Here is a 288,358-nt window from a genome sequence, read left to right on the forward strand (position 1 = left end):
TTTCTACAAATATTGTAAGGATGTAGATGTTAAGTTGTTTTCAGGCAGTAAACCGAATTGGGTAGGATGTGGAAGACAAGTATAAGCCTTTGTTTATTTCAGATATTTATTTCAGGTTTATAAGGTCAACTGTGTCCATCAGTATGGGTTCCAGCCCCAGTAATTAATCAGTCCTACCCTGTCACCATGGACATCATATGTATCCACTCAGTGTCTGGTCCTTGGGGTTACCATGGCAACACTCCTGATTGACACATGATAATAGTACACTGCTCACTCTGCACACTGTTCCAGTGTACATGCTCCACTGCTGTGTAACATATTGCATTTTATTTTAACAGTAGATAGTGATAACAAATATAGAAGAAAACTTCCAGCATGCAGGTGCACTCCCAATCTTATTAAGGTAAGAAGTAATTTTCAACTTTCAATGTATTTTTGTGAAGGTTATGATGAACAATACATAATCATACTTGAGTCTTTTAGGACTGTAAAAAGTGTCATGGGGGTGGAGAAAACTACGAAGCAGCTCTTCCAACAAAGCCAGTCTGATCAAGTTCCTGGTGAATGAATGGAAGGAACACAAATATAGAGAGAAACTTCAGAACAAAACCTTGTATGTTACTTGTGAGGAGACCTGCTTTAAAATCCGTGAGGAACACTGGGAGGAGCTCAAAGAGTTGAAATCAACCCAGGAAGAAGCAGATACCCGTATGCTTTTGCATGCTCTTCATGCAGCAGAGTCTGGCTACAAGGCAGTGGTCATGACTGCTGAAGATACAGATGTGCTTGTTCTGTGTCTGGGCTTCAGAAAAGAAATACCATGTCCCATGTACCAGAAATGTGGAACCCAAAACCAGACAAGGTTCCTTGACATTACTAAGCTAGGTCAGTCCCTGGGAGATAGTGTCTGCAATGCAATCATTGGTATGCATGCCTTCACTAGCTGTGATACAGTCAGTACCTTTGCAGGCCATGGAAAGATGGGCACATTAAAGCAAATGAAGTCTGAAAAGACCGACCAGAAGGTTTTCTGTGAACTTTGACAGTCATGGGATGTGTCTGCAGAGCAGTTTCAGAAGCTGCAAGAAATCACTTGTCGAATGTATGTGCCTTCTACAAGCACACCAGATGTGAATACACTCCGCTACCAACTTTTCTGCACCAGACCTGGTCAACTAGAGTCCAGTCAACTACCACCTTGTGAAGATTGCCCGTACAGTGTACATGCATGTTCTTCGTGCCAACTATCAAGCTGCCATCTGGAGACGATCTTTACAATGTCAACCCCTTGTACCAAGTCCCAAGGACCATGGATGGACCATATATGATGATGGCAAACTGCCCATCGTGTGGACGCGTGGGTCACCAGCACCAGAAGCTGTATTGCAGTTCTTATCCTGTCAATGTGTGAAGTCTTGCAAATTACCTGAGTGCCCATGTCTCAGCAATGGTTTGAAGTGCACAAACATGTGCAAACTAAAAACCTGTGGAAACCAACCAATTGAGGAAGAACTGGTTGCAGAACTAACAGATATCGATGTCGATGATGGTGATGATGAGTGATGCAATGGAGATTGAATCTATGATTTCATTCTGCAAATAAGAGACAGTTATAAATGTCACAGCACCTATACTTCTATTTCATGATGCCTTGCAGTAGAAACAATTGACATGGAAGTTGGCATATCCTGGGAGTAGAATTTCACCAATGCAATCCATTACCATGTACATGTACCCTAAGTTTGTGTGTGTTTTGAAGGCAAAGAGTAAAAATGTGGAAATGTCTGATGTTGTTCTTGAATTTCATGCAATGTAAATGTATTCGACAACAGACTAACACATTTGAGACAGAAATATCATACTTTTGGGGAAGGTAGGAAAGCTGTAAAAGATTATACCCGGTGAAAGTGCATTTTTGGTTCTGCCAGAGGGTGTGCCCATTCAAGACATGATAATTACGAATAAGCTACCTCTCTGGCAAGGTTATCAATTAATCATATCAAAACATAATCTAGGGATGTTGAACTATTAAAAAATGGCAACTAGAATTTGCCCACCCAGATGGTACCGATACGTGAAATTTGGGGTCTGGGCCCATGGACTAATGGTAGACTCGTGCACTTTGACATCAACAGTGGCAAGAGCTACCTGTAGGTCCCGTGATGACATTCTGGGGTTCTTAGAGACTTCTTTCAGCATCTTGCGGTCTGCTCTCGGGCTGAACTTGCAGGGGCGGCCTGGCCTGAACAAGTTGGCAGTTGTTTGGAATCTTCTCCACTTGTCGATGATCTTCCGGACAGTCGAATGAGTGATTTCAAATTGTTTGGAGATCTTTTTAAATCTCTTCCCAAACTCGTAGGCATCTATAACCTTCTTTCTGAAGGCCTCAGAGAGCTCTTTTGATCTCAGCATGGTGACGCCGCACACTTCAACAACAAAGAGCAAACCAAACTAAATGTCTGAGGTTTAAATAAGAAAGGTTCCTCCAAGATTCTCTCTAACGATGTTCTAATCATTTGCACCTGAGCTGGTGCACCTGATTCTAATTTTAGGTATTTGAAGTAGTGATAAATGTAGGGGTGTACTTACTTTTTCCACATGCGAAATTTGCATTTATGTTTGTTTAAATTATACAATGGACTACAAAATGTAAATGTTTCATGATATTTGTTATATTATATCACCTTTATCTATCAATATTGTTGAAATGAAGATCAAATAGCTGTATGTTGAAATATGTTGAAAAGGTCAAAACTTTACACTTACTTTTTCACGTGACTGTAGGTATAGATACAACACACCTTTTACTCACACAGCAGTCGCCTTACAATCAAACTCACAAACTGTTCGACATTCATTTAATGGGGTTTTCAGGTGGAATACAACATTCATTTAAGAAAATTCCTCCTTTCCTCCACCTCACTCCCTCCTCCCTCCTCCCTCCCCCCTCCCCCCCTACCCCCCCCCCCCCCCCCCCTCTGTAGGAAGAGAAAATAAGGTATTAACACCCACACTCCCCTCTCACAAAAAAAAAGTAAATAAAATAAAATAAGGAAAATTTATAACGTTGGATGCCCACATGATAGAAGTGAACTGTAAACGCCATATTAAAGCGTAATTCATAAAGGTTTTCCATATACTAGTAAGGTGTACTTACACATTGTAAACAAAAACGAACTGTGTTTTGTACGCAGGTACGTAATAAATAGAAGCTTTACGATTATCGGAAAACATCACCGACCTATTGCTACAGATCAATTTCGTTGTTTTTTTTCTTTCACGAATGAATTTAGTTTTTATTGCGTGAATTTTCGTTGAGGTTTTTATTTCACAGTGTACACTTATATAGATTACAGTTTTCAAATGCCATATATGGATTCAGCTTTTTTTTTCTTACAAACACGTTTACAGGTGTTTTAAAAAATTAAAACATTCCGGACGCTTTCCGACGGTTCTGTGATTTTTTTCCCCCCACTGTACCGGCTTTGATTCCCATCGGCATGACAAATTTCAGCTTTCCACGTCACCTGGAAGGTACCGAACATTAATATCAGTCCAAAGTGAGTCAGTGGTTAAAATGACCTTTATATATCTATATCTATCTATACTGTACATATAAATGTGAACGTCTGTTTGTTCGGTTGTACCTCATGGACAGCCTAAGGAAGTGACTTAGAGAGGGAATGTGGGGGGGGGGAGGGGGTTCGTGGGGGGTAACTTTTCACGACAAAAAACATGGGCGCATCAGATTTAGACTAGGGGCGTGCCCAAGGGGCGTGGCAGCGCGGCGTGCCCAAGGGGCGTGGCTTTCTCTGACTGAAAATCCCACTACAAATAAACAGAATATCAAAACTAAATTGCGTGACTGACTATTTCTTGCTAGTTAGATATAAAGTTGTATTTTCCGTCCATCTTTCTGTCCATCGATATAATCGCCCCCACCGGTAGTAACCCCCATCATATTGCATACCGTTGGAATGCTCTTAGCAAATAGAGATGCAACAAAACATTTTCAAACCTTCAGTGTAGGTGGTTCAGTGTAGGTGGTTCAGGGTAGGTGGTTTAGGGTAGGGGGTTCAGGGTAGGGGGTTCAGGGTAGGTGGTTCAGGGTAGGGGGTTCAGGGTAGGGGGCTCAGGGTAGGGGGTTCAGTGTAGGGGGTTCAGGGTAGGTGGTTCAGGGTAGGTGGTTCAGGGTAGGGGGTTCAGGGTAGGGGGTTCAGGGTAGGGGGTTCAGTGTAGGGAGTTCAGTGTAGGGAGTTCAGTGTAGGGGGTTCAGTGTAGGGGGTTCAGGGTAGGGGGTTCAGGGTAGGGGGTTCAGGGTAGGTGGTTCAGGGTAGGGGGTCAGGGTAGGGGATTCAAGGTAGGGGGTTCAGTGTAGGGGGTTCAGGGTAGGGGGTTCAGGGTAGGTGGTTCAGGGTAGGGGGTTCAGGGTAGTGGGTTTGGGGTAGGGGGTTCGGGGTAGTGGGTTCAGGGTAGGGTGTTCAGTGTAGGGGGTTCAGTGTAGGGGGTTCAGTGTAGGGGGTTCAGTGTAGGGGGTTCAGGGTAGGTGGTTCAGTGTAGGGGGTTCAGGGTAGGTGGTTCAGGTTAGGGGGTTCAGGGTAGGGGGTTCAGGGTATGGGGTTCAGGGTAGGGTGTTCAGTAGGGAGTTCAGTGTAGGGGGTTCAGTGTAGGGAGTTCAGTGTAGGGGGTTCAGTGTAGGGAGTTCAGTGTAGGGAGTTCAGTGTAGGGAGTTCAGTGTAGGGGGTTCAGTGTAGGGGGTTCAGTGTAGGGAGTTCAGTGTAGGGGGTTCAGTGTAGGGAGTTCAGAGTAGGGTGTTCAGTGTAGGGAGTTCAGTGTAGGGGGTTCAGTGTAGGGAGTTCAGTGTAGGGGGTTCAGTGTAGGGGGTTCAGTGTAGGGGGTTCAGGGTAGGGGGTTCAGTGTAGGGGGTTCAGTGTAGGGGGTTCAGGGTAGGGGGTTCAGTGTAGGGGGTTCAGGGTAGGAGGTTCAGGGTAGGAGGTTCAGGGTAGGGGGTTCAGGGTAGGTGGTTCAGGGTAGACAGAAGACCCCAATTCTTCCTATGTAAATGTGTATCGTATAGCAGCACCCAGTGGTAGCCAGTATTACAAATCATTAATTAATTAATTGGAATTATACAAAGTACCTGGCTCGCTTTTTCTAAACTCTAAATTCCTTCTGCAGTCGTACCTCTGCTAGTACAGAATAAAGTTCAAATTCCTGAGCTTCAATATAACGACCATCTTCCCTAATACATCATTCAATCAGATTTTGCAACTTCTTGAAAATATTCCCCAGTTGCTACTCAGTGATTTCATGAATTGCAATTGCAACGCTTCCCCCAAGTTCGTCCAAAGAATGTGAAGTCCAAGAACCGTCGCACATTCAAAGCCTCGTGTCCCAGTCTTGCAGAAACAAGGTGTGATTTGAAAAGTTTTAATCATTGTGGTTTCACGATAAAGAAACTTTGCAACATTGCAAAGTAACATCTACCATGGACTATTGCTTCTTCAAAAAAAGAAAGGACCAATTTATCTGTCCCCCAACTGTGGTGATTGTGGTTGTTCACTTTTCCACCAATGTGGAATGGTGCCTTGCCAGAAGAAACCCAGGAAAATTATGGATTTATCAACAACAACACAACGTTAGCATCAACAAAACTTCCGATGAATTCCATGAAAATCGTCACCCACGTGTGATTCCGTCACATTACCTGGTCTGCCTCACCGAGAGTAGTACTCGTCTGTAGCCATGTGACAGTTCTGGTTCAATACATATAATTGAATTCTCTCTGCTCTTCTTAGCATTCAAGATAATTACCTTATATGTTCAAAATTAGAGTGCTCATGGTGATTCCGTCACGATGGAATTCATGTTCCTGAATTATACTTTTGCATGATTTACAGTTTGGTTCTATCATGTATACATCCATAGTTATTAAAGTTGCAACAGGAAATGTTATAAGCATTGGTAGATGTCCTTGTATCTGTCCTGCCTGAATATTCTCGACACTCCTACTCCACCTCTCCCCCAGGAATCACGAAACTGATAGATTGGATCTATGGATAAATATAGTGTGCATGTAGCAGGGGAATAATGGGTCAAATGGCCTTCTCCTGTGTTAAGAGTTCCTTGCATTGCCATTCCCAGCTCTCCTTCTCCAGCTGTGTTGCATTTCACCGTTTGCTCCATCAAAGCTCTGCCAGCAACGAACGTTTACGCATTCATTACGCATCACCTACGAACTCTTATTGTAAGGAGGATAAACTGCCCTGAACGCATCTTTGGACTTCAAACATCGACCATAGCCGGTGTGTATATCCTCCAGTGCACTCAACGGAAACTCTGAACTCCTTGGTTATTGACTTTTGGAAATGTCTTGTTTTGCTGCCTTTGAGTACAGTAGGAACTAAAGAAGGTTCGCTTCTTCCAACCTTTGTCCGTTCCTTTTTTCATTTCTTTGGCCTCAATAATATAATTAGCTCTCCCACACCGAACCGCGCACTGGGAAATCTTCACAATGTGTGAAAAAGTAGAGGTTAAGGGTGCTGCTTCACCTCCTCTTGTTGTCAAATGGCCTTTTATAATGTGTGAGCGGGCCTGAGAAATGTCGAGTTGGTCAATGTACATGTTATATATACTAAGTGGTGTCAATGGGTTCATGAGTGAAAGATCTTTTGAAAAGGAAGTGAAAGGAAAAAAACAAACTGAGTGCGAATAAGCGAGTGCTTGAGGATGACCGTTTTCCACCAGTGAATCAGCAGAGTTGGTGATTTCAAGAGTGCGACTGTGAGTAAGTGAGTGCTTGAGGATGACCGTTTTCCACCAGTGAATCAGCAGAGTTGGTGATTTCAAGAGTGCGACTGTGAGTAAGTGAGTGCTTGAGGATGACCGTTTTCCGCCAGTGAATCAGCAGAGTTGGTGATTTCAAGAGTGCGACTGTGAATAAGTGAGTGCTTAAGGATGACCGTTTAGCGCAAGTGAATCAGCAGAGTTGGTGAGTTCAAGCGTGCGACTGTGAGTAAGTGAGTGCTTGAGGATGACCGTTTAGCGCAAGTGAATCAGCAGAGTTGGTGAGTTCAAGAGTGCGACTGTGAATAAGTGAGTGCTTGAGGATGATCATTTTCCACTAGTGAATCAGCAGAGTTGGTGAGTTCAAGAGTGCGACTGTGAATAAGTGAGTGCTTGAGGATGACCGTTTAGCGCAAGTGAATCAGCAGAGTTGGTGAATTCAAGAGTGCGACTGTGAGTAAGTGAGTGCTTGAGGATGACCGTTTAGCGCAGGTGAATCAGCAGAGTTGGTTAGTTCAAGAGTGCAACTCTGAATAAGTGAGTGCTTGAGGATGACCGTTTAGCGCAAGTGAATCAGCAGAGTTGGTGAGTTCAAGAGTGCAACTCTGAATAAGTGAGTGCTTGAGGATGACCGTTTTGTGCAAGTGAATCAGCAGAGTTGGTTAGTTCAAGAGTGCAACTCTGAATAAGTGAGTGCTTGAGGATGACCGTTTAGTGCAAGTGAATCAGCAGAGTTGGTGAGTTCAAGAGTGCGACTGTGAATAAGTGAGTGCTTGAGGATGATCATTTTCCGCAAGTGAATCAGCAGAGTTGGCGAGTTCAAGAGTGCAACTCTGAATAAGTGAGTGCTTGAGGATGACCGTTTTGTGCAAGTGAATCAGCAGAGTTGGTGAGTTCAAGAGTGCGACTCTGAATAAGTGAGTGCTTGAGGATGACCGTTTTCCGCAAGTGAATCAGAAGAGTTGTTGTGTTCAAGAGTGCGACTGTGAATAAGTGAGTGCTTGAGGATGATCATTTTCCACTCGTGAATCAGCAGAGTTGGCGAGTTCAAGAGTGCAACTCTGAATAAGTGAGTGCTTGAGGATGACCGTTTTGTGCAAGTGAATCAGCAGAGTTGGTGAGTTCAAGAGTGCAACTCTGAATAAGCGAGTGCTTGAGGATGACCGTTTTGTGCAAGTGAATCAGCAGAGTTGGTTCGTTCAAGAGTGCAACTCTGAATAAGTGAGTGCTTGAGGATGACCGTTTAGCGCAAGTGAATCAGCAGAGTTGGTGAGTTCAAGAGTGCGACTGTGAATAAGTGAGTGCTTGAGGATGATCATTTTCCGCAAGTGAATCAGCAGAGTTGGCGAGTTCAAGAGTGCAACTCTGAATAAGTGAGTGCTTGAGGATGACCGTTTTGTGCAAGTGAATCAGCAGAGTTGGTAAGTTCAAGAGTGCGACTCTGAATAAGTGAGTGCTTGAGGATGACTGTTTTCCGCAAGTGAATCAGAAGAGTTGTTGTGTTCAAGAGTGCGACTGTGAATAAGTGAGTGCTTGAGGATGATCATTTTCCACTAGTGAATCAGCAGAGTTGGCGAGTTCAAGAGTGCAACTCTGAATAAGTGAGTGCTTGAGGATGACCGTTTTGTGCAAGTGAATCAGCAGAGTTGGTGAGTTCAAGAGTGCAACTCTGAATAAGTGAGCGCTTGAGGATGACCGTTTTGTGCAAGTGAATCAGAAGAGTTGTTGAGTTCAAGAGTGCGACTGTGAATAAGTGAGCGCTTGAGGATGACCGTTTTGTGCAAGTGAATCAGCAGAGTTGGTGAGTTCAAGAGTGCGACTCTGAATAAGTGAGTGCTTGAGGATGACCGTTTTGTGCAAGTGAATCAGCAGAGTTGGTGAGTTCAAGAGTGCAACTCTGAATAAGTGAGCGCTTGAGGATGACCGTTTTGTGCAAGTGAATCAGCAGAGTTGGTGAGTTCAAGAGTGCAACTCTGAATAAGTGAGCGCTTGAGGATGACCGTTTTGTGCAAGTGAATCAGCAGAGTTGGTGAGTTCAAGAGTGCGACTCTGATAGCTGAATGAGTAAGATTGAATGAGCACAATTTAGTGAGTGCAAAATGTATAATGTGTCAGTGAATGAAGAACGTTTCAGTGAGTGAAAGAGCAACAGAGTACTACACTGATTAAATTAATGTGAATGAGTCGCAGTGACCAAATCAATGAATGAATTGTTGAGTGAATGAGTGTATAGTCAGTATATCCAATGAGTATGTGAGTGATGGTGTGTACATATTTATTAGATCACTCTCTTTTCCTGATTCATGACAACTATCCACATCAAAATAAGATTTTCATTTTTGTTTTGGATGCAGTTTGTGGCTGCTGGTTGCATCATTGCTGGGAGGGTGGCAGTGCCGTTGATGCGGTGCCCCCTGTTACCAGTGCGCTGGTACTAATTTTGCCAACCTCGAAAGCATGACAGGCTGAGTAAACCCACCTGGTGTTAATTCAGCGGCATGACAGGGGCTCAAACTCACGACCCTAAGATCTTAAGCAAACTACCTTAACCGTTAAGCCAACACCAGACTTACCCAAACTCATGCGTAATGGGAAAGTGAAAGTAATGGAAATAGAGTGAAGCAAAAAGGATGAAATTTTTTTTTTTTTGCAATGCTCATTTCACATCCTTCCAAACAACAATATCTATAAAATAATAAACTTAATAAGATTGGCAAGAAAAAAAATTATTAACCAGGCTTTGGACTCAAACATGTTGCTTTTGGACTCAAGTCAGAACTCAAATGTGTAGTCTGTTGACCGGTGGGCACACTTGAAGTCGGACAACTTGAAGGAGAGTAGACAAACAGTGGACCAAACTCGGCACCGAGATGACAGCAGGCCCTGGAGACAGAGTCAGGACGAGAATCTTCTCCAATACTGCTTCCCCTGTACTCGATCACCGTCCCAACGGCCTGTCCACAACCCGTCTTACTCATCTGTGCTTCAGAACGGTCCGGCCGCAGAGATTGCCTTTTTGGACGACCTTTGCTCTTTTTCAGCATCTCCTCACCTCCTTTTTGCAGCATCTGCAACACGTTGTGACACATGATATCTAACCACATGGCTCACACATACATACAGTGCTTTTAGAAAGTATTCACACCCCTTAACTTTTTACACATTTTGTTGTGTTACAGCCTGAATCTAAAATGGATTAAATTGAGATTTTTGTCACTGATCTGCACATAATACCCCATAATGTCCAAAAGGAATTTTTTATGTATAATTTTTAATAAAATAATTAAAAATGAAAGACAGAAATATCAAATTTACATAAGTATTCAACGCCCTGAGTCATTACTTCGTAGAAGCGTCTTTGGCAGCAATAGCAGTTTTAAAGCTGCGTTCGTGAGTTTGCATCAGCTTTGCACATCTGGATTTGGGGAGTTTCTCCCATTATTCATTGCAGATTTGCTCAAGCTCCGTCAAGTTGGATGGGGAGTGTCGGTGAAGAGCAATCTTCAAGTCTTTCCACAGATTCTCCATGGGATTCAAGTCTGAGCTTTGGCTGGGCCACTCAATTTCAATTTCATTCATTGTTCCCTCTATCGTTACAAATCTCCCAGCCCCTGCCACTGAAAAACATCCCCATTGCATGATGCTGCTGCCACCATGCTTCACAGTAGGGATGGTGTTAGATGGGTGATGACTTGTGCTCGGTTTCTGCCAGACTTAGCGCTTTGCATTCAGGCCAAAGCTCAATTTTAATCTCATCAAACCACCGAATATTTTGCTTCAGGCTCTCAGAGGCTTTCACGTACCTTTTTGCAAACTCCACGTGTGCTGTAATGTGACTTTTTCTCAGGAGTGGCTTCCGTCTGGCTACTCTCCCATAAAGTCTAGATTTGTGAAGGGCTGCAGAGACTGTTATCCTTCTGGCAGGTTTGCTGGTTGAGGGCACTGACTAAATGGGCACTGACTCACTGGGCACTGACCCACTGACTGACCTGACCCCAACTGACTGACTGATTGACACTGACCCCGACATCTCAGCCGAGGAACTCTGTAGTTCTGTCAGAGTGGTCATTGGTCACCTCCCTGACCAAGGTCCTTCTTGCCCACTTGCTTAGTTTGGTTGGACGGCCAGCTCAAGGAAGAGTCTGGGTAGTTCCATATTCTTTCCATTTCCTAATGATGGAGCTCACTGTGCTCTTGGGAACTTTCAACATTCTAGAAATTGTTTTATACCTTTCCCCAGATCTATGCCTCCTCACTATTCTATCTCGGAGTTCTATGGACAGTTCCTTGGACTTCATGGTAGATTTTCTGCTCTGACATTCACTGTCAACTGTGGGACCTTATGTAGAAAGGTGTGTTTCTTTCTAAATCAGGTCCAATCAATTGAATTGGCCACAGGTGGACTCCAATCAAGTTGTAGAGACATCTCAAGGATGGCCAAAGGAAATTGGATGTACCTGAGCTCAATTTGGAGTGTCATAGCAAAGGGGTTGAATACTTATTGACTCAAGATATTTCAGGTTTTCATTTTTTAAAATTATTTTGTAAAAAAATTCAATCAAAAAATTCCACTTTTAAATTGTGTGGTATTACGTGTAGATCAGTAACAAAAAGTCTCAGTTTAAACCATTTTAAATTGAGGCTGTAGCACAACAAATTGTGAAAAAAGTCAAGGGGTGTGAATACTTTCTGAAGGCTCTGTATGAACTGGTGTCTGATTAACCGTAATTGTTAACCTTCCCCATAACACGACTCACATGTGGAAACAAGAACATTAGACGTGATGTGGGTATACGAGTACCAAAATTGTTGCAATTACCTTTTTTTTCCATTTCATTCGCCGATTCTGGTACCATGTTTTCACCTGGAAATGATTCAGCCCCAAAGTCTCTGCCAGGTCCATCCTGCAATAGATACGCACCTCACATGTTGGGCTATTTGTCACACGAAGGACTTTCAAAAGATTATATAAATGAGATACTCATAATAGTCCAAGAAAGCCTCGTGTTGGCTTAACGGTTAAGGTAGCTGGCTTAAGATCTTTGGGTCTTGAGTTTCAACCCATGTAGTTCTATTGAATAACAACACACCAGGTGGGTTGACTCAGGTCGATTCGACCTGTCATCTTTCTGAGGTCAGCAAAATGAGTACTAGCTAACTGGGAAGAGGGGGCACTACATCAGCATCACAGCCTGGCTCCCAGCAATTATGTAACCAGCAGCCACAGGTTGTATACGAAATAATAATAATCCATGACAGGTCAATGTTTATTTATTTTTCAGCATACAAGTACAGTATATCTGCCATATCAATTATAAAACACAATGTGTGTTTGTATGTTTGTACAGATGTCTGATGTCTGTTCCCCTTCACAAGGGTAGGTTTTAAAGGCTTTGAGTGGGGAGGTAAAAGCCAAACATTTAACACGACTGTGTGTTAACTACGGTCAAAAGACCCAAAAGACTCAGGGGCACAAAAAGACCCATAAGACTAAAACGACCTAAAAGACCAAATAGACAAAAAAAGACCCCAGGAACCAAAAGATGCTGAAGACCCAAAAAGACCCTGAAGACCCTTAAAGAACCCGAAGACCGAAATGACCCATAAAATCCAAAAGACCGAACAGACCCAAAATACTCCCGAAATCCCAAAAAGACCCAAAACACCCCAAAGACCCCAAAAAACCAAAAGACACAGAAGACCCAAAAGACCCCAAGGCCCCAAAAGACCCAGAAGACCCCAAAGATCCAAAATACCCCGAAGGCCCAAAAGACCCTGAAGACACAAAATACACCAAAGACCCAAAAGACACCGAAGACTCAAAAATACCCAGATGACCCAAAATACCCAAAATACACAGGAGGACCCAAAGACCAAGAGGATGCAAAAGACCCCAAAGATGCATAAGACCCCAAATACCTAAAAGACCAAAAGGACCCAAAATATCCGGAGGACACAAAAGACCAGAGGACCCAAAAATACACCGAGAACCCAAAAGACCCCGATGACTGGAAAGACCCAGGTGACCTAAAAGACTCCTAAAAGACTCCAAATACTCCAATGTCCTAAAAGACTAAGGACCCTGAATACCTAAAAGACCCAAAGGACCCAGAGGACCCAAAATACCCCGATGACCCAAAATAACCAGAGGATGCAAAAACCTAGAGGACACAAATGACCCCGAGGACCCAGAGAACCAAAAAGACCCTGAGGACCCAAAAGGCCCGAAGGACACAAAAGACCCAGAGGACTTTTATACTAGTAACTAGTGTATAAATATTTACTACCTTTTAATACAAGGAACTTCACCACACGAGGCCATTAAGCCCCTCAAGCCTGCACAGTGGTTGCTAATCTATGGTTGTTAGTCGATGCTCTCTCCTCAAGTCTTTGGTATGATTCAGACTGGGTTCTAACTGCTGACTTCCCGGACACAGAGTGGACGCTCTAACCATTACACCACCGAGTCTGGTTAATGGACGAATGTATATGTAATTTGTGGTTCTGGAGGGAAGAATGGGACTGAACCAGCTCCGGGAGGCCTTTCCACAAAAGGGAAAGAAGACCAACAAAGGAGTAGAGGCAAATAAGCAAAGATGTAGTGTTGCTGGAGCTACCGGAGCATTGATGGATCAGTGATGTGGCTGTTCTTGTGAAGAATGGCTTAACTTGATGTGACAGTAGCTGTGGCGATGATGTCACAGCCAACATTTGTGCAGGGCTCCGGTACCTCAAACATTGGCACCACTGGCAGTAAGCTCGAATTTTGGAAGTGTGCAACAATGCATGCTTCCAAGAGGGAGAGTTGAGGATGATGGTGGAAGGGGGTGAAGGGTCGAGAGAAAGAGAGAGGGGGGGGGGGGGGGAGAGAAAGAGAGAGAGGAGAGGAGAGAAGGAGAGAGAGAGAGATGGAGAGAAGGAGAGAGAGAGAGAGAGAGAGAGAGAGAGAGAGAGAGAGAGAGAGAGAAGGAGGAGCTAGACTGAAAGAGGCCATGACCTTTCTGCAATGCAAGAACAAAAATCCTTGTGGTTGTGCTTCATCGAATGAGATACCAATAATGTTTAAAGCCTTAAGCAGGGGTGCCCGACACAGCAGGGGTGCCACAGAATCCAGGAGGCAAATGTAAAGCAGGGGTGCTCACCCATAGGGGAGAGTAGTACTCCATTGAGCTATGGACAAAAGCCTTGTAGGTTGTAAATAGTTCTAATGTTTCAAGGACACGACGTAGAACGATGGAGGTTGCTCAGTCTGTTCCTGGCTATGGAGGCCAACTTTTCCACACACTCAGTGTCGGAGAGGTCATGGCTGATGCTGTGGTCTGGCAGTTCAAAAGACTAAACCTTTTGCAGTGGCTGCCCATGGAAATAGGTGGGTTAATTTTATAATCCTTCCAGAGTGACATTGTGATACTGTGAGATTTGCCAGGATTAAAGGACATGTTCTATTTGTCAGACCAGCAACTATTGAATTCCAGATGAGTAGAGAGTGATGGAACTTATGTGTGCCTGTCAGTGGGAAGGGGTACTGGATGACATAATATGGAGTAATGGAAAAAGGAAGAGAACTTTCCAGAGCCTCGGTCCTGATGGTCTCAGTCCTGACCAGACAGATGGTCCTGACCTCTTATTTGAAATATAGAACCTCTGACCATTGTTATAAATCGACGCCAGAGCTTTCCCCACCATCTGTGCTAACTATCTGGAGGTCTGTCGGGACATTTGAACCTGCATTTGCAAAAACGTTTACTATTCATTCACACGAACTGTTATTTTGAACTGGCCACCTGATTGGTAGGGTGGTACAAATAGTGAATGGGAGAGTGTAATGAGAGAGAATTTAAGGGACATTCCAGCAAAGGTTGAGTGGTGAGAGTGTTGAGTAGTTGGAGAGTCCTAGTACTTCTGTCTCACTCCCACGTGCACCCAGTGTGGTGTATTATACCAGAAATACCCTTGGGCCTCTCCTGCCTGTTTCTACTAATCAGTGGCATCACAATGGGTCTTCACTCAGCCATGGCTACTAATGGGAACTTGTCACTAGACTTGGTCTTTTCGGCTCTTGCTCCCCACGTCCTCTCACTCCCAGAATCCTCTTAACAGGCCTAATTACTTTCGTTGTTTTTTTTTTTCCTTTTACTCCTTCCTCCTCATTCCTTTATCTTGTTCTTTAGCTTTTCCTGCTGACCTACAGCATTATAGTTTGTAATTATTGATGTTGGTTATTACCTCCATCACCCACCAAAGGTGGACTGAGGTTATGTTTTCACCCATCTGTTTGTCTATTTGTCTGTAAGCAGTATATGACAAAAGGTTATGGACAGATTCGGATGCAATTTGGTGGACAGGTTGGATGTGTGAAAAGGATGATTTGATAAGATTTTGGTGAAGGTTCGGACAGATCACATCATCATCATCATCATCGTTTAATGGCCGTTTTCACGCTTGCATGTGTAAGCTGTGATTCACCTAATGGCTGCTTCGACAAAAGGCATATTTGAGGCATGTTTTTTTGTGGCCGGATGCCCTTCCTGAAGCCACGACAGAATCAGCTGTGGACCAAGCCTTTGTCTAAAGAGACAAACGTTGCAAGACAGCAGGGGAATTTGCAATCAGTTTCCTTCTCCTAGGTGGACAGCCTACCAAGGGTAAAGAGCTCCACCTACCCTGGTTGGATTGGTGAGTGTCACAGCAAGTCCTCACAGTGGAGGTACCAATGGAGGTTTGTCTCGTTTGCCTCACAATGGAGGTGCCCATGCACACTACACCTCTAAGGTACCAACCTACTCCGAGATCCTCCAGACATTTAGTCAGTGCCCCCAAGAGCACTTACCATGGTGCACCACAAGGAGGTCGTCTGAAAGTCTTGGCAAGGGTAGCGGCGATGTACCGGATGGAAGGGCTTACGCACCCGGCCTTCTTTTCATTCGCAGACCTATCCAGCAGGTGTAGCTAAACGGATCTAGAAAAACGGATCTGGATCAGGATACTAAAACTTTTTAAAGCGATTCTTCACCATTGAGAGATGGGGCCAAAAACGATATAGAGCACGATATTTCAAAAAGTTGTGGATGGGTTACCGAACGACTTCCTCCTGCGTTGAAGCTCCGTGTAAGGGAACTCATTAACTCTGTATGTTTCCTGAGAAGTATCGAGCATGACTCCATTCTTGATAAGGGAAGGAATGGAAGGGGAATGCGTACCAGAAACTGAACTGCCCACCTCCCACCAGGCTTTGGGTGATGGCGAAAGGCTGGAGAATTTTGATCGCAGGTGAGGTTGATGTTGGGCATTGTCTCTTCATATTATCACATAACAATTTCACAATTGCTGTGAGGTGTGTGGAGATCACAGGTTAGCATCAGTAAGGTTTTCTTTCCAGGAGGAGAATGCAAGTTGTTTTCTTGCAATTAACTCACCACACACAGATCAGTGTAGCAGCGTCGAGGAAATGGACAAAAAGTTGAATGTGGAAAGGGATTACTTGCGAAAACAGAAATTATTCCATTGCAGAAAAATTTTCAGGAGCAGTCGATATAAGGTTCTGATGTGATTATGGACCAGTCTTGCCTGGATAGTGGGTTTTAAGCCAGATCAATTGCTTTTACCAAATTGCCATACAAGTCTGCACTTTGGGGGTTCAATATGCATCAACTCCGATGACAATCAAACAAATATGCTGCTCTTGTAAGTTAAGCATATCGCGTTTTCACAGGTAATGAGAAAATCAAAGTTTTGATTTCCAATCCACGAACAATGCCTTCAGAAAGTATTCACACCCCTTGACTTTTTTCCACATTTCCTTTTCCTTTGATCATGCTTGAGATGTCCCTACAACTTGATTGGAGTCCACCTGTGGCCAATTCAATTGATTAGACATGATTTAGAAAGAAACACACCTTTCTACATAAGGTCCCACAGTTGACAGTGAATGTCAGAGAAGAAACTCAACCATGAAGTCCAAGGAACTGTCCGTAGAACTCCGAGATAGAATAGCGAGGAGGAATAGATCTGGGGAAGGATATAAAACAATCTCTAGAGTGTTGAATGTTCCCAAGAGCACAGTGAGCTCTATTATTGGGAAATGGAAAGAATATGGAACTCCCCAGATTCTTCCTAGAGCTGGCCGTCCAAACGAAGCAACCAGGTAAGAAGGACCTAGGTCATGCAGGTGACCAACAACCGAATGACCACTCTGACAGAACTACAGAGGTCCTTGGCAAAAACGAGAGAACCTGCCAGAAAGACAACAGTCTCTGCAGCACTTGACAAATCCCGACTTTACAGGAGAGTGGCCAGATAGAAGCCACTCCTGAGAAAAGGGCACATGACAGCATGCCTGGAGTTTGCAAAAAGGCACGTGAAAGATTCTGAGAGTGTGAGGCAAAATATTCCGTGGTCTGAGGAAATGAAAGTTGAATTCTTGCCTGAGTGCAAAGCGCTCATCTAGCAGAAACCATCAAACATCTAGCAGAAACCAAGCACAGCTCATCACCCATCCAACACCATTCCTACCGTGAAGCATGGTGGTGGCAACATCATGCTATAGGGATGCTTTTCAGTGGCAGGGATTGGGAGACTTGTAAAGATAGAGGGAACAATGAATGGAGCCAAATACAGCAAATCCTTGAGGAGATCCTGCTTCAGAGTGAAAAAGACCTTGGACTGCGGCGAAGATTTATGTTCCAACAGGACAATGACCCCAAGCATACAGCCAAAGCAACACTGGAATGGCTTCAGAACAAGAACGTGAAAGTCCTCGAGTGGCGCAGCCAAAGCCCAGACTTGAATCTCATTGAGAATCTGTGGAAAGACTTGAAAATTGCTGTTCACTGATGCTTCCCATCCAACTTGACAGAGCTTGAGCAAATCTGAAAGGAAGAATGGGACAAACTCCTCAAATCCAGATGTGCACATCTGATACAGACATATCCAAGCAGACTCGAAGCTGTAATCACTGCCAAAGGCGCTTCTAGGAAGTATTGACTGAGAGTATTCAATAGAACATGCATTTTAAGGCCATTTTCCCTGCAAGAGCAGGGGTTAGCCTTTTTTAAATATTTTTTTTGTATACAGAGTCGAGGCTCGTGAAAGAGCTAACATTTATCAAACAAACAAATCAAACAAACAAGCAAACAAAGTATATAAAATGGGGAGCGGTCGACAAGATGGGGAGAGAAGGGGAGGAAGCACACAAACACAACATTTGAGAGCAGGGACATCGGGAGATGTTTTTGGAGGGGGAGGGCCTGGGGGGAGGCAGGATAGGTATAAAACGCAAGCACACCAAGGACTTCCAGGAAAGAAGTCAAAAGTCACCTCAACAAAGTGGATTTGGGGTGAAATTAGCGGGGGTAGAAAAGATCAAGGTTTTGGATTGGGGAAGATAAGAGATGGTGGTGAACAGCCGTTTTAAAGACCTGGAGGGAGGAGTGGGTTGAAGAGAGTGAGGGAGTTTGTTCCAGAGGCGGGAGAAAAGAGGAATGAAGGAGTGAAGGTGAGCAGAGAGTCTTGATTTTGGCAGTTTAACCATAAGAGGGTTGCAGGCAGATCTTGTGCGACCTGCAGGAATATTTGGGGGACAGAGCCCAGAGAGAGCTGGGGGAGCAAGGCCGGAGAGGAGTCGGCAGAAGACGGAAAGACCACCAACCTGCCTGCGGTGATTAAGTGAAAGGCCCTCGAAGATAGCGTCATCGCGGGAGATTCCAATGATTCTGAACGCTTTGGTTTCAACAGTGTGAAGACGAGCTAGGTGTGAGGCAGGAGCACCAGCCCAGAGGGGAGAGCAGTACTCCATTGAGCTGCGGATGAAAGCCTTGTATGTGGTGAGGAGCTCAGGTGTGCCAAGGAAGGACTTCGCACGACGGAGGATGCCCAGTCAGCGACTGGCTTTGGAGGCCAGCTTAGACCGCATGGGAGCCTTGCGGTCCCCATGACAATGTTCTCCATTTTGCCCTATTTTCTGCATCTCTCCTTGTTAACCCCCTTGCCCGCATTTCTTCTTCCACCATCTTTAGCCAAGTCTTTCTCGGTCTTCCCCGTCCTCTACTTCCTTCTACATTCATTCACATTCATTCATCTCAACCAGTCACTTTCATCCTTCCTCAACCCATGACCAAACAATCTCAACTTGTTCCTCTTCACAGCATCAATCACAGGCAATATTCCCATCATCTTTCGCAATTCACCATTTGACTTCCTTTCTCTCAACGATACTCCGCACATCTACCGAACCATTCGCATTTCCACCCTTTCCAGCCTTCGTTGCTGCTCTACGTTCATTACCCATGTCTCGCTCCCATAAATCATAACACTTCTCACACATGCAGCATACACCTTTCCCTTCAACTCAGAAGACACTCCCCTCCTTGTCAGCACGCCACTCAGTTCCCGAAACTTCTTCCATGCACATCTCACTCCAGCAACCGTTGCCGAGTCCAATCCACCTTCTCCATTCAGCATGTCTCCGAGGAGGCAAAATGTTTTCACACCTCCCAGCTTCACGCCGTCTCCAAGATCCAACTCAACATTTCCTCCATCTGCAGCTCCCTCTGTGCACACCTTACATTTGAATGTAGCTGCCACACTGGTTAATGACCCTCTCAGACCACTACATTTTTGATGAACCCACTCAGCACACATTGTACATTGAATGGAGTTCACTCCGACACCCTTCCTGCACACAGGGCCACTTCCCAGTTCTTTCCACCTCACCACATGCTTTACCACTTGCCATCACCTTCGTCTTTCCGATATTCACCTTCAGACCTTTTGTCTCCTAGTTTTATGTGTTCAATACTTATGTAAATTAGATATTCCTGTGTTTCATTCGAGATATTTTGTCAAACTTACTAAAAAAATCCACTTTTTGTCCGCTCACTTATACTTGCCTTCAGGTCACAATTTTTAACCGATCTTCAATAAACTTCGCCAAATGGTAGAGTTGGTGGTCCGACAGAATCCTGTTTTTTTTTTTAGGTCAAAAGGTCAAAAGGTCAACATAGGCAAAAAGTCAACCACTTTTTTTCAAATTTCTAAAATCCTCAATTTTCATCCAATTGACTTGAAATTTGAATAGGATTTGCATATCGGCTCACTGAACTCAACCACCTATTATATTTGAGGTCAACTTAGGCCAAATGGTCATAGGCCAAAGGTCAATAACCTTTTCAAATTGCTAAAATCCTCCATTTTCATCTGATTGACTTGAAATTTGAATAGGATTTGCATATCAGCTTACTGAATTCAACCACCAAATATATTTGAGGTCAACATAGACCAAAAGGTTAACATAGACCTAATTTCTAAAATTGTCAGTTTTCATCCGATTAACTTAAACTTTGAAGACGATTCCCAAATCAGGTCACTGAATTCTACCACAAATTATTTTTGGAGGTCAAAAGGATGCTCTACTGAGTGCCATTCCACTTTGTTACCCTCGCCAGAGGAGAGGGTATTGCATTCGAGTCCGCTTGTTTTTTGTCTGACTGTCCGCACAGAATAAGTATGATTTTCTCTGCAACCGTTGGTCTGATTTACAGGAAGTTTTCACCAAAGGTGCACCTCTTCTTGTAGAATTTTATGATAATGATGTCACAGGTAATGTAGTACGGGCGCCATCTTGGAAAAACTGAAAAACTTTGCACCTCTATATCTCTGAAAGCACTGCGTAGAAAAAAGTGAGACATGGCTCATTGTAACGAACTCTCCATGGGGAATAACATATGTTAAATATTATGTCATAAGTATTATGTCCCAGCCAATTGACAAGTACAAAACTTCATCTGATCAAGATGAAATTTATTGAGCGTCATCTAGGGATATATTGGTGGAGAAAAAAATAATAATTATGTCATCGGTCACGTGGTTTGGCCGCCATATTTGTTTTAACACAAAAGCCTTTAAAAAACACTAAAAACCCTTTTTATCAGAAACAATGAAACAGTTCGAGGCAAGACATGCCTGATCGCATACCCATGATGAACAAAAAGTTCCGTGACTATGACGTCATAGGTCACATCGTTTGGTGGCTATGATTTTTTGAAGAATAAAACTTTAAAAAGCCACTCCTCCAGAACGGCTGAACAGATGGAACGGAAACTTCAAACATATGTTCCCCATGCCTTGCGTATACCATGCTGTCCTTGGATAAATTCATACGTTGCATGGTTTGGTGACCATGTTAGATTGAACGAAAATCTTTTCCAAATTATATCTCTTGAACCGCTTCATTGATCGATGTGAAAGTTCAAAGTGATGTAGTAGTCATAAAGCAGAACATGTGTTTACAATTTCAATATGATTGGTCACGTGTAGAACACGTGTTTACAATTGGTCTGGCAGCCAGAAGTTATTATTTGAAGTGGAAACTGTACTATATTATCTTCTCCAGCCATGTGAGTTTTCAATATATCTATTAATTATGTAGTTTGAAGTCAGTGGCATCCTGTCTATTAATTATGTACGTATATTAATTATGCTAAAGCGCGGCGTTACGCGCGCTGCTTGTGAGCAAGGAGGAAGCGGACAAGCGGTAACATATAAACGTCTTTATTGTAAGACTACACTGTAACACTGTACTGTCCCGGGCTGGGCGCCCGGTGTATATCATGAGGCCACGCCTACCCCTGGTGCGTGGCCACCGCCCACTTGGTGCGCGGAATGATGTCACCACGCCAGTGGGCTTTTGTGTCCGCCACACGCGCCCCCCCAGAATTCCCGCGCACCTGGAGGGCCAGTTTGCGGGGCAGACGAATGACCCGGTCGAAGCGCCCCCTGGCGATCGGCGGCGTCCGGGGTGCAGGGATGCCAGGTGGGATGCCCCTGGCTGCCCCTGGGATGGGTGCAGGACCGGGGGGCGGCGTGGCGGCGGGGCTGGGCGGTGCCGGGGGTCCGCCCGCAGGAGGGCGGCCCCGACGTGGGGGTCGGGCCACTGGCGGTGGATGGTCCACATCGAGGTGGGCCGGCTTGAGGCGGTCTACCGAAACGCGGTCAGGAGTACCGCCGATGTCCAGGGTGAAGTGCTTCGCCCCGGTCTCCAGCACGCGGAAAGGCCCGTCGTACGGGGGCCGCAGTGGTGTCCGATGGGCATCGTGGCGGACGAAGACGTACTCCGCCGTGCGAAGCTCCGGGGCGACGTGCGTCGGTGGGTGCCCGTGGCATGCCGTTGGCACCGGGGCGAACCTCTGGGCGGTCTCTTGTAGAGCGGAGCGCTGCTGTGCCGCGGACCATGGTGCCGTGGAGTCGGGGAGGAACTCGCCCGGCACCCGCAGCGGTTGCCCGAAGACCAATTCCGCCGCGGATGCGCGCAGGTCCTCCTTGGGCGCCGTCCGGAGGCCCAGCAGGACCCAGGGGAGCCTGTCGACCCAGCCGCCGTCGCGGAGGGTGGCCCGGAGCGCGGCCTTCAATGAGCGGTGAAATCGCTCACACAGGCCGTTAGCCTGGGGATGGTAGGCCGTGGTTCGGTGCAGCCGGACCCCGAGCCCCTGCGCAACCGCCCCCCAGAGCTCCGAGGTGAACTGGGGGCCGCGGTCGGATGAGATGTCTGAGGGGGCGCCGAACCGGGCGACCCAGGTGGCGATGAAAGCCTGCGCGACATCGGCCGCCGTTGTCGACGCCAAGGGCACGGCCTCCGGCCACCGGGTGGTGCGGTCCACCATGGTGAGGACGTAGGTGAAACCCCGCGAGGGGGGCAGAGGTCCCACCAGGTCCACGTGGACGTGGTCAAACCGGCGTTCCGGCACCGTGAACGGGGCCAACGGGGCCTGGGTGTGCCGGTGCACCTTGGCGCGCTGGCACGCGAGGCACGTCCTGGCCCAGCCGCGGACGGCCTTCCGGAGGCCATGCCAGACGAACTTGTCGGCGATCAGCCTTTGGGAGGCCCTCGCGCCCGGGTGGGACAGGCCGTGGATGGCGTCAAACACCTGGCGCTGCCAGCCCGCGGGCACGATGGGGCGAGGACGCCCGAGGGAGACGTCGCACAAGAGGGCCGCGCCCGCGCCGTCAAACGGCACCTCGGTGATGCGGAGGCCCGTGACGGCGGTCCGCAAGGCCTGGACGTCGGGGTCAGCGGCCTGGTCCGCTGCCATCCGGGCATAGTCGATGCCGAGGTGGACTGCGTGGGCGACGGCCCGGGAAAGGCAATCCGCCACCGGGTTGTCCTTCCCCGCGACGTGCTGGATGTCCGTCGTGTACTCGGACACGGCCGAGAGGTGACGCTGCTGCCGGGCCGACCACGGCTCGGTGACTTTGCCCATCGCAAAGATCAGCGGCTTGTGGTCGACGAAGGCAGTGAACGCCCGGCCCTCGAGCAGATGGCGGAAGTGCCTGACCGCCAAGTGAAGTCCGAGCAACTCGCGGTCGAAGGTACTGTAACGGCGTTCGGGCGGGCGAAGCTGCCGGCTAAAGAACGCCAGCGGTTGCCAAGCTCCACGCACCCATTGCTCATGCACTGCGCCCACCGCGTAGTCCGAGGCATCGGTGGTGAGGGCGATCGGTGCATCGGGCGCCGGGTGCGCGAGCATGGTGGCGTTAGCCAAGGCGAGCTTCGCGCCCGTGAACGCCGTGTCCATCTGCTCGGTCCAGGTAACGTCGCCTTTGCCCGGCTTACCTCGGAGAGCTTCGTGCAGGGGGCGCAGGAGCTGGGCGATACGGGGCAGGAACCGATGGTAAAAGTTCACCATGCCCAGGAACTCCTGCAGCCCTCTGATCGTGCGGGGGCGCGGAAACCCCTTCACCGCCTCCACCTTGGCCGGTAGGGGGACGGCTCCGTGCCTGGTGACACGGTGCCCCAGAAAATCGATTGTGGCGGCGCCGAACCGGCACTTTGCGGGGTTCACAATCAGGCCATGCTGGCCCAGGCGTTCGAAGAGCGTGCGGAGGTGGCGTAGGTGCTCTTCGCGGGACGCGCTGGCGACGAGGATATCGTCCAGGTAAACGTAGACAAAATCCAAGTCGCGCAGGACGCTGTCCATCAGTCGCTGGAACGCCTGAGCCGCATTCTTCAGACCGAAGGGCATGCGCAAGAACTCGAAGAGTCCGAATGGCGTGATGACCGCCGTCTTCGGGACGTCCTCCGGCCTGACGGGGACCTGATGGTAGCCGCGTATGAGGTCCACCTTCGAGAAGAAGGACCTGCCCGCCAAACGGGCGGAAAAGTCCTGAATGTGGGGGACGGGGTAGCGGTCGGGAGTCGTGGCGTCATTGAGACGGCGATAGTCCCCGCACGGTCGCCATCCCCCGCCGGGCTTCGGCACGATGTGCAGCGGCGACGCCCAAGCGCTCTCTGAGCGCCGAACGATGCCGAGTCGCTCCAGGGTAGCGAACTCCGCTTTTGCCACCGCCAGCTTCGTCGGCTCGAGGCGGCGTGCCCGGGCGTAGACCGGTGGCCCGACGGTGGGGATGTGATGGGCCACCCCGTGCTTGACGGCCCCCGCCGAGAAGGTGGGCCGCGTGAGGGCCGGGAAGCCGGCGAGGAGGCGGGTGAATGCGTCCGCTGCCGGAAGCGTACAGACCAACGTGGCCGGAACCGAATCGTTCGGCAAGCCGCTTGGCAAGCCGCTCGTTGAGCTGGGCAACGCACAAGCGAGCGAGCTGAACGTCTCGGCCTGGACAAGCCGTCTGCGCTTGACGTCGACCAGGAGCCCATTAGCGCACAGGAAGTCCGCGCCAAGCAGTGCCATGGGCACGTCGGCGGTGACGAACGTCCATCGGAAAACCTGCCCTCCAAACCGCAGAGAGAGGCAGCGTTTTCCGTACGTACGGATGGGCGTCCCGTTCGCGGCAAGCAGCGCGGGGCCCCCACCCGCGGCGTGCTTGTCTGACGTGCCGGCGGGAATGACACTCACCTGCGCTCCCGTGTCGCACAGGTAACGGCGCCTGGAGAAGGTGTCCGTTATGAACAGCAGGCTGTTCGAATGGCCGGCGCTCATCGCCACTATTGAGCGCCGGCCCGGGCGTTTCCCGACCCGTTGAAGGAGCACGGCGGATGACACCGCCGAGCTTCGTGGCCGAACTTGGCGTGGAACCAGCACCAGGTGGTGGAGCTGGAGGAGCGCGGCTGGCTCCGCCAGGCCGGTGGAGTTGGCGGGTTTCCCCGCGGTGGCGGTTTTCGCCGCGGCGGTGGGCGGGGCGTGGCGGCGTTCACGAGGTGCATATCAGCATGCTGCTGAACATCAGCGTGCTGTAGAAGCTGATGCTGTGGAACATGCTGCTGAACATCAGCGTCGAGGGCCGTGATGGCCACGCCGACGCTCGCCCGCATGTCCGAAGCGGCGAAGTACCTGTCCGCCTCGGCCGCCAATGCTCGGGGTTCCGTTAGCTCGGTCCCGGCCAACGCGAGGCGGACCTGCGCTGGAAGTTGGCGCCGGAAAAGCGCCCGGAATAGCGAACCGGGGGCTTCGTCGCCCAACAGTGACAGCATATGGTCCATTCGGACCGACGGGCGCGTCTCACCGAGCTCGGGGAGATCCAGGAGGCGGTCGGCCCGTGCGTCGTCCGTAAGGCCGAACGTGGCTAGGAGTAGCCGCTTGAGTGCCTCGTACTTGTGGCCGTTCGGTGGGTGGCGAAGGACGGACACAACTCGAGCGGCCGTGCCGGGCCCGAGGGAGGCGACGACGTGGCAATAGCGCGTGTCATCGCCGGTGAGGCGCCGAAGCTGAAATTGGGCTTCGGCCTGGACGAACCAGACTTCGGCCTGAGCCTCCCAAAATTCCGGAAGTTTGACGAAGTCGGCCATGGCGATGGCGTCGCGTGTGGAAGGATCGCTCCAGCAGATCCAACGTCGAGGGTCACCAGTAAAGCGCGGCGTTACGCGCGCTGCTTGTGAGCAAGGAGGAAGCGGACAAGCGGTAACATATAAACGTCTTTATTGTAAGACTACACTGTAACACTGTACTGTCCCGGGCTGGGCGCCCGGTGTATATCATGAGGCCACGCCTACCCCTGGTGCGTGGCCACCGCCCACTTGGTGCGCGGAATGATGTCACCACGCCAGTGGGCTTTTGTGTCCGCCACAATGCACTATTAACTATTGGAATGTACCTTTTGACATTTTGGACTGCTGACACCCATTGAACTTTTGAAGAAGCGTTAAGAACCCTCAAGTCCCTTAAGACCACCAAGACCCCCAACATGCCCTGAAGATCCTTAAATACCATGAATTACCAGAGGTCCCCAAGGACCCAAAGGACTCAGAAGACCCAAAAGACCACAAGCACCCAAAAAGAACCAAAAGGCTGTGAAGTCTCCGAAGACCCAAAAGACCCCGAGGACTCAAAACACCCCAATGACCCAAAATACCCAAAATATCCCAAGGACACAAAAGACCCTGGTGACCCAAAAGACTCTGAGGTTGCAAAAGAACCAAGGCGCTCAAAGGACCCTGAGGACAGCCTCATTTTAAAAAAAAATATTATAATATATTTTTTTTTTTTTTTTTTTTTAATACTATACTGAATCCAGTTTTATAAAGAGGATGTCATGTGTCACGTGTGTCTGATGAAAGTGGGGTTGTACAAAATAAAGAAAGAATGTACAAAAACACCCCACAAAATACACCTCACAAACACGTCCTGTCGAGGGTCTGCAATCTCCGATTGCTCTTTCTTGTTCTCTTTTGCCAAGTGTCGCTCTATGAGTGATTACCTCCGCCACCAAAAGTGGATGGAGGTTATATTTTCACCCCTGTCTGTCCGTTTGTGAACAAAATATCTCATAAAGTTGCGGACGCATTCGGACGAAATTTGGCAGAGATGTAGCGTATGTTACAAGGACGAAATGATTAGATTTTGGTGAAGATCCGGATTCGGATCCGGCTACTAGAATTTTTAAAGTGATTCATCACAATTGGGAGATCGGGGCCAAAAACGATACATAGCAGGATATCTCAAAAAGTTGTGGACGGATTTGGACAAAACTTGGTGGACCGTTTGGGTGTCTGACAAGGGATAATCGATTCAATTTTGGTGAAGATCCGAATCCAGATCCAGCTAGTAGCATTTTAAAAGCGATTCTTCACCATTGAGTGATATGGCCAAACACGACGGGTAGATCAGGGTATGAAAGACTGGACCGATGGTGATTCCTGTGATTGATTTTGATTAACCCTTTGATTACGGGATTTTTTATTTATTTATAAAAATACCCACAGTACGGGATTAATTTGGCATTTTGGTACAGGAATGCAACCACGTACTGACGATCTATTTATAGGTATAATTGATGACGTGTAGGTAGTAACGTCATCCGTACACAAAACCTTTTCGTGGGTTGCGGCATTGGACGTCATCCGTACTCAAAGGGTTTAAATGTGATTCTGTATTGTGATTTTCTGGTCTACTTTGAGATACAAAACGTAAACTGTTCACCAGGCGGATGTATGCTCTCTACCGAGTGCATTTCTTGTTACTCCCGCCAGGGAGTAATGCATTCAATCGTGTGTGTGTGTGTGTGGTGTGTGTGTGTGTGTGTGTGTGTGTGTGTTTGTGAACAAGATATCTGGAAAAGTTCTGAACGGATTTGGATGAAAGTTGGTGGGATGATTGCCCTTGGGATAAGGAAGAATTGATTAGTTTTTGGTGAAGCTCAGGATATTATTCCGGATCCAGGAATTTTTTGAAGGATTTTTTTACCATTGGAAGATCGGGCTCAGCAGCGGCCACCCACGGCGGGAGTATGCGCTCCACTGAGTGGCGTTCTTGTTTACCATTTGACTTTGTCATCAAATTTTCACCAAAGCTTTATTATAATAGAGAAGGAAAATTAATAATTTTGTCAAAAGGTCAAAGGTCAGCGTTACATAAAATCGTCAATTTTCATCCGATTGACCTGAAATTTCAATTTACCATTTGAGTTTTGTCATCAAACTTTCAACAAAGCCTTATTATGAGAATATGGAGAAGGCAAATTCATAATTTGGTCAAAAGGTCAAAAGATCAAGGGTCAGCGTCACATAAAATCATCAATATTCATCCGATTGACTTGAAATTTTAAGAATTTACATATTGGGTCACTGAATTGGTTCACTAATCAAAAGGTAGGAGTCGGTTGTTGTTGTTTTAGATCAAAAGGTCAAAGGTCAAGGTTGCATAAAATCATCAATTTTCATCCAATTGACCTGAAATTTTAAGAATTTACATATTGGGTCACGAATTGGTTCACTAATCAAAAGGTAGGAGTCGGTTGTTGTTTTTTAGATCAAAAGGTCAAAGGTCAAGGTTGCATAAAATCATCAATTTTCATCCAATTGACCTGAAATTTAAGAATTTGCATATTGAGTCACATAACTGGTTCACCAATCAAAAGATAGAGGCCGATTTTTTTTTTTTAGATCTAAAGCTCAAAGTCATGGCGGCATAAAATCATCAATTTTCATCCAATTGACCTGAAATTTTAAGAATTTACATATTGGGTCACTGAATTGGTTCACTAATCAAAAGGTAGGAGTCGGTTGTTGTTTTTTTAGATCAAAAGGTCAAAGGTCAAGGTTGCATAAAATCATCAATTTTCATCCAATTGACCTGAAATTTAAGAATTTGCATATTGAGTCACATAACTGGTTCACCAATCAAAAGATAGAAGCCGATTATTTTTTTTTAGATCTAAAGCTCAAAGGTCATGGCGGCATAAAATCATCAATTTTCATCCAATTGACCTGAAATTTTAAGAATTTACATATTGGGTCACTGAATTGGTTCACTAATCAAAAGGTAGGAGTCGGTTGTTGTTTTTTAGATCAAAAGGTCAAAGGTCAAGGTTGCATAAAATCATCAATTTTCATCCAATTGACCTGAAATTTAAGAATTTGCATATTGAGTCACATAACTGGTTCACCAATCAAAAGATAGAAGCCGATTAATTTTTTTTAGATCTAAAGCTCAAAGGTCATGGCGGCATAAAATTATCTTTTTTTTCTTCTTTTTTTAAGCGTTTTCGTTATTTTGAGCATACGGAAGAAGACGTCTGAATACAAATAGACGCGGACAGGCTTTGCATTTTTAGATACTTTCTAGTTAGATTTGTGCTCAAATTTTATGTGATTTCTGCGTTTCATCAATTTCCATTTCTATGAGCATACTGGAGTTTCTCAGGGTTAAATTGACGAGTCTTTCATCAATTCTGGCATTAATCACTTTTGGCTATCCGGTTCGAAATCTGCTGCCCGTCTGACCAGTCCATCTGTACTTCATCCACAATATGCTGAACAGCTTGCCTATGTCCATTTCCAATGTGCTGACCACTCGCATTAGTTAGAGCAACATCGAGAGTTTCCTTTTCCCAGCCATTTGATGTGTAGTGTCAGGCTTGATGGGCCTAATGACCTCCTCCTGGTTCAATTCAAAGTGTCAAAGGTCATGACAAAAGGTCAAAGGACAGAAGTCATTTCTTTATACAGAATTATAAGACAAAATTGTTTAATGATCTTCACGTGCAGTTATCTTGTACAGGTAAAACGGCGATTCAACCTTATTTATTTGACTCTGCCTGGGATCAAATGTGATGACCATGGTCAGGAGGGCAATAACCTCCAAGAAAAGGACAATACAGAAACTGCAGACACGAGAAACGGATTTTAAATTTTTAAAATATGAGAATCCTCAGTTCTTGCAAACAGTATACCTGGAAGCATTTGTAATGCACACCCACCTATCAGGGGTTGAAAGATATTTTTGTTTCTCAAAGCGCCGCTCGAGTCCCAGGAGCTGCGGCTCCGTGAACACAGTCCGGCTCCGTCGGCACCTTTTTGGTGGCCAGAGAGAACGGCTCATGCTCGCCATGGGCCGTGGATCCATGGGATTAAAGAGGGACCTTGTGTTTGGCACCAGCCAAGACAAATTGTCAGGTGGGTCCATTTGCAGGAGCTGAGTTCCTGCATTCACTGTATAATAATAAAGAGCAATTACTGGTAATAGTTGATAATACATGAAGAACTGCATACGGTGACACAGATGCGGCCTTGCTCTGGAGGCTTCTGGATTTCGTTTATCAAAACATCAATCAAAGTAAATCGTCATGGCAGAGGTAGAGGAGTAAATCCTTTACTGCAATGAACCTCCACTTGCCTAGTGGCCTCGATGAGTCATCAAAGTGGAATCATTGGGGAAGGTGGACACTCAAGTGTGGACTACAACTCACCGCATGTGCCCGGAAGAAATAACCCCAGAGACCCACACCAGAGCGGTCGCAGTAGCTCTGCCGGACACTTGAATTTACTGAATCCATTGGAGCAGCCAGAGGACAAGATATCTTCAATCATGAAGGAGCGAGATCGTGGCTGCACAACCTCCGGGCTCTCACACAACCTGGAACTGTTCCCCTCCATGCGGGTCACCACCACGAGTTACTTTTTCTTGTGGATCCTACTTTTCCTTTCTTTCATTTTACTCAAACTCCTAAAATCTCCTTTGCCTAATCTTTACTCTTCGCTCTTCACTCACCTCCCTGCCCACATTGCGCCGCCTCCTCGTCGAGTGTCCGGATTCTATTCCACTCTCTCCCCATCGCCTTCCTCTTCTCTCCTCCCTCTTTTTGTTAATGGGGGAGGTAGATATTCTGCTCAATAGTTAAATAGGGAATTACAAATTATCATCTCGATTCCACACAAAGTTCATCAACTTGTTCCCAGAATTATCACTCCACCTTGACCAAGCAGCAACAACCCTTTGGGTTCTGCCACACTCCCTTGAGACATCCCAAAAAGCAGATCACGTGGTTTTAAAGAATAATTTTTAAAAAGCAACAAAGGAAGTCTTCAATTGTGTAAAGATGAAAAATACATAAGTGAAGTACAAAAAGTAAGGGGTACCATGGAATGTTAACAAGAACACAAGATAAAGACCACTCAGTAGTCGGAACATCAACACAGCCTTTTCCCACTGGGTATAGCTATACTACCTTCACCTTCATGTTAGAATATGACGTCATTATGGAAGTTTTTAGTGCATTTGTACACACAAAATGAATCGTGGACAGGTGTATATTTATCCTCGTTGTCGTTCTGGGTTTTAGATAACAGCATAGGCCCCATAAACTGCTCTAAACATCCTCTATAAATGGACATTGAGGAGGTGGGAGTGGTGCTAGAAGGGGATACTTGGCAAAGTAAAATAGAAAGTACTTACAGTATCTGAAGGGGTGTTTGTGTAGACAATTTAGGTAATGAACACCAGGCACACATCAAAGCAGGAGCAGTCTCCTCATGCCATGTTATTGCAGCTGCTTTAAGGACTTGCACGCTTCTCAAGGATCATCAGAGTGGAGCAGGGAGGAGGGAAGCAAGAGAGACAACCCCCTCCACTCCCCTTCCAACCCCAGAGACCCAATGAACTAATTGCGGGTAAAAAAAAAACAAAAAAAAAACTGTGAACTGTATTAGCGGCTTTGGAATGGAAATGTTAAATTTGGAAATGGCAACTTGCAGCTTGAAGCAAGCTATGCTGTTGTAGCATAATGCGCATGGAACAGTGCGTCCTTACAGTGCGAACAATCTGTACAGTGTACAACAACAAAGTATTTCAATAGTATGGCCAAAAATTGAACATCATATTAACTTGAAGGAAAAATTGCTGCACTATAGTCTGTAGGAACCTTGAGAAGATAATCCTGTCCCTCTAAAACCCATGCCACACATTCTTACCAATTTTAAGAGGACACCACCGACCAAAGAAACACTGACCTGCCTTGAACCTCGAAATATGAACATCATTCTTCGTGAGAAGGCCGAATGCCTCAATTCTGTGTTTGCTTCAAAATCTCGTGTGCACTCCACACCACCCACTCCCCCACCTATCTATCTCTCTAATCATCCTTCCTGGTCATACCCAACTGCTCCTGGACTCTGTCTTTTACACCTAAGAAGGTGGAGAAGATACTGGCAACCCTCGACTCTGACTCTGCAATTGAACAAGATGGCATCAGCTCGTGCCCTAAAAGCCTAATCTGCTGCTCTTGTACTTCCTCTCTGCCCTTTATTCTCAGTCACCTTCCATCTGCTTGGAAATCAGCCATCACAGCATTACATAAAAGGTGCAAAAACTGATCCCCTCAAATACAGACCAATTGGCTCACTTCCAATGATCAGAAAGGTCATGGAATACATCATCACAGTTGACATAAAATCTCTCGCGATCACTTCCTCTCCTGTTGTAGTGAACATGTGGCTATCAATGGATTTCTCTCATCTCCTCTTCCTGTCCAGGCTGGAGCTCCTCAAGGTAGTGTTCTGGGCCCTGTGCTTTTTCTAATCTTCATCAATTCTCTCTGACTCTCTGGAAAATACTCTTTATCTGTTTGCTGATGACTCCATGCTCCACCACTCTATATCTCAACCCTCAGATCGGTAGGCAGTATAGCCTCTTCACTCTCTGCAGACCAGGAGAAAATCACAAGCTGGTCAAACACATGGAACATGTCTTTCAATCCTGACAAATCTCACACTCTCACTAGTCTCTCTGAAAAGAGCGTCCAGAAAACCCTCCCATATACTTTCTCAACAATCCTCTTGAAGAAGTTCTATCACTCAAGCTTTTGGGTCTCACTATCTGCCATGATCTTTCCTGGGAAAACCACATTTCCAAGCTGGCCTCCAAAGCCAGTCGCCGACTGGGCATCCTCCGTCGTGTGAAGTCCTTTCTGGGCACTACTGAGCTCCTCACCACATACAAGGCTTTCATCCGCAGTTTGATGGAATACTGCTCTCCACTCTGGGCTGGTGCTCCTGCCTCACACTTAGCTCAGCTAAACCCTGTCGAAACCAAAGCTTTTGGGATCATCTGTATCTCCCATGATGAAGCTGATTCTGAGGGCCAGCCTCTCTCTGTCTGTCTCTGTCTGTCTATCTCTCTCTCTCTCTCTCTCACTGCAGGCGGGTTGGTGATCTTTCTGTCTTCTACCGACTCCTCTCCGGCCTTGTACCCATGTCTTCCCTCCGTCTGTGCTCTGTCCCCCAAATATTCCTGCAGGACGCACAAGATCTGCCAGCAACCCTCTTCTGGTGAAACTGCAAAAATCAACACTCTCTGCTCACCTTCACTCTTTCAATCCTCTTTTTCCCACCTCTGGAACAAACTCCCTCACTCTCTTCAATCCCACTCTTCCCTCCAGGTCTGTAAAAGAGCTGTTCACCACCATCTCATTTCTTCCCCCATCCAAAGAAATGATCTTTTCTACCCCCATTAAACCACCCCAAACCCACCTCTTACAAATTCCCTGTTTTCTTTCCTGAAAGTCGCTAAAGTGTACTTTTTGTTTATCCCACTCCAGCCCTCTCTCTCTTCCACAGATCTCCTGATGTCCCTATTCTCTACTGTTGCTATGCATCCCCCTCTCTCCCCCTCTCCCTTTATTATATGTTTCTACATGTTAGCTCTTATATGAGCCTCGACTTGGTATACAAAATAAAAAATCCTCATCTCCACCAGCCTCATCTCAGATCATCAATTCGGATTCAGACCTGGTCACTCCACCTTGGAGATGCTGCTTTGACTCTCCGAACAATGGATGGAGGCCCTCGATATCAGTCATGAGATCAGAGCCGTCTCTCTGGACTTATCTCGAACTTTCAATACAGTCTGGCATCCCGCCTTGCTCTCCAAAGTATCTGCCTATGGAATCCAAGGCCAACACCACTCGTGGATTACTGACTCCCTTCATTCTCAAAGCCAACATGCGGCTCTCAATGGAATCCTTTCATCACAAGGCTGGAGTACCCCAAGACAGTGTTTTTGGCCTCATCTTATTCCTAATTTTCATAAATAATCTCTCTGACTCTCTGGAAAATCCTCTTTATCTCTTTGCCGATGACTCCACTCTCTGCCGTGACATCCCTCATCCTTCTGTCAGACAGGCAGTAGCCTATTCCCTCTTTGTAGACCTTCATATCGTTACAAGCTGGTAAAAGACTTGGAACATGTCTTTCAATCCCAACAAATGTTACACTCTAACTCTGTCTCTCCGAAAAGTCCATCTGGCAAAACCTCCCACCACTTTCTTTAAAAAAGACCATCTGGCGACCTTGGCAAAACCACAATCTGGGAAAACACCTGGACTATGTGCAAAGACCATGCGCAAAGTCCTTCCTTGGTACACCTGAGCTGCGATCCACAATCAAGGCTTTCATCCACAGCTTGATGGAGCACTGCTATCCCCTCTGTGCTGGTGTCCCTGTCTCACTTGGCCCATCTCAGTTTGACACCATGGAAAAAGGCTTTCAAGATCATTTGAATCTCTCGCGATGAAGCTGAGTCTATGGGCCTATCACTTCGCCATTGCTGACAGGCTGGTGGTCTCTCTGTCTCCTACTGGCTCATTGCTGGTATTGCACCCTGTGCCCTTTCCATGCTTTGTTCCCCTCCAACCCCCTCCCCCAGGTATCTGCAGGACGCACATGGTCTACCAGCAAACCCTGCCTAATGAAACTGACAAAATCCAGAACCAATGTTCACCTCCACTTATTTGTTCCTCTTTTTTCCCTCCTGTGGAATCACCTCCCACACTCTCTTCCATCTCATTCTTCCCTCCAGGTCTTCAAAACAGCTGTTCACCATCATCTCAGGTGACTCAGGTCTGGTGGCCCCCATCCAAATCTATGATCTTTTCTACACCCATTAAACCACCCTGATCCCTCCCAAAATTTACTTCTGTATCCATCTTAACCACCCCTTGCGTTTCCCCTACCCCTCATTACTCACATCCCTTGCTTGTCCGTCTCCATCTGTTTTCGACCTCGGCCCTGCTGTTGGCATTTTTCCCTTCTCCTTCTGCTTTTGTTATGTTGCATCCTGATCTGTTCTCTGTGCTTGCACTTCCACAGGTCAGGCCAGGTATGGGAGCATGAGCCGAAGCAGAATGTTGCCACGTCCACTTTCCACCGATACTCCAATGGCCTCTGATTGGCCATCCCCCAGGCAGATGCCTGGCCTATCCCCATCTCCTTGAGATGCCGATCAACCTGCTGCAACCACTAGGCACGTGGTCAGCCCGTTGGCCTCCTCCACTAACGAGGATCCCTCGCTGAGATAATCTAGTGAGCAGGATCAGCATCAGGAAAACTAGCCACATGGCCATACAGTTTCAGCTGATGCTCACGGAACATACAGGTAACAAATCTCAACTGAGTCTCTCTCAGCAAACGCTCATTGGACACAGTCTTAAACAGCAATAGCCAAGGATTCTCTGAAGAGTCCTGATACCGAAGGAGTTAAGTCCCAGTCTCAGATCCTTGGTCAGAGTCTATGTCTCGCATCCGTAAAGCAAGACTGGAAGCAACGAGAACTTAAAGACTTGGACTTTCATCCTCCTGCATAGGTACCAACAGCGCCACACCCACACAACAGCGCCACTCAGCGAATTCATGACTCCCCAGGCCAGACACAGACGTCTGTCGACCTTGGCTCAAAACATGTGGGGACATGAATAACACTGCCACAGTAAGTGAATGTCTGTGACCTCAACATCCTCACCACAAACACGGCGGACAGACAAGATAGTCATTGGAAGCCTGAATCTTAGTTTTTTTTATTTATCCCGTAATCCCAACGGCCCACTCCTCATTCAGCACATGGAGAGTCCCCAGAAAGATATCCAGTGTCTCCACAAAGATGATTGCATAATCTGTGAAATAAAGGTCAGAGATCTTGACATTTCAAATGTTGCACCGCAGCTTGATCTCTTCACCATCCCTCCCCCCACCCGCCTCCCCCCCCCCACCTTCCCCCCCCCCCCCCCCCCAGCATCCAGTCCATACAAGCGCTGAAAAGTGTGGAGGCCAATGCGACTATCTCCAGCAACAACTGGAAATAAGTCAGGGATGAAACCACCACAACTCCCAACACTCTCAGTACCAGAGTATAGTTCAGAAATCAGATTTATCAGTATTGGTGGCACCCCACAAAGACTGATAAATTAATCCTTTAAAGGGCATCTTGATTCACAGAATCAAAGGCTTTGCGGAGATCAATATAGGCTGCAGGCAGTCCCTGCTGAAACCTTCGATTACGTTTGATGAGGACCAGAAGAGCAAGGATATGGTAAATCGTTGACCTCTTGGGCGTAAAGCTCGACTGCTCTGGGCGCTGGTGCTCAAGCAGATGGAGGCGAACCCCATCAAGAATGAACCGAGCAAAGATCTTGCACAGCACTGACAGTGTCACCCCTCGGTAGTTGTTGCAGTCCTGGTGACCACCCTTCCCTTTCCAGAGAGGGACAACAAGGCCCCTCTTTCGGGCAGTTGGAATGATGCCTGTGCTCTGTTTGGAGCACAGAACTGCATGCAACAACTCGAGTACAGCATTTCCACCTGCCTTGTGAAGCTCAGCATGGATGCCACAAATCCCAAGAGCTTTTCCCTCTTTCAACCGGTTCACTGCAACCTGTTTCCACAAATGAAGGTGGTTCACAGTTGAATGGAGGATCAGCAATAGGGATAGTCACACCCCTGACATCCAACTCAACAGTTGGTGGGTCAGCCGGGTACAGCCGCTCAAAGTAACCAGCCCAGCGGGCCTTCACTTCAGACTCTTCTGTCAAGAGCCCACAACCTTTCGCTCTAACTGCAGTACACCGAGGGACAGTATTGGAGGGACGCAATGCACGGAGTCGTCTGTAAGCAGGACTAGAATCACTTGGCCACAGGTGATGCTCTACCCTTTCACAGATTCCTCGCAAAGAGGCTTCCTTGTCCACCCTCATCAAACGTACAGTTTGACGCCTCAGCTCCCTGGACAGCTCAGCTCTACCATCAAGCTTGGCCCTGAGACTCTGGTCAATGGTATCCAGTGTCTCTTGGGAGACAAAGTTATTCTTCGTCTGATAGTGGGTTCCACGAAAACCAAAAGCAACATCAAGGATGGCACTCCACAACTTTTGAAAGCACTTCACAACTCTTAAGGATCCTCCGAAACACACAGACCGGCAAAAACCCCACTCAACCTGTTTGCAAACTCCTCAGCTACCCTTTCATTCCTTGAGCTTGCCAGTATCCAGCCTAGGCTGGGATAGTACCATCCTCTCAGCTGTGTGCCACAACTTAAAAGTTGCTACAAGCCTGTGGTCAGTATTGAGGAACTGAGCACTCAAGTGGACCCTGCAATTCTGGAGCATCCTCCAGCGACCATCAACAACAAACACATGGTCAATCTCCTTTGACACAACCAGCGTTGGAATACCAATTGGACGAGGCTATGGGCCCTGAAACCTTGTACCAGTCACCCAGGGTCCATGACCTCTTTGCAAAGTCAAGGAACTTAGTGCTATTCTGGTTCACAGTTCAAGATCCGTGGGGATCAACACATGTCTCATAACCATCCCTATCAGTTCCAGTCAATGCATTGAAATCCCCGAAGACTATAAGAGTACATCTCCCCGGGCACTGATCAACAACAGACTCGAGCGTGGCATATAATGTCTCCCTCAGTGAGATCACCTGCCAGAGAAACAAGCGTTACGCCTAGGTCCCCCGTCGGTGAAGTGGTGAGTTGACAAAGTGGAAGACGCACGGCGGCCATCTTGGATTTTGAAGTGGCGACCCAATTTTCAATAGCGTTCGTCCTTATGCATAGATACACCCACACACCAGATTAGAAGTTAGTAGTTCGTTTATTTTTTAAAGATATTGTGCTCACAAGGTGCAGACATATACAGACTTGGCATTTAATATGGAATATATATTTTTTCTTGACTTGGGTTTACTTTCTTAACTCAGTATATCAATCTGGTGAGTTTCTTTTACACTTTGGTGATTTATTTGTTAAAAGAACCATGTCACTGATTGTCTGTCGCAGCAAGAAGTCAACAACAGGATTATATCACAGGTGGTGTGGCAAAATGTACGGACAGGTGCATTTGATGATTGGCTTCACAGTTGGGTATACAAGGGTTGTTGCGTTCTGTATTAGTGGAAAACAACTGCTGCACGTCTCCAAAAGTTATTGCCGCTTCCTCTGGAGATGGTCCGTCAACTCAACAATGCTGTTTGTCATGGAGTGGTGGCTTTACGAAATTACGGCATGAAACAGCGTGCTATTGCTCGGCAGTTTGGTATCACTCAAGGTCAGGTGTAAAAGATCCTGAAACGAAATGCTCAGAGGGGTGTCCCTACTCCAATACCGAGGCCAGGACGTCCCCGCAGAACCACAAGGAGGGATGATCGCCAGCTGTACCGGTTAGTCCGCAATGGCCGTACCAAGTCAGCTAATCGGCTTAGGGCTGAGTGGCAGCAACTGACAAATGTGCCTGTATCCAGAAGGCTAGTCAACCAACGACTGGTTCAAGCAGGCTATCATGCCAGGCGTCCCCTCAGAAAGCCACGCCTGACCAGACAACACCGCCAGCGCCGATTGCAGTGGACCAGAGAGCACCGTCAATGGCAGCCAGGACACTGGAATCACGTGATCTTCAGTGACGAGTCTAGATTTCTGGTCTATCGTCAAGATGGCCACGTCCGAGTGCGCAGACAAGTGCATTAAGACTACAACAAAGATTGTATAGTGCCAAGAGTCCAAGCTGGAGGTGGTGGGGTGACTGTTTGGGCTGCTTTTCATGCAGGAGGAAAAACTGACCTGGTTGTTCTGAATGGAAACCTGAATCAGTTCAAGCACAGGGTCATTCTGGAAGAAACATTGCTTCCATTTGCTCTTGCAGCCTTTCGAGGAAACTTAGTCTTCCAAGATGACAATGCATGGCCTCATCATGCTCGCATGATCCAACACTTTCTTGCTGACCGTGGTGTGGAGCATATGGAGTGGCCTGCCATGTCCCCGGATATGAATCCGATAGAGAACTTGTGGGCAGAATTAACGCGTCAAATCGACCACTTGGACCAGCAGCCGACCTCTGTGCGTGAGTTGCAGCAGGCTATTGTCACTGCATGGCAAGCAATTCCTGTCCAAACCTTGGCAAATCTCGTGAACAGCATGCCTCAACGTGTACGTGCTCTCCTGAATGCTCGTGGGGGTTACACGAAGTACTGAACTGTAATTTTACTGTCCGTAATCCCAGTCGTAAGTTAACTTTTGTTTTTGTTAAAAAAAATTTTTGGCTAATGTGCAAAATAAAGAGATACTTCTGGAAAACGTACAGAAGTTTAACACAGTACTGTCCATGAATTGAGTTCGATATCAGTTTACATCACTTTCAAGGATCAATTTATTTGTTTCGAAATGTCAAATGTGGTTTTTGTTTCTTTTAAAGGTCACATTAACAAAATCTAGAATAATTTCAACATAATTCCAATGAACTTTTGGTTCTAAGACATCTTGAAAAGTAAGTTCACCCCCACCAAAAAAATATTCCATATTAAATGCCAAGTCTGTATATGGTGGCGGCCATCTTGGATTTTGACGTGGCGACCCAATTTTCAATAGCGTTCTTCCTTATGCCTAGATATACCCACACACCAGATTAGAAGTTGGTACTTCGCTGATTTTTCAAGATATTCCGCTCACAAGGTTCAGACATACATGGTGGCGGCCATCTTGGATTTTGACGTGGCGAACCAATTTCGAAGAGCGTTTTTCCTTGTGCCTAGATACACCCACACACCAGATTAGAAGTTAGTAGTTCGTTTATTTTTCAAGATATTTCGCTCACAAGGTTCAGGCATATATATGGTGGCGGCCATCTTGGATTTTGACATGGCGACCCAATTTTCAATAGCGTTCTTCCTTATGCCTGGACACACCCACACACCAGATTAGACGTGAGTAGTTCGTTTATATTTCACTAACAAGGTACAGACATACATGGCGGTGGTCATCTTGGATTTGGACGTGGCGACCCACTTTTCAAAAGCGTTTTTCCTTATGCTTAGATACACCCACACACCAGATTAGAAGTTAGTACATCGTTTATTTTTCAAGATATTTCGCTCACAAGGTTCAGGCATATATATGGTGGAGGCCATCTTGGATTTTGACGTGGCGACCCACTTTTCAATAGCGTTCTTCCTTACGCCTAGATACACCCACACACCAGATTAGAAGTTGGTACTTCGCTTGTTTTTCAAGATATTCCGCTCACAAGGTTCAGACATACATGGCGGCGGCCATCTTGGATTTTGACGTGGCGACCCAATTTTCAATAGGGTTCTTCCTTATGCCTAGATACACCCACACACCAGATTAGAAGTTGGTACTTCGCTTATTTTTCAAGATATTTCACTGACAAGGTTGACATACATGGCGGTGGCCATCTTGGATTTTGACGTGGGTTGCACCCACACACCAAATTCCAATGCGGTCCTTCGCTTACGCATGCACGTACGCACACCCACACGGACGGAGGGGAAATCTATAGTCCCTCTTTCGTTCCGCGGTGCGACGGGGGACAATGACCCCCCAAGGAGCGACAAATCCTCAGTCTCATGATATGCTTGACTGGTGTTACTTCAATTATCATGGGAGTCCGCTTATTGGACACAGCAACTCCTTGGGCATGGTAACCATCAGAGCGACCAGACCAGTAATAGGTGTAACCACCCGCCATGATCTCACCACTATCCGGTCTCTGAAACTCAGAAATTGGTGCAATACTGCTGTTCAAACACTGGAGCTCAAATTATAGCACAGACAGGTGATCATCCTCTCTGAGACCGAGGAAATTCCAGGCACCTACCGAAGGAACTGCCTCAGGTTAACCTGAGGAGACTGCCCGCAGTCTGGTGAATGACACCTCAGCACCACCCCAAAACCCAATCCAAGAAGGTTGCCCGGTGATTTTCCTCCTATCATCGACGAATGGGGGTCCCGAAGGCTTTGCCCCAATCCAGTCACCCGGTGAGCTGCCCTGCAAAGGGCAGAAGCACAGGGAGTACTCCCACCGAGTGGGTTTTTTTGTTTTATTTGTGTATGTTGTGGAATGGAGTGTTTTATGGTGGCCGGAGTGCAAATCCTACCACCAGCCTCCTTGAAAGAGGTAACCCAACTTAGTCCGGCAGATATGTGAAGAATTGTGGTAGAATTGTGCCTTTGATGATACAAGCATGAAACTTGGCACACAGTTAGGGCATACCCTTACAGTGAAATTTGGATGTAGGGGCATTCCAGATTTCTCCTTGGCCCAAAATGGCGGCCATTTTACAAAATGGCGGCTAAGAAGGACATATTTACCTATTATTTCAGACTTGTCATTTGTGCTGCTATTGAAACACAATGTAATGAGCATATTATAAATTGTCATGTACATGCTATGCAATACCTTCATACTGGGTTCAAAATTGGAATCTACGGTGGCCTATAAGGGGCAGAACAAATGGTTTACCATTGCAATAGACAGGACTGGTCTAGCGGTTTAATTATTTAACTTTGCATGACTATCTGATTTCTCCTGGGTGTAATTTTGGTTCAATACCTTTATATGAACAACTTTGATGTAGCTTTATGAACTTTCCTATCATAGACTAGGTGACTATAAGGAACAATGCAAGGCTAGTGAAAAGTTACGAAAGCGAATTACTATATTTATGATAATAATGTATGTATTTCTTTTTCAGATGATAACTCGACTGCACTGCACCTTCGCTCATTGACTGTAGTAGCTACCTAGATTTGGTTCCCAATTTGTATATTGATTGGATGGTGGTGGTGGATAATGCTTAATTGACAATGGCCAACAAAAATTTCAAGCTATTAGACCCCCAAAGCCCTAGTACATCTGGAACAAACATGCCTTATCTGACAGATTGGGAGAAGTGTGTGTTATGTCAGGAGGTCACCGATGAGGCCCTTGCCTGTCCAGGTGATTCCAAGCGAACCACAGGGTCCGGATACCAAACTCTTGCAGATTATCTCCTCACCTTCAGCCAGATGGGCTGCCTGCCAAAATCTCTAGAACTGTCCCGCCTGGACGATGGTGAAGGTATCCAGTCAACCTTCCAGAGCCACAAGGCTAAGTGGCATGATTAATGCAGACTGAAATACAACAAAACTGAACTGCATCGGGCACAAAAAAGAGAAACGTCTAGTGAAGAAACCGCAAGTGTCTCAAGAAAGTACACCCGTCACAGAGTACATGTAGACCACACACAGCCACAGCCTGAAAAGTGTTTCTTTTGTGACAAACCAGCGGGTACTAATTCTCTGCGAAAAGCTTCCACCTTCGACCTCGATAAACATGTCAGGACAGCTGCCCTGAAACTAGGAGATCAGGCACTTCTTGCTAAACTGAGTGCAGGTGACCTTATAGCACAAGATGCACAGTACCACGTGAAGTGTCTGGTGTCACTTTATAACAAAGCAAGGGCCACAAGCACAACACTGAATGAACAAGATGATATCAATCACGGTATAGCACTTGGAGAGCTAGTGTCCTACATCGATGATGCCCGCACAGATGCTCTTGTGACACCAGTGTTCAAGCTGGTAGACCTAGCAAGACTATACACCACCAGGCTGGAACAGCTTGGAACAGTCTTGACCAGGCGTGTCCACTCCACCAAACTCAAAGATCGAATCATGACATATTTTCCAGACCTAGAGGAGCACATGTCCGGTCGAGATATTCTGCTTGCTTTCAACCAGGATGTTGGCTCAGCCCTTCAGAAGGCATGTGATCACGACACTGACAGTGATGGAGTTTGTCTTGCTAGAGCCGCAAATATAGTTCGTAGAGACATGTTGAAAATGAACTCAACATTTAGTGGTTCATTTGAAGCCCACTGCCAAGAACATTCGGTACCTAATTCGCTTGTATCACTAGTTTCTATGATCTTGAATGGTCCTAACATCCAAGAGCAGTCAAGCCACTCGTCGGTATCAACACCTACTCTCACAATCTCACAACTCCTTATGTTCAACAGTTACTCACGCCGCAGAGAGAGTAGCAGTACTACCACGTCCACGAGGCACAGTCACAATCGGGAGACTCCCCTGCCTGTGTACCTGGGCACCCTTATCCACACAAAGACTCGAAAAAGAGACCTGGTTGATACTATGTTCAACCTGGGTCTCTCGATCTCCTATGACAGGGTGCTTAGCATCTCCACGGACTTGGGGAACAGAATCTGCCGTTTCTTCCAAAATGAGGGTACAGTTTGCCCCCCTGAGCTAAAAAGTGACCTCTTCACAACTGGGGCAGTGGATAACATTGATCATAACCCCAGTTCAACAAGTGCCCACGACTCCTTCCATGGCACTGGCATTTCACTTTTCCAGCACCCAAATAGCGATAGCCGTGGAGTTCAACGGGTAAACCCAGATGACACATCAACAACAGATGCACACCTGCCACAGTCATACACCATCGTACCTCCTGTTGTTCTGGGTAAATGTGACCCACCTGTACCCAAGCTAGCGGGTCCCAACAAAAGCAACTGCCAACTCATCCCTGAAGCAATGCAGATTGAGTACAGGTAACTGATTATTGTGTTTGAACTGTGGACAGTTATATGTGTACCTAAATAACCAAGACTTGTTAACTTGTGTGGACTTGTTTGTTCTTAATTGTGTTCATTATCTTGCATTTTGACAGGTGGCTGGAGCAGATGGAGAAGACAGTGCTATCTGACACACCACTTAAGGGAGACGAGACAGTATCATGGGCTGGATACCATGCCAGCAAGCAGTCTATTCCAGAAGAACCAGAGTGTAGTGTGGCCTTAACTTCATTGCTGCCTCTCTTCTATGACCAGGCAAAATCTGTGGCAATGATTCGTCACTCCATGGATGTCATCAAGAAAGCAATCGATATTCTGAATCCAGGTCAGATCCCTGTAATCACACTTGATCAGCCACTGTACACACTTGCCAAACAGATCCAATGGAGATGGCCAGAAACACACGGAGAAGATCACTTCGTCATGGTCTTTGGTGGACTCCATATTGAGATGGCAGCATGGAAAACCCTCGGTGACCTTCTGGATAGCAGTGGGTGGACAGGCGTTCTGATGCTTGCAGGGGTTGCTACAAGTGATACTGCTGATTCCTTCCTGAAAGTGACCCATGTGACACGCACACGACGAGCACACCAAGTCACAGCCAGTACTCTCTATCTTCTCCTGAAGGAAGCCTACAGCCAGTACACCAGTGGACTAGATGAGGGACAGGATACGATACCACTAGATGACTGGTGCGGTGAACAAGCCAATGCAAGTCCACAGTTTCAGTTCTGGTTCCTAATTATGCAGCTAGAACTGGCAGTCCTGATCTATGTGAGATCCGTCCGTGAAGGAAACTTCCAACTGTACACTGATGCTCTGACCAAGCTTGTACCATGGTTCTTCGCCTTGGGACATACAAACTATGCCAGGTGGATCCCAGTTCACTTGCGCGACATGGTGACACTTGCAACAAAGCATCCAACTGTATACGCACAGTTTCTGGCAGGAAACTTCACCATGAAGAAGACTACACGTGCATTCTCTGCCATAGCCTTAGACCAGGCACACGAGCAAAATAATGTATTGGTGAAAGGTGATGGAGGGGCTGTAGGTCTTACGGAGAATGCTGCAGCTTTGCGCCGATGGATGGTGTCTGGTCCAGAGATGGCCAAACTGATCTATAAGTTCGAGGCCACAACAGAAAAAAGAATTAGGAAAACTGAACTAAAACACCATGAACAGACAAAGCACACGCAGGTAGCCTTTGCTCGAGATGTGAGAGCACTCACCCGTGTCATAGGAGAGATGGGGAACCCATTCTGTGACGACAGCAAAGATCTCTTGGTGCTAGACAGCAGAGACCTGGCAGACCCAGCAGTCATCAACACCCTTTACCAGATCGAGAAGCTGGGAAAAGAACAGTATGACACATATGTGAACGAGAGGCTTGTACATCAGACAAAGCCTATCACTGACCCAATAAAAAGAAACAATCTCCCTCTCTTCAGCCGACCCCCAGTCAGAGAGAAGTCAAGAACAGAGTTGAAGGTGGTATCTCTGAAGAATGACTGCGTTCTGTTCTCCAGGCTGTTTATTGCATCCCAGACACGGAATGGAGATCTTGATGAATTCTTTGCACATGAAAACCAAGCTTGTCCCCCTGCATTGTCACAAATGGGCACAATCCGGCTTGGAACCAAGTCTGATCTGGTTGGGTGCTTAGAAGATCTGATCACCTCACGGGAAAATGATGATGTAAGCCCCCCTGTTGAAGTCATGATCCTGGATGGAGCAGCCATCGTGAACATGCTGGCACCTCGTAATGCGAAGACCTTCTCTGAGTATGCATCACTAGTATTCTTGCCATACATCACATCTCAGATACAAAATAAGAGCAGGGTTGATATTATCTGGGATGAATATTTCCCAGACAGTTTGAAAGCCGACACCAGGAAGACGAGGGGTAAAGGCACCAGGAGACGAGTTGAGCCATCTAGTTCCATCCCTCGAAACTGGCAGGCCTTCCTTCGCATAGACGAGAACAAGGTGGAGTTGTTTGACTTTCTAGCAACGAGGATAGCAAACATTGAGACTGACAAGCAAATCGTCACCACAAACCACAAAGAAGTTTTTTGTACACAGCCACGAGATGTTACTGGTCTTTCCCCGTGTAGTCACGAGGAGGCAGATACAAGGATACTACTCCATGTCCAAGATGCAGTCAGACAGGGCTATACCAAGGTGTCAATCCGCACAGTGGACACAGATGTTTTGATCCTTGCAATGGCAGCAACTGGATATCTTGACATCGATGAACTCTGGGTTGCTTTTGGCACAGGGAAGAATTTCAGGCACTTGGCAGCTCACGAGATGGCTGTGGCACTGGGACCAAACAAGTGCCGAGGGTTGCCATTCTTCCACGCCTTCACTGGGTGTGACACCGTGTCCTGCTTCGGCGGAAGGGGGAAGAAAACAGCATGGGAAACATGGAAAGCCTATGATGAGGTCACCTCAGCTTTCTGCGCACTGGCTGCCACACCAACCATTTCAACTGCAAATGACAACATGGATCCACTGGAGCGTTTTGTTGTTCTGCTCTACGATCGAACAAGCAGCCAGGAACATGTTAACGATGCCCGCAAGCATCTCTTCACCCAGACTGGTAGATCAATAGAGGCTATCCCACCAACGCAAGAAGCCCTCAGACAACACATCAAGAGAGCTGCCTACCAAGCCGGCTTTTGTTGGGGCCAGATGATGATTTGCGCACCTGAGCTCCCATCGCCAAGTGAATGGGGTTGGAAACAGAGTAATAACGGCTGGGGGATATATTGGACAACCCTCACAGAGGCAACTGAGGCATGCCGACAATTGATTAGATGTGGATGCAAGAAGGGTTGCAGGAAACAGTGCAAGTGTGTTAAGGCCGCACTCCAGTGCTCAGCTCTGTGTCACTGTGCAGGGGAGTGCACACGATAGTATACAGGAGGAATAACACACCTGTTACATATACACAAACATGTGGAAGACTGTTTTGTAGACTGTTTTATAGTGAAAGTCACTTCCACAGCGTTAATGTGGCATTTTCACTTCATTTCCATTGTGTTTCTGGAGTTTGCTCAAAATAGCTCAAAAAGTAATTATTTTTGTAAAGAATAAGGACCAAATAAATGTTATGTGAGTTTGTTGACATTTAATTATGATCTTACAACCTGTTTACGTGAAAAAAACATCATAGGTGTGCTTGAGCAATAAGTAAATCTAGTTTTATAGACATCGGTACTGTGTATCTTATTATCCGTAAACGGCCATTTTTTAAATGGCCGCCATTTTGTCCCTAGGAAAAGATTTGAATGCCCCTATATCCAAAAATCTTCCTAGTAGTATGCTCTATCAGTGTTCAAAATTTCATGCTTGTATCACCAAAAGCACAATTTTTTCACATATCTGCTGGGCTAACTGTAATGAGGACGTCCGCAGACACAATTTGGCACCAGATATGGATGGCCGTTGGCTCACAAGGAGCTCCTCAGCCCAAAGGGCACTTCCATGAGCCATGACTATGTGAACAAAACTAGAGGTTCAAGGGAACCTGAACTCAACTGGTCTATACCAATATGGTTAGAATATGCATAATAGAACCGCAAACTATATAGTGCTAAAAATATGACAAAAATTGATTTTCAATATGGCCGCCCCCGCCCTGCTGCGCCCATATTTGGGCGTGCAACGCCCAAATGCAATCCCAAACTAGTTTGTGTCTTAAAGATGCTGCATAACAAGTTTCATCAAATTTAATCAATATTTGTGACTTTTCGAGCACAGACGTCAAATTGTTTACAGATGACAGACAGACAGATGACAGACACTGGGTGTCGACAAAAACTCAGCTGGACATAGTCCAGTTGAGTTAAAAATACTGTCCCTCTCAATAGTAAACTTTGAGCATTTGTAACTACTACTTCGGGATGCTTCAATGATACTTGTGGATGACGTCTTTGTCATAAAGCTAGTGCATACATGTAGATGTAAAACATAGTTCAAGTGTAGGAATCACAAATCACTACCCCTAGACCCTATAAGCAAGCTCTAAACAACTGCAGCATACTCATATGGGGTGATGATAATGCATTGGATCTGGTGGCCCCTTTTACCAGGAGTCATTTTGGGCCTGTTATATTGCACCAAATTATGTTAATAATTTGCATAACACCCCCAAATGACAATAATTGGGGTCATATTTTTTATTAAGTAAACAGATAGGAAGAAGCAAATTGGAGCCACTGTGGCAAATATTATCCCGATGGACAGCCAAAAGTGCACAGGACAAAAACAAAACCATTCTGTGTAATCTAAGGCAACCCATGAGCTCATCATGACATGCATGTGGACACGGTTACAAATTCCTGGACAAGCAGAGCTCCGGAGCAATAAGACTTTTCCTGTAACGTTTAACATGCTAAAGAAGTGTGGAAAACAGAATGAACTGTGAAACAAAGAAATAAGGAACGACAAAATATAATTTTACACGAATGTGTCTATGGATGTGCCTCCACCAGCGTTAGAAGTCAACCCTCTGTTGCGTTTGATCTGAATGAGAGGGAGAGGGAGGGAGAGAGAGAGAGAGAGAGAGAGAGAGTGCACACAAGACAAAATATAAAAGTAGGAGAGAGACCACATCAGATCTCAAAGTGCACGTGCCCCATGACCTTTTGAAACCAAGATGTAATCAGTTCATTTTAGCATTACAATTTTTTGCATTTTGCAAAAAAAAAACATTTTGATTTACATTTTTGCATTTTGCTCTATGCTTGTGCCAAATTTGGTTGAGATCCCTTTAGTGGTTCACACTTTATTGTGGTATCAATAAAGTGACAATGGAAGGACACCACAAAAACATGCCTCTGGTCTTTGGCTGCGGAGGCATAAAAAGCAGAGGGGGCGATAAGAGCATACAACAACACTGACATGTCACCACATTTTCTTTTAATCGGCATACAAACTTCGCAAATGGTGTTTAACAAAATAAGCGAAGTGGTAATAAAAGTAACAACATTACAACCTATAAATACATAGCTGGGCAGCAGTTTCACTGCGCTTTGCTTCCAAACACTGGTGATGTGGCCGTACCAATGGGGTGGGCTGACTTGCCTGTCTGAGTATTGGGTATGTACAGGGTATGACCAGATCCGATAACTGTCACCCGATAAGTCAGAAAGATACTCATTGAAAGATAGACAAAGCAAACCCTCACATCTGCACTGTACATCAGATCTCAATCAATATAAAAGTTTAAAAAGGACGGAAAGGTTACATTGAAACAAATTATATCAATAAAAATAAAAGTATGTATGGTGGACAGATAGAGAATTAAAAACTCGAGCCCTGCTCCAATCATCAATTTCCTACTCACACAAAAATGTCAAAGCTTAACATTCAATCACAAACTGTTTCACCCTCATCTAACTAATCAGTGTGACATAGTTGAAAAAGACAAGCTTTTCAGAGATGGAAAAGAATAAACGACTTCTCCGAAGGTGTATGCATATATTGAGAAAAATATACATCTTTCCCAAAACCAAAGTAAAGTTAGGCAACAAATGTTCAACATGGTGGAACTTTCATATTGTTGCCTACTATGGGGAAAAAAACACCAACAGCCTTAGTGAAAACAAGAACCTATTGGGTACAGGAATGATGGACCAAATGCTGACTTCAAAGGTAAAACCCTGCTTTGGAAACGGAGCCTGTTGGTGGTGGAACTACGACAATATCAGAAAGAATCGTCATAGCAAGGTGGCAACCGAAGCATGATGCTTGCCAAAAAGATGGCAAACGTTATACTTTCAGAGAGACACAAGCTGATGGAGAAGTTATATGTGGACCATAGAGGACAAAATTTAAGAAAGAGGATAAATAAATGGAAGAGAACCAATTTGATCGCATCATCATCTTTCTGCAAAGACCATACCAAATGAACCATCAGATTTCTCAAGCAGACACCTTGGTTGATGATTACTGACCATTGAAATGAGGAGCCATATACATATTATGGATACCAAATTGGAAAACTTTTAATATTACCACCCCAACTCCTGCACCTGATCCCCACCTCCAACCTGGCTGTCTCAAGATATGCCAGAGGATCGAGGGCTTTCATTTAAAAAAAGGAAACTCTCACTCTCCCATTTCACTCACCACTCCACTCCATAATATTCCTGCCTTTTTGTAAATATAACCCTCCTCCTTCAACACATAATATGTAGATGGCCCCTAATGGGACTGCATCCAACCTCCCTGAACCCAAGATGTGAAAACTAAAATAAAGTAATAATACAATAACAAAGAAGCAGGAAAGATCCACAATAGCACACTCGGATCATCATGCTTTAGCAGCTGGACATGGTGTTATTTCTCACATCAAGTACAAGCACACACACATAAATGCTGGAAGAAAAAGCCAAATAATAACAAAAAGAATTTTAAAAAAACTCAAACTTTTCATGACAGGTAAAGAAATGGCAGTCGGACTTGGAACTGGCAAGCGCTATGTACAAGCAACACGTCCAGTTTTAAAAGTACAAAATAAGTTTCCTTCGAGAGCGTTCAATCTCTAATAATGTAAATAAAGACAAAACGTTATGTTACAGAGCTTTGAAAAATCAAGCAAACGCCGTGACGATAGTATAAACTACGTTTACGACTATCATGAAGACCGACACAAAAGCATAAATAGATTTACAAAACAAGCGCAGAAGGTGGAAGGGCGTGCCTTTAAAGACCAGCACCCGGTCTGTTCAGTCAAAGCCAGCTGCAAATACCATAGTTAAAAAGGTAAAATTAAAACCGTGCTAAGTTAATGATACATTTGCGGAACTATGCATCGCATAAAATCCAGAGCAGTCCTCCTAGTCCTCCTCCTAAGCCTACATCGAATATTGATGATGTCAAACTTTCTCCACCACAATCGTCCCGTTGTTCAGAACATGTACGGCAATCAGAGCAAGAGACGCCCATTCTTTTGGATCTTGAGGATTTTGCCAAGGCGTTGCTTTGCAGTAGCCAAGCCTTTCCTTGGACGCTTTCCACCTGCAAAACATTAGGAGAAAGCATTAATTATATCACGTATGAAATAACAGGCTACACCAGATATTGAAAGTCTCATCTTGCCCCGGTCATGGCACAAGCTTTTTAAGAGATGCTGGATTGCACGGAACCACCGTAATGCAAACAGGAAGGCAGACGATCATGGTAATGAATGCTTCGTTCAAAGTTCAACGCAAATCCAAGAATTGGGATGGCTATAAGCTTCAGTCTAAATTTTAAAACTATTTATCGATGACAACGGCACAGCATACAAATTCCTCATCTTGAAAGCAGCCGTTATGCAACCTTCACATACACGGATTATTCTTACGAGTCCTTACGGATCGCCAACTCGTAGTCAATCACAAGCATCCGTAAATAACTCGTCACAACTCGCAACAACTTTTGACATGTCAAAAATCATCTTCCGTTATTTACGGATGCTTGCGATTGACTACGAGTTGGCGATCCGTAAGGACTCGTAAGAATAATCCGTGTATGTGAAGGCACCCTTACGGAAGACAAATTAACTTGGTGGAGCCAATCTTACAACAATGTTATAAAAGTGAAGCTACGGCCTTCCTTTGAACGGTAGAATACAATGTATACAAGTTCTGTCAGAAGTTCAAAGCTCTAGATCGTTCTACCCACAACAACACAAAAAAAGTTCATGTGATTTCAAGGAAGTACATAATTTGTGTGATTTCTCTGATAAATTGAAATCGAGAAGAGATGTATTAATCCTGACAAGGGAAAGCTGGAGAGAGTGGGGGACTATGTGCTGTGGCTTCACTCCCGTACTGTTTCAAAATCCACACCGGCGGTTACACTCTGACAACTGACAGGTCTTCGTCTACTGCTTACTACTTACTACTACTACCACATCCAACAATCACACACAGGCAGTCAAATTGAAAACAGTATGAAGAGATCGTGAAACCCGATCCGTTTACCCGGGCCCGATATGTTAAGATGTTCCAGTAATGACGGAAGCATGCACATGCCACAGAAAGAACGGCTGCAAAATGAAGAATTCACACAGTGTCTTCAGAAAGTATTCACACCCCTGGTCTTTTTCACATTTTGTTGTGTTACAGCCTGAATTTAAAATGGATTGAATTGAGTTTTTTTGTCACTGATCTACACGTAATACCCCATAATGTCAAAGTGGAATTCTTTTGAGAATATATTTACAAAATAATTAAAAATGTAATACAAAAATATCATTTTTTTTTGCTTTTTTTTTTTTTTTGTATACAAGATCGAGGCTCGTGTAAGAGCGAACATTAATCACACAGAAAGACAAACAGACACATAAAACAAATAACATCGGGAGCGGTAGACAAGATGGGGAGAGAGGGGGAAGGACACAAACACAACATTTGAGAGCAGGGACCGAGAGACATGGAGACATCGAGAGATCTGTGGGAGGGAGAGGGCTTTGGGGGGGAGGCATGTGAAGGGGGGGGGGGGGTGGGAGAGGTAGAAACATATGGACACTGCCAGGATTTCCAGGAAAGAAGTTGGAATTTCAAACAAGGTGGATCTGGGGTGAATTAGTGGGGGTAGAAAAGATCAAGGTTTTGGATGGGGGAAGATAAGAGATGGTGGTGAACAGCTGTTTTAAAGACCTGGAGGGAGGAGAGGGATTGAAGGGAGTGTGGGAGTTTGTTCCAGAGGCGGGAGAAAAGAGGAATGAAAGAGTGAAGGTGAGCAGAAAGTCTTGATTTTGGCAGTTTAACCATAAGAGGGTTGCTGGCAGATCTTGTGCGACCTGTAGGAATATTTGGGGGACAGAGCACAGAGAGAGCTGGGGGAGCAAGGCCGGAGAGGAGTCGGTAGAAGACAGAAAGACCACCTACCTGCCTGCGGTGAGTGAAAGGCTCTCAGAGATAGCTTCATCGCGGGAGATTCCAATGATTTTGAAAGCTTTGGATTCAACAGCGTGAAGCCGAGCCAGGTGTGAGGCAGGAGCACCAGCCCATAGGGGAGAACAGTATTCCATTGAGCTGCGGATGAAAGCCTTGTATGTGGTGAGGAGCTCAGGTGTGCCGAGGAAGGACTTCGCACGACGGAGGATGCCCAGTCGGCGACTGGCTTTGGAGGCCAGCTTGGAAATGTGGTTTTCCCAAGAAAGATCATGGCAGATAGTGAGACCCAAAAGCTTGAGCGACAGAACTTCTTGGAGAGGATTGTTGAGAAAGTAGATGGGAGGGTTGTCCAGTCGATCCTTTCGGAGAGACATAGTAAGAGAGTGAGATTTGTCAGGGTTGAAAGACATGTTCCACTTGTTTGACCAGTCTGTGATTTTGTCCAGGTCTTCAGAGAGTGAGGAGGCTGCAGACTGCCGATCTGAGGGAAGAGGAATGGAGCGGCAGAGAGTGGAGTCATCAGCAAAGAGATAGAGAGGATTTTCCAGAGAGTCAGGGAGATCATTGATAAAGACCAGAAAAAGCACAGGGCCCAGCACACTTCCTTGGGGAACTCCAGCCTGAACAGGAAGGGGAGATGAGAGAAATCCATTCAGGGCCACACGTTGACTACGACCAGAGAGGAAGTCCGCAAGCCATGCATGGAGATTTCCATGGATACCATAGGAGGAGAGTTTGGTGAGCAGAGCTGGGTGCCAGGCCGTATCAAAGGCCCGTGATATGTCAAGGGAGACAGCTCTGATTTCCTGTTTGGCATTGAGGACCTCCATCCATTGTTGAGACAGCAGAAGCAGCATGTCCAGAGTAGAGTGACCTGGTCTGAAACCAAATTGATGATCAGAGATCAAGCCATTGGAGAAGAGGAAAGATTTCATATCCGAAGCAATGATGACTTTGCATGACTTTGCAGGCTGATTGGTCTGTAGTTGCAAGGATCTGTTTTTGCACCTTTTTTGTGTAAAGCGGTAATGTTAGCTGATTTCCAGGATGCTGGCAGATGACCTTGAGCAAAAGATAGGGTGAAAAGAACAGAGAGAGGGTGAGATAGAGCGGCAGAGCAGGATTTTGGGACCCGTGGGCTGATGCCGTCTGGTCCAGTTGCAGAATCAGAGTCGAGGTTTGACAAAAACTCCTCCACCTTGTCAGGAGAGAAGGACACAGAGTCCAGGAGCAGTTGGGTTCGACTGGGAAAGGTGGGAACAGAGAGAGATGGGTTTGGGACTAAGGATTTTGAGGTGAACACAGAGTTGAGGCATTCGGCTTTGTCACGTGCGATGTCAACTGTGTGGCCATTTGAGGTAAGGGAGGGGATGGAGGGGGAACAAACACCAGAAAACGGATTTGACCAGACGCCACCAGGATTTGGAGGAAGGAGACAGGTTTGAGAGTTCATTCTTGAGTGAGGAGAGATAGTGCTTCCTGGCACTCCTGAGGGTAGACACACACTTGCTCCGAGCTTGGTGGAAGGAACTGAGATTGCCTTCAGTTGGATTAGCCTTCCAAGAGGCAAAGGCAAGTTGTTTCAGGGCAACTGCCTCACCACAAGATTCAGTGTACCATGGACGGGAGGAAGGGTAAGACAACTGAAGGCGAGATGGGATAAATCTGTGCATGAGAGAGATCAGTTTGCTTTGGAAGAATTCCCAGGAAGAATTGATGTCAGAGGCAGTGGAGATGGGAGACCAATCCAGACGATTGATGGCTGCTTGAAGACCGTCCCAGTCGGCCTGAGTAAAATGCCAGACTCGTCGACGCTGAGGAGGCTCTCTGAGAATGGCCAGAGAGATGTCCACTTTGACAAGCACATGATCAGAAGAACCGATTGGAGCAGAAGAAGAGCAGCAGACATTAGCAGGGAAGTTTGTCATAACCAAGTCTAGAAGAGAAGATACTCCATTGGCTGAGATCCGGGTCGGGAAATTGACAGATTGTGTCAATCCCAGTGAGTCACAGAAGTCCTTTGCTGAGGTGCCATGACTGGTGAGAGAGGAACCCACACCCAACCAGGTGGCATGATGACAGTTGAAGTCACCACATATGAGGAAGAGAGAGTTGGGATGAGTGGATAGAAGTTGGTCCATGTTGTCAGACAGTGAAATGTAGATGGAGTCATCACTGTTTGGGGGACGGTACAGAACACATATGAACAAAACGTGGGAGTGGAGAGGAAGCCGTAACCAGAGGTACTCCTGCGGGTGAGGAGGAAAGAGGGCAGTGCAAGGAGAGTGAGGAAGAGAGTTTTTGACAAAGATAGCCACCCCACCACCAGGCCGAGGCTCAGGTCTATCATACCGGAGGAGGGAGTAACCAGGAAGAGATATTAAGGAATCAGAGACATCTTGAAGGAGGAAAGTCTCTGTTAAGCAGATCAAGTCTGGATTGTCAGAAGCAACCTGTATGGAGAGATCAGTCAGGTTTGAGCGAAGGCCCCGGATGTTTGAGGTCCATACCGTTAATGAAGAGAGAGGGGGAGCATCGGGTACAGGACAGGGGAGGGGAGGAGTAGGGTAAGATGAAGGATGAGAGGGGGAGGTAGGGAGAGCAGTTGATAGTGTGTCAGATGTTGCAGAAGAGTTCCAAGAAAAGGAAGGATGAGGAGGATGAAAGGTTTGATGGTGAAGGGATGAGGCACAGTGAGGGGTTGTTTGAGGGGGGGTAGAGGAAAGTATAAGGTTTGGGGGGGTGGAGGTATGAGATAGAAGGGAGACGAAGTGGGGAGGAGGCAGCTTGGAGGAGGAGGGGGGAGGAGGGAGAATTGGAGAGGAATGGTATGGGGGGAGAATTGAATGGGAGGGATTGGGGGGGAGTTTTGAAGGGGAGGAGTGAGGGGGGAGTTTAGGAGGGGAGGGGCAAGGGGGGAGTTTTGGAGGGAAGGGGCAAGGGGGAAGTTTAGAAGTGGAGGGGCAAGGGGGGAGTTTAGGAGTGTAGGGGCAAGGGGGGGGATTTGGAGGGGAGGGGCAAGGGGGGAGTTTAGGAGGGGAAGGGCAAGGGGGGAGATCAGGAGTGGAGGGGCAAGGGGGGATTAGGAGGGGAGGGGCAAGGGGGGAGTTTAGGAGGGGAAGGGCAAGGGGGGAGTTCAGGAGTGGAGGGGCAAGGGGGGAGTTTAAGAGTGGAGGGGCAAGTGAGGAGTTTAGGAGTGTAGGTGCAAGGGGGGGGATTTGGATGGGAGGGGCAAGAGGGGAGTTTAGAAAGTGGATGATTAATGAAAGACGAACATTGATAACAAATTGGGTTTGTTGTGATTTTCAAGTTAGCAATCCGATTCAGAACGATGGAGGAGGGATGGAATGAATGTGAATTTAGACCATGTAGTGAGGGAGACGTATAAGATATTGAATTTCTTTTTTTTGAAGTGGAATGAGTTGGAGAGGAAATTGAGAAAAGCCTTTTAAATAGGAAGAAAAACAGCGTGTTGTAATATACCACTGAATAAAACACAGAAGGGGAAAGGTTAAACATATTTAAATAATATTTAAACAGAAACGTGAACAATCTTATATGCACAAAAATACCAACGGGGGGAGAGCCGAGAGGGACCACCACGAGTCACGTGAACAGGGCAAACGGTGGATGGCAAGGAGATAATGGGGGCGGGGCGAACAGCACACCTGGACCGAAAATACAGGATGAGACAACAGTTCACGTGGAGAAAATAAAATAAATGTTTGTTTTTTTGTTTTTTTTTGGGGGGGGGGGGGGGGTGGGGATTTAGAACGTTAGACAGAGTATTATGTTCGGGGTAGAAGGGAAAAAACCAAGAGCCAAGCAAAACACGCTTAAGTTAACAAAACACCGACGGGGGTACAACTACAAGGCCACACACGAGGAGCAGAACACGATTAATTAATTACGAGTTACAGGAAATTCAAACCAAAACTAACTATAATCAAACAATATCGCATGGACGATAAAATAACGAGTTGAAATTTGACAATCTATCTGGGGAAATGGGGGAGAAACACGTGGTCGGAGAACGAACGAACGAATAAGAATGAATAAACGAATGAGCACAGAGAAGGTAATGTCATTTTTTTTTTTTTTTTGAGTTGAGATTTACATAAGGAAGTAGGCTTTGGGGTGGAAAGACTGGGAAAACAGAGAACGAAAGTTATTGGATCACAAACGACAGGCGCTGAGAGAAAAACAAAGCCTCAAGGTTGTACAGTGTACACTGTACAAGGCCTCAAGACGACACGAATTAACACGATTTTCAATACAGGTATGAAAGATTTGCACCGAAAATCTTTGTCGGGACAATATACGTACATACACCATAAAATAAATACAGTTTTAACGAAAATACAAAATGGGAACAATTACTTAACTTCGATTTCGATGGAGAGCGTGTGGAGCTGCGAAAAAACGAACCCTCGCCAGCAAGACCGGAAACGGAAGCCTTAATTTACACAAGTATTCAATCCCCTGAGTCAATACTTTATAGAAGTGCCTTTGGCAGCGATTACAGCTGTGAGTCTTCTTGGATATGTTTGTATCAGTTTTGCACATCTAGATTTGAGGAGTTTCTCCCATTCTTACTTGCAAATTTGCTCAAGCTCTGTCAAGTTGGATGTGGGGTGTCAGGGAACAGCAATCTTCAAGTCTTCCCACAGATTCTCAATGGGATTCAGGTCTGGGTTTTGGCTTTTTTTATTTTCTTTTTTTTTGTATACAAGATCGAGGCTTGTGAAAGAGCTAACATTAATCACACAAAAAGTCAAACCGATACATAAAACACAAAAAACAAGGGGAGCGGTAGACAAGATGGGGAGAGAGGGGGAAGGACACAAACACAACATTTGAGAGCAGGGACATCGGGAGAAATGTGGGAGGGGAGGGCTTGGGGGGAGGTGGGAGAGGTATAAAACATATTAACACTGCAAGGACTTCCAGGAAAGAAGTTGGAATTTCAAAAAAAAAGTGTTTCTGGGGTGAATTAGCAGGGGTAGAAAAGATCAAGGTTTTCGATGGGGGAAGATAAGAGATGGTGGTGAACAGCTGTTTTAAAGACCTGGAGGGAGGAGTGGGATTGAAGGGAGTGGGGGAGTTTGTTCCAGAGGCGGGAGAAAAGGGGAATGAAAGAGTGAAGGTGAGCAGAGAGCCTAGATTTTGGCAGTTGAACCATAAGAGGGTTGCAGGCAGATCTTGTGCGACCTGAAGGAATATTGGGGGGACAGAGCACAGAGAGAGCTGGGGGAGCAAGGCCGGAGAGGAATCGGTAGAAGACAGAAAGACCACCAACCTGCCTGCGGTGAGTGAGTGAGTGAAAGGCCCTCGGAGTTAGCTTCATCGCAGGAGATTCCAATGATTCTGAAAGCTTTGGTTTCAACAGCGTGAAGCCGAACAACTCAACCGCCGAGCAAACCGACCGAGCACTTCGGCGAGGAAGCCGGCTGGGCCACTCAACGACTTTCATGTTCTTGTTCTGAAGCCATCCCAGTGTTGATTTGGCTGTATGCTTGGGGTCATTGTCCTATTCAAACATAAATCTTCGCCGCAGTCTCAGGTCTTTTGCACTCTGAAGCAGGTTCTCCTCAAAGATGGGCCTGTATTTGCCTCCATTCATTGTTCTCTCTATCCTTACAAGTCACCCAGTCCCTGAAAACCATCCACATAGCATGATGCTGCCACCACCATGCCTCAGCCTCATGGTAGGGATGGTGTTAGATGGGTGATGAGCTGTGCTTGGTTTCCACCAGACGTAGCACTTTGCATTCAGGCCAAAGAGTTCAATTTCCGTCTCATCAGACCAAAAAATATTTTGCCTCATGCTCACAGTCATTCACGTGCCTTTTTGCAAACTCCAGGCATGCTGCCAAGTGCCTTTTTCTCAGGAGTGGCTTTTTCTCAGGAGAAAATGTAAAAAAAAAAGTCAAGAAATGTTGTGTTTATGTGCTTCCCCTTCTCTCCCCATCTTGTCCACCGCTCCCCTTTTTATATACATTGTTTGTTTGTCTGTTTGATTTGTTTGTGATAAATGTTAGCTCTTTCACGAGCCTCGATTATGTATACAAAAAAAAAAGAAAAAAAAAAAAGTCTTTTCTGAAGGCACTGTACACACAAATATTCACTGAATAAACACATCAAGACAAAATGAAGATGAAGAACGAAGGAACAAGAAAAAAAAAACATCTGTTGCAAATGATCAAAACAGTACGATGTTACATAATGCAACAAAACATATAGGGCCGACTTTACAAAAGGTGTTTAAGAGTTAGCCACATGTGGAATCGCTAATCGTTCACACGTTCAAAGTTATCGCCTATCATCGAAGAGTGTTTATCTAATGTGTGATCAAAACCTAATCACAAGCGTTAAAATAACAAATAAACTTTTACATGTCAGCGAGGGCAAGTTTAAGAGTGCATTTAAGGCCTGGAAGCAAGCATTCTGCAAAAAACGGTATAGTTAGAACTGAAGTTGTACCCTCATTTACTTTGACAGTTGAAGTTCACTTTAGATTGATCACTATAAAGGTATGGAAGGAGTGACAAAACTTCACCAGATATGCTTACATTAAATAAATAGATAATTAATTTTATACTGTAGTATCCAACCCAAACATGAAACATGATAGAGGTGTCAATACATCATCAATCACTTCAATCCAGATTACCCAGAGTGGAATACATGTGGGAACCATAGCTCGGATACAGAGATTGTACACATTCACAGATTGTCTTTCCCATGATCAATGGCTGGAGAGATGGATGGATGGATAGATAGATGAGGGGAAGGAGGGATGTATGAGTGGAGGGAGGGATGGATGAGTGGAAGGAGGGATAGATAATCTCGAAGGAGGGATAGATAATCTCGAAGGACGGATGGATGTGATCTCGAAGGAAATTTCTGTTTTCTCTGCTGAATCTAATGGTAATGTAAGATGACTTGGATCAACTTACAATGAGGAGCAATTCGCTGAATCCACTCAAACAAACAATTGGCACTTTGATTCTCTGCAAATGCATCATTTCATTTGATGAAATGATACATTTGGATGCTGGAGGTATGGGCGGTGTTTCACAGGCTAATCGGCTGTTTATACCGCACAACTAAGCGCACAAGTAAACGTATGTTAATCTCCCTTTGTAAATTGCTATTTAAAGGGATGATTAGCTACGTGCGTGCGTAGAACAATGTGTTGTGAGCGTTTAAGGGTTAGGCAGGTGTTAGCAAGGTGCTTGCTAAGCACCTTTCGCAAATTCAGTCCATTCTGTATGCATACACTTTTTAACAGCGGTTTAAGGTTCATGGATGTGCTTGGATATAAATCATAGTCCAGATGAAGACATCTAGTAGACGTCAACGCATTTTTAATTTTACAGTAAGTAAAACATTGGAGAAACATGATTTTGTGGTACATGGGATATCAGCAGAAAAAAAAGAAATGAATATCGGGTTAGAGGGGAAGGAGATCGGACAAGGAAAGAGTTTTGAGTATCTGGGGAACAGTGACAAGGGAGGGTAAGTCAGAGGCAGAGGTGTGGATGAGCATTCAGCTGGGTGTACATGCGTGGAGGGTGGAGGGAGTAATTGCAGACAGAACGATTTCAAGGGGATTGAAAGGAAAGGTTTTATTAAATATCGTGTGTAACGTTGGCCTATTTTTAATGGCCTGAAAATGGTGGCCTTGACAGAGAGACAACAACAGAGGCTGTAGGTTTGCGAGAACTAGGTCAGAAGGATTGCGGGAGTGAGGAGGGCAGATAGAAGGAGAATGTATAAACTGAGGTAGGAGATTGGTGTGCCACATAGTGATATCGCTTAGCTGATTATACTGATTATTAACTGATTACAGCCATATTAGTGACATAGACGACTCAGCCTGTCATCCTTCCGAGGTCGGCAAATTGAGTACCAGCTTGCTGGGATGAATGTGCCGGTGTGTGCCCCGGTTTAGAATAGGTCCGCCGTATCCCTTCATGCCGTAAGAGGCGACTAAAGGGTTGGCATCAGGAAGGGCATCTGGCCATAAAAACATTGCCTCAAAAAGGGAACCATGATTGTCATGGGGCCCACAAGGCTAACCCCCGCTCTAGCAGGGAAAATGGCCTTAAAAAGGGAAAATGGCCTTTTTTTAGTGATATAGACTGGTGTGATAGCCATATATTTTAAATAAAAAAAAATCCTCTTCCCTTCTCAATGTTGGCATTTCTAATTTCTTCCCTCCGCACCTCTCTCTACTTTGTGAAAGCGAAATAAATACATGCCATACATACATAAATACATAAATACAAAAAGGGGTCACATGATCACATTTATTTACATAAGCAGGACGTACTGCATGATTTGCTTGAACAATAGTACACGTACAGTATATGGAAGGGTGAATTTAGAATGGTCTTTTAAATAACCGGTACGACCTCCTGTGAACCTCAATGGAAGCATCGGAAGACCGTTTTGGACCCTATTCTTTCGTAAATTATGCATTTTGCCATCTTACATTAAACAAGGCTTTGCAATCCACAACAGAGATTTTACGACAGACAGTGAGTTTACGGGAGAGTTTCTCACTTTGCGCATGCGTAAATGCTGTTCAACAGGTTGTGGTGTATTGTGATTGTATTTTCTTTTTAATAAGGTATTTAAAAAAAATTGAGCTTATGCTACAGGGGCAATAGCAAAGAGACAATTCGCTTCCTTCCATTGGAATCATTGGAATTGCTTCAGACATTATTGTACGAGGCTGGATGACATTTATAAACACTTTGGTGGATGAACAATTCGACAATCTCTTGATTTGGTACTTTCGTGATGTATTTTGGCATCTTTTTCATTGTTGTTAGTTGTGAAAACTTTCGAGAATAAAAGGTATGGGTTCACTCTTTGGTATCTTTTCAGCATATCATTTGAAGGGGCGGCCATTTTTCCCGTCTAGCCCTAATCTTATACATGGAGCACTGCAGTACTTCATTATAGACGTCAGATCCATCTTTGAGATATGGCGATGGGTGGAGGGAAGAAAATGCAAAAGTTTGATGAGCAATCATCATGGCAACCCCTTACAAACAAGAATGCACGTCCTCCAGAGGATACCAATTCTGCTAAATATTATTACGTTTGCGGGGGTAGAGGATGAAATACCATAGTACAGGTAGGATTGTATAGTATTAGCATGGACCGTGGATGCGTAGGAGACATCTCGATGTATTAAGTAGGGAAACTGGAGCGTAAAGTTGTTTATGGGTCTTCACACGGGGGGTGGAGCTATGCCAACTAAATAGGGGTTAAGTTAGTTTTCCCCCAGTTTGCGATTGCCTCTTGCAGCTTTTCCCTACGTTTTTTTACACATACAAAACCATCCATAAAAACTCACGCTCAGTTACAACAACAACAATACCAATAGTGCGAGCGTGAGGAGAACTTTGCGGAGCTCATGTGGACTTTTGCGATCGTGAAGAGGAGGCATTTGTGGCGGTTTGTAGGGCTCTTGGCACGTCAGGCAGAGTGGGGGACCGAAAGAGAACCGCCTGCACAAGTTACCTCATGTACAGTACGTGGGCTGTGGAGAGCGACTCGGCACCATTGTCTGGGATTTTTCCCGCGCAAGCGGCTCGGACCACTTTTATTGCCGACTTCATTCAACGATCTCGTTGAGCAAGCTGAGTACCGGCGGGCTCAACAAAGCAATTTATTTTACTTTATCATTCCCCTGTTGTGTATTTGTGTCTGAATGGAGACGTCTCAGATTAGGATTTAATTTTAACCTCAACATTCATTTTATTGCCGTTAAAATTAATCAAATTCATTATTGTGGCATTTATTTCATTTGTTGTGTGTTTATTTGTTTGTGAGTCCGAGAATAAACCCATGTGGCTTCCGTCTGAGGTAAGCGCTTTGGTCCCCCTCACCGGACCATTTTCCGGACTGCGGGCAGTGATGCCGGATCATCACTGCCGGACAACACTATTTTCGGCTACGCGCCTCGGGAATAAGGACCGTTACAGCTATTCATCACCCAGCGGTGTTAACCGCAGGGCTGACACGACATTGGGATATCCCCTCAAACATCCAGTCCTCCCACCCCAAACGCACCCCACTCCACCAATCTCATTCCACCCCAACTCCTCCATGTTTCTACAGGATTACTTTTGTGATAATACTAAAGGAAGTTACACATTTTGTTTGAGAACAACAAAAAAAAAATGGTAGAAGTACTTTTGATTGATGGAGAAATGCCTGAAGGGGTTCCGGAAGTACTCTTTCGGGATGACAAGAAAACACCCGGAGCCATCGGTGTCGCACCACGGACCGCACCAAGAGCTCCACCAGGTGAGGTGTACTCGTGGTCTGCCAAGCTTCCAGAAAAAAACTCCTATGGCAAGTGGAATCAAGCAGTATCATCATTTAATGATTTTTTTTTTTCATTCTCTTCCTGGATAAGCCATTCATAAAGTAGACAGATTACCTTCTCACAATGAAAACAACCATGACCAAAATACACACCTGTGTCCGTGGTTCCGGCGTGAGGACGTGTTCTGGTGAGGCGTGTTGTTCTACCAGTGTTTCTCCAGGAAGCACCTCCTCCTTCTCTACACTAAGTTGCGCCGGTGGTTGTGTTGACAATGATGGCTTTCGCTTAGCAGGTTTCTTCTTCTGGGGTTTCTGTTGCTCCTGGAAATAGTACAATGAATATTGACCACGATGAAGCGATGTCAGGAAAACAAGAACTTTGTTGAATTTAATGTTCCTCATTAGGCCTCATCCATTATTCTGAGCAGGTTTTATCCTCGGTGTATGTATGTATGTGTATGTGTGTGTGTATGTGTATGTGTATGTGTATGTGTATGTGTATGTGTATATATGTATGTATATATATATATATATATATATATATATATATATATATATATATATATATATATATATATATATATATACAGTATGTATGTATGTATGTATGTATGTACGTGTATACATACATACATACATATATATATCTATATATATCTATATATATCTCTATATATATATATATATATATATATATATATATATATATATATATATATATATATATATATATATATATATATATATATATATATATATATCTATCTATATATATCTATATATATATATATATATATACGTATATTGAAGGAGCTGGGGCTCCCACGTCGATCGGAAGAATGGACGGGACAAAAAGCTGGAATTCATCCGAGTTGCTTTAATCAAACCAAACACTCAGGCACTCTGAAAAGCCCGTTTATCGGGCAGCAATATATATACATATTATCCCGGAGCGTTTGCCCAGGAAAGGCGAGAGGGGGCGTGGCCCAGCGTCCCGACCGAGGCCTGGCAAGTTGAGCGCGGGCCTGCCCGGGCGTCCTGGACGAGCCCGGCATGGTGATCGCTCCGCGTCCTTGATAGGTGCAAGGCGATTGTGAAAACCCAGCGGTAGCCGCTACACACGTCCCCCCAGAATCGACTTGCACCGGCAGGGTCAATTTGAGGGGGGTCCTGATGACCCGGCCGAAGCGACCCCTGGCGGGTCGTGGGAGGGGGTCCGGTGTGGTGGTGGGCGGTCGAGTGGGGGGCACCGTGGACGGGGGGCGGCCTCGCCGCGGCGGAAGGGCCACCCGTGGTGGGTGGTCGACGTCCACGTGCGCCGGCTTGAGGCGGTCCACCGCAATCCGGTCCGACCTGCCGCCGATGTCGATGACGAACGACTTGTCGTCCCGTCGCAGCACCCGGAAGGGCCCGTCGTACGGCGGCCGGAGTGGCCCCCGATGTGCGTCGTGATGCACAAAAACATACTCCGCTGTGCGAAGTGCTGGGGGGACGTAGGACTGGGGGTCACCGTGGTGGGATGTTGGCACGGGGGCAAACCGTCGGGCGGCCTCCTGGAGGTCCGAGCGCTGGTGAGCTGCGGACCAGGGACTGGTAGCGTCGGGCACGAATTCGCCCGGGACGCGTAGTGCCTGGCCATAGACAAGCTCGGCGGTGGATGCCTGGAGGTCCTCCTTGGGGGCCGTGCAGAGGCCCAAAAGGACCCACGGCAGCCGGTCGGCCCAACCGCCGTCTTGAAGGCCGGCCATGAGCACGGCCTTCATGGAGCGGTGGAATCGCTCGCACAACCCGTTTGCTTGGGGGTGGTAGGCCGTAGTACGGTGGAGCTTGACCCCCAGGTTGCGGGCGACCGCGCCCCACAGCTCGGAGGTGAACTGTGGTCCGCGGTCTGACGAGATGTCCGCCGGTGCGCCGAAGCGGGCGAACCAGGTAGCGATGAAAGCCTGCGCCACGTCGGCGGTGGTGGTGGAGACGAGGGGAACGGCCTCCGGCCACCTGGTGGTCCTGTCCACCATGGTGAGCAGGTGTGTGAACCCCCGTGACAGGGGGAGGGGGCCCACCAGATCCACGTTGACGTGGTCGAAACGTCGTTCGGGCACGGTGAAAGGTGCCAGCGGGGCCTGGGTGTGTCGGTGGACCTTGGCCCGTTGGCAGGCCGTGCAGGTGCTGGTCCAATCGCGGACGTCCCGACGAAGGCCGTGCCAAACGAATCGCGCCGACACCAGCTTCTGGGAAGCTTTCCGGCCCGGGTGGGAAAGGGCGTGGAGGAAGGCGAAGATGCGGCGTTGCCAGGTGACGGGCACGATGGGGCGAGGCTGGCCTTGGGAGACGTCGCAGAGCAGGACAGTGTCCGCGAAGGGGATGTCGGCCAGGCGGAGGCCCGTGTCCGCCGCCCGGAGGGCTTGCACCGTGGTGTCGGTGGTTTGGTCCGCCGCCATAAGCGCAAAGTCCACGCCCAGGTGGACCGCGTTCGCGCTGGCCCGGGAAAGACAGTCGGCCACGGCGTTGTTTTTGCCGGCGACGTGCCGGATGTCCGTGGTAAACTCCGACACGGCGGAGAGGTGGCGCTGTTGGCGGGCCGACCACGGCTCCGTGACCTTGGCCATGGCGTAAACCAACGGCTTGTGGTCGACGAACGCCGTGAAAGGTCGGCCCTCCAGGAGGTGGCGGAAATGGCGGACGGCCAGGTGTAGACCGAGGAGCTCCCGGTCAAACGTGCTGTATTTGAGCTCGTTCGGCCGGAGCTGCCGGCTGAAAAAAGCGAGTGGCTGCCAAACCCCGTTCACCCATTGCTCATGTACGGCGCCCACCGCGTAGTCGGAGGCATCCGTGGTGAGGGCGATGGGAGCGTTGAGCACCGGGTGAGCGAGCAGTGTTGCGTCAGCGAGGGCCCGCTTTGAGCTTTGGAAGGCCGCATCCATTGCTGCGGACCAGGCGATGTCGTGCTTGGCCGGCTTGCCCCGGAGGGCTTCGTAGAGGGGCCGCATGAGTTGAGCAGCGCGGGGCACGAAGCGGTGATAAAAATTCACCATTCCCAGGAATTCCTGCAGGGCCTTTATGGTGCGGGGACGCGGGAACGTGGTGATGGCCTCGACCTTGGTTGGCAGCGGCACGGCCCCGTTCTTGGTGATGTGGTGGCCCAAAAAATCAACGGCCATCGTGCCGAAGTGGCATTTGGCCGGGTTGACGATGAGGCCGTGCTCGCTGAGGCGCCCGAACAGTGTTCGGAGGTGGAGGAGGTGCTCGGCCCGGGACGTGCTGGCGACGAGGATGTCGTCCAGGTAAACGAAAAGGAACGGCAGGTCACGCAGCACGCCGTCCATCAAGCGCTGGAACGCCTGAGCCGCGTTCTTGAGACCAAACGGCATCCGCAAGAATTCGAATAAGCCGAACGGCGTGATGACTGCCGTTTTAGGGACGTCGGCCGCCCTGACAGGTACCTGGTGATATCCCCGTATGAGATCAATTTTCGAAAAAATGACCCGTCCCGCCAGACGGGCGGAGAAGTCTTGGATATGCGGGATCGGGTACCTGTCGGGGGTGGTAGCGTCATTGAGACGGCGGTAGTCGCCACACGGGCGCCATCCACCCCCCGGCTTTGGCACGATGTGCAGTGGCGAGGCCCACGCGCTATCGGAGCGCCGCACGATGCCGAGGTGCTCCAACGCGTCGAATTCGGCCTTCGCCACGGCGAGCTTGGCTGGGTCGAGGCGGCGGGCCCTGGCGTAGACCGGCGGGCCCGTGGTTGGTATGTGGTGCTCGATCCCATGCCGTACTGCGACGGCCGAAAACGTCGGCCGCGTGAGGGCCGGGAACTCCGTGAGCAGGCGAGCAAACTCGTTCGCCGCCGGGACGGCGCATGCCAGCTCGGTCGGCGCGGAGCTGCTCAATGTGCATACCAGGGAGCTGAAGGTTTCGGCATTGATTAAACGACGCCGTTGGACGTCCACCAGCAGTCCATGTGCGCAGAGGAAGTCGGCGCCTAGCAGAGCCATGGGCACGTTTGCGGTTACAAACGTCCAAGCAAAGCGTTGGCCGCCAAAGCAGAGGGTGACGTTGCGCGGGCCGAAGGTGCGGATGGTCGATGCGTTGGCCGCAACCAAGGAGGGGCCGCAAACCGCGGATTGCCTGTCCTGGTCAGAGGCAGGTATGACGCTCAGTTGGGCGCCGGTGTCGCACAGGAAGTGCCGTCCGGACGCTTTATCCGTGATGAACAGTAAGTTGCCCGTGTGGCCGGCGCTCATGGCTGGTAATGAACGCCGGCCCGGCCGTTTCCCGGCCTGCCGAAGGTGCACGGGGGTCGGCATGTCCGGGCCTTCTGTCCGAACCTGGCATGATAGTAACACCACGCTTGGTCAGGTGGAGGCCCCGGTCGTCGTGCTGGAGGTGGTCGGCTCGGTGTAGCGGCCGCCAATTGCGTCGGCAGTTCGGTCGTCGACCGTGCCGGGTGCTCGGGCGCCATGGGTGTTGCGTCGGACGGCGGTGGGTCCCATGTCGCCGCTGCGATGCGCTGTCCTGCGGCGGAGATCTTGTCGGCTTCTCTGGCAAGGGCCCGGGGATCTGTGATCGTCGTGCTTGCCAGGGCGAGGCGTACCGGGTTAGGCAGCTGACGGAGGAACAGCTCCCGGAACAGGAATGCCGGAGAGTGCTCGCCGAGCAGTGAAAGCATGTAGTCCATTCGCTCGGAAGGGCGCGTGTCGCCGAGCTCGGGCAGGTCGAGCAGGCGCCGTGCGCGTTCCGCCGATGGGAGGGCGAAAGCGTCGAGGAGAAGCTTCTTAATCGCGCCGTATTTGTCAGCGGCTGGCGGGCTCTCGAGGAGGCTCAGGGCGCGGGCCGCGGTGGCCGAACCGAGCGCTGCTACCACATGGTGGAAGCGGGTGTCGTCGGCCGTGATGCCTCGCAGGGCGAACAGGGAATCCGCCTGTGCGAACCAAACCGCCGCGTGAGCCTCCCAGAAGGTAGGCAGTTTAAGGGCGACTGCCGTGTCCATGTCGGTAGGTCACCAATGAAGGAGCTGGGGCTCCCACGTCGATCGGAAGAATGGATGCGACAAAAAGCTGGAATTCATCCGAGTTGCTTTAATCAAACCAAACACTCAGGCACTCTGAAAAGCCCGTTTATCGGGCAGCAATATATATACATATTATCCCGGAGCGTTTGCCCAGGAAAGGCGAGAGGGGGCGTGGCCCTGCGTCCTGGCTGCGGCCTGGCAAGTTGAGGGCGAGCCTGCCCGGGCATGCCCGGGTGTCCCGACCGAGGCCTGGCAAGTTGAGCGCGGGCCTGCCCGGGCGTCCTGGACGAGCCCGGCATGGTGATCGCTCCGCGTCCTTGATAGGTGCAAGGCGATTGTGAAAACCCAGCGCTACAATATATATATATATATATATATATATATATATATATTGCAAGAATAAAATAAAACAGCAACTGAACAATTTATTATCGCTTGGAAAGTTGGACAAGAGAGGATCAATTGTCATAAATTGCAAGACACACACACACATCTCGTTTTTTCCTTTTTCTCGTTTTCATCTCGAACACATCTTGTTTTCTCACACATCAAACATCTCGTTTCATCATTTTTCATCATCATTTCATCATCATCATCTCGTTTCATCATCATCTCGTTTCATCATTTCATCAGTTTCATTATCATCTCGTTTCATCATTTCATCAGTTTCATCATCATCTCGTTTCATCATTTCATTATCATCTCGTTTCATCATTTCATTTCATACACATCTCGATTTCACACACGCACGCGCACACACACACACGCATGCACGCGCACACACACACACACACACACACACACACACACACACACACACACACACACACACACACACACACACACACACACACGCATGCAGGCGCACGCACGCACACACACACACACACACACACACACACACACACACACACACACACACACACACACACACACACCTTGGAGAATGCAATATCGTTTACACATACCTTGGATATGCAATATCGTTTACACATACCTTGGATATGCAATATCTTTTACACATACCTTGGATATGCAATATCGTTTACACATACCTTGGAAAATGCAATATCGTTTACACATACCTTGGATATGCAATATCGTTTACACATACCTTGGATATGCAATATCTTTTACACATACCTTGGATATGCAATATCGTTTTACGACACCAATTTCGCAAAGGCAAACTTATGTAAACTCACGTAGAAGGCCAAATTTTTAAAAATGCATGTGCAAACGCAGCTAACTGCCTTAGAATGTATGTTTGTGCCTGCTCATGAGTCAAGCAATGATAATGCAGAAAGCAAAACGGAAATGAAAAACAAGAGGGTGAGAGATATTCCGTGGAAACTTTCGTGGCTCGCAAAGATTGGCTCGACAACTTCAAGTGGCGCTCTAATCTGCACAGCATCCACATTAGTGGCGAATCTGCAAGAGCTGTCACCTATACAGCAAGTAAGTTTCATGAATTATTGAAAATGGCGACTACCCTCCAAATTTAGTGTTTAATGTGGAAGAAACAGGCTTATTTTGGAAGCGCATGCCAACGTGCATTTTCATCTCCTATGAGGAAAAACATACTTCCAGATTTGCTATCTTTATCAAAAACTCTTCCTCACTCTCCCTGAACTGTCCTCTCTCCACCTCACCCCCAGGAGTACCTCTGGCTACAGCTTCCCCTTCGCTCCCACCTTTTGTTCATATGTGTGTTGTACTGTCCACCAAACAGTGATGACTCCATATACATCTCGTTGTCTGATAACATAGACCATCTTCTATCTACTCATCCCAACTCTCTCTTCCCCATATGTGGTGATTTCAACTGTCATCATGCCAGCTGGCTGGGTGTGGGTTCCTCTGACACCTGCCATGGCATTTCAGCAAAGGACTTCCGCGACTCACTGGGACTGACATAACCTGTCAATTTCCTGACTCAGATATCAGTCAAAGGAGCATCTTCTCTTCTAGACTTGGTTTTGACAAACTTCCCTGCAAGTGTCTGCTGCTCTTCTTGTGCTCCAATCGGTTCATCTGACCATCTCTGAGAGCCTCCTCAGCGCCGACGAGTCTGGCATTTCACCAGGGCCAACTGGCACGGTCTTCAAGCAGCCATCAATCATCTGGACTGGTCTCCCATCTCTACCGCCTCTGACATCAACTCATCCTGGGAATTCTTCCAAAGTAAACTGCTCTCTCTCATGCACAGATTTATCCCATCTCGTCTTCAGTTGTCATACCCTTCCTCCCGTCCATGGTACACAGAATGTTGTGGTGAGGCAGTTGCCTTGAAACAACTTGCATTCACCTCCTGGAAGGCAAATCCAACGGAAGGCAATCTCATTTCCTTTCACAAAGCTCGGAACAAGTGTGTGACTACCCTCAGGAAAGCCAGGAAAGAATATCTCTCTACACTCAAGAGTGAACTCTCAAACCTGTATCCCTCCTCCAAATCCTGGTGGTGTCTTGTCCAATCTGTTTCTGGTGTTTGTTCCCCCTCCATCCCCTCGCTTATCTCAAACGGCTACACAGCTGACTCTGCACGTGAAAAAGCTGAATGCCTCAACTCTGTGTTTGCCTCAAAATATTGTGTCCCAAACCCGTCTGTCTCTCTGCACCCACTGTACCCAGTCGTACCCAGCTGCTCCTAGACTCTGTGTCCTTCTCTCCTGACAAGGTGGAGAAGTTTCTGTCAATCCTCGACTCTGATTCTGCAACTGCACCAGACGGCATCAGCCCACGGGTCCGAAAATCCGACTCTGCCGCTCTTTCACACCCTCACTCTGTTCTCTTCACCCTCTCTTTTGCTCAAGGTCATCTGCTATGAGCTTGGAAATCAACCAAGATTACCGCTTCACACAAAAAGTGCAAAAACAAATCCTTGCAACTACAGATCAATCAGACTGCTCTCCATTATCAGGAAAGTCATGGAATCCATCATTGCTTCGGATATCAAATCCTCCGTCTTCTCCAATGGCTTGATCTCTAATCATCAATTTGGATTCAGATCAGGTCACTCTACTCTGAACATGCTGCTTCTGCTGTCTCAACAATTGATGGAGGTCCTCATTGTCAAACAGGAAATTAGAGCTGTCTCCCTTGACATATCACGTGCCTTCGAAACGGTCTGGCACCCAGCTCTGCTCACCAAACTCTCCTCTTATGGTATCCATGGAAATCTTCACGCATGGCTTGCGGACTTCCTCTCTGGTCGTAGTCAACGTGTGGCCCTGAATGGATTTCTCTCCTCTCCCCGTTCCTGTTCAGGCTGGAGTTCCCCAAGGCAGTGTTCTGGGCCCTGTGCTTTTTCTGCTCTTCATCAATGATCTCTCCGACTCTCTGGAAAATCCTCTATCTCTTTGCTGATGACTCCACTCTCTGCCACTCCATACCTCATCCTTCCGATTGGCAGTCTGCAGCCTCCTCACTCTCTGCAGACCTGGACAAAATCAGACTGGTCAAACAAGTGGAACACGTCTTTCAATCCTGACAAATCTCACACTCTCACTATGTCTCTCCGAAAAGACCGTCTGGACAACACTCCCATCTACTTTCTCAACAATCCTAACCAATAAGTTCTGTCACTCAAGGTCTTGGGTCTCTCAAACTGCCATGATCTTTCCTGGGAAAGCCACATTTCCAAGCTGGCCTCCAAAGCCAGTCGCTGACTGGGCATCCTCCGTCGTGCAAAGTCCTTCCTTGGCACACCTGAGCTCCTCACCACATACAAGGCTTTCATTCGCAGCTCAATGGAATACTGCTCTCCCCTCTGGGCTGGTGCTCCTGCCTCACACCTAGCTCGGCTTCACGCTGTTGAAACCAGTTTTCAGAATAATTGGTATATCCCGTGATGAAGCTAACTTTGAGGGCCTTTCACTCACTCACCGCAGGCAGGTTGGTGGTCTTTCTGTCTTCTACAGACTCCTCTCCGGCCTAGCTCCCCCAGCCGTGTCTGTCCTCTGTCCCCAAAATACTCCTACAGGTCGCACAAGATCTGCCAGCAACCCTCTTCTGGTGAAACTGCCAAAATCAAGACTCTCTGCTCACCTTCACTCTTTCATTCCTCTTTTCTCCCACCTCTGCAACAAACTCCCTCACTCTCTTCAATCCCACTCCTCCCTCCAGGTCTTTAAAACAGCTGTTCACCACCATCTCTTATCTTCCCCCATCCAAAACCTTGATCTTTTCTACCCCCGTTAATTCACCCCAGATCCACTTTTCTGAAATACAGACTTCTTTCCTGGAAGTCCTAGCAGTGTCCATGTAGTTTTTACCTCTCCCACTCCCCTTCCTAAGCCTCCTCCCCCCAAGCCCACTCCCTCCCACAGATCTCCTGATGTCCCTGCTCTCAAATGTTGTACTTGTGTGCTTGCCCCTCTCCCCATCTTGTCTCCCGCTGCCTTTATTATGCCTTATGTGTCTGTTTTTGTTTTTTTTTGTCATTAATGTTAGCTCTTACATGAGCCTCAATCTTGTATACAACAACAACAACAACAACAACAAAAAAAATCTGTTAAAAATGTCCTTACCCTCCTGTTGAGGGGAGAAGGGATGCTAAAGATCGCCTTACCCTACTGTTGTACTTTTGGGGGGATGCTTAAGATCACCTTACTATCCTGTTGGATGAGGCGAGAGGAGGGTAGGATGATAAGGGCCGCCTTACCCTTCTGGAGGTGGGGATGATAAATATCCCCTCACCCTCCTGTTGGTGAGGATGATAAAGATCACCTTATCATCCTGTTTTTAAATGTTTTGTCAGGTTATGGTGCTATTTATCACCTACTAGCAAAAGTACCTGGTGTTACCGGGTAACAAGGAGTCACTTCCTGACGGGAATATGAAGAGGAGGGGAGGAGAGGAGGGAGGGAGAGGGGGGGGAGGAGCAGAGGGAGGGAGAGGGGGGAGGAGAGGAGGGAGAGAGAGGGGGAGGAGAGTAGGGAGGGAGAGGGGGGAGGAGAGTAGGGAGGGAGAGGGGGGAGGAGAGGAAAGGGGGTTGGAGAGGTGGAGGTGGAGGGGGGAAGGGGTGAGGAAAGGGAGAGGGAAGGGGGAGAGAGGAGGGGAAAAGTAGGGGGAGGGGAAGGAAAATGGGGGGGGGGGAGGGGGAAGGAGGAGGGGAGGGGATGAAAGGAGGAGAGGAGGAGGAGGGGAAGGGAGGGAAACGGTGAGAAGGGAAGGGGAAGGAGTGGAGTGGGAGGAGGAGATAGAGAAGGGAGGGTGCAGGGGAGAGAGAGAAAGAAGGGAGGAGAGAAGGGAGGAGAGAAGAAAGGAGGGCAGACGGGGAAAGGGGGAGAGAGGAGGGAGGGGTGAGGAGGAAGCAGGGGTGGGGGAGCGAAGAGGGGGAGGAGCAGGGAGAAGCAGGGAGGAGAGAGAGAAGGGAAGGAGGGTGGAGCAAGGAAGCAGGTAGGGGGGGGGGGGAAGGGGAGAGTGACTATATCGCACAAAAATGTGAGTCAATAAAAAAATGGGTATGTAAAAACAAAAAGGAAGCTCTGTTTACTGTAACACCATGGCTTGCAAAAGCAGCCTGAATAGTGTTCACCAAGTGGTGATTAGGTTAATATATACACCTTGTTAATCTTGTTCAAAAAGGTGAAATAACACACCAAAACTTCCCCGGCCTTGTGTCTAATTAATTAAGCACACAGGTATTTCTGACTTCATTTGTACAGCCCTGGCCAAGTGGCTTTAGCACCCCAGCAAGCACTCCAACGAAATGGGTGATAAGGAACGGCTGGCTTGGCAAGCGATAGCCAGCTGTTTGCTTCTGGTTGAAATGGCCGAGGAATTTTAAAAACAGATCGCAGGTACAGTGGAGTGACACCCTATCCCATGGAAGTATGCATTAAGTTAAAAATTATTATGAAGTTCAAAAAAAAAAAAAAAACTAACCCCAGAAGGAGAATGACAGACTCGCTTCAATAAATGAATATATACACTTGGTTATCCAAATCGCATCCCGGTGTGTACCCTGGTTAGAATAGGTACACCATATCCTTGCGTGTCGTAAGAGGCGACCAAGAGGGTTGGCGTCAGGAAGGGCATCCGGCCATAAAAACATTGCCTCAAAAAGAGAACCATGAGAATTACAACTACATATGGGCAGGGTACAGCCCGAAGTGGAGATCGGTTTCTGAGGTTTGGGACATGGAATGTAGGGACAATGACAGGGAGATCAGGAGAAGTGGTGGAAGTATTGGTCAGAAGAAGAGTGGACATATGTTGTGTGCAAGAGACGAGATGGAAGGGAAGTGGTGTGAGAATGGTGAAGGGTAGGCAGGGACAGAAATACAAGTTTGTGTGGCAAGGGTGCCTGGAGGGCATGAATGGTGTTGGTGTCCTGTTTTCTGAGGAGTTTGTAGACAGTGTGGTGAGTGTGACGAGAGTGAGTGATAGGTTGATGATGGTGAAAATGATGAATGGAAAGCTCTTGGTGAACGTCATCTCGGGATATGCTCCGCAGGTTGGTCGGAGCGATGAAGAGAAGGACAAGTTCTGGTGTGAGATAGAGAAGCTGATGGAAAACGTGAAAGATGAGGCAGTTGTTGTGGTGGGAGGAGACCTAAATGGACATGTGGGAAGGAGTATGGACGGTTTTGAGGGAGTTCATGGGGGTTACGGATATGGTGTGAGAAATGGAGAAGGTGAAAGGATTTTGGAGTTTGCTAATGGAGCTGATTTGTTGATTTGTAATACTCAGTTCCAGAAAGGGGATAATAGGCTTGTTACATACACGTCAGGTGGGTCAACAACTGTTGACTACCTGATGGTGCGTAGGTGAGATAGGGGGCACCTCTGGGATACAAAGGTGATCCCGCGGGAGGAGGCTGTTTCACAAAGGTCTGAAGGTGGTCGTCTGCGACATAAGGGTGAAAGGTGCGAGGAGAGCTCGGCGGGTGAAGTACCAACCGAGAATGAAGGTGTGGAGGTTGAAAGAGGTGACAGTGAGGGAGGCATTAAAAGAGAGGCTGAGTAGGGTAGAGGATGATGTGGTTGAGCTTGAACGTGGTTGGATGTCAATGAAAGCTAGTCTGTTGGGAGCCGTTGGTGAGGTATGTGGATGGACAAAAGGACCACCGAGGCACTCGGAAACATGGTGGTGCGATGATGAAGTTGGAAAGAGGATTGACGAGAAGAGGAAGAAGTTCAAGGAGTGGCAGAAGGTGAAGGGTACGGGAGCAGAAAAAGCAGAGCATGAAAGTTATAAGGCAGCCAAGAAGGCTGCAAAGAAAGAGGTAGCAAAGGCGCAGGAGGCATGTAGGAAAATGTTCGGAGAACAGTTGGATTCGGAAGAGGGTCAGAGAGCGGTATTCAGGATTGCAAAGCAGATACCGAAAGAGAGGTGTGATGTGATGGGGGTGAGTTGCTTGAAGGATGAAGTGGGACAAATCGTTGTGGACCCAGATGGAATTAAAGGAAGATGGAAAAGATATATGGAAATGCTGTTGAATACAGAGAATGAATGGGTTGGCAACATAGAGAGTAACCCAGTTTTAGGACTGGCAGAGAAAATAACTGAGAAGGAAGTTGAGGAAGCGATAAAAGCAATAAAATAAAATTAAAAACCCACCTTTCGAGGCCATTTTTCCCCGCAAAGCGGGGGTTGGCCTTTTTCGGGCACCGTGGTTGTTGTTGTTTTTTGTTGGTCCCCTTTTTGAAGCAATGTTTTACAGCCGGATGCCCTTCCTGCCGCCAACCCTGTTTGTCACCAGTCGCCAGAATTACCAGTGAACTGGTACTCAATTAGCCGACCTCGGAAGGATGACAGGCTGAGTCAACCCCTCTGGCGTTAATTCAGCGATCGACCGGGATTCAAACCCAGGATCCTAGGATCCTAAGCTGGCACCCTAGCCGCTACACCAACACCTGGCTACACCAACACCAAGCGTTAAAAGCAATGAAGAGTAGAAAAGCGGGAGGGCCGACGGGAGTTGTGGGAGATATGTTGAAGGCAGCAGGAAGTTGGGGTGTGAAGAGAATGACAGAGATCTGTAATCTGGTGGTGAAAGAAGGCCGCATTCCAGTGGCTTGGGAACTGAGTACCCTCGTCCCTCTATACAAGGGGAAACGTGACCCTCTGGAGTGTGGCTCGTACCGAGCGATAAAGTTATTGGAGCATGGAATGAAGGTATTGGAAAGGGTGTTGGAGAGGAGGATAAGGAAGAAGGTGAAGATCGACGAAATGCAGTTTGGATTTATGCCAGGAAGAGGAATGACAGACGCGTTCTTTATTGTGAGGCAGTTGCAGTGGAAGTACATGGAGAAGAGGAAGAAGTTGTTTCTTGGGTTTGTTGATCTGGAGAAAGCATTCGATAGGGTTCCACGCGAAGTATTGACATGGGCATTGAGGAAGTTACAAGTGGAGGAATGGTTGATCAGAGTGGTGATGGCAATGTACAAAAGAGCGCGCACAGCTGTAAGGACGAAGGACGGGAGCAGTGGTGAGTTTGAGGTGAAGGTGGGAGTGCATCAGGGGTCGGTACTAAGTCCACTACTATTTGTAGCTGTGATGGAGGTGCTGGCTCAGAACGTAAAGGAGAGTTTACCGTGGGAGTTGTTGTATGCAGATGATCTGGTGTTGATTGCGGAAAGTATGGATGGACTGAAGGAAAAGATGAACAAGTGAAAGGAATGTATGGAGACAAAAGGTCTGAAGGTGAATATAGGAAAGACGAAGGTGATGGCAAGTGGTAAAGCATGTGGTGAGGTGGAAAGAACTGGGAAGTGGCCATGTGCTGTGTGCAGGAAGGGTGTCGGAGTGAACTCCATTCAATGCACAATGTGCGCTGAGTGGGTTCATCAAAAATGTAGTGGTCTGAGAGGGTCATTAACCAGTGTGGCAGCAACATTCAAATGTAAGGTGTGCACAGAGGGAGCTGCAGATGGAGGAAATGTTGAGTTGGATCTTGGAGACGGCGTGAACCTGGAAGGTGTGAAAACATTTTGCTACCTCGGAGACATGTTGAATGGAGAAGGTGGATCAGACTCGGCAACGGTTGCTCGAGTGAGATGTGCATGGAAGAAGTTTCGGGAACTGAGTGGCGTGCTGTTGAGGAGGGGAGTGTCGTTGAAGCTGAAGGGAAAGGTGTATGCTGCAATTGCTGCATGTGTGAGAAGTGCTATGATTTATGGGAGCGAGACATGGGTCATGAATGTAGAGCAGCAACGAAGGCTGGAAAGGGTGGAAATGCAAATGGTTCGTTGGATGTGCGGAGTATCGTTGAGAGAGGAAGACAAATAATGAATTGCGAAAGATGATGGGAATAGAGCCTGTGATTGATGTTGTGAAGAGGAACAAGTTGAGATTGTTTGGTCATGGGTTGAGGAAGGATGAAAGTGACTGGTTGAGATGAATGAATGGGAATGAATGTAGAAGGAAGTGGAGGACGGGGAAGACCGAGAAAGACTTGGCTAAAGATGGTGGAAGAAGAAATGCAGGCAAGGGGGTTAACAAGGAGATGCAGAAAATAGGGCAAAATGGAGATCGTCATGGGGACCGCAAGGCTAACCCCCGCTCTAGCAGGGAAAATGGCCTTAAAATGCATGTTGTTGTTGTTGTTGGTTATAAAAATCGCTAGATATGTTAATTTTGTCAGATTTGGACATATATTTAGTCTACAGGACTCAAAATCAAAAAAATCAATAGCCTCAAAATCAATAGGCTCCTTCTTTATGACCACGACTGCCATTTGGTTAAGTTTTGTGAAGATGGGTTTAAAATTGTGACCTGTAGGTGATTGACATGCAGGAAAACAGACAGACGGACAGAATAACAAATGCAACCAACCAATATACCATCCTTTTTTGTTTTTGCAAATTTTTGTATAATTGTTTTCATTTTTTTTTCCTTTAAAAAAAAAAATTAAATTAAATTTTTGATTTCTGCAAGTAACAGACTTTCTTTTTTGTATATTAGACAGCAGAATACCCACCACCCTCTGGGTGGGTCAAGTTTGCATCTTACTTGCTGAAAAAAGTATCGTCTGTTTAGACACTACGATACAAAAAGTATAGTCTGCAAGACAAGAAGACTATAGATGTTTGCGTGGTGTGTGTTTAAAAGGTTGTAGATGGTCAAAACTCTAAAAGGAACATTCCAATCGTAGTGTCTAAAGGGTCGAAAGGGTCTCATCTATCAAGCATGCAAAAAGGGTCTCATAAATATGGTGTGAAGCTCTAAATTGTCAAGGGTCCAAGCTGTCTAATCTGTCTGAAGGGTGTAAGAGTCTAAATGGTGTTAAGGTCGAAGGGGTCTAAAGTGACTCAAGGGGTGGAAAGGTCTATAGGTTCTAGGGGTCTAAAGGGTATCAAATATTGAAAGGGTGAAGGGATCTAAAGGTGTTTAAAATGTTGACATGGTTGTAAAGGTAAAAGGGGTCTTAAGGGTATTTGAGGTCTTAACGGATCTTTGAGGTCTAAAGGGTCTTTGTGGTCTGAAGGGTGATAGGGTTGTTAAGGGTCTGAGGTCTCAAGGGTCTAAAGAGGTCTTAAAAGTCTTCGGGGGGAGAATGAAAATACCCTAAGGGCAATCCCTGGGTCAGACATGGTCTGTGTGCCAAATTTGGTGGTTGTCGGCCCAGCGGTCTTTACAAAAATCGCGAACACAGACAGACAGACGACAAATTTTATTTATTAAGTTAGCCAAAAATACGTGTAAACAGACTCCAAAAATATTTTTTGGGACAAAAAAAATGAATGCCAAGTGCGTCCGTTTTAATGCGCATTTATAGTTGACAACTCTTTTCTAAAAAATTGCCAACTTCACCTTCTCCATGTCATGATTTCTCCATGTGAGGTCCACTGTATTTTTCCTCGCCACTCTTAAATCGACATCCAAATGCTAACAATCGATATACTGTTGAAATTTAGGAGCAAAGTCGTTTTCCTCTTCTATTTCCAAAAGTATAATGTTGAAAATTTATGTCGGTGTATAAATGCAATGCAGTACTACACACTACAATTTTCCCCAATTTATTTTACCACATTTTTATTATACAAGAAGTGAACGCAAAAACTGTGACTATTATAGAGGTAAACAAAACAGTCATTGGTTAATAGTGTTGGGTAACAGCACTGGAAATCCCCCTCCACCCACCACCCAAACACCCTTGTAACGCTCTGTAACATTTGGACATACACCCTCACCTACACACTCCCTCCCCTCACCCCCTCCTTCCCCCCTCCCAAAATTACCACAAGAACAGCTTTAGGGAGGCATGTACCATGCATGCTGACAGCTTGATTAAACCTTACTAATAATTTTAATTCGCCATATGATTATATTTTTTGGGGTCCATCACTTTTCGGATTAACACTCGACCCAAACAAAGCAAATGGAAATCTGACGCAACAAACCCGGGTGGTGTGTAATCAACAGAGGCCTACAGGCCTAATGTGTTAGGCCCACCAGAAAGCCAAGATGGCGGCCATATCATTTTGTCTGGGTGACATGGTGGGTGGCGTCAAGCAACAAATGCGGGTGGGGTGTGGAAGCTGTCTGACCAATGGGTGCACTTCGCAAAAAATCGAGTCCCCATCAAGAACCACAACAACAACACCAACGGGTGGGGTGTGGAAGCTGTCTGACCAATGGGTGCACTTCGCAAAAAATCGAGTCCCCATCAACAACCACAACAACAACACCAACGGAGCTCTTGTAGACCTGCGACATGTTGCAGGTAAAAACATCAATCCCTGTATCAGTTTCACAAAGCTCTTTCATGGGTGACAATCTACTCAATGATAGACGTACAGCAAAAGTATAACACGGCAAAGTATTCTCTGACATGCTCCACCAATAATCTCCTGCCTCTTCCCCCATCAACTTACACCTCCTGGCAGACTAGTAAATAGTGGGGTTGGAGGTAGGTGGGATTGCACAGGGGTAAAGATAGGCATTAGAAAGGGGCAGGTTGTTGGAAGAAAGAATGATGCAAATATTAGTGAAAATAGTGAGTAAAATAAGCCCCACCTGGCCACCAGGGCTGGCAGGCTTTTTGATGTGGAGGCAGCGGCGAGGAGGATTGAAAGAAAAGGGAAGGAAAGAGGAGGCGGATGGGTCAGTAATGGTTTAGTGTTAAAGATGAAATAATCACAAAATAGCGAGAATGACGTGAAAATGACCACTGGGTCCCAATTACACACGACATTGACTTATGCATGTTAAAACTGCAGATGTTTATCAGGACAACAATCGTATAGCCTGGCAAAGCATTACAAGGTGCGTTAGCAATTTTTGAATGCAGGTGCTTGACCAATATGGCTTCTGCTACCTTTCACCGAAACCTTTAAAAACCACAAACAATTAACCAATTAGTAAAACTCTGGCCCAATGGCTGATGGATTAAAATTGGTATTTTTTATAAAAAGGGGTATAAAAACAAAGCTGTTACAAACGTTTTCATTAATATTAATGTCTGCATTTTAAAGAAAATCTACAAAAATAATTGCAATAACAATTATAATCATTCTATTTCTGGTATAAAACATCCCAATGGCCTGGTATGCACCCAACGGCCTGGTATAAAACATTGGGGCATATCGGTGGCATAAATGCAGAGGTTTCACTTTGACAAGGATTCATCATCCACCCGTGTTTTTCTGTTTTACATATATAGATACTAAATCAATCGGATGATGTGACCTTCAATTTTCAACGAATGACCTCAAAATCAATATGCTTCAAACTTGTAACTACCTACACCAGGTGGTTGAGTTTCGTGAAGATCGGAGTACAAATGCGACCTGTCTGTGATTAACATACATACAGACAGACAAACAGACCAGACACACCAATATACTTTTTTTTTTTTGCACTTGTTCATCTTAGATTTTGCAATTAATAAATTAGATAGATAGGATAGAAAAAAAGGTGAGCAAAGGCCATGACGTATGATAATGGGAGCAACACACCTGCTGGGAAAGCTTTGCCGCAGCTACCGCAAGACCCGTCTCTATGGAGGGAACACGTGTGCCCTCCCGTACAGGACGTTCTGGCCGAGGAAACGATGGCACAACTTTGGCTGCTCAAAGTATCGGGGGAAAGGCAAAGGATTGGGGGTCAAGGATCGAGATGGGTCAGAAGTCAAACAACATGGATATAGTGAATGATTGTGTAATGCTTAAAGTGATGTACAAATATTGAAATCCCTTGCAACTTTTGCTATCTTAAAACAGCCAAATCACCACCTAGCTATCATTCCAGTGAGTTGCTAGGATTGCCTTTTTGCAAGTACAGTATTACAAAAAAAACATGTGGAATAAGACATGGCCTTGCAATTGTTTTTGTCTACTCATGAGAACAAGCTGCAAGACGATAAGGCTCAATTACCAATAATAATAATAATAATAATAATGCATTTATTTTATATAGCGCTTTTCAGGAAGCCCAAAGACGCTTTGACAGAGTGCAAAACATAATGCATAGCAAAACATAAAAACAAGTACACATACAGTCATACATTCAAAGTACACCGCCCCATGCCAAATAATTAAATATGCTGCAGCGCGGCATTGCCGGGGTGCCTCCGGCGCCCGGCAATACCGCAGTGCAGCTCATTGAGGCTGCATTGGGAGGGAGAGGTGTACACTAATTGATTGATTAATTGTATAATTAAAATCAATAAAAGATTATCACAAAATATTTTCATAATCAATTGGCTAATCGCATAACTAAACCACTAGTGCTTCATCCGAAGATGTATCTTTTAGAAATTTAATTAAATAAGTCATTTATAAAAAATTAAATAATTAATTGATTACTCAATAAATAATTAATCGATTAATCAATAAATAATTAATAGATGAAATGATTAATCAATAAATCAAAAATATCCTTGATAGCCACATCACTTGGTCACTCATGTCCAAATATTAGCTTCCCAGCTCAAAAGGTGCCTGAGATATTGGCCAAATGAGAAAGAAATTAAATAAATGATTAATAATGAAAATAAATAAATAATAATCATAAAAAAATTAAATTATTAATCAATTTGGTCAGAGAACACATAAACTACCACTATTTCATCAGATTCTGTAACTTCAAAAAAAAAAAAATTTTTGTCATCAATCGAATAATTAAATAATTAATCGATTAATTGATTAATTAATAAATCAAAAATATCCTTTGCAGCCAAATCACCTGGTCATTGGCATGTCCAAATATCAGCTTCCTAACTCAAAAGGTGCCTGAGTTAATGGTCAGAAGAGAAAGGAAATTTGATTAATTAAATAAGTACTTAATTAATCGCTAATAATTAAATAACTCCTCAATTTATTGATTAATCAAAAAAAAAAAATACCGTTTTTGACAAAGGACTTGCTCACTATTGTGCCGAAATTTCAGCTTCCTAGCTCAAAGGATGGCTGAGATATCGCCCGGACAAACAAACAAGAAAACAAGAAAGCAAGAAAACAAGAAAACAAGTACACATACATTCAAAGTACACCGCCCCATGCCAAATAATTAAATATGCTGCAGCGCGGCATTGCCGGGGCGCCTCAGGCGCCCGGCAATACCGCAGTGCAGCTCATTGAGGCTGCATTGGGAGGGAGAGGTGTACACATGCGACCTGTCTGTGATTAACATACATACAGACAGACAAACAGACCATATTCTTGTCTTGTCTTTTTGATTCTTGTCTTATATATATGCCGTATATCGCTGCTGTTTGTTTTCTTGATTCTTGTCTTTTTGCAATTGTTGTTTTCATGTATTGTTATGCATTATGTTTTCCACTCTGTCAAAGCGCCTTTGGGCTTCTGGAAAAGCGCTATACAAAATAAATGAATTATTATTATTATTACACTAATTGATTGATTAATTGTATAATTAAAATCAATAAAAGATTATCACAAAATATTTTCATAATCAATTGGCTAATCGCATAACTAAACCACTAGTGCTTCATCCGAAGATGTATCTTTTAGAAATGTAATTAAATAAGTCATTTATAAAAAATTAAATAATTAATTGATTACTCAATAAATAATTAATCGATTAATAAATAAATAATTAATAGATGAAATGATTAATCAATAAATCAAAAATATCCTTGATAGCCACATCACTTGGTCACTCATGTCCAAATATTAGCTTCCCAGCTCAAAAGGTGCCTGAGATATTGGCCAAATGAGAAAGAAAATAAATAAATGATTAATAATGAAAATAAATAAATAATAATCATAAAAAAATTAAATTATTAATCAATTTGGTCAGAGAACACATAAACTACCACTATTTCATCAGAATCTGTAACTTTAAAAAAAAAAAATTTTTTGTCATTAATCGAATAATTAAATAATTAATCGATTAATTGATTAATTAATAAATCAAAAATATCCTTTGCAGCCAAATCACCTGGTCATTGGCATGTCCAAATATCAGCTTCCTAACTCAAAAGGTGCCTGAGTTAATAATGGTCAGAAGAGAAATGAAATTTAATTAATTAAATAAGTACTTAATTAAACGCTAATAATTAAATAACTCCTCAATTAATTGATTAATCAAAAAACAAAAAATACCGTTTTTGACAAAGGACTTGCTCACTATTGTGCCGAAATTTCAGCTTCCTAGCTCAAAGGATGGCTGAGATATCGTCCGGACAACCAAGGAAACAAGAAAACAAACAAGTACAAATACATTCAAAGTACACCGCCCCATGCCAAATAATTAAATATGCTGCAGCGCGGCATTGCCGGGGCGCCTCCGGCGCCCGGCAATACCGCAGTGCAGCTCATTAAGGCTGCATTGGGAGGGAGAGGAGTACAATAATTGATTGATTAATTGTGAAATTTAAATATATAAATGATCATAAAATATTTTCATAATCAATTGGCTAATAGCATACCTAAAGCACTAGTGCTTCATCCGAAGATGTATCTTTTAGAAATTTAATTAAATAAGTCATTTATAAAAAATTAAATAATTAATTGATTACTCAATAAATAATTAATCGATTAATCAATAAATAATTAATAGATGAAATGATTAATCAATAAATCAAAAATATCCTTGATAGCCACATCACTTGGTCACTCATGTCCAAATATTAGCTTCCCAGCTCAAAAGGTGCCTGAGATATTGGCCAAATGAGAAAGAAAATAAATAAATGATTAATAATGAAAATAAATAAATAATAATCATAAAAAAATTAAATTATTAATCAATTTGGTCAGAGAACACATAAACTACCACTATTTCATCAGAATCTGTAACTTAAAAAAAAAAAAAATTTTTGTCATTAATCGAATAATTAAATAATTAATCGATTAATTGATTAATTAATAAATCAAAAATATCCTTTGCAGCCAAATCACCTGGTCATTGGCATGTCCAAATATCAGCTTCCTAACTCAAAAGGTGCCTGAGTTAATAATGGTCAGAAGATAAATGAAATTTAATTAATTAAATAAGTACTTAATTAAACGCTAATAATTAAATAACTCCTCAATTAATTGATTATTCAAAAAACAAAAAATACCGTATTTGACAAAGGACTTGCTCACTACTGTGCCGAAATTTCAGCTTCCTAGCTCAAAGGATGGCTGAGATATCGTCCGGACAACCAAGAAAGAAAACAAACAAGTACACATACATTCAAAGTACACCGCCCCATGCCAAATAATTAAATATGCTGCAGCGCGGCATTGCCGGGGCGCCTCCGGCGCCCGGCAATACCGCAGTGCAGCTCATTGAGGCTGCATTGGGAGGGAGAGGTGTACACTAATTGATTGATTAATTGTATAATTAAAATCAATAAAAGATTATCACAAAATATTTTCATAATCAATTGGCTAATCGCATAACTAAACCAGTAGTGCTTCATCCGAAGATGTATCTTTTAGAAATTTAATTAAATAAGTCATTTATAAAAAATTAAATAATTAATTGATTACTCAATAAATAATTAATCGATTAATCAATAAATACTTAATAGATGAAATGATTAATCAATAAATCAAAAATATCCTTGATAGCCACATCACTTGGTCACTCATGTCCAAATATTAGCTTCCCAGCTCAAAAGGTGCCTGAGATATTGGCCAAATGAGAAAGAAAATAAATAAATGATTAATAATGAAAATAAATAAATAATAATCATAAAAAAATTAAATTATTAATCAATTTGGTCAGAGAACACATAAACTACCACTATTTCATCAGAATCTGTAACTTAAAAAAAAAAAAAAATTTTTGTCATTAATCGAATAATTAAATAATTAATCGATTAATTGATTAATTAATAAATCAAAAATATCCTTTGCAGCCAAATCACCTGGTCATTGGCATGTCCAAATATCAGCTTCCTAACTCAAAAGGTGCCTGAGTTAATAATGGTCAGAAGATAAATGAAATTTAATTAATTAAATAAGTACTTAATTAAACGCTAATAATTAAATAACTCCTCAATTAATTGATTATTCAAAAAACAAAAAATACCGTATTTGACAAAGGACTTGCTCACTACTGTGCCGAAATTTCAGCTTCCTAGCTCAAAGGATGGCTGAGATATCGTCCGGACAACCAAGAAAGAAAGAAAACAAACAAACAAGAAAACAAGAAACCAGAGTGAAAACTGAGTACTCTCTTTCAGCGTGCGTCACTGCCGAGCCCCCTTTGGTGCCCGGCAATGACGATTTGCAATGCCTGGAGATGGCATAGGAAAGGAGCGGTGTACAACAAACAAGAAAACAAGAAACCAGAGTGAAAACTGAGTACTCTCTTTCAGCGTGCGTCACTGCCGAGCCCCCTTTGGTGCCCGGCAATGACGATTTGCAATGCCTGGAGATGGCATAGGAAAGGAGCGGTGTACAACAAACAAGAAACCAGAGTGAAAACTGAGTACTCTCTTTCAGCGTGCGTCACTGCCAAGCCCCCTTCGGTGCCCGGCAATGACGATTTGCAATGCCTGGAGGTGGCATAGGAAAGGAGCGGTGTACAACAAGAAACCAGAGTGAAAACTGAGTACTCTCTTTCAGCGTGCGTCACTGCCGAGCCCCCTTTGGTGCCCGGCAATGACGATTTGCAATGCCTGGAGATAGCATAGGAAAGGAGCGGTGTACAACAAACAAACAAGAAAGAAACCAGAGTGAAAACTGAGTACTCTCTTTCAGCGTGCGTCACTGCCGAGCCCCCTTTGGTGCCCGGCAATGACGATTTGCAATGCCTGGAGATGGCATAGGAAAGGAGCGGTGTACAACAAGAAAGAAACCAGAGTGAAAACTGAGTACTCTCTTTCAGCGTGCGTCACTGCCGAGCCCCCTTTGGTGCCCGGCAATGACGATTTGCAATGCCTGGGGATGGCATAGGAAAGGAGCGGTGTACAACAAGAAAGAAACCAGAGTGAAAACTGAGTACTCTCTTTCAGCGTGCGTCACTGCCGAGCCCCCTTTGGTGCCCGGCAATGACGATTTGCAATGCCTGGAGATGGCATAGGAAAGGAGCGGTGTACAATTAATAATGAAAAGAAATAAATAATAATCATAAAAAAATTAAATTCTTAATCAATTTGGTCAGAGAACACATAAACTATCACTATTTCATCAGAATCTGTAACTTCAAAAAAAAAATTTTTTTTGTCATTAATCGAATAATTAAATAATTAATCGATTAATTGATTAATTAATTAATCTAAAATATCCTTTGCAGCCAAATCACCTGGTCATTGGCATGTCCAAATATCAGCTTCCTAACTCAAAAGGTGCCTGAGTTAATGGTCAGAAGAGAAAGGAAATTTGATTAATTAAATAAGTACTTAATTAATCGCTAATAATTAAATAACTCCTCAATTTATTGATTAATCAAAAAAAAAAAATACCGTTTTTGAGAAAGGACTTGCTCACTCTTGTGCCGAAATTTCAGCTTCCTAGCTCAAAGGATGGCTGAGATATCGTCCGGACAACCAAGAAAGAAAACAAACAAACAAGAAAGCAAGAAACCAGAGTGAAAACTGAGTACTCTCTTTCAGCGTGCGTCACTGCCGAGCCCCCTTTGGTGCCCGGCAATGACGATTTGCAATGCCTGGAGATGGCATAGGAAAGGAGCGGTGTACAACAAGTACACATACATTCAAAGTACACCGCCCCATGCCAAATAATTAAATATCCTACAGCGCGGCATTGCTGGGGCGCCTCCGGCGCCCGGCAATACCGCAGTGCAGCTCATTGAGGCTGCATTGGGAGGGAGAGGTGTACACTACTTGATTGATTAATTGTATAATTAAAATCAATAAAAGATTATCACAAAATATTTTCATAATCAATTGGCTAATCGCATAACTAAACCACTAGTGCTTTATCCGAAGATGTATCTTTTAGAAATTTAATTAAATAAGTCATTTATAAAAAATTAAATAATTAATTGATTACTCAATAAATAATTAATCGATTAATCATTAAATAATTAATAGATGAAATGATTAATCAATAAATCAAAAATATCCTTGATAGCCACATCACTTGGTCACTCATGTCCAAATATTAGCTTCCCAGCTCAAAAGGTGCCTGAGATATTGGCCAAATGAGAAAGAAAAAAAATAAATGATTAATAATGAAAATAAATAAATAATAATCATAAAAAAATTAAATTATTAATCAATTTGGTCAGAGAACACATAAACTACCACTATTTCATCAGAATCTGTAACTTTAAAAAAAAAAAATTATTTGTCATTAATCGAATAATTAAATAATTAATCGATTAATTGATTAATTAATAAATCAAAAATATCCTTTGCAGCCAAATCACCTGGTCATTGGCATGTCCAAATATCAGCTTCCTAACTCAAAAGGTGCCTGAGTTAATGGTCAGAAGAGAAGGGAAATTTGATTAATTAAAGAAGTACTTCATTAATCGCTAATAATTAAATAACTCCTCAATTAATTGATTAATCAAAAAACAAAAAATACCGTTTTTGACAAAGCACTTGCTCACTATTGTGCCGAAATTTCAGCTTCCTAGCTCAAAGTATGGCTGAGATATCGCCCGGACAACCAAGAAAGCAAGAAAGCAAGAAAGCAAGAAACCAGAGTGAAAACTGAGTACTCCCTTTCAGCGTGCGTCACTGCCGAGCCCCCTTTGGTGCCCAGCAATGACGATTTGCAATGCCTGGAGATGGCATTGGAAAGGAGCGGTGTACAACAATTGCAAAAAAAGAAGAATCAATAGGGAAATATTCAAAGCACAAAGGAGGGAGAAGGGGAGGAGATAGTCAGGGGTTAGATGCTGTGGGTTAAATGTTGAATGCAGTGTTGAACAGGTGGGTCTTGAGTGATGTTTTGAATGTGGTGAGTGAGGAGGAGTCTCTGATGGTGCGAGGTAGTGAGTTCCAGAGGGTGGGAGCAGCGATGGAGAAGGCCCTGTCCCCCCAGGATCTGAATTTGGTCCGGATGGGGGGTGGGGGGGGGGGGGTCAGGAGGTTGGTACCAGCAGAGCGGAGGTTGCGGGTGGGAGTGTGTCTGGAGAGGTGGTCAGCCAGGTAGGATGGGGCCAGGTTATGGAGGGCTTTGTAGGTCAAGAGGAGGATTTTGTACTGGATTCTCTGGGAGATGGGGAGCCAGTGAAGCTTGTAAAGGACGGGGGTGATGTGGTCACGGGTCCGGGAATGGGTGAGTAGACGGGCAGCGGAGTTCTGAATGTATTGGAGTTTATTGGTGAGTGTTGAGGGTGAACCATAGAGGAGGCTATTGCAGTAGTCCAGACGGGAGGTGATGAAAGCGTGGATGAGGGTTTCTGCAGCCATGGAGGAGAGGGATGGACGGAGACGGGCGATGTTTTTCAGGTGAAAGAAGGCTGTCTTTGTGATCTGTTTAGTGTATTTGTCGAAGGAGAGGGTTTGGTCAAAGATGATGCCAACAATATTTGTTTGTTAACGTGCTCTACCTAAGTCTGCTGTTTACAAGGAGGGCTTTCTGTACGTTTGCTGATAATAGCTCGTTTTGTAGTTAAATTTATACCCCCATTAATTCACCCCAGATCCACTTTTTTGAAATACCTACTTCTTTCCTCGAAGTCCTAGCAGTGTCCATGTGTTTTATACCTCTCCCACACGCCCCTCCCCCTCCCCCCCTTCACATGCCTCCTCCCCATAGCCCTCTCGCCCCTACAGATCTCCCAATGTCCCTGTTCTCTGCTGTTGTACTTGTGTGCTTCCCTCTCTCTCTCCCTATCTTGTCTCCTGCTCCCTTTATCTTGTTTTATGTGTCAGTTTGTCTTTTTGTGATTAATGTTAGCTCTTACATGAGCCTCGATGTTGTACACAAAAAACAAACAAAAAAAAAACATTTAACAAATGAATGAAGAAGTGACCATTTGGGAGAAGCAATCTGTATTATACAAAACAGGTGGTGTTTGCACAGAAAGATGTCAGGAAACAGTTTCTGAAATAAAATAAATAAAATTATAACAAGAGGGAGAATTGCTTTGCACTACACGTCCCCTACCGGTCCCAATGATTGTTCTTGTTCCAAGCAAAAAGGACAAACTCCGTGAATAATTGGCAAAAGGCCACAAAACTCGAACTTGTTCTATAACTTATCATAACTAGATGGTATTCATAGAATACCTACCCTGCACAGTAAACTTGGGGTGAGCCAACTCTTCTGTTTTGAACATTTCTTTTTTTTTGATCCAATATGGCTGCCAGACCATGTGAGCGATGACATCATAAATTTATATTCTCTAAATAATTGTTGCATCGATCATGCTCAATAAATTTCAAACTGATCAGACTAAGAATTGTCCCTGTCCAACTATGACTTCATAATTATGGCACCAATGACATCATCGTTAACAACACCTATTCCCCATTTGGAGTTATTTACAATGAGCCACATTTAAATTTTTCCCATCGAGCAGTTTTGGAGATATATTGGTGTAACGTTTTTCCTAGATGGCGCCCATACCACGTGACCTATGACGTCATAATATTCACTAAAATATTCTACAGGAGTAGACCCTCCGATGGTGAAAATTTCATGTCAATCCGACCAACGGTTGCCGAGAAAATGAATTTTTAAAATGCTGACACGGCACACACTTTACTTTACTGAAATGCAGACACATACGTACGTATGTAACTGAATGCTTTTCATACGCTTTCGCTTCGCGGGCGCAGGGTAATAAAACCATACCAAGTTTCAGCTGAATATGTTGAAGGGTATGGGAAAAAGTGCAGAAAACCACAGGTAGGACGGATGGACTGATGGAGAGCAAACCTATTGTCCCCTCCAGGTAGGGTTCCCCTCTATAGTCCCCTCCTGATAATGCAATAGTAGTGAATTATAATACAAGTCAAGTCAGTCTTTTGGGACTGCCACTGGAAACATGTTAACAATGTAACATGTTAACAATACAAGCCTCTCAATTATTGTCACCCATAACCCATATTAGAGTACGTAGTCATAGCAAACCACAAATACATGACCAGTGCTACCTGCCGCATGGTCGGATTGTCGGTGACGAAACCACTAATAACTGGCTTTGCTTGTGGGGAGGGTGACTGTGACGACCTACCAGGACTAAAAACAACGCCTGCCAAAGACCGGATGAGCTCTCGAAGGGAGAAAACCCTTCTCTCGAAGGAGCCATCCAGTAAGGAGATGGTGTCTCCTAAAAAATACCCCTCTGGATTTGACCGGTTCAAGTCATACCAAAGACTTTAAAAATTGTATGTGCTGCTTCCTTGCTTGACGTTCAGCATTTAAAAGGATAGAGCGCAGACAATCCCCATCAGCACAGACAACGCCATTGTTATGACGTATCTGGTACCCAGAGCAGCCCAGGAAGTGACGGAATGTGACGACACCTCCACCAAGCTCAGTGGCTGAGTTAAGTGTTTGTGTCATGTGTGTCTGTGTGTGTCTGTGTGTGTCTGTGTGTGTCTGTGTGTGTCCGTGTGTGTGTGCGCCAGCTCCATTATGAGTCTTAGACCATGTATTAAAAAAAAAAAAATAGAAGTTTCATCCAGCGGATTAGAAGTGCATAAAATACAGAGTAGGTATGAAAATTAGCCATGCAGTTTTTTATTCTATAAGGTTTTCATACATAGATTCTGATGCTGATGCACCACACTCTGTTAAAGTGCGTGCCGAAAAGCAGTTTCTTGTTAAGGGTTATACTGAGTTTTCCATTGCCTTCCCAACAGTAGCTAGGACAGGAATTTGGTAATTTGTCCATGGTGATGATAGCTCACCTATTGTTCGGGAAGGACATCATGGGATCTTAAACGTCTCCCAACTAATGCCGGCAGACAGGACACACAGTTTAATGTCCATCTGAGGGACAAACACACACATTGATGAATCATCTACATCTGGGTTTCTCAACCCTTGGTCCAGGGACCCTTAAAGGGCCGCGGAGTGCCAACAGGCATCGCGGAGTGCCAACGCGAGATGGCAGGGGAAAATGATTGACTCATTCAAGTGTTTACCATATAGTGCTTCCATTGGTTAATTTTTAGTACTAGTACACCCACTCGCTCTGGGAGCGGCAGGGGGAGTCATGTCGGGGAGAGCGGCAATATTGCACGTCGCAAAAAACCTTTGGGGAGGGGGAATATCATTTTGTAAGAACATTCATATTATGTTATTATCATTAATGTTGTTATTACTTTTGTTATAAGAAGCGGCCTTGGGAAAATGTCATGAAAATGCCACGTTATCGGCAGGAAGGGTCGTATTATTAATCCTTGTGGGGTATATAGACCACAGTAGATCTTCGCTCAGTTCCGTTTGTCGACGTGAAAAGCATAGATTTCCTCACGGATGTCCAAATTCCTCCAAATTTATTTCAATTTAGTGTTAAACAGCATTAGCGACTGTTTCAAAAGGTAATCATAAGTGTTTGTGGGCTCAGTGTGGTGATGAGTTCCAGATATGTCATGATGCAGCAATGAAGGTGTCAATACCATTCAGCAACACCTACCTGTGTGAGGCTGACTTTTCAGTCATGACAGCACTGAAAACTAAATATCGGTCAAGATTAAACATTGAAGATGACATGTATGTCTGCTTATCAAATATCTCCCCATGCATTGACAGTATTATGGCTAGTCACCAGCAACAGGCCTCGCATTAGGTAGAGCTTTTATTTAGGCTATAATTAGAAGAGTCCACAGTGATTAAGAGTACAGCTTTTATTTTTTTATGTTTTGAAATGCCATTTGATACGTATCAGGTTTCACAAGCAGTTTAACATGCTTGTCATTGAGTAAGTAAACCTTTGATTCCATTTTTAGCTCAACTGGGCTTTAGTCTAGTGAGCTTATGTGAGCAGTGTCCGTGGGTCAGTCAGTAAGTGAGTGATTCCGTAAACACTTCAATCATTATGGCTTCAACTACACACCCGACGTTGATGAAACTTGGCCACAAGATGCATATCTGATGCCTAACAAAGGTGTATTGACCGAATCGAAATAGAAATTGACCCAAAATAAGTATGTGCTCCTTTGTCTGAAGCTACACACACAATTTCAATGAAGCTTTATCACAACCTTCATCGCCCATGTACCAAAGTTTGTTCACGGCATTAAAAAATATCAGGGTCTGAGGGGGTTTGTGGGGGCTTTGCGTGACTTGTTCCTGATTCAGGTGAGCTTCAGGACCCATGGTCCTATTTTATATATTGTTCTGATGTACCAATTTATGTGTATCATGTTTAACAAGTAGGCTATCCGCATTCAGGAAACTGAAATTAACAAAAGCTGTTCAGTTTATAAAGTTAAGTTCTGTTTGTTGGATTACTAATAGCTATCAAGCCATTTAGTAGTATAGTACAAGCAACAGCAACCACTTTTTCATTTAATAAAGATTTTTTTTGAAAGCAAGCACTTTTGTTATCATTGAAGCAAAAAAGGGGAGGGGTATCTTACCTAGTCCTAGCCCTGGGGGTGCCTGGAATATTCTATTGGACAAGGGGGGCGCGGAGGCAAACAAGTTGAGAAACCCTGATCTACATCGCGATGTGAAACACCACGGTGACAATTTATTGCTGGGTCGGGATTCAAACCCAGGCTAGACTGCTCAGAGGCGAGTTATACAGAGATACCATCATGATGTTGTAAACCCGCTGGGATTTGTGATACTCTCCCACCAGGAGCAACGCTGCATTATGCACATTTACTGCAAGAATTTGAATCCCTTCCCCACCCCATCCAGAAAACCCGTAAGCAATTTAATTTTTTTTTCTTTAACGCTTAAAAACTTACCTGGATAACCCCAAGTAACTATAAGACAGACAGACAGACAGACAGACAGACAGACACACACACACACACACACACACACACACACACACACACACACACACACACACACACACACACACACACACACCAATATCATTCACCGAAACAGAGGTGGATCCTGGGAGCACGCCATTTTACCTTCTGAAATCAGAATTATGGAGATAAAGACAAACACGCACATATGTCAATATAAAATTAGAACCCTGTTTCGAGGAAGTCCACAATACAAGCCTCTAAACTAATGTCACCCGTAACCGATATTAGAGTACGTAGTCATATGAAACCACAAATACAATTGAGGAAACCGAACTCACCGCCAGGGTTCCATGGTGCATCTCCAACACTACGCCTCTTCTTTGCACGGGATTTGAACACAGGCTCTTCATCCTCTGATTCCAATGAAGGGTAAACTGCATGCACCAGAGGCATACCCCCTTGATAAGACATCAAAAAATTTGGTTCAAAGTGCTTCGCTTACCAGAAGCTACGTACATGAATGCACGCATGCACTAACAAGTGCATCTACAGTGGAAACTATCTCAACAAAACGATTAAGTTTGAAGGCATTTGTTTGTTACAAAGATGAGTTTGTTTTCGTAGAAATATGATCATTCAGATGGAAAACACTGTAAATTGCAGACAAAGATGGCATGAACAAACAGGGAGGTGAGTGCGGACATATAACAAAACAAGACCGAAAGTCTAACAGCGACGTAGCCGGGCTTGTTTGATACTTTAGTTGAAGAGGATAGTATGACCTGGGTGGAGATACCAGTTGGCAAATAATGCAAGTATTAAATTATTTTGAAGTACTCTAAGTCTCCAAGCTGTCTGTCACCATGGAAGTGAAGAGATTGCATTGAGACACTGGTTTATTCTATATGTTGGTCAGTTAGTCAACATGATCAAGGTGACCTCAGCACCATCCCGACACGCACCACTGTGTGTGTTACAGAATGAGGTGTTTTATGGCAACCAGAGTGCAAATCCTGCCACCAACCTCCTTGAGAGAGGACCTAGTGAGTTTGTACTCATTTTGCCGACCTCGAAAGGATGACAGGCTGAGTCAACCCCACCTGGTGTTAATTCAACAGCTGACCGGGATTCAAACTCAGGACCCTCGGATCCCAAGCCCTCCACCCTAACCGTTAAGCCAACACCAGGCTTAGGGTGGTTGGAGGCAGTCATAAAAATGCTTCAATGCTTGAAGAGCCCTTAATTAAAGTTTTAATTATATATGATCTGGGGGGCATGTACCCCTGTTTACCCCAGTTTTCAACCCCCCCCCCCCCCCCCTTCATATATCATCACCCTGTCATAATTTCAGTTCCCCCCCAAACATCAAGTGTGATAATTTGCCCCAACCAGGTATATGATGTAATATATGAACGTTCCGTAAAGGGCGTTGAAAGAAACATAACTGGCAAAGTCAAATGGCATTACATTCTACCTTCCAGAAGTGTAATTGTCGGCTATAAAACTCACCCAATATATAGGATAAATATGTGAGGGACATACACACATACGGAGACAAATGCTGTAAACACAGGAACCAAACATTTACACCGTAAAAAAATCGTTTGTTTAATCACAAATTTGCGAGTTCTGAAAGCCTCTTTGCAAGTTTGAAGAAGAGGAAGAAGCACTAATATATTTATTCACACAGCAGTTTGAACGGAAACATTTATTATCCTACAACAGTAGAAACCCTTTAGAAGGACACGGAACGAGCATACAAAATTATATATACAGAAGTGATAATTTGCGAAGCAATATAAAAATATATAAAACTACACAGAAACAACCCACAAACAACAACAACCACAGCCACGATAACAATCGAGTGTTATAAAATATCCTTATTTTCACGTGTTTTACTTCATGTGTTTCACGTGTTTGTGTTTCACACTGAATGAAAAACTTAAGGGTAGAGCATGCAGATTGTGATACATGACAGGTTCAATGATATGTCTGGCCTGAATGGAATATAGGAATCAAAATGGCGGTGTGTGGAGTCAGCTGTCGTACCACCGTAATGACATCACATCACCCCTATCATGTGACCAGATCCTCAGCTCTGATTGGTGTATGTTTGAGAGGACATACATACATACATATATATACATACATACATACATACATACATACATACATGCACTGTTCTAGACGGCTTTGCCCAATGGGATACGCTGAAAAAAAAAAAAAATCACCTGTCACAAGTACAAGTAATACTCCAGTCTGAGCTCTTCTTAAATAAATCGACAACTTTGCTTTAAGAAAGACATCTGTTTCAGGGTAGTTGCACAAGCAATCATCAGCATTTAGGCGAGCTACAACATTCCGATCAGTTCAGCATCCTTTGTTTCCATCCATCTGATATACTTCTCCAACACCGACACAAGCAGTGGATGGAGGGGCCACTAAGTTTGACCATGTCATTCATTGGTTTCTCCATTTCACCCTCCAAAACAATTTGCCCTACCCTCAACTTTGTTGTAAAGATGTTGGTCATTGTGCACTCATCCTCCATCTGTAACCATTAATTTAGGACAAGTTATGGGCCCTCTACCCCATCCAGCAAATTTAGTTTCTCCACATCAAACTTAAGATGATGAGTGGTGTCATCTTCTGGTTGGAGGAGTTCCTCATCTTTTTTTTTTTGTTTTTTTTGTTTTTTTGTATACTGAATCGAGGCTCGTGAAAGAGCTAACATTTATTTCACAAACAAATCAACCAGACAAACAAAATATACAAAAAGAGGGAGCGGAAGACAAGATGGGGAGAGAAGGGGAAGCACACAACCACAACATTTGAGAGCAGGGAGAAGTGTGGGAGGGAGAGGGCTTGGGGGCAGGAGGCGTGGGAAGGGGAGCGGGGGGGGAGAGCTATAAAACACAAGGGGACCGAAATTAGCGGGGGTAGAAAAGATCAAGGTTTTGGATGGGGGAGGATAAGAGATGGTGGTGAACAGCTGTTTTAAAGACCTGGAGGGTGGAGTGGGATTGAAGAGAGTGAGGGAGTTTGTTCCAGAGGCGGGAGAAAAGAGGAATGAAGGAGTGAAGGTGAGCAGAAAGTCTTGATTTTGGCAGTTTAACCATAAGAGGGTTGCAGGCAGATCTTGTGCGACCTGTAGGAATATTTGGTGGACAGAGCCCAGAGAGGGCTGGGGGGGGCAAGGCCAGAGAGGAGTCGGTAGAAGACGGAAAGACCACCAACCTGCCTGCGGTGAGTGAGTGAAAGGCCCTTGGAGTTAGCTTCATCACGGGAGATTCCAATGATTCTGAACGCTTTGGTTTCAACAGCGTGAAGACGGGCTAGGTGTGAGGTAGGAGCACCAGACCAGAGGGGAGAGCAGTATTCCATAGAGCTGCGGATGAAAGCCTTGTATGTGGTGAGGAGCTCAGGTGTGCCAAGGAAGGACTTCGCACGACGGAGGATGCCCAGTCGGCGACTGGCTTTGGAGGCCAGATTTGAAATGTGGTTTTCCCAGGAAAGATCATGGCAAATAGTGAGACCCAAAAGCTTGAGTGACAGAACTTCTTGGAGAGGATTATTCAGAAAGTGGATGGGAGGGTTTTCCAGTCGGTCTTTTCGGAGAGACATCGTAAGAGTGTGAGATTTATCAGGATTGAAAGACATGTTCCATTTGTTTGCCCAGTCTGTGATTTTGTCCAGGTCTGCAGAGAGTGAGGAGGCTGCAGACTGCCGATCTGAGGGATGAGGAATGGAGCGACAGAGAGTAGAGTCGACAGCAAAGAGATAGAGAGGATTTTCAAGAGAGTCAGAGAGATCATTGATGAAGACCAGAAAAAGCACAGGGCCCAGAACACTACCTTGAGGAACTCCAGCCTGAACAGGAAGAGAAGATGAGAGAAACCCATTCAGGGCCACACGTTGACTACGACCAGAGAGGAAGTCCGCCAGCCATGCGTGGAGATTTCCATGGATACCAAAGGAGGAGAGTTTGGTGAGCAGAGCAGGGTGCCAGACCGTATCGAAGGCACGTGAAATGTCAAGGGAGACAGCTCTAATTTCCTGTTTGGCGTTGAGGACCTCCATCCATTGTTGAGAAAGCAGAAGCAGCATGTCCAGAGTAGAGTGACCAGGTCTGAAACCAAATTGATGATCAGAGATCAAGCCATTGGAGAAGAGGAAAGATTTCATATCTGAAGCAATGATGGATTCCATGACTTTGCTGATAATTGGGAGAAGGCTGATTGGTCTGTAGTTGCTGGGATCTGTTTTTGCACCTTTTTTGTGCAAAGCGGTGATGTTGGCTGATTTCCAAGCAGATGGCAGATGACCTTGAGCAAAAGAGAGGGTGAAGAGAACAGAAAGAGGGAGTGAAAGAGCGGAAGAACATGATTTTAGGACCCGTGGGCTGATGCCGTCAGGACCAGTTGCAGAATCAGAGTCGAGGGTTGACAGAAACTTTTCCACCTTGTCAGGAGGAAAGGACACAGAGTCCAGGAGCAGCTGGGTACGACTGGGTACGGTGGGTACAGAGAGGGATGGGTTTGGGACACAAGATTTAGAGGCAAACACAGAGTTGAGGCATTCAGCTTTTTCACGTGCGGAGTCAGCCGTTAAGCCGTTTGAGGTGAGGGAGGGGATGGAGGGGGAACAAACACCAGAAACAGATTTGACCAGACGCCACCAGGATTTGGAAGAGGGAGACAGATAAGAGAGTTCGGTCTTGAGAACGGTGAGATATTGTTTCCTGGCTCTCCTGAGGGTGGACACACACTTGTTTCGGGCTTTGTGAAAGGAAATGAGATTTCCTTCCGTTGGATTTGCTTTCCAGGAGACGAAAGCAAGTTGTTTCAGGGCAACAGCCTCACCACAACATTCCGTGTACCATGGACGGGAGGAAGGGTATGACAACTGAAGACGAGATGGGATAAATCTGTGCATGAGAGAGAGCAATTTACTTTGAAAGAATTCCCAGGATGAGTTGATGTCAGAGGCGGTAGAGATGGGAGACCAGTCCAGATGATTGATGGCTGCTTGAAGACCGTGCCAGTTGGCCTGAGTGAAATGCCAGACTCGCCGACGCTGAGGAGGCTCTCTGAGAATGGTCAGAGAGATGTCCACTTTGACAAGCACATGATCAGATGAGCCGATTGGAGCAGAAGAAGAGCAGCAGACATTTTCAGGGAAGTTTGTCATAACCAAATCCAGAAGAGAAGATGCTCCGTTGACTGAGATCCGGGTCGGGAAATTGACAGATTGTGTCAGTCCCAGTGAGTCGCAGAAGTCCTTTGCTGAAGAGCCATGGCTGGTGAGAGAGGTACCCACACCCAGCCAACTGGCATGGTGACAATTGAAATCACCACATATGAGGAAGAGAGAGTTGGGATGGGTAGATAGAAGTTGGTCCATATTATCAGACAGCGAGATGTAGATGGAGTCATCGCTGTTTGGTGGACGGTACAACACACATATGAACAAAAGGTGGGAGCGAAGGGGAAGCCGTAGCCAAAGGTATTCCTGGGGGTGAGGTGGAGAGAGGGCAGTGGAGGGCGAGTGAGGAAGAGAGTTTTTTATAAAGATAGCAACCCCACCTCCAGGACGAGGCTCAGGTCTATCATACCGGAGGAGGGAGTAACCTGGGAGAGATACCAAGACATCAGAGACATCATGAAGGAGGAAAGTTTCTGTTAAGCAGATCACATCTGGTTTGTCAGAAGCAACCTGTATGGAGAGATCAGTCAAGTTTGAGCGGAGGCCCCGGATGTTTGAGGTCCATACCGTTAATGAGGTCCATATCTATTATCAATTGGCAAGGACGGCCCAATCATCTGTTACGGATTCGTCACTTCCGCTGTTGTGGTTTTCACCCACTTGACATATTTCTGATATTATGTATTATTATTATTCTCAAAAGGTTTATTATTCAGGAACAGCTATCTAAAGTTTAAAAGGTTAACTTAAAATGATACAGGAAACCGAACCGGGAGACGAGGAGGTGAAGAGGAAGAGAGGGCGCGAGCAAAGTTGGAGAAGACGCGTGACATCATCAAGGCTCCATAGCGAGGCTGGTCTACCGAAAGTCGTGAGGGAATTTTGAGTTCCTTGAAGGGACATCCGGCGATAGGAATTATCGCTGGAGTGGAAAATCTGCATAGTCAGATTTGGGCGCTGAGATTTCGACGAATCCTCGCCTAGTCGCATCGGCTCAAGTAAGAGCCGTCGGCCATTTTGAACCCCGCGCTTCGGACACCTACAAAGGTTTTGCCTCGCGTCATCTTCACCCCAACATCCTACCATTTGTCGGGGATGTGTGTGTGCGACCGCTTCGTCTCCAATTACGTTGCGGTTCGCTGAGTGATCGGTGAAGGTGCCCCTCTGAAGGGCGCCGTTGTGCAGTTTCGGCGGGGCGATCACCATTGTCAACTGTACGCGATTCGAATATCGACTGGAGAGCGAGATTCGGGCTTCGACTGGATATCGTTCTAGCGACCGCTGGAGCGAGTCACATTCGCCTTGGGAAAAGTTATAGGGACATTGAGGAGTGTCTTGTTCACTCGCTGGGAGCGCAGTGAGTTATATGACTTTATTGATGGTATATAGAGTATAGGTATATAGAGAAATCTTAATTGCCATTTGTTGTACCGTTATTCCTGTGTGATTTTCAATATATTATTTGTTCATTTATAATCATTGGTGTGGTTTCACTATTGATTTCTAACACAGAGTAACATATTTTTCTGCCGTGGCTCCTCTCAGGGTTCGGAGGTGTCGGCTATAAAACTTGGAAAACTTGGCAGACCAGGAGATCGTAGAGGAACACGTAACAGAAATTGGGGGCTCGTCCAATTCACTCATGGGCTCGGAATTGGGTCTTAGTCCGGGATAGAATTCCCTAGCATTCCCAAATTTTCCAATTTTGGAATATTTTCCAACATTCCCAAATTTTTCAAAAATATATATATATATATTTTTTTTTTTTGGGGGGGGGGGGGGGGGGAATTAGTGTGAAGGTTAACAGGTGCTAACGGATAGTCACCATGGAGTTTGACGCAGAGAAGTTTGCAGCGACCCCTAGTGAGGCACAGTTCCGAGCGTGACTAAAATCTGAACTTTTGGAGATTGGCCAAACAGACTAACAGATTGGCCAACCAGACTAAAATCGGAGATTGGCCAAACATTTTAGCTTGGAGGTCCAAGCTAAAATGAAGAAAACAGAGATGCAGACAGTGGTGATATAATCTATGGTGGAACTAGGAACATGGAGAGAGGGAGCCTTGGATTGGTTCCCAGAAGAACAAGAAAATGTGGAGCTCCAAAAAACGGAGATGCATTGCAGAGCCAGGAAAGGTTAAAAGCACAGGAAAGAGAACTCCAGGAAAGGTTAGAAGAGAAAAAAGCAGAGGAAATGAGAGAGGAAAGAGAACTCCAGGAAAGGTTAGAAGAGAAAAAAACAGAAGAAAGGAGAGCGGCAAGGGAACTCGAAGCAGAGGAGAGAAAAGCCGAAAGGGAGTTAAAGGACCGTGAAATGGGGCTTCAGCAGGAAATTAAAGTCAAGGAGCTGGAGTTAAGGACAGAACGGGGAGAGGTGCCATCCATGCCGACGGGTTCGACAACTAGTCAGAACACCTGGGATGTTGGCAGACATGTTAGGCTGGTTCCACTCTTCAATGAAAAGGAGGTAGCCAAGTTTTTTTTTTTTACACTTTGAGAAAGTGGCTCGAATGCTAAAATGGCCGGAGGAGTCCTGGACCATGTTAGTGCAAAGTGTTCTGGTGGGTAAAGCTCAGGATATTTATTTGGCTTTACCAATTGAGCAATGTGCAGATTATGAGCTAGTGAAGAAAACCATTCTCAAAGCCTATGAATTGGTCCCTGAAGCTTACCGGCAAAAATTCCGGAACGCCAGGAAGAGGGAGAGTGAGACATGTGGAGTTGGCCAGAATGTAAGAAACCATGTTTGATCGGTGGTGTGATTCAAAAGGGGTTGGGAAAGACTTTGAACTATTACGACAATTGATCCTGGTGGAGGATCCTGGTGGAGGGATCCTGGTGGACCCACTTGACATATTTCTGATATTATGTATTATTATTATTCTCAAAAGGTTTATTATTCAGGAACAGCTATCTAAAGTTAAAAAGGTTAACTTAAAATGATACAGGAAACCGAACCGGGAGACGAGGAGGTGAAGAGGAAGAGAGGGCACGAGCAAAGTTGGAGAAGACGCGTGACGTCAAGGCTCCATAGCGAGGCTGGTCTACCGAAAGTCGTGAGGGAATTTTGAGTTCCTTGAAGGGACATCCGGCGATAGGAATTATCGCTGGAGTGGAAAATCTGCGTAGTCAGATTTGGGCGCTGAGATCTCGACGAATCCTCGCCTAGTCGCATCGGCTCAAGTAAGAGCCGTCGGCCATTTTGAACCCCGCGCTTCGGACACCTACAAAGGTTTTGCCTCGCGTCATCTTCACCCCAACATCCTACCGATTGTCGGGGATGTGTGTGTGCGACCGCTTCGTCTCCAATTACGTTGCGGTTCGCTGAGTGAGCGGTGAAGGTGCCCCTCTGAAGGGCGCCGTTGTGCAGTTTCGGCGGGGCGATCACCATTGTCAACTGTACGCGATTCGAATATCGACTGGAGAGCGAGATTCGGGCTTCGACTGGATATCGTTCTGGCGACCGCTGGAGCGAGTCACATTCGCCTTGGGAAAAGTTATCGGGACATTGAGGAGTGTCCTGTTCACTCGCTGGGAGCGCAGTGAGTTCTGACTTTATTGATGGTAAAAAGAGTGGACTCTTAATTGCCATTTGTTGTACCGTTATTCCTGTGTGATTTTCAATATATTATTTGTTCATTTATAATCATTGGTGTGGTTTCACTATTGATTTCTAACAGAGAGTAACATTTTTCTGCCGTGGCTCCTCTCGGGGTTCGGAGGTGTACCGAGACCAGGAGATCGTAGAGGAACACGTAACACATCTCATAAGAAACTTTTCTTCGTCTCCTAGATTAATGAACAAGGCATCATCTGCTAAATAAATCATGTCCTTGAGAGTGAAGAAAGTGGGGAAGGTCACATTGTCTGTACATCCTCGAACACTGCTTCTGTATCGATTCTCGCATTCAGCTGTTTTTCCAGCACCATCAGCTGAATTTATGACATGGCTTTTATTGTCAAGTACAAGACAGCAATTTCTCTGTCAAATATGACCGACCCATCTGCGGGGAGGGATGGGCATTAATCCAGAAATTTGACAGAGTAACAGGACCCTTGCAATGAAATCCGAGAAGAGCTCCTGCCTCAAACTTTCCTCAAACTCATAGACACCCTTACAAACACATTGGTGAAGAAATTTCTTGGTAAGGAATTTGTTCCCAGATTTCCCAGATTTCTGATAATATTCCCTGACTATCAACAACCCAGGCCTTGTTCGAGTTGTTACATTGCAAGAAGAGTCTTGAGGTTAACAAGATCAAAGTAGTGCGGCTGCTTTGACTAAAAATGCAAAGAGGGGCACTTTTGTGACACCCACTTGCAATATTGAAAGATATCCAAAAAAAATGTGGAAGGATGACGTCTACAGACTCATTATCGCAGCAACACAATTCACTGACTATTTTAAATTCCCAAATGCCACACCTCTGTTTATAGCACCACCGCCATCCAGTTGATGTTTTGAACGTGGACTGAGAATTAATCTCTCACCAAGATGCTCATCTGCAAATCATCAGTCCCAGATACAGGATTACCTTCGATTATACACTACGAGAGCAATAGCAAGACTGCTTTTAGATTTGCATCATCGGATTTTCACATCATATTGTGTCAGAGTCCTTCACCAGAGTCAACCTTGTGGACAAAGACTTGCAGATGTTGCTCTCATTTATTGAATGTTAGTCATGATTTGTGTCAACTCATATTGAAGACAGTGGGACCAATTTACCTGTGCTATTACTTTCTTGAATGTTTCTATTGTACACAGCTCCTTTCCTATGCCATCTCCAGGCGCTGCATAACGTCATTGCCGTGCACCGAAGGGGGCTCGGCAATGACGCACGCTGAAAGGGAGTACTCAGTTTTCACTCTGGTTGTTTTCTTGTTTTCTTTCTTGTTACTTGCAAAATCGAAGATTTTTCAAGAATATTGGTCGGTTGTGTTTGTGGTTCTGTCTGTCTGTCTCTGTCTGCATGTCTGTTTGTTACTTGCCGGAAAAGATTCCGGCAAGTATGTTGATCTGTTCGTTTGTTACTTGCCGGAAAAGATTCCGGCAAGTATGTTGATCTGTTCTCGTTTGTTTGTTACTTGCTGGAAAAAAATTTTCCGGCGAGTATGTTGATCTGTTCGTTTGTTTGTTACTTGCCGGAAAAGATTCCGGCAAGTATGTTGATCTGTTCGTTACTTGCCGGAAAATTTTTTCCGGCAAGTATGTTGATCTGTTCGTTTGTTACTTGCCGGAAAAATTTTCCGGCAAGTATGTTGATCTGTTCGTTTGTTACTTGCCGGAAAAAATTCCGGCAAGTATGTTGATCTGTTCGTTTGTTACTTGCCGGAAAAATTTTCCGGCAAGTATGTTGATCTGTTCGTTTGTTTGTCTGTCTGTCTGTTTGTCTGTCTGTTTGTCTGTCTGTTTGTCTGTTTGCAGCACTGCGTCTACACCGTTGCACGGAGAATCGCCAAACTTTGCACACATAATGGTCTTGCCCTCTAATATACTGTGCCTCAATGATGACGTCATCAGTGACGTGGTTCGGCCGCCATCTTGGATAAACCGAATAAATTTGCACCTCTATATCTCCGAAAGTACTGAACAGAAAAAATTGAGACATGGCTCATTGTAAAGAACTCTCCATGGGGAATAAAATATGTTAATGATGACGTCATATGTCACGTGGTCGGCCGCCATCTTGGAAAAACGGCAAAAATTTGCACCACTATATCTCCAAAAGTGCTGAACAGAAAAAATTGAGACATGGCTCATTGTAAAGAACTCTCCATGGGGAATAAAATATGTAAATGATGACGTCATCAGTCACGTGGTTCGGTCGCCATCTTGGAAAAACGGCAAATCGTTGCGCCACTATATCTCCAAAAGTGCTGAACAGAAAAAATTGAGACATGGCTCATTGGAAAGAACTCTCCATGGGGAATAAAATATGTTAATGATGACGTCATATGTCACGTGGTCGGCCGCCATCTTGGAAAAACGGCAAAACTTTGCACCACTATATCTCCAAAAGTGCTGAACAGAATAATTGAGACATGGCTCATTGTAAAGAACTCTCCATGGGGAATAAAATATGTTAATGATGACGTCATCAGTCACGTGGTCGGCCGCCATCTTGGAAAAACGGCAAAACTTTGCACCACAAAATCTCCAAAAGTGCTGAACAGAAAAAATTGAGACATGGCTCATTGTAAAGAACTCTCCATGGGGAATAAAATATGTTAATGATGACGCCATCGGTCACGTGGTTCGGCCGCCATCTTGGAAAAATGGGAAAACTTTGCACCACTATATCTCCAAAAGTGCAGAATGGAAAAAATTGAGACATGGCTCATTGTAAAGAACTCTCAATGGGGAATAAAATATGTTAATGATGACGTCATATGTCACGTGGTTCGGCCGCCATCTTGGAAAAACCGAAAAATTGTGCACCTCCATATCTCTGAAAGTGCTGAATAGAAAAAATTGAGACATGGCTCATTGTAAAGAACTCTCCATGGGGAATAAAATATGTTAATGATGACATCATAGGTCACGTGGTTCGGCTGCCATCTTGGAAAAACCGAAAAACGTAGCACCTCCATATCTCCAAAAGTGCTGAATAGAAAAAGTTGAGACATGGCTCTTTGTGAAGAACTCTCCATGGGGAATAATATATGTTAATGATGACGTCATCTATCACGTGGTTCGGACGCCATATTTGTCTTAAATGGCCGATAAAAGAGTACATTCCGGCTAGTTCTCGGTCTCTGACCGATTTTTCATTTGTCTGTTTGTCTGTTTGTCTGTTTGTCTGTTTGTCTGTCTGTTTGTCTGTTTGCAGCACTGCGTCTACACCGTTGCACGGAGAATCGCCAAACTTTGCACACATAATGGTCTTGCCCTCTAATATACTGTGCCTCAATGATGACGTCATCGGTGACGTGGTTCGGCCGCCATCTTGGAAAAACCGAATAAATTTGCACCTCTATATCTCCGAAAGTACTGAACAGAAAAAATTGAGACATGGCTCATTGTAAAGAACTCTCCATGGGGAATAAAATATGTAAATGATGACGTCATCAGTCACGTGGTTCGGTCGCCATCTTGGAAAAACGGCAAAACGTTGCGCCACTATATCTCCAAAAGTGCTGAACAGAAAAAATTGAGACATGGCTCATTGGAAAGAACTCTCAATGGGGAATAAAATATGTTAATGATGACGTCATATGTCACGTGGTCGGCCGCCATCTTGTTTGTCTGTTTGTCTGTTTGTCTGTTTGTCTGTTTGCAGCACTGCGTCTACACCGTTGCACGTAGAATCGCCAAACTTGGCACACATATTGGTCTTGCCCTCTAATATACTGTGCCCAAATGATGACGTCATCGGTCACGTGGTTCGGCCGCCATCTTGGAAAAACCGAAAAAATTTGCACCTCGATATCTCAAAGTGCTGAACAGAAAAAATTGAGACATGGCTCATTGTGAAGAACTCTCCATGGGGAATAAAACATGTTAATGATGACGTCATCAGTCACGTGGTTCGGCCGCCATCTTGGAAAAACCGAAAAACTTTGCACCTCTATATCTCCGAAAGTACTGAACAGAAAAAATTGAGACATGGCTCATTGTAAAGAACTCTCCATGGGGAATAAAATATGTTAATGATGACGTCATATGTCACGTGGTCGGCCGCCATCTTGGAAAAACGGCAAAACTTTGCACGACTATATCTCCAAAAGTGCTGAACAGAAAAAATTGAGACATGGCTCATTGTAAAGAACTCTCCATGGGGAATAAAATTTGTTAATGATGACGTCATATGTCACGTGGTTCGGCCGCCATCTTGGAAAAACCGAAAAACTTAGCACCTCTATGTGTCCAAAAGTGCTGAATAGAAAAAATTGAGACATGCCTCATTGTAAAGAACTCTCCATGGGGAATAAAATATGTTAATGATGACGTCATCGGTCACGTGGTTCGGCCGCCATATTTGTCCTCAATGGCCAATAAAAAAGTACATTCCGGCAAGTCCTCGGTCTCTGACCGATTTTTCATTTGTCTGTCTGTCTGTCTGTCTGTCTGTTTGTCTGTCTGTTTGCAGCACTGCGTCTACACCGTTGCACGTAGAATCGCCAAACTTTGCACACATATTGGTCTTGCCCTGGAATAGACTGTGCCCAATTGATGACGTCATCGGTCACGTGGTTCGGCCGCCATCTTGGAAAAACCGAAAAACTTTGCACCACTATATCTCCAAAAGTGCTGAACAGACAAAATTGAGACATGGCTCATTGTAAAGAACTCTATGGGGAATAAAATATGTTAATGATGACGTCATCAGTCACGTGGTCGGCCGCCATCTTGGAAAAACGGCAAAACTTTGCACCACTATATCTCCAAAAGTGCTGAACAGAAAAAATTGAGACATGGCTCATTGTAAAGAACTCTCCATGGGGAATAAAATATGTTAATGATGATGTCATATGTCACGTGGTCGGCCGCCATCTTGGAAAAACGGCAAAACTTTGCACCACTATATCTCCAAAAGTGCTGAACAGACAAAATTGAGACATGGCTCATTGGAAAGAACTCTCCATGGGGAATAAAATATGTTAATGATGTCATATGTCACGTGGTCGGCCGCCATCTTGGAAAAACGGCAAAACTTTGCACCACTATATCTCCAAAAGTGCTGAACAGAAAAAATTGAGACATGGCTCATTGTGAAGAACTCTCCATGTGGAATAAAATATGTAAATGATGACGTCATCAGTCAAGTGGTTGGCCGCCATCTTGGAAAAACGGAAAAAAATTTCACCTCCATATCTCCGAAAGTGCTGAATAGAAAAAATTGAGACATGGCTCATTGGAAAGAACTCTCCAGGGGGAATAAAATATGTTAATGATGACGTCATCAGTCACGTCGTTCTGCTGCCATCTTGGAAAATTCGAAAAACTTTGCACCTCCATATCTCCGAAGGTGCTGAATAGAAAAAATTGAGACATGGCTCATTGGAAAGAACTCTCCATGGGGAATAAAATATGTTAATTATGACGTCATCGGTCACGTGGTTCGGCCGCCATCTTGGAAAATCCGAAAAACGTTGCACCTCTATCTCCAAAAGTTCTGAACAGAAAAAATTGAGACATGGCTCATTGTAAAGAACTCTCCATGGGGAGTAAAATATGTTAATGATGACGTCATATGTCACGTGGTCGGCCGCCATCTTGGAAAAACGGCAAAACTTTGCACCACTATATCTCCAAATGTGCTGAACAGAAAAAATTGAGACATGGCTCATTGTAAAGAACTCTCCATGGGGAATAAAATATGTTAATAATGACGTCATAGGTCACGTGGTCCGGCCGCCATCTTGGAAAAACCGTAAAACCTAGCACCATATCTCTGAAAGTGCTGAATAGAAAAAATTGAGACATGACTCATTGTAAAGAACTCTCCATGGGGAATAAAATATGTTAATAATGACGTCATAGGTCACGTGGTTCGGCCGCCATCTTGGAAAAACCGTAAAACCTAGCACCTCCATATCTGTGAAAGTGCTGAATAGAAAAAATTGAGACATGACTCATTGTAAAGAACTCTCCATGGGGAATAAAACATGTTAATAATGACGTCATCGGTCACGTGGTTTAGCCGCCATCTTGGAAAAACCTAGCACCTCCAGATCTCCAAAAGTGCTGAATAGAAAAAATTGAGACATGGCTCATTGTAAAGAACTCTCCATGGGGAATCAAATATGGTAATGATGACGTCATCAGTCACGTGGTTCGGCCGCCATCTTGGAAAAACCGAAAAATTTTGCACCACTATAGCTCCAAAATTGCTCAACAGAAAAAATTGAGACATGGCTCATTGTAAAGAACTCTCCATGGGGAATCAAATATGGTAATAATGACGTCATCGGTCACGTGGTTTAGCCGCCATCTTGGAAAAACCTAGCACCTCCAGATCTCCAAAAGTGCTGAATAGAAAAAATTGAGACATGGCTCATTGTAAAGAACTCTCCATGGGGAATAAAATATGTTAATGATGACGTCATCGTTCACGTGTTTCGGCCGCCATATTTGTCCTAAATGGCCGATAAAAAGTAAATTCCGGCAAGTCCTCGGTCTCTGACCGATTTTTCATTTGTCTGTCTGTCTGTCTGTCTGTCTGTTTGTCTGTCTGTTTGCAGCACTGCGTCTACACCGTTGCACGTAGAATCGCCAAACTTTGCACAAATATTGGTCTTGCCCTGGAATAGACTGTGCCCAATTGATGACGTCATCGGTGACGTGGTTTGGCCGCCATCTTGGAAAAACCGAAAAACTTTGCACCTCTATATCTCCGAAAGTACTGAACAGAAAAAATTGAGACATGGCTCATTGTAAAGAACTCTCCATGGGGAATAAAATATGTAAATGATGACGTCATCAGTCACGTGGTTCGGTCGCCATCTTGGAAAAACGGCAAAACGTTGCGCCACTATATCTCCAAAAGTGCTGAACAGAAAAAATTGAGACCTGGCTCATTGTAAAGAACTCTCCATGGGGAATAAAATATGTTAATGATGACGTCATATGTCACGTGGTCGGCCGCCATCTTGGAAAAACCGAAAAACTTTGCACCACTATATCTCCAAAAGTGCTGAACAGAAAAAATTGAGACATGGCTCATTGTAAAGAACTCTCCATGGGGAATAAAATATGTTAATGATGACGTCATCAGTCACGTGGTCGGCCACCATCTTGGAAAAACGGCAAAACTTTGCACCACAAAATCTCCAAAAGTCCTGAACAGAAAAAATTGAGACATGGCTCATTGTAAAGAACTCTCCATGGGGAATAAAATATGTTAATGATGACGTCATCAGTCACGTGGTTCGGCCGCCATCTTGGAAAAACCGAAAAACTCTGCACCTCCACATCTCCAAAAGTCCTGAATAGAAAAAATTGAGACATGGCTCATTGTAAAGAACTCTCCATGGGGAATAAAATATGTTAATGATGACGTCATCAGTCACGTGGTCGGCCACCATCTTGGAAAAACGGCAAAACTTTGCACCACAAAATCTCCAAAAGTCCTGAACAGAAAAAATTGACACATGGCTCATTGTAAAGAACTCTCCATGGGGAATAAAATATGTAAATGATGACGTCATCAGTCACGTGGTTCGGGCGCCATCTTGGAAAAACGGCAAAACGTTGCGCCACTATATCTCCAAAAGTGCTGAACAGAAAAAATTGAGACATGGCTCATTATAAAGAACTCTCCATGGGGAATAAAATATGTTAATGATGACGTCATATGTCACGTGGTCGGCCGCCATCTTGGAAAAACGGCAAAAATTTGCACCACTATATCTCCAAAAGTGCTGAACAGAAAAAATTGAGACATGGCTCATTGTAAAGAACTCTCCATGGGGAATAAAATATGTTAATGATGACGTCATCAGTCACGTGGTCGGCCGCCATCTTGGAAAAACCGAAAAACTTAGCACCTCCATATCTCCGAAAGTGCTGAATAGAAAAAATTGAGACATTGCTCATTGTAAAGAACTCTCCATGGGGAACAAAATATGTTAATGATGATGTCATCGGTCACGTGGTTCGGCCGCCATCTTGGAAAAACCGAAAAACTCTGCACCTCCACATCTCCAACAGTCCTGAATAGAAAAAATTGAGGTATGGCTCATTGTAAAGAACTCTCCATGGGGAATAAAATATGTAAATGATGACGTCATCAGTCACGTGGTTCGGTCGCCATCTTGGAAAAACGGCAAAACATTGCGCCACTATATCTCCAAAAGTGCTGAACAGATAAAATTGAGACATGGCTCATTGTAAAGAACTCTCCATGGGGAATAAAATATGTTGATGATGATGTCATATGTCACGTGGTCGGCCGCCATCTTGGAAAAACGGCAAAACTTTGCACCACTATATCTCCAAAAGTGGTGAACAGAAATAATTGAGACATGGCTCATTGTAAAGAACTCTCCATGGGGAATAAAATATGTTAGTGATGACGTCATCAGTCACGTGGTCGGCCGCCATCTTGGAAAAACGGCAAAACTTTGCACCACTAAATCTCCAAAAATGCTGAACAGAAAAAATTGAGACATGGCTCATTGTAAAGAACTCTCCATGGGGAATAAAATATGTTAATGATGATGTCATATGTCACGTGGTCGGCCACCATCTTGGAAAAACGGCAAAACTTTGCACCACTATATCTCCAAAAGTGCTGAACAGAAAAAATTGAGACATGGCTCATTGTAAAGAACTCTCCATGGGGAATAAAATTTGTTAATGATGACGTCATATGTCACGTGGTTCGGCCGCCATCTTGGAAAAACCGAAAAATTTTGCACCTCCATATCTCTGAATGTGCTGAATATAAAAAATTGAGACATGGCTCATTGTAAAGAACTCTCCATGGGGAATAAAATGTTAATGATGACGTCATCAGTCACGTGGTTCGGCCGCCATCTTGGAAAAACCGAAAAACTTTGCACCTCTATATCTCCGAAAGTACTGAATAGAAAAAATTGACACATGGCTCGTTGTAAAGAACTCTCCATGGGGAATAAAATATGTTAATGATGACGTCATCGGTCACGTGGTTCGACCACCATATTTGTCCTCAATGGCCAATAAAAAAGTACATTCCGGCAAGTCCTCGGTCTCTGACCGATTTTTCATCTGTTTGTCTGTCTGTCTGTTTGTCTGTTTGCAGCACTACGTCTACACCGTTGCACGTAGAATCGCCAAACTTGGCACACATATTGGTCTTGCCCTCTAATATACTGTGCCCAAATGATGACGTCATCGGTCACGTGGTTCGGCCGCCATCTTGGAAAAACCGAAAAAATTTGCACCTCGATATCTCAAAGTGCTGAACTGAAAAAATTGAGACATGGCTCATTGTGAAGAACTCTCCATGGGGAATAAAACATGTTAATGATGACGTCATCAGTCACGTGGTTCGGCCGCCATCTTGGAAAAACCGAAAAAATTTGCACCTCCATATCTCCAAAAGTACTGAACAGAAAAAATTGAGACATGGCTCATTGTAAAGAACTCTCCATGGGGAATGAAATATGTTAATGATGACGTCATAGGTCACGTGATTCGGCCGCCATCTTGGAAAAACGGCAAAAAAATTGCACCGCTATATCTCCAAAAGTACTGAACAGAAAAAATTGAGACATGGCTCATTGTAAAGAACTCTCCATGGGGAATAAAATATCTTAATGATGACGTCATCAGTCACGTGGTCGGCCGCCATCTTTGAAAAACGGCAAAACTTTGCACCACTATATCTCCAAAAGTGCTGAACAGAAAAAATTGAGACATGGCTCATTGTAAAGAACACTCCATGGAGAATAAAATATGTTAATGATGACGTCATCGGTCACGTGGTTCGGCCGCCATCTTGGAAAAACCGAAAAACTTTGCACTTCTATATCTCCGAAAGTACTGAACAGAAAAAATTGAGACATGGCTCATTGTAAAGAACTCTCCATGGGGAATAAGATATGTTAATGATGACATCATCAGTCACGTGGTCGGCCGCCATCTTGGAAAAACGGCAAAACTTTGCACCACGAAATCTCCAAAAGTGCTGAACAGAAAAAATTGAGACATGGCTCATTGTAAAGAACTCGCCATGCGGAATAAAATATGTTAATGATGATGTCATATGTCACGTGGTCGGCCGCCATCTTGGAAAAACGGCAAAACTTTGCACCGCTATATCTCTAAAAAGTGCTGAACAGAAAAAATTGAGACATGGCTCATTGTAAAGAACTCTCCATGGGTAATAAAATATGTTAATGATGACGTCATTGGTCACGTGGTTCGGCCGCCATCTTGGAAAAAGTTTGCAACTCTATATCTCCGAAAGTGCTGAACAGAAAAAATTGAGACATGGCTCATTGTAAAGAACTCTCCATGGGGAATAAAATATGTTAATGATGACGTCATCAGTCACGTGGTTCGGCCGCCATCTTGGAAAAACCTAAAAACTTTGCACCTCCATATCTCTGAAAGTACTGAATAGAAAAAATTGAGACATGGCTCATTGTAAAGAACTCTTGATGGGGAATAAAATATGTTAATGATGACGTCATCAGTTACGTAGTTCGGCCGCCATCTTGGAAAAACCGAAAAACCTACCACCTCCATATCTCCCAAAGTGCTGAATAGAAAAAATTGAGACGTGACTCATTGTAAAGAACTCTCCATGGGGAATAAAATATGTTAATGATGGCGTCATAGGTCACGTGGTTCGGCCGCCATCTTGGAAAAACCGAAAAACGTTGCACCTCCATATCTCCAAAAATGCTCAATATAAAAAATTGAGACATGGCTCATTGTAAAGAACTCTCCATGGGGAATAAAATATGTTCATGATGACATCATCGGTCACGTGGTTCGGCCGCCATATTTGTCCTAAATGGCCGATAAAAAAGTAAATTCCGGCAAGTCCTCGGTCTCTGACCGATTTTTCATTACTTGCCGGAAAAGATTCCGGCAAGTATGTTGATCTGTTCGTTTGTTACTTGCCGGAAATTTTTTTCCGGCAAGTATGTTGATCTGTTCGTTTGTCTGTTTGTCTGTCTGTCTGTCTGTCTGTTTGCAGCACTGCGTCTACACTGTTGCACGGAGAATCGCCAAACTTTGCACACATATTCGTCTTGCCCTGGAATAGACTGTGCCCAATTTATGACGTCATCGGTCACGTGTTTCGGCCGCCATCTTGGAAAAACCGAAAAACTTTGCACCTCTATATCTCCGAAAGTGCTGAATAGAAAAAATTGAGACATGGCTCATTGTAAAGAAATCTCCATGGGGAATAAAATATGTTAATGATGATGTCATATGTCACGTGGTCGGCCGCCATCTTGGAAGAACTGCAAAACTTTGCACCACTATATCTCCAAAAGTGCTGAACAGAAAAAATTGAGACAAGGCTCATTGTAAAGAACTCTCCATGGGCAATAAAATATGTTAATGATGACGTCATATGTCACGTGGTTCGGCCGCCATCTTGGAAAAACGGGAAAACTTTGCACCACTATATCTCCAAAAGTGCAGAATGGAAAAAATTGAGAGATGGCTCATTGTAAAGAACTCTCCATGGGGAATAAAATATGTTAATGATGACGTCATCTATCACGTAGTTCGGCCGCCATATTTGTTCTAAATGGCCGATAAAAAAGTACATTCCGGCAAGTCCTCGGTCTCTGACCGATTTTTCATCTGTCTGTTTGTCTGTTTGTTACTTGCCGGAAAAATTTTTCCGGCAAGTATGTTGATCTGTTCGTTTGTCTGTTTGTTACTTGCCGGAAAAATTTTCCGGCAAGTATGTTGATCTGTTCGTTTGTTTGTCTGTCTGTCTGTTTGTCTGTCTGTTTGTCTGTCTGTTTGTCTGTTTGCAGCACTGCGTCTACACCGTTGCACGGAGAATCGCCAAACTTTGCACACATAATGGTCTTGCCCTCTAATATACTGTGCCTCAATGATGACGTCATCAGTGACGTGGTTCGGCCGCCATCTTGGATAAACCGAATAAATTTGCACCTCTATATCTCCGAAAGTACTGAACAGAAAAAATTGAGACATGGCTCATTGTAAAGAACTCTCCATGGGGAATAAAATATGTTAATGATGACGTCATATGTCACGTGGTCGGCCGCCATCTTGGAAAAACGGCAAAAATTTGCACCACTATATCTCCAAAAGTGCTGAACAGAAAAAATTGAGACATGGCTCATTGTAAAGAACTCTCCATGGGGAATAAAATATGTAAATGATGACGTCATCAGTCACGTGGTTCGGTCGCCATCTTGGAAAAACGGCAAATCGTTGCGCCACTATATCTCCAAAAGTGCTGAACAGAAAAAATTGAGACATGGCTCATTGGAAAGAACTCTCCATGGGGAATAAAATATGTTAATGATGACGTCATATGTCACGTGGTCGGCCGCCATCTTGGAAAAACGGCAAAACTTTGCACCACTATATCTCCAAAAGTGCTGAACAGAATAATTGAGACATGGCTCATTGTAAAGAACTCTCCATGGGGAATAAAATATGTTAATGATGACGTCATCAGTCACGTGGTCGGCCGCCATCTTGGAAAAACGGCAAAACTTTGCACCACAAAATCTCCAAAAGTGCTGAACAGAAAAAATTGAGACATGGCTCATTGTAAAGAACTCTCCATGGGGAATAAAATATGTTAATGATGACGCCATCGGTCACGTGGTTCGGCCGCCATCTTGGAAAAATGGGAAAACTTTGCACCACTATATCTCCAAAAGTGCAGAATGGAAAAAATTGAGACATGGCTCATTGTAAAGAACTCTCAATGGGGAATAAAATATGTTAATGATGACGTCATATGTCACGTGGTTCGGCCGCCATCTTGGAAAAACCGAAAAATTGTGCACCTCCATATCTCTGAAAGTGCTGAATAGAAAAAATTGAGACATGGCTCATTGTAAAGAACTCTCCATGGGGAATAAAATATGTTAATGATGACATCATAGGTCACGTGGTTCGGCTGCCATCTTGGAAAAACCGAAAAACGTAGCACCTCCATATCTCCAAAAGTGCTGAATAGAAAAAGTTGAGACATGGCTCTTTGTGAAGAACTCTCCATGGGGAATAATATATGTTAATGATGACGTCATCTATCACGTGGTTCGGACGCCATATTTGTCTTAAATGGCCGATAAAAGAGTACATTCCGGCAAGTCCTCGGTCTCTGACCGATTTTTCATCTGTCTGTTTGTCTGTTTGTCTGTCTGTCTGTCTGTCTGTTTGCAGCACTGCGTCTACACCGTTGCACGTAGAATCGCCAAACTTTGCACACTTATTGGTCTTGCCCTGGAATAGACTGTGCCCAATTGATGACGTCATCGGTGACGTGGTTCGGCCGCCATCTTGGAAAAACCGAAAAACTTTGCACCTCTATATCTCCGAAAGTACTGAACAGAAAAAATTGAGACATGGCTCATTGTAAAGAACTCTCCATGGGGAATAAAATATGTTAATGATGACGTCATATGTCACGTGGTCGGCCGCCATCTTGGAAAAACGGCAAAACTTTGCACCACGAAATCTCCAAAAGTGCTGAACAGAAAAAATTGAGACATGGCTCATTGTAAAGAACTCTCCATGGGGAATAAAATATGTTAATGATGATGTCATATGTCACGTGGTCGGCCGCCATCTTGGAAAAACGGCAAAACTTTGCACCACTATATCTCCAAAAGTGCTGAACAGAAAAAATTGAGACATGGCTCATTGTAAAGAACTCTCCATGGGGAATAAAATATGTGAATTATGACGTCATCAGTCACGTGGTCGGCCGCCATCTTGGAAAAACTTTGCACCTCGATATCTCCGGAAGTGCTGAATAGAAAAAATTGAGACATGGCTCATTGTAAAGAACTCTCCATGGGGAATAAAATATGTTAATGATGACGTCATCGGTCACGTGGTTCGGGCGCCATCTTGGAAAAACTTTGCACCTCGATATCTCCGGAAGTGCTGAATAGAAAAAATTGAGACATGGCTCATTGGAAAGAACTCTCCATGGGGAATAAAATATGTTAATGATGACGTCATCAGTCACGTGCTTCGGCCGCCATTTTGGAAAAACGGCAAAACGTTGCACCACCATATCTCCAAAAGTGCTGAACAGAAAAAATTGAGACATGGCTCATTGTAAAGAACTCTCCATGGGGAATAAAATATGTTATTGATGACGTCATCGTTCACGTGTTTCGGCCGCCATCTTGGAAAATCCGAAAAGGTTAGCACCTCTATCTCCGAAAGTGCTGAATAGAAAAAATTGAGACATGGCTCATTGTAAAGAACTCTCCATGGGGAATAAAATATGTTATTGATGACGTCATCGTTCACGTGTTTCGGCCGCCATATTTGTCCAAAATGGCCGATAAAAAAGTACATTCCGGCAAGTCCTCGGTCTCTGACCGATTTTTCATTACTTGCCGGAAAAGATTCCGGCAAGTATGTTGATCTGTTCGTTTGTTTGTCTGTCTGTTTGTCTGTTTGTCTGTCTGTTTGTCTGTTTGCAGCACTACGTCTACACCGTTGCACGTAGAATCGCCAAACTTTGCACACGTATTTGTCTTGCCCTCTAATATATTGTGCCCAAATGATGACGTCATCGGTCACGTGGTTCGGTCGCCATCTTGGAAAAACCGAAAAACGTTGCACCTCTATATCTCCAAAAGTAATTAACAGACAAAATCGAGACATGGCTCATTGTAAATAATTCTCCATGGGGAATAAAATATGTTAATGATGACGTCATCGGTCACGTGGTTCGACCGCCATCTTGGAAAAACGGCAAAACTTTGCACCACTATATCTCCAAAAGTGCTGAACAGAAAAAATTGAGACATGGCTCATTGTAAAGAACTCTCCATGGGGAATAAAATATGTAAATGATGACGTTATCAGTCACGTGGTTCGGTCGCCATCTTGGAAAAACGGCAAAACGTTGCGCCACTATATCTCCAAAAGTGCTGAACAGAAAACATTGAGACGTGGCTCATTGTAAAGAACTCTCCATGGGGAATAAAATATGGTAATGATGACGTCATATGTCACGTGGTCGGCCGCCATCTTCAAAAAACGGCAAAACTTTGCACCACTATATCTCCAAAAGTGCTGAACAGAAAAAATTGAAACATGGCTCATTGTAAAGAACTCTCCATGGGGAATAAAATATGTTAATGATGACGTCATCAGTCACGTGGTCGGCCGCCATCTTGGAAAAACGGCAAAGTTTGCACCACGAAATCTCCAAAAGTGCTGAACAGAAAAAATTGAGACATGGCTCATTGTAAAGAACTCTCCATGGGGAATAAAATATGTTAATAATGACGTCATAGGTCACGTGGTTCGGCCGCCATCTTGGAAAAACCGAAAATTTTTGCACCTCCACATCTCTGAAAGTGCTGAATAGAAAAAATTGAGACATGGCTCATTGTAAAGAACTCTCCATGGGGAATAAAATATGTTAATGATGACGTCATCGGTCACGTGGTCCGGCCGCCATCTTGGAAAAACCGAAAAACTTTGCACCTCCAGTGCTGAATAGAAAAAATGAGACATGGCTCATTGGAAAGAACTCTCCATGGGGAATAAAATATGTTAATAATGACGTCATCGGTCACGTGGTTCGGCCGCCATCTTGGAAAAACCAAAAAACTTAGCACCTCGATATATCTCCGGAAGTGCTGAATAGAAAAAATTGAGACGTGGCTCATTGTAAAGAACTCTCCATGGGGAATAAAATATGTTAATGATGATGTCATCGGTCACATGGTTCGGCCGCCATATTTGTCCTAAATGGCCGACAAAAAAGTAAATTCCGGCAAGTCCTCGGTCTCTGACCGATTTTTCATCTGTTTGTTACTTGCCGGAAATTTTTTTCCGGCAAGTATGTTGATCTGTTCGTTTGTTTGTCTGTCTGTCTGTTTGTCTGTCTGTTTGTCTGTCTGTTTGTCTGTTTGCAGCACTGCGTCTACACCGTTGCACGGAGAATCGCCAAACTTTGCACACGTAATGGTCTTGCCCTCTAATATACTGTGCCTCAATGATGACGTCATCGGTGACGTGGTTCGGCCGCCATCTTGGAAAAACCGAATAAATTTGCACCTCTATATCTCCGAAAGTACTGAACAGAAAAAATTGAGACATGGCTCATTGGAAAGAACTCTCCATGCGGAATAAAATATGTAAATGATGACGTCATCAGTCACGTGGTTCGGTCGCCATCTTGGAAAAACGGCAAAAAGGTTGCGCCACTATATCTCCAAAAGTGCTGAACAGAAAAAATTGAGACATGGCTCATTGGAAAGAACTCTCCATGGGGAATAAAATATGTAAATGATGACGTCATCAGTCACGTGGTTCGGTCGCCATCTTGGAAAAACGGCAAAACGTTGCGCCACTATATCTCCAAAAGTGCTGAACAGAAAAAATTGAGACATGGCTCATTGGAAAGAACTCTCCATGGGGAATAAAATATGTTAATGATGCCATCATATGTCACGTGGTCGGCCGCCATCTTGGAAAAACGGCAAAACTTTGCACCACTATATCTCCAAAAGTGCTGAACAGAAATAATTGAGACATGGCTCATTGTAAAGAACTCTCCATGGGGAATAAAATATGTTAATGATGACGTCATCAGTCACGTGGTCGGCCGCCATCTTGGAAAAACGGCAAAACTTTGCACCACAAAATCTCCAAAAGTGCTGAACAGAAAAAATTGAGACATGGCTCATTGTAAAGAACTCTCCATGGGGAATAAAATATGTTAATGATGACGCCATCGGTCACGTGGTTCGGCCGCCATCTTGGAAAAATGGGAAAACTTTGCACCACTATATCTCCAAAAGTGCAGAATGGAAAAAATTGCGACATGGCTCATTGTAAAGAACTCTCAATGGGGAATAAAATATGTTAATGATGACGTCATATGTCACGTGGTTCGGCCGCCATCTTGGAAAAACCGAAAAATTGTGCACCTCCATATCTCTGAAAGTGCTGAATAGAAAAAATTGAGACATGGCTCATTGTAAAGAACTCTCCATGGGGAATAAAATATGTTAATGATGACATCATAGGTCACGTGGTTCGGCTGCCATCTTGGAAAAACCGAAAAACGTAGCACCTCCATATCTCCAAAAGTGCTGAATAGAAAAAGTTGAGACATGGCTCTTTGTAAAGAACTCTCCATGGGGAATAATATATGTTAATGATGACGTCATCTATCACGTGGTTCGGACGCCATATTTGTCTTAAATGGCCGATAAAAGAGTACATTCCGGCAAGTCCTCGGTCTCTGACCGATTTTTCATCTGTTTGTCTGTCTGTTTGTCTGTCTGTCTGTTTGCAGCACTGCGTCTACACTGTTGCACGTAGAAATGCCAAACTTTGCACACATATTGGTCTTGCCCTGGAATAGACTGTGCCCAATTGATGACGTCATCGGTGACGTGGTTCGGCCGCCATCTTGGAAAAACCGAAAAACTTTGCACTTCTATATCTCCGAAAGTACTGAACAGAAAAAATTGAGACATGGCTCATTGTAAAGAACTCTCCATGGGGAATAAAATATGTTAATGATGACGTCATATGTCACGTGGTCGGCCGCCATCTTGGAAAAACGGCAAAAATTTGCACCACTATATCTCCAAAAGTGCTGAATAGAAAAAATTGAGACATGGCTCATTGTAAAGAACTCTCCATGGGGAATAAAATATGTTAATGATGATATCATCGGTCACGTGGTTCGGCCGCCATATTTGTTCTAAATGGCCGATAAAAAGTACATTCCGGCAAGTCCTCGGTCTCTGACCGATTTTTCATCTGTCTGTTTGTCTGTCTGTTTGCAGCACTGCGTCTACACCGTTGCACGTAGAATCGCCAAACTTTGCACACATATTGGTCTTGCCCTGGAATAGACTGTGCCCAATTGATGACGTCATCGGTGACGTGGTTCGGCCGCCATCTTGGAAAAACCGAAAAACTTTGCACTTCTATATCTCCGAAAGTACTGAACAGAAAAAATTGAGACATGGCTCATTGTAAAGCCCTCTCCATGGGGAATAAAATATGTTAATGATGACATCATCAGTCACGTGGTCGGCCGCCATCTTGGAAAAACGGCAAAAGTTTGCACCACGAAATCTCCCAAAGTGCTGAACAGAAAAAATTGAGACATGGCTCATTGTAAAGAACTCTCCATGGGGAATAAAATATGTTAATGATGACGTCATATGTCACGTGGTCGGCCGCCATCTTGGAAAAACGGGAAAACTTTGAACCACTATATCTCCAAAAGTGCAGAATGGAAAAAATTGAGAGATGGCTCATTGTAAAGAACTCTCCATGGGGAATAAAATATGTTAATGATGACGTCATGTATCACGTGGTTCGGCCGCCATATTTGTTCTAAATGGCCGATAAAAAAGTACATTCCGGCAAGTCCTCGGTCTCTGACCGATTTTTCATTACTTGCCGGAAAAATTTTCCGGCAAGTATGTTGATCTGTTCGTTTGTTTGTCTGTCTGTCTGTTTGTCTGTCTGTTTGTCTGTCTGTTTGTCTGTTTGCAGCACTGCGTCTACACCGTTGCACGGAGAATCGCCAAACTTTGCACACATAATGGTCTTGCCCTCTAATATACTGTGCCTCAATGATGACGTCATCAGTGACGTGGTTCGGCCGCCATCTTGGAAAAACCGAATAAATTTGCACCTCTATATCTCCGAAAGTACTGAACAGAAAAAATTGAGACATGGCTCATTGTAAAGAACTCTCCATGGGGAATAAAATATGTTAATGATGACGTCATATGTCACGTGGTCGGCCGCCATCTTGGAAAAACGGCAAAAATTTGCACCACTATATCTCCAAAAGTGCTGAACAGAAAAAATTGAGACATGGCTCATTGTAAAGAACTCTCCATGGGGAATAAAATATGTAAATGATGACGTCATCAGTCACGTGGTTCGGTCGCCATCTTGGAAAAACGGCAAATCGTTGCGCCACTATATCTCCAAAAGTGCTGAACAGAAAAAATTGAGACATGGCTCATTGGAAAGAACTCTCCATGGGGAATAAAATATGTTAATGATGACGTCATATGTCACGTGGTCGGCCGCCATCTTGGAAAAACGGCAAAACTTTGCACCACTATATCTCCAAAAGTGCTGAACAGAATAATTGAGACATGGCTCATTGTAAAGAACTCTCCATGGGGAATAAAATATGTTAATGATGACGTCATCAGTCACGTGGTCGGCCGCCATCTTGGAAAAACGGCAAAACTTTGCACCACAAAATCTCCAAAAGTGCTGAACAGAAAAAATTGAGACATGGCTCATTGTAAAGAACTCTCCATGGGGAATAAAATATGTTAATGATGACGCCATCGGTCACGTGGTTCGGCCGCCATCTTGGAAAAATGGGAAAACTTTGCACCACTATATCTCCAAAAGTGCAGAATGGAAAAAATTGAGACATGGCTCATTGTAAAGAACTCTCAATGGGGAATAAAATATGTTAATGATGACGTCATATGTCACGTGGTTCGGCCGCCATCTTGGAAAAACCGAAAAATTGTGCACCTCCATATCTCTGAAAGTGCTGAATAGAAAAAATTGAGATATGGCTCATTGTAAAGAACTCTCCATGGGGAATAAAATATGTTAATGATGACATCATAGGTCACGTGGTTCGGCTGCCATCTTGGAAAAACCGAAAAACGTAGCACCTCCATATCTCCAAAAGTGCTGAATAGAAAAAGTTGAGACATGGCTCTTTGTGAAGAACTCTCCATGGGGAATAATATATGTTAATGATGACGTCATCTATCACGTGGTTCGGACGCCATATTTGTCCTCAATGGCCAATAAAAAAGTACATTCCGGCAAGTCCTCGGTCTCTGACCGATTTTTCATTTGTTTGTTTGTCTGTTTGTCTGTTTGCAGCACTGCGTCTACACCGTTGCACGTAGAATCGCCAAACTTTGCACACATATTGGTCTTGCCCTGGAATAGACTGTGCCCAATTGATGACGTCATTGGTCACGTGGTTCGGCCGCCATCTTGGAAAAATTTTGCACCTCTATATCTCCGAAAGTGCTGAACAGAAAAAATTGAGACATGGCTCATTGTAAAGAACTCTCCATGGGGAATAAAATATGTTAATGATGACGTCATATGTCACGTGGTCGGCCGCCATCTTGGAAAAACGGCAAAACTTTGCACCACTATATCTCCGAAAGTGCTGAACAGAAAAAATGGAGACATGGCTCATTGTAAAGAACTCTCCATGGGGAATAAAATATGTTAATGATGACGTCATATGTCACGTGGTCGGCTGCCATCTTGGAAAAACGGCAAAACTTTGCACCACTATATCTCCAAAAGTGCTGAACAGAAAAAATTTAGACATGGCTCATTGTAAAGAACGCTCCATGGGGAATAAAATATGTTAATGATGACGTCATCAGTCACGTTGTCGGCCGCCATCTTGGAAAAACGGCAAAACTTTGCACCACGAAATCTCCAAAAGTGCTGAACAGAAAAAATTGAGACGTGGCTCATTGTAAAGAACTCTCCATGGGGAATAAAATGTTAATGATGATGTCATATGTCACGTGGTCGGCCGCCATCTTGGAAAAACGGCAAAACTTTGCACCACTATATCTCGAAAAGTGCTGAACAGAAAAAATTGAGACATGGCTCATTGTAAAGAACTCTCCATGGGGAATAAAATTTGTTAATGATGACGTCATATGTCACGTGGTCGGCCGCCATCTTGGAAAAACGGCAAAACTTTGCACCACTATATCTCCGAAAGTGCTGAACAGAAAAAATTGAGACATGGCTCATTGTAAAGAACTCTCCATGGGGAATAAAATATGTTAATGATGACGTCATATGTCACGTGGTCGGCTGCCATCTTGGAAAAACGGCAAAACTTTGCACCACTATATCTCCAAAAGTGCTGAACAGAAAAAATTGAGACATGGCTCATTGTAAAGAACGCTCCATGGGGAATAAAATATGTTAATGATGACGTCATCAGTCACGTTGTCGGCCGCCATCTTGGAAAAACGGGAAAACTTTGCACCACGAAATCTCCAAAAGTGCTGAACAGAAAAAATTGAGACATGGCTCATTGTAAAGAACTCTCCATGGGGAATAAAATGTTAATGATGATGTCATATGTCACGTGGTCGGCCGCCATCTTGGAAAAACGGCAAAACTTTGCACCACTATATCTCGAAAAGTGCTGAACAGAAAAAATTGAGACATGGCTCATTGTAAAGAACTCTCCATGGGGAATAAAATTTGTTAATGATGACGTCATATGTCACGTGGTCGGCCGCCATCTTGGAAAAACGGCAAAACTTTGCTCCACTATATCTCCAAAAGTGCTGAACAGAAAAAATTGAGACATTGCTCATTGTAAAGAACTCTCCATGGGGAATAAAACATGTTAATGATGACGTCATCGGTCACGTGGTGCGGCCGCCATCTTGGAAAAACGGAAAAATTTTGCACCTCCATATCTCCGAAACTGCTGAATAGAAAAAATTGAGACATGGCTCATTGGAAAGAACTCTCCAGGGGGAATAAAATATGTTAATGATGACGTCATCAGTCACGTGGTTCTGCCGCCATCTTGGAAAATCCGAAAAACTTTGCACCTCCATATCTCCGAAAGTGCTGAATAGAAAAATTGAGACATGGCTCATTGTAAAGAACTCTCCATGGGGAATAAAATATGTTAATGATGACGTCATCGGTCACGTGGTTCGGCCGCCATCTTGGAAAAACTTTGCACCTCGATATCTCCGAAAGTGCTGAACAGAAAAAATTGAGACATGGCTCATTGTAAAGAACTCTCCATGGGGAATAAAATATGTTAATGATGACATCATCGGCCATGTGGTTCGGCCGCCATATTTGTCCTAAATGGCCGATAAAGTAAATTCCGGCAAGTCCTCGGTCTCTGACCGATTTTTCATGTCTGTCTGTCTGTTTGCAGCACTACGTCTACACCGTTACACGTAGAATCGCCAAACTTTGCACACATATTGGTCTTGCCCGGGAATAGACTGTGCCTAATAGATGACGTCATAGGTCACGTGGTTCGGCCGCCATCTTGGAAAAACCGAAAAACTTTGCACCTCCATATCTCCGAAAGTGCTGAATAGAAAAATTGAGACATGGCTCATTGTAAAGAACTCTCCATGGGGAATAAAATATGTTAATGATGACGTCATCAGTCACGTGGTTCGGCCGCCATCTTGGAAAAACCGAAAAACTTTGCACCTCCATATCTCCGAAAGTGCTGAATAGAAAAAATTGAGAAATCGCTCATTGTAAAGAACTCTCCATGGGGAATAAAATGTGTTAATGATGACGCCATAGGAAACGTGGTTCGGCCGCCATCTTGGAAAAACTGAAAATACTTAGCACCTCCATATCTCCAAAAGTGCTGAATAGAAAAAATTGAGACATGGCTCATTGTAAAGAACTCTCCATGGGGAATAAAATATGTTAATGATGACGTCATCGGTCACATGGTTCGGCCGCCATCTTGGAAAAACCGAAAAACTTAGCACATCTATATCTCCAAAAGTGCTGAATAGAAAAAATTGAGACATGGCTCATTGTAAAGAACTCTCCATGGGGAATAAAATATGTTAATGATGACGTCATCGGTCACGTGGTTCGGAGGCCATATTTGTCCTAAATGGCCGATAAAAAAGTAAATTCCGGCAAGTCCTCGGCCTCTGACCGATTTTTCATTTGTTTGTTTGTCACCGGCCTACAGGTCACAATTCTAAACCGATCGTCACGAAACTTCACCAAGCTGTATAGGTCGTCTCAATTGAGAAGCCTAGTGTTTTGAGGTCAAAGGTCATCTGGAGGTCAAATTTCTAAAATTGCCATTTTAAATCCGATTGACTTGAAAATTGGACAGCATTTGTATATTGTCACTAAATTGGGAAACATACTATTTTTGAGGTCAAAAGGTCAACTCAAGGTCAAATTTTAAAAATCTAAAAAGCCGTCAATTCTCAACCGATTGACTTGAAAATTGAACAGCGTTTGCATATCGAGTAACTAAATTGGGAAACACACTATTTTTGAGGTCAAAAGGTCAAAGGTAAACTCAAGGTCAAACTTCCAAAATCATCATTTTTCACCTGAAAAATCGTCACTTTTCTTCCTATTGACCCGAGCTTTGATCAAGATTGTCAATTTTAATCTTGATGAAATGGACAATTTGCTGTATCAATGGAAAAAAAATTTATTGGGGGAGGGATGGGGGGCGGATTTTGCAAGTATCGTGCTCCGCATGACGTCTTCTTGTTTGTTTGTTTGTCCGGGCAATATATCAGCCCTCCTTTGAGCTAGGAAGCTGAAATTTCGGCACAATAGTGAGCAAGTGCTTTGTCAAAAACGGTATTTTTTGTTTTTTGATTAATCAATTAATTGATGAGTTATTTAATTATTAGTGATTAATTAAGTACTTATACATTTCCTTTCTCTTCTGCCCATTATCTCAGGCACCTTTTAAGTTAGGAAGCTGATATTTGGACATGCCAATGACCAAGTGATTTGGCTGTAAAATATATTTTTGATGTATTGATTAATCAATTAATTGATTAATTATTTAATTATGTGATTAATGACTAAAAAATTTTTTTGTTTAAGTTACAGATTCGGATGAAATGATGGTGCTTTATGTGTTCTGTTAGGCAATTGATTAATTATTTAATTTTTTACGATCATTATTTACTTATTTTCATTATTAATCATTTATTTATTTTCTTTCTCATCTGGCCTCATCTCTCTCGTTTCCGACTTCCGGTTCCTCGGGCGAGTGAAGCGTACTTCGAGCTCTCCACGACATTGAAGTTTAAGTGTTTTCCCATTCTTGTCTTTGTCAAATTTCCGCTGGTTATTTTGCTGTGTACGTGTTATTGTGTGTTTCTGGTTGGTATTGGTTTGTAATTCGTACAAACTTGTGTGTAATTCATCGTTTTCTGGGTCGTACCTCGTGCGCGGCCTGGTAACTTGGGGCTTCCCTCCCCCCGTCGGTGTTTTGTCGATTTGGGTTCTTTCCTTCACTGTATTGCTTGTTTCTTTTATTTTATTTTCTCCCCCTCACCTCACCTCCCTAGACGAAGAATTCTATATTGATTCTTTCTCTCCTCCCGGACACGTGCTTGAACGCTCTCCTCCTCGTCTCGACTTGTGCCCCGCCCCCTGTATCTCGTTTTTCTTCCGCCTCTGCTCCTTCTTTCTCAAATCCACGTTCTCACTTGGAGACTTTTCCCAGATTGTTTTTCATGGTTTTGTTTAAATATTTATTTAAATATGTTTAAACTGCAGCCGTGATGCTGATGCCCCCCCCCCCCACCCCCCAGAATTGCCATGTTTTAAACGTTTCCCAGTGTGTACCCTAGATAAGAATAGGTATGCCGTATCCCTGCGTGTCGTAAGAGGCGACTAAGAGGGTTGGCGTCAGGAAGGGCATCCGGCCATAAAAACATTGCCTCAAAAAGAGAACCATGACAATTACAACTACATGTGGGCAGGGTAAAGCCCGAAGTGGAGATCGGTTTCTGAGGTTTGGGACATGGAATGTAGGGACAATGACAGGGAGATCAGGAGAAGTGGTGGAAGTATTGGTCAGAAGAAGAGTGGACATATGTTGTGTGCAAGAGACGAGATGGAAGGGAAGTGGTGTGAGAATGGTGAAGGGTAGGCAGGGACAGAAATACAAGTTTGTGTGGCAAGGGTGCCCGGAGGGCGTGAATGGTGTTGGTGTCCTGTTTTCTGAGGAGTTTGTAGACAGTGTGGTGAGTGTGACTAGAGTGAGTGATAGGTTGATGATGGTGAAAATGATGATTGGAAAGCTCTTGGTGAACGTCATCTCGGGATATGCTCCGCAGGTTGGTCGAAGCGATGAAGAGAAGGACAAGTTCTGGTGTGCGATAGAGAAGCTGATGGAAAACGTGAAAGATGAGGAAGTTGTTGTGGTAGGAGGAGACCTGAATGGACATGTGGGAGGAGTATGGATGGTTTTGACGGAGTTCATGGGGGTTACGGATATGGTGTGAGAAATGGAGAAGGTGAAAGGATTTTGGAGTTTGCTGATGGAGCTGATTTGTTGATTTGTAATACTCAGTTCCAGAAAGAGGATAATAAGCTTGTTACATACACGTCAGGTGGGTCGACGACAACCGTTGACTACCTGATGGTGCGTAGGCGAGATAGGGGGCACCTCCGGGACACAAAGGTGATCCCGGGGGAGGAGGCTGTTTCACAGCACCACTTGGTTGTCTGCGACGTAAGGGTGAAAGGTGCGAGGAGAGCTCGGCGGGTGAAGTACCAACCGAGAATGAAGGTGTGGAGGTTGAAAGAGGTGCCAGTAAGGGAGGCATTAAAAGAGAGGCTGAGTAGGGTCGAGGATGATGTGGTTGAGCTTGAAAGTGGTTGGATGTCAATGAAAGCTAGTCTGTTGGGAGCCGTTGGTGAGGTATGTGGATGGACAAAAGGACCACCGAGGCACTCGGAAACATGGTGGTGGGATGATGAAGTTGGAAAGAGGATTGACGAGAAGAGGAAGAAGTTCAAGGAGTGGCAGAAGGCGAAGGGTACGGGAGCAGAAACAGCAGAGCATGAAAGTTATAAGGCAGCCAGGAAGGCTGCAAAGAAAGAGGTAGCAAAGGCGCAGGAGGCATGTAGGAAAATGTTCGGAGAACACTTGGATTCGGAAGAGGGTCAGAAAGCAGTATTCAGGATTGCAAAGCACATAGCGAAAGAGAGGTGTGATGTGATGGGGGTGAGTTGCTTAAAGGATGAAGTGGGACAAATCGTTGTCGACCCAGATGGAATTAAAGGAAGATGGAAAAGATATATGGAAATGCTGTTGAATACAGAGAATGAATGGGATGGCAACATAGAGAGTAACCCAGTTTTAGGACCGGCAGAGAAGATAACTGAGAAGGAAGTTGAGGAAGCGATAAAAGCAATGAAGAGTGGAAAAGCGGGAGGGCCGACGGGAGTTGTGGGAGATATGTTGAAGGCAGCAGGAAGTTGGGGTGTGAAGAGAATGACAGAGATCTGTAATCTGGTGATGAAAGAAGGCCGCATTCCAGTGAATTGGGAACTGAGTACCCTCGTCCCTCTATACAAGGGGAAAGGTGACCCTCTCGAGTGTGGCTCGTACCGAGCGATAAAGTTATTGGAGCATGGAATGAAGGTATTGGAAAGGGTGTTGGGGAGGAGGATAAGGAAGAAAGTGAAGATCGACGAAATGCAGTTTGGATTTATGCCAGGACGAGGAATGACAGATGCGCTTTTCATTGTGAGGCACTTGCAGGAGAAGTACATGGAGAAGAGGAAGAAGTTGTTTTTTGGGTTTGTTGATCTGGAGAAAGCATTCGATAGGGTTCCACGCAAAGTATTGACATGGGCATTGAGGAAGTTAGGAGTGGAGGAATGGTTGATCAGAGTAGTGATGGCAATGTCTGCGCATGCACAAGATTGACATCTGCGCATGCGCAAGATTGACATCTGCGCATGCGCAAGATTGGAGGTCTCGTCTCTTCAAAGCTGTCCATGCACGCTCGCTTTCGAAGTTAAGTAACTTTTCACAATTGTGTTTTTATCGAAACTGTATCTTTCTCTCGGTGTATGTACCTATTGGGGTGTCTTTAATAGTATTCTTGGTGTTGGTTTTTCATACCTGTGTACAGAATCGTCAGTCTTTCGTATCGCGTATTCTGAGGCCTAAGTGTAGTACTAGGCTACCGTGTCCGACCTTGGCTTGAGGCTTTGTTTTTGGCTTTGGCTTTGGCTTGACCTTGGCTTGAGGCTTCGTTTTTGTCTCAGCGGTTCTCCGATCGCGCTGCAATTACTTTCTGGTCTCTGGTTTTCCCGGTCTTTTCACCCCATAATACTTCCTTGTTTTAAAATCTCCTCAAAAAAAAAAAATAATTTTTCCTTCTGTTCTTATTCGTTTATTCGTTCTTATTTGTTCGTTCGTTCTTCGACCACGTTGTTTGTGATCACGTGATCACGTTGTTAAAAAATGTCTAATCTGTCCCCTGAAGACCTGTATTCTGTCATATTCTATAACACCTTTTTCTTCTTCTTCTATAAAAGGATGCTTTCGACTTGCTCACCAAATCTATTCATTCCAAAAAAAAATTCCATCTCTTATAGTGCATCTTTCATTTGCATCTTTCATTTGCACTTGAAAGTGCATCTTTCATTCATTCCCTAAACTCTCCAGCACTCCATCCTCCCTCCAGCGTCCTCAAACGTCTTTTTGACTCGAATGTCTCAAGAAACTCATTTTGCAATAAATGTTCGTTTCCCATTAATCGTACACTTTTCAAAATCCAATCTCACCCCTCCCCTCCAAATCTTCCCCATCACCCCTCCCCTCCAAATCTTCCCCATCACCCCTTCCCTCCAAAACTTCCCCATCACCCCTTCACTCCAAATCTTCGCCATCACCCCTCCACTTCAAAACTTCCCCATCACCCCTCCCCTCCAAATCTACCCCTTTGCCCCTCCCCTCCAAATCTTCCCGATCACCCATCTCTTTCAAATTTTCCCCCTTGCCCCTCCCCTCCAAATCTTCCCCATCACCCATCCCTTTCAAATCTTCCCCCTTGCCCCTCCCCTCCAAATCTTCCCCATCACCCCTTCCTTCCAAAACTTCCCCATCACCCCTCCCCTCCAAAACTTCCCCATCACCCCTCCCCTCCAAAACTTCCCCATCACCCCTCCCCTCTAAATCTACCCCCTTGCCCCTCCCCTCCAAATCATCCCCATCACCCATCTCTTTCAAATCTTCCCCCTTGCCCCTCCCCTCCAAATCTTCCCAATCACCCATTCCTTTCAAATCTCCCCCCACACCCCGCCCCTCCGAGACTCTCCCTCACTCCTCCCCTCCTAGACTCCCCTCTCACCCCTCCTCCTCAAAGCGTCCTCCCCGCTTCTTCCCCCTTCCAACTTTCACCATCATCTCCCTCAACCTTCTGCCTCGCTCTTCCCCCTCGTCAAATAACACCTCAATGCGCCTCTCCCAATCACCATCAAACCTTTTGTCCACCCCATTCTTCCCTTTCTCCAAGCTATTCTGTAATCTCTGACACACCTTCAACAGCTCTCCCTACCTCTTCCTCCTCTTCCACATCTTACCCTACCGCTCCCCCCCCCCCCCCTCCTGTTCTGTATCCGATGCTCCCCCTTCCTCTTCCTTAACAATATGGACCTCAAACATCCGGGGCCTTCGCTCAAACTTGTCTGATCTCTCCATACAGGTTGCTTCTGACAAACCAGACGTGATCTGCTTAACAGAAACATTCCTCCTTCATGATGTCTCTGATTCCTTGGTATCTCTCCCAGGTTACTCCCTGCTCCGGTATGATAGACCTCAGCCTCGTCCTGGAGGTGGGGTTGCTATCTTTATTAAAAAAAACTCTTCCTCACTCGCCCTGCACTGCCCTCTCTCCACCTCACCCCCAGGAATACCTTTGGCTACGGCTTCCCCTTCGCTCCCACCTTTTGTTCATATGTGTGTTGTACCGTCCATCAAACAGTGATGACTCCATCTACATCTCGCTGTCTGAGAATATGGACCAACTTCTATCGACCCATCCCAACTCTCTCTTCCTCATATGTGGTGATTTCAACTGTCACCATGCCAGTTGGCTGGGTGTGGGTACCTCTCTCACCAGCCATGGCTCTTCAGCAAAGGACTTCTGTGACTCACTGGGACTGACACAATCTGTCAATTTCCCGACCCGGATTTCAGTCAACGGAGCATCTTCTCTTCTGGACTTAGTTATGACTAACTTCCCTGAAAATGTCTGCTGCTCTTCTTCTGCTCCAATCGGCTCTTCTGATCATGTGCTTGTTAAAGTGGACATCTCTCTGACCATTCACAGAGAGCCTCCTCAGCGTCGACGAGTCTGGCATTTCACTCAGGCCAACTGGCACGGTCTTCAAGCAGCCATCAATCATCTAGACTGGTCTCCCATCTCTACCGCCTCTGACATCAACTCATCCTGGGAATTCTTCCAAAGTAAATTGCTCTCTCTCATGCACAGATTTATCCCATCTCGTCTTCAGTTGTCATACCCTTCCTCCCATCCATGGTACACGGAATCTTGTGGTGAGGCTATTGCCCAGAAACAACTTGCTTTCGTCTCCTGGAAAGCAAATCCAACGCAAGGAAATCTCATTTCCTTTCACAAAGCCCGAAACAAGTGTGTGTCCACCCTCAGGAGAGCCAGGAAACAATATCTCTCCGTTCTCAGGACCGAACTCTCTTATCTGTCTCCCTCTTCCAAATCCTGGTGGCGTCTGGTCAAATCTGTTTCTGGTGTTTGTTCCCCCTCCATCCCCTCCCTCACCTCAAATGGCCACACGGCTGACTCCACACGTGAAAAAGCTGAATGCCTCAACTCTGTGTTTGCCTCTAAATCTTGTGTCCCAAACCCATCCCTCTCTGTACCCACCGTACCCAGTCGTACCCAGCTGCTCCTGGACTCTGTGTCCTTTCCTCCTGACAAGGTGGAAAAGTTTCTGTCAACCCTCGACTCTGATTCTGCAACTGGACCTGACGGCATCAGCCCACGGGTCCTAAAATCATGTTCTTCCGCTCTTTCACTCCCTCTCTCTGTTCTCTTCACCCTCTCTTTTGCTCAAGGTCATCTTCCATCTGCTTGGAAATCTGCCAACATCACCGCTTTGCACAAAAAAGGTGCAAAAACAGATCCCAGCAACTACAGACCAATCGGCCTTCTCCCAATTATCAGCAAAGTCATGGAATTCCATCATTGCTTCAGATATGAAATCTTTCCTCTTCTCCAATGGCTTGATCTCTGATCATCAATTTGGTTTCAGACCTGGACACTCTACTCTAGACATGCTGCTTCTGCTTTCTCAACAATAGATGGAGGTCCTCAATGCCAAACAGGAAATTAGAGCAGTCTCCCTTGACATATCACGTGCCTTCGATACGGTCTGGCACCCCGCTCTGCTCACCAAACTCTCCTCTTTTGGTATCCATGGAAATCTCCACGCATGGCTGGCGGACTTCCTCTCTAGTCGTAGTCAACGTGTGGCCCTGAATGGGTTTCTCTCATCTCCTCTTCCTGTTCAGGCTGGAGTTCCACAAGGTAGTGTTCTGGGCCCTGTGCTTTTTCTGGTCTTCATCAATGATCTCTCTGACTCTCTTGAAAATCCTCTGTATCTCTTTGCTGATGACTCTACTCTCTGTCGCTCCATTCTTCATCCCTCAGATCGGCAGTCTGCAGCCTCCTCACTCTCTGCAGACCTGGACAAAATCACAAACTGGGCAAACAAGTGGAACATGTCTTTCAATCCTGACAAATCTCACACTCTTATGATGTCTCTCCGAAAAGACCGACTGGACAACCCTCCCATCCACTTTCTGAATAATCCTCTCCAAGAAGTTCTGTCACTCAAGCTTTTGGGTCTCACTATCTGTCATGATCTTTCCTGGGAAAACCACATTTCAAATCTGGCCTCCAAAGCCAGTCGCCGACTGGGCATCCTCCGTCGTGCGAAGTCCTTCCTTGGCACACCTGAGCTACTCACCACATACAAGGCTTTCATCCGCAGCTCAATGGAATACTGCTCTCCCCTTTGGGCTGGTGCTCCTGCCTCACACCTAGCTCGTCTTCACGCTGTTGAAACCAAAGCATTCAGAATCATTGGAATCTCCCGCGATGAAGCTAACTCCAAGGGCCTCTCACTCACTCACCACAGGCAGGTTGGTGGTCTTTCCGTCTTCTACCGACTCCTCTCTGGCCTTGCCCCCCAAGCTCTCTCTGGGCTCTGTCCCGCAAATATTCCTACAGGTCGCACAAGATCTGCCTGCAACCCTCTTATGGTCAAACTGCCAAAATCAAGACTCTCTGCTCACCTTCACTCCTTCATTCCTCTTTTCTCCCACCTCTGGAACAAACTCCCTCACTCTCTTCAATCCCACTCCACCCTCCAGGTCTTTAAAACAGCTGTTCACCACCATCTCTTATCTTCCCCCATCCAAAACCTTGATCTTTTCTACCCCCGCTAATTTCACCCCAATTCCACTTTTTTGAAATACCAACTTCTGTCCTGGAAGTCCTTGGTGTCCTTGTGTTTTATACTTCTCCCTCTCCCCCCCCCCCCCCCCCCTTCCCATGCCTCCTCCCCCTAAGCCCTCTCCCTTCCACACATCTCCCTGCTCTCAAATGTTGTGTTTGTGTGCTTCCCCCTCTCTCCCCATCTTGTCTTCCGCTCCCTCTTTTTATATATTTTGTTTGTCTGGTTGATTTGTTTGTGAAGTAAATGTTACCTCTTTCACGAGCCTCGATTCAGTATACCAAAAAAAAAAATTAAAAAAATGTACAAAAGAGCTCGCACAGCTGTAAGGACGAAGGATGGGAACAGTGGTGAGTTTGAGGTGAAGGTGGGAGTGCATCAGGGGTCGGTACTAAGTCCACTACTATTTGTAGCTGTGATGGAGGTGCTGGCTCAGAACGTAAAGGAGGGTTTACCGTGGGAGTTGTTGTATGCAGATGATCTGGTGTTGATTGCGGAAAGTATGGATGGACTGAAGGAAAAGATGAACAAGTGGAAGGAATGTATGGAGACAAAAGGTCTGAAGGTGAATATCGGAAAGACGAAGGTGATGGCAAGTGGTAAAGCATGTGGTGAGGTGGAAAGAACTGGGAAGTGGCCGTGTGCTGTGTGCAGGAAGGGTGTCGGAGTGAACTCCATTCAATGTACTATGTGCGCTGAGTGGGTTCATCAAAAATGTAGTGGTCTGAGAGGGTCATTTACCAGTGTGGCAGCTACATTCAAATGTAAGGTGTGCACAGAGGGAGCTGCAGATGGAAGAAATGTTGAGTTGGATCTTGGAGACGGCGTGAAGCTGGAAGGTGTGAAAACATTTTGCTACCTCGGAGACATGCTGAATGGAGAAGGTGGATCAGACTCGGCAACGGTTGCTCGAGTGAGATGTGCATGGAAGAAGTTTCGGGAACTGAGTGGCGTGCTGATGAGGAGGAGAGTGTCGCTGAAGCTGAAGGGAAAGGTGTATGCTGCATGTGTGAGAAGTGTTATGATTTATGGGAGCGAGACATGGGTAATGAACGTAGAGCAGCAACGAAGGCTGGAAAGGGTGGAAATGCGAATGGTTCGATGGATGTGCGGAGTATCGTTGAGAGAGAGGAAGACAAATGATGAATTGCGAAAGATGATGGGAATATTGCCTGTGATTGATGCTGTGAAGAGGAACAGGTTGAGATGGTTTGGTCATGTGTTGAGGAAGGATGAAAGTGACTGGTTGAGAAGAGTATTGGAAATGAATGTAGAAGGAAATAGAGGACGGGGAAGACCGAGAAAGACTTGGCTAAAGATGGTGGAAGAAGAAATGTGGGCAAGGGGGTTAACAAGGAGAGATGCAGAAAATAGGGCAAAATGGAGAAGATTGTCATGGTTGACCGCAAGGCTAACCCCCACTCTAGCAGGGAAAATGGCCTTAAAATGCATGTTGTTGTTGTCATCTGGCCAATATCTCGGGCACCTTTTGAGTTCGGAAGCTGATATTTGGACATGACAATGACCACGTGATTTGTCTGTAAAGGGTATTTTTGATTTATTGATTAATCAATTAATCGATTAATTATTTATTGATTAATAATAATAATAAAATTTTTTTTTAAAATGACTTATTTAATTAAATTTCTAAAAGTTACATCTTCAGATGAAGCACTAGTGGTTTAGTTATGCTATTAGCCAATTGATTAAGAAAATATTTTATGACAATCTTTTATTTATTTTAATTATGCAATTAATCAATCAAATATTGTGCACCTCTCCCTCCAAATATAGTCTCTATGAGCTGCACAGCGGTATTGCCGGGCGCCAGGGGTGCCCCGGCAATGCCGCGCTGGAGGATATTTAATTATTTGGCATGGGGGCGGTGCACTTTGAATGTATCAGTACTTGTTTTGAGCTTTTTTCATTCTTTGAGATTTTGAAATCGATTTTACTTTGCAAGGCAATACCACACACAAAGGCTACAAAAGCGTGTACTATACATGCCCAGTACAGTCAGTACGAGATAATCAGTTGGGTGCATAACATGTAAAATGATGTGCGAGTCACCTACATGCTCAAATATGGTCATAAACTATCTGAGATTGTATGGCAATGTCGTACTAGAACGAAGAATGGGAACTGTTGAAGAACAATACCACAGGGAATACCAACAACACCACAAATTACTGTTCCAAATTCAAATAATAATAAACAATAAAGAGTGCGAATTGATTTGCAATACATGTCCCCTATGGGTGATATTTTCTAGGTCAAAAAAGGGCACAACTCCGTGAAAAATTGATGAAACGCCCCAAAATTCAAACTTGTTCGACAACTTATCATAATAAAGCGATGTACCAGGTTTCAGTTGAATATGTTAAAGGGTATGAGAAAAAAAATGTCTGGAAAACCAACTGTGGGATGGACAGATGGACGGACAGACAGACGGAGAGCAAACCTATAGTCCCCTCCAGTGAAACTGGTCGGGGACCAATAAATAAAACTGATATGGGATATAACGATGCGATTTGCTGCATGTGAAAGAACGTTTCTCAAAAATTTATGGTCAAGATTTGTCACGGTCATCATCCAAATCTGAATGGACTTCTCGGGACTGATCTCCAATGTGTTAAACATCCTCACCACTTGTGCTTGGCTGGCCTGCCCCCTTCCTCTGCAAGATGCTACCAGTCGCCATAAACTATTTTTACCACTCACGAATCGTTTCTCTCGATGGTGGCTGCCTTCCATAGGTTGTCCTGAAGCGTCGCTGAACCTGTGTCGCTGATTTGGTCTCTATAAACCAGGTAACACACACCGCTTATTTGTGGGGACACCATTTGCAGTAAATGTGATGTCACGTGTCACAGGAGAGACCTGTAAACGAAAAAAAAAAGAGTCAATAAAACTTTGATAAACGTTTTCAGGTGCAGCAAACCGTATCGTTGTATCCCAATTCATTTTATTATGGATTGAATTTGGAATGGGAACTTATGACCCTGTATATGGTCAGTAACAAAGAGGTTGTCCAAAGACAGCCATGTATCACCCTTCAAGAAGCATCAGCTGAGAATTGGTTCTCTGATAATCATCAAAATGGTCTGGCCAGAACCACCACGTTTTACCTGAAGGATGAAACAGCTGTTCTTTGATGGTCTTTGTTAACTTAACCAGAAGCTATGGTTCTCTGCCGTGGGTTGTGCGGGGGGCAATTAATTGCTGAAAGCGGCACGAGAATTTCATTGTAAAAGTTACAACCTATAGTGGCCTGCAAAAGTATTCACCCCCTACCAATAATGCCACATACAGATGAATTACAAATTATGTCCAAATAATATTTCCAAATGAACTGTTTTATTCATAACTGAAGAGCTCAAACTAAACACTTATATTTGAAGGAGGTTACATTTCATGAATAACTGCTAAAAAAAAGTACACATCAAAATTCACTGGTTGCAAGAGTATTCAGCTCCTTAGGTCAGCCCTTGGTATAAGCACTTTTTGCAGCAATGATTGCTATGAGTTTTCTTGGGTAGGTCACTATCAGCTTTGTCCAGTTAGATGGTGAAATCTTTTCCCATTCTTCACATGAAAATTGCTCTAGTTCTGCCAAGTTTGATGGGGATCGTCGGTGGAGTGCAATCTTCAAATCTCACCATAAATGTTCAATTGGGTTCAAGTCAGGATTTTGACTGGGACACTCAATAACATTTATTTTCTTCTTATTCAGCCACCCCAGTGTGGCTTTGGCTTTGTGCTTCATTCATTGTCCTGCTGAAATGTGAATCTCCTACCCAGTTTCAGAATCATGGCTGACTCAAGCAGGTTTTCATCAAGGATTCCTCTGTATTTTGCACAGTCCATTGTCCCTTCTATCCTGACCAGGTTGTCAAGTTTCTGTTGATGAAAAGCAGCTCCATAACATGATGCTGCCACCACCATACTTGACATTAGGACGGGGTTGACTGGGTGATGTGCAGTGTTAGGCTTGCGTCAGATACAAGGCTTTCAATTCAGACCAAAAAGTTCAATTTTGTCTCGTCTGGTCACAAAACTTTTCTCCACATGCTTGCAGTTTCATCAAGATGCTTTTTCACAAACACCATACGAGCTTTTAGATGCATCTTTCAGTAATGGCTTCTTTCTTACCAGCTTTTCATGGAGGCCAGCTTTGTGTAGGGAACGTGATATTGTCGATTGATAAACACTGACCCCCATCTTGGAAATAGAGCCTTGCAAATCTTACGAAGTCAATGTAGGATTCACAGTGACATCCTGAATCAGTTTCAGTTTCAGCTTGCCCGGCTGCTGAGTTTGGATGGGTGACCTGATCTGAGTTGAGTCTGGGTGGTATGATACGTCTTCTACTTGATGATGGATTTCACCAAACTCAAAGGGATAATGAGTGACTTTGAAATCTTCTTATAACCCTCTCCTGAACAGTGCTTTTCCACCACTTTACAACTGACTTCTTTGGAAAGCTTCTTGGTCTTCATGTTTGCCCAAGTGAGTTGCACCTTAAAACTCCTTAGATAAGTGGGGAACTTAATTTTTAAGTGAAACCACTGATTACATGAAAATTACACTTATTTTGTAACCTTTCAAACAAATAATTTGCTCCTGAAATGATTTAGGGTTAATTAGGGAAAGGGTTTGAATACTTACGCAACTGAGAATCATTTGATTTTCTCTGCTAATACAACTTATACACATTTTATCTGCATTTTTTAGTTTTACCACTTTGAAGTCGTTTGTGAAGACTATCCTATATATTAAGTTTGATTTGAAAGCATCATGAAATAAGGTCAGGTGGCATAAAAATGTGAAAACGTTGGAGGGGGTGAATACTTTTGCAGGCCCCTATCCGTGCATTGTCAGTACGATAACAATCAGACATGCACATGTGCGTAAAATAAATATGTGTATATTGTATACGTGATATGTATATAATTATGTATGTATATGATTACACAAGTATGTATATGATTACTTCCAATCCCTCGAGCGACGGGGCTTGCTTCGATCTCTCCACGGCATCAAAGTTTGAGTGTTTTCCCATTCGTTTCTTTGTCAAATTTCCGCTGCGTATTTTGTTGTGTATGTGTTATTGTGTGTTTCTATTTGGTTTTGGTTTTGTAGTTGTTGCAAATTTGTGTGTCAATAGTCGTTTCTTTGTTCGCGCCTCGTGCGCCTCGTGCGGTCTGGTGTTTCGTGCGGCCTCCTCGTCTCGACTTGTGCCCCGCCCCCTATATCTCGTTTTTCTTTCACCTCTGCTCCTGCTTTCTCAAATCCACGTTCTCACTTAGAGACTTTTCCCAGATTGTTTTTCATGGTTTTGTTTAAATATTTATTTAAATATGTTTAAACCGCAGCCGTGATGCTGATGCCCGCCCCCCCCCCCCCCCCCCACTCCCCAGAATTGCCATGTTTTAAACGTTTCCCAGTGTGTACCCTAGATAAGAATAGGTACGCCGTATCCCTGCGTGTCATAAGAGGCGACTAAGAGGGTTGGCGTCAGGAAGGGCATCCGGCCATAAAAACATTGCGTCAAAAAGAGAACCATGACAATTACAACTACATGTGGGCAGGGTAAAGCCCGAAGTGGAGATCGGTTTCTGAGGTTTGGGACATGGAATGTAGGGACAATGACAGGGAGATCAGGAGAAGTGGTGGAAGTATTGGTCAGAAGAAGAGTGGACATATGTTGTGTGCAAGAAACGAGATGGAAGGGAAGTGGTGTGAGAATGGTGAAGGGTAGGCAGGGACAGAAATACAAGTTTGTGTGGCAAGGGTGCCTGGAGGGCGTGAATGGTGTTGGTGTCCTGTTTTCTGAGGAGTTTGTAGACAGTGTGGTGAGTGTGACGAGAGTGAGTGATAGGTTGATGATGGTGAAAATGATGATTGGAAAGCTCTTGGTGAACGTCATCTCGGGATATGCTCCGCAGGTTGGTCGAAGCGATGAAGAGAAGGACAAGTTCTGGTGTGCGATAGAGAAGCTGATGGAAAACGTGAAAGATGAGGAAGTTGTTGTGGTAGGAGGAGACCTAAATGGACATGTGGGAGGAGTATGGATGGTTTTGACGGAGTTCATGGGGGTTACGGATATGGTGTGAGAAATGGAGAAGGTGAAAGGATTTTGGAGTTTGCTGATGGAGCTGATTTGTTGATTTGTAATACTCAGTTCCAGAAAGAGGATAATAAGCTTGTTACATACACGTCAGGTGGGTCGACGACAACCGTTGACTACCTGATGGTGCGTAAGCGAGATAGGGGGCACCTCCGGGACACAAAGGTGATCCCGGGGGAGGAGGCTGTTTCACAGCACCACTTGGTTGTCTGCGACGTAAGGGTGAAAGGTGCGAGGAGAGCTCGGCGGGTGAAGTACCAACCGAGAATGAAGGTGTGGAGGTTGAAAGAGGTGACAGTAAGGGAGGCATTAAAAGAGAGGCTGAGTAGGGTCGAGGATGATGTGGTTGAGCTTGAAAGTGGTTGGATGTCAATGAAAGCTAGTCTGTTGGGAGCCGTTGGTGAGGTATGTGGATGGACAAAAGGACCACCGAGGCACTCGGAAACATGGTGGTGGGATGATGAAGTTGGAAAGAGGATTGACGAGAAGAGGAAGAAGTTCAAGGAGTGGCAGAAGGCGAAGGGTACGGGAGCAGAAACAGCAGAGCATGAAAGTTATAAGGCAGCCAGGAAGGCTGCAAAGAAAGAGGTAGCAAAGGCGCAGGAGGCACGTAGGAAAATGTTCGGAGAACGCTTGGATTCGGAAGTGGGTCAGAAAGCGGTATTCAGGATTGTAAAGCAGATAGCGAAAGAGAGGTGTGATGTGATGGGGTTGAGTTGCTTGAAGGATGAAGTGGGACAAATCGTTGTCGACCCAGATGGAATTAAAGGAAGATGGAAAAGATATATGGAAATGCTGTTGAATACAGAGAATGAATGGGATGGCAACATAGAGAGTAACCCAGTTTTAGGACCGGCAGAGAAGATAACTGAGAAGGAAGTTGAGGAAGCGATAAAAGCAATGAAGGGTAGAAAAGCGGGAGGGCCGACGGGAGTTGTGGGAGATATGTTGAAGGCAGCAGGAAGTTGGGGTGTGAAGAGAATGACAGAGATCTGTAATCTGGTGGTGAAAGAAGGCCGCATTCCAGTGGATTTGGAACTGAGTACCCTCGTCCCTCTATACAAGGGGAAAGGTGACCCTCTGGAGTGTGGCTCGTACCGAGCGATAAAGTTATTGGAGCATGGAATGAAGGTATTGGAAAGGGTGTTGGAGAGGAGGATAACGAAGAAAGTGAAGATCGACGAAATGCAGTTTGGATTCATGCCAGGAAGAGGAACGACAGACGCGCTTTTCATTGTGAGGCAGTTGCAGGAGAAGTACATGGAGAAGAGGAAGAAGTTGTTTCTTGGGTTTGTTGATCTGGAGAAGGCATTCGATCGGGTTCCACGCAAAGTATTGACATGGGCATTGAGGAAGTTAGGAGTGGAAGAATGGTTGATCAGAGTAGTGATGGCAATGTACAAAAGAGCGCGCACAGCTGTAAGGACGAAGGACGGGAACAGTGGTGAGTTTGAGGTGAAGGTGGGAGTGCATCAGGGGTCGGTACTAAGTCCACTACTATTTGTAGCTGTGATGGAGGTGCTGGCTCAGAACGTAAAGGAGGGTTTACCGTGGGAGTTGTTGTATGCAGATGATCTGGTGTTGATTGCGGAAAGTATGGATGGACTGAAGGAAAAGATGAACACGTGGAAGGAATGTATGGAGACAAAAGGTCTGAAGGTGAATATCGGAAAGACGAAGGTGATGGCAAGTGGTAAAGCATGTGGTGAGGTGGAAAGAACTGGGAAGTGGCCCTGTGCTGTGTGTAGGAAGGGTGTTGGAGTGAACTCCATTCAGTGTACAATGTGCGCTGAGTGGGTTCATCAAAAATGTAGTGGTCTGAGAGGGTCATTAACCAGTGTGGCAGCTACATTCAAATGTAAGGTGTGCACAGAGGGAGCTGCAGATGGAAGAAATGTTGAGTTGGATCTTGGAAACGGCGTGAAGCTGGAAGGTGTGAAAACATTTTGCTACCTCGGAGACATGCTGAATGGAGAAGGTGGATCAGACTCGGCAACGGTTGCTCGAGTGAGATGTGCATGGAAGAAGTTTCGGGAATTGAGTGGCGTGCTGATGATGAGGGGAGTGTCGTTGAAGCTGAAGGGAAAGGTGTATGCTGCATGTGTGAGAAGTGTTATGATTTATGAGAGCGAGACATGGGTAAAGAACGTAGAGCAGCAACGAAGGTTGGAAAGGGTGGAAATGCGAATGGTTCGACGGATGTGCCGAGCATCGTTGAGAGAGAGGAAGACAAATGATGAATTGCGAAAGATGATGGGAATAGAGCCTGTGATTGATGCTGTGAAGAGGAACAGGTTGAGATGGTTTGGTCATGTGTTGAGGAAGGATGAAAGTGACTGGTTGAGAAGAGTGATGGAAATGAATGTAGAAGGAAGTAGAAGACGGGGAAGACCGAGAAAGACTTGGCTAAAGATGGTGGAAGAAGAAATGCGGGCAAGGGGGTTAACAAGGAGAAAAACCACCGTTTAGAGGCCATTTTTCCCCGCAAAGCGGGGGTTGGCCTTTTCGGGGACCGTGGTTGTTGTTGTTTTTTGGTTCCCTTTTTGAAGCAATGTTTTACGGCCGGATGCCCTTCCTGCCGCCAACCCTGTTTGTCACCTTTTTACGATAAACAGGGAATTACCAGTGTACTGGTACTCAAATTTGCCGACCTCGGAAGGATGACAGGCTGAGTCAACCCCCCTGGCGTTAATTCAGCGATCGACCGGGATTCGAACCCAGGATCCTTGGATCCTAAGCTGGCACCCTAGCCGCTAGCCCAACACCAGGGAGAGATGACAAGGAGAGATGCAGAAAATAGGGCAAAATGGAGAAGATTGTCATGGGGACCGCAAGGCTAACCCCCGCTCTAGCAGGGAAAATGGCCTTTTTAAAATGCATGTTGTTGTTGTTGTATGATTACACAAGTGATTAGGATGATGACCACTCCTGCATCTTCAGATGCATATGGCTGCTGAAGCAGTTTCTTGGCTATTGGGCACAATCCTGGTTGGGTCGCCACTCCTCCGCAGGACACTCGAATGGCTCATTCATTCCAGTAAGCTGGTACTGATTTCACCAACATCGGAAGAATGACAGCACGAGTCAACCCAACCTGGTGTTAATTCAACGACCGACCGGGATTTGAACTAAGGACCCTAGAATCCCAAGCCACCAGCACCCTAACCGTTAAGCCAACACAGGTCCTAATTATACATGTATATACGTGTATACGTTTCTGCAGCTTACAGGATGGCCTAGAGGTACGCATATTCGCCTCTAAGCTGTCTAGCCTGGGTTCGAATCTCAACCCAACTATAAACTGTCATCCCAGTGTTTCACAAGCAGAGTGATTCATCAATGTGTGTGCCATCCCTCGGATGGACGTTAAAACTGTGCATCCCGTCTGCCGACATTAATTAGTGGACCTTATATAAATCCCACGGTGCTCTCCATGAAGAGCAGACGAGCTATCGCTGGCAGCAGAGACAAATTCCAAATTCCTGCCATAATCACTGCTGGGAAGGCAATGGCAAACCACCCTTTATTACCCTTGCCAATAAACTGCTTCAGCAGCTCCGCATGCATACACACACACGATTTGGCCCATCATGCCTAAACCATATCGACACCACATCGATTCAATATACCAGTTTATAGTCTTAATTTCTCTAGGGGAGGGCGGTGAGAAGTGTGAGGCAGCCATCCAGGACATCCCCACGGTGTTATTTTAGATGCATCACAACATGTAAACAAATGGAACTTCTGGCTTACTTGTGGTCTGTAAAAGAACTGCCCATTGTTAAAAGTAGTATCACCTGATATATTGCTACCTGCAGTACCAGCCTACACAGGAATTTGAATATTTTATTGACAATGCCAGCTGTTGTCTCATGAATGCCAGTGAGAGGTCGTTTGGCTTACGAAATATATGAGGAAAGCCACCGTTCCCAGTACTGCATGTGGTATGGTGCTCATAACTGACGTTTCACAATTTGTTCAACACCATCCTAATGATTCACCAATACCAGTATGGCAACTGAATGGTCGCAAAGCTTTGGAGTTACTTGCTTTTATGCCACATGCAAGTGCTTTTCTATGTAACCATTCTGGTCAGGTGAGAGATGTCAATTTGCTTGTTGGTATACAGGTCTTCAGAACTAGTTCGACAATTTGGATAAAAAAATTTAACAAAAAAGTGAAAATAAAAGATAAGAAGGGAGGAAAAAGATAATAAAGGTTGAGGCAGAAATATAAATTACAAGGAGAGGAAACCAAGAAGGTGTGAAGAATACATTAATTCCAAATACCATAATCTGAATCTTTAAAACACGGTTCAAGATCATCCTCTTCTGATTCTTCCTCTTCAGTAGGCAGGCCTGGTGCATGAACACCTTTGCGTCGTTTTTTCCCTTGCTTGGCTTCCCGTGCCACAGAACCGACACCTGCTAATCCCCATGTGAGACGAGCAGCTGAGCTGGCCTGCAGGCCAGCCATTGACAACATGCCCTGAATAGCTTCGTGGGTACTGGGAGAGGATGGTGGCTCACTGTAGAGACACACAAACAAAAACAAACAAATGTAGAAAAGCTCATGGACAGCACAACGGTGGTGATGCAAGGTTGAACATGTACTTCAACAAAACCTGCAACTTGAAATCAAATTGACCACATACTAATCAGAATCTGGAAGAGGCAGGAATATTTTCCTGCAAGCATTCCTTACCCTTCACTGCAAACCTCACGACTAGCTTTGAGGAGGTCAAGGATAGAACCACCAACACCACGTGGAGCATTCGACTCTGAGCCTGGTTCCAAGTTTGCGTCCTTACAGTCTTCACCACCAGGGTGATCACCAGCCTACAACAAGCCGGTAGATGAGATGCAAACAACGAGAAATTGGGATCTACCAGTAAACGAGTTTTTAAATGCAGTCGACCGATTACAAAGAATGAAGATGTTGTCTTCCTGGTAAAGGCCAGTGTCTATCCGCATCGGAAGATGGGTACAACGATGGATGAAACAAAGAAGACGTTGATAAAGGTATGCCAACCGCAAGTGAAGCAAGGGAAGCTGACGTTTTGGGCAATAACTCTTTGTCGGATCAAAAGAGCATCACTCGGATGCTCTTTTCATCCGAAGAAGGGTTAATGCTGGAAATGTCAATTTCCCCTGCTTCCCAAGGCGGTCAGCACAACTCTATCAATGCCCTGTCGATTTCATCCACGACTATAAAATAACACTGGTATGTTTCATTATAACGAATGGCACTTTTGGTGCCCAATCCCATTTTAATGAAATTTAATCTCGATATAATGAACAGTAAATATGTCGATTTTTTCATAAAAAATAATAATAATCAAAAATTAAATGAGCAATTGTGGAGAAATCAAAACTTTTTATGGATAGTTTGTCAAGTACTGTTATGGCCAAACAGGAACTGCAAGTTGAACTTTATAAAGTGAAGTGGAGAACTTTAATTAAAAAAATAAAAAATAATTTTTTTTTTTGATTTAAGGCAAAATAATCATCACACTTTTATACCTTAAACATCTAATGCGACCTTTTTGGGAGATGGGGGAATCTTCATATCACAAATTTGATGCAATACAATGTTTATGTTCATTATTAAGACACTCTACTGCAGAACAATGTCTGTTTGGTGGAAAATTTTGACTCCTTTGCAATAAATGTACAATTTCTGATGTTGAATGCAACTTATTTTTACATCAACAAAATACCTCACCTCAACCTTGACATCATCCACAGAAAGTGCAAGTTCTCGATGCCCATCAAATCGCCCAATACGTCCTGTAGGAGTACAAGTAGTCCCGTCTGTGTGCAAAACAGAGCAAACAGCTGAAAGCAAATTGAAGTGTACAAAGTGTCAACCTGCTAAATCGAGAAATAGTACTCGCGCTCAATACCTGGCTGTCCCCAACCCAATGCATCCCCACGCCGACGCCGTGCTGGTCCCTCGTCGATAAGCATCCGGTCATCGTCAGAGTCATAATCATAGGCATCATGGGCAGAAAGTGACAGACCAAGCGATCCCCCTGCTAAAGGCAGAACCTCTGCTTGCACTGCAGGGCCAGTCGCAGGTTCCACACCTCTGCTGGAACAATGGGGAAGGTAATGGCATATCAAAAGACAAAGTTGTCAGCAGTTACACAATGATGAGGTATTTGGAGCAACACACAACTGTTATCCGCTCAGTAACAAGGCACATACCCGATGATCTTTCCATTGGAGACTACCAACCGAAGACGATCATCATCCACAATCGCTATTCCTGGATCTGCCACTCCTTTGATCTGCCTTGCTTTTCTAGGTGAATGAGGTGCATTTTTCTGTGATACAAACAACAAAATGAATAATAATAGGTATCATCAACACATTCATTATATCATCAAGTAGGTCCAAAGATCTATCTCGACCACCGACTTAAATACCACACAAATACATGTATTACAGGTAATCATGGAAAAGACGAGCAGTAACAAAAGTTATTACTACTTGCTAGAAAATGGTTTATTGGTATAACAGATTGCAACAGAAAAGATATACAAGTAAAGTGAATGAGCTGTATAATAAATTACTATTTTGAATGAGAATTTTACCCTTTGTAAAGGGTACAGATCCATTTCAATTTATCATTGTAAGATTGAGTAATGTTGCTTCAAATGTCCTGTATTGCTCCCGACAATTTTGCCAAGTTGTTTTGCTGCAGTTGAGCTTTCTTCGTTGCTGTATGAAATGCATAAAGCTCTTTTTAACCACTCACTCACTGATATAAATGTTTAGTGCTTTATAGATAGGCTGTAAAGTTGAAATTTTGCATAATGATGCAACCCGAAGCCACGATCACACAAGAAGAAAAGAAAAAAAATCACAAAACTGTCCATAAATGAAAATATCCGGAAAGTCAGCAAAACTTGCTGGGAGAGGGGCAGAGCTTGGACTGTGCGGGTGGATTATCAGTCCCTCGGGCTGGAGAGGAGTGGAGCTTGGACTGTGCGGGTGGCATATCAGTCCCTTGGCCTGGAGGGGGGTGGAGCTTGAACTGTGCAGGTGGCATATCAGTCCCTCGGCATGGAGAGGGGCAGAGCTTGGACTGTACATAAATAAAGAGCTCATACTGCTCACTCGTTCATCATTTAATTTATTTATTTATCTGCTTGCAGAATGCAAGCACAATCCACGAGTAAGAAAATATCGTTTTTTTTTTTTTTTTTTTTTTTTTTTTTTTTTTTTTTTTTTTTTTTTTTTTTTTTTTTTTTTTTTTTTTTTTTTTTGTATACAAGATCGAGGCTCGTGAAAGAGCAAAGAATGCAAGCAGAATGCAATGCAGAATGCAAGCACAATCCACGAGTAAGAAAATATCGTTTCAATAATGCTCATTAATCTGAACTCTACTACTCAGGCCAAGTGCTATTTTCGCAAGTGAAGTTACAAGTGCCATTTTCTGGACTCTTCGCAATCAATATACCATTTCAGCACATACGATGTATGCTTCGGATCAATGTGTTGCTGGAAGATTAATCCCTATTTCGGGATCAGTCGTGTCCCAGACAACGGAATGATGCATCAAAAGCTACATGCCTGTCACGGTATCATCAACTGTGCAAATCACTCACTAACAATGATTACTAAGATGCAGCCCCAAACTTGTACTGATTCTGCACCATTATTCACCATAGATATTGTACAATGACTGAGAAGTATCCATGGAAATCTCCACGCATGGCTGGCGGACTTCCTCTCTGGTCGTAGTCAACGTGTGGCCCTGAATGGGTTTCTCTCATCTCCTCTTCCTGTTCAGGCTGGAGTTCCCCAAGGTAGTGTTCTGGGCCCTGTGCTTTTTCTGGTCTTCATCAATGATCTCTCTGACTCTCTTGAAAATCCTCTCTATCTCTTTGCTGACGACTCTACTCTCTGTCGCTCCATTCCTCATCCCTCAGATCGGCAGTCTGCAGCCTCCTCACTCTCTGCAGACCTGGACAAAATCACAGACTGGGCAAACAAATGGAACATGTCTTTCAATCCTGATAAATCTCACACTCTTACGATGTCTCTCCGAAAAGACCGACTGGAAAGCCCTCCCATCCACTTTCTGAATAATCCTCTCCAAGAAGTTCTGTCACTCAAGCTTTTGGGTCTCACTATTTGCCATGATCTTTCCTGGGAAAACCACATTTCAAATCTGGCCTCCAAAGCCAGTCATTTCTGACAGTTCTGACATTTCTGACAAATCTGACAAAGCCAGTCAAAGCCTCCAAAGACACTGGGCATCCTCCGTCGTGCGAAGTCCTTCCTTGGCACACCTGAGCTCCTCACCACATACAAGGCTTTCATCCGCAGCTCTATGGAATACTGCTCTCCCCTCTGGTCTGGTGCTCCTGCCTCACACCTAGCCCGTCTTCACGCTGTTGAAACCAAAGCGTTCAGAATCATTGGAATCTCCCGCGATGAAGCTCACTCCAAGGGCCTTTCACTCACTCACCGCAGGCAGGTTGGTGGTCTTTCCGTCTTCTACCGACTCCTCTCTGGCCTTGCCCCCCCAGCCCTCTCTGGGCTCTGTCCCCCAAATATTCCTACAGGTCGCACAAGATCTGCCTGCAACCCTCTTATGGTTAAACTGCCAAAATCAAGACTTTCTGCTCACCTTCACTCCTTCATTCCTCTTTTCTCCCACCTCTGGAACAAACTCCCTCACTCTCTTCAATCCCACTCCACCCTCCAGGTCTTTAAAACAGCTGTTCACCACCATCTCTTATCCTCCCCCATCCAAAACCTTGATCTTTTCTACCCCCGCTAATTTCGGTCCCCTTGTGTTTTATACCTCTCCCCCCCCCCCCCCCCTCCCCTTCCCACGCCTCCTGCCCCCAAGCCCTCTCCCTCCCACACTTCTCCCTGCTCTCAAATGTTGTGGTTGTGTGCTTCCCCTTCTCTCCCCATCTTGTCTTCCGCTCCCTCTTTTTGTATATTTTGTTTGTCTGGTTGATTTGTTTGTGAAATAAATGTTAGCTCTTTCACGAGCCTCGATTCAGTATACAAAAAAAAAAAAAAAAAAAACGTTTTCAACTTTGCCGTCAAACTGTCATCGACTGCTCTGAAAAAATTAAAATACCGATTCATCTCTAAGGGGCACATGCCAGCTTTGCTTATCTCCCCGTTTGTAATTGGATACCCATTGCAATACTGTATTTTCATTTGGTTAGCGGTTGTCAGCAGCTGAAGCAGCTAACCAGTCTCATGTTTACATTCAGACCTATATTTATAGCAAGGTTATTAGCAAATATGTACTTAACCATTTATACAAATGTAAAGAACACCCTGAGATACTTGATGCCACTTTGAGAGTTGTGACTTTCTACCTCCATTACTTCTATTTATTAACAGTGCCAGTTTACACAAAGCTGCTTCAGACTCATGCATATCAAACATGGAGTCATGGCACCATATTATTTATTTATTAAACATGGAATTTCCATCCCCAGCATAACATTGATTTTCACATATTTGTCATTATATATTTCAGTCCTGGGAATTCCCAATACGTGTGGATTCAGTATAACTGCCTGTACTTCCATACGCTTACAGCTGGTAGGGCACTTTGATTGAGTGGATGACAACACAAATCACACTGCAAACTATCAATGTGCAAGTTCACTCTGGTGCAGTTAATTTTTTTTATATGAAAAAAATGGAGGCGGGGCAGGTTCTGTACCCTTTGGCTTTGATTAAAACCATTTGTTTCCTCACCAATTCCATAATTATTTCACACTGTATGCAATCATATGATGATGGTGTGAGTCGGCGCTTTCAATGAATCTCATCCCTTCATTGGCATGCTCACCAATCATTGTGCGTTGTGCGATGGCTGTAGAGGTAAAAATGGGTGGTGAGCAGGTGAGCAGGTGTCAATGAAGGGAAAAACCTCCACAGAGAAGCAATTAAAGTGATAGAGGTGTGTGCTATCCCTCGCCCACTCTCTATTCCTATGAGCATCGTTGGCTGCAGGTGCAGTAAATGCAACGTGAAGTCTGATGCATATAGCCACAGCAGACTGGCCAGGTCATCGGTATGATAACTGCTGCCATTGATGTCCAAAGTGGAAACAGCTGTTTGCAGATGCTACGCAGTGATGCCTAAATTTGTGCCACCACTGACTTTCATGGGCACATTTATCCACGATGTAGCGCTGCCCAGGCTCACCTACAGATGTGGTTTGATATCTGAGTGTCCTTCTCATAGCCTTAGCCTAAATGGGGTTCCCCCACCAGGCAGTGGGGAACCGTTACCTTGGACAAGGGGCCCATACCAGGTACTGTCAGCCGGAGCCAGCTAAGCCCCGGACTCGCATAGGGCAGGGACGTCACTCCCCGAGGTAGCTGAAAAACAGCTGCCCAGCTACCCAATCATATACTTAGGGCAATCATATACTTATATTGTGTAGCAGATAAAAGTTATAAGAACAACACACGGCATCGAAGCAATCCCAAAATTTGTGTACCTCTGCTGTCATTACCCCATCTCCACGAGCATTTCCTCCTCGAGCTTTTCCCTTCCGTCCTCGGTGTGGCCTGGCAGAACGTGGTGAAATTACCATTCCACGTGTGTGCACCGTACGGCGGCTCTCTCCAATGATTATCTCTCCTGGTTCGGCTTCGGTGTCTGAAAGGGCCCCTCCACATGGGACCACTCGCACTGAACGCAGCCCAGGCTCCAGGAGTAGAGGTTCTGGGTCCCAGGGCTTGATGCTGAAGGCAGAAGCTACACCTGAAACTGACTTGCCCATTGCTGCAATTGGGTTCTGCAAACATATGATAACAAAATTGTCTGCCAAGTTACAAGACAGTGTACACCATTGCAAAAACGTCTCAATTTCACCTTTATATTTTAAATTAGTAACTTTAAAAAAAAAGTTGCCGAGGACGAGCAATAGGGTTAAGGGGAAGCAGTTGAAGAACACAGACAACAAGGAGAGGTGCCCTATCTTTAGTTGACGAGAGAAGGGCATCAGCGAGTGTTGAAATCTCAGAGGCAGAAATGTTAGAACTAGTGAGGTGATCAAACAGCATCAAATAGTGAGGTGGCCAAACCTCACTATTTGACAAACTAGTGAGGTGGCATAGTGAGGTGGCAAAGTGACAAAAAATAAGTGAGGTTATTACTAGGTGGCATAGTGGGGTGGCCAAACAGCATCCTAAATTCCAGCCCAGAGTTTCCTCATTGAACATCTGTGCTGCCGCCTCGAATCCTGAAATTCACCATGGAACCTCGCGGAGCACCTTGCTGGAGATCATCAAAGCAAAGCCGACTTGTGGAAAGCCAGCTGGGATGACAGCTCCTAATAAACATATTGTACATGATCCAACAATTGCTCCACCCAGTATCACACTGCCATATAGGTAATAGACAGCCCTTAACAGTCTCTGCACTGGACAGGACCATTGCAGCAGCACCCTCCACTGATGGAAGTTTAGGCCAGATGTGCTCTGCGACTGCAGAGGAGTCCAGACAATGGACCACATCAAGTCACGCTGTCCCTTGCAGCAGCTATCGGGAGGACTTTTAGCCCTTCACCAACTCACCCCTGAAGCAGCCACAAGGCTGCCAAACCTAGACATTCAACTTTAGCATATCCAATGTTGGCCATACGCAAGAAGAAAGCATCAAATACAAGGGATGTGCCCAGAGAGTCTGTCCAGATCTCCTTTGTCTGATTCAAGGCCTCATTTCATTGCTGTGACAGTAGGAGCACCATGTTGAGTGTTAAGTGTCCTGACCAGAAACCAACTTGGTGGTTTGTTATTACAGGGTTCAAAAATAATAAAAGTTTCATAAATGATTGCAATTATAAGAGTCCATTTTCTTGATTAAAACAGGAAGGAGGCCAACAGGTTCTTTGGTCTTCGTTGGTCAAGGTATTTTGATTGTGAATTGGAGTGATGTTTGCCACATTCCATACAGATTTGAGAAGGCCTGTAGGGCAAAAATAAAAATAAAAACACGATTCATAGGACAAATTACAAATTTAGGGAAGAGAGTCATTGCTGCCTTGTGAGTTTTCCAATATTAGGCTATCTGCACAATCTCGAAAAATCACAACTGGACAATTTTGCATGAAAGCCAAGGCATCACAATGTCACCGTCTACCCTATAACATCATTTTCCATGGGGAACTTCGACCCAGAAATAACAAAATCATCAAAATAACGGTGAAATATGCCGTCCCAGCTGTAGGATAAACGGCACTCATCACTGGAGCAGAGTTTTTGGCTGGAGCCTTCAAAGAGCATTTTTTCAAATCGTTGCACAGTGTGTGGTGGATCCATGTACCGGTCATAACGGCATGCCATCAGGGCAAGAGATTAAACGTGGGAAAAGCCAGATTATTGTACGTTTTCATTGGAATTTGAAGTAGGCGTCTTGTGTTGACTTACTTTTTAAATTTTAATCAGTGGAATTACGTGCCCATTACACCGACAATATGAGTATCAGTGTTAAACTATCAATGAAATGGTCACATGTTGCATTTACTGACTGGTTTTAAACATTGCATTGCGATTCAATTTCCTGTTAAAGGTAGTAGTAAAATTAAACCATGTCCTTCTGCAATGGACGAAAAACCTAACTCCAGTATTGTACAACAATCATTTTATTTCAAACCAAACCTGAGAATTAAAATTGCAGATTTGCAAGAGCTGTTTTAGTATTTTCCTCCTTCTGTCTGGTGCGCTGAAGTATGAAATTACCAGAGGTCCGGAACTACTGAGGCCATTTGATAAACGTGCGTGGCGCATTCAGTCGTAGTTCAATTCTCGCAAGACGTGAGGTGGAGACTACGTTTTTAATCCTCAGACAACAATGAAGAGCAGTAATGCAAACAAGGCCATCAGATAAGACTCGATTCGTGATAAGCAGACAAACGGTATTAAATAGTACGAAGAACCAAAAACGACTATCCACCAGTCTTTTCAAGAGAGAATAAAGTGAGTGGTGCCAGCTCAGTGGAGAAGGATTTGAGAATCTGAGCATGTGGACACCATCCAGACTAGTGGCAAAGGAGATGGCTAGCTTATCCAGGAACTTTTTGGCCTTTCTCAGTGAAAAGCTGACAGTTGACAGAGGTGGGTGATATCCTGCTCCGCGAGGTTCCATGATGGATTTCAGGATTTGAGGTGGCAGCACCAGCACAGTTGTTCAATGAGGAAACTCTGGGCTGGATTGAGATATCCTGTTCACAGACGGACAGAAAGACAGAAGAATGTGAAAACATAACCTACTTCCACCTTTGGTGGTGGATGTAAAAAAAAAAAAATAATAATAAAGCCAATCAGCCTGCTCCCAATCATCAGCAAAGTTATGGAATCCATCATCCCTTCTGACATTAAATCCATCCTCTTCTCCAATGGCTTGATCTCTGATCATCAATTTGGATTCAGACCATGTCACTCTGCTCTGGACATGCTGCTTCTGCTGTCAACAATGGATGGAGGTCCTCAATGTCAAACAGGAAATCAGAGCCGTCTCCCTTGACATATCACGTGCCTTCAATACTGTCTGGAAGCCCGCCCTGCTCACCAAACTCTCCTCTTATGATATCCATGGAAACCTCCACGCATGGCACGCGGACCTACTCACCAGTCACAGTGAACATGTGGCCCTGAGTGGATTTCTCTCATCTCCCCTTCCTGTTCAGGCCAGAGTTCCTCAAGGCAGTGTTCTGGGCCCTGTGCTGTTTCTGGTCTTCATCAATGATCTCTCCGACTCTCTGAAAAATCCTCTCTATTACTTTGCTTCTGACTCCACCCTCTGTCGCTCCATGCCTCATCCCTCAGATCGGCAGGCAGCCTCAGATCTCTTCACTCTCTGCAGACCTGGACAAAATCACAGACTGGTCAAACAAGTGGAACATGTCTTTCAATCCTGACAAATCTCGCACTCTCACTTTGTCTCTCCGAAAAGACCGTCTGGACAACCCTCCCATCTACTTTCTCAACAATCCTCTCCAAGAAGTTCTGTCACTCAAGCTTTTGGGTCTCACTATATGCCATGATCTTTCCTGGGAAAACCATATTTCAAAGCTGGCCTCCAAAGCAAGTCGCCATCTGGGCATCCTCCATCGTGCGAAGTCCTTCCTTGGCACACCTGAGCTCCTCACCACATACAAGGCTTTCATCCGCAGCTTGATGGAATACTGCTTCAGCTCTGGACTGGTGCTCCTGCTTCATACCTAGCTCGACTTCATGCTGTTGAAACCAAAGCTTTCAGAATCATTGGAATCTCCTGCGATGAAGCTAACTCTGAGGGCCTTTCACTTGCTCACCGCAGGCAGGTTGGCGGTCTTTCTGTCTTCTTTCGACTCCTCTCCGGCCTAGCTCCCCCTGCTCTGTCTGTGCTCTGTCCCCCAAATATTTCTGCAGGATGCCCAAGGTCTGCCAGTAACCCTCTTCCGCTGAAACTGCCAAAAATCAAGACTCACTGCTAACCTTTCATTCCTCTTTTTTCATGCCTCTGCAACAAATTCCCCCACTCTCTTCAATCCCACTCCTCCCTCCATGTCTTCAAAACAGCTGTTCACCCCCATCCAAAACCTTGATATTTTCCACCTCTGTTAATCCACACCAAATCCACCTCCTTCAAATTCCCCTTTCTTTCCTGAAAGTCCCTGTAGTGTCCATCTTGTTTATCCGGTGTACCCATCCCCCTACCTTTCATAGATATCCTGATGTCCCTGTTCCCTCCTGTTGTTGTGCTTCCCTATCTCTCCACCTCTTGTCTCCCACTTCTTTTATTAGCCCCCATTGGTCTCGTCCGTCCGTCTGGCCGTCCGTCCATCCGTCCTTCTGCAACCATATCTCGGAGATGTATGGACATATTTTGTTTGTATTTGGCACAAAAACAATACATGATGGTATACAAAAGCACATGATTTTGTTTCATGATGTGATCAAAGGTGGCCGACTGGCGGCCATTTTAGTTGTAAAAAACCCAATGTTGAACACGTCCTCAACAATTTCTCGAACATGCATTTACTGATGTTGTTCAAAGTTGACACACAGATAATGAATAAGGGCTTACATAGGCATGAAATTTTCTTTCGAGATGTGATGCAAGATGGCTGACTGGCAGCAATTTTGTTACTTAAACATGTCTCCAACCATTTCTTGAAGATGCACGATACAATTTTGTTCAAACTTGGTAAAAGCACAGTACATTACGGGACACACATCCACCTCACTTTAATGTGCGACCTGGTCAAAGATGGCCAACTGTTAGACTGGCAGCCATTTTAGTTGTAAAAAAAAACAAAAAAACAATTTGACCACGTCCTCAACCATTTCTCAACATGCATGGACAGATTTTGTTCAAACTTGGCACAAAGACAATACATGAGTATACATATGCAGAAGATTTTGTTTTGTAATCCGACCAAAGATGGCCGACTGATGGCCTTTTTAACTACCTACAGCAAAATTACTAAAACGACGGGGCTATGACATTGTATGTATTTTTCTTCTTGGTATGTTATATGTGTTCGCTCTTATATGAGCCTCGACTTAGGATACAAAATAACAAAAACAAGAAAAGAGCAAAAGGGCTATGTACAACTCTTGGTGTATCATTCACATAAATGAGTTTATGAACTACTTGAAGGCAGAAATGATAGAATGAAGCACATGTGTTCATTCAGGAAAATTACATACCTCTGCCATGCGGACCTCCTTAGCCAGATCCTTGGTGAGTTGCGAGTAAATTATATCATCAGGGATGTCCACCTCATGCTCTGCCAAGACCTGGAGATAGTATGTAAAAAAACACTATCACAACACATGCAGAATCACCAGCTTGCAAGAGAAGTAGGACTCAGCGGGTACACAGACCTCCTTTCTTGTCCAAGAACGAAGCGTGGAGTTGAGAGACTTAGTGCCTTGGATAAGGTATGCTGGAGGTTGAGTGCCCTTGGACCGCAGTTCTACAGGAATAGGAATAAAGTCAATCATCCCATGCATCAGTAACACTATTAGCATGCTGATGATTGTCAAAGATTATTGGAAAATGAACAGCAGTCAATTATTGTATCATATACAGTGCCCTCCATAAGTATTGGTACAGTGAAGTCAAATTACTATGTACTCAATTGTGGAGGGTCAGCTAGGAAGCAGACACAGCTCATAATAAACATATTGTATATGATCCAACAATTGCTCCACCCGGTATCACACTCCAACGTAGGCAATGGAAAGCTCTCAACAGGCTTCGCACCTGGACAGGGCCATTGCAGCAGCACCCTCCACTAGTGGAGGATGAGGCCGGATGAACTCTGGGACATCAAATTGCTATGAATTGCTATATAGTGTGCAAATTGCCACTTGGTATTATTGCTATATACTCAAGAAATTTGTATTTGAGATCAAAAGATGAATATGAGACAATGGGACAGAAGGCCAGCTTTTATTTCTTGGTATTTCTATGCAAGTATGTTTTACGATTGCACAACAATATCACTTTTTAAGTTGTCTGCTCATTTTAGGTATGCATAAGTATTGGAACAGATTAACTTAAAGTAAATTAAAGTAATATAATAGTTAGTATTTGGTTGCATATACCTTATATGCAATAACTGCATCGAGCCTGTGACCCATTGACATCATCAAACTCTTGGTATCTTCCTTTGAGATGCTTTGCCAAGCTTCACTGCAGCCAGTTTCATTTGTTTGTTTTGGAAGTTTCTGACTTTAATCTCCTCTTCAACAAGTGAAATGCATGCTCAATTGGATTTAAATCAGGAGATTGACTTGGCCAGTCTAAAACCTTCCACATTTTCCCCCTGATGAACTCCTTGGTTACATTGGCAGTGTGTTTTGGGTCATTGTCTTGCTGCATGGGGAAACGCTGCCCAATTTGTTTGGAGGCATTTTCTTGTACAAACAACAACAACATGCATTTTAAGGCCATTTTCCCTGCTAGAGCGTGGGTTAGCCTTGCGGCCCCCATGACAATCTTCTCCATTTTGCCCTATTTTCTGCATCTCTCCTTGTTAACCCCCTTGCCCGCATTTCTTCTTCCACCATCTTTACTCAAGTCTTTCTCGGTCTTCCCAGTACTCTACTTCCTTCACTCTTCTCAACCAGTCACTTTCATCCTTCCTCAACACATGACCAAACCATCTCAACCTGTTCCTCTTCACAGCATCAATCACAGGCTCGATTCCCATCATCTTTTGCAATTCATCATTTGTCTTCCTCTGTCAACGATACTCCGCACATCCACCGAACCATTCGCATTTCCACCCTTTCCAGCCTTCGTTGCTGCTCTACGTTCATTACCCATGTCTCGCTCCCAAAAATCATAACACTTCTCACACATGCAGCATACACCTTTCCCTTCAGCTTCAACGACACTCCCCTCCTCATCAGCACGCCACTCAGTTCCCGAAACTTCTTCCATGCACATCTCACTCGAGCAACCGTTGCCGAGTCTGATACACCTTCTCCATTCAGCATGTCTCCGAGGTAGCAAAATGTTTTCACACCTTCCGGCTTCAGGCCGTCTCCAAGATCCAACTCAACATTTCCTCCATCTGCAGCTCCCTCTGTGCACACCTTACATTTGAATGTAGCTGCCACACTGGTTAATGACCCTCTCAGACCACTACATTTTTGATGAACCCACTCAGCGCACATTGTACATTGAATGGAGGTCACTCCGACACCCTTCCTGCACACAGCACATGGCCACTTCCCAGTTCTTTCCACCTCACCACATGCTTTACCACTTGCCATCACCTTCGTCTTTCCTATATTCACCTTCAGACCTTTTGTCTCCATACATTCCTTCCACGTGTTCATCTTTTCCTTCAGTCCATCCATACTTTCCGCAATCAACACCAGATCATCTGCATACAACAACTCCCACGGTAAACCCTCCTTTACGTTCTGAGCCAGCACCTCCATCACAGCTACAAATGGTAGTGGACTTAGTACCGACCCTTGATGCACTGCCACCTTCACCTCAATCTCACCGCTGTTCCCGTCCTTCGTCCTTACAGCTGTGCGCGCTCTTTTGTACATTGCCATCACTACTCTGATCAACCATTCCTCCACTCCTAACTTCCTCAATGCCCATGTCAATACTTCGCGTGGAACCCTATCGAATGCTTTCTCCAGATCAACAAACCCAAGAAACAACTTCTTCCTCTTCTCCATGTACTTTTCCTGCAACTGCCTCACAATAAAGAGCGCGTCTGTCGTTCCTCTTCCTGGCATAAATCCAAACTGCATTTCGTCAATCTTCACCTTCTTCCTTATCCTCCTCTCCAACACCCTTTCCAATACCTTCATTCCATGCTCCAATAACTTTATCGCTCGGTACGAGCCACACTCCAGAGGGTCACCTTTCCCCTTGTATAGAGAGACGAGGGTACTCAGTTCCCAATCCACTGGAATGCGGCCTTCTTTCACCACCAGATTACAGATCTCTGTCATTCTCTTCACACCCCAAATTCCTGCTGCCTTCAACATATCTCCCACAACTCCCGTCGGCCCTCCCGCTTTTCTACTCTTCATTGCTTTTATCGCTTCCTCGACTTCCTTCTCAGTTATCTTCTCTGCCGATCCTAAAACTGGGTTATTCTCTATGTTGCCATCCCATTCATTCTCTGTATTCAACAGCATTTCCATATATCTTTTCCATCTTCCTTTAATTCCATCTGGGTCCACAACGATTTGTCCCACTTCATCCTTCAAGCAACTCACCCCCATCACATCACACCTCTCTTTCGCTATCTGCTTTGCAATCCTGAATACCGCTCTCTGGCCCTCTTCCGAATCCAAGCGTTCTCCGAACATTTTCCTCCATGCCTCCTGCGCCTTTGCTACCTCTTTCTTTGCAGCCTTCATGGCTGCCTTATAACTTTCAAACAAATAAACAAAGCAAAGGTACAAAAGCAGACAAAATGTTTCTGTACACTTCTGAATTCATTTTGCTGCTGCCATCATTCGTTACATCATCAATATAGATGAGTGAGCCCATTCAAGAAGCAGCCATACAAGCCAAAGCCATGACACCACCGCCACAATGCTTCACAGATGAAGCGTGAAGCGTGAAGTATGCTGTGGATGCTGTGCATCGTATGCTGTGGATCGTATGCAGTTTCTTCCTTTCTCCACACGTTTGCCTTTCCATCACTTTGGTAAAGGTTTATCTTCGTCTCATCTATATATATAAAATAAAGTTTTTGTTTGTTTGTTTGTTTGTCTGCATGCGCTAATCTCCTGAACGGGGAAAGATAGGAGGAAACCTTGAAAACAAAAAATGTCGGGACAGGCCCTGGGAAGGTTATAGGCTAGGTGACGTGGCCCCAGTCGAGGCCGCCTCGGCCGGGCTGGGCCCATTTCGCAATTAAAAGCTGAGCTGAATTATCAGAGTCAATCTTCTACGGCTGCGAGTAAAAGCTGAATTATAGTAGTAAATTCATTCAAAAAGAACTTAAAATGTTGGGACGGGCCCCGGAAAGGTTATAGGCTAGGTGGCGAGGCCGGTCGAGGCCGCCTCGGCCGGGCTGGGCCCATTTCGCAATTAAAAGCTGAGCTGAATTATAGTAGTCAATCTTCTATGGCCCGAGTAAAAGCTGAATTATAGTAGTACATTCATTCAAAAAGAACCCGGGCAACGCCGGGTGCTTTCGGCTAGTATGTCCATAAAGCTTTGTTCCAGAACTCTTCTGGCTCACCTCTGTACTTCTTGACAAATTATAATCTGGCCTTTCTATTTTTGGTGCTGATGAGAGGTTTGCATCTTGCAGTGTAGCCTTTGTAATTCTGCTCTCTGAGTCTTCTGTGAACAGTAGATTGCGATATTTTCACCCTGCGCTCTGGAGGTTGTTGGTGATGTCACTCACAGCTGTTTTAGGGCTTTTCATCACAACGCTGATGCTTTTTCTGTCATCAATTATTTTCCTTTGGGGACTTGGTCGTTGTCAATTGCTAAGTACACTAGATGAGTGATTTCTTTCTTTTTCAAGATATTCCAAATATATTGTATTGCCTTTACCCAATTTTGTGCTACAGTTATAATTGAACTATTCTATTCTTTCAGCTTCCAAGTTGCTTGCTTTTCTTTCATGGACAGTTCTCTGGTTTTCATGTTGGTTTATGCCGACTGACTCCAAAGGCAAACTCCTAAGGCAAAAGCAAAGGCTAAAATGAAAACTAGGCATTCACAGCCCTTTTATGTGTGAACAATCAATGCACCAAGAAACACCTGAGCAACAAGAACACCTTTCATCCGCAGCTTGATGGAGTGCTCTCCCATCTGGGCTGGTGTTACTGCCTCGCACCTAGCTCGGCTTCACGCTGTAAAAAACAAGGCTTTCAAAATAATTGGCATCTCCCGCGATGAAGCTAATTCTGAGGGCCTTTCACTCTCTCACCACAGGCAGGTTGGTGACCTTTCTGTCTTCTACCAACCCCTCTCTGGCCTTGCACTCCCTGCTTTGTCTCCCAAATATTCCTGCAGGATGCACAAGGTCTGCCACAACCTTTTTCTGGAGAAATTGCCAAAATCAAGCCTCTCTGCTCACCTTCACACTTTCATTCCTCTTTTTCCCCATCCATAAAACAGACTCCCACACCCTCTTCAATCCCACTCATCCCTTCAGGTCTTCAAAACAGCTGTACAGTACCAACTAATCAAAATCTTGATCTTTTCTAACCCCACTAATCCACCCCAAATCCACCTCCTTCAAATTCCGTTTTCTTTCCTGAAAGTCCTTCTCGTGTCAATCTTATTTCCTGTGTACACTGCCCCAGCCCTCTCTCTTCCAAGGATCTCCTGATGTCGCTGTTCCCCACTGTTGTTGTTCTCTCTCTCCATGTTGTGCCTCTATCTCTCCCCCACTCTTGCGTTCCGCTCCCCTTATTATATGTTTTATGTGTTAGCTCTTATACAAGCCTCAACTAGGTATACAAAAAACTAGAATGGCACTCTTCGACGTCACGGCGTCGACTAATTTGCCTTTGCCCACATTATTACATCATAATACTTGTATCAAGTTTGAGTTAAATCCATTCAGCTGTTCTCAAGTTAGCACATTTTTACCTGACATGACCTGACCTTTGACCTCTTGAACCCAAAATCGAATCAGTTAATCTTTACATCATTATACATGAATTAACGGGGGTAGAAAAGATCAAGGTTTTGGATGGGGGAAGATAAGAGATGGTGGTGAACAGCTGTTTTAAGACCTGGAGGGAGGAGTGGGATTGAAGGGAGTGGGGGAGTTTGTTACAGACATGGGAGAAAAGGGGAATGAAAGAGTGAAGGTGAGCAGAGAGCCTAGATTTTGGCAGTTTAACCATCAGAGGGTTGCTGGAAGATCTTGTGTGACCTGAAGGAATATTTGGGGGACAGAGCACAGAGAGAGCTGGGGGAGGAAGGCCGGAGAGGAGTCGCTAGAAAACAGAACCCCCGACAAATGATGAATTGCGAAAGATGATGGGAATAGAGCCTGTGATTGATGCTGTGAAGAGGAACAGGTTGAGATGGTTTGGTCATGTGTTGAGGAAGGATTAAAGTGACTGGTTGAGAAGAGTGATGGAAATGAATGTAGAAGGAAGTAGAGGACGGGGAAGACCGAGAAAGACTTGGCTAAAGATGGTGGAAGAAGAAATGCGGGCAAGGGGGTTAACAAGGAGCGATGCAGAAAATAGGGCAAAATGGAGAAGATTGTCATGGGGACCGCAAGGCTAACCCCCGCTCTAGTCGGGAAAATGGCCTTTAAAATGCATGTTGTTGTTGTTGTTGTTTACATCATTATACATATCTGTACCAAGTTTGGATTAGATCACTTCAGCCATTCTTGAGTTATAGACCTATTACAGACTTTGACCTTTAACCTCTTGACCCCAAAGTCTCATCATTTAATCTTTACTTCATTATACATACCAGTACCAAGTTTGAATTAGATCACTTCAGCCGTTCTCAAGTTATCTACCGATTACAGATTTGACCTTTGACCCCAAAATCTAATAACTTAATCTTTACAATATTATACATACCTGTACCAAGTTTGCATTAGATCACTTCAGCCGTTCTCAAGTTATAGACCTATGACAGATTTTACCTTTGACACCAAAATCTAATAAGTTGATCTTTACATCATTATACATGCCTGTAATAAGTTTGAATTAAATCACTTTAGCCGTTCTCAAGTTATAGACCTATGACAGACTGTGACCTTTAACCTCTTGACCCAAAAATCTAATCAGTTCATCTTTACGTTATTCTACATAAGTGTACCTAATTTGGTCAGAATCCCATCCCTGGTTCACAAGGTATCATGGTCAGTATTTTGACCTAACATGACCTCTGACCTTTGACCTCGTGCCCCCAAAATTGAATCGGTTCATAGTTACCTCATTATACATACCTGTGCCAAGTTTGACTGAGATCCCTTTAGCCGTTCTCAAGTTGTCGTGGTAACGAAAACCTATCACGGACCGACAACCTCAAAACAATGCCTGCGGCGACTTCGTCGGCGGGGGCATAAAAAAACTGCCAGTCATTTGTTCCAATATTTATCACTCATAAGTGATAGTCTTCTATAATGGTAAGACATATATGCATAGAAATACCAATAAATAAAAGCTGGCCTTCTGTACTCTTGCCTCATATTCATAGGTTCCATTCATAGGTTATGTATCTTTTTTCTAAAAAAAACAAAAAACACGTTGACATTATGGGGTATTATGGGTATATGAGTGACAAAATCTTAGTTTAATCCATTTTGCATCAGGCTGTAACAACAAAATGTGAAAAATTTAAGGGGTGTGAATATTTCTGAAGGTCTCTGAAAGATACTGTATAGTTTTGAATGATCAAAAGGTTAATTGCTGGTTTTTTTCCCCAAACTGTTACCTTGTTATAAAATTTGGCTTTAGTGCCCACGAGCCTCGACCATGTATACAAAAAGAAAAGAAAAGTGGTGTGGAGATGCGAGTTGTTTATTACAACTTGAGATTTGGGATTCTGGGCACAATCAACTGGAAATTAGCGTTTAAGAAATCAAAGTATTTGACACACGCATGTATCTTTTAATTTCCGGGATCGGTGTCCATGTGTATCTTTGTGGTTCTATGGTTGTGCAATCCTTTAGTTGATGGGATAAATAGCAAGATTTTATGAATTTGTTCATGGGCACCTTTGTAAAATCACAAGTTACAGAAGAGTGACGCCGATAACGATTCAGCATGGCCTCCTATTGTAAAATCACAAGTTACAGAAGAGTGACGCCGATAACTATTCCGCATGGCCTCCTATAACAAAGGACGAGTTTATCAATGACCAAAAAGGCTCGATCAGGAAGTTTATAAATGCAGGTCTCGAACTGCCGAAGGTCGTAGGTGGTTGTTAAGCAGAGAGAGGCAGTCAATTCCTGAGTGTAGTGGTGCGAAGACAGAGAGGTTGCATTTTTATTGGTTCTGCAAGTGAGGAGCGAAACACAGCAAGGATGACTAGATGAAGCCAGGCGAGTGGAAAGAGGACGTATCTATTTGGTGGAGGAACGGCATCTGATAATTTTGCAGAGCAACAGTCGTGTTAGGAAGAGTAAAGAAGGTAGAGAAAAGGAAAGGAAAGGAAAGTGCTCTTTGATGGGCTTGGGGATGAAGGCTGGCAGTACGTGATCTGTCACAAACAAGTCGCATTGCCTTGGTCTGCACACGTTCAAGGATACACAGCAAAGGTGGAAGAGCTCTGCCTCAAATTTTATATCGTCAGAGATACACAAATGGATGAGTTCCGCAGGGTGAACAAGCATACATGCAGGTTCTCCTATGGCACAATAATAACAAATGTAAACATCCCGCTAATAGGCTTTTGATAATGACAACCCAGTTCTTGTGTTCAATCTGGAACCAATTTGTCTTCACAAGGCTCATGACAAGATTCGACCACTCACAATTGCTGGACAAACACCATAACTGAGACACAAACAAGGAACATTCAAGGGAAGTTTTAGGAACGTAGCATTCATTGGCACCCTAGAATCTTGGTTTATTTGGTTATTATAAACCTGCATGCATGCTTCTTGCATGCCATTAATCTCGTTAATGTGATATCGTTTCATAGTTATTACTTGCAAAATCGAAGATTTTTCAAGTATATTGGTCGGTTGCGTTTGTGCTTCTGTCTGTCTGTCTGTCTGTCTGTTACTTGGCAAAAAAAACAAAAACATTTCAGGTATGTTGCTCACTCCGGTTTGTGTGTGTGTTTGTTTGTCCGCTCACTTATACTTGTCTACAGGTCACAATTTTAAGCCGATCTTCACGAAACTTTACCAAACGGTAGAGTTCGTGGTCCGACAAAATCCTATATATTTTTGGGGTCAAAAACGTCAACATAGGCCAAAGGTCAACCACCTTTTTGAAATTTCTAAAATCCTCAACTTTCATCCGATTGACTTGAAATTTGAATAGGATTTACATATCGGCGAACTGAATTCAACCACCAACTATTTTTGAGATTAGCATAGGCCAAAAGGTGAACATAGGCCAAAGGTCAACCACTTTTTTTCAAAATTTCGAAAATCCTCAATTTTCATCTGATTGACTTGAAATTTGAATCGGATATACATGTCGGCGAATTGAATTCAACCACCAACTATTTTTGAGATTAGCATAGGCCAAAGGTGAACATAGGCCAAAGGTCAACAACTATTTCAAATTTCTAAAATCCTCAGTTTTCATCCGATTAACTTGAAATTTGAATAGGATATACATATCGGCTTACTGAATTCAACCACCAACTATTTTTGAGATTAGCATGGGCCAAAAGGTCAACGTAGGCCAAAGGTCAACCACTTTTATTTAATTTCTAAAATCCTCAATTTTCATCCGATTGACTTGAAATTTGAAGAGGATTTACATATCGGCTAACTGAATTCAACCACCAACTATTTTTGAGATTACCTTAGGCCAAAAGGTCAACATAGGCCAAAGGCCAACTACTTTTTTCAAATTTCTAAAATCCTCAATTTTCATCCGATTGACTTGAAATTTGAATCGGATTTACATATTGGCTTACTGAATTCAACCACCAACTATTTTTGAGATTAGCGGCAGCCAAAAGGTCAACGTAGGCCAAAGGTCAACCAATTTTTTTTTTAATTCTAAAATCCTCACTTTTCATCCGATTCACTTGAAATTTGAATGGGATTTACATATCAGCAAACTGAATTCAACCACCAACTATTTTGAGATCACCATAGGCCAATATAGCAACACTAGCAGAAGTACCCGGCATTGCCGGGCAGGGAAGAGGAGGGGGAAGGGGAGGGGAGGGGAACGGGGGGAGGGGAGGAGAGGGGGGGAGGGGAGAAGAGGGGGTGGAGGGGAGAAGAGGGGGAGGGGGAGGGGGAGAGGAGTGGGAGGGGGGAGGGGGAGGGTGGGAGGAGGGAGGGGTAGGGTGGGAGAGGGGAGGGGGAGGGGGAGGGGGAGGGGGGAAGGGGAAGGGGAAGGGGTAGGGTGGAGGGGAAGGGGTAGGGTGGAGGGGAAGGGGGAAAAGGGAGGGGAGGGGGAAAAGGGAGGGAGGGGGAAAAGGGAGGGGGAGGGGGAAAAGGGAGGGGGAGGGGGAAAAGGGAGGGGGAGGGGGAAAAGGGAGGGGGAGGGGGAAAAGGGAGGCGGAGGGGGAAAGGGAGGGGGAGGGGGAAAGGGAGTGGGAGGGGGAGGGGAAAAGGGGTGAGGGTAGGGTGGAGGGGGAGGGGAGGACGGAGGGAGGAGGGGGAAGGGGGAGGGAAGGGGAGGGCCAGTCAACAATGACGTTGCAGTTCTCATGGTCGGAGAGCAGCACAACAATCGCGACATCGTCCTGCATCTTCGCAACAGAACGAAGCGGATTTTGGAGACTCACCGATCCTGTGACGCCCTCCAATACCGGCGTTGCCGGGCGGGGGAAGGGAGACCCGTACATTCCCAACCCGTACATTCGCCCTCTCGACTCAAGCTCACTCGGACAAAAGCCTCGCACAAATTACACCGTGAAGGCTCAATGGCCATGTCTATGCACAAATCAAGTACGTGAGCGAGTCGGGCGCACTGAATTGAAAATATATAGAACGCTCATACTCCGTGAAAAGTATATTATATATCCTTCCTATATATTTTTGGGGTCAAAAGGTAAACATAGGCCAAAGGTCAACCACTTTTTTCAAATTTCTAAAATCCTCAACTTTCATCCAATTGACTTGAAATTTGAAGAGGATTTTCATATCAGCCAACTGAATTCAACCACCAACTATTTTTGAGATTACCTTAGGCCAAAAGGTCAACGTAGGCCAAAGGTCAACCACTTTTTAAATTTTTTTCTAAAATCCTCACTTTTCATCCGATTCACTTGAAATTTGAATGGGATTTACATATCAGCAAACTGAATTCAACCACCAACTATTTTGAGATCACCATAGGCCAATATAGCAACACTAGCAGAAGTACCAGGCATTGCCGGGCGGGGGAGGGGAGGGGAGGGGGAAGGGGAGGGGAGGGGAATGGGGGGGAGGGGAGGAGAGGGGGGGGAGGGGAGAAGAGGGGGGGGGAGGGGAGAAGAGGGGGGAGGGGAGAAGAGGGGGGAGGGGGAGTGGGATGGGAGGGAGGAGGGGGAGGGGAGGGGAGGGGGGAGGGGGGAGGTGGAGGGGGAGGGGGAGGGTGTGGGGGAGGGTGTGGGGGAGGGTGTGGGGAAGGGGGTGGGGGAGAGGGGAGGGGGAGGGGGGAAGGGGGTAGGGTGGAGGGGAGGGGAGGGGAAGGGGGAAAAGGGAGGGGGAGGGGGAAAATGGAGGGGGAGGGGGAAAATGGAGGGGGAGGGGGAAAATGGAGGGGGTGGGGGAGAGGGAAAAGGGAGGGGGAGGGGGAAAAGGGAGGGGGAGGGGGAGGGGGCAGGGTGGAGGGGGAGGTGGAGGGGGGAGGGGGAGGGTGTGGGGGAGGGTGTGGGGAAGGGGGTGGGGGCGAGGGAGGGGGATGGGGAGTGGGAGGGGGAGGGGGGGAAGGGGGCGGAGGGGAGCAGAGGGGGGGAGGGGAAGAGGGGGGGGAGGGGAGAAGAGGGGGGAGGAGGAGCGGGATGGGAGGGAGGAGGGGGAGGGGAGGGAGGGGGGAGGGGGAGGGGGGAGGGGGGAGGGGGAGGGGGAGGGTGTGGGGAAGGGGGTGGGGAAGGGGTGGGGGAGAGGGAGGGGGAGGGGAGGGGGAGGGGGAGGGGGGAAGGGGTAGGGTGGAGGGGAGGGGAAGGGGAAAAGGGAGGGGGAGGGGGAAAAGGGAGGGGGAGGAGGAAAAGGGAGGGGGTGGGGGAGAGGGAAAAGGGAGGGGGAGGGGGAAAAGGGAGGGGGAGGGGGAGGGGAGAAGGGGAGGGGGGCAGGGTGGAGGGGGAGGGGAGGACGGAGGGGGGAGGGGGAGGGAAGGGGAGGGCCAGTCAACAATGACGTTGCAGTTCTCATGGTCGGAGAGCAGCACAACAATCGTGACATCGTCCTGCATCTTCGCAACAGAACGAAGCGGATTTTGGAGACTCACCGATCCTGTGACGCCCTCCAGTACCGGCGTTGCCGGGCGGGGGAAGGGAGACCCATACATTCCCAACCCGTACATTCACCCTCTCGACTCAAGCTCACTCGGACAAAAGCCTCGCACAAATTACACCGTGAAGGCCCAATGGCCATGTCTGTGCCACAAATCAAGTACGTGAGCGAGTCGGGCGCACTGAATTGAAAATATATAGAACGCTCATACTCCGTGAAAAGTGAAGCCGCCGTGTCGCCATCTTGGTTAGCACGACTCGACCAACTCGCTTCGCGGATCTCGTTTGTTTTGAACGTGTGAATTACGTGCGAACGCGTAACTGTGAGTTTATAGCGGCAAGGAACATCACGTGATCGCTCTGAGCGAATCAGCGCGCTGCTCTGCCACCTGCTCGGATTCCATGTATAATATTCCTCGCTGAAATGCGCTGAGGTAAATATGAATAAAAAATATGGATCTCGTAAAGATGAAAGGAAAAAAACCTATGTGGTGTGAATGGCAATGTTCCTTGCTGAAATGTGAAAAAACGCAATCGCTTTTCGCTCTGGATTACGTGCGAACGCGTAACTGAGTTTATGGCGGCAAGGAACATCACGTGATCGCTCTGAGCGAATCAGCGCGCTGCTCTGCCACCTGCTCAGATTCCGTGTATAATATTCCTCGCTGAAATGCGCTGAGGTAAATATGAATAAAAAATATGGATCATCAAATATTTTGAGGTAGGCCATGTTCTTCCCAGGCTCAATGGCCATGTCTATGCCAAATATCAAGCACGTGAGCCTCTCCGTTTAGGAGTCTATCGGTAACATCACACACACACACACACACACACACACACACACACACACACACACACACACACACACACACACACACACACAGTTTTATATATATATATATAGATAGGCCAAAAGTCAACAACAATTTCGAAATTTCTAAAATCCTCAATTTTCATACAATTCACTTGAAATTTGAATGGGATTTTTATATCAGCCAACTGAATTCAACCAACAACTATTTTTGAGATCAGCATAGGCCAAAAGGTCAACATAGGCCCAAGATCAACCGCTTTTTTCAAATTTCTAAAAGCCTCAATTTTCATCCGATTGACTTGAAATGTGAATTGGATTTTCATATCAGCCAACTGAATTCAACCACCAACTATTTTTGAGGTTAAAAGGATGCTCTACTGAGTGCCATACCACTTTGTTCTGTTTTTCCCTGTGTCGCTCCATGAGTGATTTTTCATCTGATTGTCTGTTTGTTTGTCACCGGCCTCCAGGTCACAATTTGAAACCGATCGTCAAGAAAACTTCACCAAGTTGTATAGGTCGTACCAATTTATAAGCCTATTGTTTTTGGGGTCAAAAGGTCAAAAAAGGGCAAAGGTCACCAACTTTTCCAAATTTCTAAAATCCTAAATTTTCATCCGATTGACTTGAAATTTGAAAAGTACTTGCATATCTGGTCACTGAATTCAACCACCAAGTATATTTGAGGTCAACATAGGCCAAAAGGTCAATATAGGCCAAATTTCTAAAATCCTCAATTTTCATCTGATTGACTTGAAATTTGAAGAGGACTTGCACATCTGGTCAATGAATTCAACCACCAAGTATATTTGAGGTCAACATAGGCCAAAAGGTCAAAATAGGCCGAATTTTTAAAATCACCAATTTTCATTTGATTGACTTGAAATTCTAAGATGATTTACATATATGGTCACTGAATTCAACGACCAACTATTTTTGAGGTCAACATAGGTCAAAAGGTCAACATAGGCCAAGTTTTTAAAATCCTCAATTTTCATCCGATTGACTTGAAAATTGAACAGTATTTGCACATTGAGTCACTAAATATTTTAACTAAACTAAATATTTTTGAGGTCAAAAGGTCAAAAGTCAACTCAAGGTCAACCTTACAAAATCATCATTTTTCATCTGAAAAATCGTCACTTTTCTTCCTGTTGACCCGAGCTTTGATCAAGATTGTCAATTTTAATCTTGATGAAATGGACAATTTGCTGTATCAATGCAATTTTTTTTCTTGGGGGTGCGGGGCAGATTTTGCAAGTATCGTGCTCCGCATGACGTCTTCTTGTTTGTCTGTTTGTTTGTCACCGGCCTACAGGTCACAATTCTAAACCGATCGTCACGAAACTTCACCAAGCTGTATAGGTCGTCCCAATTGAGAAGCCCATTGTTTTTGGGGTCAAAATATCAAAAGGTCAACATAGGCCAAAGGTCACCAACTTTGCCAAATTTCTAAAATCCTCAATTTTCATCTAAATGACTTGAAATTTGAAGATGACTTGCATATCAGGTCACTGAATTCAACCACAAATTATATTTTAGGTGAACATAGGCCAAAAGGTCAACATCGGCCTAATTTCTAAAATCACCAATTTTCATTTGATCGACTTGAGATTCTAAGAGGATTTACATATTTATATGGTCACTGAATTCAACCAACTATTTTTGAGGTCAACATAGGCCAAGTTTTTTAAATCCTCAATTTTCATCCGATTGACTTGAAAATTGAACAGCATTTGCACATCGTCACTAAAAAGGGAAACTAAATATTTTTGAGGTCAAAAGGTCAAAGGTCAACTCAAGGTCAACCTTGCAAAATCGTCACTTTTCTTCCTGTTGACCCGAGTTTTTATCAAGATTGTCAATTTTAATCTTGATGAAATAGACAATTTGCTGTATCAATGGTTTTTTTTTTTCTTGGGGGTGGGGGGTGGATTTTGCAAGTATCGTGCTCCGCATGACGTCTTCTTGTTATTTTGTTTGTGATATATATACGGCATAGTTTCATTAATCTCATGAGTACAAACCAGATGTTTTCATTATCATAACCCCAGTTGAGGATGGCCAGCAGATGGCCATTTTAACATCTATACTAATGTCCAGCCCATCCATGCAAACACCCGAAGTTTCCTTTATGCTGATCTGTGCATGGCATCTCATGGCCAATCCATCAATAAAGTAGAAAGGTCTCTTGGTGATGCACGAGCTGAGTTAATCAACTATTATGTGACTAACCATTTGCAAACCAACCCTGAAAAGACACAGATCAGTGCTTTTCATCTTAAGAACAGGGAAGTAAACTGAAAATGGTGTCCCTCAACTACAAAGACCATGGCAAAGCCAAGGCAACGGTAGGATCCAGAAACAACATCCTAAAGAAGATGGCCAACTCTAAATGGGGAAAATGACCCAAGGATTTTACGAACGGCTGCCATCACCCTGTGATATTCAGCAGCTGAATATGCCTATCCGATGTGGGAATGCTACTCGGATGCCAAGACAGACAGATCCAGTTCTCAATGCAACTTGGAAAGTTATTTCTAGCTGCTTGAAATCTATGAAGGTGGATGATCTTTACCTGCTTCATTGTATTACTCCACCTTTCAAAAGGTGGGTTTCATCAAGAGTGGAAAGGACATACAAACAGGCAATCACTGTCATCCATTTTTCTACATGAACAAGCAACAAAAAGGCTTAAGTCTAAGTCTAGGAGCAACTCCTTCCATGCTGTCCAGCATTTTTAATGTAACCCCCACAGCTGTAAACAAGGTGCATGGTCAAGGGATCTGTAGCCAAAGCCACAGAAACTATCTTTTGTCCCAGAAGAAATTCTCCCAGTTGAAGTCAGTGCGACATGACCAACTTGGCTATTTCTCAATCGCCTCAGGACTGGTCAAACGGAAAACCAAATACTGTATTGGAGTCATCAGAAGGAACCTTAATAAGAAAAGAGCAAAGATGTCGTCATCAGGAGGCATCTGGATAGGATTCGGGTTTTGGCTGCAACTCCACAACCCTCAAACCCATCCAGGCACAGCCAAGTGAGCCTTACAGAAAACTTTGTGCCATAATTCACTTCTCCTTAGACAGATATATAAGAAAAAGAGAAATAGAGTAAAAGAGAGAAAAGAGAAAAGAAAAGAAAAGAAAAGAAAAGTAAAAGCAAGAATTAGAGTGAATAAAGAGAAATGTGATGAAGTATAAAGAAGTGTGAAAGGAACAAAGAACAAAGATGTCGGGTAGACGGGAAGAACCCAGGTAGATAGATTTCAGCAGTTACTCCCCAGCATTAGGATGTGGTACAAACATAATACCAAATACTGCATTGGAGTCATCAGAAGGAATCCGAATAAGTAAAGAGCAAAGATGGAGTCATCAGGAGGAACATCAGCCTGACAGAAAAATTTCTGGAATAAATAATTTCTCGAAAGAGATCCCCTAGACACACAATCCATTCATTTTCCCACCCTGATATCTCCCAAAGAAAAATTTTCCCTTCTAGATTTGGTAATGACCAAATTCCCTGCCACTGTATCTTGCTTTTCCTCTGTCCCAATTGGCTCATCTGAGACGGTATAGTTTCACATCAATACGGTAATATGGTATGGCACCAAGATTAAAACAAATTTAATTGTATATTTTATACACTAGTACACCCGCTCACTACGAAAGTGGCAGGAAGGCGTCATTCCTCTTTGGGGTATAGAATTACAGTCGATCTATGGTCAGGTCTCAAGAACATTGGGTGTGTGTTTATTTACCAAGTTTCTTGTGAAGAGATCGCCAAGTGGTTTAAGCATTCGAGCAAGCACTCCATTCAAAACCGTTAAGGAATGGTCAAGCGCTAGCTAGCAGCTTGGTAAATGAGCACGACCCAGGCTTCCTCCCTTTCAGTTTCATGTTAAAAAGCAGGAGCGAGTTTGAAAAGTTCGCAACGAAAAACGCCACGTTAACAGGCAGGAAGGGTCATGTTATTATCCCAACCCTTGTGGAGTATATAGAAAACAGTAGATCTTCGCTCAGTTCTGAAAATAAAACTTACCTCACGGATGTCGGGATTCTTCCAATTTATTTATTTTTGTATACAAGATCGAGGCTCGTGTAAGAGCTAACGTTAATCACAAAAATACAAACCGACACAAAAAACATAAGCTAAAGGGAGCGGGAGACAAGACAGGGAGAGAGAGGGAAGCACACAAGTACAACATTTGAGAGCAGGGACATTTGGAGATCTGTGGGAGGGAGAAGGCTTGGGGTGGAGAAGGCACGGGAAGGGGGGGAGGATGGGAGAGGCATAAAATACATGGACACTGCTAGGACTTCCAAGGAAAGAAGTCAGAATTTCAAAAAAGTGGATCTGGGGTGAATTAACGTGGGTAGAAAAGATCAAGGTTTTGGATGGGGGAAGACAAGAGATGGTGGTGATCAGCTGTTTAAAAGACCTGGAGGGAGGAGTGGGATTGAATCAAGTGAGGGAGTTTGTTCCAGAGGCGGGAGAAAAGAGGAATGAAAGAGTGAAGGTGAATAGAGAGTCTTTATTTTGGCAGTTCAACCATAAGAGGGTTGCAGGCAGATCTTGTGCGACCTGAAATAATATTTGTGGGACAGAACACAGACAGAGCTGGGGGAGCTAGGCCGGAGAGGAGTCGGTAGAAGACAAAGACCACCAACCTGCCTGCGGCGAGTGAGTGAGTGAAAGGCCCTCGGAGTTAGCTTCATTGCGGGAGATTCCAATTATTCTGAAAGCTTTGGTTTCAACAGGGTGAAGCCAAGCTAGGTGTGAGGAAGGAGCACCAGCCCAGAGGGGAGAACAGTATTCCATTGTGCTGTGGATGAAAGCCTTGTATGTGGTGAGGAGCTCAGGTGTGCCAAGGAAGGACTTCGCACGATGGAGGATGCACAGTCATTTAGTGTTATAAACAGCATTAGTGACTGTTTGAAAAGCTAATCATACGTGTTTGTGGTTTATAATATTTTTACCTCTGGTAGAGGCCGTTAGGCCGTTGCTCCCACAAAAAACGTCATGATAAGCTATTTATAAACATTGACTCAATGTTTGTTCAAGGAGGAAAAACCCCTTGGGGAGGTGGGATATTATTGGTATTAATATTGTTTTGCAATAACATTAATATTATGCTATTATCGTTTGTTTTGTTATTAGAAGCAGCCTTGGAAAGACACCACGATAAAGCTAACTTAATACGGATATACACCTCAACACGCAACCCCATTGACGGCAACGGCAGGGAAAACCCGCTCAGTGGAGAAAACCACCTTGGGGAGGGGGGCAGATGAATGTGCTACAACCTTCATTGTGTAAACCCTTAGTCATTCTGTCAAGTTTGGTTGAGATTGGATAAGTAATGACGGAATGTATCGTGGTCAAAAAAATCATCAGACAGACAGACAGTCAGACACCAAATTGCGTATTTTAGTATGATATGACAATAAACTTGATTTGATTTTATCATGTGCTTATGGAAGTCAACATCTCCCTGGACATTCTCAGAGAACAGCCTCAGCGCCGGCAAGTCTGGCAGTCCACTTGGGCAAACTGGCAGGGACTACACTTCAAAGTCTGATCTCCTATATCTACTACCCTAATATTAATTCAGCATGGGAATTCCTCCACAGAAATCTGCTCTCTCTTATGCACAGATTCATCCCATTTCGTCTTCAGTTAACTTACCCATCCTTCCACCCTTGGTACTTTAAATCCTGTGGTGAGGCAGTTGGTTTCAAATAAGGTGCATTCTCCTGCTGGAAAGCAAATCCAACCGAAGATCATTCCACAGAGCCCACAACAAGTATGTGTCTACTCTCAGGAGAGCCGGAAAACAACATCTCCCCAACCTCACGAATGAACTTTCAAACTTGTCTCCCTCCTCTTGTCAAGTCGGTCTCTAGTGTGTGCTCCCCTTCCATCTCTTCCCTCACTTCAAATGGAACCAAAGCTGACTACACTCGTGTGAAGGCTGAATGCCTTAATTCTGTGTTTGCTTCAAAATCTTGTGTCTATAACCCCTATCTCTGTACCAACCTGCTCTGCTGCTCTTGCACTTAACTCTAGCCATTTCCCCTAGGTCACCTTCCATCTGCTTGGAAATTATCCAACATCACAGCATTACATAAAAAAGTGCAAAAACGGATCCCCTCAATGACAGAACAGTGAGAATACAGCCAAACGGATACTACCTAGTTTTTTTTTTGTTTTTTTTGTATACTGAATCGAGGCTCGTGAAAGAGCTAACATTTATTTCACAAACAAATCAACCAGACAAACAAAATATACAAAAAGAGGGAGCGGAAGACAAGATGGGGAGACAAGAGGAAGCACACAACCACAACATTTGAGAGCAGGGAGAAGTGTGGGAGGGAGAGGGCTGGGGGGCAGGAGGCGTGGGAAGGGGGGGGGGAGGGGGTGGGAGAAGTATAAAACACAAGGGGACCGAAATTAGCGGGGGTAGAAAAGATCAAGGTTTTGGATGGGGGAGGATAAGAGATGGTGGTGAACAGCTGTTTTAAAGACCTGGAGGGTGGAGTGGGATTGAAGAGAGTGAGGGAGTTTGTTCCAGAGGCGGGAGAAAAGAGGAATGAAGGAGTGAAGGTGAGCAGAAAGTCTTGATTTTGGCAGTTTAACCATAAGAGGGGTGCAGGCAGATCTTGTGCGACCTGTAGGAATATTTGGGGGATAGAGCCCAGAGAGGGCTGGGGGGGCAAGGCCAGAGAGGAGTCGGTAGAAGAGGGAAAGACCACCAACCTGCCTGCGGTGAGTGAGTGAAAGGCCCTTGGAGTTAGCTTCATCGCGGGAGATTCCAATGATTCTGAACGCTTTGGTTTCAACAGCGTGAAGACGGGCTAGGTGTGAGGCAGGAGCACCAGACCAGAGGGGAGAGCAGTATTCCATAGAGCTGCGGATGAAAGCCTTGTATGTGGTGAGGAGCTCAGGTGTGCCAAGGAAGGACTTCGCACGACGGAGGATGCCCAGTCGGCGACTGGCTTTGGAGGCCAGATTTGAAATGTGGTTTTCCCAGGAAAGATCATGGCAAATAGTGAGACCCAAAAGCTTGAGTGACAGAACTTCTTGGAGAAGATTATTCAGAAAGTGGATGGGAGGGTTTTCCAGTCGGTCTTTTCGGAGAGACATCGTAAGAGTGTGAGATTTATCAGGATTGAAAGACATGTTCCATTTGTTTGCCCAGTCTGTGATTTTGTCCAGGTCTGCAGAGAGTGAGGAGGCTGCAGACTGCCGATCTGAGGGATGAGGAATGGAGCGACAGAGAGTAGAGTCGTCAGCAAAGAGATAGAGAGGATTTTCAAGAGAGTCAGAGAGATCATTGATGAAGACCAGAAAAAGCACAGGGCCCAGAACACTACCTTGGGGAACTCCAGCCTGAACAGGAAGAGGAGATGAGAGAAACCCATTCAGGGCCACACGTTGACTACGACCAGAGAGGAAGTCCGCCAGCCATGCGTGGAGATTTCCATGGATACCAAAGGAGGAGAGTTTGGTGAGCAGAGCAGGGTGCCAGGCCGTATCGAAGGCACGTGAAATGTCAAGGGAGACGGCTCTAATTTCCTGTTTGGCGTTGAGGACCTCCATCCATTGTTGAGAAAGCAGAAGCAGCATGTCCAGAGTAGAGTGACCAGGTCTGAAACCAAATTGATGATCAGAGATCAAGCCATTGGAGAAGAGGAAAGATTTCATATCTGAAGCAATGATGGATTCCATGACTTTGCTGATAATTGGGAGAAGGCTGATTGGTCTGTAGTTGCTGGGATCTGTTTTTGCACCTTTTTTGTGCAAAGCGGTGATGTTGGCTGATTTCCAAGCAGATGGCAGATGACCTTGAGCAAAGGAGAGGGTGAAGAGAACAGAAACAGGGAGTGAAAGAGCGGAAGCACATGATTTTAGGACCCGTGGGCTGATGCCGTCAGGACCAGTTGTAGAATCAGAGTCGAGGGTTGACAGAAACTTTTCCACCTTGTCAGGAGGAAAGGACACAGAGTCCAGGAGCAGCTGGGTACGACTGGGTACGGTGGGTACAGAGAGGGATGGGTTTGGGACACAAGATTTAGAGGCAAACACAGAGTTGAGGCATTCAGCTTTTTCACGTGCGGAGTCAGCCGTTAAGCCGTTTGAGGTGAAGGAGGGGATGGAGGGGGAACAAACACCAGGAACAGATTTGACCAGACGCCACCAGGATTTGGAAGAGGGAGACAGATAAGAGAGTTCGGTCTTGAGAACGGTGAGATATTGTTTCCTGGCTCTCCTGAGGGTGGACACACACTTGTTTCGGGCTTTGTGAAAGGAAATGAGATTTCCTTCCGTTGGATTTGCTTTCCAGGAGACGAAAGCAAGTTGTTTCAGGGCAACAGCCTCACCACAAGATTCCGTGTACCATGGACGGGAGGAAGGGTATGACAACTGAAGACGAGATGGGATAAATCTGTGCATGAGAGAGAGCAATTTACTTTGAAAGAATTCCCAGGATGAGTTGATGTCAGAGGCGGTAGAGATGGGAGACCAGTCCAGATGATTGATGGCTGCTTGAAGACTGTGCCAGTTGGCCTGAGTGAAATGCCAGACTCGCCGACGCTGAGGAGGCTCTCTGAGAATGGTCAGAGAGATGTCCACTTTGACAAGCACATGATCAGATGAGCCGATTGGAGCAGAAGAAGAGCAGCAGACATTTTCAGGGAAGTTTGTCATAACCAAATCCAGAAGAGAAGATGCTCCGTTGACTGAGATCCGGGTCGGGAAATTGACAGATTGTGTCAGTCCCAGTGAGTCGCAGAAGTCCTTTGCTGAAGAGCCATGGCTGGTGAGAGAGGTACCCACACCCAGCCAACTGGCATGGTGACAATTGAAATCACCACATATGAGGAAGAGAGAGTTGGGATGGGTAGATAGAAGTTGGTCCATATTATCAGACAGCGAGATGTAGATGGAGTCATCGCTGTTTGGTGGACGGTACAACACACATATGAACAAAAGGTGGGAGCGAAGGGGAAGCCGTAGCCAAAGGTATTCCTGGGGGTGAGGTGGAGAGAGGGCAGTGGAGGGCGAGTGAGGAAGAGAGTTTTTTATAAAGATAGCAACCCCACCTCCAGGACGAGGCTCAGGTCTATCATACCGGAAGAGGGAGTAACCTGGGAAAGATACCAAGGCATCAGAGACATCATGAAGGAGGAAAGTTTCTATTAAGCAGATCACATCTGGTTTGTCAGAAGCAACCTGTATGGAGAGGTCAGTCAAGTTTGAGCGAAGGCCCCGGATGTTTGAGGTCCATACCGTTAATGAAGAGGAAGGGGCAGCATCGGGTCCAGAACAGGGGGGGGGAGGGGTAGGGTAAGATGTGGAAGAGGAGGAAGAGGTAGGGAGAGCTGTTGAAGGTGTGTCAGAGATTTCAGAGATTTCAGAATAGCTTGGAGAAAGGGAAGAATGGGGCGGACAAAAGGTTTGATGGAGATTGGGTGAGGCACAGTGAGGTGTTATTTGAGGAGGAGGAAGAGCGAGGCAGAAGGTTGGGGGAGATGAAGGTGAAAGTTGGAAGGGGGAAGAAGCAGGGAGGATGCTTTGAGGAGGAGGGGTGAGAGGGGAGTCTAGGAGGGGAGGGGTGTGGGGAGAGTTTAGGAGGGAGGGGAGGGAAGGGGCAAGGGGGGAGATTTGAAAGGGATGGGTGATGGGGAGGATTTGGAGGGGAGGGGTGAGATTGGATTTTGAAAAGTGTACGATTCATGGGAAACGAACATTTTTTGCAAAATGAGTTTGAGACCGAGTCAAAAATATGTTTGAGGACACTGAAGGAGGGGTGGAGTTCTGGATAGTTTAGGGAATGTAGAAAGGAGGAACTGTAAGAGATAGTATTATATATATTTTTTGGAATGAATAGATTTGGTGAGCAAGATGAAAGCATCCTTTTGTAGGAAAAGAAGAAAACTGTGTTATAATATATGAGAGAAAATAGTTGTTCACAGGAGAGATTATACATTTCTAATCACGTGATCGCGAACGAAGAACGAACGAACAAAAAAGAACAACAAATAAACGAATAACACCTGGGAAGGAAATATTTTTTGGGGTTTTTTTTTTTTTGAGTAGAGATATTAAACAAGGAGGTATGGGGTGAACGACTGGGACGAACCAGAGAACGAAAATAAATGCAGCGCATTCGACGAATCGCTGAGAGAAAAACAAAACCACAAGGTCGGAGACGGTACGGTAGCCAAGCCTACGAGTACTAGGCCGCAGAATACTCAATATGCATTAACTGACGATTGTGTATACATGTACGAAAAATTAGCACCGAAAATTTTCCAAAAGATACGCTATAGGTACATACACCGAAAGATAGATACAGTCTCGACAAAAACACAATTGAGAAGGATCACTTAGCTTCGAAAGCGTGAGCGCATGGAACAGCTTCAAAAAGATGTGACCTCACCGTGATCTCGCGAGATCCCTATCACTATAGCTATTTTATATATATAGCAGAAGTTTCTGTGACTGTGGAGAGGCATTTCACACAATGACGCATCTTCTAGAGTGCCTTAAATTATCAGTGACATGCAGCCCTAATGATCTGAAGAATTTCAACTCTTAAGCTAGAGCTTGCGTGCAACAGCATCAAGGGAAGGTGCAGCGACACTATAAGACGACTCTATGCAAGTAGGTGTCTTCACCTCCTTCCTCACTGTGCTTTGACTCAACTTACCACCCTATCTGCAGGATGCACCCTGTCTGCAGTACCATCCCCACCTTTACATTAGCCCATCCCATCCCCTCTACTCTACTCTGCTTGGATCGTTGGTCTCTAATTTTAAAAAGTATACTCACCAAGCTCACATTCTAAGGTTATGATAATAAAGCCAAAAATCAGGCCAAAAATATTCAAAAGAACAGACCATGGAGAAAGTAAAAAGAATACTATATCAAAAGACAGAGTGAAAAGCAACCAGTGAGGAGGAGGAAAGCCTCACCACGAAAAGTGTCCAAAAAGCTCTGCGCTGTGTACCAACACAGCGTCTCAAAGTTTGGAAAGGCAAACATGTCGGCGGTCTTCAAACGTTTCTCCATCTCGCTCACTCTATCCAGGTGGTGAAGAGGCAAAAATGCAATCAACATGCTTGCTGACAATACAGAGTACATTGAATCTTTAACCTGCAGGTATGCAATCTTTACACTCCATCCCCTGGAAGCTTCGCGTTTTCATCAAGTTGAAAACTGCACTGCCAGAATTATCCATTTCAAACATCCTTAAAAGGATCTAGGTTGTAAGGTAACATGATCCCACCATGAAACCCTCATTTTAGTGTTTCAACTGGAAATAGAAAGCATCTCAAAATGCAAAGCCCATCCACATCCACTTTGTATTCGAACTAAACTTGATGAAAATGACTGTATAAAGAAAATTGTGCATTTTAATCATTTGTCTTCTCCATATTATCATAAAGGTTTGTTGAATATTTGATGACATTTAAATTGGATAAAAATGTTATGGCCTGGACAGACACACTGAAGCTCAATGGTAAATAAATAAATAAAAACACGGAAGTGAAAAAAACGGGCCGTCTCACGCTTGACGTGAGGTGGACTGACTGATACTATAATTATTTATAGTTCCTATAACTTTGACCTTTCACATTTTTACCCAATTATCAATTAGTCTTCTCCATATTCTCATAATAAAAGTCAATTGGAAATTTGATGGCAAAAGCTCAAATGGTAAACATGTTATGGCCTGGATAGACAGACAGTCATTATCATTATCACCATGTACCATTATCATTATCACTCTGTGTTTAATTGTTTTCCCTGCCGAGAAATAAATTGTTTATAGGGAGATGAAACTTGACCACAACATTCATCACACGTGATGTACCGAAGTTTGTTCACGACACTAAGAAAATCAAAGTCTAAGGGGGTTGACGGGGGGTCAAAGTGGGTCCAGGTTTGACCCCCCAAAATAGGTATTTGTTTTCTTCTCTGAAACTACACACACAATTTTGATGAAACATGACCACAACCTTCACCACCCATGCTGTACCACAATTTGTTCGCGGCATAAATAAAAAAAATCTGCCCCTTTGGGGGTCTACGGGGAGGGGTTGCCCCCCAAAATAGGTATTTGCTTTCTTCTCAGAAACTACACACGCAAATTTCGATGAAACTTCACCACAACCTTAATCACCCATGATGTACCAATGTTTGTTCAAGGCATTAGAAAAATTGGAGTCTTAGGAGGTATATGGGGTTGGGGGAGGGGGGTGGCATTGCCCCCCAAAATAGGTATGTTTTTCTTTGTTTGATTAAAGTCTTATGATTATGTTAGTATGATTCTATATGCTGCCCTACCTTCTAGCAACCATTGAAATTGGTTTAAAATACCCTTAGCCGGTGCAGTATACTGTTTATTGCACCAGGTGAGCGCCACGTTTCATTATTCTCTCCATATTCTCATAATAAGGGTTTGTTGAGAATTTCATAACAAATACAATGAATGAATGAATGCTACAACTCTGGCTCAAAACACATTCATATATTACAACACCAACACACACACCAACACACGCACTCTATCACACACACACACACACTATCACACACTAACACACACACACACACACACACACACACACACACACACACACACACACACACACACACACACACACACACACACACACACACACACACACACACACACACACACACACACACACACACCTGAGCAGGGTAATAAAAATAAAAGTTCTCGTTTCTCATTAACACACTAAGCCACCCTGCTGCAATAACAAATCGACATATGTCAACAAGATCAATATGCACACAAACCTGAACTGCAGCGCAATGTTTAGGTTGTGCAAAAAGTTTCCACCAAACGCAATGCAGTCAACAGGTGTGAGCACTGCATGAATCCATCCTGGGAAGGCAACGGGAATGAACCACACAATTTAAAAAGTCCAAAAGAGACACACAACACCACCCATCAAAGCTACAAACGATAGTGCAACGTAACTTATACAAGTAAATCTAAGGCGTCTCACCTGTTGGAATAAAAAGAGTCTGGCCCTGCTTTACGACACAGCGGTAGCACTTGTCTACCTGATCTCCAAAGAACATCTCATTCTGATTGGAGGAGATGCTCCAGCGCTCATAAAGTGCCAGATTTGCATTGGTCGGTTTGATGAGATAAAATATCTTTTCTCCCTGAACAAGATGAAGGATGGGAGTGGTAGCATGGGGGAACAATAATAATTAAAATTTAGTAAAAGTGGAAAGAAAATCACTATGCGTTGACTTCACATTTACAGTCATCAACATCATCAATATTTACATTACAGTTACAGAAGGTTGACCAGGTGGAGGAGGGGTAGGACTAAAATAGTCAAATGATGCTGAACACATGAATGTCAGGCCAATACCTTAAGTACATGATACCAGACAGAGGTGCCTCCAAAGTCGATGTGAAAATCTGTATAACTGTCCTTGACACCCATGAGACAGTACTTATCTACACGTGGTGTAGGGTACGGAGCGTCTTGGGGCCAGTGGTTCTCCACCCATGAGAGTTGACGCACCACGTCAGGTGGTTCAACCAGAGGAGACAAACTTTTGGAAAGGGAAGGTGGAGTGAGAGAATGCAAGAGAAAAAGGGAAAGCAAGTTCATAAATGAAAAGAAAACTCCACTTGAGCAAGATATGAAAACCCTCTAATGATAAATGAAGCATAAAGATGACAAAAACAAAACAAGAAACAATGTGAGGTACAGATGAGCAAGGTCGGAAGGAACACAAGCTTATAAATGGGAAACTAAATAAGGGATGCAGGGATGCCAAACAAATCTAAAGCCGCTGTCACACCGTGACGTTTTAGCCAGCGTATGCCGACGTATGAAAAATTTGGCTACGTTAAGAGCACGCTGAAGCACGCTGGCATACGTCGTAGTACGCCGAGCTCGTCGACAAATTTCGTGCATGCACAAAATTTGTCGACGTATGCCAGCGTATGACTCACACCAGCACTCAATTTTGATATGTCGGCATACGCTGGCTAAATCGTCAAGGTGTGACAGGGGCTTAAGAACGAACCTCTTCCAGGCTGAACAGTTTATGTTTTGTATCCCACCGATAGGCCGGATCTGAATTCTGACCTGAATCAAAATCTAATCGGCTTGTTCATATCATCTAACCAACTCATGCACCTACTTATATTTGAATCCGTCCACAACATTTGGAGATATCATGCAATACAGCGTTTTGACCCCATCTCTCAATGGTGAAGAATCACTTTTAAAATTCCGGTATTCAGATCCGTATCTTCACCAAAATTGAATCAATTATTCCCTGTCACGTACGAAACCTGTCCACCAAATTTCATTTGAATCTGACCACAACCTTTTGAGATATCCTGATCACAGACAAACTGATTTTAACCGTTAAACAGTTGATAGATCCATTACAAAACGTATACCGTTCAGCATGGTGAAAGTATGCACTCCACCGAGTGCCGTTCTAGTTTTTCGAAGTGATCGTTTTTAGAAAGCTTCCTATAGAGCTACACAAATATTTATACACACCCTAACTTAGGTGTCATCTTCCCATACTCAGAGGGGAGGGGAGAATTTATTTTGCACCCATGCCCAAAGGTACCCCAAGCATGTAGGTAAATTTGAATGAGGTTGACCAAGCAGCCATAACTTCTGAGAAAAGAAACATAATGACAGGGGTCAGCACCTCTCTCCGAAGTGCTTCCTTCCTACGCTCGGCACATAATGCAATCAACACGTGTGTACAGTTGTCTGTCGGCAGAATAACTCAACAATATGAGAGCTGAAATCGTCAAATTTGGCACAGGGCTTCATATTGTACACACAGACACAATTATCGCAATACTCATGAACCAGGCTATGGCTGTGAATGAATGAATGAATGATCGTTTTAAGGCCATTTTCCCCGCTAGAGCGGGGGTTAACCTTGCGGGCCCCATGACAATCATGGTTCCCTGTTTGAGGCAGTGTTTTTATGGCCGGATGCCCTTCCTGACGCCAACCCTTAGTCGCCTCTTACGATGCGCAGGGAAACGGTGTACCTATTCTAAATCGGGGTACACACCGTGATCATTCATCCCAGCAAGCTGGTACTCAATTTGACGACATCGGAAGGATGACAGGCTGTGTCAACCCCCTGGCGTTAATTCAGCGATCGACCGGGATTCGAACCCAGGATCCTAGGATCCCAAGCCGGCACCCTAACCGCTAAGCCAACACCAGGCTCCACCAGGCGTAAGTTAATATAGTCCTTTACCAAATTTCATTCATTATCTTCTTGCGAGTTAAAAATTGAACTTGTCCAAAACATTTCAATACAAAACTTTGGGCAAAATTTGGCAATTCTAGCTGCCTTCGTTGTCCAGTTATTCTGCCAACAAACATAAACAAACAAACAACAAGACGTCATGCAGAGCACGATACTTGCAAAATACACCCATCCCCCCAAAAAAAGGTTGCCATGGATACAACAAATTGTCCATTTCAATAAGATTATAATTGACGATCTTAATCAAAGCCCGGGTCAATCGGATTAAAATTGATTTTTCAGATGAAAATTGATGATTTTGGAAGTTTGACCTTTAGTTGACCTTTGACCTCAGACAGAATAACGCACAAGACCAACCAATAATATACTTGAAAAATCTTCGATTTAGCCAGTGATAAACTGGGGCCTATGGCCACAGCATGGGTAATTAATAGCGCAATTGGAACACACAGATCTGAGGACAGGTTCAAATTAAGAATGAAACAGCTCAGAAATCTGCTCAAATAAAGTGTTTGAAAAGAAATAAACTTCCACTTTTAATGCATAATGGCTTGGATTAAACCGATCTGAAAGCGAGTGTTCACGATACCGTGTATTAGAGAACTCGAGACTGATCACGTTCAGAATTGAGCTGCGATTGGGGTTCGTGTAAAACTGTACAAACTCGTGCAAGGTCATCTTGATCCCAGCCTGTCGTGCCACATCTATCACGTCAATGATGCGGTCACCACCTAAGTGAGATGGAAAGAGGGTGGAGCTGTTTTCCATTTTGCAATTGGGGCTGCTGTAGAAAAACAAATGAAGAGTTGTTAGACTGATGTGACTGTTAAACTGATGAGAGAATTCAAAGGCTTCAAAACAACCTGCCAGGATTAAGATTTCCTTTTCTTGTACAGGTGCCTGTTGGCATACAACCATTGGTGAAAAGGCAAAGGAGGAATTTGGGCAACATAGGCTTTCTTTGCATTTTATGATTGCAGATGCAAAAAAAAAAACTACATCAAATTGTGAGAGGTACGATTTTTCAATGTACAGACTTGGCATTTAATATGGAATCTTTTTTTTGTGGGGGTGAACTTACTTCTCAAGATGACTTAGAACCAAAAGTTCATTGGAATTATGTTGAAATTATTCCAGATTTTGTTAAGGTGACCATTAAAAGAAACAAAAACCACATTTGACATTTCGAAGCAAATAAATTGATCCTTGAAAGTGATGTAAACTGATATCGAACTCAATTCATGGACAGTACTGTGTTAAACTTCTGTACGTTTTCCAGAAGTATGTCTTTATTGCACATTAGCAAAAAAAAATTCAACAAAAACAAAAGCTAAATTATGACGGGGATTACGGACAGTAAAATTACAGTTCAGTACTTCGTGTAACCGCCACGAGTATTCAGGAGAGCACGTACACGTCGAGGCATGCTGTTCACGAGATTTGCCAAGGTTTGGACAGGAATCGCTTGCCATGCAGTGACAATAGCCTGCTGCAATTCACGCACAGAGGTCGGCTGCTGGTCCAAGTTGTCGATTTGACGCGTTAATTCTGCCCACAAGTTCTCTATCGGATTCATATCTGGGGACATGGCAGGCCACTCCATATGCTCTACACCACGGTCAGCAAGAAAGTGTTGGATCATGCGAGCACGATGAGGCCGTGCATTGTCATCTTGGAAGACAGTTTCCTCGAAAGGCTGCCCGAGCAAATGGAAGCAATGTTTCTTCCAGAATGACCCTGTACTTGAACTGGTTCAGGTTTCCATTCAGAACAACCAGGTCAGTTTTGCCCCCTGCATGAAAAGCAGCCCAAACGGTCATCCCACCACCTCCAGCTTGGACTCTTGGCACTATACAATCTTCGTTGTGGGCTTCATGCACTTGTCTGCGCACTCGGACGTGGCCATCTTGACGATAGACTAGAAATCTAGACTCGTCACTGAAGGTCACGTGATTCCAGTGTCCTGGCTGCCATTGACAGTGCTCTCTGGTCCACTGCAATCGGCGCTGGCTGTGTTGTCTGGTCAGGCGTGGATTTCTCTGGGGACGCCTGGCACGATAGCCTGTTTGAACCAGTCATTGGTTGACTCGCCTTCTGGATGCAGGCACATTTGTCAGTTGCTGCCACTCAGCCCGAAGCCGATTAGCTGACTTGGTACGGCCATGCCATACGGCCATCGCCGGCTAACTGGTGCAGCCGGCGATCATCTCTCCTTGTGGTTCTGCGTGGATGTCCTGGCCTCGGTATTGGAGAAGGGACACCCCTCTGAGCATTTCGTTTCAGGATCTTTGACACCTGACCTTGAGTGATGCCATACTGCCGGGCAATAGGACGCTGTTTCATGCCAGAATTTCGTAAAGCCACCACTCCATGACAAACAGCATTGTCAAGTTGACAGACCATCTTCAGAGGAAGCCGCAATAACTTTTGTAGATGTGCAGCAGTTGTTTTCCACTAATACAGAACGCAACAACCCTTATATACCCGATTGTGAAGCCAATCGTCAAATGTACCTGTCCTTACATTTTGTCACGCCACCTGTGATATAATCCTGTTATTGACTTCTTGCTGCGAAAGACAATCAGTGACATGGTTCTTTCAACAAAGACATCACCGAAGGGTAAAAGAAACTCACCAGATTGATATACTGAGTTCAGAAAGTAAACCCAAGTCAAGAAGAAAAAAAAATTCCATATTAAATGCCAAGTCTGTATTTCAATAAATTATAACAGAGGGAATTATACAGAAGGAGCAATCCTTTGTTTTAATTACCATCAACAGCCCCTTTCCATATCGTGTCATTGACGATGACGATGAAGTGGTCCTCACACCAAGCATCATTCCTGCCAGTTTCCATTCGTAAGATAATGACTGCATTAAGGACTTACCTGGTCCAAAGTCACACTCGAGGCCCAGATTGATTGTGCAGTTTGGAAAATATTGTTGCGGATTCAGGGCAGTAGGGGTCACGAGAGGACTTTTCAAATGCTCCTAGCCGACAAACCGTGGATAATTCTGCAGTGCGGTTGGTTGCTAGGCAACCATAGACGCCATCCAATACATCCAATTCCAGGCTAGGTCCAGCGTCGAAATCCACATTATCTTTCCAGCGAATTAAACCCCCAGATAGAGTACCGTACTCTCAACATCCCAGTGATTTATCAAACGGCCGAGTGATACCATAAGTGGAAACATTGGCTAATGGCACCCCATAATGAAATGGCTGGGGTCAGTTCCCTGTTATGACACACATTATGTCGAACCAATAGAAGATGAGTCAGACAGTTTTGGAAAGGTTTATCAAATTAACAAAAGGACACATGTATTTATAAGGCAGTGTCACAAAGAAAAGCTCTTACTCCTAGCACAGAAGCCCTTCTTATTCAGTTACTTAGTCACAGTTCTACAACACAGGCACCTCACTCATTCTGGGGAAATGGGGGTAAGGAAGAGGGATAGGCAGAGAAGTGATAAAAGTTTGAAGCGTATTGTCGGCCTCTCGCTCACCAGATGTAACCTGACGGACTTGCGTTGATTGGTCCCAAAGATCGAGGGGAAGGGGAAGAAAGAAGAGAGAGTAGGTAGTGTGACGTGTGGGGAGAGGTGCAGAGGTGACTGTTTGGCTTAAGGAAAACAGCGTGAGGTTGGAGTCATTGTGCTCTTAAAAGAGCAGTTAGAATGGTTGATGCTCAATGTGTCCAAAGTCAATGAAGTCGATTTAGGAAAGAGCACGATCTTAATCAAAGAGCAAGATTTAGGAAAGAACAAGCAAGAGAAAGATAGTGCGAGTCAGTATGTAGGGGACCAACGCGTTTGGGAATTCTCCGCTGGCTGTGCCAGTTCCATGCTCGGAACCTCGCTCAATCGTACTTTCCACGAGCCCTCCGCTGTTGTCACCAACTTGCTCTCGTACCATCTGTCCGTTTGTGTAGAATCCCAGACGCATCAAGTTCGATCTGCGCTTTGCTCTGTGATTTTTTTGTTTGTTTTTTAGCCATGCGGAGGCATGGTTTGACATATGTGCAGCTTCATGAACATTGGCACCGTTGTTTATGGTTCGGCCAGGGCTTTGCCTTCCCATTGGCCTGCCCTGTCTTGAGGCGGCATTCATTGGCTGCGCCCAAGTCTCACGGCGCTACCGGGTGACCCAGACAGGGCATTGGTAGTCTAGGCTGTTTTTGGAGGTCCGGTCAGCTGCCACTATACCAATACTGCATGGAGCGGAAGCTTCCCCCCCATGCCCAACATCGCACGAGTCCGCTGTGCGTTATGATGCTCCTCCGGTAGATCGCTGGCTTTGTAAAGTGGTATTTCACTGTTGCTTTTATAATGTGTGGAGCGTGTTGTATTAACGTGTATGGATGTGATGATGTGTGGAGAGAGAGATTGAGAGAGTTAGGGAGAGAAAGAAGGAGAGAGAAAATAGAAGAGTCACAATGGAGTTGAGTTTTCTACAAGCACAACGCATATTCCATTGATACAGGGAAGAGGCAATTTAGCAACACAATATACTGTTGCGGTTTTGCGAATAGAGGATAACCCCCCCTCGTAGGTAGTTGCACCACAACATGTAGCCTCGCTTCAGTTCAGCTATTTCTTATTAAATGTAAGCTTAGTCTCCTTTCCGGTGTTAGTATGCGTTGAGCAGGCCAGTAAGTCTAGGCTTCGGTGCTCCTTGGGCTGGAACACCACGTGCTAGGGCCTAGAACAAGTCTGGCAGGCCCGAAGGAGGAGCTGCAAGGGGAGTGGCCGGTAAGTGGCGAGCAGCCAATCGGAGCTCAAGGGGAGTGGCTAACAACAGCAGCCAGAGGAGGGGCTTGGAACATTCGGGTAAGACTCTGGGGCGGGGCTATCAAACCCTGCCCCGGGCCCCCCGCAGCAGTGCCCCAGTGAGTCACGAGTCTACGAGTCACACAGTGAGTCAGAGAGTGCCCCCACGCCAGTCGGAGTGAGTCTCAGTGCCCGAGTCACCCAGTCAGAGAGAGAGTGCCCCAGTGACCCAGTGAGTGTGATAGTCAGAGCTTCTGTCTAAGCGGTCTGTGCACGAACTCTCCCTGCCCTGCGCTTTGCTGTCGGTTAATCGCGCTTGCGAGGACGGTCTCTCCCGGGGCCACCTACGCCGACGACCTTCCTACCTGGGCTCCCTGCACACATGCCGCGAACACTTCGAGGGCCACGCCCGGCGAGCTGTCCGGAGCGAACGGTGCCAGGACGCGTTTGGAGCGCGTACTTTTCCTTCCTCCTTTTCCCTGCGTGAGTGAGTGGGCCCTTGTCCGGATATTAAGTAAGATTGACTAAGTATCTGCTCTATGTCTCTTCTCTTCACCCTGATCAATTGTAAATAATAATAAACCTGTGTTCTTCCTTCCATTTGGTCATTCACGTCATTTCCATCCATTGGCTTCGCATTGCACGAATAAGACCGCTCAATCGGGTTCAATAAGAATGAACGGCACAAGTCACGTGACACGCAAACCGCTCAGCGTCTCAGACTAGCGTGACCCGTGCGAGGTCCAGCACCCGTCTTCGTGGCAGCGTGTGTACCGAAGGTGCGTGGGGATTCGACCCGATACCCTTCCGCACGCTCGCGACGGGGGTGGCGGCTGGAATTGCTCTGCAATCCGCCCCACGAGTATAAAGTGGGTCGCGGCCTCATGGACTCGAAGGCCCGAAGGGGGAAAAGGGTTTAACCCCCATCTGTACGTCGACGAGCTCGAGAGATCCGCAACAATACTATTTTTTTTTTTTTTTTTTTTTTTTTTTTTTTTTTTTTTTTTGTATACAATATCGAGGCTCGTGAAAGAGCGAACATTAATCACATGAACACACAGAAAGACAAACCGACACATAAAACATATAACATAGGGAGCGGTAGACAAGATGGGGAGAGAGGGGGAAGGACACAAACACAACATTTGAGAGCAGGGACCGAGAGACATGGAGACATCGAGAGATCTGAGAGAAGGCGAGGGCTTTGGGGGGGGGGGGGGGGCGTGGGAAGGGGGCAGTGGGAGAGGTATAAAACATATGGACACTGCCAGGACTTCCAGGAAAGAAGTTGGAATTTCAAATTTCAATTATAACGATAACTACACTACGTGTCTCTGACCCAGTGTCTCTGATGTTTAATGGGCATTCCCAGTGTCTCTGAAAACCGTCACAATATCTATATATATATATAAAAGAAAGCTTTTGTTTGTTTGTTTGTTTGTTTGTCTGCACGTGCTAATCTCCTGAACGGTGAAATATAGGAAGAAACCTCTAAAACATAAAATGTCGGGACGGGCCCCGGGAAGGTTATAGGCTAGGTGGCGAGGCCGGTCGAGGCCGTCTTGGCCGGGCTGGGCCCATTTCGCAATTAAAAGCTGAGCTGAATTATAGTAGTCAATATTCTACGGCTGCAAGTAAAAGCTGATTTATAGTAGTAAATTCATTCAAAAAGAACTAAAAATGTCGGGACGGGCCCCGGGAAGGTTATAGGCTAGGTGGCGAGGCCTGTCGAGGCCGCATTGTCCAGGCTGGGCCCATTTCGCAATAAAAAGCTGAGCTGAATTATAGTAGTCAATCTTCTACGGCCGTGGGTAAAAGCTGAATTATAGTAGTAAATTCATTCAAAAATAACCCGGGCAACGCCGGGTGCTTTCGGCTAGTTAACAAATAAATTATCTTTAAAGAAATAAGTTAGCTTTTCCACTATACATTAAAATAGAAACAAGAGGGAGAATTGCTTTGCATGAAGCAATTTGCATGAAGTTTCAGTTTAATATGTTAAAGAGTATGGAAAAAAGTGCAGAAACCCGCAGGTGGGACAGACAAATGGAGAGCAAACCTATATTCCCCTCCGGATAGGGGACTAATAACAGCAAGAAACATAGGCAAGAAGAAATGCAAAAAAAAAATTCAACCAATTGAAAATATTTTGATTACAAAACAAAACTAAAAATGACAAGTGGTCAAAATGTGGCCAAATAAACATCGCAAGACTCGTTCCTTTCCATTCAATACAATTTATTAGTTGCCGCGAAGGATTGTGCCGGTCTTCACCGCCGAACAAGTTAAAAATGGATTTTATCAACTAAAATCTGATAAGAGTCCATTTATATACTGAAACGCAAAAGAAACTTACCACCTTTGAAACCTTTAAATATCAACAATAACACTGCGTGTAGTAAATGTGTGAACTTATTTGTGGACAATAGTGTCCTCGCTGTCAGACAAAACGGTCACGGATGGTCACTTGAACCTTCAATGGTCACTTCATAGCACAGCTGTTGAACAGCCGTTTTGACTGTCAGTGATTAGTCAAGGGGTACGGGATGATTTTAATGAGCTGCACGTGATGTCTTGATATTGGCTTTAAAAAGGCCAGTGCAAAATGGGCATTTTGACTGAAAAATTTGACCATTTTGACCAACTTCAAAAAGACCGAAAACACAAAAGAAACTTACCACCTTTGAAACCTTTAAATATCAACAATAACACTGCGTATAGTAAATGTGTGAACTTATTTGTGGACAATAGTGTCCTCACTGTCAGACAAAACGGTCACGGATGGTCACTTGAACCTTCAATGGTCACTTCATAGCACAGCTGTTAAACAGCCGTTTTGACTGTCAGTGATTAGTCAAGGGGTACGGGATGATTTTAATGAGCTGCACGTGATGTCTTGATATTGGCTTTAAAAAGGCCAGTGCAAAATGGGCATTTTGACCGAAAAATTTGACCATTTTGACCAACTTCAAAAAGACCGAAAACACAAAAGAAACTTACCACCTTTGAAACCTTTAAATATCAACAATAACACTGCGTATAGTAAATGTGTGAACTTATTTGTGGACAATAGTGTCCTCACTGTCAGACAAAACGGTCACGGATAGTCACTTGAACCTTCAATGGTCACTTCATAGCACAGCTGTTGAACAGCCGTTTTGACTGTCAGTGATTAGCCAAGGGGTACGGGATGATTTTAATGAGCTGCACGTGATGTCTTGATATTGGCTTTAAAAAGGCCAGTGCAAAATGGGCATTTTGACCGAAAAATTTGACCATTTTGACCAACTTCAAAAAGACCGAAAACGCAAAAGAAATTTACCACTTGTTTGAAATGTAATAAAATTGTAACAGTTCAAAATAAAACAAACCAACAATTGCTAATTGAAACATTGGCATTTTATTGATGACATGTCAAGTTTTTGACCAAGATACACCATCTCATCAGTTTGTTCTACAGTACAGAACAGCACAGGGTGCAATGTCAGTCCCCTTTCAATAGCGTGTATGGCCACCATTGTTTTGGATACAGGCAGTGCATCGTCGGCGTATACTGCCTACCAGTCTTTGGATGGATTGCTGCTGGATTCTGTCCCACTCAGTCCTCAATGTCTGAAGCAGCTCTGCCCGTGTCCTGGCCCTGCCAACTACGCGTCTCCCAAGCTCATCCCACAGGTGCTCTATGGGATTCAGGTCAGGGGAGAGCGCAGGCCACTGTATGGTGTTGATGTTCTCGCCTTGGAGAAATGCAGTGGTAAAGCGAGCAGCATGGGGACGAGCGTTGTCATGCTGAAAGGTTCTCAGTTCTGGGTGGTCTAGCAGGAATGGCAGCAGATGAGGTCGCAGGATGTTATCCACATACCGCTGGGCGTTAAGATTCCCATCTTCAACCACCAGTGGCGTCCTGTACCGGCCTGATATGGCTGCCCACACCATCACACTTGGGCCACCCCACCTGTTGGCTTGACACACGCAACAATCGACATATCGCTCGCCAGTTCTTCTCCAGACACACTCACGGCTCACGCCCATCAGGACTGTCCACACAGAACCTTGACTCATCGCTGAAAGCGACCTCATTCCACTGCGCCAAGGTCCACCGCTGATGCTGCTGGCACCATCTCTGACGGTTGCGGCGATGGGCAACCGTCATCACGGGGCCTCTGTATGGTCTTCTGGCAGTCAGACCATAGTCATGCAGTCGTCTTCGTGCAGTATCATTGGAGATCCGTGGGTTTGCACGCCCCGGAGTTTCTGCCGCAGTGCGGGATGCTGGACGGAATCGATCCCGCAGGTGACTTCGGACCATCTGCCTGTCCTGCCTTGCAGTGGTGACTCTTGGCCTCCCTGATCGAGGTCTGTCATCTGCAGAGTTGTGGAGGGTGTCTCTGTCCACCAGGGCCGATATCGTCTGGTGTGAACAGCCAAGGCGACGTGCCACCTCACGGTAGCTCAGTCCACCTTGCAGCATGCCCAGGGCACGCTGCCGTTGATCCCTTGACAATCGTGGCATGTTGATTGAAATGCCCATTTTGCACTGGCCTTTTTAAAGCCAATATCAAGACATCACGTGCAGCTCATTAAAATCATCCCGTACCCCTTGGCTAATCACTGACAGTCAAAACGGCTGTTCAACAGCTGTGCTATGAAGTGACCATTGAAGGTTCAAGTGACCATCCGTGACCGTTTTGTCTGACAGTGAGGACACTATTGTCCACAAATAAGTTCACACATTTACTACACGCAGTGTTATTGTTGATATTTAAAGGTTTCAAAGGTGGTAAGTTTCTTTTGCGTTTCAGTATATTAATAATCGTAGGAAATGAGGTGCAACTGACGTTTTGATAGCTCTTTAGCAGAGAAAAACAGAGAAATGTGGGTGCAAGGATGGTTACGCATTGAAGGGGATGTCAAAAGTATTTAAAAAAAAAAAAAAAATGGGGCCAGAAAAAGGGTCAGGTATACAAAATAAAATGGCCAGGAGTTAAGAGCAAGGGTCTCTTTCATTCTGATGAGTAAAATATGTCAGCCACACCACACCATAATGGTTAACATCCTCTAATTGGGTTTGAGATGATTACATTATTTGTTCATGTCAATGTTTTCTTGATGGAGAAGCAAACAAGGACAAGGACTTTAAGTAACAAAAGCATAGAATGAGTGGGGGGGACACCATACCAATGTGTTGCTCCACATCGCACACAGAGAAGGAAGTGGAGGGAACAGCAAGACCCAGACCGTCACGTTTAGCCACCAAGATAGGTAGATCAAAACCAGACTGCTCCAGAAATTGCATGCTCAGCTGACTGCCATGAGGTTTCAACAGGATTTCATCAGCACTGTAAAACAAGCCAAAAAACACATCCACAAAACGTTCAAAGGGAAGAGAAAGGTAAAATCAACGACAGCGACAATTGCTTTGCAGTACATGTCCCCTACTGGTGCCAATGAATGTTTTTTTGTTTTTTAACAAAAAAAAATTAAAAATCGGTGAAACACCTTGAAACTCAAACTTGTTCTGTAACTTATCATAATAACGCCATGTAACAAGTTTTAGTTAGTTTTCAGTTTTCAATAGGTTAAAGAGTATGTAAAATAATTGCAGAAAATCACAGGTGGGATGGACAGAAGGACGGACATTCAGTCATTCAAGTTCCTGAGTCGCACAATCAGCCATGATCTTTCTTGGGGAAACCACATTTCAACGTTGGACTCCGAAGCCAGATGCCGACTGGGCATCCTCCATCATACAAAGTCCTTGGCACACCTGAACTCCTACCCATCTACAAGGCCTTCATCTTCAACTTGATGGAGTACTGCTCTCCCCTCTGGGCTGGATCCCCTGCCTCACATCTTGCTCAGCTTGACGCCATCGAAACCAATGTCTTTAAGGTCATTGAAATCTCCCGCAATTAAGCAGAGTACATTAACCTATCACTTCACAATCACAGACATGTCAGTGGTCTGACTTCTGCCGTTCGAATTCTCCTCTCATTACTTTTTTCTATCGGGTCTTGCACACGTTTTGATACAACATCTATCTATAATTCCAGCAATCTCTGTGTGTCTGTCTGTGTGTCTGTGACCGCTGTTTCTCGACAACCACGGGTCCGATATACTTGAAACTTGCCAGGTATATTGCTGGGGACCCGAGGATGTGCCTTTTCAAGGTTTGTAATTAATCGGACAAGTACCTACCGAGCTATGTCCAAAAAACGCTTCAACCAATCAGAGAGCAGCGAGCTATCACGTGTGCCGAACCGTTAATGCAATGCAAGCGTTAATGCGTTAATGCAAGGCTTTTCTTTTTTTCCCTCTTCTCTTTCTACTTTTCCTTGCGATTAAATTGCAAACAGCCAAAATACGTTGGCGCTAATTGAATAATTGGCCATTAACACTAAAATAATCGTAACTGCGATATGCCAACTTCCGGACAGTGCAGCCTTCCATGTTGTTGTTGTTTGCAGCAGCTGTTTGCAGCAAGGCAAGGCTTTTCTTTTTTTCCCTCTTCTCTTTCTACTTTTCCTTGCGATTAAATTGCAAAAAGCCAAAATACGTTGGCGATAATTGAATAATTGGGCATTATGTTTTACAACTAATAAAAACGAATTTGCGATTCATTCGCTTTCCTGCGCGTTTGTGTACGCGATGGCGATTTCTTTACCAAACTCCGGAAGCCGTTCGCTTTGGACCGAACCATTGCATGTAAATAGAGGGGGGGGATTGTCACCACTCGCAAGCCGTTCGCTTTGGACCAAACCATTTCATGTAAATAGGGGGGGGGATATAATTTTAGATATATATATAGTACGGGCATGCCCTAGTATGTCAAAATCGAACTTACCATTCAGGTGTCACATGACAATTAATCCTAAATAGAAGTCCTACAAAACTGCACTTTTTGCATTTGTTTATGTACAACAAACATGTTACATGCATTAGGACACTGATGGTGCATATTAATTGGCCTGTAATTTATTCTGAGTGTTTTAACATGTTGTCTAAGATATACTGAATAATTAGAGATCAATATAATTAGGCAGTAATTGGACAAATTAACATATTATGGGGAAAAATTTTTTTATAGTTGTGTTCATTACATCATGATCTATGAGTTTGCTAATTTTCAATTTCATCGGATTATCGACGGCCGAGATCAGTCAGGGAAAACTAAAAATCACCCAGTTCAGTTAGGATTAAGACCCCTTTTACCTTCAAGATCATCAAGACCCCTTTTACATTTAAGACCTTTTAGACACCTTTAGATCCCTTCACTCTCAAGTCCCATTAGACCACTTACACTTTGACAGATTAGACATCTTGGACCCTTGACCATTTAGAGCTTTAGACCACATGGACCTTTTTAGACCCTTTTTACATGCTTGAGAGATTCGACACTTTTGACCCCTTCGATAATAACTACGATAGGAATGTTCATTTTATACCATCTTGAACCATTTAAGCGCAAACCACGCAAACATCTGTAGTCTTCTTGCAAAACACAAACGATACTTTTTTCAGCAAGTGATCGAGTCGACCCACCAAGTAAGTGGGTACTCTGTGAGTAATAACAATGCAGGTGAGTGGTGCCCTCTGCTCTTACCCACTAAGTGAGACCACTCGTTACCCACCTTGGAAACATACGGCTTTTCAGCTCCTTGATGAAAACTGGGGAGCCTGTATGCACAGGTTGCCCATCACCAGTCATCCCTCCTCCTATACTGCCACTCCCAACATCCATGAGCACCTCAACCTTCGCCGCTTGGTGACGACGCCTGCGCACTGCAAGGCAAAATAAGTGAGACGCTTCGATGATGTCATCATGGGCAGGCCAAAGGGAATCCTAAGTGGAAGAAGGTCTGTATAATACATTGGTAGACTTAGAGATAGCAATAATGGCATTTAGCAAACTGGGGATTCAAAGATTGACGCAACCGATAAATATTCAGTGTAGGCCTTGGTTGGTCTCGAAGTTGGTCTCGCGAGATCTGGAGACGACGTCACGGATTTTCGAAGCTCCACACGGTCTCCACGTTTTCAAAGTTAAGTCTGTTCACAATTGTATTTTGTCGAAACTGTATTTTATCTTTCGGCATTTGAACTTATAGTGTGTCCCTTGGATGTTTCTCGGTGTTTATCTTTCATAAATTATTCGTTTCTGTTTGCCGCGCGAGTGAGGCCTTGCAGCCTCAGGCTTCCCCCGTCGAAGTTTATTCCTTCCTTCGCTGGTTTTGCTAGGTTTTTTGATTTTCCCTTCTCCCGCAAACTTCACCGAACATCTACTCTTTGTCTAACGTCTAACGTTTTCTAAACTCACTCCCCCAACCCCCCCCCCCCCCCCCCAAAAATAAATCCTTTTCTCCTCGTGTGCTTTTGTCACATCGTGTGCTTTTGCCTCTGCCCACGTGCGCTGTCTCGCACCGCCCCCATTATCCCCTTGCCTTGCACCTTTTGCCCTGTTCAAGTGACTCGTGGTCGTCCCTCTAGGCTCCCTCTCCCCATTGGTATTTTTGTGAATAGAAGATTGTTCTTCACGGTTCTGTTTAAATATGTTTAAACTTTCCCCTGGAATGTTTTATTCAGTCGTATATTACAACACGCTGTTTTTCTTCCTATTTAAAAGGCTCCTTTCAATTTCCTCTTCAACTCATTCCATTTCACAAAAAATATTCAATCTCTTATAATTCTTTCTCACTACATGCTCTAAATTCTCATTCATTCCATCCCTCCTCCATCGTTCTTAAACGAATCGCTAACTTGAAAATCACAACAAACCCAATTTGTTATAAATGTTCATCTTTCATTAATCATCCACTTTCTAAACTCTCCCCCTTGCCCCTCCCCTCCAAATCTCCCCCCTTGCCCCTCCCCTCCTAAACTCCCCCCTTGCCCCTCCCCTCCAAATCTCCAACCTTGCCCCTCCCCTCCAAATCTCCCCCCTTGCCCCTCCCCTCCTAATCTCCCCCCTTGCCCCTCCCCTCCTAAACTCCCCACTTGCCCCTCCCCTCCTAAACTCCCCCCTTGCCCCTCCCATTCAAAACTCGCCCCCAACCCCTCCCCTTCAAATCTCCCCCCCAACCATCCCTCCCAAATTCTCTCTCCTCCCACCTCCTTCTCAAAGCTGCCTCCTCCCCACTTTGTCTCCCTTCTATCTCATACCTCCACCTCCCCCAACCTTCTACTTTCCTCTGCCCCCCCTCAAACAACCCCTCACTGTGCCTCATCCCATCACCATCAAACCTTTCGTCCTCCTCATCCTTCCCTTTCTTGTAACTCTTCTGTAATCTCTGACACACTATCAACTGCTCTTCCTACCTCCCCCTCTCACCCTTTATCTGACCCTACCCCTCCCCTCCCCTGTCCTGCACCCGATGCTCCCCCTCTCTCCTCATTAACGGTATAGACCTCAAACATCCGGGGCCTTCGCTCAAACCTGATTGATCTCTCCATTCAGGTTGCTTCTGACAATCCAGACTTGATCTGCTCAACAGAAACTTTCCTCCTTCAAGATGTATCCGATTCCTTAATATCTCTTCCTGGTTACTCCCTCCGGTACGAAAGACCTGAGCCTCGTCCTGGTGGTGGGGTGGCTATCTTTATCAAAAACTCTCTTCCTCACTCTCCCTGCACTGCCCTCTCTTCACCCCACCCCAAGGAGTACCTCTGGCTACGGCTTCCTCTCCACTCCCACCTTTTGTTCATATGTGTTCTGTACTGTCCTCCAAACAGTGATGACTCCATTTACATTTCGCTGTCGGACAACATGGACCAACTTCTATCAACTCATCCAAACTCTCTCTTCCTCATATGTGGCGACTTCAACTGTCATCATGCCAGCTGGCTGGGTGTGGGTTCATCTCTCACCAACCATGGCACCTCAGCAAAGGACTTCCGCGACTCATTGGGACTGACACAATCTGTCAATTTCCCGACCCGGATCTCAGTCAATGGAGTATCTTCTCTTCTGGACTTGGTTATGACGAACTTCCCTGCAAATGTCTGCTGCTCTTCTTCTGCTCCAATCGGTTCTTCTGATCATGTGCTTGTTAAAGTGGACATCTATCTGGCCATCTCAGAGAGCCTCCTCAGCGCCGACGAGTCTGGTATTTCACTCAGGCCGACTGGCACGGGCTGCAAGCAGCCATCAATCACCTGGACTGGTCTCCCATCTCTACTGCCTCTGACATCAATTCTGCCTGGGAATTCTTCCAAAGCAAACTGCTCTCTCATGCACAGATTTATCCCAGCTCATCTTCAGTTGTCTTACCCTTCCTCCCGTCCATGGTACATTGAATCTTGTGGTGTGGCAGTTGCCCTGAAACAACTTGCCTTTGCCTCTTGGAAGGCAAATCCAACTGAAGGCAATCTCAGTTCCTTCCACCAAGCTCGAAACAAGTGTGTGTCTACCGTCAGGAGTGCCAGGAAGCACCATCTCTCCACACTCAAGATTGAACTCTCAAACCTGTCTCCTTCCTCCAAATCCTGGTGGTGTCTGGTCAAATCCGTTTCTGGTGTTTGTTCCCCCTCCATCCCCTCCCTTACCTCAAATGGCTACACAGTTGACACTGCACGTGACAAAGCCGAATGCCTCAACTTTGTGTTTGCCTCAAAATCTTGTATCCCAAACCCATCCCTCTCTGTTCCCACCTTTCCCAGTCGAACCCAACTGCTCCTGGACTCTGTGTCCTTCTCTCCTGACAAGGTGGAGCAGTTTTTATCAAACCTCGACTCTGATTCTGGAACTGGACCAGACGGCATCAGCCCACGGGTCCTAAAATCCTGCTCTGCTGCTCCATCTCACCCTCTCTCTGTTCTTTTCACCCTCTCTTTTGCTCAAGGTCATCTGCCAGCATCTTGGAAATCAGCAAACATCACCGCTTTACACAAAAAAGGTGCAAAAACAGATCCTTGCAACTACAGACCAATCAGCCTGCTTCCAATTATCAGCAAAGTCATAGAATCCATCATTGCTTCGGATATCAAATCCTTCCTCTTCTCCAATGGCTTGATCTCTGATCATCAATTTGGATTCAGACCAGGTCATTCTACTCTGGACATGTTGCTTCTGCTGTCTCAACAATGGATGGAGGTCCTCAATGCCAAACAGGAAATCAGAGCTGTCTCATTTGACATATCACGTGCCTTCCATACGGTCTGGCACCCAGCTCTGCTCACCAAACTCTCCTCCTATGGTATCCATGGAAATCTCCACTCATGGCTTGCGGACTTCCTCTCTGGTCATAGGCAACGTGTGGCCTTGAATGGATTTCTCTCATCTCCCCTTCCTGTTCTGGCTGGAGTTCCCCAAGGTAGTGTTCTGGGCCCTGTGCTATTTCTGGTCTTCATCAATGATCTCTCAACTCTCTGGAAAATCCTCTCCATCTCTTTGCTGATGACTCCACTATCTGCCGCTCCATTCCTCATCCCTCAGATCGGCAGACTGCAGCCTCCTCACTCTCTGCAGACCTGGACAAAATCACAGACTCGTCAAACAAGTGGAACATGTCTTTCAATCCTCACAAATCTCACACTCTTACAATGTCTCTCCGAAAGGACCGACTGAAAAACCCTCTCATCTACTTCTCAATAATCCTCTCCAAGAAGTTCTGTCACTCAAGCTTTTGGGTCTCACTATCTGCCATGATCTTTCTTGGGAAAACCACATTTCCAAGCTGGCCTCCAAAGCCAGTCGTCGACTGGGCATCCTCCGTCGTGCGAAGTCCTTCCTTGGCACACCTGAGCTCCTCACCACGTACAAAGCTTTCATCCGCAGCTCTATGGAATACTGTTCCCCCCTCTGGGCTGGTGCTCCTGCCTCACACCTAGCTCGGCTTCACGCTGTTGAGGCCAAAGCTTTCAGAATCATTGGAATCTCCTGCGATGAAGTTAACTCCGAGGGCCTTTCACTCACTCACCGCAGGCAGGTTGGTGGTCTTTCTGTCTTCTACCGACTCCTCTCCGACCTTGCGCCCCCAGCTCTCTCTGTGCTCTGTCCCCCCAATATTCCTGCAGGACGCACAAGATCTGCCAGCAACCCTCTTCTGGTGAAACTGCAATAATCAACATTCTGAAAATCAAGACTCTCTGCTCACCTTCACTCTTTCATTCCCCTTTTCTCCCACCTCTGGAACAAACTCCCCCACTCCCTTCAATCCCACTCCTCCCTCCAGGTCTTTAAAACAGCTGTTCACCACCATCTCTTATCTTCCCCCATCTAAAACCTTGATCTTTTTTACCCCCGCTAATTCACCCCAGAGTCCTTGCAGTGTTCATATATTTTATACCTCTTCCACCTCCCCCCCAAGCCCTCGCCCTCCCACATTTCTCCCGATGTCCCTGCTCTCAAATGTTGTGTTTGTCTTTCCCCCTCTCTCCCTTTCCTCCTCTCCTCTCCCCCTCTCTCCCCATCTTGTCTGCCGCTCCCCTTGTTTTTTGTGTTTTGTGTGTCGGTTTGACTTTTTGTGTGATTAATGTTAGCTCTTTCACGAGCCTCGATCTTGTATACAAAAAAAAAGAAAAAAAAAAGGCCTAGCGACAGTGAAGAAAAGTGATGGTCTGTGTTTACAATGTTATTATTTGTTGGCGTTTTTGGACAAAATACTTAATTGTTACTTTCACAAAACTCACATACACGTACCTAATACGGATGTGGATTTAATAACTCGAGCGAAGTCGATGGAATTGGAATGCCATTGCAAATCAGCACGCTTCCCACCAGAAGAAAAGTTGAAAGATGGCAAAGGTTCCACCAGGAATGACCCAATATAAAATTCTGAGATTAATTTTTTCCCTGTTTTGAACCATGTGGTCCAAACGGATGAACCAGAGGTCAAATCCAAAAAATTGTGACATTTCATGCATCCCCCAATGTTCATAGATCACATGTACAAAGTTTCATGAAATTATGTTTTTAAATGTGCCCATAATTGCATTTTTGTTATTTGACCTGTCTGACCCTGTCCGAGGAGGCGGAGCCAAAAATGATACTGCTCTCACACATTCGTGCCATGTGGTGACCATAACTACCAAGTTTGGTGAATTTCTGCACAACTGTTTCGGATATAGTGTTACAGATGGCCAGACAGCCAGACGGACGGAGCCGATTAAAATATCCACCTTTTTTTTCGTGGGGATAACAAGGATCAAAATATACTTACTGACAGACGGTCCATAAAGCTTTGCACAATTTGGACAGTGGTACAGATCGATATCAATCGCTGCATGTTCTTCAACGCCAACACAGCTGCACAGGGAGAAGCAGGGAGAAATACAGATACCAATGGTGTTACAAATTGCAGCACGACTTGGGCTCACTTGTGCAGGCCTTGTCGATAGGAAGCAACTTTGCACATTGCAGACATCGTGATGTCGGCATCTCTACCAGAGCTGAAAAAGCCTGGACATCATACGCACTACGCTGTCCATTTGCGCAGGCTGAAGCCATCAAGCAACCATCTCGCCCTCCCCAGAAGCCCAAATTTAACAATGTGATAGCCAGCTCAGCTTAGCCCCAAACTCACACATTCTACCAATACAGCCTTTTGGAAATATTTTTTGCTGAGAAGCAAGATTGTACGTTCCGGTGAATCTACAGCATGTCGATTTATTTCATAGTCACACGGCGCAAAGTTTATATTTTAATTTTCTTAGAAAGCAGTACATGGTAAAACAAGGAGGGCACTCGGTAGAGAGCATACCTACGCCAGGCTGAACAGTTTACGTTTTGTATCCCACCGATAGGCCGGATCTGGATTCGGACCTGAACCAAAATCTAATCGGCTTGTTTTTTGTCACCTAACCAACTCGTCCACCAAGTTTCGTCATAACTCGTCCACAACTTTTTGAAATATCATGCTATATATTGTGTTTGGCCCAATCTCTCAATGGTGAAGATTCACTCAAAAATTAAATTAAAATTATGGAATCTTCACCAAGACCGAATCGTTTCGTCCTCGTCACATACCCAACCTGTCCATAAAGTTTTGTCTGAATCCGTGCATAACCTTTTGAGATATCATGCTCACAGACAAACGGATAAAAAGACAGACAGATAGGGGGGTGAAACCTCAACCTTCGATGGCAGCGGTAACAAGGTAACAATAATTGGTAACTTGATGGTATTAACACATGAAAATTGTGGGTCGTGGCTTTAGTGAGTTTACAAATTGGCATAAAAATTTCATAGCAACGAACAACACTTGAGCATGGAAAACATGAAGCATTAAGGAAGAAAAAAAATCACCCACCTTGCCCCTGGTATTTGGAAAGTTTGACGTCAGCGTAAAGGGAAAAAAGATTCACAAGTACTGTATCTCGTTTGTCATCATGAAAAAGATTTCAGTTTCATTTGTCAATATGACTTCACAAGACGGTGCTGCAGATCAATTTCAAAACACTACGTTTCAGTTTGGTCCGATTTTAACTGGAATACATCAAGGCCATTCAGTGATTCTGGAGGGGTAAGATGGCAGCGCAACACCTCGAGGCTTAAACAGGTTACATAAATGAGCTGCTCATATTTTCAGGGCCCTCCCCAGGTAGCTCTACTTTATAAACCTCTATCTTTTGTATTAAAAAGAGCTTCACTACACCCACTGACACGTTGCTCTTTCTTACCTTTCCCCTACAATTCCTCGGTGCTGCGATGCACATGCTCATCGTCATCCCCACCGGTTAATTTTTGCCACCCCAACCCCACTGCCATTTGCTGTCGATACATTGCTACCTGTTCATCTGCTCTTCCATGGGCCTCAACAAGTGCAATAAAGAAAAGACAAATAAGGATGCACAAAGTCGTCAGCGGATATGGGGCCTTCAGTACCATGCAACTCCATTGCCTCGTCGTTTTGCAATCATTTTGTTATCTATCTATAATTCCAGTAATCTCTGTGTGTATGTTTGTATGTTTGTATGTTTGTATGTTTGTATGTCTGTATGTCTGTGACCGCTGTTTCTCGACAACCACGGGTCCGATATACTTTAAACTTGCCAGGTATATTGCTGGGGACCCGAGGATGTGCCTTTTCAAGGTTTCATATTAATCGGAGAAGTAGTTACCGAGCTATGTCCAAAAAACGATTCAACCAATCAGAGAGCAGCGAGCTATCACGTGTGCCGAACGTGCCGAACAGACTCTGCCTCGGACGGCACATTTGAGAGCGTATTCATTTATTTCACGTTGGCAAACTATGTTGCCGTTAAACTATGTTTTAAAACTAATTAAAACTAATTTGCGATTCTTTCGCTTTCCTGCGCGTTTGTGCATGCTATGGCGATTTCTTTACCAAACTCCGCAAGCCGTTCGCTTTGGACCAAACCATTTCATGTAAATAGAGGGGGGGGATTGTCACCGTACTCGCAAGCCGTTCGCTTTGGACCAAACCATTTCATGTAAATAGAGGGGGGGGATATAATTTTAGATATAGATATAGTACGGGCATGCCCTAGTTTTATAATAATATTTACAATTTAACTTGTGCACCGTTCACAGATTATCTTACATAATGAGCTATGCTTTGCACATTATGTCACGAGACACAATGAAGCTGAAACATCGGTTGACATGCCAAGAAAGGAAGGTCGATATATTCACCGGAACCAATGTTAGACACAGCAGTGCATAAGAGAAAATCATGCAGCGTGCATCGTCAAGAGAGAAACAATCAACATAAGTGTTCCTGTAACAACTGCAAGTTCAATGAAAACAATCCAGGCCAAACAGATCTTTAATTCGTCCACGTTTTCACGAAAATGTGTAGCAATTTACTCCATGAGCGAGGTAATTGCACGAATTAAACTAGTACCGCACTCGGTAGAGCGCACACCTCCGCCAGGCTGAACAGTTCATGTTGTGTATCCCACCGATAGGCCGGATCTGGATTCGGACCTGAAGCAAAATCGAATCGGCTTGTTCTCGTCACCTAACCAACTCGTCCACCAAGTTTAGTCAAAACTCGTCCACAACTTTTTAAAATATCATGTTATATATCGCTTTTCACCCGATCCCTCAATGGTGAAGAATCAGTTAAAATTAAATAACTCTCGTATCCCAATCCATATCCAAATCTTCACCAAAATTGAATCGATTCTTCCTTGTCACACACACAACCTGTCCACCAACTTTTGTCCAAATCTGTCCACAACTTTTAATGGTTTTACAGACCAATCAGCCTTCTCCCAATTATCAGAAAAGTCATGGATTCCATCATTGCTTCGGATATGAAATCTTTCCTCTTCGCCAATGGCTTGATCTCTGATCATCAATTTGGTTTCAGACCAGGTCACTCTACTCTGGACATGCTGCTTCTGCTGTCTCAACAATGGATGGAGGTCCTCAATGCCAAACAGGAAATCAGAGCTGTCTCCCTCGACATATCACGTGCCTTCGATACGGTCTGGCACCCCGCTCTGCTCACCAAACTCTCATCTTTTGGTATCCATGGAAATCTCCACGCATGGCTGGCGGACTTCCTCTCTCGTCGTAGTCAACGTGTGGCCCTGAATGGGTTTCTCTCATCTCCTCTTCCTGTTCAGGCTGGAGTTCCCCAAGGCAGTGTTCTGGGCCCTGTGCTTTTTCTGGTCTTCATCAATGATCTCTCTGACTCTCTTGAAAATCCTCTCTATCTCTTTGCTGATGACTCCACTCTCTGCCGCTCCATTCCTCATCCCTCAGATCGGCAGTCTGCAGCCTCCTCACTCTCTGCAGACCTGGACAAAATCACAGACTGGGCAAACAAGTGGAACATGTCTTTCAATCCTGACATATCTCACACTCTTACGATGTCTCTCCGAAAAGACCGACTGGACAACCCTCCCATCCACTTTGTGAATAATCCTCTCCAAGAAGTTCTGTCATTCAAGCTTTTGGGTCTCACTATCTGCCATGATCTTTCCTGGGAAAACCACATTTCCAAGCTGGCCTCCAAAGCCAGTCACCGACTGGGCCTCCTCTGTCGTGCGAAGTCCTTCCTTGGCACACCTGAGCTCCTCACCACATACAAAGCTTTCATCCGCAGCTCAATGGAATACTGCTCTCCCCTCTGGGCTGGTGCTCCTGCCTCACACCTAGCTCGTCTTCACGCTGTTGAAACCAAAGCGTTCAGAATCATTGGAATCTCCCGCGATGACGCTATCTCCGAGGGCCTTTCACTTACTCACCGCAGGCAGGTTGGTGGTCTTTCCGTCTTCCACCGACTCCTCTCCGGCCTTGCTCCCCCAACTCTCTCTGGGCTCTGTCCCCCAAATATCCCTGCAGGTCGCACAAGATCTGCCTGCAACCCTCTTATGGTCAAACTGCCAAAATCAAGACTCTCTGCTCACCTTCACTCCTTCATTCCTCTTTTCTCCCGCCTCTGGAACAAACTCCCTCACTCTCTTCAATCCCACTCCTCCCTCCAGGTCTTTAAAACGGCTGTTCACCACAATCTCTTATCTTCCCCAATCCAAAACCTTGATCTTTTCTACCCCCGCTAATTTCACCCCAAATCCACTTTTTTGAGGTGACTTTTGTCTTCTTTCCTGGAAGTCCTTGGTGTCCTTGCATTTTATACCTATCCTGCCTCCCCCCAGGCCCTCTGCCTCCCACACATCTCCCGATGTCCCTGCCCTCAAATGTTGTGTTTGTGTGCTTCCTCCCCTTCTCTCCCCATCTTGTCGACCGCTCCCCTTTTTATATACTTTGTTTGCTTGTTTGTTTGATTTGTTTGTTTGATAAATGTTAGCTCTTTCACAAGCCTCGACTCTGTATACAAAAAAACAAAAAAATTAACTTTTTGAGATATCCTGCTATGTATCGTTTTTGGCCCGATCTCCCAATGGTGAAGAATCACTTAAATAAATTCTACTAGCCAGATCCGAATCCGCATCTTCACCAAAATCTAATCATTTCGTCATTGTGACATACGTTTGTGACGTATGTGACATCTCTGCCCAAATTTCGTTTGAATCCACCCACAACATTTTGAGATGTCTTGTTCACAGACAGACAAACAAGCAGACAGACAGGGGTGAAAACATAACCTCCATACACTTTTGGTACATAGCAAGATATCTCAAAAAGTTGGATGGATTTGGACGAAACTTGGTGGAGAGGTTGGGTGTCTGACAATGACGATTCGGTTCGATTTTGGTGAAGATCTGAATATGGATTCGGATATGAGAATTATTTAATTGTTTAAGTCGGTCTTCATTCACCATTGGAAGATAGGGCCAAAAACTATACATTGCGGGATATCTCAAAAAGTTATGGATGGATTTGGACCAAACTTGGTGGAGAGGTTGGGTGTCTGACAATGACGATTCGGTTCGATTTTGGTGAAGATCTGAATATGGATTCGGATATGAGAATTATTTAATTGTTCAAGTCAGTCTTCATTCACCATTGGAAGATAGGGCCAAAAACGATACATTGCGGGATATCTCAAAAAGTTATGGATGGATTTGGACCAAACTTGGTGGAGAGGTTGTGTGTGTGACAAGGAAGAATCGATTGAATTTTGGGGAAGATCCGGATCCGGATCCGGCTAGTAAAAAAATTTAAGTGATTCTTCACCATTGGAAGTTGGGCCAAAAACGATACGTAGCAGGATATCTCAAAAAGTTGTGGACGGATGATTTTGAATCAATGCGATTCTGTATTGTGATTTTCTGGTCTACTCTGGGATACAAAACGTAAACTGTTCACCTAACGGAGGTGTGCTCTCTACTGAGTGCCGTTCTGGGGTTTCGAGGTTTTTCTTGGCAAAACCTTTGAAAGCATAAAGCTGGACCCCGTATCAGCCCTCGCTGGCTAAACGGGATGAGCAACGAAAAATAACGGGACCAATGAACACATCGTTCATATTCACAAGAATTCCGGAATACGCAGCCATGGGGGGGTTCAGGTTAGACCCGTTTAACAACGGACGATACACGACGAGGCCCTCTAGTCTAGGCGGTGCAGGCGTTTAAAACAAACACACAGAGATGCAAAGAGCGAGGAGAACCCGCCTAAAACGGGCACGAGTTTGCATCCACGGTGAACGTGCAATGATACAAAGCAAACTGTGGGATCATCAAGTTCATAAAACGCGAAGGCCTCTGCTGAGGCCTAGCTAGCCGAGCGTTGAAAAATACGAAGGGTTCCATTTCCGCGGTCCCGTTCCACTTTGACATCATCATTTCTTCATTAATGGCGGTGTGTTCGTACCTGCCGTGGAACCAGTCCTTGCAGACGTCACATTCGATCATGAAACGTGTCACATCGTAAGGCAGACGACAAAGGCAGTATACTGGTTCCGCGCTGGCCATCGCTGCTCAGGCGCTCCCGGGGCCTGCTGAGGTCGGCCGGACGAATCGGACACGATCGCTTGGAAAATGCAGGGATCGCAATGGATGGGAAACGGGGAACGGTGGGGATAAAGAAACGCGGAGACCCCGAAATCGACCGTGTTGACAAGCCACAGGCCCAGTGGGCGCCGGCCTGTGACCACACGGGGGCGCTAAACTGTTTACATGTGCGGCACACCGAGACCAGGCCCGACCTAGCTAATTAGCACCCTTTTCACCCCTAATACCACAACCACAACCACAACCACAACCACCCCTCCCCCAAACACCCTCCCCCCCCCCACAAACACCCCCCGCCCCCACAAACACCCTCCTCCCCCACAAACACCCTCCTCCCCCACAAACACCCCCGACCCCTACAAACACCCCCCACCCCTACAAACACCCTCACCCCACAAACACCCGCCCCAAACACCCCCACCCCACAAACACCCCCTCCCCCACAAACACCCCCCGCCCCACAAACACCCCCCACCCCCACACCCCTCCCCCCACAAACACCCCCCATCCCCACAAACACCCCCACCCCCACAACTCCACCTCCCACCCCACACACAAACACCCCCACCCCACAAACACCCCCACCCCACAAACACCCCCTCCCCCACAAACACCCCCACCACACAAACACCCCCACCCCACAAACACCCCCTCCCCCAAACACCCTCCCCCACCACAAACACCCCCCGCCCCCACAAACACCCTACTCCCCCACAAACACCCCCCACCCCACAAACACCCCCCCCCCCAAACACCCCCACCCCACAAACACCCCCCCCAAACACCCCCACCCCACAAACACCCCCCCAAACACCCCCACCCCACAAACACCCCCTCCCCCACAAACACCCCCCGCCCCACAAACACCCCCTCCCCCCACAAACACCCCCCATCCCTACAAACACCCCCACCCCCACAACTCCCCCTCCCACCCCACACACAAACACCCCCACCCCACAAACACCCCCACCCCACAAACACCCCCACCCCACAAACACCCCCTCCCCCAAACACCCTCCCCCCCCCCACAAACACCCCCCGCCCCCACAAACACCCTCCTCCCCCCACAAACACCCCCCACCCCTACAAACACCCTCCCTCCCCACAAACACCCCCACCCCACAAACACCCCCCCAAACACCCCCACCCAACAAACACCCCCGCCCCACAAACACCCCCCACCCCCACCCCCCCTCCCCCACAAACACCCCCCATCCCCACAAACACCCCCACCCCCACAAACACCCTCCTCCCCCACAAACACCCCCACCCCACAAACACCCCCCCCCCCCACAAACACCCCCACCCCACAAAGACCCCCTCCCCCACAAACACCCCCCGCCCCACAAACACCCCCCACCCCCACAAACACCCCCCATCCCCACAAACACCCCCACCCCCACAACTCCCCCTCCCACCCCACACACAAACACCCCCACCCCACAAACACCCCCACCCCACAAATACCCCTCCCCCCCACAAACACCGCCCCCCCCCCCCCCCCTCAAACTCACCTCCTCAAAAATCTCCACCACCCCCACAAAACCAGTTATATACATACACAGTTATGACGTGATGTATGGAAAAGTTCTCGTCACGTGACCCGTGTACGCCATTTTGTGTCCATTATGCACGAATCGGTCGGTTCCATCTTGTGAGGAAACAACGAATATGACATGTGATTGAAAGGTGTGTTTTGATATGAAAATATAACAAAAACATCAAAACCGGAGAAAGACCTTTTTCTTGATGGCCAAATAAAATTTAAATGTCCGGTCGTATCTCCATTTCATTGTTTTTTTTTCTCCTAATATATTTTTTTCGCCCCATCCTCATGTTCGCCGTCTATCTCTTTCTATCTGCATCTCCATCACTTTTGATTTTCATCTCTTCACTTTTTTTTCGACTTGTTGCATTTCTCTGCCCATCTTAATTTCCTTTTCCTTTTCTCTCCCAACCTCTAAATTTACTTTGTGGACATAGATTATGTTCCATTAACAGAATAATTAACTAAAATAAATCATCTAATGGTCATCTTGGATTTAGGGAAAGTTTGATCAAGTGTAAGAGCCCCAGTGTTAATGATATGCACATTGGGCGGGGCATAACAGACACGTCACTGTGCACACCGCACGGCATGAGGCCAGGAGAGACAACCTGTCATGTCGGTGATTCATTACATTAGTGTGTGTGTCATCACTCATCAATCAAATGCACAGTAAGCCGGGTGTCCTGTCTGCTGTCATTAGTTGGTGTGTAACGGCATCATTTTGCCTTTCTTGTGGTAATATGTAAATTTGTTGGATCACGAGTTTCCGGGACCAGCGGACGGTGGGCACAGGAACATCAAGGTCTCTGGAGATGGCAGTGGTAACCGGAGGCTCTTCTTCTTCACATTTCCGTGACGGCACCAAGTGGAAGCAACCGCCATTTCCGTATTGTCTGTGAATAACGATTGAACTCAATGAACGAATAATTTTCGAATGTCTACATAATATGCATCGTCGATGCGTCCTTTGTGGTTGTAGTAATACAAACCGAGATGGTCTCGCGCTACACTAATGACCAAAAGATCCGGTTGGTGGCCAGAAATGGGATGGAGTTTGTTGGAAATACCCGAGTGTGGTTGAGGCCTACAAAATGGTCGCTTTTGTGCTCGGAACATTTTACAGAGAACTGTTATGAAACAACAGAAATGGCTATATCCTGTGGATACACGCCAAGATTGAGAGAGGATGCCATTCCCACGATTACAGTACAACACACACAACAACATGCATTTTAAGGCCATTTTCCCTGCTAGAGCGAGGGTTAGCCTTGCGGGCCCCATAACGATCTCCATTTTGCCCTATTTTCTGCATCTCCCCCTGTAACGTATTATTCTGACTTGTATTTGCATTGTTGTTGTGGTTTATCGGACGCGCTTATTCGTCAGACACGAGTGAATCATCATTCATCACCGCGTCAATAAACGCGTTTTCCGCTTCCGGCACGATGGAGTCTGCTTGAGTTCGTAACATGGTGTCAGAAGTTCGTTGATATTCACGCCATAAGCCGCCATTCGTCTCCATAAATATGGCATCTCCGAACTTTGATCATCCCTCGATCGACTGGGAGAGTCTGGATCTCTACCAGGAGTTTTGCCGGTTCAGAAATCACGTCAGTTTTGTCTTGTCAGGGCCGCTCGCAGACATAACGAAGCCTCGTCAAGCAGGATGGCTCGGAACGTGGATCGGCGAACAAGGTCGTCAAATCTACCAAACTCTATCTTGGGAGGAAGGAGAGAAAGACGACCCGCAGGAAGTGCTGAACAAATTCCAGAACTATGTGCAGCCCAGAAAGAACAAAAGAGTTGCCAGACACCGACTGAAACAAAGGTGCCAGCGGAGTGGTGAGTCTTTTGATCATTTCATAAAAGATCTGAGGATAATTCTCATGGATTGCGATTACCAAGACCCAGACGACATAATCGTCGATTGCATCATTGATGGCAGCCATGATAAGAGGGTCCAAGAGAAATTACTCGATAGGGGTGAGGAGCTCTCACTAGCTAAAGCTATAGAAATTGGCCAACAGCTAGAGCTCTCGCAGAAACATATGAGAATAGTCCGAGATGAAGATGCTCTCATCTCAGCCCTCAGATCTGAAAACGAACGAACTCAGCACCAGACTCAACGTTGTAAGAGCAAGCCTGATAGGCATACACAAGCCACCGAGCTGTTCAAAGCTGAGAATCGGTTTCGGAATGACGGTCCCTGCAGCAAATGTGGCCAGTCAGTGCACAGGCAAGCCAAGTGTCCAGCAATTAATTCTAGCTGCTCCTACTGCAAGAAGCCTGGTCACTGGTTTGCGGCGTGTCGGAAGAGACTGCGCGACCTAAAGTCCCTTGATGAGGAGACCAGTCTAGATCATGTAGATCTTCCTCAAGAACTCGTCAAGGAATCTGAAATTTTAAGGATCTCCGCTCTACAACCAAGCATCAATACGGCTACTCATGACAAGTGGGCACAGACCGTCACGTTGCTGGGTCAGCCGACTCGGTTCCGGATTGACACGGGTGCAAGGTGCAACACACTAACACTCAACGACTACCAGTTAGTCCAGCACCTCGCAGGCGATCTACAATCGTCGCATAAAGTTCTTAAAACATACTCGAACCATACTATCCATCCTGTCGGTACCGTGACACTCCCTCTCTCTCACAAAAACAAGACCGTTAGAGCCAGTTTTGAGGTCATTGACCTCGATCAGGAGAATGTAATGTCAGGCGCTACCTCGGAAGCCCTAGGCCTCATTGTCAAGCTCGATAAGTTGTCTCTTGTTCAGCCTCTAGTCAATGTGTCTCAGGAAGCAGTAATCTCTGAGTTTCCAGAAGTTGCCAAGACAACTGGAACTCTTCCCGGAACTTATCGGATCAAGCTTGTAGAAGCACAGGGAGTAGTTCACGCTCCTCGCAGACAGCCTGCAGCATTGAGAGAGCAAATAGTTGACAAGCTACAAGAGATGGTCACCGAAGGTCACATCGCGAAGGTAGAACGACCGACTGAGTGGGTGAGTTCCATGGTAGTAGCTCTTCGCAACGGCAAAGTCCGCATCTGTATAGACCCCAAAGACTTAAACAAGTGCACAAAACGTGAGCACTACCCAATGAGAACTGTTCAGGAAGTTTTAGCTCAAATCCCTGGAGCCAAAGTATTTTCTGTGCTTGACGCCCGCAGTGGGTTCATGCAAATTCGCCTTGACGAGCCTTCTTCATTCTTGACCACGTTCAATACACCTGTAGGGAGATACCGCTGGCTGCGTCTCCCTTATGGATTGAGGTGCTCGCCGGAGATATTCCAGCGAATCATGGACCAGATGCTAGAAGGGATAGAATGGGCAACAGCGGTAATGGATGACATTTTAGTTGCTGGTCGTGACATCACCCACCACGACTGTGTACTGAAGCGAGTTATGCAACGAGCTACAAGTTATAACCTGCAACTAAACTTCCGAAAATGCCTCATCTGGCGAACCTCAGTCCCTTATGTAGGCCACCTGCTTACTGCAGAAGGAGTGCTACCAGATCCATTCAAGACGAAGGCAGTTGAGAAAATGCCACGTCCAACAGACAAACAAGGCGTCAAGCGTTTCCTTGGATTCGTTCAGTATTTAGGGAAGTTTATCCCCAACCTAAGTGACACAAGCAAGCCTCTCCGTGATCTCTGCAAGGCGGACGTGGAGTTCTCCTGGCAGTCAGCTCAGGAGCTGTCCTTCAAGAAGCTGAAGCAAGCATGTATTTCGGCCCCGGTCCTTCAGTACTACGATGTAAGTCAGCCAGTTGAAATACAAGCCGATGCCAGCCAAAACGCTGTAGGAGCCTGTTTGCTCCAGAATGGCAACCCTATAGCGTTCACATCACGCAGTATGACCGATACTGAGTGTCGCTACGCTATGATTGAGAAGGAAATGCTCTCAATCGTCCATGCAACAGAAGCATTTCACTACTATATCTTTGGAAAATCAGTAGTGGTATATAATGACCATAAACCCCTTGAGGAAATCTTCAAGAAGCCTCTCCTATCTTCTCCCATGCGTTTACAGCGTATGTTGCTCAAGCTTCAACGGTATGACTTGGAGGTTAACTACTGCCGTGGTTCTGAGATGGTGCTCCCCGACACATTGTCCCGTGCACCTCTACCGGACACCGACTCAGAAGCTGGGAAAGACCTTGAGCCTGTGAACATGTTCCAGTTCCTTGCGATCACGAGTGGGAAATACCTCGAAATCCAGGAAGCTACTCTGAGTCAAATGAGCCTTCTCTGCGGTGTCATTGCAAGTGGATGGCCTGACTCCCGAAAGGAAGTCCCAGCACAGGTCCGTCCGTACTTTGACTCCAGAACGCAATTGGCAGTCTCAGACAGTGTTGTCTACAAAGGCATGCGCCTTGTCATCCCGCCAAGCCTCAGACCCAGAATGCTGAGCTTGATTCATGAATCGCACCTCGGAGTGAACAAGTGTAAGCAGCGTGCTCGTGAGGTCATGTATTGGCCCTCAATGAACTCTGACATCGAAGAAACTGTACAGAATTGTTGCAAGTGTGCAGAGTATCAAAGCGCTCAGCAACGGGAGCCTCTCTTGCCGACTTACATGCCTGATCTTCCATTCATCGAAGTTGGAAGCGACGTTTTTGACTTCGAATCAAAGCAGTATTTGCTCACGGTCGATTATTACTCCAAGTTTGTGGAGGTGGATTGCCTCAAGGACATTACAGCTCGCTCTGTAATCGAAGCTCTCAAGCAGCAGTTTTGTCGACATGGTATTCCAGAGAAGCTGCGAAGCGATTCCGGAAGTCAGTACACGTCAGAGGAATTTTCTCAGTTTTGCAAAGAATATGGCATAACTCACGACATTGTGTCCCCCAAGCACCAACGTGCCAATGGAGAGGCAGAAAGAGCGATCCAGACAGTGAAAAGGCTCTGGAAGAAGTCAGCAGATAAGTACTTAGCCCTGCTAGACTACCGCACCACTCCACTTGAAGGAATAAACTTGTCCCCGGCTCAGCTCCTAATGGGAAGACGCCCCAGAAACACACTGCCTTGCAACCGCACTCTTCTCATGCCTGCGCGGTATGACCATCACCTTGTGAGATCACGCCTTGACACACAGAAGGAGAAACAAAAATACTATCATGACAAGCCATCTATGTCAGATTTGCCACCGCTCCAGCCGGGAGACAGTGTTAGGATGTTGCCAAACCCGGAGGCCAGGCATTGGATTCCGGCTGTAGTTGAGGCGCGCCACAACAGCCCCCGGTCATATTTGCTGAGGACCCCAAACAATGTGTACCGGCGTAACAGGCTCCATCTCCGCAGAGTGCCTCATTCAGCCAATGTTGGCCCGGTGGGAAGTCAGCCACTCTCTTGCTTTTACTCTTCCCAGGACATGAGGGACTTCCCTGATCCCACCACTCAACAGGACACCCCAGTGGGGAACTGCTGCAAGTCCCCAAGTCCAAGTGAGCAAGCATCTGAATCCCAAAGTCTCCCAACAGTGTCATCCCCTCGAGCCACTGCATCTCCCAGAAATACCAAGTTCATCACAAGGAGCGGCAGAGCGGTTAACCCGCCCAGACGTCTGGATCTTTAAATTTAAATCAATTGATTCACGTGATCTGAATGTGATGCTGTTTGTTAATTAATTCAGTGTAAGTTTTACTTTATAGAGTTATTTGCTTTGCTGGTTTCCTTTAAAGTGGCTTCCTTGAAAGAAAGGAGGATGTAACGTATTATTCTGACTTGTATTTGCATTGTTGTTGTGGTTTATCGGACGCGCTTATTCGTCAGACACGAGTGAATCATCACCGCGTCAATAAACGCGTTTTCCGCTTCCGGCACGATGGAGTCTGCTTGAGTTCGTAACATGTGATAACAGCCTTGCGGGCCCCATAACGATCTCCATTTTGCCCTATTTTCTGCATCTCCCCCATCTCCCCCTCCTTTGCATCTCTCCTTGTTAACCCCCTCGCCCGCATTTCTTCTTCGACCATCTTTAGCCAAGTCTTTCTCGGTCTTCCCCGTCCTCTACTTCCTTTACATTCGTTTCCATCACTCTTCTCAACCAGTCACTTTCATCCTTCCTCAACACATGACCAAACCATCTCAACCTGTTTCTCTTCATAGCATCAATCACAGGCTCTATTCCCATCATCCCACGATTACAGTCGTGGCCAAAAATATTGGCACCTTTGCACTTTTTTCAAATAATGCACCATTTCTTCCAGAAAATTGTTGAAATTAAAAGATGTTTTGGTATCCACATTTGTATTTCTTTAGTTTGCAGTGGAACAAAACAAAAAAGCTGAAAAAATTACTAAATCTTAGTTTATTCCACTCAGAAATCCTAAAATGGCCCAGACAATATTATTGGAACCTTTTACAAGTTGTTAGAAATAATTAGATTTCAAGCAGGTGATTCTTCTTTACTTTGGAATTGAACTCACCTGTGGTGAGTTTCAAGTGCCTGCAATATCAAAATCACTCATTCCACCAGTTTGAATTGAGAAAAGGAGTAAGTCTGCTGTTTTGTGTCACTGTGTGATCCGCAATGAGCATGGAGAAAAGAAATAAAACCAGATCACAAGAAGGTCAGACACAAAGTAGCCAAGCATGTACAATCTCAAGGCTACAAGTCCATCTCCAGAGACCTTGATGTTCCTGTGCCCACCGTACGCAATGCTATCAGGAAGTTTAAGGCCCATGGCACTGCAGCCAACCTCCCTGGATGTGGACGCAAGAGAAAACTTGATCATACATTGCAGCAAAGGATTGTTCGAAAGGAGAAAGCACCTCAATCAACTGCCAAACAGATTCAAGCTGACCGTAAGACACAAGGTACGACAGTTTCAACTCACGCCGCGTCACCAACTCAATGAAAGTGAGGACGAGAGAGGACGAGAGAGGACGAGAGGACGAGAGAGAGAGAGAGAGAGAGAGAGAGAGAGAGAGAGAGAGAGAGAGAGACAGAGAAAGAGAGAGAGAGAGAAAAGAAAGCCTGACTGGAGTTTGCCAAACACACACCTGAACAAGCCAAAATCCTTCTGGGATTTCGTGGTAAAGCACATCATCTCTATGTTTTTTTTTTGTTTGTTTTTGTATACAAGATCGAGGCTCGTGAAAGAGCTAACATTAATCACACAGAAAGACAAACCGACACATAAAACATATAACATGGGGAGCGGTAGACAAGATGGGGCGATAGGGGAGGAACACAAACACAACATCTGAGAGCAGGGACATCGAGAGATCTGTGGGAGGGGGAGGGCTTTGGGGGGGGGAGGCATGGGAAGGTGGGGTGGGAGAGGTATAAAACATATGGACACTGCCGGGACTTCCAGGAAAGAAGTTGGAATTTCAAACAAGGTGGATCTGGGGTGAATTAGTGGGGGTAGAAAAGATCAAGGTTTTGGATGGGGAAAGATAAGAGATGGTGGTGAACAGCTGTTTTAAAGACCTGGAGGGAGGAGTGGGATTGAAGGGAGTGTGGGAGTTTGTTCCAGAGGCGGGAGAAAAGAGGAATGAAAGAGTGAAGGTGAGCAGAGAGCCGAGATTTCGGCAGTTTAACCATCAGAGGGTTGCTGGCAGATCTTGTGCGACCTGTAGGAATATTTGGGGGACAAAGCACAGAGAGAGCTGGGGGAGCAAGGCCGGAGAGGAGTCGGTAGAAGACAAAAAGACCACCTACCTGTCTGCGGTGAGTGAGTGAAAGGCCCTCGGAGATAGCTTCATCACGGGAGATTCCAATGATTCTGAAAGCTTTGGTTTCAACAGCGTGAAGCCGAGCTAGGTGTGAGGCAGGAGCACCGGCCCATAGGGGAGAGCAGTATTCCATTGAGCTGCGGATGAAAGCCTTGTATGTGGTGAGGAGTTCAGGTGTGCCAAGGAAGAACTTCGCACGACGGAGGATGCCCAGTCGGTGACTGGCTTTGGAGGCCAGCTTGGAAATGTGGTTTTCCCAAGAAAGATCATGGCAGATAGTGAGACCCAAAAGCTTGAGCGACAGAACTTCTTGGAGAGGATTGTTGAGAAAGTAGAAGGGAGGGTTGTCCAGTCAATCTATTCGGAGAGACATCGTAAGAGTGTGAGATTTGTCAGGATTGAAAGACATGTTCCACTTGTTTGATCAGTCTGTGATTTTGTCCAGGTCTTCAGAGAGTGAGGAGGCTGGAGACTGCCGATCTGAGGGAAGAGGAATGGAGTGGCAGAGAGTGGAGTCATCAGCAAAGAGATAGAGAGGATTTTCCAGAGAGTCGGAGAGATCATTGATAAAGACAAGAAAAAGCACAAGGCCCAGAACACTGCCTTGGGGAACTCCAGCCTGAACAGGAAGGGGAGATGAGAGAAATCCCTTCAGTGCCACACGTTGTCTACGACCAGAGAGGAAGTTCGCAAGCCATGCATGGAGATTTCCATGGATACCATAGGAGGAGAGTTTGGTGAGCAGAGCTGGGTGCCAGACCGTATCAAAGGCACGTGATATGTCAAGGGAGACGGCTCGGATTTCCTGTTTGGCATTGAGGACCTCCATGCATTGTTGGGACAGCAGAAGCAGCATGTCCAGAGTAGAATGACCTGGTCTGAATCCAAATTGATGATCGGAGATCAAGCCATTGGAGAAGAGGAAGGATTTGATATCCGAAGCAATGATGGATTCCATGACTTTGCTGATAATTGGGAGCAGGCTGATTGGTCTGTAGTTGCAAGGCTCTGTTTTTGCACCTTTGTTGTGTAAAGCGGTAATGTTGGCTGATTTCCAAGCAGATGGCAGATGACCTTGAGCAAAAGAGAGGGTGAAAAGAACAGAGAGAGGGTGAGATAGAGCGGCAGAGCAGGATTTTAGGACCCGTGGGCTGATGCCGTCTGGTCCAGTTGCAGAATCAGAGTCGAGGTTTGACAAAAACTCCTCCACCATGTCAGAAGAGAAGGACACAGAGTCCAGGAGCAGTTGGGTTCGACTGTGTAAGGTGGGAACAGAGAGAGATGGGTTTGGGACACAAGATTTTGAGGCAAACACAGAGTTGAGGCATTCGGCTTTGTCACGTGCGGTGGTGTAGCCATTTGAGGTAAGGGAGGGGATGGAGGGGGAACAAACACCAGAAACGGATTTGACCAGACGCCACCAGGATTTGGAGGAAGGAGACAGGTTTTAGAGTTCATTCTTGAGTGTGGAGAGATAGTGCTTCCTGGCACTCCTGAGGGTAGACACACACTTGTTCCGAGCTTGGTGGAGGAACTGAGATTGCCTTCAGTTGGATAAGCCTTCCAAGAGGCAAAGGCAAGTTGTTTCAGGTCAACTGCCTCACCACAACATTCAGTGTACCATGGATGGGAGGAAGGGTAAGACAACTGAAGACGAGATGGGATAAATCTGTGCATGAGAGAGAGCAGTTTGCTTTGGAAGAATTCCCAGGAAGAATTGATGTCAGAGGCAGTGGAGATGGGAGACCAGTCCAGATGATTGATGGCTGCTTGAAGACCGTGCCAGTCGGCCTCAGTGAAATGCCAGACTCGGCGTCGCTGAGGAGGCTCTCTGAGAATGGCCAGAGAGATGTCCACTTTAACAAGCACATGATCAGAAGAACCGATTGGGGCAGAAGAAGAGCAGCAGACATTCGCAGGGAAGTTTGTCATAACCAAGTCTAGAAGAGAAGATACACCATTGGCTGAGATCAGGGTCGGGAAATTGACAGATTGTGTCAATCCCAGTGAGTCGCGGAAGTCCTTTGCTGAGGTGCCATGGCTGGTGAGAGATGAACCCACACCCAGCCAGCTGGCATGATGACAGTTGAAGTCGCCACATATGAGGAAGAGAGAGTTGGGATGAGTGGATAGAAGTTGGTCCATGTTGTCAGACAGTGAAATGTAAATGGAGTCATCACTGTTTGGAGGACAGTACAGAACACATATGAACAAAAGGTGGGAGCGGAGAGGAAGCCGTAGCCAGAGGTACTCTTGGGGGCGAGGTGGAGAGAGGGCAGTGCAAGGAGAGTGAGGAAGAGAGTTTTTGATAAAGATAGCCACCCCACCACCAGGACGAGGCTCAGGTCTATAATACCGGAGGAGGGAGTAACCAGGAAGAGATATTAAGGAATCAGAGACATCTTGAAGGAGGAAAGTTTCTGTTAAGCAGATCAAGTCTGGATTGTCAGAAGCAACCTGTATGGAGAGATCAGTCAGGTTTGAGCAAAGGCCCCGGATGTTTGAGGTCCATACCGTTAATGAAGAGAGAGGGGGAGCATCGGGTACAGGACAGGGGAGGGGAGATGTCGGGTAAGATTAAGGATGAGAGGGGGAGGTAGGGAGAGCAGTTGATAGTGTGTCAGAGATTACAGAAGAGTTACAAGAAAAGGAAGGATGAGGAGAACGAAAGGTTTGATGGTGAAGGGATGAGGCACAGTGAGGGGTTGTTTGAGGGGGGGGGGGCAGAGGAAAGTAGAAGGTTGGGGGAGGTGGAGGTATGACATAGAAGGGAGGCGAAGTGGGGAGGAGGCAGCTTTGAGGAGGAGGAGGGGGGAGGGAGAATTGGAGAGGAATGGTATGGGAGGAGATTTGAATGGGAGGGGTTGGGGGGGAGTTTTGAAGGGGAGGAGTGAGGGGGGAGTTTAGGAGGGGAGGGGCAAGGGTGGAGTTTAGGAGGGGAGGGGCAATGGGGGAGTTTAGGAGTGGAGGGGGAAGGGGGGAGTTTAGGAGTGTAGGGGCAAGGGGGGGATTTGGAGGGGAGGGGCAAGAGGGGAGTTTAGAAAGTGGATGATTCATGAAAGACGAACATTGATAACAAATTGGGTTTATTGTGATTTTCAAGTTAGCAATCCGATTAAGAACGATGGAGGAAGGATGGAAAGAATGTGAATTTAGAGCATGCAGTGATTTAGAGTTATAAGGGATTGAATTTTTTTTTTTTGAAATGGAATGAGTTGGAGAGGAAATTGAAAGAAGCCTTTTAAATATGAAGAAAAACAGCGTGTTGTAATATACCACTGAATAAAACACTGAAGGGGAAAGTTTAAACATATTTAAATAATATTTAGACAGAACCGTGAACAATCTTAAATGCACAAAATTCCGACGGTGGGAGGGCCGAGACGGACTACCACGAGTCACGTGAACAGAGCAAAATGTGGATGGCAAGGAGATAATGGGGGTGGGGCGAACAGCACACCTGGACAGAAGTACAGGATGAGACAACAGCACACGTGGAGAAAGGAAAAATAAATGTTTTTGGTTATTTTTTTTTGGGGGGGGTGGGGGTTTGGGGGTGGGGATTTAAAACGTCAGACAAAGAGTATTATGTTCGGGGTATAAGGGAAAAATCTAAGAGCCGAGCAAAACACGAAGTAGAGGACTTAAGTTAGCAAACAACGACGGGGGTACAAGGCCGCACACAAGGAGCAGAACACGATTAATTACAGTATTTGCCAGACGGTATTTAAAACGTTGGACAAGTGGTCGATGTTCGGGGAAGTTAGGGGGAGAAGAGAAAATCTAAGAAATAAGCAATACAGCGAAGGAAAGAACTTAAATTCACAGAACACCTATGGGGGTAGAGAAGCCGAGAGAAACCAGGCCGCGCATGCGGTGGGACAGAAAACGATTAAATTATACAAAAGTTTGCAAGAATTGCAAATCAACACCAACTGGAAAACACACTGTAACACATGCACAATAAAAAATGAGGAGAAATTGACGAAGACACGAATGGAAAAAATACTATAACTTTGCTGCCGTGCAGAGGTCGAAGACGCTTCCTTGCTCCAGCTCCCTCCGATATCACATGTTTACAGAAAATAAAATGGAGCCTTCATAGAAAAGAACACCTTCCCTACAGTCAAACATGGAGGAGGTTCAGTGGTGTTTGGGGTTGCTGTGCTGCCTCTGGCACTGGGTGCCTTGAATGTGTGCATGGCATCATAAAATCAGGACATTACCAAGGAATTTTGGAGCGCAGTGTTTAACCCATTGTCAGAAATCTGGGTCTCCGTTGAAGGTCATGGGTCTTGCAGCAGGACAATGACCCCAAATACACTTCAAAAAGCACCCAGGAATGGTTCAAGACAAAACACTGGACTGTTCTGAAGTGGCCAACAATGAGTCCAGATCTAAATCCCATTGAACACCTGTGGAGAGATCTGAAAACAGCAGTTGGGAGAAGGCACCCTTCAAATGTGGGAGAACTGGAGCAGTTTGCACAAGAAGAGTGGGCCAAACCACCAGTTGAGAGGTGGAGGAAGCTCAAGCATGGTTGTGCTTGACCGCAGTTATTTTGTCCAAAGGCTGTGCTACAAAATATTAAGTCTGGTGTGTCAATAATTTTGTCAATGCCATTTCTTTTTATTTTCTGATTTAAAAGGATATATTAAGTTCTGAATCAAAAACAATGGTTCTGTAATATTAACAGTGAAATAAAAAATTGTGGAGACCAAATACTTTTTTCGATTCCAACTTATTTTTAGAGAAAATTGTGACTTATTTTTAAAAAGTGCAAAGGTGCTAATATTTTTGGCCACGATTATAAGTGGAAGACACAGCCGTCACACGTATCTGTAACACCATCTCTGCTGAGCTACCAGCATATGGACACGGGCGATTTGAGTGGTGAATCGAACACCTGTGTTGGTCTGCCGGTGACTGAACTCACCTTGCTGGATGTGCTGCCTAACATTGCCACCATCTTGCCCTATGCATCTAAAGAGCTGAAAAACCCGAGAAACCATTGTCTCGGACGCTATCACATCAAATCCGATATCACATAAACTACCACCCAACGAAGGTTCGATCGGCATTCAAGAAAAGAGAGAGAATGGGGGTTAGTATATCTGAAATGTCTGTGTCGTGTGTGCGTGTGTTGATTATGTTAGTGTGCAGACATACATAGAAATACAACCTTGCACTGCAATATGTAAAGATAATATCTCCACAGGTCATGCAGGAAATACAATTGAGCAGCACATCCATATACCCTGATGCCAAGTTTAGAGGTATGACTTTTACACACATTCCTCCGAAAGTGTTTCTATCACTAATCTTGTCTCCAATAACTTCTTCACACTCCCACTAATCCGTTTCAACATACTGACAACCTTCAGTGTTGATAATGATGGAGGAATCAGTATCAGAATCCAAGCTCGGAATACACTGTTTTTCTGTGGAAGTCGCCATTTGGATCGACGTGAGATCACAACGTGACGGCACCGGTGAAATCTAAATTTGACATTCAAGGGCTATTTTCAACACTTTGTGATTGTCAACAAAAATTCTAACAAAATATACACTTCAAATTGGAATGTGATTAATGATTTTCAATGGTTTACAGAAAGAAAAAAATTGCATTTCGGTTCCCTTTCAGAAACTAGTCCTGGAGCTCCATGCCGTGCAGTGCCAGTAGGAACATCTTCAGATGTCCCCGGTGGGAGAAATGAGAAACGCAGTACCTCACCTTCCATGAACACTCCAGTTTGTTGTAGGTACCATGTGAGCTTTGGTGCTAATGCTCGTCAGTGTAGAGCACCGTGGTTGTACGAGGTCCACAACTAATGGTGATGAGTTCACCTGGGCCATACATCAGTCGCCTTCTTTTCCTCCATAATAGCGGGTTAGTTTTTACAGTGGCAGAGGTGAGCATTGTGTCGCTGTCTGCTGCTGAACGGAAAAACTGACAGACATACTCATTACATGCTGCTAACAACAGTGCTATTGCTACTTTTGGAGAGCGTTTCCTCCAGCTGGATTTGTGTTTACATCGCTCATTTCCATGGGTGTTTGCTATATCTATCGGTGTTTGCTATTTCCATGGGTGTTTGTTTGCTATTTGCTATTTCCATGGGTGTTTGTTTGCTATTTGCTATTTCCATGGGTGTTTGTTTGCTATTTGCTATTTCCATGGGTGTTTGTTTGCTATTTGCTATTTCCATGGGTGTTTGTTTACTATTTGCTATTTCCATGGGTGTTTGTTTGCTAGTTGCTATTTCCATGGGTGTTTGCTATTTCCATGGGTGTTTGTTTGCTATTTGCTCTTTCCATGGGTGTTTGTTTGCTATTTGCTCTTTCCATGGGTGTTTGTTTGCTATTTGCTCTTTCCATGGGTGTTTGCTCTTTCCATGGGTGTTTGCTATTTCCATGGATGTTTGTTTGCTATTTGCTATTTCCATGGGTGTTTGTTTGCTATTTGCTATTTCCATGGGTGTTTGTTTACTATTTGCTATTTCCATGGGTGTTTGTTTGCTAGTTGCTATTTCCATGGGTGTTTGTTTGCTATTTGCTCTTTCCATGGGTGTTTGTTTGCTATTTGCTCTTTCCATGGGTGTTTGCTCTTTCCATGGGTGTTTGCTCTTTCCATGGGTGTTTGCTATTTCCATGGATGTTTGTTTGCTATTTGCTATTTCCATGGGTGTTTGCTATTTCCGTGGGTGTTTGTTTGCTATTTCCATGGGTGTTTGTTTGCTATTTGCTCTTTCCATGGGTGTTTGTTTGCTATTTCCATGGGTGTTTGTTTGCTATTTCCATGGGTGTTTGTTTGCTATTTCCATGGGTGTTTGTTTGCTATTTCCATGGGTGTTTGTTTGCTATTTCCATGGGTGTTTGTTTGCTATTTCCATGGGTGTTTGTTTGCTATTTCCATGGGTGTTTGTTTGCTATTTCCATGGGTGTTTGTTTGCTATTTCCATGGGTGTTTGTTTGCTATTTGCTATTTCCATGGGTGTTTGTTTGCTATTTCCATGGGTGTTTGTTTGCTATTTCCATGGGTGTTTGTTTGCTATTTGCTATTTCCATGGGTGTTTGTTTGCTATTTGCTATTTCCATGGGTGTTTGTTTGCTATTTCCATGGGTGTTTGTTTGCTATTTGCTATTTCCATGGGTGTTTGTTTGCTATTTGCTCTTTCCATGGGTGTTTGTTTGCTATTTGCTCTTTCCATGGGTGTTTGTTTGCTATTTCCATGGGTGTTTGTTTGCTATTTGCTATTTCCATGGGTGTTTGTTTGCTATTTGCTCTTTCCATGGGTGTTTGTTTGCTATTTCCATGGGTGTTTGTTTGCTATTTGCTATTTCCATGGGTGTTTGTTTGCTATTTGCTCTTTCCATGGGTGTTTGTTTGCTATTTGCTATTTCCATGGGTGTTTGTTTGCTATTTGCTATTTCCATGGGTGTTTGTTTGCTATTTGCTATTTCCATGGGTGTTTGTTTGCTATTTGCTATTTCCATGGGTGTTTGTTTGCTATTTGCTATTTCCATGGGTGTTTGTTTGCTATTTGCTATTTCCATGGGTGTTTGTTTGCTATTTGCTCTTTCCATGGGTGTTTGTTTGCTATTTGCTATTTCCATGGGTGTTTGTTTGCTATTTGCTCTTTCCATGGGTGTTTGTTTGCTATTTGCTATTTCCATGGGTGTTTGTTTGCTATTTGCTATTTCCATGGGTGTTTGTTTGCTATTTCCATGGGTGTTTGTTTGCTATTTCCATGGGTGTTTGTTTGCTATTTCCATGGGTGTTTGTTTGCTATTTGCTATTTCCATGGGTGTTTGTTTGCTATTTGCTATTTCCATGGGTGTTTGTTTGCTATTTCCATGGGTGTTTGTTTGCTATTTGCTATTTCCATGGGTGTTTGTTTGCTATTTGCTCTTTCCATGGGTGTTTGTTTGCTATTTGCTCTTTCCATGGGTGTTTGTTTGCTATTTCCATGGGTGTTTGTTTGCTATTTGCTATTTCCATGGGTGTTTGTTTGCTATTTGCTCTTTCCATGGGTGTTTGTTTGCTATTTCCATGGGTGTTTGTTTGCTATTTGCTATTTCCATGGGTGTTTGTTTGCTATTTGCTCTTTCCATGGGTGTTTGTTTGCTATTTGCTCTTTCCATGGGTGTTTGTTTGCTATTTGCTATTTCCATGGGTGTTTGTTTGCTATTTGCTATTTCCATGGGTGTTTGTTTGCTATTTGCTATTTCCATGGGTGTTTGTTTGCTATTTGCTCTTTCCATGGGTGTTTGTTTGCTATTTGCTATTTCCATGGGTGTTTGTTTGCTATTTGCTATTTCCATGGGTGTTTGTTTGCTATTTGCTATTTCCATGGGTGTTTGTTTGCTATTTGCTATTTCCATGGGTGTTTGTTTGCTATTTGCTATTTCCATGGGTGTTTGTTTGCTATTTGCTATTTCCATGGGTGTTTGTTTGCTATTTGCTATTTCCATGGGTGTTTGTTTGCTATTTCCATGGGTGTTTGTTTGCTATTTGCTATTTCCATGGGTGTTTGTTTGCTATTTGCTCTTTCCATGGGTGTTTGTTTGCTATTTGCTATTTCCATGGGTGTTTGTTTGCTATTTGCTATTTCCATGGGTGTTTGTTTGCTATTTGCTATTTCCATGGGTGTTTGTTTGCTATTTGCTCTTTCCATGGGTGTTTGTTTGCTATTTGCTATTTCCATGGGTGTTTGTTTGCTATTTGCTATTTCCATGGGTGTTTGTTTGCTATTTGCTATTTCCATGGGTGTTTGTTTGCTATTTCCATGGGTGTTTGTTTGCTATTTGCTATTTCCATGGGTGTTTGTTTGCTATTTGCTCTTTCCATGGGTGTTTGTTTGCTATTTGCTCTTTCCATGGGTGTTTGTTTGCTATTTCCATGGGTGTTTGTTTGCTATTTGCTCTTTCCATGGGTGTTTGTTTGCTATTTGCTATTTCCATGGGTGTTTGTTTGCTATTTGCTATTTCCATGGGTGTTTGTTTGCTATTTCCATGGGTGTTTGTTTGCTATTTGCTATTTCCATGGGTGTTTGTTTGCTATTTGCTCTTTCCATGGGTGTTTGTTTGCTATTTGCTCTTTCCATGGGTGTTTGTTTGCTATTTCCATGGGTGTTTGTTTGCTATTTGCTCTTTCCATGGGTGTTTGTTTGCTATTTGCTATTTCCATGGGTGTTTGTTTGCTATTTGCTATTTCCATGGGTGTTTGTTTGCTATTTGCTATTTCCATGGGTGTTTGTTTGCTATTTGCTATTTCCATGGGTGTTTGTTTGCTATTTGCTCTTTCCATGGGTGTTTGTTTGCTATTTGCTATTTCCATGGGTGTTTGTTTGCTATTTGCTATTTCCATGGGTGTTTGTTTGCTATTTGCTCTTTCCATGGGTGTTTGTTTGCTATTTGCTATTTCCATGGGTGTTTGTTTGCTATTTGCTCTTTCCATGGGTGTTTGTTTGCTATTTGCTATTTCCATGGGTGTTTGTTTGCTATTTGCTATTTCCATGGGTGTTTGTTTGCTATTTCCATGGGTGTTTGTTTGCTATTTGCTATTTCCATGGGTGTTTGTTTGCTATTTGCTCTTTCCATGGGTGTTTGTTTGCTATTTGCTCTTTCCATGGGTGTTTGTTTGCTATTTGCTATTTCCATGGGTGTTTGTTTGCTATTTGCTATTTCCATGGGTGTTTGTTTGCTATTTGCTATTTCCATGGGTGTTTGTTTGCTATTTGCTATTTCCATGGGTGTTTGTTTGCTATTTGCTATTTCCATGGGTGTTTGTTTGCTATTTGCTATTTCCATGGGTGTTTGTTTGCTATTTGCTATTTCCATGGGTGTTTGTTTGCTATTTGCTATTTCCATGGGTGTTTGTTTGCTATTTGCTATTTCCATGGGTGTTTGTTTGCTATTTGCTATTTCCATGGGTGTTTGTTTGCTATTTGCTATTTCCATGGGTGTTTGTTTGCTATTTGCTCTTTCCATGGGTGTTTGTTTGCTATTTGCTATTTCCATGGGTGTTTGTTTGCTATTTGCTATTTCCATGGGTGTTTGTTTGCTATTTGCTATTTCCATGGGTGTTTGTTTGCTATTTGCTATTTCCATGGGTGTTTGTTTGCTATTTGCTATTTCCATGGGTGTTTGTTTGCTATTTGCTATTTCCATGGGTGTTTGTTTGCTATTTGCTATTTCCATGGGTGTTTGTTTGCTATTTGCTATTTCCATGGGTGTTTGCTATTTCCATGGGTGTTTGTTTGCTATTTCCATGGGTGTTTGTTTGCTATTTGCTCTTTCCATGGGTGTTTGTTTGCTATTTGCTCTTTCCATGGGTGTTTGTTTGCTATTTGCTCTTTCCATGGGTGTTTGCTCTTTCCATGGGTGTTTGCTATTTCCATGGATGTTTGTTTGCTATTTGCTATTTCCATGGGTGTTTGCTATTTCCATGGGTGTTTGTTTGCTATTTGCTATTTCCATGGGTGTTTGTTTGCTATTTCCATGGGTGTTTGTTTGCTATTTGCTCTTTCCATGGGTGTTTGTTTGCTATTTGCTCTTTCCATGGGTGTTTGCTCTTTCCATGGGTGTTTGCTATTTCCATGGATGTTTGTTTGCTATTTGCTATTTCCATGGGTGTTTGCTATTTCCATGGATGTTTGTTTGCTATTTGCTATTTCCATGGGTGTTTGCTATTTCCATGGGTGTTTGTTTGCTATTTGCTATTTCCGTGGGTGTTTGTTTGCTATTTCCATGGGTGTTTGTTTGCTATTTGCTCTTTCCATGGGTGTTTGTTTGCTATTTCCATGGGTGTTTGTTTGCTATTTGCTATTTCCATGGGTGTTTGTTTGCTATTTGCTCTTTCCATGGGTGTTTGTTTGCTATTTGCTCTTTCCATGGGTGTTTGTTTGCTATTTGCTCTTTCCATGGGTGTTTGTTTGCTATTTCCATGGGTGTTTGCTATTTCCATGGGTGTTTGTTTGCTATTTGCTATTTCCATGGGTGTTTGTTTGCTATTTGCTATTTCCATGGGTGTTTGTTTGCTATTTCCATGGGTGTTTGTTTGCTATTTGCTATTTCCATGGGTGTTTGTTTGCTATTTGCTATTTCCATGGGTGTTTGTTTGCTATTTGCTATTTCCATGGGTGTTTGTTTGCTATTTCCATGGGCGTTTGTTTGCTATTTCCATGGGCGTTTGTTTACTATTTGCTATTTCCATGGGTGTTTGCTATTTCCATGGGCGTTTGTTTGCTATTTCCATGGGCGTTTGTTTACTATTTGCTATTTCCATGGGTGTTTGTTTACTATTTGCTATTTCCATGGGTGTTTGCTATTTCCATGGGTGTTTGTTTACTATTTGCTATTTCCATGGGTGTTTGTTTACTATTTGCTATTTCCATGGGTGTATGTTTACTATTTGCTATTTCCATGGGTGTTTGTTTACTATTTGCTATTTCCATGGGTGTTTGCTATTTCATGGGCGTTTGTTTACTATTTGCTATTTCCATGGGTGTTTGCTATTTCCATGGGTGTTTGTTTGCTATTTCCATGGGTGTTTGTTTGCTATTTGCTATTTCCATGTGTGTTTGTTTACTATTTGCTATTTCCATGGGTGTTTGCTATTTCCATGGGTGTTTGTTTACTATTTGCTATATCCATGGGTGTTTGTTTACTATTTGCTATTTCCATGGGTGTATGTTTACTATTTGCTATTTCCATGTGTGTTTGTTTACTATTTGCTATTTCCATGGGTGTTTGTTTACTATTTGCTATATCCATGGGTGTTTGTTTACTATTTGCTATTTCCATGGGTGTATGTTTACTATTTGCTATTTCCATGTGTGTTTGTTTACTATTTGCTATATCCATGGGTGTTTGTTTACTATTTGCTATATCCATGGGTGTTTGTTTACTATTTGCTATTTCCATGGGTGTATGTTTACTATTTGCTATTTCCATGGGTGTTTGTTTGCTATTTCCATGGGTGTTTGTTTACTATTTGCTATTTCCATGTGTGTTTGTTTACTATTTGCTATTTCCATGGGTGTTTGTTTACTATTTGCTATATCCATGGGTGTTTGTTTACTATTTGCTATTTCCATGGGTGTATGTTTACTATTTGCTATTTCCATGGGTGTTTGTTTACTATTTGCTATTTCCATGGGTGTTTGCTATTTCATGGGCGTTTGTTTACTATTTGCTATTTCCATGGGTGTTTGCTATTTCCATGGGTGTTTGTTTGCTATTTCCATGGGTGTTTGTTTGCTATTTGCTATTTCCATGTGTGTTTGTTTACTATTTGCTATTTCCATGGGTGTTTGCCATTTCCATGGGTGTTTGTTTACTATTTGCTATATCCATGGGTGTTTGTTTACTATTTGCTATTTCCATGGGTGTATGTTTACTATTTGCTATTTCCATGGGTGTTTGTTTACTATTTGCTATTTCCATGGGTGTTTGTTTACTATTTGCTATTTCCATGGGTGTTTGCTATTTCCATGGGTGTTTGCTATTTCCATGGGTGTTTGTTTGCTATTTGCTATTTCCATGGGTGTTTGTTTACTATTTGCTATTTCCATGGGTGTTTGTTTACTATTTGCTATTTCCATGGGTGTTTGCTATTTCCATGGGTGTTTGTTTGCTATTTGCTATTTCCATGGGTGTTTGTTTGCTATTTCCATGGGTGTTTGCTATTTCCATGGGTGTTTGTTTACTATTTGCTATTTCCATGGGTGTTTGTTTACTATTTGCTATTTCCATGGGTGTTTGCTATTTCCATGGGTGTTTGTTTGCTATTTGCTATTTCCATGGGTGTTTGTTTGCTATTTCCATGGGTGTTTGTTTGCTATTTGCTATTTCCATGGGTGTTTGTTTGCTATTTGCTCTTTCCATGGGTGTTTGTTTGCTATTTGCTATTTCCATGGGTGTTTATTTGCTATTTGCTATTTCCATGGGTGTTTGTTTGCTATTTGCTATTTCCATGGGTGTTTGTTTGCTATTTGCTCTTTCCATGGGTGTTTGTTTGCTATTTCCATGGGTGTTTGTTTGCTATTTCCATGGGTGTTTGTTTGCTATTTGCTATTTCCATGGGTGTTTGTTTGCTATTTGCTCTTTCCATGGGTGTTTGTTTGCTATTTGCTATTTCCATGGGTGTTTGTTTGCTATTTCCATGGGTGTTTGTTTGCTATTTGCTATTTCCATGGGTGTTTGTTTGCTATTTGCTATTTCCATGGGTGTTTGTTTGCTATTTGCTCTTTCCATGGGTGTTTGTTTGCTATTTGCTCTTTCCATGGGTGTTTGTTTGCTATTTGCTCTTTCCATGGGTGTTTGTTTGCTATTTGCTCTTTCCATGGGTGTTTGCTATTTCCATGGGTGTTTGTTTGCTATTTGCTATTTCCATGGGTGTTTGCTATTTCCATGGGTGTTTGTTTGCTATTTGCTATTTCCATGGGTGTTTGTTTGCTATTTGCTCTTTCCATGGGTGTTTGTTTGCTATTTGCTCTTTCCATGGGTGTTTGTTTGCTATTTGCTCTTTCCATGGGTGTTTGTTTGCTATTTGCTCTTTCCATGGGTGTTTGTTTGCTATTTGCTATTTCCATGGGTGTTTGTTTGCTATTTGCTCTTTCCATGGGTGTTTGTTTGCTATTTGCTCTTTCCATGGGTGTTTGTTTGCTATTTGCTCTTTCCATGGGTGTTTGTTTGCTATTTCCATGGGTGTTTGTTTGCTATTTGCTATTTCCGTGGGTGTTTGTTTGCTATTTGCTCTTTCCATGGGTGTTTGTTTGCTATTTGCTCTTTCCATGGGTGTTTGTTTGCTATTTGCTATTTCCATGGGTGTTTGTTTGCTATTTGCTCTTTCCATGGGTGTTTGTTTGCTATTTGCTATTTCCATGGGTGTTTGTTTGCTATTTGCTATTTCCATGGGTGTTTGTTTGCTATTTGCTCTTTCCATGGGTGTGTGTTCGCTATTTCCATGGGTGTTTGTTTGCTATTCCCATGGGTGTTTGTTTGCTATTTCCATGGGTGTTTGCTATTTCATGGGTGTTTGTTTGCTATTTGCTATTTCCATGGGTGTTTGTTCGCTATTTCCATGGATGTTTGCTATTTCATGGGTGTTTGTTTGCTATTTCCATGGGTGTTTGCTATTTCATGGGTGTTTGTTTGCTATTTCCATGGGTGTTTGCTATTTCATGGGTGTTTGTTTGCTATTTCCATGGGTGTTTGTTTGCTATTTGCTATTTCCATGGGTGTTTGTTTGCTATTTCCATGGGTGTTTGCTATTTCATGGGTGTTTGTTTGCTATTTGCTATTTCCATGGGTGTCTGCTCTTTCCATGGGTGTTTGTTTGCTATTTCCATGGGTGTTTGCTATTTCATGGGTGTTTGTTTGCTATTTCCATGGGTGTTTGCTATTTCCATGGATGTTTGCTATTTCATGGGTGTTTGTTTGCTATTTCCATGGGTGTTTGCTATTTCATGGGTGTTTGTTTGCTATTTCCATGGGTGTTTGTTTGCTATTTCCATGGGTGTTTGTTTGCTATTTCCATGGGTGTTTGCTATTTCCATGGGTGTTTGCTATTTCCATGGGTGTTTGCTATTTCATGGGTGTTTGTTTGCTATTTCCATGGGTGTTTGTTTGCTATTTCATGGGTGTCTGTTTGCTATTTCCATGGGTGTTTGTTTGCTATTTCCATGGGTGTTTGCTATTTCATGGGTGTTTGTTTGCTATTTCCATGGGTGTTTGTTTGCTATTTCATGGGTGTCTGTTTGCTATTTCCATGGGTGTTTGCTATTTCCATGGGTGTTTGTTTGCTATTTCCATGGGTGTTTGCTATTTCGTGGGTGTTTGTTTGCTATTTCCATGGGTGTTTGTTTGCTATTTCCATGGGTGTCTGTTTGCTATTTCCATGGGTGTTTGTTTGCTATTTCCATGGGTGTTTGCTATTTCATGGGTGTTTGTTTGCTATTTCCATGGGTGTTTGTTTGCTATTTCATGGGTGTCTGTTTGCTATTTCCATGGGTGTTTGCTATTTCCATGGGTGTTTGTTTGCTATTTCCATGGGTGTTTGCTATTTCGTGGGTGTTTGTTTGCTATTTCCATGGGTGTTTGTTTGCTATTTCCATGGGTGTTTGTTTGCTATTTCCATGGGTGTTTGTTTGCTATTTCCATGGGTGTTTGCTATTTCATGGGTGTTTGTTTGCTATTTCCATGGGTGTTTGCTATTTCATGGGTGTTTGTTTGCTATTTCCATGGGTGTTTGTTTGCTATTTCCATGGGTGTTTGTTTGCTATTTCCATGGGTGTTTGCTATTTCATGGGTGTTTGTTTGCTATTTCCATGGGTGTTTGTTTGCTATTTCCATGGGTGTTTGTTTGCTATTTGCTATTTCCATGGGTGTTTGTTTGCTATTTCCATGGGTGTTTGCTATTTCATGGGTGTTTGTTTGCTATTTCCATGGGTGTTTGCTATTTCATGGGTGTTTGTTTGCTCTTTGATATTTCCATGGGTGTCTGCTATTTCCATGGGTGTTTGTTTGCTATTTCCATGGGTGTTTGTTTGCTATTTCCATGGGTGTTTGCTATTTCCATGGGTGTTTGTTTGCTATTTCCATGGGTGTTTGTTTGCTATTTCCATGGGTGTTTGCTATTTCATGGGTGTTTGTTTGCTATTTCCATGGGTGTTTGCTATTTCCATGGGTGTTTGTTTGCTATTTCCATGGGTGTTTGTTTGCTATTTCCATGGGTGTTTGCTATTTAATGGGTGTTTGTTTGCTATTTCCATGGGTGTTTGTTTGCTATTTCCATGGGTGTTTGTTTGCTATTTCCATGGGTGTTTGTTTGCTATTTCCATGGGTGTTTGCTATTTCATGGGTGTTTGTTTGCTATTTCCATGGGTGTTTGTTTGCTATTTCCATGGGTGTTTGTTTGCTATTTGCTATTTCCATGGGTGTTTGTTTGCTATTTCCATGGGTGTTTGCTATTTCATGGGTGTTTGTTTGCTATTTCCATGGGTGTTTGTTTGCTATTTCCATGGGTGTTTGTTTGCTATTTGCTATTTCCATGGGTGTTTGTTTGCTATTTCCATGGGTGTTTGCTATTTCATGGGTGTTTGTTTGCTATTTCCATGGGTGTTTGCTATTTCATGGGTGTTTGTTTGCTCTTTGATATTTCCATGGGTGTCTGCTATTTCCATGGGTGTTTGTTTGCTATTTCCATGGGTGTTTGTTTGCTATTTCCATGGGTGTTTGCTATTTCCATGGGTGTTTGCTATTTCCATGGGTGTTTGTTTGCTATTTCCATGGGTGTTTGCTATTTAATGGGTGTTTGTTTGCTCTTTGATATTTCCATGGGTGTCTGCTATTTCCATGGGTGTTTGTTTGCTATTTCCATGGGTGTTTGTTTGCTATTTCCATGGGTGTTTGTTTGCTATTTCCATGGGTGTTTGTTTGCTATTTCCATGGGTGTTTGCTATTTCATGGGTGTTTGTTTGCTATTTCCATGGGTGTTTGCTATTTAATGGGTGTTTGTTTGCTCTTTGATATTTCCATGGGTGTCTGCTATTTCCATGGGTGTTTGTTTGCTATTTCCATGGGTGTTTGTTTGCTATTTCCATGGGTGTTTGCTATTTCATGGGTGTTTGTTTGCTATTTCCATGGGTGTTTGTTTGCTATTTCCATGGGTGTTTGTTTGCTATTTGCTATTTCCATGGGTGTTTGTTTGCTATTTCCATGGGTGTTTGCTATTTCCATGGGTGTTTGTTTGCTATTTGCTATTTCCATGGGTGTTTGCTATTTCCATGGGTGTTTGTTTGCTATTTCCATGGGTGTTTGTTTGCTATTTCCATGGGTGTTTGTTTGCTATTTCATGGGTGTTTGTTTGCTATTTCCATGGGTGTTTGTTTGCTATTTCCATGGGTGTTTGTTTGCTATTTGCTATTTCCATGGGTGTTTGTTTGCTATTTCCATGGGTGTTTGCTATTTCATGGGTGTTTGTTTGCTATTTCCATGGGTGTTTGCTATTTCATGGGTGTTTGTTTGCTCTTTGATATTTCCATGGGTGTCTGCTATTTCCATGGGTGTTTGTTTGCTATTTCCATGGGTGTTTGTTTGCTATTTCCATGGGTGTTTGCTATTTCCATGGGTGTTTGTTTGCTATTTCCATGGGTGTTTGTTTGCTATTTCCATGGGTGTTTGCTATTTCATGGGTGTTTGTTTGCTATTTCCATGGGTGTTTGCTATTTCCATGGGTGTTTGTTTGCTATTTCCATGGGTGTTTGTTTGCTATTTCCATGGGTGTTTGCTATTTCATGGGTGTTTGTTTGCTATTTCCATGGGTGTTTGCTATTTCATGGGTGTTTGTTTGCTCTTTGATATTTCCATGGGTGTCTGCTATTTCCATGGGTGTTTGTTTGCTATTTCCATGGGTGTTTGTTTGCTATTTCCATGGGTGTTTGCTATTTCATGGGTGTTTGTTTGCTCTTTGATATTTCCATGGGTGTCTGCTATTTCCATGGGTGTTTGTTTGCTATTTCATGGGTGTTTGTTTGCTATTTCCATGGGTGTTTGCTATTTCCATGGGTGTTTGTTTGCTATTTCCATGGGTGTTTGTTTGCTATTTCCATGGGTGTTTGTTTGCTATTTCCATGGGTGTTTGTTTGCTATTTCCATGGGTGTTTGTTTGCTATTTCCATGGGTGTTTGTTTGCTATTTGCTCTTTCCATGGGTGTTTGTTTGCTCTTTGCTATTTCCATGGGTGTTTCTTTGCTATTTGCTCTTTCCATGGGTGTTTGTTTGCTATTTGCTATTTCCATGGGTGTTTGTTTGCTATTTCCATGGGTGTTTGCTATTTCATGGGTGTTTGTTTGCTATTTCCATGGGTGTTTGCTATTTCATGGGTGTTTGTTTGCTCTTTGATATTTCCATGGGTGTCTGCTATTTCCATGGGTGTTTGTTTGCTATTTCCATGGGTGTTTGTTTGCTATTTCCATGGGTGTTTGCTATTTCATGGGTGTTTGTTTGCTCTTTGATATTTCCATGGGTGTCTGCTATTTCCATGGGTGTTTGTTTGCTATTTCATGGGTGTTTGTTTGCTATTTCCATGGGTGTTTGCTATTTCCATGGGTGTTTGTTTGCTATTTCCATGGGTGTTTGTTTGCTATTTCCATGGGTGTTTGTTTGCTATTTCCATGGGTGTTTGTTTGCTATTTCCATGGGTGTTTGTTTGCTATTTGCTCTTTCCATGGGTGTTTGTTTGCTCTTTGCTATTTCCATGGGTGTTTCTTTGCTATTTGCTCTTTCCATGGGTGTTTGTTTGCTATTTGCTATTTCCATGGGTGTTTGTTTGCTATTTCCATGGGTGTTTGTTTGCTATTTCCATGGGTGTTTGCTATTTCATGGGTGTTTGTTTGCTATTTCCATGGGTGTTTGTTTGCTATTTCCATGGGTGTTTGTTTGCTATTTCCATGGGTGTTTGTTTGCTATTTGCTATTTCCATGGGTGTTTGTTTGCTATTTCCATGGGTGTTTGCTATTTCCATGGGTGTTTGTTTGCTATTTGCTATTTCCATGGGTGTTTGCTATTTCCATGGGTGTTTGTTTGCTATTTCCATGGGTGTTTGTTTGCTATTTCCATGGGTGTTTGTTTGCTATTTCCATGGGTGTTTGTTTGCTATTTCATGGGTGTTTGTTTGCTATTTCCATGGGTGTTTGTTTGCTATTTGCTATTTCCATGGGTGTTTGTTTGCTATTTCCATGGGTGTTTGCTATTTCATGGGTGTTTGTTTGCTATTTCCATGGGTGTTTGCTATTTCATGGGTGTTTGTTTGCTCTTTGATATTTCCATGGGTGTCTGCTATTTCCATGGGTGTTTGTTTGCTATTTCCATGGGTGTTTGTTTGCTATTTCCATGGGTGTTTGCTATTTCATGGGTGTTTGTTTGCTCTTTGATATTTCCATGGGTGTCTGCTATTTCCATGGGTGTTTGTTTGCTATTTCATGGGTGTTTGTTTGCTATTTCCATGGGTGTTTGCTATTTCCATGGGTGTTTGTTTGCTATTTCCATGGGTGTTTGTTTGCTATTTCCATGGGTGTTTGTTTGCTATTTCCATGGGTGTTTGTTTGCTATTTCCATGGGTGTTTGTTTGCTATTTCCATGGGTGTTTGTTTGCTCTTTGCTATTTCCATGGGTGTTTCTTTGCTATTTGCTCTTTCCATGGGTGTTTGTTTGCTATTTGCTATTTCCATGGGTGTTTGTTTGCTATTTCCATGGGTGTTTGCTATTTCATGGGTGTTTGTTTGCTATTTCCATGGGTGTTTGCTATTTCATGGGTGTTTGTTTGCTCTTTGATATTTCCATGGGTGTCTGCTATTTCCATGGGTGTTTGTTTGCTATTTCCATGGGTGTTTGTTTGCTATTTCCATGGGTGTTTGCTATTTCATGGGTGTTTGTTTGCTCTTTGATATTTCCATGGGTGTCTGCTATTTCCATGGGTGTTTGTTTGCTATTTCCATGGGTGTTTGTTTGCTATTTCCATGGGTGTTTGCTATTTCATGGGTGTTTGTTTGCTCTTTGATATTTCCATGGGTGTCTGCTATTTCCATGGGTGTTTGTTTGCTATTTCCATGGGTGTTTGTTTGCTATTTCCATGGGTGTTTGCTATTTCCATGGGTGTTTGTTTGCTATTTCCATGGGTGTTTGCTATTTCGTGGGTGTTTGTTTGCTATTTCCATGGGTGTTTGTTTGCTATTTCCATGGGTGTTTGTTTGCTATTTCCATGGGTGTTTGCTATTTCATGGGTGTTTGTTTGCTATTTCCATGGGTGTTTGCTATTTCATGGGTGTTTGTTTGCTATTTCCATGGGTGTTTGTTTGCTATTTCCATGGGTGTTTGTTTGCTATTTCCATGGGTGTTTGCTATTTCATGGGTGTTTGTTTGCTATTTCCATGGGTGTTTGTTTGCTATTTCCATGGGTGTTTGTTTGCTATTTGCTATTTCCATGGGTGTTTGTTTGCTATTTCCATGGGTGTTTGCTATTTCATGGGTGTTTGTTTGCTATTTCCATGGGTGTTTGCTATTTCATGGGTGTTTGTTTGCTCTTTGATATTTCCATGGGTGTCTGCTATTTCCATGGGTGTTTGTTTGCTATTTCCATGGGTGTTTGTTTGCTATTTCCATGGGTGTTTGCTATTTCCATGGGTGTTTGTTTGCTATTTCCATGGGTGTTTGTTTGCTATTTCCATGGGTGTTTGCTATTTCATGGGTGTTTGTTTGCTATTTCCATGGGTGTTTGTTTGCTATTTCCATGGGTGTTTGTTTGCTATTTCCATGGGTGTTTGTTTGCTATTTCCATGGGTGTTTGTTTGCTATTTCCATGGGTGTTTGTTTGCTATTTGCTCTTTCCATGGGTGTTTGTTTGCTCTTTGCTATTTCCATGGGTGTTTCTTTGCTATTTGCTCTTTCCATGGGTGTTTGTTTGCTATTTGCTATTTCCATGGGTGTTTGTTTGCTATTTCCATGGGTGTTTGCTATTTCCATGGGTGTTTGTTTGCTATTTCCATGGGTGTTTGTTTGCTATTTCCATGGGTGTTTGTTTGCTATTTCCATGGGTGTTTGTTTGCTATTTCCATGGGTGTTTGTTTGCTATTTGCTATTTCCATGGGTGTTTGTTTGCTATTTCCATGGGTGTTTGCTATTTCCATGGGTGTTTGTTTGCTATTTGCTATTTCCATGGGTGTTTGCTATTTCCATGGGTGTTTGTTTGCTATTTCCATGGGTGTTTGTTTGCTATTTCCATGGGTGTTTGTTTGCTATTTCCATGGGTGTTTGTTTGCTATTTCCATGGGTGTTTGTTTGCTATTTCCATGGGTGTTTGCTATTTCCATGGGTGTTTGTTTGCTATTTGCTATTTCCATGGGTGTTTGTTTGCTATTTCCATGGGTGTTTGTTTGCTATTTCCATGGGTGTTTGTTTGCTATTTCCATGGGTGTTTGTTTGCTATTTGCTATTTCCATGGGTGTTTGTTTGCTATTTCCATGGGTGTTTGTTTGCTATTTGCTATTTCCATGGGTGTTTGTTTGCTATTTGCTATTTCCATGGATGTTTGTTTGCTATTTGCTATTTCCATGGGTGTTTGCTTCACCGCTACACAGTACACATGGTACCCAAAAACAGACCTGGGGATTAGCATCCTTGTGGGGATTACTGGTCCTTAAACAATGTGACTGTTCAAGACCATTACCCCATTCCACACATTCAGGATTTTACCACTACACTCCATGGGACAACAATATTCTCCAATGTTGATCTCGTTTGTGCGTACCATCAGATTCCTGTGGATCCAGAGGACATCTGGAGGACAGCAATCACCATGCCTTTCACCCATTTTGAGTTCCTCCGGATGCCTTTCATACCACGCAATGCTGCACAAACATTTCATCATTTTATTGATATCAGGTGCTCTGGGAATTACACTTGTGCTACGTGTATATAGATGATATTCCAATCGCCAGCACAACCGCAGAAGAACATCAGGAACACCTATGTCTCCTTTTCACCTGTTTGCAGGAGCTCGACATCATCATCAATCCCACAAAGTGCACATTCGGTGTCCCGGAGTTGAATTAACTCGGCCATTGTGTTAACCACTCAGGCATCTGTCCGCTTGAGGAGAAGGTGCACATTATTCAGAATATTCCGTTGCTTTCGTCTCAACGCAAACTGTGAGAGTTTTTGGGCCTAATCAACTTTTACCACAGATTTATTCCAAACACAGCCACAACACTGCAGCCGCTGAAGCCGCTGTCACACCTTGACGTTTTAGCCAGCGTATGCCGACATATGAAAAATTTGGCTACGTTAAGAGCACGCTGAAGCACGCTGGCATACGTCGTAGTAAGCCGAGCTCGTCGACAAATTTCGTGCATGCACAAAATTTGTCGACGTATGCCAGCGTATGACTCACACCAGCACTCAATTTTGATACGTCGGCATACGCTGGCTAAATCGTCAAGGTGTGACAAGGGCTTGAAGGAGTTAATCACAGCTCCTAAGCACCCTGAAGTGCTACAATGGGTGGAGGCCACCTTGACAGCCTTCCACACCTTCAAAGACGCATTGGCCAATGCCGCACTCCTGATTCAACCAAAGCCACAGGTGCCAACATGCCTGATGGTAGACACGTCTGAGGTTGCAGTCGGTGCAGCCCTTCACCAGTTCATTGATGCTGAGCTGACTAGCGTCCATTGTTGGCCTTTTTATCGAAAACACTGAAACCACCACAGCGCAAGTGCAATGCCTTTGACCGGGAATTACTTGCTGTATACCTCTCCGTAAAGCATTTCTGCCACTTCTTAGAGCCCAGACAATTCTCTGTCCTGACTGACCACAAACCTCTAACTTTCGCTCTGTCTGCCCATTCGGACACTCGCTCTCTTCGCACACTTCGCCAACTCAGTAATATCTCGCAATTCACCACCGACATCCGGCACATCAAAGGAATCCTGAACTCTGCGGTTGGTTCTCTCTCATGCATCGAGGTATTGGCATTGTCTTCAACCAGCGCACTGGCTATCAATTTTAATGCACTGGCAGCAGCACAACAGGAGGACATGGAGCTCCACCATCTACAGTCTGCAGCAGGTTCACTTACATTTCGCGAGGTATCAATCCCAGAGACATATACTACCCTCGCATGTGATGCATCGACGGGACAATCCTGCCCTTTACTGGACAATCCTGCCCTTTCAAACCTGCAGCATTCGGTCGTAGTCTTCACTCACTCGCGCTCCCAGGCAGTAGGCAACCCAGCATCTCATCACCATGCGCTACGTCTGGCCATGCATAGTCTTCAATGCCAACAACCCAATATCCAACGTCATACTATCGCACCTCACTGACCTGCTGGAGATTTCTTTTTTTTCTTTACACACGCAAAAAAACCCACAAATACGCAAGGCAAAAGGCCGCGAACGTAGAAGCAGGTCGCATTGTATCAACCACAAATACATGGGGCCCACAAATGTTGGAACCGTGAATGTCAGGGTCTGACGGTATATTGTTTTTGGCCCCATCTCTCAATGGTGACAAATCACTTAAATTAATACTTCTTCACGAAAATTTAATCATTTCTTCTTTGTCACACTTCCAAGCTGTGCACCAAGTTTAATCCGAATCTGTCCACAACGTTTTGATATATCCTGCACACAAACAAACAGATACAGGTGAAAACATCGCATATGGCAGAGGTAAATATATAGTAACAACAAATTGAGGTTGTAGTGATTTGTTGTTGACAACAAATCACGACAACCTCAGCATACGATCTTCATAAAACATATTACTTGATTGCTTCTGGAGGAAAAACCCCAGTGTATAAATAAGCCCAAGTTCCGATTGAAGCCTGAAGGCCAATTATCTTTCATCTCTTCCGGTTCAGGCTGGAGTTCCTCAAGGCAATGTTCTGGGCTCTGTGCTTTTTTGAATCTTCATCAATGATCTCTCTTTGATTGATGTGATTGCCTGTGATTGATGCTGTGAAGAGGAACAGGTTGAGATGGTTTGGTCATGTGTTGAGGAAGGATGAAAGTGACTGGTTGAGAAGAGTGATGGAAATGAATGTAGAAGGAAGTAGAGGACGGGGAAGACCGAGAAAGACTTGGCTAAAGATGGTGGAAGAAGAAATGCGGGCAAGGGGGTTGACAAGGGGAGATGCAGAAAATAGGGCAAAATGGAGAAGATTGTCATGGGGACCGCAAGGCTAACCCCTGCTCTAGCAGGGAAAATGGCCTTAAAATGCATGTTGTTGTTGTTGTTGTATCAATGATCTCTCTGGACTCTTTGGAAAATCCTCTATCTTTTTGCTGATGACTCCAACCTCTGCCATCCCTCAGATCGGCAGGCAGCTGCCTCTTCACTCTCTGCTGACTTGGATAAAATCACAAGCTGGACAAACACTTGGAACATGTCTTTCAATCCTGACAAATCTCACACTCTCACTATGTTCCTCCGAAAAGAGCGTCTGGACAACCCTCCCATCTACTTTCACAACAATCCTTTCAAGAAAGTTCTGTCACTCAAGCTTTTGGGTCTCACTATCTGCCATGATCTTTCCTGGGAAAACCACATTTCCAAACTGGCTTCAAAAGCCAGTCGCCGACTGGGCATCCTCCGTCGTGCGAAGTTCTTCCTTGGCACACCTGAACTCCTCACCACATACAAGGCTTTCATCCGCAGCAGAATGGAATACTGTTCTCCCCTCTGGGCTGGTGCTTACGGTGGAGCTTAAAAAATTTAAAAAAACTAAATTTTTATTTTTGAAAGTCTTACCCCCTTATTCTGTTCCATATAATATAGAAACACTGTATAAAAAGTTTGAGCACTAAATTATTATGTTTAGGGGTAGCGCAAGGGCCGCAAAGATTATGAAAATTATAAAAATTCAACGAATTACGAGTATATCAAGCTAACCAAAGCCAAGCTAACAGACTATATCTTAATTTATTTTAAACAACACACTTGAACACAGTATTTATTTTTGAACACGTTAATAGTGAATTCTTTGTTCAGTTTCTGACAGAGTTCATAGTATCAGTCTGACAATGTCCAGCAAACCCCAAATTTATTATTTTCATGGCATCCCGGACAGTGTATGTTTTCTGCTATCAGGGTACATTCTGCGATGGTCCTCGACAACTTGCAGCAGGAATTGCAGCTGAGTTTCATCGCGGGTTATCAACCCACTGTACTCCTGAATGAGTGCCACTCCACGTTCAGCATAGTCATTGACAACATTTAGAGAGTTGACTGTTTCTGCAGCCTGCTTGTAGTCGTCTCTGTCATCCCACAAGTCCGGATCAACCGCGAGAAATCCATCTGGAAGTTCCATCATTCACAGAAGTTTCATTGACCTTGCTGTGACGAAATCTTCCAAGTTCTTGTCCTTGAATGAATCAAGAGTAACAGTGATTCGCTTGGAATGATCCTGATCTTGGTCTTCTTCATTCTTCATGGCACTCACCATCAGTCTCTTGGTTGCCGAACTGACCCGACTGTCGAAGAAAGCCAAGCTAACAAGTTCCTGTGACAAGTACCACACGTGATTGGAAACTTGCGTGATGTTGACTTTGAGATGGCTGGATGGATTGATGAGTATTCAAGCAGTGACTTCAGCAGCAGCAGGTCACTGTAAGGAGCACCTGATGCTTGAGGTGCAGAGATCCAGGCTGTCAGGTAGACACGTACTGTGAATACACACACATCACGTAATCCTCTCTTTTCTGCAGGAGTCAGTTTGAATTGAGCCTTGAACATCCAGATCTTGAGACAGTATATTACTTTGGACATCCAGCGGGCGTGGTGCATTGCTCCGGGTGACATGAATCGCACTCCTCTGGCAGGAGCAGCACCGAGAAAGACAATCACAAGTTCCAAGAATTCTTTATAATCATCTCTCGGCTGACTCTGTTCAAGATGCTTGTTGGCATAATCGATAGTGCCTTGCTTTATGTCTTCCACTAGACTTGCCACATCATTAGCTGCAATCCCTGGTTCATACTTGGCCGTGTCTATGAATCCCCAGTATTCCTGGAAGCGTTTGAAGAGTGGAACCTCGGGAGAAGATTTGGCTCCCAATCCCATACACACTTGGAACACTGCACCAATTATCAATTCCATAATGTGATGCCTGCAAGCTAGTGACAAGAGCTCCTTCTCAAGCTTCTGCTCTAGGAGGACACAGGCACCAGCGATCCGACCAGTGTTTGAGCTGGTCGTGTCAAAACACACAGCTCGGATGCTGTCGGCTACGCCCCAGTCTTCAATGGCTCCAAAGACAGCAGCAGCCTGAGCCTCGCCTGTTCCAGATGGAAGCTTGGCAACTGTGAGTAGCTGAGAAACTCCTTTCCCTGAAACCAATACTGGCAGGCGATCAACCTTCTCTTTTCCAATTAGATCAAGGATCAGTTTGCCGTCCCAGTGAACAACAAGGGGAACGTTACCCTGAAACTCCGCCTTTATATTTGCAGGTCTCTGGACTCGGTGTTGTACTCTTTGTCGGCGAATTGAGTCTCTGTTTAGAGCAAGTTCATCAATGTTCTGTCCCAAGCTTTTGGCAGTTTCTGCTATAACAAAAACGGCTTTGCGGTCTGACACTTTTGTGCGATCTAGAGTGGCTGCGAGTTCTTCAGTAACGACAGTTTTTCGCCCCCTCTTTCTTTTTCGTGTCTGAAATGTGATGCCTCCAGCAGCTCCCTCACTTGCATTGTCCCCAGTTTCCATCTTTTCACTATCTTCTGCTGAGCTGTTTTCAGATTCAGAACCAGATGAAATCAGTTCAGCTGTAGAAGCTGCTAACTGTTTCATTTGCTCCATTCGCTGTCGCCTGGCAAGCATTTCCTCCTCTCTTTTGGACGCCGTTTTCTCCTTCGCAGCAAGCTTTACATCTACTCCAGCCAGCGACCCCCTTCTTCCCTTTTCTCGCTGGGCTAACAAGAAATCCTTGTCTTCTTGTAATACTGACGTATTGGTCAGAGCATCAGCGTGAGCGACATCAAAAAGGTCTTCAAGCCTGGAAACAAAAGTCAACTCTCTCGCGAGTTGAGTTGGTGACGTTCGCACTTTGTTCTTTTTCAGAAGACGCCATTCTTCAAATGTCTGCTCAAGCTTGGTTTAGCAGTTTTGATGAGCTCTCATCGGGATTCTAGCTTTCTTCCAAAAGTTAGCTATTTCCGTGATGGTAACAGCCGACGATTGTCTTACGGTCTCCTTCAGATCGAGATGGTGATGTAGGAAGAATCCAAGAGCCATACGCAATGATGGCAACTTGCTGCCACTTAATTCAGTCACAGAGTCGCCAAGGAGATACAACTTGGTTTGAGATCTTGTTGCTTTTTCCACAGATGACATTTTCAATCAGATATGAATCTGAAAGAAATAGAACATAGCATTAAGAAATTAAGAATCAAGAAAATTCAAACAGTTCTATTAATAACTGAGCAGTGAGCACAATGCCTCATGCAATTACACAAACATACTGCTGCAACAGTGTTGCAGCTGTTGCTTAGTCAGCATAGTCAGTCCATTGAGTCCAAACAGTAAACAAGTCTGAACATGTCTGGAATATAAATTCATGGAAAATTTGCATTATCAATTTATCAGCAAAACAATGGGATTGGGATGATTGGTTGGATAATAGATATGAACCAGTTGAACCACAATGATTATGCTTCTATAATCTGTGATAATATTATACTGTAGTGACCCATGGGTCCCCCAAGCGAGACCAACAACAGAATCTCCTTGCTCCAGCCGGTGACGTAACCGGCGGGCAAACCACGGCGCCGGGGTAGCCGGTCACGTGACCACCAAAGCGTGCCGCGCGTGCGGTTATAATCCTTTGCACCTGTCGGTCACGTGACCACCAAAGCGCGCCTCGCCTGAGAGGCGTGGCTTTCGGTTTCGGTTGTGCTTTCTGGTTGTGATATATATGCAGCCCGATAAACGGGCGTTTGAGTGAGTTCCCGAGTTGGTTTTTACAATAAACATCTTCTCGGGCGAGTTTGTGTCTTGCCTGTCACTTCGTCCGTCTCAAGCAAGGGCCCTGCTCTTCACTGGTGACCCCGACGTGATCCCGACTGCCCCCGCATGGATGCAGGGGCTGCGAACGGACACGGCAAGTGCGCCCTAGCCAGGGAAGCCACCTAGGCTGGTGACGCCGGCCTCTCCCGCACGGCTTCGGGCGCAGTTTCGACCGCGGTTTTGACATGCCGGAGTTTCGGTAACGACGACGGCCATGACTATGAGGTTCGCGCACCACGCTCGGCTCCTCCTCTACGACCGGAGGGGTGAACCTATTCCGAGACCCTCCGAAGGCACGGCTGCTTCGTCACCTTCGCGCGCACTGACGTTCGCGGCACGGCTGTTTCGTCGCCTTCGCACGCGCTGACGTTTGCGGCACGGCCGCTTCGTCACCCTCGTGCACCTACAACTACAACTGCAACGACTTCTCCGACCCTGCATCCTCGGGAGGCCCGCGAGGAACCTCGGCAGCCTCCCCCGAGGCCTTGACCAGCCCCTCGGTTGGCTCACCCGCTTTTCGCGTGCACCGCTCGAGCCTTCTCGGCACTGCACCCGCGACCTGCAACCTCGGGAGGCCCGCGAGGAACCTCGGCAGCCTCCCCCGAGGCCTTGACCAGCCCCTCGGTTGGCTCACCCGCTTTTCGCGTGCGCCGCTCGAGCCTTCTCGGCACTGCACCCGCGAACTGCAACCTCGGGAGGCCCGCGAGGAACCTCGGCAGCCTCCCCCAAGGACTTGCCCGGCCCCTCGGCCGCCCCCCATCCACTGCACCCCCCGTCCAACCACCCGCCACCACACCGGACCCCCCTCAGGTTGACCTTCCTGGATCAAGTCCATTCTGGGGGGGGCATGTGTAGCGACCCATGGGTCCCCCAAGCGAGACCAACAACAGAATCTCCTTGCTCCAGCCGGTGACGTAACTGTCGGGCAAACCACGGCGCCGGGGTGGCCGGTCACGTGACCACCAAAGCGTGCCGTGCATGCGGTTATAATCCTTTGCACCTGTCGGTCACGTGACCACCAAAGCGCGCCTCGCCTGAGAGGCGTGGCTTTCGGTTTTGGTTGTGCTTTCTGGTTGTGATATATATGCAGCCCGATAAACGGGCGTTTGAGTGAGTTCCCGAGTTGGTTTTTACAATATACATCTTCTCGGACGCGTTTGTGTCTTGCCCGTCACTTCGTCCGTCTCAAGCAAGGGCCCTGCTCTTCAATACCATGTTTATACACCCATTGTGTCTGTGAATCTCTGCAAAGCCTGTGATAACTTCGTTTTTATTTTCAAATAGTGTTCTGTGATACACCTATGTACAGTGTTTACTTTTAGATACTATGGTGATAAGCGTTCCCAGGTCAGCGCTACATCTCATTTTAGCATTTATTGTCGAGCAGACTCTAGCTCAACGAACATTTTACTCTTTTATTATAACAGATATTGTGTATGTACAATGTACATATTACTACTGTAATTATTTATTTAATGGAGCACAGAGTTTTATAACTTAAAGGTTTCATCTGTGTTCCCAGTAATTAATTTTACGACAATGATTGCATGTTGTGTGTATGATGATAGGAGAGAGTGTCAATTTACTTAGTAGTTAAAATTGGGTTCTTCATTTATCAACAGAATTAATCTATTATCAGTAGTATGCGAAATAAAAGGGCGGCCGCAGCTTTGGGGTATCAGAAACTTTACCATCATTGAGCTACCCCTAACTATTGTTCCATTGTGCTCACATTTTGCCTGAAATTTTATTGCATATATAGGAACAAATTGAGAGGGTAAGAAGATGTTATTTCAAAAGTTCAAAAATAAGCTCCACCCTGCTGGTGCTCCTGCCTCACCTCGCTCGGCTTCACGCTGTTGAAACCAAAGCAATCAGAATCATTGGAATCTCCCGCGATGAAGCTGATTCTGAGGACCTTTCACTCTCTCACCGCAGGCAGGTTAGGTTGGTGGTCTTTCTGTCTTCCACCGACTCCTTTCCGGCCTTGCTCCCCCAGCTCTGTCTGTGCTCTGTCCACCAAATATTCCTTCAGGACGCACAAGATCTGCCTGCAACCCTCTTTGGTGAACTTCCAAAAACAACACTCTCTGCTCACCTTCACTCTTTCATTCCTCTTTCTCCCCACCTCTGGAACAAACCTCCACACTCTATTCAATCACACTCTTCCCTCCATGTCTTTAAAACAGCTGTTCACCACTGTCTCCTATCTTCCATCCAAACCATGACCCCAAACCCACCTTTTCAAATTTCCTGTTTTCTTTCCTGAAAGCCCCTGTAATGTCCACCTCCTTTATCCCGTGTACCCTGCCCCAGCCCTCTCTCTCTTTCACAGATCTCCTGATGGCCCTGTTCCCGACTGTCGTGCTTCCCTCTCTCATCTCCTGCTCCCTTAATAATATATTCTATGTGTTCGCTCTTCTACGAGCCTCGACTTCTATCTGGGGTCAATTTTTTATCCAAACAAAGCCCTCGACATTCGTCCGGATAAAAGAAGTTGGTCGCACTGGTTCCTGCATGGTCTGCATATATAAACAAACTAGAACGACACTCGGTAGAGAGCATACCTCCACCAGGCTGAACAGTTTACCATTTGTGTCCCACTGATTGGCCGAATCTGGATTCGGACCTGAACCAAAATCTAATTGGCTTGTTCTTGTCACCTAACCAACTCGTTCACCAAGTTTAGTCATAACTCGTCGATAACCTTTTTTAAATATCGTGTTATATGTCAGTTTTAGCCCGATCTCTCAATGGTGAAGAATCGCTTAAAAATTAAAGAATTCTCGTATCCAAATCCATATTCAGATTTTCACCAAAGTCGGAGCGATTCGTCCTTTTCACACACCCAACCGGTCGACCAAGTTTCATCCAAATTCATCCATAACTTTTTGAGATATCCTGCTATGTATCGTTTTTGGCCCAATATCCCACCGGTGAAGATTCACTTTAAAAATTATAGGAGCCGGATCTGAATCCGGATATTCAACAAAATCTAATCATTTCGTCCGTGTCACATACGCTACATCTCTGCCAAATTTAGTCCGAATCTGTCTGCAACTTTTTGAAATATCTTATTCACAGACAAACAAGAAATATGTCGTGCACAGCACGATACTTGCGAAAGCCCTAAAATAAGTTGTTGGCCTATGATGACCTCAAAAATAATTGGTGGTTGAATTCAGTGACCTGGTATGCAAATCCTCTTAAAATTTCAAGTCAATCGGTTGAAAATTGAGGATTTTAGAAATTTGGCCTATGTTGACCTTTTTGCCTATGTTGACCCTTTGGCCTATGTTGCCCTTTTTTGCCTATGCTGACCTCAAAAATAGTTGGGGGTTGAATTCAGTGACCAGATTTGCAAATCCTCTTCAAATTTCAAGTTAATTGGAGGAAAATTGTTCACATCTTGAGACATCTTGTTCACAAACGGACCGACAGACAAAGAAACAGACAGACAGATAGTGGTGAAAACATATCCTCCATCCACCTTTGGTGGCGGAGGTAAAAAATTGGTTCTGTTACAAGCTCTTGGGCAGGCTGCCGTGCTCTCAGACCTTCCGCCAGAAAGCTGAAGACCCCAACCTGGGTGTAGCGCCCTGGGAATCTGCCTAATCATCTGGCACATAATCTCGGGTCCGTTTCTGAGCTCGTTCATGACTCGAGCCGCACTGAACATGGGATTCTGGGAGGCCCCTCCAAGGCCATTAGTTTGCACTGTTGGTGCCACCTGGAACGCTCCTCGTTTCTCTGCAAAGGTCCCCGAAGCCCATCGTTCCCTCTATTTCACTGTGGGTCAACCATCTGCAGCACCTCCAGTTATATTTAAAATGTCTAAATCGAATTGACGTTTCACAACCATGAAGAGGTCCACACAATCAACTAAATCCAGGTGCTCCAGCTTTCCCATGTCTGTGCTCTGGCACGGCATCGAGGTGTCATTTCACCATGTGGCCAAAGCACAACTCACCTTTACGTCTTCTGTCTGAACTGTGCCGATAATGAACTCTGTTATACCTCAAGTCGACAACAAAACGGCCATTTTACTCTTTGGGCACTTCTGAGACCAAATAGGGTGAAATGGGTTTCCTTGGTTGTCATCCTAAGATACAAGAGTTCATTGTCGTGAAATAGTCATCCTTAAAGTGTCTTGTTATAGAAAACAGGAAATTTGTCAAACTGAAGCATTTAACAAGCTTTTCAGTTTGTTATTCGAAATAACCGCACTATGAGAAGGTAAATATTCCGTTATGGGATTGGTCCATTAAAATGCAATGAAAAGCCTTCATGTAAAATGGTCGTCTTCACAAGTTATCAAAATTAATAAACACGAGGCCGAGAATAATTCACCAAAACATGCAATGTTGAATTAGCCATTCATATAAAGCCATAAAAAGGCCCCATTGCCCTCATGGTCGTTCGTGTGCAGCCTGTGGCTGCTGGTTGCATCGTTTTCTGGGGGGCGTGGGTGCGCTGCTGATGCAATGCCTCTCCATAACCAATCAGCTGGTGCTCATTTTGCCGACGTCGGAAGTATAACAGGCCACGTAAATCCAACTGGTGTTAATTCAACGACATGACAGGGGCTCAAACCGAGAACCTTTTAGGACTAAGATCTTGGGGACTCATGGGACTTAGGATAAGATTTTAGGACCAGGACTAAGATCTCAAGCCAACCACGTTAACCCAACACCAGGCCATTACCCCTCATTCTAGCAAAACAGGATGGAAGGGGGAGGGAGAAGGGAAAGGTTGGATTACCAAACTGATCTGAACAATTTCGGGCCAAAAAAGTCCATGCATGTGGAAATCTGGCAAATCTGCATTTGTGGCATGAGCAAGTTATCATCTTATGATGCAGCAGCATTTTGAGCCAAATGTCCATTTTGCATCTTAAATGTTCCCCCATTTGTTCCTTTCAATCAGCTATTCTCACTTAGTGCTCTTGGTGCATTCCTATACCTTGCGTACCTCAAGACGAGGCTGCCACGATATCCGAGACTTATGCTCACTTGCTTTTGAGCTGCCGAGCTTGAGCTCAAATCTAAACTCAGCTACGACAAACTGTCATCTTGGTGTTTTGCAGGCGAGGGGATGCATCGGTGTGTCCTCCGTCCCACAGATGGGAGTTAAGCTGGATGTCCCGTCTACTTGGATTAGTTGGTGCACGTTAAAGACCTCACAGTGTCCTTCCCCAAAACTAAATGAGTCATCCTCCGGCACCCTGAACAAATTAAATTTCTGCCTGGACTGCAGCAGCTAGCACGCGATCCAGTCTTATTGAGGGCTCCTCGGCACCAGGTTACACCGCAATGCAATCCCAAGTTAGAGTGTCGTTTCCGTGTGCGCAGCAGTTTCTATGCAATAAACACATTGACCAGGTCGTTCACGTTTCATGCCAATGGCTTTCTTCATGTATGATGGGCAATCACCACACCACATCAACCACCGTGGGTCCATAATGCAGACAACTCGATCGTCACCACACAAAGCAAATGACGACCAAGACCAACACATCCAATTGATATATGTGGGAAAATTCCATACCCAGACCAGGAATCGAACTCAGATCCTCTAGAAAACCGTACCAGTGCTCTACCATCTGGGTGACCCTGACTAAGCATGCAATTTTCCCACACATATGATTGCCACTCTCTTTCCGTCAATGCTTCCGGGGCACTCGCTGCCAACCATAATACCACCAACGGCCTGAACACGAGTGTCTTCCTCCAATGGGGGGGGGGGGGGGGGGCAGATACACGTCCTCCATTATAAACACCACTGGGGGCGTAGTGAAGCAATGCTTCCGGGGCACTCGCTGCCAACCATAGGACCACCAACGGCCTGAATACGAGAGGGTCTTCCTCCAATGGGGGGGGGGGACAAATCCACGTCCTCTATTATACACACCACTGGGGGCGTAGTGAAGCAATGCTTCCGGGGCACTCGCTGCCAACCATAGGACCACCAACGGCCTGAACACGAGAGGGTCTTCCTCCAATGGGGGGGGACAAATCCACGTCCTCTATTATACACACCACTGGGGGCGTAGTGAACGTATAAACACCACTGGGGGCGTAGTGAAGGTATAAACACCACTGGGGGCGTAGTGAAGGTATAAACACCACTGGGGGTGTAGTGAATAAGTAGTGAAGTGAAGAGTAATGAACAGGATTAAACAATTAAATTGATATATGTGGGAAAATTACATGCCCAGATGTAATTTGCAGAGCACTTGGGTTCGATTCCTGGTCTGGGCATGCCATTTTCCCATGTATATCAATTTAATTGTTTAATCCTGTTCATTAATTATATATAGACGGTCCTGACGGTCATAGACGGTCCTGACGGTCAACCCTGGTGTTGGGCTAGCGGCTAGGGTGCCGGCTTAGGATCCTGGGTTCGAATCCCGGTCGATCGCTGAATTAATACCAGGGGGGTTGACTCAGCCTGTCATCCTTCCGAGGTCGGCTAATTGAGTACCAGTTCACTGGTAATTCCCTGTTTGTCGTTAAAGGCGGCAAAAATGGTTGGCGTCAGGAAGGGCATCCGGCCGTAAAACATCGCTTCAAAAAGGGGACCAAAAAACAACAACAACCACGGTTCCCGAAAAAGGCCAACCCCCGCTTTGCGGGGAAAAGTGGCCTCTAAAGGTGGTTTAATCCTGTTCATTAATCTAATCACAAACACATTAATTGGAAAGCAACATAATGTGAGCAACTAAACGACAGAAGAAACGACAGAACAACCGGTAGCAAAAAGAATAGACTTTATTAAGCACTGTAAGTTGCCATTCGTAAGCCATCAAGGAGAAACCGACCAAGAGCCTTTCACATCTTTTCCTCAACCGAGCGTGCCTAACGCCATTCAATCAAACCATCTGATCAACTTCATTTCACAAACAGGGTTCTATGGAGCAAAAAAACAAATTTTAAGGGGGTTACGTTTCGGTTAACTAGAAACTGGCAATGAAGGGATTCCAAAAGGGGAAGAAAGTATAAGAAGTAATCAGGAAAAAAAAAAATCACCAAATGGCAATCGTGAAGTAAAGGTAAGCTTTGTTTGCATTTCCGAATCCCTATCAAAACACTGAAACAACACGGGCGTGAGACCAGCTTTATGACAAACCACTTAGCGGAGAGAAAAAAAGGGTTTCATATCACTAATGGGAAAAACTTGCAAATAGGAAAGGAAGTGAGGCAGGGGGGTGAGGGGCAACAAATTCAGCGATCATAGGGAGGGAAGGGGGAGAAAGCCCAACAAACTCAGCGGTTATAGGAAGGGCAGGGGGGAAAGCCCAACAAACTCAGGAAGAAGATTGTTTCTTACGTTTTAAAAACAGGGATAAATTCGATACGAGACCAAAAGCTTCTTTTTAATGTTGGTTAAGGTTGTCTTATAGCTAATACAACAGCATACGTTACCAGTGAAAAATGCACGGTACTGAGAGCAATGGTTACACCAGGGTACATGTTTAACAATATATCAAGTCAGTACGTGAACAAGGCTAAAGAAAAGTTTCACCGTTTCTTTTATCTCTATGAATTGGATGAGACAGCTGGATCGCTGTTCAAATCATCCTGCAGAACTAAAGCAAATAAAACGGAGCACGGTGTTTAAAAATGTCAAAGTGTAGAATGTGAAAGGCTAAAAGATAATTAACCTGGATGTCAAGACAAAGAAACGTCACTTGATTTCCTCTCTATTCATTTGGGTAGGAGTGCAGCACAAACGGATGTGCAAGCACACGATGCCAATGCCGTTCACGAGAAACCATCATGCAAGGTTTATGACCGAACCATACTTTGAAGAAAGAACATTTAAAGTGTTAATAAACAGTTTCAGGTTGAAACACTTCCGTTACGCTGTAATCGAAGTGTAGCCAGACCTTCTTTATTTTATTTTATTTTTTTTCCTTTATTCGGAGCGATGCTCCGTACGAGTTTCCACGATAGTTGCCATCTTAACTTTGACTTGTTTTGTTGCGACGAGCCACGTTGAGCTCCCGAAGTAAATAAACTGAGGCCAACAGTATGAACTGGTGATGCACATCCTGTGATCAAAACGTGGCCTTGGTTTGCTTATATATTTTTTATATCTAAAGCAACGGTCTGATTTGAATCCCCCCTCCCCCAGCCGGCTTTTGCCAAGGCTAGTTTGTACCTCATATGTGAGAGTGGGTCGAGCAACGCAAGCTCAAAATAAAAAGCGAGTCCAAGAATATTGTGCAGCTTAATATAATCATTGCATTTCACCTTAAGTAATGCCCCACACCCCAGGGCCATTTCAATTGTCCACTCCATCTTAATAATGAATCATTGTCACAATCATCAGACACCAGTCATTTGAAATACAACAGCTATGCTGTTGGAAGGACATGAAGTCGAGCAAATTTTATTTATTTATTTTTACTCTGAAAAGAAAATTAAATCTTCGTACGGCTTTGATGCCTACATGCCATCGCTCAATCTCATTCAAGCAAATCCACCTGATCCTTAAGTGCTAAAGTTGATTCCATTCTGTGCAACAATTCCGTAACCTTCTATCCCCAAAAGGGGGAAAAAAAATAAAAAAAAATAAAAATAAAAAACTCTCAAAATTGCCCTCATCAACGAGGAAATAAAAAAATCTCGTTTTTTTTTTTTTTTGCGTTTTCTTAAGTTTTTCTTCACTCCTCTTTGTCAAGTGCAGCATTAGCAGAGTGAACATCACTCACGTAGCCCGCGCACCCGCTCAGTGCGTTGAGAAAAGGACTCGTATTGCACACGGAAGCGGCACTGCTCAAGGCACTTTCTGATTGGTCGGCGGACGTGCCAACTCCGCCATTATCGCCTCGTTTGATTGGCTTAGCCTCGGTGAAATCACCGTGTGAGGCAGCCGATTGGTCAGTGCTGGGGACAACAGCTTCTTTGTCTCCAGCAGCTTGTCCGTGCAGCTGGCTGCCATTCTACAGAGAAAGAAAATAACAGCAGAGTTGAGGTGGAAAATTCTAAAATCACCATTTGTTTACAAGAATGTAATAATGTGTTTTTAATCACATGAAACAATTAATCATGCTGGTGCAACCAAAGGCAGCTTCACACTTTTACCTGCTCCTCTTTGGCCCCAAATGTTGGCATCTTGACATGGTGTCCTCTACCACCACCGCCACCCCGTCCACCACGCCTTGGTTAACGAAGCCAGCATTAGAATTACAAACTTGGTAAGGACTAAAGTTAACAAACAGAAGATGCAGACATGCTTACCCCCGCATGTTGCTGCCGACCGAAACAACTTGTGGTGGGAGGAGACCTCTGCCACGACCACGTCTCCCCCCGGCCCACTGCCCGACTACCATCCCAGCGATCTCCAACTTGCCACCTTGCTGTGGAATCATTGGCGGACCTTCAGCACCCGACCAACCAGCATGCATCAAAAAAAACAAGGAGTTAAAAACACGACACAAAAAGGAAAATACAAATAAATACATTTTTCCTCCTTCCTCTTTGTTTGCACTTGTTGAAATTGAAAGTTTATTAAAACTCTGACGCAGAAAGTAAAATTCATTACCTTTGCGAACAAGACGACATCAAATAATTTAAAAGGGTTATACAGAAGGATCTCATTAAAATCAAGTGACAACCAGACTCAGTGGCACAATGGTTAGAGTATCCGCTCCAAGTCTCAGAGGTTTGGGGTCAAAATTTCAAAGCACCAAAGACCTCAAAAGTCCACAGCATCAGAAATTCATGTTTGGTTTAATAAATAGATATGGCTTCATTTAACACGAAATATATTTTGTTTCTTGAATAAATAAATATCTTGAAAGGAAGATTTTAATGTTTTTTGGTGACTTGGTTTTTGGTGATATGAAAGCTGAATGCGAGTCGGAGGAAGAAGAGTTTTTTCCATGTCCGATATGTGGCATCCCTTGCACGAATGGCCGGGGAGCAGGAATTATTGAACCAAGCGTTGGTAGGAGAGATAGACTTGAAAGAGAAGGGGATACAAGCTTCGATATCCCGCTACAATAACTTCAGCTATACGTTCAGCAGAGATAGGCAGTAGTCTTTTCAGGGAGAAGAATGTGTAATTATAACAGAAGAATGTGTAATTCTTCACCATTGAGAGATGGGGCCAAAATTATATATAGCATGATATTTCAAAAAGTTGTGGACGAATGATGACAAAACGATGTGGACGAATTATGACAAAACTATGTGGACGAATTATGACAAAACTATGTGGACTTGTTGGTTAGGTGACAAGAACAAGCCAATTAGATTTTGAATTGGGTCCGAATCCAGATCTAACAAACTGTTCAGCGTGGCAGAGGTATGTGCTCTACCAAATGCTGTTCAAGTTACTACAAGAATTACAGAAAAGTGTTACATCACAATACCACGAAACCCCACACTTACCACGTTCGAGATCTATGATTTACCACTTACCAGCTGTTATTGCAGTCTTTCATCGACGACGTCACGATTGTTGTGAATGCCAGGTATTTCATAACCTCAGGTTCACACATGTATGGTCTAACAGCACCTTGTACATCATGATTTTTGCACGTTGAGGTAATCGTTCCGGTGATAACATCACAGATGTCGCAATGACCATGGAGGTTTTTTGGAATTTTTATGGGCTATATCAGCCTATTATTATTATTGCTATTACTAGGGCATGCCCGTACTATATCTATATCTAAAATTATATCCCCCCCTCTATTTACATGAAATGGTTTGGTCCATGAAATGTTTTGGTTCATTCGCAACGCCAAAGCGAACGGCGAACGCTTTACATGAAATGGTTTGGTTCATGAAATGTTTTGGTCCATTCGCAACGCCAAAGCGAACGGCGAACGGCTTGCGAGTACAGTGACAATCCCCCCGGGGTTTTAATTAGTTTTAAAACATCGTTTAACGCCAACATAGCGCCAACATAGTTTGCCGACGGGAAATAAATGAATACGCTCTCAAATGTGCCATCCGAGGCAGAGTGTGTTCGCCACGTTCGGCACACGCGATAGCTCGCTGCTCTCTGATTGGTTGAATCGTTTTTTGGACATAGCTCGGTAAGTAATTGTCCGATTAATATGAAACCTTGAAAAGGCACATCCTCGGGTCCCCAGCAATATACCTGGCAAGTTTAAAGTATATCGGACCCGTGGTTGTCGAGAAACAGCGGTCACAGACAAACAAACGTACAAACAAACAAACGTACAAACAAACAAACGTACAAACAAACAAACACACAGAGATTACTGGAATTATAGATAGATTATGTTTTAGATTAATTCTGTTAAAATAAAACCAAAAATAAAGTGGATGAACACATGTTTTTTCCCACATATCAAAAATAATTTCAACTTCATTTTGAGTGACGAGTATTATTTACACATTTCCAACAGCCAATAATGAGGCTGGGGAAATTTTGGAAAACTTGGAACTTCAGCGTGCCAAGCATATTATTACATTTTCTATAGCAGTTTTGTATGCAGATGTCAAATCTAATTCATGCCACTGTAACCATTAGACAATTTCAGATACAGTATTTGGCCTTAAGGTGGTGGCCATCTTAGATAGAAATCAAAATCCATAACTCCACTCCTGGATGGAATGGGACAACCTTATTACCTCCGCCACCAAAGGTGGATGGAGGTTATGTTTTCACCCGTCTGTTTGTTTGTTTGTCTGTCCGACTGTGAACAATATATCTCAAAAAGTTGACGGATTTGGACGAAATTTGGCAGAGCAGTAGTGTTTGTGACACCGAATAAATGATTAGATATTGGTGAAGATCCGGATTCGGATCCTGCTACTAGAATATTTTAAGTGGTTCTTCACCATTGGGAGATGGGGGCCAAAAAAGATATAGAGCAGGATATCTCAAAAAGTTGTGGACGGATTTGGACGAAATTTGGTGGGCACGTTGTGTGTGTGACAAGGACTATTCGATTCGATTTTTGTGAAGATCTGAATATGGATTCGGATACGATAATTATTTAATTTTAAAGTGATTCTTCACCATTGAGCGATTGGGCGAAAAGCGATATATAACATGATATTTTTAAAAGTTATGGACGGGTTATGACTAAACTTGGTGAATACGTTGGTTAGGTGACAAGAACAAGCCGATTTGATTTTGGTTCAGGTCAGAATCTAGATCCGACCTATTATTGGGATACAAAACAAACTTCAGCCTGGCGGAGGTATGCACTCTACCGAGTGCCGTTCTAGTTTTTTAATGCATTGATTTTTTTTAATGACAAAGCTGTTGATTCATGTCTAAAACCTGTGAAGTTCCTTTTCTCATGGATTCTGGTAGCCATCTTTAATTTTTCAAGGAGGCCATTTAGAATTTATGTTTGAATTGATAACTCGGCACTCGGTTGATGAAACAAACGTTTTTTTGAATCTATTGCTTTTTGGTGACAAATAAGTTGGTTTGTGTTAGAAAGCTGTACTGTATCTTCCTCAGCACCGAGTCAGATTATATTGATTATATTAACAAACAACAATCGTGACAAGCAAGGAAAACTCCTAATAATGCATTTAAATTAATTTTAATCAGAATGCGTAATTCTGCCATGACATTGACTATACCGATAACAGATGAAACGCCCAAAGCGATCAATGCCTTGGTGTTCTCATCACGTATCCAGCCAAAACATGTTGGGTCAAGGGATGGTGGGCCTGCAAATGGCACCAAAAGCAACTGCATTGCTTGGAGGTGAGCACACTCAGCATTTTCCTGAAATCCCTTGGTTGTAGGCGGAAGGGAGGCCAACTGTGGTGCCGATTTATATGCCTGCCTTGGCTGTCTTGGCAGACTGTGCCTTATTCTGCTTGCTGTCATACTTTGACTAGGGTATCCACAACAGCTACCTATGAGGAAAATTGCTTCTCGCAAAACACCTCTTCAATATCTGCATGTACCAGGCCCATCTTGTTGAGAAAACTCTGATTCCAGCTTCTTCAAAGCTGTTGCCATCCCAATACCATGGCATTGGGCAACTTGAGCTTGAAAGTGGTTGGATGTCAATGAAAGATAGTCTGTTGGGAGCCGTTGGTGAGGTATGTGGATGGACAAAAGGACCACCGAGGCACTCGGAAGCATGATGGTGGGATGATGAAGTTGGAAAGAGGATTGACGAGAAGAGGAAGAAGTTCAAGGAGTGGCAGAAGGCGAAGGGTACTGGGGCAGAAAAGGCAGAACATGAAAGTTATAAGGCAGCCAAGAAGGCTGCAAAGAAAGAGGTAGCAAAGGCGCAGGAGGCATAAAGGAAAATGTTCGGAGACGTTTGGATTCGGAAGAGGGTCAGAGAGCGGTATTCAGGATTGCAAAGCAGATAGTGAAAGAGGTGCGATGTGATTGGGGGTAGTTGCTTGAAGGATAAAGTGGAACAAATCTTTCTGGACCCAGATGGAATTAAAGGAAGATGGAAGAGATATATGGAAATGCTGTTGAATGCAGAGAATGAATGGGATGGCAACATAGAGAGTATCCCAGTTTTAGGACTGGCAGAGAAGATAACCGAGAAGGAAGTTGAGGAAGCGATAAAAGCAATGAAGAGTAGAAAAGCGGGAGGGCCGACGGGAGTTGTGGGAGATATGTTGAAGGCAGCGGGAAGTTGGGGTGTGAAGAGAATGACAGAGATCTGTAATCTGGTGGTGAAAGAGGGCTGCATTCCAGTGGATTGGGAACCGAGTACCCTCGTCCCTCCAGACAAGGGGAAGGGTGACCCTCTGGACTGTGGCTCATACAGAGCGATAAAGTTATTAGAGTATGGAATGAAGGTATTGGAAAGGGTGTTGGAGAGGAGGCTAAGGAAGAAAGTGAAGATCGACGAAATGCAGTTTGGATTTATGCCAGGAAGAGGAATGACAGACGCGCTTTTTATTGTAAGGCAGTTGCAGGAGAAGTGCATGGAGAAGAGGAAGAAGTTGTTTCTTGGGTTTGTTGATCTGCAGAAAGCATTCGATAAGGTTCCATGCAAAGTAGTGACATGGGCATTGAGGAAGTTAGGAGTGGAGGAATGGTTGATCAGAGTGGTGATGGCAATGTACGAGAGAGCGCGCACAGCTGTAAGGACAAAGGACGGGAACATTGGTGAGCTTAAGGTGAAGGTGCGAGTGCATCAGGGGTCGGTACTAAGTCCACTACTATTTGTAGCTGTGATGGAGGTGCTGGCTCGGAATGTAAAGGAGGGTTTATCGTGGGAGTTGTTGTATGCAGATGATCTGGTGTTGATTGCGGAGGGTATGGATGGACTGAAGGAGAAGATGAACAAGTGGAAGGAATGTATGGAGGCAAAAGATCTGAAGGTGAATATCAGAAAGTCAAAGCTGATGGCAAGTGGTAAAGCATGTGGTGAGGTGGAAAGAACTGGGAAGTGGCCGTGTGCTGTGTGCAGGAAGGGTGTTGGAGTGAACTCCATTCAATGTACAATGTGCGCTGAGTTGTTCATCAAAAATTTAGTGGTCTGAGGGTCATTAACCAGTGTGGCAGCTACATTAAAGTGTAAGGTGTGCACAGAGGGAGCTGCAGATGGAGGAAATGTTGAGTTGGATCTTGGAGACGGTGTGAAGCTGGAAGGTGTGAAAACATTTTGCTACCTAGGAGACATGTTGAATGGAGAAGGTGGATCAGACTCGGCAACGGTTGCTGGAGTGAGATGTGCATGGAAGTTTCGGGAACTGAGTGGCGTGTGCTGATGAGGAGGGGAGTGTCGTTGAAGCTGAAGGGAAAGGTTTATGCTGCATGTGTGAGAAGTGTTATGATTTATGGGAGCGAGACATGGTTATTGAACATAGAGCAGCAACGAAGGCTGGAAATGGTGGAAATGCGAATGGTTCAGTGGATGTGTGGAGTATCATTGAGAGAAAGACAAATGATGAATTGCAAAAGATGATGGGAATAGAGCCTGTGATGGATGCTGTGAAGAGAAACTCTTTCTTTAGAAGAAAAACTTTTAGCTCTTTCACGAGCCTCGATTCAGTATACAAAAAAAAAAAAAAAACAGGTTGAGATGCTTTGGGTTTGGTCATGTGTCGAGGAAGGATGAAAGTGACTGGTTGAGAAGAGTGATGGCAATGAATGTAGAAGTAGAGGACGGGGAAGACCGAAAAAGACTTGGCTAAAGGTGGTGGGAGAAGAAATGCGGGCAAGGGGATTAACAAGGGGAGATGTAGCAAATAGGGCAAAATGAAGAAGACTCATGGGGCCCGCAAGGCTAACCCCCACTCCAGCAGGGGAAATGGCCTTAAAATGCGTTGTTGTTGTTGTTGTTGTATTCGCTCCAAAGGAAGGAGAGGCATTTACCCTTCGCTGGCGTGGTGGCAGCGTCTTCGAACCCATTGGTCCGCTGGCTCAACAGCCGGCGATGAACGAACGGTAAATTCCGCCTCATTCCACGAGCGTTTTCACACAAACTTGACCAACCAGGCAGAAGAATACTAATCTGGATAGCACGGGCTTTGTCATTTCGTCAGCACGCAGTGTGAAGCATGGCAAATATACATTGGGCACCAAGACAATTTTCTGACCTACGAGGTCGTGCGTATATGCCCGACCGGCTCCCCGAAACAGCCGAAGAACCCCGCACTCCCAATATGGCAGCGGCACATCGGGCTCCCAAACAATGGAGTCTGACGAAGCAGGAAACATTCACGTCTTTTGAGAACTGGCGACAAAATGTCTGGTGTAACCTTTCTCTCAACCCAAACTTTTCAATATTTTCTTAGTGACGGCGTCACGTGGGGAAAGAAAACCAACCGTTCGCCCATCCCTGCTGCCGTGCAACGCAATGCACAACAAAAGGTGCTGCACTTGGACTTCATGCTGAATCAAATCGCAAATTATTGTCCCATCATCTCCAGAGGCTCTTTTGTGAAGGTTTCTACTTGGCAATCCATTCGGCTCCATTAAGGATTTCACACATCTGGGGCTCATTTAATAGACTTGAATTTAATCAACCGTTCACCTGATGACCGCCTGAAAGATCGTTCTAGTGTGCCGGGCAAATTGTATCCACCGTGTAAGGCAACTGGTCGGCCACCACAACATTTCTTCAGTAAATGTGAGTTTCTTACCGAGCCCGACCATCACTTTATGGCTGGAACTTGTCACGTGGGGATTAACAACTACGATAGTGAAGAAGAAGAATACAACAGACTGTGGGTTACCGACTGTTCCGACGGGGAAGGAGAAGAAGAACACAACTTTGACGTGAAACCTGAGCCTTATGCCGACAGGACAATTGTGGCATGGGGAGTAACGACGACCCATTAACCATTAACAATTGTAATGTAGAAGAAGGGGTGGAAGATAACCTTGATGTTGTGTCTCATGCCGATGAGGTTAGTGATTGGCATGTGTGGTTTAACCACTGTTCTGAAGAAGAAGACAACCTTGATGTGAGACCTGAGCCTCCCAAACCCAAGCTAGCTCCGAGATGTGTGGATGGGAATGTACTCGCAGGTACCCCATTGTTGATTGCAAATGATATCAGCCTGCATCAAGCTAAGCAACTCATGACAACCTCTGACATTGAACAGATTTACTGTGGAGAGCTATCTACACGATTTTGGCCTGAGCCTTGCTTTGTTCACTCTGTGGCTGATCAGGGCAGAAGTTCTAGCACCACAGACCTCCCCATAAAGCTCGGTGCATACGTTCCTTACCCGCTCATTGAGCAGACAACTGTGAGCTCCCCGGACACGGTAGCAGTTTCCTTTGCTGCCGACATCCTTAAATATTACCACCGGTTGGTCTTTGTTCTTCGGGGGCCTGTCGCTTGCTTCACTACCACCTGTTTTGTCAACGACGGGTGTAGGGCGACACTGCTCAATGCCCTTACTCGTTTATGCATGGATTTGCCTCCTGTTGGTGGCCTCGTTTGCCTCGCTGTGGAACGTGACGTGTCCTCGGCATGACACCGACATATTGTGGCATCACTGTACCTCCAGTGGTGTTCCGTCCATGGGATCCTGGGAGGTCAGCCGCATTCATCTGCCTACGGGGTTCGCCGGGACGGATGTTGTCGGGTTCTGGCTCACATCCATCCTTCCTCCGTCGGTATGATGTTCCAATGCTATCATTGCGAGTCTGATTGCGACGTGGAGTATACCGGCAATTGTTGGACACCACCACACCGTGTCACCACCTATACCGCTCCTGCCGCCTGTGCTGCTCCGGGTCCTGGAGGTCCCTTTGGAGGTTGCCACAGCCGTACAACAGCCTGATATGGATCGCTAACTTCCACCCTGTGGTTAGACATTCATCTGTGCTTCGGTGCTACAGCTGGCTGGCCCTCAGCTTTCATTTGATTTAATCTACATATATGTTGATGCCTCCATGCTATACTAACCCATGATATCCAGCAGTGATTTGTTCAGTGTCTGGATACTACTGGGCAAGGTGTAGTGTAATATGAAAGATGATGAACAAACATTCTGAGTATTGCGCTGCAATACATGTCCCCTACCGGCAGTCTGTCGTCCGGAAAACTGTTGGGGAAATTACCAAAGTTCAAAGTGCTATAACTTTGTCAAAAATGATCGAAACGTCGTGAAGTTCGAACTTGATCTGTAACTTATGAGGAAACCATGTACCAAGTTTGAAATCATTAGCATTAGGAGTTTTTTTTTAAAGTCCGGAAAGCTGTTCTTTGCGTGACGGACTGACAGACGGAGGGACGGAGTGCAAACCTATAGTCCCCTCCGGTGTACACCGGTAGGGGACTAATAACATCCCAACTGCTATATATAATGTGTTGATCTGCCATTGAACTCTCCTGCCTAGTACCTACTCATTTGGTTTATTGTGCATGGGAGTTGTGCATGCATGGGAGAAGTGCATGGGAGAAGGCAAAGGGAAATATGATCTCGCCGTTGTATGTATGTGTATATATGGTGGTTGGGTTGACTGCAGCTAAGTGTTGCTGTTGGCCATCATGTGTCCCTGCTTCTGTGTTCCGGACCGAGTTGGCAACCCTAACTCCATAACCACACGTATTGGGTCTCGTTCAGCATTATACATTTCCTTGGTTCCAATCAAGCATAAAATTGTGGATCCGGTTGTATGCAGTATCTCCTTCATGATGTCTCTGATTCCTTAGTATCTCTCCCGGGTTACTCCCTCCTCCGGTATGATAGACCTGAGCCTCGTCCTGGAGGTGGGGTTGCTACCTTTATCAAAAACTCTCTTTCTCACTCGCCCTGCACTGCCCTCTCTCCACCTCACCCCCAGGAATACCTCTGGCTACGGCTTCCCCTTCACTCCCACCTCTTGTTCATATGTGTTGTACCGTCCACCAAACAGTGATGACTCCATCTACAACTCGCTGTCTGATAATATGGACCAACTTCTATCTACTCATCCCAACTCTCTATTCCTCATAAGTGGTGATTTCAATTGTCACCATGCCAGTTGGCTGGGTGTGGGTACCTCTCTCACCAGCCATGACTCCTCAGCAAAGGACTTCTGCGACTCACTGGAACTGACACAATCTGTCAATTTCCCGACCCGTATCTCAGTCAACGGAGCATCTTCTCTTCTGGACTTGGTTATGACTAACTTCCCTGAAAATGTCTGCTGCTCTTCTTCTGCTCCAATCGGCTCATCTGATCATGTGCTTGTTAAAGTGGACATCTCTCTGACCATTCTCAGGGAGCCTCCTCAGCGTCGACGAGTCTGGCATTTCACTCAGGCCAACTGGCACGGTCTTCAAGCAGCCATAAATCATTTGGACTGGTCTCCCATCTCTACCACCTCTGACATCAACTCATCCTGGGAATTCTTCCAAAGTAAATTGCTCTCTCTCATGCACAGATTTATCCCATCTCGTCTTCAGTTGTCATACCCTTCCTCCCGTCCATGGTACACGGAATCTTGTGGTGAGGCTGTTGCCCAGAAACAACTTGCCTTCGTCTCCTGGAAAGCAAATCCAACGGAAGGAAATCTCATTTCCTTTCACAAAGCCCGAAACAAGTGTGTCCACCCTCAGGAGAGCCAGGAAACAATATCTCTCCGTTCTCACGACCGAACTCTCTTATCTGTCTCCCTCTTCCAAATCCTGGTGGCGTCTGGTCAAATCTGTTTCTGGTGTTTGTTCCCCCTCCATCCTCTCCCTTACCTCAAACAGCTACACAGCTGACTCCGCACGTGAAAAAGCTAAATGCCTCAACCCTGTGTTTGCCTCTAAATCTTGTGTCCCAAACCCATCCTTCTCTGTACCCACCCTACCCAGTCGTACCCAGCTGCTCCTGGACTCTGTGTCCTTTCCTCCTGACAAGGTGGAAAAGTTTCTGTCAACCCTCGACTCTGATTCTACAACTGGACCTGATGGCATCAGCCCACGGGTCCTAAAATCCTGTTCTTCCGCTCTTTCACTCCCTCTCTCTGTTCTCTTCACCCTCTCTTTTGCTCAAGGTCAACTGCCATCTGCTTGGAAATCAGCCAACATCACCGCTTTACACAAAAAAGGTGCAAAAACAGATCCTAGCATCAACAGACCAATCAGCCTTCTCCCAATTATCAGCAAAGTCATGGAATCCATCATTGCTTCGGATATGAAATCTTTCCTCTTCTGCAATGCCTTGATCTCTGATCATCAATTTGGTTTCAGACCAGGTCACTCTACTCTGGACATGCTGCTTCTGCTGTCTCAACAATGGATGGAGGTCCTCAATGCCAAACAGGAAATTAGAGCTGTCTCCCTCGACATATCACGTGCCTTCGATACGGTCTGGCACCCCGCTCTGCCCACCAAACACTCCTCCTTTGGTATCCATGGAAATCTCCATGCATGGCTGGCAGACTTCCTCTCTAGTCGGAGTCAACATGTGGCCCTGAATGGGTTTCTCTCATCTCCTCTTCTGGTTCAGGCTGGAGTTCCCCAAGGCAGTGTTCTGGGCCCTGTGCTTTTTCTGGTCTTCATCAATGATCTCTCCGACTCTCTTGAAAATCGTCTCTATCTCTTTGCTGATGACTCCACTCTCTGCTGCTCCATTCCTCATCCCTCAGATCATCAGTCTGCAGCCTCCTCACTCTCTGCAGACCTGGACAAAATCACAGACTGGGCAAACAAGTGGAACATGTCTTTCAATCCTGACAAATCTCACACTCTTACGATGTCTCTCCGAAAAGACCGACTGGACAACCCTCCCATCCACTTTCTGAATAATCCTCTCCAAGAAGTTCTGTCACTCAAGCTTTTGGGTCTCACTATCTGCCATGATCTTTCCTGGGAAAACCACATTTCAAATCTGGCCTACAAAGCCAGTTGCCGACTGGGCATCCTCCGTCGTGCAAAGTCCTTCCTTGGCACACCTCAGCTCCTCACCACATACAAGGCTTTCATCCGCAGCTCAATGGAATACTGCTCTCCCCTCTGGGCTGGTGCTCCTGCCTCACACCTAGCTCGTCTTCATATGCTGTTGAAACCAAAGCGTTCAGAATCATTGGAATCTCCCGTGATGAAGCTACTTCCGAGGGCCTTTCACTTACTCACCGCAGGCAGGTTGGTGGTCTTTCTGTCTTCTACCGACTCCTCTCCGGCCTTGCTCCTCCAGCTCTCTCTGGGCTCTGTCCCCCAAATATTTCTAAAGGTCGCACAAGATCTGCCTGCAACCCTCTTATGGTTAAACTGCCAAAATCAAGACTCTCTGCTCACCTTCACTCTTTCATTCCTCTTTTCTCTCGCCTCTGGAACAAACTCCCCCACTCCCTTCAATCCCACTCCTCCCTCCAGGTCTTTAAAACAGCTGTTCACCACCATCTCTTATCTTCCCCCATCCAAAACCTTGATCTTTTCTACCCCCGCTAATTTCACCCCAAATCCTCTTTTTTGAAATACCAACTTATTTCCTGGAAGTCCTTGGTGTCCTTGTGCTTATACTTCTCCCACCCACCCCCCCCCCCCTTCCCATGCCGCTTCCCCCCAAGCCCTCTCCCTCCCACACATTCCCGATGTCCCTCACAAATGTTGTGTTTATGTGCTTGCCCTTCTCTCCCCATCTTGTCTACCGCTCCCCTTTTTATATACTTTGGTTCTTTGTCTGTTTGATTTGTTTGTGTGATAAATGTTAGCTCTTTCACGAGCCTCGATTATGTATCCAAAAAAAAAAAAAAAGTATGGTGATCAGCAAGAGAAGAAAAGTAGTCACGCCATTATATATTAATGTTGTTACTGCTGTTGGTAAGTGACGTAGGCATGCATCATTGCTGTTTCGCATGCGCGGCCCGGCTGTTCCGGTGTCTTGTTCATATTGTTGTGCTGTTGCCTCGTCATCCGATAAAGTGTGATGATTAAAAGCTGATGTTATAACAAAGCCTGAACGTGTTTTGGTTGGACATTCACTCTGAAGGAAGGAGAGGCGTTTACCCTTGCTGGCGCAGCAGCAGCAATATATGGAAGCATGAGTGAAGCAGCAAGTAAGTGGAGAGGCCATTCAACTTCACGTTCTGCATCGACAAATAACATTATAATTAATACCAGTTTTATGAATGAATGAATCAAGCCCAAGATGAGTAGTACGACTCTGAGTTGCCCACTCTTCAAGGATCAGCATCATTCACTCAAAAAACTGCACATCTTCCTTCACAAAGACAGTCGGTAAAACTTATTCAACTGTCATCTGTAACGCTTGTATGTTTTGTGGAAACTGTTTGCAATGCAACATATTAGGCACAGCAGCAAAATGCTGCTTGCATCACTTCTTGCCATTAGGATTAGATAGCAACATAGCCAACAAGTGCATTCTTCCAAGATATGGAGTGAACTTCTCAAATTCACGAGTATAACCTACATGCCATCTACACAGTAACTTTGTACAGTTGATTATTTGTGATTACTGTATTTAGTTGCTTCGTCATCAAAAAACAAAACATTTTCTTTAAACTTTAAGTTTCATCAACCGAGTGCCAAGTTATCAATTCCAACCTAAATTCTAAATGGCTACAATGAAAAATTCAAGATGTCCACCAGAATCCATGATAGGAAAAACTTCACAGGTTTTAGACATGAACCAACGGCTTTGTTATTAAAAATCAATACATTTAAAACATAGAGCAATTCGACTGCGTCGCCAATATGCCTCCGCATAGTCCCTGACCATGATAACGGGTAGATGCCCTCGTTGACTGCCCTAAAAATAAACAAGTTTGATGAAAAAAAATCCCTTCAGCTTTCTCAAGTATTACAATTTTACCAGACACGACAGGTTTCACATCGATTGGTGAAGCGGTTTCAGAGAAGGGGTTCTTTTAATTATCGGCTTTCAAGCTAATATGGTTGTCAAACCACGTCACATCCGACATCAAAATGTACACTCTGCATATGTATGGGTCGGGGATCACATCTGTGATCATGTTGATCGAATAAGGATTGTTTTTCTGTCCAAGATGGCTGCAAAACCACATAACCTACGATGTCTTCATTTTTAAACGATATGCAGCAATGGTGTTAGATGCCATTTTGTAAAGTTTTGCATCGATCGGGTAAGCGGTTTCTGAGATACAATTATATTTAATATTTTCCTTCAAACCAATATGGCTGCCACACCATGTGACCAATGACGTTTTCGTGATCAGCTTCCATACAGTCTCAAGAAATCCACTTTCGTGCTTAAAAAAAAATCGCCGTTTTCATGCGCACACACGTAATGTTTCGAGTCGATCGTTTCGGTGGTCTGGGAAATGTTTTTTAAAGGTTTTCGGTTGAATCCAATATGTCTGCCAAAGCATGCAACCTCGGATGTCATAAATTTAATATTTCAATACAAATGGTTCATAAAGTGCGCATGAAATTTCAGATTTTTAGGATAAGGCATTCAATTTAAAAAAATTTGGCTGGTATACCGCTTCACAATGATGTCATCATTATCATGCTTTTGTTCCCCATTGGGAGTACTTGACAATGTGCCAAGTTTCAAATTTTTCCATTCAGAGGTTTCCAAGAAATGTATTTTTTAATTATTTGCATTTAATCCATGATGGCTGCCATACCACGTGATTGATGACATCACAATTATCAGAGAGAAAAAAACATTCTACATAGGTGTCGCTCCTACCCTAAAGTTTTGTCTCAATCAGACATGTGGTTGCTGAGAAAAACGAGGTTTAGCCTGTCCAGATGGACAGATGGTTTAGAACCAGATGATGGTTTAGCAGATGGTTTAGATGATGGTTTAGTGGTTTACCAGATGGTTTAGCAGATGGTTACCAGATAGTTTACCAGATGGTTTAGCCATACCATACGTATGTGCGGACGTCCCGAGGACGGACAACCCGAAAACATAATGCTTTATCTTTATGTTTCATAATTATGAAAACATAATTATGCTTTGGGAGCAGAGGCATAAAACGTTTGTCCCATTCCATCAAGGAGTGCCGAGTTATGGATTTCAGTATCCACCTTTAACATTACCGGCACTGCCCTCTCTTGGATTAAATCATACCTCTCTGGCAGACGCCAGTTCATCTCCATCAATAACTGCAAATCCCCCACTGCTCCCCTCCCCCAAGGTGTCTCCCAAGGTTCAGTTCTTGGCCCCCTCCTCTTCATCCTTTACCTGTCCCCCCTCGGTCACTTAATCCGCCATCATGGTCTCCAATTCCACTGCCTCGCCGATGACATCCAGCTTTTCATCTCCACCAAGTCCGTCTCCACCGACACCCACTCTATCCTGACAAACTGCATCTCTGAAATAAAATCCTGGCTTCAAATCAACTTCCTCAAACTTAACTGTGATAAATCTGAAATAATCATCATTGGCCCAAAAACGCTCACCAAATCCACCCATAACTTTGCCCTCAACATCGATGGTATCCCAGTATCCACCTCCCTTCACATCCGGAATCTTGGCATCATCTTTGACCAAACCCTCTCCTTCGACAAATACACTAAACAGATCACAAAGACAGCCTTCTTTCACCTGAAAAACATCACCCGTCTCCGTCCATCCCTCTCCTCCGTGGCTGCAGAAACCCTCATCCACGCCTTCATCACTTCCCGTCTGGACTACTGCAATAGCCTCCTTTATGGTTCACCCTCAACAATCACCAATAAACTCCAATACATTCAGAACTCCGCTGCCCATCTACTCACCCATTCCCGGACCCGTGACCACATCACCCCCGTCCTTTACAAGCTTCACTGGCTCCCCATCTCCCAGAGAATCCAGTACAAAATCCTCCTCTTGACCTACAAAGCCCTCCATAACCTGGCCCCATCCTACCTGGTTGACCTCCTCTCCAGAGACACTCCCACCTGCAACCTCCGCTCTGCTGGTACCAACCTCCTGACCCCCCCCCATCCGGACCAAATTTAGATCCTGGGGGGACAGGGCCTTCTCCATCGCTGCTCCCACCCTCTGGAACTCACTACCTCACACCATCAGAGACTCCTCCTCACCCACCACATTCAAAACATCACTCAAGACCCACCTGTTCAACACTGCATTCAACATTTAACCCACAGCATCTAACCCCTGACTATCTCCTCTCCTTCTCCCTCCTTTGTGCTTTGAATATTTCCCTATTGATTCTTCTTTTTTTGCAATTGTTTTTATGTTTTGCTATGCATTATGTTTTGCACTCTGTCAAAGCGTCTTTGGGCTCCCTGAAAAGCACTATATAAAATAAATGCATTATTATTATTATTATTAATCCAAGATGGCCACCACTTCAAGGCCAAATATCTTAAATTGCCCAAGAGTTAGAGTGGCATCAATTAGATTTGAAACCTGCAAATAAAACTGTTTTTGAAAAAGCAACAATATGCTTGGCACACCAAAATTCCAGGTCGCTTTAAAAACTGCAAACTCGGACTAATTATTTCCCTTAAAAGTGCAATTTTCAATTTCTTACCTGGTACCCCCCTAGCACGCATGTGCATGTGTGGAGGAACAAGCCCGCCAGGAGGCCGCAGGTAGATACCCTGTGGAGGATACTGGCACATCATAGCAGGAGGCAGGTATGGTGGTGGAGGTGGCATTGGGGGTGGTGGAAGAGGCATCGGCGGACGAGAGAGGCTGAGACCCTCAAGGATACTTTGCTTCATTTTTTCAAGTCTTGCAACCTGCTCTGCCTGGAGGCAGAAAAAGGTTTAATATTACAATCTAAACCAGTCTGTCATTGTTTACATCCTGATGCTTTTAAAAGACAAACAACTAATTTATACAAGATTACAGTCGTCTAAATTTGCTCAAAGTAAGATTAATTTGAGGGAAAAGTATGAGCTCACTTCAGCCCATGTCCTGCCGCCTTGAACCCAGCAATTGTTTTTGTGCTGCAAGGGTATTAGTTATTACCTTAGATCAGAACTAGACAGTAGAAATTTGACACAAATGCATCAATGGATATGCCTCCATCCACATTAGAATGTCAACCCACTTACGTTTGATCTCAAACAACAACAACAACAACATGCATTTTAAGGCCATTTTCCCTGCTAGAGCGGGGGTTAGCCTTGCGGTCCCCATGACAATCTTCTCCAACTTGCCCTATTTTCTGCATCTCTCCTTGTTAACCCCTCGTCTAAACCTTTGATCTCAAAGGTAGCATGAAAAATTCAAGGTCATTTGAGAGAGAGCATGTGAGAGAGAGAGCATGTGAGAGAGAGAGCGCATGAGAGAGAGAGCGCATGAGAGAGAGAGCGCATGAGAGAGAGAGCGCATGAGAGAGAGAGAGAGAGAGAGAGAGAGAGAGAGAGCGAAAGAGAGAGAGAGAGAGCGAAAGAGAGAGAGAGAGAGAGCGAAAGAGAGAGAGAGAGAGCAAGAGAGAGAGCAAGAGAGAGAGCGAGCGAGAGAGCGAGCGAGCGAGAGAGCGAGAGCGAGAGCAAGAGAGAGAGCGAAAGAGAGAGAGAGAGAGAGAGAGAGCGAGAGAGAGAGCGAGAGAGAGAGAGAGAGAGAGCGAGAGAGAGAGCGAGAGCGAGAGAGAGCGAGAGAGCGAGAGAGCGAGAGCGAGAGAGAGCGAGAGAGAGAGAGCGCACATGCGAGAGAGAGAGCGCATGCGAGAGAGAGAGAGAGAGAGAGAGAGAGAGAGAGGGAGCGAGAGAGAGAGAGAGAGAGAGAGCGCATGCTAGAGAAAGAGAGACAGAGACAGAGACAGAGAGAGAGAGAGAGCGAGAGAAAACTTGCGAGAGAGAGAGAAGACAAGTAGAAGAGAGACATCAGTTGTTTCCAAATGGAGTGATGGTCTGCAAAATAATTTTCAATGGGCACATGACCTTTGACTAGGTCAATGTAAAATTGAATTGGTTCATCTTTGTATTACAGTCCATAAGTGTCAAGTATGGCTGAAATCTCTTGTATGGTTCATAAGTTATTGCAGGAACACAGATTTTCAATTAAAGAGCACTTGACCTTAGGCCTTTGGCATGGTTGCATAAAATTCCCCTTTCGGTACACTGTGAATCCTCAGCGAAGTATTTCCTAGAGGGCTGTTGTACAAACAATCCTTAGGAAACCTGACTTGAGGATTTCCTTAAGGTTGAGGAAATCCTTAGGAGCCGTTGCTATACCAGGCAACCAATCAGATTAGCGATAGGAAGAGGTGTCTGAAAGCAAGACGGCAGTCAATTGACGCCTGGGGAGGGGAAGGGGAGATGGAGGGGGGGAGGGTCAGGTAGGGGGGAGGCAAGGGGAGGGGAGGGTCAGGTAGGGGGGAGGCAAGGGGAGGGGAGGGTCAGGTAGGGGGGAGGCAAGGGGAGGGAAAGGATAGGGAAGGGAAATGGGGAGGGTGGAGGCAGGGAGAGGAAGAGGAAGGGGAGGTGAGCGAGGAGTGGAGAGGAGTGAGGAGTGGAGAGGAGTGAGGATGTGGAGAGGAGTGAGGGTGTCGAGAGGGAAGTGAGTGTGGAGAATAAAATGAAGGGGCAGAGGAGAGTGAGGAGTAGAGAGGAGTGAAGGGAGAGAGAGAGAGGAGAGTGAGGAGAAAGGAGAGGAGAGTGAGGGGTGGAGAGGATTGGAGAGGAGTGAGGGGAAGGAGAGGTGGAGTGAGTTGGGAATGAGAGGTGGAGTGAGGGGAAAGGAGAGGTGGAGTGAGGGGGAAGGAGAGGTGGAGTGAGGGGAAGGAGAGTTGGAGTGAGGGGGAAGGAGAGGTAGAGTGAGGAGGAAGGAGAGGTGGAGTGAGGAGGAAGGAGAGGTGGAGTGAGGGGAAGGAGAGGTGGAGTGAGGGGGGAAGGGGAGGTGGAGTGATGGGGGAAGGAGAGGTGTAGTGATGGGGGAAGGAGAGGTGTAGTGATGGGGGAAGGAGAGGCGTAGTTAGTGATGGGAGAAGGAGAGGCGGAGTGATGGGGGAAGGAGAGGCGGAGTGATCGGGGAAGGAGAGGAAGAGCGAGGGGGAAGGAGAGGAAGAACGAGGGAAAGAGGAAGAGCGAGGGGGGGAAGGAGAGGAAGAACGAGGGGGGGGGGAGAATAGGCAGAGCGAGGAGGGAAGGAGAGGCAGAGTGAGGGGAAAAGGAGAGGAAGAGCGAGGGGTGGAGAGAAGAGTGAGGGGTCAAAAGGAGTGAGGGTGGGAGAAGCATTGGGGGGAGAGGTGAGTGAGGATAGAGAAAATTGGGTAGGGGGGAAGGGAGAATGAAGAGGAGTAAGGGGAGAGAGGAGTGAGGGTTGGAGAGGAGTGAGGTGTGGGGAAAGGAAGAGGAGAGTGGTGTTTTTACCCATTTTGTAAAACTCTTTGTGCAGCATCTAACTCAAGATGTCCAAATGTCATACGTGTCGATATCCGTGGATTTCCCACGAGTGCCCCCACTAGTCTCATCATCTCCATTATAATCCGCTTCGGTGAGTCTGTCTGTCTTTCTGTCTGTGTGTGTCTGTGTGTGTCTGTGTGTGTCTGTGTGTGTCTGTGTGTGTCTGTGTGTGTCTGTGTGTGTCTGTGTGTGTCTGTGTGTGTTTGTGTGTGTTTGTGTGTGTCTGTGTCTGTCCGTTCATGGGTGTGGCTTCACCCGTTGAGGGAGAGGCTCCACCCGTTGAGGGAGGGGCTTCAAAAACAAATCTCCACCATGTTGTTTGCCTCGCATACCTCTGAGGCTCCATAGGCATCTGGTGTCCATTTTAAGACTGAATCAACAAGTCTTATATCATAACAAGATACCTTTTGAAGAAACAAAGGTACATTTTGATTCCAACTCATGCAAAGGAAACAAGAAAGACCAATCGTAGATTGCAGACCCTCGCCAGGACCTGTTTGGGTGGTGTATTTTTTGTAGTGTTTATTAGCTGCTGTGTTTGGGCGGTTTATTGACGACGTAGATTTATGTTCAATCCAAACTGGCCGCCATCCCACGTGAACGATGATGTCATCAATTTAATTCTCACATACAATGTTTGTGTAGATCACGCTCAAGAAATTTCAAACTGATCGGATCAAGCGTTCTACTTGTCCAATTATGGCGTCATAATGAAGGCACCGATGACATGATCATGAATATATGTTATTCCCCATGGGGAGTACTTGACAATGAGTTGTTTTATTTTTTCCATGGAGTGGTTTTGGAGATTAGTGGGGCGGCTTAGCCCAAATATTCAAAAGAATTGTGCATTTTGTGAAACAAGCACCAAATTTGGCACAAATGTACATTAATATGTTGTGAACATTTTCAGATATTGGGCCACTTGAAATTCCGTAATTTTTTTTTTCAAATTTTTTCAAATTTCGTAATTTCAAATTTTTCGGGTGACACCGTCACAATTTCGGTCTTCGAGGCCGGCCGATAGGCAAAGTGTGACCGGAAGGGACGAGGTTCTCCTGACCACGTGGCCCTCGATCTGGGAAGCGAGAGGCGTTCCATTAGTGGACGCGCCCCTCACGCCCGACTTTTGGGCGGCCCCGGCAGGCCGTTTGTTTTGACGTTCCGTGACAGGCCCCGCACCCCCACCTCCGGGCCGACCGGAAGCTTGTGCTGAGTGCATCATACCTGAACAACTCAGTGAGGCAGAACACAGCAGTGCACACCAGGGTGACCCCTTCAGTGCATAAACCAATTAACCTGTCCACTGCAGGGCATATAGAAATGAAGTTATTTTCTGCATATAATAATAATATAAGTTCAGTTCTATATAACAATTTCTGTTATCACCACTACCACTACAACTACCACTACTACAAGCTTTGTCTGGAATTTTGTGGACTAACAGACAAACAGACATACAGACAAGCTGGGATCAAAACATTACCTCCTTCCACCATTGAGTGTAGAGGTAAACATCATGGAAATTATATCATGCCCTAGATTTAATTCATGCTTACCCGTGTATTTGCTTCACTGGTTCACAAGGTCTTTTGCATACATGTAATTCAGACTCTCGTCTTCATTGCTGACCACACAATGTTCGCAACATATTAATGTACATTTGTGCCAAATTTGGTGCTTGTATCACAAAATGCACAATTCTTTTGAATATTTGGGCTAAGCCGCCCCACTATATCGGCCGCCTCGAAGACCGAAATTGTGACGGTGTCACCCGAAAAATTTGAAATTACGAAATTTGAAAAAATTTGAAAAAAAAAATTACGGAATTTCAAGTGGCCCAATATCTGAAAATGTTCGCAACATATTAATGTACATTTGTGCCAAATTTGGTGCTTGTATTACAAAATGCACAACAGGTTTGCTATGCTGCTACACTAGATATGGAGGTGCAAAGTTTTTCGGTTTTTCAAATATGGCGCCTGTACCACATGACCTATAACAACAACAACAACATGCATTTTAAAGGCCATTTTCCCTGCTAGAGCGGGGGTTAGCCTTGCGGTCCCCATGACAATCTTCTCCATCTTGCCCTATTTTCTGCATCTCTCCTTGTTAACCCCCTTGCCCGCATTTCTTCTTCAACCAGAAGGACTGTGCGAAGGACTGTGCGAAGGACATCTCGATTTGGAGGACTGTGCGACGGTCGACCTCAGGACGGTGCGGAGAGGACAGGACTTGCACAATTGGCGCTTGCGTACAGGACATTGGAGAGGGGGCGTTTGGCACGAGTCGTGCAAATATTAAGTACGTACGCAGTATACCAGCCTTCCCCCCGTGATATAAGTGTCCGCTCGCGTTACGCTATACGAAGAGCTGCTTGCCGGGTTTCGTCTGCTGGACCGGAGCCAGACTGGAGCCTGGACGTGCTGGTGACCATCCAACCTATTCATCTGCAATCCCCGTGTGAGTGTCTGTGTGTGTGAGACGGGCCCGTTTGTCCAGGGAATAAGTTAAGCCTGTAATTAAGACTGCCCTGTGTACTTTTTCCTTCCTCTTTCTTTAATGTACATTTCTTTCGTTTCCTCTTTTTCTTGGACATTTGTTAATAAACCCATCTGTTCTTCCTATTTTCTTGGTTTCCTCTTATCCGATCGCATCAGTCTTTTCTCTAATTGGGTAAGCGTGGCACGATTCGGAACCGCTTAGAATCGGGTTTAGTCACCTGTTAACAACTCGGATCGTGGATTGCTATCCGCTCGGCATATTCCATCCATATCCGTGGTTCGAGCAGGAGTTATTCCCTTGCTTTACGGTCGGTGGTAGTAATTAGGTAATAGGACTAAAAATCGACCAACAACCCTATTTAGCACCGACCGGAAGGAACGCTATAACTTCCAGGACTCGCGTCGGCCAGATAAAGGGACAAGGGGATTAACCCCCTCTTGGTAAGGGGAGAGCCGACATCGGAGATCCGTAACATTCACTGACCACATCACAATCACAGTGGTAGACCACATATTGTCATGACAAAATCATTTATGACTGAGGGTAATATGATTACAAATAGGGTTTTTGGAAATAATGTAATGTTAGATCGAGTATGTCTTATTGAGTTATATAAGCAAATTGGAGAAAAGATATTGTTTTCTTGGTAAATAATTAAATAAAAATCCATGTAGGCTAGCTCTCTCTGGTTCTCTGATCCAATATATGATTTTGACTTATGAGGGAAAAAAATGAGTTTGCAGATTGAAAAAGGATGTGATTGTCATAGCTACTGAGTGACCTTTTGATTAAATAAGGACTTTCTTATTGTATGCCTGTTTTTATTGATTTCTAAATATTAAACCATAAAGTTAATGTCCCTGCAATGGCGTTATAAAACATTGCTGCAAAGTTATAATAACGTTAACGCAACGTTATGATTGATAGAGTCTTGGCGCCGAAGAGTCTCGACCAACACATTCTTCTCATTAAAGAATTTGAAAATGCAGATCTGCTCTCAGCGGGGAGTACTCTCATCTCAATATTTCACTCGACCAATCACATTGTATCCCCCGATCCTTGCTCCCTCCCACCCAAACTTTGCCCAACCAATCCTATTGCTCTCCTCCCCTCTCTTTGCTCCTCCCCCCTCCACTTTCTCCTCCCACTTCAAATTGTATAAGAATCAGAACTGATGTCCAAATAGCAGGATTAGCACAGGAATTGCAAGATGTTGGGTTGTTGTACTTTAGGATTTTCACCAGGTTTGTAATGCTGTACTTAGGATGTTTTACTTGGCTGGTCGATTCTGTATGTTTACACTGTATGTTAACTGTATTCTATGCATGCTGGTGTTTGGTATGACATTTCTTTGTGCATCTCTGAGTACCAGTATGTACTGTTGAGTACCAGTTCACTGGTAATTCCCTGTTTGTCGTAAAAGGCGACAAAAAGGGTTGGCGGCAGGAAGGGCATCCGGCCGTAAAACATTGCTTCAAAAAGGGGACCAAAAAAACAACAACAACCACGGTGCCCCAAAAAGGCCAACCCCCGCTTTGCGGGGAAAAATGGCCTCTAAAGGTGGTTATTTTTTATATATATATATCTCTACTGTACCAGGATTTCACTTGGGACCTTCTGTGATGTTGACTGTATACTGTGCATGCTACTGTATCCTTATGATGTTTTCTTTGTGCATCTCTACTGTTCCAGGATTTCACTTGGGACCTTCTGTGAATCTTGAAATGTAATTTGTGAATTGTAATATGCTGTTCTATGGATTGATAAAGGTTATTGTTTCTTGCTGTGTATTTCCTTGTAGACAGAAAGTGTTGTCCTCCTCGGGAATTAAATTTTGTGATTCATCTTCTGACAAAGGTTATGGACATTGAATTTTTGGTTCATCTATTACATACTACTGTAGGAAAATATCCCTATCAGTCTCTTGCATTAATTTTCATTAAATCCTTTATTTTTGCATTTCATTCTTGTGTTGTGGATTTTGCTTGTCCCCTATTTGTGTTTGTGGGTTCAGATTATCCCAGTGTTGGCCGTCTGATCAGGTAAGGCTTCGGGCTTGCCCGTGCATGCGAAAAAATAATCCCACGAAGTTCGAAATATGTCTAAAGCTCGTTTCGGTCATCTGCCACCCAGGTCTTAGCCCCCGAGGACACAACAGGTTCGTTTTTAGCCCGAACACTCAATGGTGGAAAATAAATTGAAGATTAAATAATTCTCGTATCCGAATCCATATTCAGATCTTCACCAAAATATAATTGATTAGTCTGTCACACACAACCTGTCCAGCAGGTTTGGTCCAAATCCGCCCATAACTTTGAGATATTGTGCTATGTATCGGTTTTAGCCCGATCACTCAATGGTGAAGAATCACTTCAACAATTAAATAATTCTCACATCCGAATCCATATTCAGATCTTCACCAAATTCGAATTGATTCGGTCTTGCCACACACCCAATATATCCGCCAAGTTTCATCCAAATCCGGCCATAACATTTTGAGATATCCTGCTATATGTCGTTTTTGGCCCTACCTTTGGAGAATTACTTTCAAAAATTATACAAGCCGGATCCGGATCTTCACCAAAATCTAATCATTCCATCCTTGTCACATACGCAACCTCTCCGCAAAACTTTGTCCAAATCCATCTACAATTTTTTGAGATATCTTTTTCACAGATAAACAGACAAACAAACAGATAGGAGTGAAACATAGCCTCCATCCAACTTCGGTGGTGGGGGTAACAACAACACTTATGATAAATAGCATAATATTAATGAATACTAGGAAACAATATCGCCACTCCTCCAAGGGTTTTGTGACTTGCGGTATTGTTCCCCTCCCCCTTCCCCCTTGCTCCCCCCCTCCTCCAACACCCTCACTGAAGAAAATTCAGTGAGGATGTCGGAGGAGGGGGGGGGGGGGCGGGGTAGGGGGGGATGGAGAGTGGAGCATTTCAGGCAGAGCCTTGTTCGATCCAATTCTGGAGAGGCAAAGGGTTACGACCATTACAGCACTGGAATGGCGATTTATCTGGCCAAAATACTGGTGAGGTGAAATGGTTTGATGACGTGTGTTTGAGAATGTAGCATGAAAATGGGAGTTCGAGTCTGGGTGTCTGAAGCTAAGGATTTGAGTATGGCGTCAGAGAATGGCGGTTCTAATGCTGGTGTCGGAAAATAAGGGTTTGGAAATGAGGTTCGAAGGAAAATGAAGGTTTGGGAACGAGGGAGAGAACAAAGGGGAAGGTTCCACCTATAATCACATCACATCTCCCTTTCCCCTGATATGAGGAGGGGTAACCTAACTAAACAATCACGATGGAAATATCTAAACTCCAGGGTTCTTTTATGTGTTGGGTGTTCCTCCCCGGGGTCCTTTCCAAATCCACAACAATATGTATGAAGAGAAGAGGAGAAAATGAGAAAAGAATGTGTAAACAATGGCTTGGAATAGCCACTGATATAAGCTTATCACATGGTCATGGCATTGATATATCTCACCTGACCATCACAGAGCTCAAGCAGTGGTACACGATCCCTGGCTGCTTTCGCCAGCTTGCTCTGAAACAGCTTGCCATCAAAGTACAGCCAGGGACAACAGTGTTCCCAGGGTACAGGCTGCCCACACGCATCATTTGCAAACAACACCATCTCCACACCACGCATGAAAAGCGCAGCCAGCTGCACCCCACGAGGATCAAGCCCATCGATCTGTGTATCAGATAGGTGAATTAGAAAGCAGGTTGGGATTAACAGTAAGAACGAAACAAAAGAATGAAAAACTAGAATGGTAATCTTCAACGTCGCGACATCAACCCACATTATTACATCATCATACATACTTGCACCAAATTAGATTTAAATCCCTTCAGCTGTTTTGAAGCATCACATTTTTACCTTCAGACATGACCTCTGACCTTAAACCTCTTGATGGCAAAATCGAATCAGTTCATCTTTGCATCACAATATATACTTTCACCACGTTTGGTCAAAATCTCATCACTGGTTCACAAGTTAGCTAGGGAACAGAATTTTTACCTAATGAGACCTCTGACCTTTGACCTCTTGACCACAAAATCTAACGAGTTCATCTTTATATCATTATACATACCTGTACCAAGTTATACTTTTGACTTCAGCCATTCTTAAGTTATAGCAGTGACGAAAACCAATCATGGACGCACAGACGGACGGACAACCCGAAAACATAATGCTAACGGCGACATCATAAAAATGCAGCTTTCTTGTTCTCCATAGTTTGCAAGCCAGAAGATTGCAAGCTATTGAAATAATTTGACAACTAAAAGGTAAACCCCATCGGCAGGGAAAGAATAAAAACAAGATCGAAAGTCTAACAATGGTGTAGCCACGATTGTTTGATACTTTAGTTGAAGAGATACCTTGGTGGGGATACCAGTTAGCAAATAATGCAAGTATTAAATTTTTTTAACTTAAGGCTTGGATATCCAGTTCGTGAATAAATTGGGTAAAAAAAAAACCGGCGAATGGCAAACGATGAACAAATAAATTCCACATTGCTGTGCCACCTTCAGTCGAACGTCAGGCATTGACAGCACATTCTCTATATTTTCATTCCCAACAGCATTATTCATCATTCCAATCACAAACAAGAACGCCACTCACTAGAGCGCATACTCCCGCCATGGGTGGCCGCTGCTGAGCCCTATCTTCCAATGGTAAAAAATCCTTCAAAAAATTCCTCGATCCAGAATAATATCCTGAGCTTCACCAAAAACTAATCAATTCTTCCTTATCCCAAGGGCAATCATCCCACCAACCTTCATCCAAATCCGTTCAGAACTTTTCCAGATATCTTGTTCACAAACACACGAGCACACATACGGACACGATCAAATGCATTACTCCCTAGCGGGAGTAACTAGAACGACACTCAGTAGAGCACATACTCCCGCCGTGGGTGGCCGCTGCTGAGCCCTATCTTCCAATGGTAAAAAATCCTTCAAAAAATTCCTGGATCCAGAATAATATCCTGAGCTTCACCAAAAACTAATCAATTCTTCCTTATCCCAAGGGCAATCATCCCACCAACCTTCATCCAAATCCGTTCAGAACTTTTCCAGATATCTTGTTCACAAACACACAAACACACGAAAATACAAACACAAACACACGAACATACAAACACACATACGCACACACATACGCACACACATACGCGCACACACACACACGATCGAATGCATTACTCCCTAGCGGGAGTAATTAATATGATAGTATTGATACATCAAAATTTAATATTAAATCACTGTTGAATCAAGATATCAAACCAGTGAACTGTCATTTGTTCACTTCGGGATTCGGGAGCAAGATCCATGTCGATCACATTTCAAAATCACAAGTGTACTGAGGAATTCCTGAAACCTCCTACCGACCTCACAACACCCACTTGGACGCCAAAACGTTCCACAGAAGGTTATTATATTTTCATTTCGTAAAATATGCAGCTGTAATGGTTACTAAAAGCTACCCTGTCATGTGACGTTTGTGGGGACATACGGACAGACAAACACTCGTCTTGACGGTATTGCCCTATGGGCTACACGATAATAATGACAGAACAAGTCACACTTGAAATAACCATTACTGTGAACCGAAAGCACTTCAAGGACCGACCTTAAGCTCTTGCAGCTGTTCGGGCTTATACAGCAAAGGAGAGACAGCCTGGGCGAGGAAGGCATCAAGCTCTTGCCTGCGGAGGATGCGCCCACCAGGCCACTGCAACATGTACCTGTCAACAAAAAATTGTTAGCACACACATGCTCAGGAAAAAGGTGATGAAAATAACTAGACATAATTTGACACCGCGACGTTTACCGTTAAGCAGACATGCATCGGTTTTAGCAATCCACCCACATTCAATCTTTGCCTATTCTAAACTTTGACCAACAACACAACAACAGGCATTTTAAGGCCATTTTCCCTGCTAGAGCGGGGGTTGGCCTTGCGGCCCCCATGACAATCTTCTCCATTTTGCCCTATTTTCTGCATCTCCCCTTGTTAACCCTCTTGCCCGCATTTCTTCTTCCACCACCTTTAGCCAAGTCTTTCTCAGTCTTCCCCATTCTCTACTTATTCTACATTCATTTCCATCACTCTTCTCAACCAGTCACTTTCATCCTTCCTCAACACATGATCAAAGCATCTCAACCTGTTTCTCTTCACAGCATCCGTCACAGGCTCTATTCCCATCATCTTTCGCAATTCATCATTTGTCTTCTTCTCTCTCAACGATACTCCGCACATCCACCGAACCATTCGCATTTCCACCCTTTCCAGCCTTCGTTGCTGCTCTACGTTCATTACCCATATCTCGCTCCCATAAATCATAACACTTCTCACACATGCAGCACACACCTTTCCTCTAAGCTACTTTAAGCTACTCTAACTTTGACCGAAAAACTAAATACTATTGACCTCAATATGTAATATGTGCACATATGTATTGTCCTGTCCGCAGCTGATAAAGACCAGCCTTGAACGAATAGCCGGACGGTCTTACTCCCGGGGCAGCAGCCCGAAATTGGGGTTTTGTTTGTCGCACGTGAGATGGAAGGATGCGAGGTGTTTACCTGAACGGAGCACACAGGTTTATACCGAAACCACAACTAACAGATACGACTATAAATTCAACAAATAATTTAATGAAAACAAGCGTTACGCCTAGGTCCCCCGTCGGGGAAGTGATGCGAATTGACAGAGTGGAAGACGCAGAAAACATGCTATGATATGATATTTCGCTCACAAGGTTCAGACATACATGGAGGCGGCCATCTTGGATTTTGACGTGGCGACCCAATTTTCAATAGCGCTCTTCCTTATGCCTAGATACACCCACACACCAGATTAGAAGTTGGTACTTCGCTTATTTTTCAAGATATTCCGCTCACAAGGTTCAGACATACATGGCGGCGGCCATCTTGGATTTTGACGTGGTGACCCAATTTTCAATAGCGCTATTCCTTATGCCTAGATACAACCACACACCAGATTAGAAGTTGGTTCTTCGCTTCTTTTTCAAGATATTCCGCTCACAAGATTCAGACATACATGGCGGCGGCCATCTTGGATTTTGACGTGGCGACCCAATTTTCAATCGGGTTCTTCCTGATGCCGAGATACACCCACACACCAGATTAGAAGTTGGTACTTCGCTTATTTTTCAAGATATTTTGCTCACAATGTTCAGACATATATATGGTGGCGGCCATCTTGGATTTTGACGTGGCGACCCAATTTTCAATAGGGTTCTTCCTTATGCCGAGATACATCCACACACCAGATTAGAAGTTGGTACTTCGCTTATTTTTCAAGATATTCCGCTCACAAGGTTCAGACATACATGGCATCAGACATACATGGCGGCGGCCATCTTGGATTTTGACGTGGGTTGCACCCACACCAAATTCGAATGCGGTCCTTCGCTTACGCACGCACGTTCGTTCGCACGCACGGACGGACGGACGGACGGACGGAGGGGAAAACCATAGTCCCCCTTTCGCTCCGCAGTGCGACGGGGGACAACAAATGTAAGAAGAAAATGTCGAAATAAAGGTTGAAGCAAAAACGAAAATTCTAACTGAGGTACCTCACACGCAGACTCAAATACAGACAAGGGGACAGATAAAATAAAATAAATGTTCCTTATTCTAGTGCAGTAACTTAGCTCTGGAGTTCCTCTGGAGTTCCTCTGCGAGGTTGGCAAGCTGGGGATGAGGCCCAGAGCTCGATGTCCCTCCAGCGGGAACCCGGCACAAGACGGCCGCGGCGTCGCGCTCTGCAGCGCCACGAACGTGAGGCGAGTTTTGAGGACGGCCCTCTTTCGCTCTCCCTAGGACGAACGGCATGGCCTTCAACCCACCACCACGACCTCAGCAGTGTCCGAAACCTCCTCAAGTTACTGCCGATGGGCGTAAAGCGCTCCTCACGCCAAAAAGTGTGCCCAAAACTCCTAGCTCCAGGACCACCAAATGGCGCCGCCTTCCTCGTCCAAAAACCCACACACAGAGACCGAGCGAGACGCACTCTTCTTCCTCTCACTCCCTCTCGAAGCTTCTCTGCCCTGACATCCCCCAACCAATGGCCAGGTGCTTTCAAATCATCCCACGTTCTTCTCGACCAATCACAAAGCTGTGGCCTCACGTGGGGCGTGGCCTCACGGCATTTTCTTCCACGCCCTTCGTACCACTCTGGGGGTGTGGCCTTTTTCCTCATTAGGTCCTGCAGGTGGGGCTTAGCTCGGGAACCTGTTAGCTTGGCCTTTGTCGGTGTTTGTTGTTGTTTAAACTGAGGTTTTAATGGCCGGCCTGATTGTAGATGTAAAACGTAGGGAAAGATCACAGAAGCAATATCACATACTGGGGAAAACAAACTTTAATCCCTATCTCATTAGCACAGCTTCACCCCTCGTGTGAAGACACATAATCTTACCGACAGTTTCCCTACTTAAATACATCGAGATTTCTCCTATGCGTCCACGGTCCATGCTATATTTATACAGTCCTACCTTTACTATGGGATTCCTTCATCTATCCCCATAAACGTAGTTTTTGGTCTGGCTGAAATGGTCCCTGCAATAAGGGACCATATTCCCAAACAGCATGGATGTGAATGACACCAATTCAACATGTACAATACGATTTACCAACATCGCCACCATTTGTAACTTCACTGTCATTTTCAGAGCAAGTACAACTAGAATACACTCGTTAGAGCGCATACCTCCACCAGCCAAACAGTTTATGTTTTGTATCTCACTGATAGGCCTGATCTGCATCCAGACCTGAACCAACATCTAATCAATTCATCCTTGAAACACACCCAAACACACCCATGTCCACCAAGTTTCGTCCAAATTGTCGACAAGTTTTTGAGATATCCTGCTCACAGACGGATAGAAACAGACAAGACAGACAAACAGGGGTGAAAACATAACCTCCGCCCTCCTTCAGTGACGGAAGTAATTAATTTCTGTCTGCACTCTCGGTTCTTGCCACATTCAATTAATTGATGCTGTCATCTAACTTGGATTTCTCAGTGTCAATTTGTTCAAGTTTCCACCTTTTCCCAAAATATTTCACCAAGTTAAAAGGCAGTACAATGGGTACAGCTGTGGATTCCTGACAAAATTCCACTGGCATACATCACAACTTGTAAAAAAAAAAAAAAAAAAAAAAAAAAAGTGGAAAAATCAGATCTTAAGAGACATAAAAGTAAGGGTAGTGCTGACCTGAGGACACAGCACAAGACAAGGTGTTGGGTGGGTACAGCTGCTGGGTTAACCATGCCGGGGGTGTCTGAACGCAAACATGCCAAAAAGGCACGCATCCGCCGGTTCTTGTCCTCCATTGCCTTGCCAAGCCAAAGGCGGCGCAGTGTGGGACAGGTCCACTCGCGAAACGTCAGTGCCTCGACCAGCTCAGGAGTTTGCGGAGACTTGCCCTTGTATGCACTCCACTCCTTTATTAGCACAGGGGGCACTAAACCAACAGAAAAAGTAGAGACAATGAGAAGAAACAAACCATAGGAGACATGACACAATGAAGTGGGGGAGCTTCAGTTGCACTTCATCTCCCGATACACTACTGGTCAAAAGTTTTAGAACACCTCAATTTTTCCAGTTTTTATTGAAATTTAAGCAATTAAAGTCCAATGAACAACCTGAAATGGTACAAAGGTAAGCAGTAAACTGCTCGAGGTTAAAAAAAAAGTTTAGGTTAGCAAAAACGGGAAAATAATGCAAATTGCACAGTTATATTGTTAAAAAAAAAAGGCCTTCAGGGAACAAGTAATGGGTTAACAACTTACAGCTGTTCTGCAGCAATGTAAGTAAATTAAGCCTTGAAAGTTGATGCAAACAATTCCAACAGGTGTCCCAACCTCTGCTGAAAGCAGTATTGGAACAGACTGTTGTTACACCCTCTGAAGCATTATTTGGACAATATTGCACTGCAGGAAGGAGAATATTGCTATCATAATGGCGAGAAAAAGTCAATTAACAAAGGAAGACAGACAGACCATTTTAACCCTTAAAAGTGTAGGTCTTTCCTTTAGAGAAATTGCAAAGAAAGCGAAGGTGTCAGTGAGTACAGTTTCCTACACCATCAAAAGGCACTTGGAAACTGGAGGAAACTCTGACAGGAGGAGGTCTGGCAGACCCAAAGCCACAACAGAATCAGAAGACAAGTTTCTGAGATTCAACAGCTTGCGTGACAGGCAGCTCACAGGACAACAGCTTCAAGCACAGCTTAACACTGGTCGAAGTAAGCAAGTCTCAATTTCAACTGTGAAGAGAAGACTTCGAGCTGTAGGTTTGACAGGTCGAGTGGCAGTAAGAAAGCCATTGCGAAGATGACAAAATAAGAAAAAGAGGCTTACCTGGGCCATGAAGCACCGTCAGTGGACGACTGAAGACTGGAAGGAGGTCTTATGGACCGATGAATCAAAATTTGAAATCTTTGGTTCATCACACAGGATTTTTGTACGCCGTCGAGGAGGCGAAAGGATGGTTCCTCAGTGTGACACCAACTGTCAAACATGGAGGAGGAAGCGTGATGGTCTGGGGCTCTTTTGGTGGATCCAGAGTCAGCGACTTGCACAGAGTGACTGGCACCCTGAACCAAAAGGGCTACCACAGCATTTTGCAGCACCATGCAATACCCTCTGGTATACGCCTAGTTGGTCAGGGGTTCATCCGACAGCAAGATAATGACCCGAAACACACCTCCAGGCTATGTCAAAACTACCTTCGAGGAAAAGAACAAGACGGTAGGCTTCAAATCATGGAATGGCCAGCACAGTCTCCAGACTTAAACCCCATCGAGCTGGTTTGGGATGAACTGGACAGAAGGGTGAAAGCAAAGCAACCAACAAGTGCAACACATTTGTGGGAACTTCTGCAACAGTGTTGGAAAGAACTTCGCAAACAATATTTGATTTCCATTGCAGAAAGAATGCCACGAGTGTGTTCGGCGGTTATATCTGCAAAAGGTGGCGACTTTGCTGAGTCAAAAATTTTAATTAAATTTTGTTAAACAAAATGATTCTATGATTTATTTTATATTTTCCAATTGTTTATTTGTTCTATGCTTAGTTTCAGAGTACATTGCGACATTAAACTGCGTAAATTTCAATAAAAACTGGAAAAATTGAGGCGTTCTAAAACTTTTGACCAGTAGTGTGTGTATGTATGTATACATATATATATATATATATATATATATATATATATATATATATATATATATATATATATATATATATATATATATATATATATATATATATATATATATATATATATATATATATATATATATATTACATGAGGGGCAGGCAATAAGTAACATTAAAATATTTTTCATAATTTGTTTATTGCATGTACGCATGTAACGACTGTTATTTTTCAACATAATGCAGCTGTAGCGCGGGCAATATGGGGCCGAGCATTGTCATGCTGCAGCAAAACAACGGTAGTGAGTAGTCCACAACGTTTTGATCTGATTGCTGGTTTCAGATGATTTTTAAGGAGGTCGCAGTATGATGCACTGGTGACTGTGGTCCCTCTGGGCATGTAGTGCTCTCCAAGTGGGCCTCGGCGATCCCAGAAGAGCGTCAGCATCACTTTTCCAGTGGATGGCTGTGTGAGGAATTTTTTGGGCTTGGGTGAAGTTGAATGGCGCCACACTTTGCTTGCCCTCTGTTTCTGGCTGAAAGTAGTGGACCCAGCTTTCATACCCAGTCACGACGCGCTGTAAGAAAGCGTCGCCTTCTGTTTCGTCACGTCGCAGAAGTTCTTCACATTCGTCCACTCGCCGTTCCTTCAGTTCAGGTGTGAGTTGTCCAGGCACCCACCTTGCAGCCACTTTGCGGAACCCCAGCACGTTGTGAATGATATGGTGTGCTGAACCATGGCTAATGTTCAATTCGGAGACCACTTCATCCAGCGTAATGTGACGGTTTTCCCTTAGCACGCGCTCAATTCCTGCAACCATTTCTGGTGTGTAGGCTGTGTGAGGCCAGCCCGATCGTGCAGTGTCTGCCACACTGGACACTCCACTTTTAAACTTCCTGTCCCAATCGTACACAGGCCGCAGCGATAAATATGCGTCACCATATTGCATCTTCATTATGCGATGGAATTCACTGGGATTCACACCCTCATTTCGCAAGAAACGGAAGACACCAAGTTGCTCCACCCTGGTGCATGCTTCTAAGGGAGCCGCCATCTTGGAACTGCTCCACTGACGTCATACGCTCAATATTGCCAGATCGAAAAGAGGCAAAACATGACTCTTACCTATAGATATAACATATGTCGTCCACAACTACACACATTACATTCTCGAATTTATATCGCCATTTTAAGGTTACCTATTCACTGGCCCACGTGTGTATATATATATATATATATATATATGTGTGTATGTGTGTGTGTATATATATATATGTGTGTGTATGTGTGTATGTGTATGTGTATGTGTTGTATGTGTTGTATGTGTTGTATGTGTATGTGTATGTGTATGTGTGTGTATGTGTATGTGTATGTGTATGTGTGTGTGTGTGTGTGTGTGTGTGTGTGTGTGTGTGTGTGTGTGTGTGTGTGTGTATGCATGTGTGTATGTGTGTGTGTGTGTATGTATGTATGTATGTATGTATGTATGTATGTATGACATACATTGTATGTATGTAATATGGAATTTTTTTTTTGTGGGGGTGAACTTACTTTTCAAAATGTCTTAGAACCAAAAGTTCATTGGAATTATGTTAAAATTATTCTAGATTTTGTTAATGTGACCTTTAAAAGAAACAAAAACCACATTTGACATTTCGAAACAAATAAATTGATCCTCGAAAGTGATGTAAACTGATATCGAACTCAATTCATGGACAGTACTGTGTTAAACCTCTGTACGTTTTCCAGAAGTATCTCTTTATTTTGCACATTAGCCAAAATTTTTTTTAACAAAAACAAAACTTAAATTACGGCTGGGATTACTGACAGTAAAATTACAGTTCAGTACTTCGTGTAACCCCCACGAACATTCAGGAGAGCATGCACATGTTGAGGCATGCTGTTCACGAGATTTGCCAAGATTTGGACAGGAATCGCTTGCCATGCAGTTCCAATAGCCTGCTGCAATTCACGCACAGAGGCAGGCTGCTGGTCCAAGTGGTCGATTTGACGCGTTAATTCTGCCCACAAGTTCTCCATCGGATTCATATCTGGGGACATGGCAGGCCACTCCATATGCTCTACACCACGGTCAGCAAGAAAGTGTTGGATCATGCGAGCACGATGAGGCCGTGCATTGTCATCTTGGAAGACAAAGTTTCCTCGAAAGGCTGCACGAGCAAATGGAAGCAATGTTTCTTCCAGAATGGCCCTGTACTTGTACTGGTTCAGGTTTCCATTCAGAACAACCAGGTCAGTTTTTCCCCCTGCATGAAAAGCAACCCAAACGGTCACCCCGCCACCTCCAGCTTGGACTCTTTGCACTATACAATCTTTGTTGTAGGCTTCATGCACTTGTCTGCGCACTCAGACGCGGCCATCTCGATGATAGACCAGGAATCTAGACTCGTCACTGAAGATCATGTGTTTCCAGTGTCCTGGCTGCCATTGACGGTGCTCTCTGGCCCACTGCAATCGGCGCTGGTGGTGTTGTCTGGTCAGGCGTGGCTTTCTCAGGGGACGCCTGGCACGATAACCTGCTTGAACCAGTCGTTGGTTGACTAGCCTTCTGGATACAGGCACATTTGTCAGTTGCTGCCACTCAGCCCTAAGCCGATTAGCAGACTTGGTACGGCCATTGCGGACTAACCGGTGCAGCTGGCGATCATCCCTCCTTGTGGTTCTGCGGGGACGTCCTGGCCTCGGTATTGGAGTAGGGACACCCCTCTGAGCATTTCCTTTCACGATCTTTGACACCTGACCTTGAGTGATGCCATACTGCCGAGCAATAGCATGCTGTTTCATGCCGTAATTTCGTAAAGCCACCACTCCATGATAAACAGCATTGTTGAGTTGACGGACCATCTCCAGAGGAAGCGGCAATAACTTTTGGAGACGTGCAGCAGTTGTTTTCCACTAATACAGAACGCAACAACCCTTGTATACCCGACTGTGAAGCCAATCATCAAATGCACCTGTCCGTACATTTTGCCACGCCACCTGTGATATAATCCTGTTGTTGACTTCTTGCTGCGACAGACAATCAGTGACATGGTTCTTTTAACAAATAAATCACCAAAGTGTAAAAGAAACTCACCAGATTGATATACTGAGTTAAGAAAGTAAACCCAAGTCAAGAAAAAAAAAATATTCCATATTAAATGCCAAGTATATATATATATATATATATATATATATATATATATATATATATATATATATATATATATATATATATATATATATATATATATATATATATATATATATATATACAGTGGAACCTCGACTTACGAGTGCCCCAACTTACGAGTTTTTCGAGATACGAGCCGTCACTCTGGCAGTTTATTGCTTTGAGATGCGAGCCGAGATCCGAGTTACGAGCTTTCGCCACCCGGTCACGTGGTTATCTTGCCGTGCACGTACAGTATCTCTGTCGTAGTATAGCGCTGCATTTTAGATTTCGCATTTCGGTTATTTTGAGTTTACGCCGCCAGGTGGGCTCCGGTCACGTGGTTATCTTGCCGTGCACGTACAGTATCTCTGTCGTATAGCGCTAATGATATATAACGCCGCCGATAATGATATGATAATTTATGATAATCTATGCAGCACGACGTGGTCCTCACGTCACACAAGGCGCCTTTGCCGGCGCAAAACGGCTCTCTCAGGGTCAAACTCGGTATCGTTTTGAGCGCA

At 44.8% G+C, this 288,358-nt stretch overlaps 3 protein-coding genes across 41 annotated transcripts in view; all 3 read right to left on the bottom strand.

Annotated features, from left to right (window-relative positions):
- Window positions 1-9,453: 9,453 nt before the first annotated feature.
- LOC137426214 (homeobox protein BarH-like 2) lies at window positions 9,454-30,207 on the bottom strand. Its single transcript, XM_068114894.2, has 4 exons — window positions 29,920-30,207; window positions 29,431-29,662; window positions 11,609-11,693; window positions 9,454-9,857 (listed from the first exon to the last, which is right to left on the bottom strand). Exons 1-4 carry the CDS (start codon window positions 30,104-30,106, stop codon window positions 9,519-9,521), a joined length of 843 nt encoding a protein of 280 aa, XP_067970995.2. The 5' UTR covers window positions 30,107-30,207; the 3' UTR covers window positions 9,454-9,518.
- A 17,855-nt stretch (window positions 30,208-48,062) lies between these two features.
- Window positions 48,063-206,614, bottom strand: LOC137424988 (histone lysine demethylase PHF8). Of its 23 annotated transcripts, none has more exons than XM_078776170.1 (23): window positions 206,321-206,614; window positions 200,292-200,377; window positions 194,766-194,916; window positions 192,313-192,473; window positions 182,954-183,095; window positions 180,471-180,657; window positions 180,093-180,255; window positions 179,881-179,968; window positions 178,026-178,132; window positions 154,552-154,643; window positions 154,375-154,464; window positions 149,190-149,474; window positions 144,890-145,008; window positions 144,586-144,770; window positions 144,405-144,493; window positions 143,385-143,518; window positions 142,970-143,208; window positions 92,967-93,062; window positions 80,321-80,430; window positions 79,380-79,400; window positions 62,554-62,721; window positions 62,266-62,422; window positions 48,063-50,182 (listed from the first exon to the last, which is right to left on the bottom strand). In XM_078776170.1, the coding sequence occupies exons 1-23, from the start codon at window positions 206,419-206,421 to the stop codon at window positions 50,091-50,093; spliced, it is 3,063 nt and encodes a 1,020-aa protein (XP_078632296.1). In that variant the 5' UTR covers window positions 206,422-206,614; the 3' UTR covers window positions 48,063-50,090. The 23 variants fall into 23 exon arrangements, with proteins under 23 accessions (XP_078632296.1, XP_067969038.1, XP_078632293.1 ...); XM_068112937.2 differs by having other exon boundaries at window positions 62,266-62,419; window positions 62,550-62,721; XM_078776167.1 differs by having other exon boundaries at window positions 149,175-149,474.
- A 43,401-nt stretch (window positions 206,615-250,015) lies between these two features.
- FAM120A (family with sequence similarity 120 member A) overlaps window positions 250,016-288,358 on the bottom strand; it is an 88,362-nt gene continuing 50,019 nt past the window's right edge. For 5 of the 17 annotated variants that reach the window (XM_068112955.2, XM_078776154.1, XM_068112956.2 and 2 more), the window contains exons 12-19: window positions 282,716-282,965; window positions 279,103-279,217; window positions 276,949-277,158; window positions 268,116-268,335; window positions 264,631-264,710; window positions 252,509-252,627; window positions 252,353-252,428; window positions 250,016-252,210 (exon numbers count right to left, since the gene is read on the bottom strand). In XM_068112955.2, the coding sequence (XP_067969056.1) occupies window positions 251,932-252,210; window positions 252,353-252,428; window positions 252,509-252,627; window positions 264,631-264,710; window positions 268,116-268,335; window positions 276,949-277,158; window positions 279,103-279,217; window positions 282,716-282,965 (1,349 nt within the window). In that variant the 3' untranslated portion in view covers window positions 250,016-251,931. Of the gene's footprint in view, window positions 252,211-252,352; window positions 252,429-252,508; window positions 252,648-264,630; window positions 264,711-268,115; window positions 268,336-276,948; window positions 277,159-279,102; window positions 279,218-282,715; window positions 282,966-288,358 lie in introns of all 17 variants that reach the window. The other 12 variants (XM_078776162.1, XM_078776161.1, XM_078776160.1 and 9 more) reach the window with 5 other exon arrangements.

Source organism: Myxine glutinosa, chromosome 4 (assembly GCF_964187855.1).
Source record: "Myxine glutinosa chromosome 4, kmMyxGlut1.1, whole genome shotgun sequence".
Classification (NCBI taxonomy): Eukaryota; Metazoa; Chordata; class Myxini; order Myxiniformes; family Myxinidae; genus Myxine; species Myxine glutinosa.

Bases quoted from the DNA above. Each gene is read 5' to 3' on its own strand.
- LOC137426214 (XM_068114894.2), bottom strand. From the start codon at position 30,106: ATGGAGGGGAACAGTTCCAGGTTGTGTGAGAGCCCGGAGGTTGTGCAG. The intron at 29,663-29,919 runs GTGAGTTGTAGT...ATTATTATACAG, and splicing joins ATTTCTTCCGGGCACATGCG to TGAATGCAGGAACTCAGCTC. The intron at 11,694-29,430 runs GTGGGTGTGCAT...TATCTATTGCAG, and splicing joins TATCTTTCAACCCCTGATAG to GATGGACCTGGCAGAGACTT.
- LOC137424988 (XM_068112934.2), bottom strand. From the start codon at position 206,421: ATGGCCAGCGCGGAACCAGTATACTGCCTTTGTCGTCTGCCTTACGAT. The intron at 179,969-180,092 runs GTGAGACGCCTT...TTGCCTTCCCAG, and splicing joins GACTCTTTTTATTCCAACAG to GATGGATTCATGCAGTGCTC. The intron at 143,519-144,404 runs GTGAGGTATTTT...GGCTTGTTGTAG, and splicing joins TGGATGATGTCAAGGTTGAG to GCTGGTGATCACCCTGGTGG.